Below are 288,358 nucleotides of genomic sequence, written 5' to 3'. Positions count from 1 at the left end.
CTACACTCTCAGGAAGGTGATGTCTAAAAATTCAACAGATCACATAGAAAACACTTGATCAATAAAGCTGTGGCTACCTGCTCTGGTAGCAGTGGATGAAAGCAGGCCTGCTGGCAGACAAGGCCAGGCAAGCTTGCAGGCCTAGGCCTCAAAATGGCCACCAGCCACATGGCGAGCCCCAACAACATCAGCAAGGCCACCCCAAAAAACACACTTCCCCAACTCAATCCAATGCCATCCATGCCCAAAATGATGTCTAAATTCAACAGAACACACAGAAAACAGTAGATTACTAAAGCTGTGGCTACCTGCTCTGGTAGCAGTGGATGAAAGCAGGCCTGTTGGCAGACAAGGCCAGGCAAGCTTGCAGGCCTAGGCCTCAAAATGGCCACCAGCCACATGGCGAGCCCCAACAACATCAGCAAGGCCACCCCAAAAAACACACTTCCCCAACTCAATCCAATGCCATCCATGCCCAAAATGATGTCTAAATTCAACAGAACACACAGAAAACAGTAGATTACTAAAGCTGTGGCTACCTGCTCTGGTAGCAGTGGATGAAAGCAGGCCTGTTGGCAGACAAGGCCAGGCAAGCTTGCAGGCCTAGGCCTCAAAATGGCCACCAGCCACATGGCGAGCCCCAACAACATCAGCAAGGCCACCCCAAAAAACACACTTCCCCAACTCAATCCAATGCCATCCATGCCCAAAATGATGTCTAAATTCAACAGAACACACAGAAAACAGTAGATTACTAAAGCTGTGGCTACCTGCTCTGGTAGCAGTGGATGAAAGCAGGCCTGTTGGCAGACAAGGCCAGGCAAGCTTGCAGGCCTAGGCCTCAAAATGGCCACCAGCCACATGGCGAGCCCCAACAACATCAGCAAGGCCACCCCAAAAAACACACTTCCCCAACTCAATCCAATGCCATCCATGCCCTAAATGATGTCTAAATTCAACAGAGCACACAGAAAACAGTAGATTACTAAAGCTGTGGCTACCTGCTCTGGTAGCAGTGGATGAAAGCAGGCCTGTTGGCAGACAAGGCCAGGCAAGCTTGCAGGCCTAGGCCTCAAAATGGCCACCAGCCACATGGCGAGCCCCAACAACATCAGCAAGGCCACCCCAAAAAACACACTTCCCCAACTCAATCCAATGCCATCCATGCCCAAAATGATGTCTAAATTCAACAGAACACACAGAAAACAGTAGATTACTAAAGCTGTGGCTACCTGCTCTGGTAGCAGTGGATGAAAGCAGGCCTGTTGGCAGACAAGGCCAGGCAAGCTTGCAGGCCTAGGCCTCAAAATGGCCACCAGCCACATGGCGAGCCCCAACAACATCAGCAAGGCCACCCCAAAAAACACACTTCCCCAACTCAATCCAATGCGATCCATGCCCTAAATGATGTCTAAATTCAACAGAGCACACAGAAAACAGTAGATTACTAAAGCTGTGGCTACCTGCTCTGGTAGCAGTGGATGAAAGCAGGCCTGTTGGCAGACAAGGCCAGGCAAGCTTGCAGGCCTAGGCCTCAAAATGGCCACCAGCCACATGGCGAGCCCCAACAACATCAGCAAGGCCACCCCAAAAAACACACTTCCCCAACTCAATCCAATGCCATCCATGCCCAAAATGATGTCTAAATTCAACAGAGCACACAGAAAAAAGTAGATTACTAAAGCTGTGGCTACCTGCTCTGGTAGCAGTGGATGAAAGCAGGCCTGTTGGCAGACAAGGCCAGGCAAGCTTGCAGGCCTAGGCCTCAAAAGTCAAAATGGCCACCAGCCACATGGCGAGCCCCAACAACATCAGCAAGGCCACCCCAAAATACACTCTTCCCCAACTCAATCCAATGCCATCCATGCCCTAAATGATGTCTAAATTCAACAGAGCACACAGAAAACAGTAGATTACTAAAGCTGTGGCTACCTGCTCTGGTAGCAGTGGATGAAAGCAGGCCTGTTGGCAGACAAGGCCAGGCAAGCTTGCAGGCCTAGGCCTCAAAATGGCCACCAGCCACATGGCCAGGCCCAACAACATCAGCAAGACCACCCCAAAAAACACACTTCCCCAACTCAATCCAATGCCATCCATGCCCTAAATGATGTCTAAATTCAACAGAGCAAACAGAAAACAGTAGATTACTAAAGCTGTGGCTACCTGCTCTGGTAGCAGTGGATGAAAGCAGGCCTGTTGGCAGACAAGGCCAGGCAAGCTTGCAGGCCTAGGCCTCAAAATGGCCACCAGCCACATGGCTAGGCCCAACAACATCAGCAAGGCCACCCCAAACAACACACTTCCCCAACTCAATCCAATGCCATCCATGCCCTAAATGTGCTTGAAAATGAAATATATTCAAAAAACAAAAGGAACAGTTGCTTCATCATGCACACACACACCCATGAGGCCATGCCCATGGCTAGCTCGGGCCTACTACTACAACCCACAAAATTAAAATAAATTTAAAAAAAAAAAAAGAATGATGATAATTAATTATCAAAAATAAATTGTAGTTACACAACAACTGCAATGCCCACAATCAAACACAACAACCACTTACTTGTAAAATATCCTATTCCAAAAATCCTGAAATCCAATTGCAATGATGCAGCAGACAAAAAGAGTGATCTTTCCAGCTCCAAATCCAAAGGCAGAATGAGCAGGAGATGGACAAAGCACTGGGAGGAGCCTGCTGGACAGGAACAGGAAGTTGGAGAATCTGTGTCACTTCCTCCCTCTCTCCACCTTGTAAAAAAAAAATGACTCCTGGAGTCCTTGCACAAAAAAGGAAAGCCAAATGTGAATGTAAGGAGTTCTTTTCATCCAAAATCAGTATTTGCAGATGGTTTCATGCTGCTAGAGCCGATATTCCTCTCCAAATTGTAAATTTTACGTTGTTGAGTTCTCCAGCTTCACATTACTTCCGCCGGCGTGTCGAAAACGATATGATCGCGTTCTCTTCTTTGTCCCTGTCTCGTTGGATATGACGTGTTCGCGGTCTCTTTCTCCTGTTCGCGTTCGATTTCATGTGCCCGCGTCCTCATTCTCTGGCTCGCGATGTAGAATGACATGTTCGAGATCTCAATCTTCTCATACTCGCGCGGTACATGATCACGAGAAGAAAGACCTGATCGCGCGACAAATGACGTGATCGCGTGAAAAATGACTTGAATGCGGCCGCGAACTGTCGCGAGACAGCGCAAAATGGCTACCAAAATCCAACATCTCGTGGAGAACGCGACCGGGTCAAGAAAACTTGTCGGAGAACGCAGGGATTCAGGTAAGGCGATCGCGCGCGCGCGAGAATGTATTGTTTTACAGCGCGAGCAAGAAAAAAATTATCGCTAAGCTGCGGAATGCGGAAATTTTGACATTTTCGCGCTTTCCGCGGAACGCGAGAATGCCAAAATATCGCAATTTCCGCGAACGGAACGGAATTTTGGCCCAGGCCTACTCAAAACCCTGTTCTTGACACTATATTGGATAAGGTGAGGGGTCTTTCATCTTTTATGACCACGACTAATGAGAAGCTTCAACAAATTAAAGATAGATGGATTAATATGGAAGATAAGGTCTTAGATATGGAGCAACGCATCAGTGATGTTCATGACGTGACTTCTAAAATCCCGATTTTGGAGCAGGAAATTCAACGTCTCAAGCTTCACACTGAGGACCTTGAAAATCGCAATAGACGCAATAATCTACGTCTTTACGGTCTGCCAGAAAATCTTGAAGGTCCGGATATGCTTCTCTTTCTAAAGAACTTTTAGACCTTTCGCCTGAACCTACATTAAATATTCAACAAGCTCACAGACTGGGTCGCATTCAACCTCATGCTTCCAAACCTAGAGGAATCATCATGTTGTTTTTGGAATTTACTGATTTAATGCAAGTTCTTTCTGCAGCCAAAACAAAATGTCACCTTAAGTGGTCGGGTCAAAAAATCTTCATATCACAAGATTTGTCTAACGCTACTAATGCACGAAGGAAGGAATTTCTGGCTCTTCGCCCTCAAATGAGACAATTGAATATTCGTTATGATATCCCACATCCTTGTCTGTGTAAAATTACTCACAAAGGCTCCTCACGTTCTTTTGATGACCCTGTTAAACTGAAGTCTTTTCTCCAGAACCTTCCTACAACTTCTGCAACTGGTTCTTCCTATCGTCCTTAATGTTCTTGTTTCTATTAGCTTTCTTATTCATTATGGCTGTCTACAATTTTCCTATTGTTATTTCGCTCTCTGCCATTTCATCTCTTGTCAGTGCCGTTACGCCCCATGCATCAGTTATTGTTGCTTTCCTTTAGATCTGGATATCTTTCCTTGATCTATCTTTCTTTTCTTCTATTTCTATTCCCTTTTTCTTTTTTCGTTTCTTTATCGTGTTTTCCTTTTTGGGTGCTGATTCCGATCCTGGAGAAATTTCCCCCGTCCGAATCGTATCCGGATTTTTTTCCGACCGAATCGTACAAGTGCCGTACGAACTGGCAAGTACGATTCGTATGGGAAAAACTCCATACGATTCGCATTGGGTCGAGTCCCCCACACGTCCTTGGGTCGGAAAACGTGTGCGACACGTCCCCGGACGATATACCGTCCCAATGTCTAAAATCCAGTCCGACCGCGCAAGTACGATCCGTACCAGCCAGACCATGTCTCATCCGGGCGGAAAAACACCGTACGGACCGTACACACATAGCAACCATGGAGACATGTGCTCGCATACGCGCCTTCCCTCCACCCAGCCCCCGTATGTACGCGCCGTACCCCCAGCCCGTACCCCCAGCCCCCGTATGTACGCGCCATACCCCCAGCCCGTACCCCCAGCCCCCGTATGTACGCGCTGTACCCCCAGCCCCCGAACGTACGAACCGTACCCCCAGCCCACGTACGTACGGACCGTACCCCCAGCCCGTACCCCCAGCCCACATACGTATGGACCGTACCCACACCCGCGTAGGTACGGCGCGAACCCCCAGCGCTACGTGGGCTGGGGGTACGGGCTGGGGTACGGGCTGGGGGTACGGTCCGTACGTACGTGGGCTGGGGGTACGGTTCATACGTACGGGGGCTGGGGGTACGGTTCGTACGTACTGGGGCTGGGGGTATGGGCTGGGGGTACGGGCTGGGGGTACGGTCCGTACGTACGTGGGCTGGGGGTACGGTTCATACGTACGGGGGCTGGGCGGGGGTACGGCACGCACATACGGGGGCTGGGGGGGGTATGGCGCGTACCAGGCCCCCGAATCTGGTCATTTCGCGACGTACTTCGCTTTTCCGGCACTTTTTGGGTGCCAGAAAAATATTGACGTCCGGACTGCTGTGGGTACGAATCGTACTTCCTGGTTTGGGAAACGCAGCCAGAATGCCAACCGACGTCACGTCGGAGGTGTCCTGGGTCGGATTTGTGCGTTTTAGTTCGTCGGTCGGTGTTTTGTACGATTCGTACGGAAATAGTATTTCCATACGGATCGTACTTCCATGGTCGAAAAATTTACCAAACGGGTACGAGTCGGACGGAGAATACCCTCCGACCGACAGGTTGGACCCGCTTTCTCCAGGATCGGAATCGGCACCTATATGTTTCTTTTACTTGATAATGTTCTACTCGTCGCATGTGTTCATTAGTATTGTTTGTTGTTGTATAGCATATTTTTTCTACTCTTCTTATTTGTGGCGTTTTTCTCTTTTTAGATGTATCCCTGAAGTGTATCATCTCTTTTCATGTATTGCCCCTCCATCCCTCCATTATGTGAAATTTTGTCACGTGGAATGTTCGTGGTCTTGGACACCCCGTCAAAAGACAGAAGGTACTTTCCCATTTATCCAAATTAAACTCTCAAATATCTTTTATTCAAGAAACACATTGTACTGAAGCAGAATCGCTTAAGTTAAAAAGACAATGGGTGGGTTAAGTTGTTTACTCTCCTGCTTCTAGTAAAAAAGGGGGTGTTGCAATATTGTTTCATAAATCATTACCTGTACAAATGTTATCTACGCAAAATGATGATGATGGACGATGGGTAATGGCCAAGGTTGTTGTGCAAGGATTTGGTTTTATTGAATATTTATGGCCCGGTCAGACCAGATCCTAACTTTTGGCATAACATTAAGATTTTACTTTCCTCCATTGACTGTCCTAATATTATTATTGCTGGTGATTTTAACCAATGGATTGACCCCTTCTCTGACAAACAATCTAAGTGCAAGTTTCATCCAGATAAAACCCACAAAGCTTTCCATTCTTTTCTCCAGAACCTTCCTACAACTTCTGCAACTGGTTCTTCCTATCGTCCTTAATGTTCTTGTTTCTATTAGCTTTCTTATTCATTATGGCTGTCTACAATTTTCCTATTGTTATTTCTCTCTCTGCCATTTCATCTCTTGTCAGTGCCGTTACGCCCCATGCATCAGTTATTGTTGCTTTCCTTTAGATCTGGATATCTTTCCTTGATCTATCTTTCTTTTCTTCTATTTCCAAATCCCTTTTTCTTTTTTCGTTTCTTTATCGTGTTTTCCTTTTTGGGTGCCGATTCCGATCCTGGAGAAATTTCCCCCGTCCGAATCGTATTCGGATTTTTTTCCGACCGAATCGTACAAGTGCCGTACGAACTGGCAAGTACGATTCGTATGGGAAAAACTCCATACTATTCGCATTGGGTCGAGTCCCCCACACGTCCTTGGGTCGGAAAACGTGTGCGACACGTCCCCGGACGGTATACCGTCCCAATGTCTAAAATCCAGTCCGACCGCGCAAGTACGATCCGTACCAGCCAGACCATGTCTCATCCGGGCGGAAAAACACCGTACGGACCGTACACACATAGCAACCATGGAAACATGTGCCCGCATACGCGCCTTCCCTCCCCCCAGCCCCCGTATGTACGTGCCGTACCCCCAGCCCGTACCCCCAGCCCCCGTATGTACGCGCCGTACCCCCAGCCCGTACCCCCAGCCCCCGTATGTACGTGCACTACCCCCAGCCCCGTACGTACGAACCGTACCCCCAGCCCACGTACGTACGGACCGTACCCTCAGCCCGTACCCCCAGCCCACGTATGTACGGACCGTACCCACGCCCGCGTAGGTACGGCGCGAACCCCCAGCGCTACGTGGGCTGGGGGTACGGGCTGGGGGTACGGTCCGTACGTACGTGGGCTGGGGGTACGGTTCGTACGTACAGGGGCTGGGGGTACGGGCTGGGGGTATGGTTCGTACGTACGGGGGCTGGGGGTACGGGCTGGGGGTACGGGCTGGGGGTACGGTCCGTACGTACGTGGCCTGGGGGTACGGTTCGTACGTACAGGGGCTGGGCGGGGGTATGGCGCGCACATACGGTGGCTGGGGGGGGCGGTACGGCGCGTACCAGGCCCCCGAATCTGGTCATTTCGCGACGTACTTCGCTTTTCCGGCACTTTTTGGGTGCCGGAAAAATATTGACGTCCGGACTGCTGTGGGTACAAATCGTACTTCCTGGTTCGGGAAACGCAGCCAGAATGCCAACCGACGTCACGTCGGAGGTGTCCTGGGTCGGATTTGTGCGTTTTAGTTCGTCGGTCGGTGTTTTGTACGATTCGTACGGAAATAGTATTTCCATACGGATCGTACTTCCATGGTCGGAAAATTTACCAAACGGGTACGAGTCGGACGGAGAATACGCTCCGACCGACAGGTTGGACCCGCTTTCTCCAGGATCAGAATCGGCACCTATATGTTTCTTTTACTTGATAATGTTCTACTCGTCGCATGTGTTCATTAGTACTTTTTGTTGTTGTATAGCATATTTTTTCTACTCTTCTTATTTGTGGCGTTTTTCTCTTTTTAGATGTATCCCTGAAGTGTATCATCTCTTTTCATGTATTGCCCCTCCATCCCTCCATTATGTGAAATTTTGTCACTTGGAATGTTCGTGGTCTTGGACACCCCGTCAAAAGACAGAAGGTACTTTCCCATTTATCCAAATTAAACTATCAAATATCTTTTATTCAAGAAACACATTGTACTGAAGCAGAATCACTTAAGTTAAAAAGACAATGGGTCGGTTAAGTTGTTTACTCTCCTGCTTCTAGTAAAAAAGGGGGTGTTGCGATATTGTTTCATAAATCAGTACCTGTACAAATGTTATCTACGCAAAATGATGATGATGGACGATGGGTAATGGCCAAGGTTGTTGTGCAAGGATTTGGTTTTATTGAATATTTATGGCCCGGTCAGACCAGATCCTAAATTTTGGCATAACATTAAGATTTTACTTTCCTCCATTGACTGTCCTAATATTATTATTGCTGGTGATTTTAACCAAATGATTGACCCCTTCTCTGACAAACAATCTAAGTGCAAGTTTCATCCAGATAAAACCCACAAAGCTTTCCATTCGGCCATTGCCTCTCGTCCATTATATGATGTTTGGAAGACTTGTAACCCTGACTCTCTTGAGTTTGCTTTTTTTTCCAATGTCCATCAAACACGGTCCAGGATTGATTATATTTTAGTTAGTAAACCCCTACTTCCATCTATTCAATCACTGGAGATTGGGTAAGTTTTTATTTCCGAACATGCACCAGTCCTTACTGTTTTGGATCTTTCCTTAACCTCCCCAAAATTCAGCCGCTGGAAGCTTAATAACAATTTACTATCTGCTACTACTTTCATTACAGAAGCCACTACCTTTATTAACGAGTTTTTCATGTTCAACAATCCCATTGAAACCTCTATTTCCAATAATTGGGATGCCTTTAAGGCCTCTTTTCGAGCTTTTACTATTTCTTATGTTACAAAAAAAAGAAAATTGCTCGAAATGAATATTCAGCTCTACTACAACAGCTTAAATTATTGGAACACAATTATTTCACTTCCAAATCATCTTCGGCACTTCATGAGTTGATTAAGGCCAAATCTGAATTTAACAAACTTGCGACAGTAGAAGCCTGTAATATCCTCATTAAAATTAAATCCAAATACCATGGAGGCCAAAATAAAGCTGGTAAGATGTTAGCCAATTACTTAAAAATCAAATCTGAACTTAAAAATATTGGACCCATCTTAAATGAATCTACTAATCGCCTAGCATCCTCAGATGAAGAGATTGCCAATATTTTTCATGAATATTATGAATCACTTTATTCTGATGACACGAATCCTTCTAATCAAAATTTAGATCTTTTTTTTTCGGGCCTTCCCTCTCCTCCATCCTTACCCGAGGAATTCAACTCATTGGAGGGTGTGGTTACTGCCCAAGAGATAACTAATGCCATCAAATCTTTAAAAAAATCAAAAGGGCCAGGGCCAGATGGCTTTTCGGTTGAATGCTATTCCGCTTTTACATCCATTTTTGTTCCCAAACTTTTGACTCTTTTCGATTCTTTTATTGATGATGCTAAGGCCTCTGGATCTTTTATGGATGCCTTAATAATTCTCATTCCTAAACCTGACAAAGATCATTCCCTTTGTAAAAACTACCTCTCTATATCATTAATTAACTATGATTGTAAAATATTTGCCAAGATTCTTGCTTCTCCTCTTGAACGTCTTGTCCCATTATTGGTTAAGACTGATCAAGTCGGATTCATTAAGGATAGATTAGCTGCAGATAATGCTTGAATGTTTGCAAATGTTATCTCCCATGCAAAAAAATTAAAATCTCCTCTTGCAGCTCTGTCTTTAGATGCCGAAAAGGCTTTTGACGGTATTAATTGGCAATTTATGTTTAGAACCCTCCAGTGGTTTGGTTTTGGTCCTACTTTCATTTCCTATATTAAATTATTATATTCTTGTCCACGGGCCAGTATTTTTGTAAATAATCACTTTTCCACAAAAATTACATATCTTGGTATTTGGTTCTCTGCTTCTCTATCTACCACAATTAGATATACATTTAATGCATTAATCACTAAAATTCAAGCTCTTCTTCTTACTTGGACCCCCCTATATCTCTCCTGGTGGGATAGATTAGATACTATTAAAATGATGATTGTACCCATGTCCTGTATACATTATCTATACTGCCTATTCGAATTCCTATTTCACATTTTTCACAAATTAATTCCATTTGTAAAAAAAATGTATGGAATAAGAAGCACCCACGTATTGCCCTTACAAAACTTAAACACCCTAAATCTGAAGGTGGAGTATGTTTTCCTGATTTTAAAGCCTATCACTCAGCCTTTTTAATTAAACAATCCTTTTCTCTAGCCTTTGACTTTGTTGATACCCCTATACCCAGATGGATTGTTTTTGAACGCTCCTCTTTAAAAGATTTTTCTTTTCACACTGTAATTTATATGTCCAATTGTACTTTCATCTCTAATAACCCTATTTTAAAATATTCCCAAAATTTACTGTATAATATATTCACCATTGGTCTAACTCCATTTCAATGTTTTTTATCCTCTGCCATCTGGTATAATACATTTCTCAGATACAAGGGTAAATCATTCTATTAAAAACACTGGAAGGAGAAGGGTATTATTTTTGTGCATCAATTAATTTACCGACACTCTGTTACTCCCTTTCTTGAATTACAAACACGTTTTCTTTTACCTGACTCCTCTCTTAGTGAATACCTCTTAATTTCAGCTGCTTTACAATCACAGTTAGCTTCTTTTGACCTTCCTGATGCTATACCATCTCTTACTCCTACAACACCTTTATATAGTTTATTTCCAGTGCTCAGACCTAAAGCCGCTTTTGTTTATAAACTACTGTTGTTACATATAACTGAACGACTTAAATCCCCTATTGAAATTGCATGGGAAACAGATTTGTCCCTTTCATTCTCCATCTCTGTTTGGGATAAATTATGGTCTAAGTTATTTAAAATTTCGGCAGCTGCTCGTATAACCCAATCTTTGTATTTTATTTACAATAGAGCTGTTATTACCCCTGTTTGCATATCCAAGTTTTCCCCTTCCTCATCTCCGCTATGCTGGTCCTGTTCTAAATTTACCGGCACTTTGAGACATTTAATTTATGATTGTTCTAATGTCTTGAATTTTTGGAAATATGTTTGGTCTACTTGCATGAGTATTTTTAAATGTAATCTTACACTATCATTACATAATGTTTTTCTAGGTTCCTCCTCACCCGATATAGATGACTCCACTTCTATTTCCTATTTGTTAGACATTTTTATTGCATTAGCATTCAAAATTATTTTATCATCTTGGAAAGACAATTCTAAAATATCTTCATTGATGTGGTGGAATTTTATTTGCGATGAACATAGGATTGCCAATGTCTCTTCTTCTATTCTTTCTCAAAAAATGTAATCTGATCTTCTCTGGTTACCTTTTACATCTTATCTTTCTACGCATGCTCCTATGCTCTAAATTCCTTTTTTCTTCTTTCTCTTTTTCTTTTCTTTCTCCTCCTTTATTCTTCTTTCCCTTTCCTAGTTCTTTTTCCTTTTCTTTTTCCTTTTGCGGTTTTTCTCATATACCATATTTCTATATTAATTGGTTATTTATAATTTGTAACTATGGTTTTTATTTTGTGAAGGATTGTATTTTTTCCTTTCGTCTGTTCCTTTTGAAAACTCAATAAAAAATTCTTAAACAAAAAAAAAACATATACCCATATACAATGGTAGCAGCAATACTTAATAGCAGCCCTCATCAGCTTCATAGCAGGAGGTAAAGTGCCAAGTGCTCAGGGTTAGTGTTAATAATAATACCACAGTGACCATTAGCGTGTCAATAAAATAACACCAAGAATGGGGTCAATTCAAGGACTAAAGTGATCCGTGCTACAATATCAATACAGAATTAAAAAAGCTGTAAATATATATAAATGAAGTATGACAGGAGCAACATAAGATCAATATATTAAAAAGTGGTTACAAAAAGATACAAAATTAGTTCATTATTGAGAATAAAAAAAATGGAAGAGAGCCCTAGATCATTACACTATTTTTTTTTTAATTTCTTTACATTTGTACCAGACTGCCTCTAAAAATTTACTAACTGCTAAAACAGTTCTAAAAGATAGGTCAGTCTTTAGAATCTGATAGTGGGCAACCCCCAGTTCGCGACATATGGGAATGATCCACTTACTACGCGAGGCCGAATACTCTGGAGTGAAGAAGAGTAGATGTGATTTGTTTTCATCGCCTTGTATTTGTATGTCTTTCAAATTGACTAGTGTTGGAAGGACCGTGTTGTCATTACTGAGGGGCTGTGAACCCCTGAGCATACACTGCTACGGCCCTGCACCCACTAGGCTGTGCACCAAAATAATTGCATTGTTTTTTTCAGTATTTTAGGAGAACAGATGAAGAATATCTCATTAGTGATTGAAACCATGATGTCCACAAATGGTAACATTATCACAATAATGGATACTGCAAGATGAAGTATGGAGACCGTGGCCTTGTTTACGAAGAACATGACCTCAGCATCAGAAGATGCAACCAGCTTTTTCGTCTTCTCAACTATTGCCTCTACTTCACCAAAGACCAGCAGAGGACTTCCTCAGTCTAGCAAGTGTGATGATGACAAAAACATTGTTGACCAAATGAATACCTTATCTGTGGTGTTGTACAGTGTGACATTCCTCCTGGGGGTGATAGGTAATGGCCTGGTAATGTGGGTTAGTGGTTTCAAGATGAAAAAGTCTGTGAACACTGTATGGTTCCTGAATCTAGCTGCTGCTGACTTCATCTTCACCTTCTTCCTCCCTCTCAAGATCGTCTACATTGCCATGCACTTTCATTGGCCCTTTGGAAAATTCCTGTGCAAAATGAATGCTGGTGTTAGCTTCCTAAATGTGTACGCAAGTGTCTTCTTCCTTACCATTATTAGCATTGACCGCTGTTTTTCGGTGGTACTTCCAGTGTGGTGCCAGAACCACAGAACCATCAGGCTGGCTTCCATCATTGCTCTGGTCACCTGGCTTATTGCTTTCGCCATCAGCTCACCATTCATTTACTTCATAGACACCAGAATTTCCAGGAAGACAAAAACCACAGCCTGCTTTCTGAACTATGCTGACCAACCTTACTTGTTTGAGATGAGGCAACAGCTTATAGCCATCACCGGGTTCATGTTTGGCTTTCTCATTCCCTTCATGGTCATCGCTGTCTGTTATGGAATCATCTCATGGCGCATAATAAGAAACCGGATGTCCAGCAAATCAAGAAAGCCCTTCTTGATAATGACTGCAGTAATTGTGTGTTTTTTTCTTTGTTGGCTGCCCTTCCACATCTTTGTCTTCCTAGAAATAAGCCTTCACAACAGGACCAGTTGTGCATTGCAAGTAGCACTAAAAGTTGGCAAACCCATTGCCACAAATTTGGCATTCCTCAACAGTTGTATAAATCCCATTCTCTATGTGTTGCTCAGTCAGGATGCCAGGACCACAATCCGCAAGTCTTTCTTGGAAAAGTTAGAAAGTGCTTTCAAAGAAGATGCTTCATAGGACACCGGTTACTCTAGGAACCAGTCGAAGACAATGCCGGAAGTAGACACATCTGTTCAACGGTTGTCCAGCAAACCGTCCAGCAAAGCGTTTCTCATGCAAGAGGTGCCAGTGACAGAGACATTGAATTATTAGCTGTTGAATACATCTGAACTATTCAGTGGCACCAGCTGCACAGCTAAGGACCATTAATTGGCTCTGTGGGCCCGATTCACAGAACTAACAAGACAAAATCCTAAACTTACTACCATTTTCGTATTCACAGAAGGCGCTTACTCATTTTGGTATTCACAGACGACACTTACTCACTTCGGTATTCACAGAAGTTAGGAGTCCTAACTTTCGGACTCCTAAATGGCTTCTGTGAATACCGAAAGTCTTAAAATTAGGATTTTTCTCAGTTTAGGAGTCCTAAAGTTAGGAGTCCTAACTATACTACTACTAAACTGAGAAAGATCCTAATTTTAAGGCTTTTAGTATTCACAGAAGGCATTTAGGAGTCCTAAAGTTAGGAGTCCTAACTTTACTGCTACTAAATTGAGAAAAATCCTAATTTTAAGACTTTCAGTATTCGCAGAAGGCATTTAGGAGTCCTAAAGTTAGGAGTCCTAACTATACTACTACTAAACTGAGAAAAATCCTAATTTTAAGACTTTCGGTATTCACAGAAGGCATTTAGGAGTCCTAAAGTTAGGACTCCTAACTTCTGTGAATACCGAAATGAGTGAGTGCCTTCTGTGAATACCAAAATGAGTAAGTGCCTTCTGTGAATACCAAAATGGTAGTAAATTTAGGATTTTGTCTTAAGTTAGTTCTGTGAATCGGGCCCTATGTGTTTATTTCTGCTGTACCTCTCAGGTTAGAACTCCTTTCCTGATTTCAGTTGAGAGGCATTATGCATTGACAGTAACTCTTGATTTTGTGACTTTCCCCAATGATTGAATGAAATGTAATGGTATTTGCTGCTTTACAATCCAATGGTCAATATTGGAAATCTCATGCCAACTAGTACTCTATTCAGATTCCTCACTTATAAGTGTGAATCCTCATACTATAAGTCACCTGTAACTAAGGAGAAACAATTTTATATTTGTCTCTTCTAACATTCATGTCTACTTTCCCTTGAATCCTCAATCCATGTCTCATCTTCTCGTGTCAACTCATCCCTCAAAGAGATATGACGTATGTATGACTTTACATCCCATGCCTTTACACGCACAAACACACACACACATATATATATATTACCTACTGGCAGTCGCCATTAGGTAGTTATAGTTAGGACCAATTTTCTATAGGAAATCTGCAACATTCTATTTGGAATAACGTTGGCGCCGATTGACGAATCTTCGCGAAAGTTTCCAAACTTTTGGCCAACTCTGGTCCGCTCCTATCCTGAAAATTTCACGGTGATTCGTCAAGCGGGGGCCGAGAAAAAAGGGTGGTCCCAAAACACATTTTCCCCATGCATTTTCCCATAGAACCTGTTGACGCAGCTACAGCCTGAATTGCTGAACGGAATTACACCTAATTTGGCAAAGAGGTAGTCCTCAATTCAGACTCGTGCCTTTTGCTTAAATGGTTTAAATCCGTTCAGTAGTTCCTGAGAAAATTAGAGTTTAAAAGATATATCTGGGCGGAGCCTAACCACACATCTCATCGTGAGAGCTGATTGGCTGTCAGTACTTCAGCCAAGAAGTGTTGGCAGCCATCTTGGGACCAATATACATGATAGCATCTCATTAAAAAGCATTGAAGTTAATATAAGGTTTTAAGACTTTAGTTACATTATAAATCATTTGTTGATGGTACCATACTCATTTTAGGAATTGTGGTGTGTTCTAAAGTGATTTTACCATGTGAAAAAGCCTTCTGCTGGGATATCATGAATCATGTTTGAGAGAAAACTATTTTCTCATGCTTTTCCCACAGAGGTTTGGAAGGTGATCTATAAGCTAAACTGAGAACATATGTTCTGTAAATTCACATTATCTTTCTCAGTCATGTGAGAATGAAGTCTGACATTCTCAGTAAAACATGTACATCCAACAAGGGCAGAGACTGTCAGTTGATTCCTTTGTGTTCTACTGCAGCTTCCCAGAGTCTTCTAAAGAACAACTAGAGCGCTAACAGTCTTACTTATGACAAAAGTATGGCACACCTGAAGCCATCTTGCTTGGAATAAAGCTGTAACACTTAAAACATTTAATTTACAAAGGAACAAAATGAGGGGGTTCATTTTGCCATAGAAATTATGATTAGTGCTGCAGAAAGAAAAATTAGGGCACATTTTGACTTATCAAATCCTCTTCTATTTCATAAACAAATTCTGACATGCAGACTGAAACATGCACTTTGAATACCAGCAACAGACTTCCCTGGTGAGCAGTAGCTTTACTACAGTGATCTAATGAGCAACTAAAGTGCTAACATTCAGAATTTATGGTAAATGTGTGACACATCAGAATGCCTTCTTGATGGAACCAAAGTAAAAAACTGAAAATATTTCCTACTGAGGAGACTGCAGTTAATGAGGAAATTAGGAAACTTCATAACAAATACATCTCCCAAGATGGCCACCAGAGACAAAAGAGCCCAAATGTAGCCCAAATATCACCCAGATGTAGCCCAAGTATAGCCCAATGACAGAATGTCCCAGAGTGTTCTTAAGAACAACTAGAGCGCTCACTGTCTTACTTATGACAAAAGTATGGCACACCTGAAGCCATCTTGATTGGAATAAACTGGTAACACTTAAAACATTTAATTTAAAAAGGAACACAATGAGGGGGTTCATTTTGCCATAGAAATTATGATTAGTGCTGAAGAAAGAAAAATTAGGGCACATTTTGAGTGACTTCTCAAATCCTCTTCTATTTCATTAAAAAATTCTGATATGCAGACTGAAACTAAATCTCCCAAGATGGCCGCCAGAGACAAAAGAGCCCAAATGCAGCACAAATATCACCCAGATGTAGCCCACATGTAGCCCAATGACAGAAGTGTGCAAAACACTTATTTTTTGTGTATTTGCAGTTTTATATAGTGCAGACTTGTCAGGTATTGGAGTGCTTTACATGAGCATTGGTTACATCACACAAGATCAAATTCATTTTGGTTGTAGACATGGGGAGATTAAGTGATTTGACCAGAATCACAGAATGTTGAGCTGAAGCAGAAACTCCAACTTGGTCCCACAGTTGCAAAGTCTGCAGCTCTGGAAGTAACACCACATCCTCTCCCCTTAGTGCAACATTTAATCAAGTGGTCAACTGGATAAAAAAACATAAAGATTACAAATAATTTAAAAGTTCTTTGTCGCAATTTGAAAACTCAGAAAATATGTCCTCATTATAGTTTTTTAGAGCACTAACCATAATTTTGATGCAAATAAGACCCTCTCATACATATATGTAATTTCTAAAGGGAATGCTCTAGGTATTGCAGTTTTGATTACATCTAGATGACGTCAGGCGTTCCACACTTTTGTAATAAATATAGAATGTTAGCAATCTAGTTGTTCATTGGGATACTGTTGAGAGGCAGAGGCCAGGGGCACGGACTCTGAAAATTGAAGGCAGGTAGGAGAGTGCAGAGGCAACAATTTGACCACACTGGGCAGGCAGGAAGGGCAGTGGCAGCACAACAGACTATGGAGGGCAGTGGAAAGGGGGGCAGGGGCAACAAACCAACAATACAGGACTGGCAAGAGAGGCTGTGGCAATATAATAGACCATTTTGGGCAGAAGGAAGAGGCAGTGGTAGTACAACCATGCATGCCAACAGACCCGTTTCAGCCAGGAAACGTCCAATGTTTTTACGCTCAAATGGGCTTAATTTGATCTGTCTCCTGTCTACAATCTCCTCTTTTTCAATGTAACTCAAAGGGAAAATCAATACCCCTTTTTTTCTTTTCAAAATCTCCCTCTTACCAAGTTCAAAGAGTTCGCAAGTATGGTACATTGGATCATGGTAGGCAGGAGGAATTGGGGTAGGGACATGGACTCGGATAACAGAGGACATGAGGCACATGGAGAGGTGCACCAAACTGACCCTACAGGGCAGGCATCAGGGTTTGCAGCAGCACAATACACCACACAGGGCATGCGGGACGGGAGTGCAGCACAACAATCCATAGAAAGCCATAGGGAGGGGACAGGACCATGCACATGGACAACAGAGAACAGAGGGGAACGAGGCAATGGTAGCTAATGGACAGACAGGAGAGAAAGCTGCAGCATAACAGACCATAAAGGGCAGGAGGGAAGGATCAGGGGCATTACAATGGAAAAGACAAGCCAGGAGGGAGGGAATAGGGGTCTTCACATGGAAACAGAGGGCTGGGGGCAAGGGGGCAGGCAGGAGCAGCAAGATGACCATGGAGGTCAGGCAGGATGGGCACTAGAAACAAGACACACCATGGAGAGCAACAGAGACTACGATGGCATAAACACAGACCATGGAGGGAAGGTGGCAGGGGGTCAGGGCCAGCTAGCTGACCACACAGGGAAGGTGGGAGGGGCCATGGCAGCACAGAAGAACATGCATGGCAAGCGGGAGGGTTAGAGGCAGCACAATGACTATGATGGGCAAGAAGGAGGGTGCAGGGGCATGCACAAAGGACCATGGAGGATAGAAGGGAGGGTCAGGACCTGGGCACAGACAAGAGAGTTCAGGGGAAGGGGCCTCACAACAGACGGCACAGGGCAGGCAGGAGGAGCAATTGCAGCACAACAGACCAGGGAGGGCAGAAGGGTGTGGCAGTAAAATGGACCATGGAGGACAGGAGGAAGGGGATAGGGGCATGGCATGTGGACAGGCAGGGTAGAGGTGGCAGGGACAGGTTACAGTCATCTGACAATGCTAGGCAGGTGGGAGGGGAGTGGCAGCTCAACAGAACACTCAGAGTAGATAGGAGTGGCAGGTCCATGGAACATGGTGGGCAAAAAGGATGTAGCAGGGGCATGCACAAAGACATCGGAGGGCAGGGGGAAGGAGAATAGGGGCAGCAAGCTAAGCACAGAGGTTAAGCAGGAGGTCAATGATGGGCCATAGAATTGGGCAATGGAGGGCAGGAGGAGTGGACTGGTACATCATGCTAAACGGAGGGCAGTGGCAGCACATCAGACCATGCATGGCAGGAGGGAGGAGGCTAGTCCATGGATTCAGACAACAGAGGATAGGGAGGAGGTGGATGGGGCAGCAAGCTAACTGTTCAGAGAAGGTGGGTATTAGGAACTTTATTGTTTTGTAAAATGTGTGTCTGTGCGAACTACTTAAAATATGAACAAGTATTCAGCATAATCTCACTTTTATTCAGGAAGAAGAGGACGTTTGTGACTGTGACTCTGGGCTCACTTGGCAGAAACACCCCCTGACTCTCCACCCCCCATCGCAAAATGTAATGCCCGTGAAAAGGGTAGGTGGACGCAGTGTTATATAGAACATAGTCCTGAGAGCACGATTGAAAATGAAAACTAGATATAGTATATGGTATAAACTATGCACCAAAAAGTGTGATTTAAGATGAACCGGGTCGTGAAATATAATATGCAATACATTGTGCGCAATGACAGATTCATTGGAGAGCGTGAGATAGCACAGGCACTAGCGCGTGCTATGCGATATGCGCCTTGGAGTGTAATATGCACAGGGCAGTGTTGTGTAACCTAACTAGTCTCTAAAGTTGTAATATAAGATGTGTGCTGGGGAGGTAACGTTGCATATGCACTGTGACAAAGATATGGATCCCAGATTGTAATATGTATGGCATAGCGCTGTGCGTTATAACATAGGCATCGAGGAAGGCACGTTAGATGGGGCAATATAACCCGTGCGAAGGCAAGTGTGGCATAAGATATTCACGGGGTGGTGTTATAGTGCACATGGGCTAGAGAGTGTCATAGCATACGCACTAGCTGGTGGAATACAGCACAGAGGTGTGTGGCACTCGGCGGGCACTGGTGGGCGTAACACAGCATTGGGCTCAGCCAGGAGCACGTTGTGACTCTCAAGTGAGGTTCGTCTTATTTCCAAAGAGTAAAATAAAAAGTATTACACATCCGGCGGTGGATGTGTGTTTTATTAGCCATGAGGGGGGTTTCTTGCATAGTTTGGTCAAATTTTTGTTGAATCCCCTTTGAATGGTCTTGGTGTGCGTGTGTATTAAATGTGCCCATCAATAGCTACCCATGTTTGTATAAATAAATGACAAGGGTGTCTACTTGGAGAGTACCCACCGGCGGGGGCGCCGGGATTAGGCACGGTAGGGCGCCAGACACGTCAGAGCTTCACTAGCGGTGCAAATACATTCCACGTGGATTCAATGTATGCATAGTCGCCTTTTAATGAATATCACGCAAATCGTCATGGTGATAGGTACATACGGTTTGTCCAGCATGTCCTAGGTGTTTCTATAAATATATTTTAAAACATTTTTTTAAAAAAGGCCATGACCCGGGGGTTGGGGTCCCCGGGGCCGATTAAGGCCTTGGGAGGGCGCCCCCTTCCAAATTAATTTTTTTCAACAAAAAAAATTAGGGTGCAGGCCCTGGGGGATGGGGTCCCCAGGAGCAATAAATTAGAAAAAGAAGGGGGGCCACACAGCCCTCCTTCTTAAAAAAATAAAATAAATAAAAGACCAGCATCGCGCCGGAGGCCATGCCCCCTCCTTGCAGCACTCTGCAAACGCGCCCCCTGGCCAGGTGTAAGTTGGGGAATTAATTCCCCTTCAATACTGAGGGTCCCTGAGGGCCAACTAGCCCAACAGGTATCTCCAGTATACGCCAGTGAGCTGCGTTGCAGACAGGTGTTCTGAGGCCATGCCCCTTTTTACACTTCTATGCAACGCAGCTCTGTGGCGCTTACTGGAGGTACCTAGTGGGCTAGTTTGACCCTAGGGACCATTAGGATTCGGGGACTTAATCTCTCAACTTAGAACGGCTACAGGGCGCGTTTACACAGTGGTGAAGGGAGGGGACAGGGCTTGAGGTGACGTGTGCAAACACGCCTTGTGGTACGTTTTAAGTTGGGGAAATAATTCCCTTTCAATCCTGAGGGACCCTGGGGACCAACTAGCCCACCAGGTGCTTGGAGTAAGTGCCACTGCTCTGCGTTGCAGAGAGGTGGTGCAGGCCATGCCCCTTTTCTCACCTCTCTGGAATGGCGCTTGCTGGACGTACCTAGTGGTCTAGTTGGACCCTAGGGACCTTCAGGATTCAAGGGGACTTAATCTCCCAACTTAAAGCGGCCACAGGGTGTGTTTACACAATGGGGAAGGGAGGGGACGGGGCCTTAGGTGATGTGTGCTAACACGCCCTGTGGCGCGTTTTAAGAGGTAGTTTTAATCCCCTGCCCTATTATATACTAGGGCCTTACAGAGGAGGTCATGCTAATCACAGGGGGACCCCAACGCATAGTGTTCCCTAGTGTATGTATGTGTTTTCACTGTATTCTGAGTGTCTTTTAATATAGCACTGGCTCTAGGACTGGTTAGTCAGACTCAGTTACCACCAGTATCCGTCTGAAAAAGAAAAGGGTACAGGATGATTTTGCAACAAGGCTTCTTTCTGCTCTTCTGTTTGTTCTTTCTGCACGTTATCCTTCTTCCTGCACTTTTCTTCGTCTTTGAGGACTTCTGTTGCTTCTTTCTGCATTTCTTTTTTTTCTTTCTGTGCGTTTTTTCTTCTTTCTTCACATGTCCTATCTCTGTAGGCATAGTTAGAAATTAGCATTTAAAAAACCTTTGAAATTCACTGAAAAAACCATAGGTTTCGGGCACGTTATAGTTAGGAATTAGCATTTAAAAAACCTTAGAAATTCACTGAAGAAACCATAGGTTTCAGGGGCGTTATAGTTAGCTGGACTTTTCACGTGTACAAAACCATTGAAATTCCCCCTTTATAGTTAGTTCAGCTAACTATAACTCGCGCACCCGCAATGCACTGCTGATGACGTCACATATTACATCACTCATGACATGGTCAGTGACATCACTCATGACATCACTGGTGACATCTCAAATGACATCACTGATGACATCATCCTTGTGATAGAGTGGCAGACCTCCTCTCCCCCTAATATAACCTTTGATACACACATTCAAAAATAGAAACTAAAATTTTCAAAACAATGGACATACCAATACCAGTTACAACAACCTATTCAGTAATTCTAAGATCCACCTACACATCCACTCATTCACCAACAGTCCTATACAGTCACTCATACATGTACTCACTCATCATATGTACTCATACACCTATACATCCTGTTACACAACGCCACTCATCCATAGCCACTCATGCTAATAAAGAATCAAACATCCATTTACTTGCATATACAGTTATACACACACCACCACACTTACTTCTACAGAAACTTACACATACTTAGTCTTTTAAACAATCACTTATAGAAACACATACTTTTTCATACAGGAACTCTTCCAATCTCTCACTCTCACGTATACTCACTTATATACACCAATAGTCACATATACTCGTTTAAAACATATGTAGTTACTCATAAAGACACTATTGAGACAGTCATTCACTCACTAACACACCCATGCACACACTCATCCACCCATACAGTCCTGCACACATGCTGTCTTCAACACATACAAACAGTGAGTCACTCATTCATGCACCTATGCACTACGTAATACCCCCCACCGAACCATACAGACACTCAGACACTCATACTGATACTCAAAAAACCAACTAATAACCTATATAGACACTCATGTAGCTACTCACCAACCCATGCAGCCACTTATACACAAAGTGAGAGATGATACAGCTATTTACATATTTAAACATTACTCACTAAGCCATGTATTTACTAAGATACACTTAATCAGTCAGTTATACAATCAATTTTTCAAAAACAAATCATCCATTTAGACACTTATATACCCATTTATTCTTCCATCTCTAGTGTCCTATATCCCTGCATCATTTCTTCTCCTTACAGCTGTTGGTCTTTTTCACCATTCAGATGCATCATTCAGGCACCAGACCTTGATCAAATCCCTTCTTTATCCCCTCACATTCTTCTAAACCAATGCAATTTCTCTGTCAGTCTGTCCAGGTCTGCCACTATCTGCTTCTACTGCTTATTATGATTACAAACCTGAAATTGTTCTTTAGTGATACGCTTTATGATGTGATTTTTGATGTTTTTTTTTTACTATAAAGCAATCTCTCCTGCACTCAGTCAAGGCCCGATGCCATATAATTCCTCACTTATTCAAAGATTCTTAAGTGTTCTACTACTGTTCATTTGTAATACTGAATTATGCGTTATAGGAATTCTGTGACTACTCTACACTTATTACCTTTGCTCATATATCTGACTTGTTTCTACAGTAATGCATTTCACTTCTTGATAAGATTCACCTATTACCTTGCTCAAATACCTGACTAATTCCCATAATGAAATTTTTTTTAAATATAATTTTTGTGTTATTGTTCATTGTAAGGTGCCCACATATTTCTCAGTGATTGAGCGGTGTATAAAACTGTTACATAAATAAATGAAATCATATAAAAATGCTATTTGTACATCTCTGATATACCTGTTTGTATTGAGAACAGATGGAAATACCACTTACAGTAGAGCAGCAATGGAAAGAAATAATATTTGAATTAAAGTGATCTTTTTTCCCAATTGATTAGTATATGTTTATTTATTTGAATTAGACACAGCATTGTTAAATTACATTCCCCTACCACAGCTTTAACCATTATTTTATATTTTCAGCTGTCCCACTGTTTCACCACTTGGTGATGCAGTGCAGGTAAATATTGTGCAATTTGTGCCTTTATTGTATTCCTTGCTATACATACAACATATAGATATCAGGATTCATTATTAATTTGATTTTAATAAAGCATATGTTATTTTATTTCTATAATTGTGTTCTTCATGTTGAGGGATACAGTTGTGCAATTCATTTGCATAACTTTTGTAACCTTTTCACTGGAAACTATTCAAAATAAAAGATTATCTCTAAACTGAACATTGTATGTATTTGTCATGGTCTGAGCACAGAATCAATTCTAAGTCTGAGGGTCGTGGCATGGCAGTCGATCATGGCGGACGCATGAGCCTGAAGCTCCGCATTGGCCCTCTAATTATTCTGTTTTTCCTGGAGGTATAACTGCCCGAGGCAGGTGATAAGAGTGCCCAGCGGAGGTGGAGCGACTGTATGATCTTTAAAGAAGTAGTATCTGGTTGTCCGGAGATCGGGCCTGTAGCTGAGAGACGTTGCTGGGACCGGTATGCTGTGGAATTGGCCTGGATCGGGGGCTCCAGCGGCCCCCAGCCCGGCTCGGGACTGGGCTTGCAGGCTGCAGTAATGGAGAGTGCTGGTCCCACCAGAGAAGCGCTGAGGAGGCGGGCCAGGCTCCTGCGTGGCGCCTGCCATAAACACGGAGGACCGAGCCAAGGCCCAGAAACATTGCGAGAGGGCAGGCCCTCCCCAGGGGTCTGGAAGTGGGGGCTGTGGAGAAGGGTAGGCACCAGGTGTCACAGCCATGATCGTCAAGGGACTGGGGAGAACCAGAGGCCCTTGACGGGAGTGATGAGTCCCCCCGGCCCACTGACACTTACAGACTAGCTGGAGAGATCCCTCATCTGACTCTACTAGTGGAAGGTATTGGCGTTACCTTGTTGGGAAGCATGATGGAAAATGCATCCCCAGAAGACTCCTGCTAACTCGCTGGTGGCAGACGGATGGGCAGGGCTTGCTGTGGGGCACGTGACAGTATGGGAGACCCCTGAGGTGCTGTTATTGGCCCCTTGTCCTTGGGCCCCTGATATGGCTGGACCCTTGCTTCTGCACTGATCTTGTGGCACGCACCGGGCTGCTCGGGCCAGAATAGGGGTCAGGCCCATCCTGCATTCCCCCCTCTGGTGGGCACACAGAGTCAGGGTATTGTTGGAAACTCGAGAGGGCGGCCCCAGAGTTGATTGAGAGTGGAGGTGAGTGGGGTTGGCCCCCCAACAGAATACAGATGGGTGATCGGAGTGTGAGCCATGGCCCCGCGGGCAGCCAATGTTGGCAAAAGCGATGGATTGTTATCCCCACCGGGCAAAAACGGGTTAGCTGGGTGAAGCAAGCCTGGTGCTAGAGGTGAGAGGATCTCTCTCCAATGTCAGCTGACATACACAACCCGCGGAGTGAGCTGGCGGGTATGCCCCTCCCCTCTTTATCCTTTCTTTTCTAGGAGCGCCTTGAGACCTCTGAAGAACTGGTGGTGGGGAGTGATGATCCCCATGGGTCCCTGGAATGAGGCTAAGCGTGCCTGGTCTGAAAATTGCTGGAGGTGTGGTACTTGGGAGCAGACGGTTCACGGAGGCAGTTGGGCACCCCAGAGCCCCATGGAGGAATCCCCCCACTTGCTGAAACACCTTAACCAGAGCAGCCCACAAAAATACACCGAGGGACAATGACCATTGGTACGACATCAAAGGCAGACATAGGAAAGCCCAGAACAAAACCAGCTGGGGTACCCCAAGAACACAAAGCTGAGTCTCCTGACCCACTGGAAGCTAACCCAAAATCTTTGACACCAGAAGACCCAGTGCAGCAACAGCTGGCTAAGATCCTAAAATATATTGCAGACACCAAAGCCAGGCTGCACCACAACATCAGTACCTTATCGGTGGGGTTAGGACTCCTAAGAGTAGAATACCACAAGTTGTTCAACAGAGTTAAAACAGCAGTCTTCCATAGCAGAAGTCAAGCCAGCACATACAGCGATGACACTACAAGTGGCCGACCTCTCGGGTAGGATGCGGACACTCGAGCACAGAGTTGAAGATGCGGAAGTCTGCAATAGAAGAAATAATATCTGAGTGGTGGAACTGCCAGAAAAATTGGAAGGCAGAGACATGATTGGCTATCTTGAATCATGGCTTCATACAGTGGTTGTGCCAGAGGGTTTGTCACCTTACTATACACTTGAGAGGGCCCACAGGGTCCTGGCCAGGCCCCTCTCCGGATTGCCCACCACACCCGGTGGTGGCTAAGCTCCTGCACTATAAAGACAGAGACCTCCTATTGCAGAAAGCACGGTCAGACGGCCCATTTATAGTGAACAATTGCAAGGTCTCCAAATTCCCTGCCTATACTCTAGAGGTCCAAAGGTGGAGGGCTTTGTATATTGTGGTGAAAAAAGTTCTACAAAGTGAAGGCCTTCAATATTCTCTGATGTTTCCTGCACACCTCCAAATCCTACTTGATAAACAGACACACTTCTGCGAAGACTCCAAAATGGCACGGGACAGGATTGAAACGTACAATGCTGGGAGACCTGCAATTGGGCAGGCCACCCCTTGGAGCAACGTGAAGAGGGGACCAAGAAGAGATCTAAAAGACAACCCAAATGGGTCCAATCAGAAAAGCCAATCCCATCCCAGACTGAAAGGGAAAGGGCTGCTGCGCTTCTGGAAGTGGCTAAGATCCTGCAGGGCATCAGGACCCTGTTGGAGGCGGGCTCACACTCAGTATAGGGAACAGAGAGATCGGACTCACATAGATCTCGAGACAGCAGTGTGGTCATGCTGGAGGTCACCCCGGGGACTGCTGACGACATAATTTGAAGTGGAATATGTAGTGACTTAGCTCCTGGATGCCAATTGTGAAAAATTGTACTCGGCCGGTTGCCTGGGAGCCTTCCCGGGCCAGAACGAGTCTTGGGTTGAAGTGGCCAGGACAAGTAACTACTTCCTTTACAATGGCAACACCCCCTGGATGGACCAAGTGGCAGAGTACGTTAGATAAAAGCCATTCACATTGATTTTCAGTGCCAGGTGCTTGTCCACACTGTGCAATCATCGCAAACGGCACCATGCACAGCGCAAGCGGGCACTGCTTCCTTTCTGCCGCTCCAGTAGATTTTTACTCGAGCAACAGCTTTCTCAACACGAACAGATGGTTTCTCAATGTGAGAGGTCGCGAGCATACATGACCACTAGCAATGAGAAATCTGACAACCCACGTTGAGAAATCTCGCAGGGAGGTTGATTTTACACACTCGCGCTCGCCAACTTGATGTTGATGATTGCGAACGAGGAAAAATCTCGCCAGGAGGTGGATTGTCCTCACTCACGCTTGTCAGCTTGACGCTGATGAACGTGGAGTCTGGAAAACTCTGCAAACTCCGCGAGTGGCACTGAGCTAACCGCCCAGACTTAGTCCACATTGGAACTCATTGCCTGGCTATGGTTTGGGCAATTGCCCGTTGCCAAGCCGCCCTGGGATCTGGGAGTTGGACTTTGTGGGAATTTGTTCTATAGTTTATTGTTGTTTTCTCTACAGGATAAGGGACATAGTCAGAGTCTGGGGGTGGACCTGACGGGGTAGTGGACGGCTGAGAGAGGATGGCTACTACTATCAACTATAACATCAGTGCTACAAACAATTAAGTTTATAACATGGAACATCAGGGGACTGGGCTTAATAAGTAAGATACACAATATACACAGCTATCTGAAGAGGAGACGCATCAAGATCACCTTGCTCCAAGAAACACATCTTTTTCAGGGTGAAGCAGAGAAATTGCATAGACGATAGAGGGGGCAGATCGTTGCGACCTGTTACCTAGCCTATGCTAGGGGGGCATTAATCTGGATACGGCCTGGGGTCCCCCTGGAAGTTGCAAACACCTGGATTGACAAGGAAGAGAGATATGTGCTGCTTACTGGGAAACTATGCGGCCAAGAGTGGATGGGACATTGGGAGCTACTGGATGCTTGGAGGGTGCAGCATGCAGCAGAGGGAAAATAATATTGTTTTCCCCTTCACATCAACTACACACAAGACTTGATGCCTTTCCGTGTTCCCCAGACTTTAGTAAGACCATTACCCACACTGAGTATCTGGGGCGCACCTTTTCAGGCCATAGCCCGTTATTATTGATCCACCAACCGTTGGAGATGAGACCCCCGATACCCCTATGGAGGTTTAATCCTGTAATGTGGGAGGATGCCCCCTTTTACAGAATCCCTAGACTCTTTTATCGAGGCCTTTTTCCCCCACTAACACTCATTCAGCTTCCACAATGTTGGTGGAATGGGAGGCCTTTAAGATGGTGGTCGGGGGTCACTGCCTGGTCAGTCAGTTGGAGTATGGAGAGTGCCCAGCAGGGAGCTAGACACGACTGAGGAATGATTGCATACATTAGATAATGCCCAGGGTACAGATGCTGGGGTATCAGAAAACCTTCTAGACACAAAGACCTTATATAACGAGGCGCTGGAACACCTACGCAGATATGACTACAAAAATTACCTCTCTAGGGTCCAGGAAAAAGAAGGGAAATCTGGCCACCTACTAGCATGGCTGATCAAACTGGAGCTTCGAGGAAGCTAGATTACACATGTTAGTACTGAGGAAGGCATGTCCATTTATGAACCTGGAGCAATAAATGCTCTGTTCTGAGATTATTACGAGGCGCTATATACAGCCCCATCTCCAGTTGCACAGGAGACCATCAGGGACTTCCTAGCACCCCAGCAGCTAGTAACATTGGACAGAGCTATTGGGTGGCCCAGTGACACTACTGGAGGTCTGCCAGACCATGGCTACAATGGCCATGGGGAAGACGCCGGGGCCAGGCGAGCTCCCTGCCAAATTTTATTCAGCTGTTGTCTCTAAGTTGGCGCCTCGCCTAGTGACCCTCTATGCTGAATCCTTAAGACTGGGACGACTCCCTGAATCAATGTAAAGTGCGATAGTGATCCCACTCCCCAAAACGAAGTTCTCGGGAGCCCGCGTAGCAGATAACGTGCTTTTATCCATGCTTAACATGGATTTTATTATCCTAAGCAAGGTCTTGGCGCTCAGGCTGCTCCCCCATATGGTACACTGATCCACATGAACCAGAATGGGTTATTTCTGCCCCAGAACACCTCATTTAACTTGAGGAGACTCTATTCTGTGCTGTATCATTCCGAGGAAAGAGTACTCACAAAGGCAGTGATTTTATCAATATGATAAGGGTTTGAACATTTGCTCCTCCTTAAAAGATGTAGACGTTTCCACTCATGAGAATAATTCCTTTACATAAAGAGAGATGATGGTCGTGTGTTGATTTTAGATGGAGTTACTTTCTTGTCATCAACATCTTTGTAGTTCCAGAGGTCATGTTTTCACTGCTCTGGGAGTGCAACAGCCGACATGTGTTTCTCCCTTCGTGATCAATTGGATCAGGGCTTTCTCAAGGCTGTGAAAAAAGATGCAATGTCACAATGTAAATAGAGAGGTAATATAAAACCCAGATATGAGTCACCAAATAGCGCACAGTGCGAAATATATATAGGTCCCTTTAGGAGAAAGGTGGTTTAAAATTGTTTAATTATTTTTTATTTAATCCGTGAGCTAGGTATCCAAAAGGACTGCCTATATTAGCGAAGTGGCTATGTTTTATAGAGCCAAAAACCAGGGAAAGGATGAATCATGAACAAGTTAAAAAGGTAGTAGTAGAGTGATTAGGAACAGTATAGGATACTGGCAGTGACGATTCCACTGTCGTGTTTGTTTTTATTCATTGTAACATGTCAGAAGCTTTTTCATACTTAGTCTAATAGTTAAGTATGCTCCTAAGTTGTGTTTCATGCTGTTAATAAGGGGGGTACTGGCAAACATTAGTACTTATTATTGGTCAATCATGCATATGCTTATTAGAATTGTAGGACATGAATTAGTAGCTGATTTTACATTTCTGGTATTCCCAGTAGAATAGTTCACAGATCATTAGAGAGGTGGTTTAAAATACAATCCATCGGCCTTCAAATAGAATTCATTAACAGCTGAAATCTGAGGAAAAGTAAGAAGGGGTTAGATAAAAAGAAGAAAAATTATCAAAACAAAGGAACAAAAAAGGAGAAAAAGAGCATTCACATTCCATTGTAACATGTTTCTTAGCAAACGATAGTTGAGGACAGATAGCATCTATAAAAAGCAAAGCCGGGGCCGTCCCTCTAGGCAACGATAGTCAGTATGTGGTTTGTCTGCACTACCCAGTTTTTCTTTTGCTCTCTGATTTTTAAATGCCAACTGTCTATCTGCCCAAGTTCAAATTGTCCTCCAAATATCACTGCTATCTAGAATTGCCAGATCCTCTATGTTATTCATTTGCCTGATATTTTACACATTGCATTGCCTTATCCAATACGGCTACGAGCACTCCCTAGAGTGGCACTCGGTTGATAGATAATAACATTATGGAGTCATTCTTCTGCAAGCACCATCATTAGGATAGGCACTCTAAAAGAACAACTGGCATTACGTGCCTCAGACAAACCACATATTGACTATCGTTGCCTAGAGGGACGGCCCCGGCTTTGCTTTTTATAGATGCTATCTGTCCTCAATGTCCTCATGATTCATCCTTTCTCAGGTTTTTGGCTCTATAGAACATAGCCACTTCACTAATATAGGCAGTTCTTTTGGACTACCTAGCTCAAGGATTAAATAAAAAATAATTTAAAAAAAATTTAATCCACCTTTCTCCTAGAGGCACCTATAAATATTTCACACAGTGCACTATTTGGTGAATTATATCTGGGTTTTATATTACCTCTCTATTTACATTGTGACAGTACATCTTTTTTTGCTGCCTTGAGAAAGCCCTGGTCCAATTGACCATGAATGGCAAAACACGTGTCGGCTGTTGCGCTCCCAGAGGAGTAGAAACATGACCTCTGGAATTACAAAGATGTTGATGACAATCAAGTAACTCCATCTAAAAACAAGACACGACCATCATCTCTCTTTATGTAAAGGAATTATTCTCATGACCGAAATCGTCCACATCTTCTAAGGAGGAGCAAATGCTCTAACCCTTATCATATACTCAGCAAACACGAGGCTGGAAAGGTTAAGGGCCTCGAGCGAAGTTCCTCCGTCATTTACTCATAAAAGCAGGAAATTCCATCCAGGACCAGGATCTCTAGACTTTTTTCTACACTTCTGAGCAATTTTATCAATAGACCTGGAGAAGGCCTTCGATACAGCCTACCTGTTCCCCATGTCAAGACCCCGCCGAGACCCCCAGCTTTGCCAGATGACCTCAGCTGGGCCCAGACCACGTTCAACTACCTGGGTATTCATTTTTACCACTCCCTAGATAACTTACAAGAGGGCAATCTTGACAGAGAGCTCAGATCCCTTAAATCTTGTGTTTCATTCCTGAGCTCTCTGAGACTGCCAGTCATATTCTCCTGTTTGTGATGCTGAGGAAAGGGTTTGGCCAAGTGAACTCCCTAGTGAGAGACCTAGTCTGGGGAGATGGGCAGAGGAGAGTCCTGCTGAAAGCGTTACAGCGCCCTATGCAGGAAGGGGATCTGGGGTAATCAAACTTTGAATTTTACCAACTAGCCTCCCAGTTGCAATTGGTGGTGTAATGGTAAGGGAGTGAACATAGAGGGGACATTCTTGTCTGAATTCATTGTTCGCCCCACCCATTTATTGGCTAAAGTGCTTGATCACAGGGTGGTGACCCCCTACCAATCTCAGTTGCAGACCACTGCTTTACAATGTTGGAAACTATGTATGTCCAAAATGGCAGAGACCCCTCGATATACACCGGTACTACCACTGGTTGGCCTGCCCAAGAGTTCCATGTTTGATATTTATGCTTGCCTAACTGCTAGCCTGGACGGAGATAGGCTTGGAGACAGTAGTAGACTGTTACCTGGAGAAGGCCCTGATACCTTTTGAGGACCTTGTAGAAAATGATGATCCCCAAGTGGGCCAGTTCATACAGTATGAAGCCTTGACATGTACTTTCGGAACGCTGTGGGGCAAAGGTCAGGAGGAGCCAGCGACACATACTTTACTGCAAGTATTATTCACCCTGGGCACAGCCGGTCATCAGGTAAAATGGTTTTACATAGCACTGACAGAGGCAAATGCCTAAGATTAGAAAACATTGGGAACAAGCCTTAAATAGGGAACTCACTGATCGGGCAAGGTACTGGCAATGCCCAAGAAGATATCCCGCAGTACCAGACTGAAATACATACAATTCAACAATGTCCATATGACTTACATGACCTCACATAGACTTCAGATTATACATGGGGGAGAGATGCGCAATTTCCTGAGGTGCACCCACCAGGACGCAGATTTGATACACATGGTCTGTAGCTGTGTGGTAATGTGCCTGTTATGGAATGAGGTGGCTATGCGGATAGGGGGCACACTGGAGAGAGCAATAGACAGCTCCATCGAAGTGTGCTTGTTGGGTTTATTCCCCCACCCACCAAAACGAAAAGTAGGGAATACATTCATAGATTTGGCATGGCCCTGGCTAAGCGACGGTAGCAATGGCCTGGAAATCCAATACAGGGCCACAGATGCACACTTGGAAATGGTATGTCACTAATTGGGCTGAGGCTGTGGGCTGGATACTAGCCAGAGAAGAGAAGAGGAGTCTAAGGCATTGTCTCATAGCCAATAGATGGAAAGAATTGGTATGTACCTGGGAGTTGCCAATACAGGTGAGTAGTGAAGATGAGGGGGCTAAGGAGGTGGAAATTCCCAAAAGAGCATCCATGGATACGTAGGAGAATAGAAAATACAGCCCACCCAGTATAGAACTGCACAGCGCTTTAGTGCTATTGTCCCACCCTTCACATAGGTTCCATTACCCACCGCAAATCCCTAATTTACACCCCACTGGAGTAATAGACACCCATTTAGACCCTTCATACATAGTCATCTCGCAATGCCCACCTGCAGAGACAAGTTTTGCGTTTTAGAGTTCACACTTGTTTTAGTTTTCCTTTTCCTCTTCTTGTACTCCTATTATACAAATGTTAGTGCACAAAATATTTTAGACGGGAGTATGCTCCCTGGAAGACGCAAGCCATGACTTCCCCCACCAGATATACTCGAACATGAGACAGCAAATGGACAGTAGGATTGAATATTGCAGGGGGATAATGTCTGGGAAATATAAGTTACCAGGGTGATGCCAAAATATACACAAAATCAACATGCCCTGTAATTCTTGCAATGTCAATATCCTGTCTGCATATGTGTATACAATAGAAATGTCAATAAACAAATGTTTGTAAGAATAAAAGAATCGATTGTAAGTCAGATAGATATAGAATGTTTGTGGAATGTGTATAATGTTTCCCCAATAGGTAGAAATATGCTAGTGTTATCTTTATAGTGTAAAACTTGCAAGCCATCCTGAACCTACCACCATCAGATCCATCTACATCACACCACTCAACCGGATGCATGGAAGCAGTCTCCAACAATTGGCTATCACAATTTTCCAATAAAGCTGCAGCTCTGTAGGGCAGAGGACATGGACCGTACAGACAATACATGAGCAGTGTAATTAGATTTAGATTATAGAGAGGTCTATTAGAGTAAACATGCCTAAGTGAAGTAAGTCCATTAAATGAAAGCAGTTTACGTAAAGCAACGCAAAAGCGATGGGTAGAATGCTTCGAAGAGCCCCCTCACCTTAATTACTCGCCACATTCCCACTCCTGCTTATACCTTTTTTTCTCCCCAGGTACGATTTGTTGTTCTTTAATTACTTTGAAGCTGTAACAAGAAGGTGGGTAATCTCTTCCAGACATCTCCCATTCTGTTAGTTGTGTTCTAATATGGGTAAAAGAAAATTATTAGAAACATCCACCAGGGAATCTACATCCAAGAAAAAGTCTACCCCTGAAGTTGCTAACATCCTAGAGTAGAGACAGACAATCTGATTGAGGAGGTGGAAACCATGCTACACCCCAAACATTCTTCTGCTGTTAACTGTGCACTTTCCTTGAATGCGTCACCACTCTGTGGTGCCAAGGGGCCTGACAAACCTGTTGCTGGTATTTTTGCAAAAACACATGGACAAAAGTCTAACACATCTCGGCTTCAGCCTTGTGACTCCCTGAGTAAAATGAATGGCTGCGTTGTGATGAACCCTGTGGCCATCGTTCCAGCCCCTGAGTCTTCTCCGCTTCACCCCCTTACCACTTTCAATGTTCCTTGCAGCAGTAGGTGTGCCCCCCCCCCCCCCCGCAAGTCATGGGCATGCAGATGTCGCTGAGCTGCCTGCCACGCCTGATACAGGACTCAAGGACAGCCAAATAGGTTCTTTGATAAGGGTGGTCCAACTTTGCTCAAGTCCGTGGGAGAGCTTAAACTGGAGGTGAAGGGTCTTGAAGGTACAGATTACATCATTAATTGGTTCACAATAAACCATCTTGTTTGCACTCTGTCATCTTTCTGTGGGAGATCCCCCTTTATCGGGTAAGAACTTTCTGGATACCGACCCTATGAAAACCACAGCACAGCTCCATTAGAGTTAGTCTGTCTGTATTTCCCCAGCCTCACATTCCTCCATCACCTCCTAGTGGCTGAGGCAGAGGAGGGAAGGCCCGGATATGCTAGAGAGCCTTTACTACACTTTTCTTCCTCCAGCTCCTCAACTTCATTTGAGTCAGGCACCTGGCATCACAAGGCTGGTTGTCCCCTGCTCCATACTAAGTACTGGACCTGGGCTAATGAATGAGTCTCTAGTTGGGCGCCAAGGACCCTCCGTCCTCACTGTGTTACCAATGGGCACGCAATTTGGAGAAGCGAAGCACCATCTTTATGCTCAATTCCTGAAGATTTCCTGAAGGGGTCAGAGAAAAGCAAGACTCAGTAATCGACAAAGACATTCATTGGCTTCTCACTGGGAGGAAATGTTTATTTGTCATCCGCCAGGACATTGTCAGAGAAAAGCGTATTCTATCTTTATTGGACAGATCAGATATAGTTGAGTTAGTTTTAGGGTCCCCTAGTCTAGCAGACAACCTGATTGCCCTTGAGTTGTGTTTTCCAACACCAGCATCAGCCAACATCTGCCTGATATTGAATGCCTCAAGTAGCTCAGCGGGGATTGAAAGGTCTCATTCTAAGCCCAGGGGCACAGATGTACCTGAGGTATGACAGCCAATCCCCCTGGGGGATCCATCTACATCATTTTCTATTCCAAGCAACCAAACAGAGATCGGGAACACCTAGTCATGGAACATTGCTGACCTTAGTTCTAATTCAGCTGATCCAGACTGGGGGTTTTCATCAACAAATGTTACCTTTGCATGTTCCAGGAATCCTGGAGTGTTGACCCAGTGTACAGATCGGGGTTTACAACCTTTATTGTCCAACTGTCTCTCAGGGTAGGGGGTGGTCTGCCGGTGATTTCATTGTATAGATTAAAAATATGCTAGCTTGTACTGTCACAAGTGTGATCTAAACTCCCTAGATATTTTGGGGTTGTCACTCGCTAGAGGTGGCCCTTCTTACTACTTTTTCAATGTTTACAGCAGATCGATTGCGTCAAAAAGACCATTCTGCACTCTTAAAAGTTTATCATTTTAGAGGATACTATTGGCTCCCTGCCTTTTAACAGCCTAGTAAATATTGCTCTTGACTTAAATATGGTACATAAAAATTGGTCGAAGCGGAAGGAAAATATTTATAACAATCACATCACCCAAAATAAACACGTTATTCAAATTGGTCTGAAATGTTTTGCTAAGTTTATATCATGCTCTGCAAAATGAAATGAATTTGTACAATTGCCAAAAGGTGCTCGAAGATTAGGTGAAAGTAAAAAGTGCTCAAAGGAGTGCTCATGTGAAGATTTAAGAGGGTGAAGATCAGAAATTCACAATATTTAAATTTAATATACAAAAAACCTGTTTAACCATCAGTTATATTTATGTATGACTGAAGACAACCACATGACAGGAAAGAGTTACAGTAAATTAATTGCTAGTGGGAGGAACAATGAATCCACATGATCCAGGTTTGGCGGATCATTGGTTTACCCCATTGTTGTGTAACAATCTGTCTGAGCAGGTCCTTACCTGCGAGGGTAACATGTGGAAATTAATTGTTTCATAATGTCAGAAAACGAGACAATATCATACACTGAAGATCACATAAATAGACTCATTCAGGGACAAGCAGGCACTAGTTTCTTATCCTCCACAAACTTCACCATTGATTTCACATTAAATGACAAGGTCCGTAGGTTGGAAAGATTGGAAAAGAAACTGTTACACACTAGACTCCATGGCCATCTGCTAACGAAATATCTACAGGCCAATATCATTCCGATGCATTTTAGTTTTGTGGCGAACAACTGTTCCCACCATTGGATGGTCTTGGGAGTGGAAACAGCCATAGAACAAGTAGATAAGCTAATGAAGGAAATTGCTGACCTCAAACATGAGATCGCCGAAGACCCAGCACTGACCAACGCTAAAGAGACCGTTGAGCGTTTAGAAAAAAACATGCGCGACTTCAACACTAACACACAGGCACGCAATTTTAAAAGGATATAAGATTCTACAATAAAAAAAACACTTACCCATACTTACAGGAGGACAATTATAATCAAGATACTCAGGGCCGTTATTCCAACAGAGGCAGAGGCAGGTTCAGAGGCTAAAGAAGATTCACTACCATCTTAGATTAATCTGGCTCCAACAGTGCAGGCAGTGACATGGAACAACCATGCACAAGCTCAGGCTACTACAACCAAGAAAACAGATAACAGGCACCACCACAGGTCCCAACTTTTTTAGGGGACAGCCAGTAGCGATTACCCAGAGGCAGAGGCAACACTTGGAACCAAGGCCAACAGAGAGGACAAGACTGGGGTGGAGGTAGAACCAGGGGACAGAAACAGGTCCGCTTCCCACCGGAGAGTCACATGGAAATTCAGACCAAGAGTCGGTATTACCACGGTGGGAATGAATTAAATCAACCCCATCATTAATTCATCTAACCATGAGCTCTCAAGGGATAAGCAAAAGATAATGAGTAAAGGACTCTCTTTTGTTGAAACGTCTTTAACTAACCTCTTTAATATGAAAATGGAACTACACTGATTTTTTGGGCAAAGCAGGCTAAGGTACTATTTTAACAAATCATCCTCACATCCATCCCTCTCTAACACAGGCTTAAGGGTGCCCTTTAACTTTCACACCGCCAATACAGTTTATATCTCACAAGATACTGGCATACGAAAATGTTGTGCTGTGAGACGTCATGAATGCATGCTCCAACAAATAGTACATCAGCTACAATATCTCAAAAACAGAACGTGAAGCACTTAATTCCCTCAAAGACAATCAAAATATTGTGATCAAATCGGCTGACAAAGGTTGAGCGATTGTGAATCAGAACACCTATGACTACTACTCTGAGATTTACACCAAGCGCTGACTTCATGTGTCTCACTGGGGATAAAAAGCGAGCTGAAGCACAGACGCACTGCAGGTGCACCAAAAGCATGCCAATGGCAAGCCCGTCAGCACCTAGACAGCGCCAGGGGCCAGGCATGCTGCCCGTTCGCATTTGGAGGGTAAGCGCTATCCATATTCTCAATCAGATCTTATGAACTGGTGTTTCAAAGCTGAAAGGGGGAGTGACACCTTAACCCCAGTTAATACTTCCATGGACTGCTATAGACATTGTAATTGGCATCCCATGCTTACGTTGGTCTCTGGAGCTCATATGATAAACAGCAAAGAAAGCTGAAATGGTGGGGGTACTCATGTTCAGGACATCCTTGTACTCCGGAAAAATTCTGGCGCTTTGATCAATGTCCGCTCCATGATCAAACATAATATGGATATTGGTGAGCTGATCCTAACACAGGAATTAGATTGTTTGTTTGTTGGTGAGATCTGGGCGAAGGAAGATTCAGGACATTGTTTAGTAGCAGCCACCCCTCCAGACTACGCATTGCCCAGCTTGATCATCCCCTTTGTACAGGAGGAGGATCTAAAAATAAGAATAAATGTACTTTAGAGCCTATAAGCTTGATTCCACTTGACACCCATGAGGTGGCGCAAATTAGAATCAAAGCTAATCATAAATCCACTTTCTCAGGGCTTTTAGTCTACTGCCTGCTCCCCCCACCCCTCCCCCCTCCCCCCCCCCCCCCCGCCAGCTCTCGTATTCAGTTTATTGAGACTTGGAACCAAGCATTGGATCCCTATATTGCCAACCCAATTTTTACTATTTGGGGCAATTTTAACTTCTATTTGGAAGATACAGTGCGCTATGATTTTGCTCTGTTCTTACACCTCAAGAAGGATTTTGGATTCTCTCAATTGATTAACTCCTCCACTCATATAGCAGGCCATATATTAGATGGTGTTTTTGTCAATTACTCAGCTATGGCGATGGGAACATTTTCTCCCATTACGTTGGAAAGATCAGCAAGTAGTAACCTTTAAAATAACTCTGCAGAAGGATATAGAACAGATGCAGTGGAAACCCATTTCATATAGAGGGTGGAGTAAAATCTCATCTGAAGACATGGAATTTGCACTTAGCGAGTCATCAAGGAGCAATCATAGTTTTCAGGAACCAACAGCAATTGATTTCAATTGATCAGATCACCCCCACTGTAAATAAGACTGGTACCAGAACTAAAGCAGAGGCAGATAGAACTCCTGAGGCAGAAGCCGGGAGATAGCGAAATTTGTATTTTAAAGTGCGATAACTGATTGTTATTTTATTCACTCACCTCCAACTCCTGGGCACTTGCACATGAGGTCTTGGCATTTCCCGCGCAACTGATCGTATAGCTGCAGCGGTGCCACAACATCAACGCCGCCATTCTCCAGAGGCTGCTGGCCACGCCCCCCTCCAACAGGCCACACCCCCCCTTACTTTCCATCCTATAAAAATGTGCTTTCCCCGTACGCGCAGCGGACGGGCACAGCAGGCGCGCCTAAGGGAAGCCCGTCTGCGCCTGTCCGTGCCCTTCCGGGCCCAGGGGCCATACCCCCTGGTCAAACGGTATGCCCGCGTTTGTGCTATGATGCTGATCAGATTCTCGCTCTCAATTCTAAATTGAACCATCCAACAGCTACTTTTAATATGTTAGATCAATTCCATCTGGAGACCCCACAACGTTGTCGTAGTCTATCTTCTCGAGCAGTAATCCACTCTCCTTCAAGCTACATCCTTCTCAGCTTGAATTGCCGCTCCCTACCCAAACACAAACGTGAGATTTTCGATCTCCTCACGGATGAATCTCCTGACGCACTCTTCATTACAGAGACGTGTCTCCGTGATAGTTCCGGACCAGATATTGCAGAAGCTCTTCCTGCTCAATATGCGATTGTTAGACATGATCGCCCCAAGAAAATTGGGGGCGGTATAGCAATAATTATTAAAAATACCTACACATGCCATCTGGATCCTGTCCCGTTATATGGCTGTGAGGCAGCGTTTTTTAAGCTGGCTCTCCAACCCAAAATCACTCTTTCAGGTCTACTAGTGTATCGCCCTCCAGGTCTTGGCAACGCCTGGCAGTTACAGCTCTCTGAACTCATAGCTTCGGCCTTATCTACATTTAGCAACTTCTTCGTCATTGGCGATCTGAACGTTCATCTGGACGATCAAAATGACAACTTGGCCTGCAATCTTATTGCAGACCTTGCTTCCATGAACCTCAGCTTATCCAACAAGGGCTCCACTCATATAGGCGGTCACCTCTCAGACCCAATTTTCTCTAACAGTATCCATGTAAAGTGTTCCGCGGCGGTGCCAATCATCTGGTCTGATCATTTCCTAATCAAATTTACTGTCACAAACTATGTGAACACACCCACTTACAAACCTGATCCCTACTCACAGAAAAGAGAGTGGAAAAAATTCGACCTTGCTGCTTTCAATAAAACTCTATCTGATCTTAAGCCAGAAAATATATTTGCGTCCAATGATATGGATGGGTTAGCCAGTGCTGCTAATGACTGGCTCTCGGAAGCCTTAAATACCGGTCTTCCCACTACCCACAAGAAAGGTATTATTCACAAAGCCCCCGCGCCTTGGTACAATGAGACGCTCCGTCTGCACAAATCAAAGTGCAAGAAATTAGAACGCTTATGGAGGAAAGACTACTCACTTACATCGGGTACCGCTTATAAAACTGAGCTGAAATGCTATCATAAGGTGTGTGCTACAACCAGAGCCATCCACGTCAACAAATCCATAAACGAAGCAATAAATAAATCAAAAACTCTATTTAACGTGGTGAAAGAGCTCGCTGGTTCACAGACCACGGCAACACCTCCCCAATTGTCCAACACGAAATGCGATGAGCTTGCCCAGTACTTTATTTCTAAAATTACAAACATACATCAGGACATTCTCGCTCAAAGCAAAACCCAAGTTCCCCCTATTTCCCCTCAGACCAGTAACGTGTCCATGAACTCCTCTGGGTCACCTTCACCTCTACTGCTAGCTTGGCCTGATCTCTGTCCGATAACTCTTTCAGAAACATTGAGCAAAATCAAGTCAGGATCCCCGCTGGACCCTTTGCCCGCCCCAATTTTACGCTCTCTTAACTCTTCGCATTTAGCCACTATCTGCAAAATGCTAAACAACTCACTGGATACTGCTATCGTTCCTAGCTGTTGGAAACATGCCATGGTCACCCCGCTTTTGAAGAAGCCACTAGCCGATCCCAAAATATCCGCCAATTACCGCCCTATTTCTTTACTACCGGCATTTTCAAAAATCTTGGAACGTCACATCCATGCCCATCTTTCAAAATTTGTAATTGACAATAACCTGTTACATCCTTCCCAATCGGGATTTCGCCCCGGTTTCTCTACAGAGACGACCCTACTGGGCGTTACGGACAACCTGCGTCTGCTCTTGGATCGAGGAGAAACAGTTGCGCTGATCTTACTCGATCTCAGCGCAGCTTTTGATACTGTGTTACACAGTATCCTTCTCAAATCCCTTGCGGCCATTGGTATTGGAAACAAAGCATTGGACTGGCTCGCATCCTTCCTGTCTGACCGCACTTTTCAAATTTTCTCCAAGTCATCGTCTTCTAAGAGTTACCCCTCCCCCCATGGGGTACCCCAAGGGTCTATCCTTAGCCCTCTTCTTTTTAATTTATATGTCACACCTTTGGCTTATGCTGCACAAAGTTCTGGATTCAATCTTTATTCTTATGCCGATGACTCACAAATTGTTTTCTCACTGTCTCAAATTCGACCCACAACTCCCTCCCCGTTGCAAACTGGACTCAGCAAAATATCTAAATGGATGAGCAACAACTTACTCAAGTTAAACGGCGGAAAGACGGAGGTCCTGATTTTTGGCAACAAACCTGATCTCTGGAACCTGAGTCACTGGCCCACTACCATGGGTCCCCTTCCAACTCCATCTGAACAAGTGCGCAACCTGGGTGTAATTATTGACAGGGGACTATCCATGAAAGATTAGGTCAACAGAGTCACAGCCACCTGTTTCACCATTCTACGATGGCTGCGTAAAATCCTCTGGATGCTCCCCAAAAACACCCAGAGATCTGTTGTGAATGCCTTGGTGACCTCCAGATTGGATTACGGCAACGTGCTCTATCTGGGGTCCTCAAAGGCCGTCACACTGCGCCTTCAGCTGGTACAAAATGCTGCAGCTCGGCTTCTCTGTGGCTGTCATAAACGTGACCACATCACAGAACGCCTGAGAGAGCTGCATTCGCTTCGTGTTGAAAACCGGATAAAATTTAAAGCTTTGAGCTTTATGCATAAGATCATAATCCGATCAGCACCCCTCTACCTTCAGGCCCTTGTCAGCCCCTATCTTCCTACTCGGGCTCTCCGTTCTTCATCCCATCATCTTTTTAAGGTACCTAAGTTCAAACTTACCAGAATGGGCGGTAGTAGCTTTGCGCACTTAGGACCCAGACTGTGGAATTCACTTCCACTGGCCCTACGGATGGAAAACTGTCACATGCGATTTCGCAGAGCGGTGAATACCTGGCTCTTCGATCTCTAAATCTTCTGCCTGATGTTGTCAATCTGTCTCTTAGCGCCGGGAAACCCTCAGGGGTAGCTGTTCGCGCTCAACAAATTCAATTAATAAATAAATAAATAAATAAAAGCATCTGCTCCTACGTTCTCAGGGGAACTAAAACACCTGGGAGGACAGAGTTGGAGGCAAGAACGGAGGTGCAGGGCAATCCTTACTTGTGAAGAGAAACATAGGCACAAAGAGTTGATTCTAATATACAAATATGCTATTATGGCTGCCAAGTCTTCCTATTTTATTACTAAAATAATGTCTGCCACTAATACTCCCAATACATGTTTTAGAGTGGTTAAAAATCTTTCCACTCCATCTGTTCAGCAATCTGTGTAAAACTTACAAGGCTTTTGTAATAGAGTCGCTGCTTATTTTAGGAATAAAATCTTGAAGATCTTCTCTGATTTCAATGTGAATGAGGAGAGTCCGACCCTCAGCCACAGTCCGTGCAGGTGACAGCTGTGGGGCCTCGTGTGGGGGATTTCAAGGGACAATGCAGAGGGAAAATTATTTATTTAATTTTTCCTCTGTATCGTTGTTGTAAAAAATAAGAGTGCCCTGATAAGTAGTGCGAACAGTATAAGTTTATTGAAACCAGAGACCCACGAGCCGCTAACCGCCGCTGCACGGGCAGAACAGAAAATGGCGTCCCCTTCAACTCCGCCTCCCCGACGTCATACCCCAATAATTGGCAGAGATAATCATGTGATGCAGACAACATAAAAGACAGACCAACTCTGGAGTATCGGGATGCATAGGTGCCGATTACGATCCTGTAAAAACCGGGTACGAACCGTCGGATGGAGCATATTCCCCGTCCGACGCGTACCCGGTCATAACAAGATACAAACATGGAAGTACGATTCGCACGGAAATACTATTTCCGTACGAATCGTACAAAACAACGACCGACGAAAATATACATACAAATGTGATCCGGGAAAGCGCCGACGTGACGTCGGGACGCAGGCAGCCTGCCATTCACGAACCAGGAAGTACGATTCGCACTGACGTCATCCCGCACGGAGAATATTTTCCGGCAGCCAAAAACTGCCGGGAAATCAGGACGACGTGAACAAGGAGTACCTGCACGCAACGGACAGACATGGACCCGAACCTACGTGTCATCCCGGCCCTCATAGCAGTCGACCTCCTCTACAGGTTACGACGCAGACGCCGCAGAAGGTCAGAACAACAAAGGGAGGGGGGTAAGGGGGGGGCAGGAGCAGGGGCAGGCCACAAAACCCCCACCAAAGTCACACAGCACACATGCCCTGGACATACCTGACCCCCAGGCCCTGGTCACTACGAGGGGGTGGGGGTGTGTCCAGCAAAGCCAGCATCCGCCACAATGGAAGTGGTTGACGACGCGAACCGGTAACACAACAACACAGGTACGTCCCGTACCCACACCTTAAGAGCGTGGGTACGAGTCGTACCACGCCCACACCTACGTCGCCCCAACAATGGCGGGACGGCTGTACCCACATGGCAAAGGCCTGGGTACGGCCCGCACAAGCATTCCACAGCGTGGGTACGGATATGTACGGACCGTACCCCCACCCCATATGCATGGAGCGTACCCCCACCCCAACCGTGTATGTACGACCCATACCCTCACCCGCGTATGCATGGAGCGTACCACCCATGCCAACAGTGTACGTACAGACCGTACCCCACCCCATATGCATGGAGCGTACCCCCACCCCAACCGTGTATGTACGACCCGTACCTTCACCCACGTATGTATGAAGCGTACCCCCACCCCAACCGTGTATGTACGACCCGTACCCTCACCCGCGTACGTATTGAGCGTACCCCCATGCCAACAGTGTACGTACGGACCGTACCCCCACCCCGTATGCATGGAGCGTACCCCCACCCCAACCATGTATGTACGACCCGTACCCTCACCTGCGTATACATGGAGCATACCACCCATGCCAACAGTGTACCTACGGACCGTACCCCCACCCCGTATGCATGGAGCGTACCCCCACCCCAACCGTGTATGTACAACCCGTACCCTCACCCGTGTATGCATGGAGCGTACCCCCACCCCAACAGTGTATGTACGACCCGTACCCCCACCCCGTATGCATGGAGCGTACCCCCACCCCAACCGTGTATGTACGACCCGTACCCTCACCCGCGTATGTATGGAGCGTACCCCCACCCCAACCGTGTATGTACGACCCGTACCCTCACCCGCGTAGGCATGGAGCGTACCCCCACCCCAACAGTGTATGTACGACCCGTACCCCCACCCACGTATGCATGGAGCGAACCCACACCCATGTATGTTCTAAGCGTACATATCCTGAAATAGGAGGGTTGGGTGCAGAGTCCTCCCAGCAGTGCCCAGACACAGGAGGGGTGTGTGCAGAGTCCTCCCAGCAGTGCCCAGACACAGGAGGGGTGGGTGCCTAACACTCACAGCAGTGCCCAGACACAGGAGGGGTGGGTGTCTAACACTCACAGCAGTGCCCCTGCAAAGAAAAGGGTGGAGTACCCACAGATCTAATGCCCACAAATGTCAGTCAGGTGCACAAAGATCCTGCAGTACATGTACCACATGTGTGCGAGGCTGGGAGTATACACATGCATAGCGCCGAAAAGAAAACATGTCTACATGAAGTCATGACAACAGTCTACATACACAAGTACAGTGACCACCAAGAACGCCACGAATGATGCAGGTGGAGACATCGCTCAGCATGCATGGCCCAAGTCTAACGAGTCCGTCACACACCCAGCCAATGTAGACACAGCTCAGCACCACATATTGGAATGACCCTGCAGGGAAGATGTCAGGTTACACAGAGGAAGGAACACACCTTGTGATGATGTCACCATGCAGTAACTGCTTACATGAACAAAGTTATGTAGCCAACAGCTTGTGATGGCACACAGATACCAGGATCCACCCTATGACCAGCACAAGACTACAATTCCCACACACCCAACACATTATCACCACCCAAAATAATGGAGCAGGTCCACCAACAGCAATACCAGACAGACAGTAGTGTACTAAGGAAAAAGAAATTGCTTTATTCAGCATCCAAAAATCTGTTTGTCCCTTGAAAGTCAAAATGTACAATGCCCATAGGGCAATCCAAAGTTCAAATCCAGGTGGGGGACACAGTGGGACGCGTGTCCACTAGCTTGCCTGCACAGTCAGACTCCTTTGTCTTCCAGAGGGGGGTGGGCATCATGTGGGGGGGAAGGACCAGGCACCGCAGGGACATGAGGGCGAAGGGTAGGCGTTGTGGGTGCAGGGATGGAGGACTCCACCACAGGGGGTGGGGCAGCGCCAAAGGCGGAGGCCAGGATGGCGCTGCACACCTTAGCAAGGTCCTCCAGCGACTCCCCTGCACCCGAAGGAACCACAGGCCCCAAGGAGGGGGGGGGGTCAGAGGGATGGGTCGCAGCGCCACTGGGGGAGGGTGTGGACAGGGGGGGTGACTCAACCACCCTGACCGGGGACTCCCTTGACCGCTTGCGGAGTGGTGTCACTGTGGGGCTCAGGGACAGAGCGGCCATGAAGGAGTCCTTGCCGGATATGTGGCCAGAAGAGCTGAGGGGAGGGGATTTGGAGGGAGTGGATTTGGTGGAATGCGGACTCCCACTCTGGCTGCGTGTCTTACGTTTGCCCCCCGACCCAGTGGGTGTGCCTACTTCACCCTGTGTGTGCGTGCCAGGAGGTGTGCGTTTGACCTTCCCTGCTGGTGTGGTGCCTGTGTCTGTTGTGGTGGGTGCATGCTGACGTCTGAGTGTACGTGGGACAGGCATGGGAGTGGGAAGTGTGGATGGGTCAGGGGTAGGGGGTTGGATGAAGCGCTGCAGGAGACCCACTGCTGCAGTCAGTGTCGAGTCAATGGACCTCAGCAAGTTGCGTTGGTCAGCCTGCGATGAGAAAATGCCCTCCAAGTATGCCTCCATGTTGTTCAGCACTTGGCTGTGGCAATGGAGGACAATAAGCATCGCAGCCTGACCAACCTGCAGCTGCCGCTGGATGTCCACAGACTCGGCATTGGTGGCAGCAGTGGAGACAGGGGCAGGGGGTGCGGTGCCTGGCAGGAAGGAGACATGTGGTGACTGGGCACGCTGGGAAGGGACACGAGCAAGTGAGAGGCGGCTGATGGCAATGGAGGGGGCGGGGAGAGATGTTGTGCCGCTGTCAGTGCAGCCTCCGCCCACTCGGAGAGCTCATCCTCGGACCCGTCAGCTTCATATTCTGTGGTGGCACTGGACAGGTCCTCGGTCTCACTCTCCTCCGCCTCAGTTCCACTCGATGTGCCAGCCAAGATGTCACCGCTGGCACTGGTGCTCGGTCCCTCCGCTCCGTCTGTGCTGATGTCTCCCTCCGTGTCCCCCGACGATGCTGTGGGCAAGGTGAAGAGACAGCAATTAATCATACACCTGTATACATATGTCACATGAGTCCAATCTACATAGGTTACAGTGCATAGCCTGAAAAGAAAGATGAGTAACATCTACAAAACAAGGTACATATGTCGGGCATGCAACACACAGTTGGTTGACCCACCATGCCACTGAAAAACTATGGAGAGCATGACACAATAGCAAATGACATGAAATGGATTTTGACAGAGGAGCCAGGCTCTGGGGACAATCCAGCACTGCATCTGCACCAAACAGCGTTGCCGAAAATAGGGATGAGCAGGGACCATATCCATGAACTTGAGGCACATGCTGCATAGGTAATACTGAAAACATGCCCAGCATGACTGGCTCACTGCACCTTGAGTGTATGTCCAGACAAACATCACACACTGGCCAGACCTAGCAAGGGGATATCAGGTTTTGACATGTAGGCTTTGCCCGCACCAACCGCCCCCTACATGAGACAATTTGTTGAGACACAGGAAGCACTTACATCTCTTAGTCTGGGTGAAATACACATGGGCTGGATAAATGCAAGATTGGACACAAAATACCCAAGGTGCGCCTGTCCAAATAATCATGTACAAATGGTCATCATCAGATGATTGTAACAAGACACACAGGCACTGGCCACCCTGAGTATGAACAAGGAAAATCAGGTGAGGCTGTACAGTGGACACTTGTACTACATTTTACGTCAATATACATGGTGCCAGGGGACAATGGCACAGAGCACAACCTATGCTGTAGACACTGAGAGTGTCCACATTTTGTGATGACACACATGACACCTAGGAAAATATGCCCCAGGGGACAGTAGTGGCCACACAACTCCCTGGTCCTGAATGGGAATGACTGCAACACACGCCACCATCCCTGCACCATGCGTATCGCACACTCATGCACATCATGTCACAGGCCACAACATAGGACATGCACGCATGGCACTTGAGAGACTAACTCCCATGTCTGGACTCAGCATCAGTGCCAACTGACATGGAACCCACAAGTACTTAACTGGACAGGGCACAGGCAAGGTCCCAAAACCTGTTACACACCACCCCCACACATGATGCTACAGGCATTGTTCACGTGGAGAAAGTGCCAGCCTAGATAACCTTGTGAAGGAGTGACTACACACAGACCAGGGAACACATTGCAAGGAGGGGAAGGGAGGCAAGAGAGCACCGCTATACTGTGGGTAACCGGATCTGCACAGCACCTTTAAACCCTGGCAGTGTATCCATGCAACTGTGCACTTACAAATGCTGGTGACACACAACAAACACACATGTACCTACCCCCTTCCTGCTGCTGCTTCTCCTGTAAGCGCCTGTCCAAGTCTGGAAAGACCACCGCCAGCACACGCTTGTGGATGTGGGTCAGACGGTGGCGCCCGCGGTTCTTATGGGTCTCAGGTGAGTCCCCCAGCAGGACCCGTGCGATCCTCCCCGTCCAGCACCGGATATCCTGCCAGCGTTTTCTCACCTGGGCCAGGCGCCGCTTGCGACCCTCCGTCCTCCTCACGGCACTGACGGCGTTCATCCAGATCTGCTTCTTGGCAGAGGCGCCTACCTGTGAGGATGAACAAGTGACACTACATCAATACACCTGGAACATGTCACAGAGACACATATTAGAACAAATTTGCTGTTTACAACAAGGCATAGTATGCATCCAACGCATTGCACCTTTGTCATAGGGACATGATCCTCTGGGGAAGGGCAAAAGCAGTACGTGCCATTGAAAGTACACAGGTGGAATGAGGGCAACGACACAATCAATGATCCAGGCTCACACTGTGCATCACAAGCTACACCAGGATTATGTGCAGCACCTCTAAGCAGTCACATGCCACAGGTCACTGACGCTACCTCAGCAGAGTACACAGACACACACAGGCACAGGACATTCACCTGCCATTGCCAAATGCAGCGACAAACCTCACTCTGCACATGTGCCACTAGACGGGGGGGCTCACAGGTGTGGGGCTGGCTCTGCACGTCAGACACACAGCACTGCTCCCTGCTCACATCAGATGGGCAGGGTATATCCATCCCTCATGCAGCCCGGGTGCTACACTCCACATATGCACCCACCCACATGACAGGGGACTTACACACACACCGATGTCCAGGGTACGAACACATCATGTGGACACTCTCAGCACAGGTACACAGAACTAACACACATCTGTGGGTACAGTCACCTGTCACACTGGGCTGACCACATAATCACATGAGGACTGTAGAGGCTACATTCCCAGGAGGATAAGACAGGGAGAATGTGGCATGCACCATGCAGTGATTGTCACAGTAAACACAATGCAAGTGAGGACTGCAGACATGCACCACAGCATGCTCTGGCTGGGAGACATCATTCCCCCCCCTGGGACCCCCCCTACAGTACATTGCATGTGTGTCACACCTGGACACAATGCCAGAAGTCACAGTCACAAAAAAGGGACACAGTCTGTGCTAGTAGACTCTGCACTCACCTGATACTCTGGTCGCCCATACAGCAGGGGGTACTGTGGGAAGATCACATCCAGCAATGCCAGGTTCTCCTCCAGGGTGAAAGGCTGTGCCCTCTCCACAGACCTTGACATGGTTCCAGGGAATCAGGAGCAGCAGCTGGGTCGTAGAATCCAAAGATGTGCAGGCAAGTGCTCCCTCATGGGACCTGGCTGCCTTATATCTGCCTTGCTGGCCTGTTTCATGCACAGGAGTACAGAGTGATTGGTCACTCACATTTGCATCCAATGTTTCCTCCAATCCCTTCAAACCTAGCACAGTCAGTTATTGTTTTTTTTCTTGAGCATGATGTCAACTCCAGAACCACATTGCAACAAAGTAGATTCATTCAAACTGACTTCTGCTGTGCACCTGCAGAAAAAAATTCATACTTTAAATTTGGTCTCCATGACAACCAGCATGCATGTAGGCCTTTAAACTTGTCCCTCATGTGTCCCCTATGTAATTTGGAGTGTCACACACAGGTACGGTGCGTTCCGGGGCCCTAGGGCACCCCAAATGCATAGCAACGGCCCGTACAGGCGTGTGTACGGTCCGTATCACTATGGGTGTGCTCGCGTATGCGTACCCATAGTGATACGGACCGTACACACGCCGTACGGTCCGTATCACTATGGGTGTGCTCGGGTATGCGTACCCATAGTGATACGGACCGTACACACGCCTGTACGCTCACTATCACTATGGGTGTGCTCGCGTATGTGTACCCATAGTGATACGGACCGTACACACGCCTGTACGCTCACTATCACTATGGGTACGCATACACGAGCACACCCATAGTGATACGGACCGTACACACGCCTGTACGCTCACTATCACATTGGGTGTGCTCGCGTGTGCGTACCCATAGTGATACGCACCGTACACACGCCTGTACGCTCACTATCACTATGGGTGTGCTCGCGTATGCGTACCCATAGTGATACGGACCGTACACGCGTGCGTACGCTCACTATCACTATGGGTACGCATACGGCAGCATTCCCATAGTGATAGGGAACGTACACAGGCCCTCTGAGCGAATGTACGGTGCCTTTCACACATCACAGTGGTGACAGGCAGCACACAGGAAGGAATAGAGCTGACATAGTTGTCCATGGATGGACATCAAGGCATTGTCTGGGCAGTACTACATGTGTGGGGCACAGGTGTGAAAGGCTGTGATGTGGCACATTACTCCTGAGTCGAGGAGGCAATAGATGTATGATGAGATGTGTACAGATGTTATGTGTGACGGTGCAATATGTGCCAGGCATGCCCTTAACTCCTTTGACATGTGTGCATGTCGTACTGCACACTTGGGATGAGCGTCACTGGCATGGCAGAGTCAACAACACACGCAAGTGTCCCCTGATGCCCGCTACAGGGGTTACCACACCAGACATGTGACTACCCACGGTGCACGATGTGTCTATGTCATGTATGCGTGGTGTGTTCCCATTAGCTTGATGTTGGTGCTCCCTCAAAAGCATCAGCTGTTGCAGCAACCAACATGTGTCTGTGTGTAGATGGACATGGCACACTGTTACACACACCAGGCCACATGTGGTATCGGATGTGAGGTGCGTATGTATGCATGGGACACGGAGTAGCGTAACAAGGACATGTCTGCATCCTCTCAATGTATGTGTGGTGAGTCATTACATGTACACCTTATTGGCAAGGTGTGTGGGCTGTCCTAGTGTAATGTCATGTGACCTGTGGCTCTAGTGTTCTGCTACCTGTCTCTGAAATCAACATCCTACTTCTGCTGATGTGTTGATGTATGTCACTCCTGTGTTGCGTCTGGCTGTTCACTTACACTGGAACACAGCTAATCCCATGCCATGGCATGTGGAGGTTCACAATCTCCGTGTGTAGCTGGGTCTTGGTAGGAGTGTCACCTGGCAGCCATACGTGTCCAGGGCATGTGGCACATACCTGACTCCGTATGTAGCATATGTGTATTGACAGATTAACATGTGCTCAGTACAAATAAATTGTTGTTGTAGTGCACTCACTCTTCCTTGTCACTTCCAAATTACTGCAGAGCGCCGCCTCTTCCCCGACCAATTCCGGACTTGGCTGACATGCGGGAGAATGACTGTATACGGTGCTACCGCTTCCCCCAACCGTTGATTGAGGAGTTGACGGCAAGGCTGGCACCACACCTGCAACCGCTGCACAGGTATCCTACGGCACTGACACCCAAGCTGAAGGTAATGGCAGCCCTACATTTTCTCGCCACGGGTACCTTTCAATATACCATAGCTCATGTTGGTGGCATGTCCCAGAGCATGTTCAGCCGTGTGCTGCATGATTTCTTAGAGGCCATGTTGCTTCACCTGGATGAGTTCATCCATTTCCCAACTCCTGAACTGTTGACTGGGGTCAAGCGTGGATTCTATGCCCTGGGAGGGATGCCCCATGTCATTGGGTCCATAGATGGGACACATGTGGCTTTGGTACCACCACAGGCACAGGAGGTAGCGTACAGGAATCGGAAACACTACCACTCCATCAATGCCCTTGTGGTGTGCCTGTCCAACATGGTGATTTCACATGTCTGTGCTCGTTTTCCAGGATCAGCACACGATGCCTACATCATGAGGCGTAGCAGGGTGCCTGAAATGATGACGCAGCTGCGCAACGAACGAGCATGTGTTGTTGGTGGGTACACTCTGTCTGTCCTGTATTTTGCGTAGACTTCCAGCACGACCGCTTCTCCTGTCCTACTTATGTCCATGTGGTTTCCATGTAGGGGACGCTGGCTATCCCAACATGCCATGGCTGATCACACCTCTCCGCAACCCCATCACGCCGGCCCAGCTCCGCTACAACACCGCCCATGGCCGGACAAGGCGAGTGATAGAGAGGACATTTGGCCTCCTGAAGAGCCGATTCAGATGCCTCCACAAGACCGGCGGCGCCCTCCCATATGCCCCGGCGAAGGTCTGCAAAATCTTCATGGTCTGCTGCATGTTGCACAACATGGTAGTTGAGAAAGCTGTGCCACTCATCCTGGATCAAGATGATCAGGACCATCCACCCGTGGAGGACGAAGGGCTTGGCAATGGGGCTAGTGATGTGGAGGATGTTCGAGCCGCAAGAGGACATCCGGAGTCGGCTTATACGCGACTTCTTTGCTTAGTGGTGAGTACCAGTGTCTGAGTGTGCACGCATTGGTCCTTGTGTGGCATGTGTTGCAATGTGTGTGTCCATCTGCATGTATGCCACGTGAGTCAGAGGTGTGTGTGGAGGTGTCACTCAAGTGATGGTGCCAGTGATGAGTGTATTTCCACAGTCATAATTGTGACCTAGCATGTTGTCATCCTTACATGTGTCGAGTACATGCACATGCAAGTGGCTGTGCTTTTTGTGGCTGACTTCTTGTGTGTCTCTCATCCCCAGGTACTTGCGCATGCCGTCTGCTGGTTGCATTGTTGTGGCACTGCTATTCCTTATGGACACGTCATTGTGTGCTGACTCAGCGTTACACGCACGGACAAGTTTGGAAGTCTCCTTAGGGTAAGGGATGCATCAGGGGTGTATTGGGTGTGGCAGTTGTTTACGATGTGTGCACACTGCCCCTGTCGATGTTTGGTTCCTCTGCAGACATGTCGCATCAACATGGCACACATGACATGTAGCTGGGTACACCTGAATAGATGGTCAGACTTGTTGACAGTCATCTGTGATGGGATAGTGGATTGTGATGATGGCATCAATGTGTGTAACACTGCCCTCGGACACATACGGTTTGCATTGGCTTGACATGGTGTGGGACTTCCACATCAGAGGATCAATGGTGTATGGCAGCCTCTCCGTGAACAGCAGGGGGTGTTTAACTGTTAGCCGACACTTGTGTGCCAGTTCCATGGCTATCACGCATTTGTGCTGCAGAAGGGGGGTTCCAGTGTTGGACCCACATGTTACTCCATATGACCTGTGTATGTGTACTCCGAGTTGCCTCTGCATTCCCGAATACATGAATAATAAAGGTGTCCCTATGCCTCCAAGGTGCCTATTCTCAGTCAATGCTGGTGTGTTGCCACGGTGCATACGGCATGTCTGGCATGGTTTTCTGTGATAGTGGCTATGTGTCTATGTGTCGAGTAGCAAGATGCAAGCTGTTTGTGTGGGATTAGACTGTGTATTGTGCATGATGTCCATGACTGTGTGGGTATTGTGACATGTGCCACCACAAACACACCACCTCACAGTGCAGCTGACTGTCAGGAAGGAATAGTGGGGATGCAGGTGAAGTGAGTGTAGCCAAAAGCATGATGGGGCCTGTAGTCACAGATAATGCACACCCTCCTGATTGGCCCATCAAGACCTCTCTGAAACATGCCCACATCACAGGGAGTGGAAAATGACTGACAAGATGGCTGACACTGGGTCCTGCTGTGGGGAGCACAAGGCCCTGCTAGGGCTTGTGTGCAAATCAGAAGCAGGACACCACTGACTGACATCCTGAAAGACAACTTGCACGCCCTACAATGGAAGCACGTTTCATGATGGGAAGGAGAACTGACAGCCCTGACCAGACTACTCAGCATGGGGAGACACCCCCCCTCAATACAAACTCCACACAACTCACCTGGTACAATGCATTGACACACACCTCATTGAAATATCAGCAAAGATACCCTGTACTGGGCGCTGCTGTGTGAAGCACAGGGGCTCACTTGGGACTTGCAGCCGCACAAACACCAGGATGTCACAGTCAGCCATCTTGCCATTGCTGTCACACCCCCTCACAGGGAAGCAGAGTCAAGAGGGAGGAAGCATGGGCATGCTGGGAAGGGGGGTGTAGCCAAGAGTATGATGGGAGTCGCAGTCACAGACAACCTACACCCACCCACATGGCCCAGCAAGATCGAACTGAAACATACTCGCCTCACAGGGAGTGGGAAGGGACTGAAAAGAGGTCTGACACTGGGCTCTGTTGTGGGGAGCACAAGGCCATGCTGGGAAATGGTCAACATCATACATCAGGACTACACAGTCAGCCATCTTGCCATTGCTGTCACACCCCCTCACAGGGAAGCAGAGTCCAGAGGGAGGAAGCATGGGCATGCTGGGAAGGGGGTGTAGCCAAGAGTATGATGGGAGGCGCAGTCACAGACAACCTACACCCACCCACATGGCCCAGCAAGATCAAAATGAAACATACTCACCTCACAGGGAGTGGGAAGGGACTGACAAGATGTCTGATACTGGGCTCTGTTGTGGAGAGCACAAGGCCATGCTGGGAAATGGCCAACAACAATATCAACCTCTGTCTGTGAAAAGGCGGGGAAAAAGCAGTGTACAGGCAGGCATCTGTTTGAAAAGTAGAAAATGTCATGTTTGTGAACCAACAATGCATGTAGAAACATAAATCACATTGTGTGTCTCTTCCAAACACAGGTGGTGCTGGGCACCCAGCACCAAATGATGAGGATACCAAGTCCCAGACTTTGGTGGACACTGAGCTCTCTGGTCTGACTCTCTCACTGTCCTCTTTGGATGACAATGACCAACCTGGCCCCTCCAGTGTGAGCCATCATGCAGCACCAGCAGCATCAACATCTGCCCCCCTTGTACCCACGCCTCCAGCATCTGGACACCGACAGGGCACCCCCGTCAACACGAACAGACCAAGGACAATCAACACCCACAGCACAGGGACACCGGACCCCCCGAAAGCTACAGCCAACACCACCAGCAACACCACTCAAGGGGTCCCAGTGTCACCTGTGCGTACCGCCTCTGGTCCTGTCCGTGTGGAGAGGGGTGCTGGGAGGGGTGGGAGGCACAGGGCACGCCTTGCAGAGGGGTCTGGACTGCATGATGACCCCCAACTGGCACGCATCTTAGATGCGTACCAGGATAACACCGGAGGATTTGGCCAGGTAGTGGGAATCCTCAAGGACATGCAACACGAGCAGGTCGCCCACCATGCCCACATAGAGGCCAAGTGGGATGACATCACTGCGGTGCATCGGGACATACTACAATGCCTCCGCCAGATCAACACCAACCTCTCCACACCCCCCTGTGTGCCCACAACATCTGTCGCAACACCATCTGCCAGCACCACAGGGAGGGAGGAGGACTCTGGCAGAGAGTCCCCTGCACCCCAGAGGCCTGCACATGAGGATCCCCCCCGGAAGAATAGGGGTTGTCCGAAGAAGGACATGTGAGAGGCAAATGTCCCAGCACCTCCCCCAGGGCCTTCAAACCTGTTCTGGACAATTGTCTTTGTGCGCAACCCGTTCACCTTGTCCAATCGCACACAACTTGCCCACATGACATGGAGGGTTCATGTTGGGCCAATGTATCAGATGACTGTGGACCTTACTCTGGACATTTCATCTACCAGCACTTCCAACTCCAAAGTGAACTTTGGATTCCCAAACCACTGTGCAGCACCCACCATCCTGTGCACTTCCCTCACACATGTTTGTCAATACATTCACCAGTACGCCATACTTGCCTCTGTTGTGATTCCAACTTGTCATGTTCAGGGAGATGTCGATCTGCTACACAACACAGTGCATGCCAAATACTGCACCAATTTGACCAACATAAGGTGAGTCATGGGGATGTGACACATGTGAGGGACACACACCACTATGGCAACATAAAACATACTCACCATGGCCATGTTACTCATCACACACAATGATGTTGACCTGAAACACATTGGCATGCACAGACACAACACCAAGCTCAGTCAGTGGTAACAAGTCCACAGGTAAGGTAAGCAGATGTCACTCAGATGTGGGAAGACAGACAACGCACATAACAAAGCGTAGCACAGGTTAATTACACATCAGCAACACGTTTATTCCACACTAGTTGCACAGTAATTCTACATATCAGTGGACACACGCTCACAATGTGTTTGAGAATGGAAGTCCAGGGATGTAGGGTTCATCAGTTGATGGGAATTGTCAACTTCCACACTGGTGTTGGCTTCTGGGTGTTGGGGGTCAGTGTTGACCACACAACAGGCAAAGTATCCTGGAAAGGACAGACAAGATACTGTCAAAAGCACAGAAGAACAGGAGAGGAATGCAATACACATGCACAAAACATGTTGCAAAACACCTACACAAACACTAGTTTGCAGCAGTAGCGGTCCGTGGAGGGAGTTCGGTGGGGCAGTGAGGCGGTGCAGTGAGGCGGGGCGGGGGAGGGGCAGGGTGGAGAAATGTAAGCACCAGAATATGGATGAACGGAGGTAAGTACACATTTAAATAAATAAAACAAATTGCGTTGCGAGCGCTGCATCGCATTTTGCGATGCAGCGAGCGAAAAGGAATTCGTTTTACATTTCCCCACCCTGCCCCTCCCCTGCCCCTCCCCCGCCCCGCCTCACTGCCCCACCGAACTCCCTCCACGGACCGCTACTGGTTAGCAGTACTACCCTATTGTGGAGTACACACCAGCTGAATGGACACATCACAGCACGCATCCAGTCAAGTGGCACACAGACACACTCAGACAGCAACAGAGTTGGCTCAACACATTCCAGGCTACCTCCATACATTCACATAACAACCCTGGAAACTCACATTCAGGTGAAGAAGTTGTTGATGAGCTGGGAGCGGACGTCACCATCATCTTCATCATCACTGGCATCTTGGCACAGGTGCCAGAGGTTGGTCGTCGTCATCATCATCCTGGATGAGAGGCACCTCCTTCCGCACCGCCATGTTGTGTAGCATGCAGCAGACCAGTATTATTTTGCACACCTTTGCAGGCTCATATGGGAGGGCCCCTCCGGTCTTGTCCAGGCAGCGAAAGCGACTTTTCAGGAGGCCGAATGTCTGCTCAATCACCCTCCTGCTCCAACCATGTGCCTCATTGTAGCGCAGCTTGGCTGATGTCACAGGGTTCCTGAGGGGTGTCAGCAACCACGGCATGTTGGGGTATCCGGAGTCACCTACACACACAAAAATGAACAAGTAGCTGAGTTTTGTGGGAGTGCGGAATACAACAGTGACAAACACACACAATGAGAAACAGTCAGTACACACCGACAAGCCAGGCATGCTGAGCTGGCATCTGTGACATCAGGGTTGCAATGCGACTACTCCTCATTATGTAGGCATCATGCACCGAACCAGGGAACCGTGCACACCCATGTGTGATCGACATGTCAGCAAGACAGACCACCAGAGCATTGATCGAATGGTAGTGCTTCCTGTTCCGGTATGACTGCTCATGTGCCTGTGGTGGTATCAGGGCAACATGTGTCCCATCAATAGATCCAATGACGTTCGGCATCCTCCCCAGTGTATAAAAGGCATCCTTAATTTCAGGGAGTTCATCTGGGCTCAGGAACTTCATAAACAGGTCGAGGAATTGCAACATCCACTCCAAGACATCACGTAGCACCCGACTAAACATCGTTTGCGACATACCACCAGCAGTAGCCACAGTGTACTGCAAGGTACCGGTAGCAAAGAAGTGCAGGGCTGCCATCACCTTCACCTCTGAGGTCAGTGCTGTAGGGTATGTCCGGCCAGGTAGCAGATGTGGCGCCAACTGCTCCGCCAACTCCGCAATCAGTGGCCTGGTAAAGCGGTACCGTCTGATGCAGTCGCGTTCCTGGCTGGTTGCAAGGTCTGGGAACGGACGATGGACAGCTGGTGCCCTGCAGTACAGAGATGCACAAAGGAAGATTGTCAGTACATCCACCCATGTGGCCATGACCACAATCACTATCACATGCTAGCTCATGACATTACACAATGTACTTAGGTGTGTGCTGTTGGGCATGGACACATATGTCACCTACAAGTCCACCACCTCACATCTCAATTCCACATGTCCACATGAGTCCCATGTAGTGCAATGGGCCAATCATCTGGCTGTGTCACCCAACCTATGTGCTGCTGCAATGTTCAAAAAACACACCCCAGTGACAATTGAGGCCTCATGTCTCCCAGGCATCACATATCTTTGTCATGCAGAAACCCAGGCTCCCTGTATTGCCACATCAACACAGCAATGGACATGGCATAGCACGTACACACCACAAGGCAAGCGTAAGTCCCACAGGTAGTGGCCAATGTTGTTCCTGCCGGCCTTACATGTACGTCTCTTAGACACACACCCCATCAAGGTTGATGCATATACCACATGGATGTGGAGACTGTCACCCATTGGTAACATGTGATCAGGCACATCTGAGACACAACATGCACACAGACTGTGGGTGCACATCAGTATTGGGGCTACAGGTCTCACTGTGACATACATGCCAACACCCCCAGGACTCAGGGTGTATGTGACATGTCTTAAGCATATCCATCCTGACACTGTGACCTTGACTCATGCCCATTACTATCCAATTGCACATCACAGTGGTAATGTGCACAACACACAAAGGATTCTGCCCCCATGTACACGTGCACAGCCTGGGAGTGGCTGCACAAAGTGCCAGCCCAAAAAACAGCTGTGGCCCCCCCAAACACCCAGGGAATGCAGCCTTACATGCCATTGGACACTGTGTGGCCAATGCTATAGTGTGGCAGGTGTGCGCAGGTGTCCATGGCCAGTATATGTGTGTTGCATCCGTATAATAGTCACACTAACGAGGTCTGACGCGGGTGACAATGCATATGCATTGCAAGGGTCATGTCTGAGCCGTGCGTACGCTTTGTCATTGAATGCAATGAGGTCTGATGCGGGTGACAATGCGTACGCATTGCGCAGGTCATGCCCGAGCCGTGCGTACGCTTTGTCATTGAATGCAATGAGGTCCGACACGGGTGACTATCATGCATACGCGTCGGACAGGCATGGTCCGAGACAGGCGTACGCCTGGGCCATTTAATCGTATGGAGACGGGTGCATGTGTATATTCAAAATACACGTTGTACAGTCAGTAGATCGAGCCGGGCGCACCCATTGGCTCAGGACTGTCATGGAGACGGATGCGGATTTAAAACTTGTACGAGTTGTGCACTGGAAATTCAGTTGGATGCCTACAACAATGTTGCAATTTCAAGTGTTCCATGAAGGTGAAGATTGAAACGATGCAGAAGGCGTGTACGAGTCGTACTTTTGAATGGATTGACCAGATTCATAGAATGCAAACGTGTTGGACCTATCACTTGGGACACATGGCACAGAGTTTGCCTCTGCAGCACAGATATAAGTAGGCCTGGGCGAAGCACTACGCTACGCTCGCGTAGTTTGCGAAGTTCGCGCTACTTCGCACTACGCGAACTGCACGTAGCACAGTGCGAACATGCGTAGCGTAGTGTTGCGTAGTGCTGCGGTCATTTTTTGCTTGCTCGCGGTCCTCAACGTCAAGTTGGCGACCGCGAGCAAGCAAAATGACATCCTGGCGAGACTTTTTCCTTGTTCGCGATCGCGAGCATGGAAAATAAACCTCCCGGCGAGATTCCCAACGCGAGAAGGTCAGGTTTCTCATTGCGAGGGGTCGCGTATGCTCGCGACCGCTCGCGATGAGAAACTACCAGTTCGCGTTGAGAAAGCTGCAGCTCGAGGAAAAATCTACTCGAGCAGCAGAAAACTACAGCTCGCACTGTGCAAGATGCCATTTTCAATGATTGCACAGTGCCGGTTGCTTGTCCGCACTGGGCAATCATTGAAAACAACATCTTGCACAGTGCGAACATGTTACTTCGCAGTTCGCGAAGTGCTACGCGTAGCTCGCGTAGTGCGAACTTCACTTTGCGTAGCTTCGCGAAGTGCTACTTCGCGAACTACGCCCACCCTTAGATATAAGGCTGGCTGGCCCCCAGGGAGCTCACTTGCCTGCACTACATGCTACTGCTACCACTGCTGCTGTCCCTGCATCCTCTGGCTCCTGCTATGGCACGTACTCTGGAGAGGGCCCCAGCCTTCACTGAGGAGGAGAACCAGGCCCTGCTGGACGGGCTCTTTCCAGAGTACAGAAAGCTCTATGGGAAACCAGGGGAGCAGGTGAGTGTGCAGTCCACTGCCTTCCTAATTATGCATGTTGTCTGACTAGCAGTACTAGCAGTGTGTACACCAGTGGCAAGCAGTCTCAATGACTGCATTCATCCCCCAAAGTGTGTAGGTACATGCAATGAATAGTTTTCCTGCTGCTAAAGTGCATTATTGCAAGCTCAAACTATCCAGGCATTGTTAACATGTCAGACATGCATGTGCTTTTGCAATCCCCATGGTTGCACTACCTGTGTAATGTATTTCCCTTTGTGATGATGACATGTCTATCCAAATGTGTGCTGCATCAATCTGGGGCATGTGTGTTAATCTACTTTTCACTTTGTCCTCCTCACAGGTTGAGGCCCACCAGAAGCAGGAGATCTAGCTGACCATCGCCCGGGCTGTTCACTCTGTGGGGGTCTACAAGCGCCGGATCCGCAACTGCCAGAAGAGGTGGCAGGACCTTCGAGCTGGACCCGGAGGATAGCTAGAGTCCAGCTGAAGCTGTCACCTCCACGCAGGAGGGGTGGACACTGGACCCTGTCTCCCCACATGCGCCGGATCCTGGTGGTGGTCTTCCCAGACCTGGATAGGCAGCTGAAGGCCAGACAGCAGCAGGAAGGGGGTGAGTCCATGTCTGATCTGTGTACTATGTCTGACATGCAAATAGCAGTCTTTTGTCCTGGTCACACTTCCACATTACGTAGTTCTTGTAGTCCAAAACTCAGGTCCCTTATTTGTGTGATGCACCCTCCTCATCTATTCCACAGGTGTGGCCCCTCCAGTCTGTTGCTTGTGTCACTAGGACACTGTGTCCCTGCAGTCAGCTATGATTCAGGTACCGGTCAGCATCAGTTCCCGTGAATCTGTTGTGTGTTTCATGGGTGGGTCAATTGTTTACACAATGCCTGAGATATGACATGTGATCTGTGTGTGCCCTTGAGATATGTACCAATTGCTGGTCTGACTCGCAACATGTGGCTGGGGTATTCCAAACAAACCCATGCAGCAGGGGACTCCAATTTTTAAGCCTCAGGAGTATTTATATCAAGTATGTCACACTTGCTTAGCCACCTGACTACATTCCGGGGCCAAACACTGTTTCACTTAGTCCTGGCTAGTCATGCCCCTCAAGGGCATTCAGAAACACTCTTTAATCCCACTCCTGTGTATGAAATTGCAGGTTGTGCTTAGTGACATGTGCCCTCATGTGTCTGCCTCTGTGTCAGGGTGTGGCGTGTTGCTACGTACAACTGGGGTGTCCATGATTCAGAGGGTCAGCATGACATCTGTGATGTGACTGTGAGAGACAAGACCTGTGTGACATATAGGTGTGTGATCATCTGACAGCGCACAATGGTGTATGCAACTGTGTCCTTCATGCATCTGGGTTACATGCATGGCAGACTGTGGTGTGTTAATGTACAAGGATTTGTGTTTGCAGAGACTCATATGAATGATTTGCATGATGTGGGGTCTACTTGGTCCTGGATATGTTGTTTGCATAGGATGGGCAAGTGCGCCGGTCATCTGCAGAGTTAGCTTTACCCCTGAGCTAGGATTGTGAGTCAGTGCATATTTTTGTTGTCTGGATGCCCTGCCCCTGTGACAGGAGACAGTGTTGACTGACTTTCAGGGCATCCCAGTGCCATGACATTTAACTTGCTATGAGTGAGCCTGCATTGTGTTCAAGTGTGCACCATGCACCCCATTGTGGCATTGCCCATCAGGACATGAGTATATCATAGTGTGTGTTGCTGGCATGCATCCCAAGCATGTGAAATGAGTCTCTGCCCATCCCTTCATCCGGACACCTGTACTGAGTCAGTAGCAAGAGATGTGCTGTGTGTATAGTGACATACACCTACATGTTCACTTTCATGTACAACTAATGTGTGGGTGGTGCATGTTGGCACATTGGGGTGTTAGCATCCAACATGCAACGGACATATGTGTGAAAGTCAAGGAGGGATATGTGTGCCATGGTTGATGTTGAGAATGACAATTATCTTATACTAAACAGTGTTGGCACTTTGAGCTGTGTTGAGCTGATGATGCCAGGCCTTGCCCTATGATGTGATGTACTCACTGTGGTGTGTGCAGTCGGTGCAGGTGACTGATGTAGTTCTGTTACTTACTATTACTATCCAGATACATCTACGGCCACAGGAGGGGACAGATCCACGGACCAGGAGGAGCAACAGAGCCTTACAGGGACAGAAGGAGAGGAGTCGGGTGGAGCCAGTGGCACGGAGGGCGAGTGGAGCCACACAGTGGAGTCGTCAGCACCATCCCCCCCAGCTGAGGGCCACAGCAGCTCTGAGGATGACTCCCTTGTGGAGGCGGGTGTCAGCAGCCACCAAACCCCAGCTAGTGAGGCTGTCTCCGCCCCCGCTACAACCACCACCACCACCACCCCCCTCCCATCGGCTCCCATCCCAGAGGTCCCTGTGGGCTCCCGTGTTTGTGGGCATGTCTCCTTAGTGCCAGGCACCGCACCCCCTGCCCCTGTGTCCCCTGCTGCCCTGAGTGAGGAGTCTGTGGACTTACTTAGACAGATCCATGTAGGGCAGACGTCGATGCTGAAGGTCCTCCATGCACACACAGGTCTGTTGACACAACTGGTGTCATTCATGGAGGGCATTTCCTTGGGCATGTCTGCCCTACAGAGGACCAATCAGTCCGTGGCCTCCTCCCTGACGGCAGCAGTGTCCCTCCTCCAACAGTCCCGCACCCCTCCTACCCCTGCACCACCCACGATTCCTAGCACCCTACCTGTCCCAAGCACAGAAACCCCCAAACCAAGGTCTAGAGGTGCACACAAGCAAGCGCAGGGGACTGATTCCACGCTCACAGGGGCTGGTTTGCTGACACACACACACAGTCATCCACAACCACTCCACAGTCCTCCGAGACCTCTCCCTCCCAGCCCCCATCCCTTGCCTCACCTGCAACCCCATCCCCCCAGAAGCACTTCCTCTGTGACCTTGGCCTCTTCCCCCGACCCTGCAGATCCTGATTACAAGGGGAAGAAGAAGTCCCCACACACAGAAGGGAGTGCCCCTCACACCCGGACACCCTCCCTCAGGCGCAGTCAGACCGAGACGCCCACCCGCAAGTCCCCCCGGCGCCAAAAAAGCAAGACCCCCCGCCACCACGCAGCTCCAAGGCAAAGTCTCCATCCTCCATCCCCCAGGCCACCACTCCAGAGGTTCCCCTGCCACTCCCTGCCCCGGGTTCCCCCACACACAGATACGCCATCCCCAAAATGCTAAGGCCATCCCCCTAGCACTTGCTCCTCCACACCTGGTCAGACAATTGGTGCCACTGATGTGGGGACCGTGTCCCTCCCTGCCCTGCCAACCTCACCTGTCCCCCATTCCACTCCCATGGATGTAGGCACAGCTTTGGAGTCTACGACCACCCCGTCTGACTTGGGCACTGCAGTGGTGAGCCAATCCATTCCATCTGAACTGCCCACTGGAGTTGTGCCGCCACCCACTCCATCTGACTTGTGCCCCACAGTTGTGACAGCACCCACCACTTCAGTCAGCTCCCCCGCAGTTGCAAGTGTCTTGCCTGCATCCACCACCTCTTCACTGCCTCCTTCTGCTGCATCCTGATCCTGTCCCTGTGGTGCCTGGCCTTCCCCCATGTATGCCCCTGCGAGGGGATGACCCCGGTCCTTAGCAGTGCAGGCAAGCAAGGTGTGACAGTTGTCACTCTAGTTCACTCCTTGGCATTTGGACATGGACTGGCCATTGGCCTTTTGTTTGCACAGACGTTTAGATTTTCATATACTGAATTTGACACTCTAGTTCACTCCGTGGCATTTGGACATGGAATGGCCATTGGCCTTTTATTAGAACAGACGTTTCACTTTTAATATGCTGAATAAAGCTTTTTTCTTTGTCCCTGTGAACTTGATTTAGCTGTACATTATGTTGATGTTGTTTTACATGCCCTTGCATCTGTAATGCTTGGTTTACAATGTTGAATACTGATGTGTTGATGTGAGGTACTCCCTGTGGTCCATGAGATATGTATCCTATTCTGGTGGGTATCCATGTCATCCTTTGCAGCTACCTGGGTGTGTCAGGATCAACTATTTGTGTACATCTCTCTGTGAGCATTTAATTGGCATGGTCACATCTGTGGCTTGCACCCCTGCACATATGATGTGCTTCCCATTGTCCAATTTGTCACTTCCACATACTTTGTGCTCATGAAGACTGGACCTATAGGTGTGGGCATCATTGTAATAGGAGCAACTGGGGCCTCTGTGCAACTTGCTAGACATATGTTTTGGGTATGTGCAGATGACTTAGGGGAGACTCACGTACCCAGGCTGTTGTGACCAGAGCCTTCATTGTGTGGTAACTGATGGCTGACTGACCAAGTGTTCTGCAGACATGAGTTGGACTTGCTGTGAATATGTTTGGCACAGCTGGGCTCCCACAGGACTTGTGTCCCCTCTAGTTAATGTGTTGTCCAGTGGCATGGCCTGGGCCCATGGTGTGTGATGTATGAGCATGTGTGTGTGTCCACATCCCTGTTCATACACAGACAGTGTTCCCTTGATATGTTCCTGTTGTTGATGCTTGCTGAGTGGTACTGGGTTCATCGCACTACTTTTCCAATGAGCTACCAGATGTGTGGGTGCATGACACACTACTGTTAATTGGTGTATCATCATTGTGATTTGTCAGTTCTGAGTGGTGATGATGTTGTCAGACACAGATGGGACACAGTCAGGGTTCCTCAAGGCACTTGTTTGTTCGCAATATCATGTAGTTGTCCCTTGGTGGTAGTTTTCAGTGATTGAGACATTTGTATGTGTGTGTGACTGCTCCCACTTGTCAGGTTCACGGCTGCGCTGCTGGCAGGTGTCAGCATGAGTGCCTTGTGTTTCTCCTTGGCATCTGCATTGTCCTGGGACTGTGGCAGGGATTCTGAAGGTTACATGAGCTTTGAGGTCATGTCCCGCATACTGTGCAGTATGTCTGTCATTCCCCAGGGTTGTAAACAGTGCTTCTATGATGTGTCTGTGCACTTTAGTTCATCCCAACATTCCTGTGTTTGTCATGGGTGCATGTGCAGTGTCACCTGTCCATGTGGGCTTCACAGATACACATTGTTGCAGTTCAGGGTGTGTGGTGTTGAGGGTGGACTGATGTGAATGTTTGCATGGATGGTCCCCTAGCTCCCGTTTGTTCATGGATAGGGGGCCATGCTGAGTGATTTGTGTTTGTGTATGTGTGATGTACGTTTGTAGCACAGGACACATGTCTGGGTTTCCCAGTTTGTACGACATCTGCCTTTGTCATCACAGTGGAGGTGTCATGCATGCTTATGTCACCTCACTGTCTGGTCCCTGGGGCTAGTGGCGTTGTGTGGCAGTCTCTTGGGGTGATGGGCAACATAAGCCCTATGGCTGGGGGTGGCAGGGGTGATGGGCAACAGGTCCCCTATGGTTGGGGGTGGCAGGGGTGATGGGCAACATGTCCCATGTGAGTGGGGGTGGCAGGGGTGATGGGCAACAGATCTGCTATGGGTGGAGGTGTTTGTGGTGCTGGCAATGCAACCCCTATGGTGGGCTTTTATTAGTGGCCAGGATGTGGATTCCCTGTGTGTGTGTGCCATTTTGCGGGTACGTGTCGTTTGTTTGTGTTGTAGGTGTCTGACTAACCGTCTGCGCCATCGGCGTCGGTCCCTGATCCGGTCATAGATGTAGAGTACTGGTATGACCTGCACGATGGGATTCATGATGTGTTCGTGTCGTACACGCTGCTTGTTGCTCCGTCTCGTGCCCGCTGCAAGCTGGTCCGTCTCGTAGCCGTGTATTGATTTGTGGCGCGAACTGTAGCTGATATGCTTGTTTTCCAGATGCTGTGACGTCCCGTGCGTGATGACCAGTCCGGCGCGTAGGAAGTACGCATCATACTTGTCATGCCAGAAACTGCTATGGATACTGCTTCCGGGCGGCTCGGTTCATCTTTAGGAGTTACGGCTCGGACGGAGAATGGGGCTTGATTCACAGCCTATGTGTCGGTCATGTTTTTGGCAGTTATGCGCATCGTACTTACTCAAGAGGACGGACCGAATTCGTGTACGTGCCGGTCGTACGGCAAACTACGGACAGCTGTCCGACCGGCCATCGGAATCGGCCCCCTAGTAGTATTCACGAAGTAACCCATAAAGAACCTTGTCCTTGTTCTAGTCATCCTCATGAATTTGTGGATAATGTTTCCAAAGTTGTCCGCCGTCCTAAACCAACAACATTTTCAGACTTTTCGAAAATGAAATGTTACAGATGTGGTAGTAACAATCATTCTTCCAACTATCCCACATGTTATGCTACAAATACTACTTGCCTTAAATGCTTAAATGTGGAATCAAAGGTCATTATGCAAGGGTATGTAAGTCTGGAGGAAGGGTACGCACTGTTGATGTCACGCATGAGAATGTCAGAACAAATGTCTCAACCAAAACGACAATGTTAAGTGTAAGGAATGATGGTGCGGTTGATGCTGAACATATTCACATGCCAGAATGTGACGTGATGATTGGGGATAAATTGTTTGTCGTTTTGGCTGATTCGGGTTCCCCATTTACTATGATCGGGAATGAAATGTGGGAAAGACGTTTCCTGATCTCGTACTGTTTCCTCCTGATATAAATCCTGTAAGTTATGAAGGTTCACAAATAGATGTAACAGGTTATGTCATTTTGAAAATCCATTTTAAAGGAAGAGAAACAATTGGAAAAATGTATGTGACTAAACAGGGTGACAACCTCCTAGTATGGAGGCACCAAAGAGACTTGGGCATAATTTTGAACCCTAACGCTAGATGTCCTTCAGAACAAGTCTTGTTAGTGGACCACAATTTATCAGCTAATAAGTTCTTTGATGAGTTTCCCTAGGTTTTCGCGGATAGTTTAGGTCTACTTAAAAATTTTGAGCACCAAATTATACTCAAGGAAAGGGCCTTTCCTGTAGTACACAGTCAGGAAGGTTCCCAATATGATGTTGAAACCTCTTGAGTGTGAACTCAAAAGATTAGTTTCCCACAATATTATTGAGGAAATTGAATCCTCAGAATGGTTGGCCCCAGTGGTTTTGGCCCCTAAGGATGGAGGGAAGAATATTTGGATGTGTGTTGACTTGAGGAGCCTAAATAAATGGATATGGGTAGATCGTCAACCACTTCCTAATATCTCTGAAAAGTTTACTATACTTAGTGCAAAAGTTTTTAGTGTCTTAGATTTATCTTCAGCGTACCATCAAGTTCCCCTCCAACCAGATTCCAGACAACTCACATAGTTCGTCACACCACTGGGGGCCTTCCGATTAATCAGAATGCCATTTGGATTAGCCTCTGCGGCTGCTTGTTTTCAACGGATAAAGAAATTGGTTTTGAAAGGAGTTTCCAATGTCATGTTTTTCAGGATGACATTTTAATTTATGGCAAAGATGACCTTGAACATGATACAACTTTGAGAAGCACTCTTCATAGACTGGCGGACAGTGGTTTAATTGTCAATCGTATGAAATGTAAAATTGGTGTGTCTTCTGTAACATATTTGGGGCATGTGATATTGGGGGAGGGCATTCAACTAAAATTAGACTTAGGAAAAAGTATTGTTGATTCTCCTGCCTTTAGGTCCTTTCTGGGCCTTGCAGAATTTTATTCTAAATTCATTCAAGGTTTTGCCTCCATTGTGGAGCCTATCAGAGTTTTACTAAGAAAAGGAGTACATTTTGATTGGGCCCCTGAGTGCTCTTCTGCTTTCAATCTTATCAAACAAACTATTGGTAAAATGCCTACTTTGGGTCATTTTGACTCCAAGAAGAAAACAATTCTCACTACTGACGCAAGTTTGAGTGGTCTTGGGGCTGTAATTTCACAAGTGGAGTGTGGAGAGGAAACGGTTGTGGCATTTGACTCCAGGGCTTTAAAAAAACCGGAACAACAGTACTCTTGCATTGAAAGGGAAGCTTTTGTGTGGGGGTTCAAACACTTTAAGTTTTATTTATGGGGCATTCCCTTTGCAGTTAGAGCTGATCATCGGCCCTTAGTGCAAGTGTTCTCCTCTGCAGAAAGTGAAAGACTCACTCCGAGACTAAAGCGTTGGAGTGCAGGTCTTGAAGAGGACAACTTTTCTGTGGAATATCTTCCTGGCACGGCTAACAAGGTGGCAGATTGTTTGTCAAGACTACCTGTTGAGTACACTGAGAATTCCTTTGACAATGACACCTTCAGAGTTGCTTGGGTTAAGGAGCCCACCATTCCTGAAAGTGAATGGGAGAGTTCCAGGCTAGAGGATCCTTTGTTTCCAATATTAGCAAGTTTCGCTTTTGAAGGTTGTCCGAATAGCAGAAGTTTGGACTCTGATTTACTTCCCTTTTGGGCAGTTAGGTGTGAACTCACTCTTTCTCATGGACAACTCATGCGTGGCGAAAGAGTAATTCCTCCTGAAGGACTTACATCTAAGCTAATTAATCTAGCTAATGAAGGACACCTGGGAAGATGCCTTACTAAGGCTCGTTTACGAGAAAGGTATTGGTGGCCAAGAATGGATGGACAAGTTGAGAAAGTAGTTAAGGAGTGCAATGAGTGTAGCTCTTGTGATAAGTCCCGGATCGTCAACAATACTCCACTTTCTCCTGTTGATGTTCCCAAAGAACCATGGGTAAAACTAGGTTTAGATCTGATGGGTCCTTTTATGCTATTAGGCCCTGGAGATAGGTTTGTGATTCTGTTAGTGGATTATTCATCGAAATGGGTCTCTACCAGGTGTGTCAGTTCAGTAAGTACGAGGGCAGTGATTGACTTTCTTAAAGATGAATTTGCAACTGAAGGAGTTCCAAAGTACATTGTCACAGACAATGGTCTCCAGTTTGTTTCGCAGGAAATGCATGAATTTTTTAATGAGTATGGCATAGTGCATCAGAGAACTGCTTTGTATTCGCCTCATGCCAATGGATTGGCAGAACGCATGAACAGAGTAGTCAAGGCATGTGTGCAAAGAGCTGTGGTATCGAGAGTTCCTTTAAAAGGAATTTTAAGAGACACATGGTGGGCTCATCGTACTTCTGTTAACTGTGTTTTGCAGAGGTCCCCATTTCAGATATTACGTGGCAGGGTTGCTTCTTCTAAACTCAACCCAAATTGGTTACCTCCAATCGAAGGTCCTGTTTTGAGTGAGGAAGAGGTGAGTGATAAAATTAAATTGTTTCAAGACTCGTAAAAACAAAGGTTTGATGAGAAAAAATCCACCAAAACTGTAAAATGGGAAGTTGGAGAATGTGTTTGGGTCAAGAGACCACGCTGGCACAAAAAAGGGGTCACTGATTACATGGGACCTTTTGTTATTACTGCTGTTTACAGAAATGTAGTCACTGTACATAATGGTGGTAAGTGGAGTATGTCTCATTTGGCAAAGTTTCATGGTGATAAATCTATGTTTCCATCATGCCCAGATGTTTCACCAACCTTTGATGGGCTTTCCAATAGAGACTCTCCATCTCACCCTTGTAGAACTCATCGGCTCCCGATAAGGTATGAGGATTATGAAATGTCCTAATTTCTCCACTTAACATATTTTTGCAGGAAATTACATTTGAATTTGAATTGTTGTTGATATTTTACAACCAATTTCATGAATTACCTACATTGTTGTTTTTGTTAATTTGTTTCCTTCTTTTTCTTATTGTTTCCTCTGTAAGGGAGATGTGTTGTGATATTTTGAGTTGTGCTGCATGCGCTTATTATTTCATCTCCATGATAGCATGCTGTTGTGACAGTTTGACTCCTAGAGTAACAGCAGTCTGGCAGCAGGAGTTGGTGGTCTGTACCTCAAGACTGAAAAAAAGCTTAAAAACCTACCTGGATGTATCTTCATAATACATTCCCTTCACTGGCTGCCAGTCAAGTGTGTGACCTTTCAAGCTCTTTGCTTTGTTCATACTGCTCTCCATCATCAGGGATTGATGATCATTGGTACATTCTTAAGAGGCAGCTGAGGTCATCGTCTCTTAGGAAGGAGATCATACCTAGATTTCAGAATACCAAGTGGGGTGGTTATTCTTTCACAGTTGCATCTGCTAAACTGTGGAATACGCTGCCCACCCACATTGCGAGTATAACTTCTCATGTAGCCTTTCATAGACAACTGAAAACATGGCTTTTCTCCCTCCGATGATTGTAGAGTTTCTGGTCTCCTTTCTCTATAGTATGAAGCCCACCTGTGTTGAAGCTTTGACACTTTTGGATATAATGTGCTGTATAAATACTAAAATACAAACACATATCCAGCAGATCCCATCACTTTAAAATAAATAAATACAGTAAAATCACAAAATAACTTCCACCCAAATTAGCCACTTAAAAATAGTTTGGAGTTCCCACAAATTGACATCAAAAGAAGTAGTTTTGAACAGTGCTAGAAAATTAGTAGCAAATGAGTTTTACAAACTGCATTTGGCAATTAACTGTGGACGTGCATTGCTGTGCTTTTGGTAGCTCGTGCTGGTGCATTAGGTGAACAACTAGTGCACTAACAGGCAGAGTCCAATAGAATTCCTAAATGGAGATCTTAATGGACAACAGCTTCTAAATTGCTGTGTGCAATCAATAAAATGCCAACACAGCGGTTTTAAATATCCAAGTACAAACAGCAAAATATTAAAACAACATTCATGCAAATTAGCTCTTCAAAAACTAATTGGACTTCCGCCCCAATTAGTCATCAAAAATTATGTTCTACAACAACTCTGTGGCCCAAACATAAATTGTGTTGTAAGGGAAGGGATAGCGGACATTTAGGGGCCGATTCCAATCCTGGAAAAAGGCTGTACGAATCGTCGTACGGAGCGTTTTCTCTGTACGACTCGTACCCAGTAAACTGTCCGTACAACCTAGGAAGTACGATTCGTACAGAAAGCCTATTTTCGTACGAATCGTACAGAAGACCGTACGGGTAAAAAAAAACTACAATTCTGATCCGGAACAACCTGTACGCGACATCCGTACGTATTTAAGCAGCGTTTTACGGCCCAGCAAGTACGATTCGTCCCTACGTCACTCCGTACGGCTCTTTTTTTACGGGTGCCAATAACAGCGGTGAAAGCTGAGTCCCCAGGGGTACGAGTCGTACAGGCATACACCCCCGTGCGTTGCATATGTACGGTGCGTACTTCCAGCGCGTATGTACGGTGCATACCCCCAGCGCGTATGTACGGTGCGTACCCCCAGCGCGTATGTACGGTGCATACTCCCAGCGCGTATGTACGCACCGTACCCCCAGCGCGCATGTAGGCACCGTACCCCAAGCGCATATGTACGCACCATACGATTCGTATGGAAAAAAATACAGATACGAGTCATACGGAAAAAAAAATACAGGATCGGAATCGGCCCCTAAGTGTAAAAGGCATATATTCATTTCTAATGAAAGCCAGTGGGATGAAATAGAGAGATGACAATGAAAGCAAAGCTAATGTATGTGATATGTTGGAGAAACAGATCAAAGCTGACATGTAGCCATGGGTCTTTTTAATGTGAATAGATTAAGTGCATGGTCCCCTGTCACTGAATGTTGCACCAAGTGGAATCACTTACCCTAACATGTTGATGTTATGTGAGCAAAAATGATTTCTTATGCCGATGACACCCAGCTACTATTTTTGTGAGATGTTTCTGAGTGAATAAATCAGAATCTGCTTAACATCAGTCTTTCAATGTCTGACACATCATCATGTAATGCAGAAAAAATGTAAATACTCTTCTTTTGTGTTAGGGCACAAGAGCCTTGGCAGTCCTTTTGGCCGGTGTATAGTCCTCCTCCGCTATGCCAGGTGAGTGTGATGAAGAACTTAGGCATTTGGGGGGTCATTATGATAGCGGGCGGATCGCCACCGCCCGTATGGCAGTGGCGATCAACCCGCCAAAATTTACAGCTCGCATGACTTTTCCCCCCGCCACATTACAATGGCAGGGGGGACCCCGGCGGACGGGAAGCCCGTCTGCCGGTTTTCCACCGGTTGGCAATCCGCCTGATTGCTACCGGGTGGAAAAGCCCAGGAATATGGTGGCGGTGCCTTGCAGGCACCGCCATCCATATTTTCATCATGGCGGTGAACTGCCTTTCCATGGCGGAGACTCCGCCATGGAAACGCAGGCTGTTTTGTCTTACGGGCCCCCCAGGGTGTTCAGGGGGTGGGGGTGCACATGGGGGTACCTGTGGTGCCCCCCTGCATTCGAATGCACAAGGTGGCAGGTACCGCGCAGTGCCTGTCACGTTGTGCATTCACATGCACTACATGCATTTTACACATTGCGGCGGGTGCTGCTTGCAACACAGCCCGCCGCAATGTTCAAAATGCGGGATGCGCCCGCCACTCTGGCGGGCGCATCCTAATGCCACTAGCGGGACCGCCGCGACAATGGCGGGCGGTCCCGTTTCCCGATACGGTCCCCCCGCAATCGTAATAGGCCCCTATGTTTGATGGAGAGCTATCTTTTTTGCCTCAGGTTAATGCTGTGGTTGGGGCTTGTTTTGGTCTGCTGCCTGTCTTAAGAAAGTTCCTGTATTTTCTCTCTTTTTCAACAAGGAAACAGGTAGTTCAGGCCTTAATAACATCTAGGCTTGACTACGTAATGCACTGTATTTGGGCCTGCCTACCTTACTACTTGATTAGGAAATTGCAGGTGGGCCAAAACACAGCACCCCATACTCTTCTAGGCCTGCCTTTGAGAACCCATGTCTCCCCTTATCTGAAGGAACTGTACTGGCCTCTGATAATGGCTTTTTAAGACCCTGCTGTTAGTACATAGGTCTCTCCATCAGTCTGGGGCTTTATATATTAGAACAAGGATCGGCTTTCCTGTTCCACTCAAGCGTTTTTTGCTCTGCCAATCTTTTTCAGGCCAAAACACGGTCGATTCAGTGGGCCAGGACGAAAGGCAAGTCCTTTTCGTTCTTAGGACCCTGAGCATGGAACAACCTCCCTGTGGAGTTACGGGGAATATCAATAGCCTCCCAGTCCTGGAAGAAACTGAAGACTTGGGGGGCGATTACGATGGCAGGCTTCTTCCCGCCATCGTAGCAGGACGATTCTCCCCGCCATCCTGATAGGACGGGGGAAATGGGCATTCAGATGGCCATAGTATTCAGCTCCATGGTTTTTAATCAAAATCAATCAGCTGCTGTATGCTTTGGATGCACAGCACCAGTACACTTCTCAGAGTAACAGAGCACTTTATAAATTACCATTACATTACATGTTTATCTAGGAGTCCAGGAGCTCATTTATCTGCAGTAAAAGCCTTCCAAAGGCTGAATCCATGGAGGCCTTTGTATAAAGAAGAGGTGTATCATAGCCAGTGTGGCGCTGGAATCTCACACCTCTCAGGGTTGTTGAATCATGCACAGGAGTTCATGGTTATAGCAGGGAACCACATTTGATAAATAATCGGCTCAGTCTCCATATAGATGACACTACATTTGTTTAGGTAAATCTTTCTGTTCCATTGTCTTTCACAGTCTTCGTATTCACAGCCAAGCAAAGACCATAAAGCAGGTAGACTCTTAGCTGTAATGAACACAAGAATGTAGATGGCTTTTTTAATGTTGCCAAGCCTGCGATTCACAAAATTGTAGGCTTTGCTAATAAAAGGCAAGTTGTAATGTGCTAATGGTACATTGTGAGCCAGAAACAGCTGTGCAACTCATAGTTCTCAGTGACTAATTAGAATTTGAAGGCATGGGGGCATAACTTCAAGGCAGAAGTGGAAAACACCCACAATTTTGTTCACAAATCTTTGATTCTATATCAGCATCCACAAATGGGATGGTGTTCAGCCATGAAATGAAAGCTGTCCATGAGTACGTGGGCTATCGGCATTGGGTTGGAGGAGACAATGGTCAAGGAGAGCATACAGTGGTCTCTTCGACCACTGTCTACTTCCCCTGATGGCATTCACGGATTGACTTTGTTTATTGCTCCTTTGAGTGACAGAGGCTGAACTAAAAAAAAAGAAAACAGTAGAATTTCTGCAAATGTGGATTCAAGGATATAACTCTTTTGTCTCTTGCGCCCTACAGACCTGCATTTGCATGCATTTGAAGGAATTTGCAATGGAAACCCTTCCTCTTTTAAATTAAAGAATGAGAAACTCTGCTCATTCCTCTCAATGAAGTTTTGGTGCTATTACAAATTATTGCATTTGTCGCACCACAAAGTTAATTTTGTGTCACATTGCAGATTTACCAATACTTGGTATTTGGGGCTAAACAGCAAGCAAACAGGACAATGCTGACTGTATCACAAACTACCACATGTTCCAGGAGCCCTGGTCATTTATAATGGTTCTCCGTAATCCTAACTCTACAAATGTTCTGCATCAAACAACAGCTTTCCACATCCTTTTACTATAATGTGACATGTACCAAGCCTTGAGAGGATCCGCTGTGGTAGCCAAGTTCACATATGTCATTTCCTCTTAATTATGATGCAGGATTTTTCTTCCAGAGTTCAGTTCTTCTCTTTCTTCCAAACTTCCAAGCTCTAACCACTTTTCAAAGAAAATGTTATTTTTCAGCCAGAGCCTGGGGAAGGTACTCACCTCAGGATTGGAGCAACTGGACTGACTTGATCTATTCTAAAAACATTAGTTTATTTTGTCTCATCTAATTTGTTTGTCCATGGTCCATTCTGAGTGCGAGAAAATACCTTTTTTTTATGGACAACCCCGTTTTTAGGTCTCGGGACCATCCGGTCGGCAGACCGGAAGTCCGGAGATTTAATGACTTGGAGAAGAGGGGCTTGCACCCGCCCCTCTTCTCCCCTGTTCTCCATTGGCTGGCCTCTTGAATGTTGGCCAGCCACTGGAGAACAGGTCAGTCACTCCGTTGAAGGCCCGTCATTTTCGGATCGGGGGGCGTGTTTTTTAAAGAAAATCTCATTCTCTCCTCCAGCCAATGGCTGGAGGAGAGAAAAGACAAACACGCTTCCGAATCCGAAAAGGACGCTGCGTTTCTCCGAGGCAGAAATGCCTCGGAGAAAGGCAGTGGTGTGCCTTTTGCTCTGCCAAATGTCTGCGCACAGGATGTGACTACGGCGCTATTGTTCTCTTTTTTCAGATTTAAATAGCGCGAACCGGGTCCAAGGGCATTCAAGCATTTTCTCTCGTCGTAAATTGTCCGCGCTTTTAAAGAAGAAAAGCAAAACCTTTTTTTTTCTAAGAGATTTCGTCCCCCTACACGGTGTGCTGCGCTAGCCCCATAAAAGGAAGCTCTAAATTACATTTGAAGGCTGATGGTACAAACATTTCTTTATTGCTCTGCTTTTAGCTCATTGTTGTGATACTGTATTTGTGCGGCCCTTCACAGGTGTTCAGGTCCGTCATAAAAAGGATACGCGGGGCAGGGGGTGATAAAGGCAGCTCATTAGAGTAGCGGTATGAATAGGTATGTTTGTTTGAGTTTTACTACATCACGAACATGCTGGTTCACAGCTGCTGCGGGGCGCCATGAGACATAGCTGACAAAACGATAAGCGAGGCAGCCGCAACGGACAGAGTGAGCAACAGGCGTCAGAGGCTGCGAGCAGGGCAGTGGCAGGACTCAGGAGGACATGGAACCGGGCAGTGACGTTAGAGCATGCGCGAGCAGGAGGCTTAGAGGATGCGAAACGGTCGGTCAGTGATGTGTGTGAGGGCACTCTAGTGGGGCAGTGATATGATGGCTCGTGACCAGGACAGTGAACTGAGGGCCTTGAGTCAGGCAGTTAAATTGAGGACTCGTAAGGTGAGGGCACGTGAGAGCAGCAGGCATTAGAGGGTGCTAGACAGCAGAGGCAGTGGTGTGACAGCGTGTAAGCTGTCCGTGGTGTGAGGGCATGAACGAGATCGGGAGTGATGCGAGAGCACGCGCAGTCTTGGACATGATGTGAGGGCCCCTGCGAGCAACACCCGTCAAATATTGATCTGAGTCCATCCGCGAACCGGACAGTGATGTGAGGGCACTAGTTAGGAGGGGGCGAGAGCCGGGCATTGATGAAGGGCACACGAGTGCCTGGCAGCGGTGTGAGGGCTCGCACCTCGGTTTAAGGAAAAGTCTAAATATTGCAGTTGTGCAAAGTAGTCACGAGGTTGCGACGCCACTTAGCGGTATCGTGTTTCGTTCCTGTGTCTCTGCTCACATCACCCTAATGCTCTGAATGCCCGCAAAGCAGCTGCCAGCCTGGATCATAGGAGTGCATAATACATTGGTGAGCAAACGCTTTGGAAGAAAGCCAACAACCAACCCAAAGAACGAAGCTGCTGCTCTGTGAGTGCATGAGCAACAAGCATTTTTAATTTATACGACACCGCAAGACAGGGGTTACGGTGCGGCAGCCAAGCAGATCACAAAGCCAACAACCAACCCAAAGAACGAAGCTGCTGCTCTGTGAGTGCACGAGCAACAAGCATTTTTCATTTATACGACACCACAAGACAGGGGTTACGGTGCGGCAGCCAAGCAGATCACAAAGCCAACCACCAACCCAAAGAACGAAGCTGCTGCTCTGTAAGGCTGCCCGGGGGGGGGGTTGCGCAGCGGCCCGCCCCTTTGAGGGCGGCCGCCTTAGTGCCACAGGAAGGCACAGGGGTGGGAGGTCGTGTCCCTGGGTTTGACCAAGGGAGACCCCAGACAGGTAGCTGCTTCCGGCGGGGAGGAGCAAAGGGGGGTACATATGCTGTCCCCGCCTCCTCCTCGCCCTCTTGTCCGCTCGTTCGCCTTGAAGGGCTTGCGTCGTCTCGTCGCTGGTATCTCCGGGCCTGGTCGTGACTCGCGCGCCTTGGCAAGGCTCGTCGTCCATCGTTTGCTGGCGAGGTGCCACGGGGTGGCCCGCTGGTCTGGCTGGTGCGCCTCTTCTGTGTGCGGTGAGTCGTGGAGTTTGTAGCTCGGAGGTTGTGTTATTGGTATGGTCGTCTCGCATGCACTGCCCCTGCTGGGGAATTTGGTGGCGGGGTGTAGCAGTTCAGCACAGGCTGCGTATCTTCCGCGACAATTACCGGGCCTCACATTAACGTCAGATAATTCGTGTGATTCTTTATCCTTCTGGAGAGCGAGCGGGATGTTGTATAGTTGAGGTTTTGACTTCCGTGAGGTTCGTGCAGAGGGTTGGTGTGCCTGCTGCAAAGAACGTGTGCCAAGAGGATTACAGAGTGCGTAGGGTGTAGGTGGGTCAGCTGGTAGCTAATTTCAAAAGAGGCATCCTTTTGTTACTAATGTGCTTCATTTATGACCGGGGAAATAAGTGTTTTTAACGGTAATTTTGTGCTCACAAGACCTGCTCTCACGGGACTTGCTGCATACCGAGGGACGATGGAGCGGGCAACCCGTTTTAAAACTAAACCCAAGCTGTTTCCCGGGTTCGACAAAAACGATGGGCTGCATCATCCTCCTTCTGTGTATGTGGAATTTTGCTTTGGAATAATTGCGTGCGCCTTGATGCCCGAGATGTGGCGGGTGCGGGCCTCTAGCCCAGCCTGGGCGTGGTCCCAGGCCTGACGGCATTCCACCAGACTCGTTAGTTGGGTGTATTGTTTCTTTGTCGATATAGGTGCGTTAGGGCCTGTCTGGCGCGAGTTGGCTGGCGCGTGGTCGCTTCGCCAGTTTGCGACATGTGGAATTTCACCCCCCCTCCTGACTTTCTTTGGCCGTCGCGTCCGGGGCGTTTTCACGCACGCGGGGGGTTTTATTTGGGCGCGCGCGCCATCCCCACTCACCAACGGGGACCCGGAGCTCCTGTCAGTTCGCATAGGTGTATTTATCTGAACAGGCTCGTCAACGGCCTCGAGCCAGTGCGTTACTTGAGGAAGGGAATTTGCTCAAATGGTAGAGCGCTCGCTTAGCATGCGAGAGGTAGCGGGATCGGTGCCCGCATTATCCTACCTTCTTTGTTACATCAGCGAGGGAGCGGATGTGGTCTGGGGAACCGGGAGACAAACTCGAGCTTGCTGATAATGCCGAACAGCCTATATTCTGCGCAATCCTTTAGCTCCATTTCCAAAAAAAAAAAAGAAAAAAAGTGTTGTCATTGCCCGGCGGGGTTTCTCCCCTCCCCCAGTCTCGTGGTGTGATAGGCCTTGCGTCTTTAAGGCAGATTGCGTGAGGCGGCTTGTACTGCATGCATGGGACAGTGCTGCTCTTCAGGGATGGGGCGCTAGCTTCAAAGGTGTCTTCAACTGCCGCTTGTCTCGCCCTGGTTGTCTGGCGTCGGATTCATCGCTGTGCATCAGACATCGTCGCGTTGGTGGGTGCCGGCTTGGTTTTCGTGGTGAGTCCCCCCGCAATTTTTGCCACTCTGCCAGTTTGCGCAAGTTCAATTGACCCCCTTTCCGCCCCTTGGGGCACGCCATCCAGCAAGCTGAAGCCGCGTGTCGTTTTCATGGCGGTGGGGGCACAGTAGGCGTGAGGGTGTAGGTCGAAGACAGTGGGGGGAATCTTCCGGGAATGTCGGTGACATTACCGATCATAGGTGCGGGGTGTCGCTTTCATTAGGAGCTTCGGAGAGAAAGGGGACGCGTTGTGGGAGCATAGCGTGATGCCTATGGCGTTGTATGGGGTGTAGCACTGCAATCTATGGCGATTTTAGTGCAGACAAGAAGGGTGTAGAAACAAAACAACTTTTGATGCTTGCATTTAGTGACCTTGATGTGTGGGTGCGATCGGCGCTTGTGTGCCGCAGGAGGTAGTGTACAGCAAAGCTTTTGTAATAGAGGCATTACGTAATTAGTTGCAACTGATTTCCCTTGCAACTTCGTTCATATAACGAATTACTCCAATGGTTTAGCGCACGGCACGGAAGTCTCGCCGCTGGGGTATGGTATTCAGTCCCCTATTGGGTCAGGCACGCCTAACGTCATGGGGTAGCACCAGCCCTGTAGGCGGGGGTAGCGGTATTGGCGGCACGGATTGCTGGCATGGTGCGATCAATGAGGTGTGTGTGTGTGCTATCCGCGCGGAAGTACCCTGGGAGGATTTATTTCAACGGTTTCGTGCCCAGCTAATTGAGGCCGCTCCAGCAGGCGTGTGCAGCGATTTAGATTGTAGGCATACGGAGGACGCCCCCACAGATGGTGGTCCGCGGCAATGGCAGTCAGTTTTGGTTTTCAGGCAGTTACACGGCCATGGGGCCACGCTGAAATGAATCCGCTTTAGTATAAGGGGGGGAGTATGCAATTAGAACTTCCGGCATTAGGAGGCCGCTCCCATAGGTGGGTACGACAGGCATGGGGCACGGTCGGGGTTAAGGTTGGCTCCACCGTCGGCCTAGTAACTGAGTGCTTATGATAAAGCAGGAATGTTTGGTTAATGTAGTACACGCCGAGATGGGGGTGGAACGCTCCGGTGAAGTCAGCCGGCGTTTCCGGAGTGGGGAGCTGGCCAGACCGTAGCGGGAGGCATGGCGGCATTAGGGAATACCCACGATTATACAAAGCGCTCCGTTGTCATCCCTGCTTAGTGATACGGTTATTACGGCCAGCTTCAATTTATATTTGCACCGCCTTACTAAGCCAAAGATAATGGAGTAATTGCCCAACAATATCTAGGAGTGTAGTGCTGCTGGGCGGTGCTGGAGTTTCCCTTGGGTGGCACACTGTTTGGGGGGAAATTCGCCAGTTGCCACAGCTTTTGAGGCAATCTTGCTATAGACCCTGGACTCTGAAGGCTCTTGTCTTTAATAGGTTTGCCCTTGATACAAATTAGGTAGGCCGCCAGGGAAAGGGTGTGGCATAACGGCCCGGCTGCTAAATTCATGGCTAGGGGTATCATGGTAATATTGAAGTGCAACCTATGCCCAGAAAGTATACCAAGTTTTTATTAATATGTGGAAAGAATGAAGTACACCATTACTAGATGGCCGTATGGTGCCACATGGTTTGCCTTTTCTTGGTGCGGTTTTACTCGACCCAGCTGCATTATTGTCCCTCACAGCCACATCCTCCAGGGGTAGCAGAGGGCCTGAAGCAAACAGATAATGATGTAAGCGCATGCTAGCACCGGGCGACCAGGACTGGGGAGTGAACGTGCGGAGATGTGGGGCGGGCAGCGAGGTTGCGCCGCTCTCCTCTTGTGCAAAGGTGATGAGGTATGTTCGATAGACCTTACATCTTCAAGTTTCCGAGTACATTGGTCCGAGTCCCCTGTTGTCACTTAGTTTCAGCTAGGAATACATTTGCAGCTGCTCATGTTTAAACGAGGCTCTACGCACTTGGGGTAACACAATCGTGCAGTGGCAAGTGTTTTCCCATACCCATCTGGGTGATGGCTGTGGGGGGTCGGCGTGCCACTGTAATTACAGAATGGTTACTGCTTGAAAAGTGCTGCGAGGGGAATACCAGGCGTGTAGCGAAGGACTGGTGATTTGGTTCTTAGGCCCCTCTGTTATGTTTTCGTAAGCAGGGAGGTAGCATCGGTTCTAATATCGGTGTAATTTTCAGGCACAGCACTGGTTCAGGTGCTGTGCTTTCAGGCTCCTCCTGTTTCTTGGTAGTAATTGGTCTTCTGACGGCCCGCCCGGCAACTCTGGGTAGCTGTATTGCTGTGGCCGCACATCCAGTTTGGGCCGGGCCCCATTGAAGAGAGAGAGAGAGAGACTCAGAGGAGTCCACTAACACTCCGAGCATTAGTGAGTAATGTAAGTTTGCCATGTAAGCGCGGCGCTCGGACGTGGCAAGTCCGCTAGAGCTATTATGGTTTAATACATGGCGTGTCGAGCTCCAGCTCGCGGAGTCGCCCTCCCTCGCCATGATCCTTCAGCACATGAACAGCACTATTTCTGTCTCCTTTCCCGTGGGTCGAGCATAGGACTGGTGCCTCAGGTTGTAGGTGACCGAGAGGTAGCGCTCTCTATCTGGCTGTTATTAACTGCTGGTGTGGTGCACTGGCAACATTATTTATGATTGGCCTTCGAGTGCTCCTCTGGGTAGTGTCCTTTGGTAGTACGTAGCGTGAGGCAGTGAGAGGCCGCATTTGGCCGCACATTGGCATTATTTTCGGAGTAGGAGGTACGGCAAGGAACAGCTAGGGTGGTTTGTGGGTGCTTCAGCGATCATGGAGAAAGTATGCATCACAGGCCATGGCTTACACGGAAGTGGGCAATGATCACAGACACCACGGGGGCCGAGGCCTGCACTGATGCCTGGCATTGGGGTCCCAGTTTACTTCTGAAATGGCTAGCCCTTCAGATGCTGAAAGAATGTCCGTTGTTAGTTACTCGATTTTTAACCGATTGGTTACTTCCTGGGTCATCCGCGGGTGTAGAGCGTTAGGCTCTTGTTGTCGTTCCAGCGGGTCTGTTTGATGCAGGATGGTGTTTTTGGGCACACCAGCCACGTGGTGGGTCTTTCTGTGTCTGTCTGGGCTTAGCCTTCCTTAATCTCCCTGCTTTTCGAAGTCGGGGGGCTCTTGAGTTGTTACTACTGTATTAGTACTAAACGCGTCAGGTACTAGAGGTACTCTCATTTCACCTAACAATAGGTACCCCAGGACGCATGTCCTCCTTTACTCACATCTCCAGTCAGGACTGCCCGTCCTCCCCCTCCAATCCTTGGAGCTTAAGGGTCCAATATACGGCTCCCACACCATTCGGTAGGTGGATTTCGTAGAGCTGTGGGGCAGGTCACAGGCTGCTTCCTCTCGCTGTGTTTGTTCTTCCAGGTGTGGTCGGGTCAGGGACGGAGGAGAGCAATCATCGCGTGGTATATCTGGGCATGAAGGAACGCCAGGCAAGATTGTAGCGTAGGCAGATAGTGGTACTTAGCGGGGACTGGATGTTGGTCTCAATGGCATGCAGCCAGGAAAGGGGATCATGTTCCTAGGTCACGTACATCAGGCAGTGACAGGTGAACAGGGAACATTGTACTAGAATTACAGGAGTGGGTCCCACCACGGTCGGTCAGATGGGAAGCTGTCATCTTGATTCTCACTGGATACCCTACTCCAGCACGCCTATTGTAAGCTGAGGATGCCTGTTGACGCTGTTAGACCTGCTATTAGCTAGTACACTCACTGTCGTGCCTGGCTCGGTTTGTCTCGCATCAGGGCCAGTTTGGGGTTACTGGCGAGTTGTTTGCTCTACGGCGGAAGCGGGTGCTTCTAGAACAGGGCAAGATTGATTAGGCCAGGCAGGAGGACAAAGGTCTTTTAGGCACTGGCAGAAGGGTGCAGGCAGCGAAGTAGTGCCATTACAGAACATGGATTTGTCAACATTCAGCTAGGAAATGATTAGCAGCAGGAAGGTATTGAACCATGGTGAGCAATTGCTTCTGGGTTCGTGCTCAACAGGAGCAAGGGAATTGCATTTTGTTCCATCAGGGTACGGGGACAGTCTATAGCACCGGAAACTAGGGCGGAGCATGGTTGCTCACTTAGTAGCCCGCCCTTGAGTTTGACGAAACATGCACCTTGATGCGAGTATCGTTTCCGGTTAACTTCTCCCGCCCTCCGGCACTGGCTGGCAGCTATGCAGGTTGTGGAAGTGGCCTTCCAACAGGGGCGTGTGGTCCATATGATCGAGGGAAACACCGGGGTAACACCTTTGGGCTCTATTCCGCAGGAGAACATTTGGCTTTCCCAGTATTCAATTAGAGAAGCATTTTACAAGTTTTTCTCCTCTGTGGTCACCCTGACCTGTCCCTCCCTGGTATACTAGCAATTTTCGGGAGGGCAAGGCTTACAGTTGATGGTGACTGATGGAATGCGATGGGCGTACTCCAACGGAGCGAAAGAGGAAGCAAGGCGGGCTTGTCATCTCTTACCACCTCCCGCATGGGCACTGCCAGGCAGGAGTGTCTTGTCAAAGGGATTGTTCTGTAGCCATGCAAAGGGAACCTTGGACCATCGCTCATTTTGGTGTAGGTCATTACAGTCAAATCCATGGGAGAGTTTAAAAGGACGGGGGAATTCGTCCTGTTGGTACACGCTGGCCGCCGGCCCGGTTGAGCGTAGTCTTGTTTGGCTGGACCTGGGAGAAGCCCGGTACCGGTATGCTGTAGGTATAAAGGCCTACCGGGAGCCATGCGCAGTGGCGCAGAGCAAAGAGGTCGTGGCTTCATCAGGCATGGTCTTATACACGCCAAGTCCACAGGGTGCCTGGAGGGAGATGAAGGGCACCCCTCTAGTTTAGGTATGGATGTTCTCCGACTAGACCTAGGGGAAGCTTTGGCTGCAGCAGGTTGTAAGTACATAGGTCTACCTTGGTGGGGGGCCCTGGTAGTGACGGTGGCCACTCCCAAGGCTGTGGAGGAGTTACAGGGCGATCCAGGGTCTGCACATACCAAGGGGTATAGCATGCAGCAGCACCGTGTGGTGCTAAGCCAGGATACCCAGGGATCTTTAGCGTGTCCACTGGAAGACCTACGGCGCCCCGCTAACCGACAGGCGGTTGTGGGTCTGAGCAACCGGGGGCTGCCATGTATGCTCCGCCCACCCATCACGGGGGGGCGTGTGAAGCATGTGGACTGGAGGTCCACGGATGGGAGGGGGGGACCCTCCCAACATTTGGTAGACACCAATTGGCGTTGCCATGGTGACTCTAGGCTTATCAGACGGGCAGGCGGCATGGGGCTGGCCTGCCCTGGGATCGCCCGTAAGATAACCCACCGTGTTTGCATATGTATTATGCTAATAAACCTGCAGCAATATTTCTCCACTTACATTCAGTGTCGTGTGTTTTATTTATGTACTTATGTGTGTTGTGATAACTGTTGCCGATATTGGCACTATGTAAGGCTGCCCGGGGGGGGGGTTGCGCAGCGGCCCGCCCCTTTGAGGGCGGCCGCCTTAGTGCCACAGGAAGGCACAGGGGTGGGAGGTCGTGTCCCTGGGTTTGACCAAGGGAGACCCCAGACAGGTAGCTGCTTCCGGCGGGGAGGAGCAAAGGGGGGTACATATGCTGTCCCCGCCTCCTCCTCGCCCTCTTGTCCGCTCGTTCGCCTTGCCCGCCCATCCGCTTACCCGGCATCCGGAGGGACAAAGGGGGGGGCAGGTTTTTCTAACAATTTTCACTTTGTGTTGCAGGAGGAGTTACAGGGCGATCCAGGGTCTGCACATACCAAGGGGTATAGCATGCAGCAGCACCGTGTGGTGCTAAGCCAGGATACCCAGGGATCTTTAGCGTGTCCACTGGAAGACCTACGGCGCCCCGCTAACCGACAGGCGGTTGTGGGTCTGAGCAACCGGGGGCTGCCATGTATGCTCCGCCCACCCATCACGGGGGGGCGTGTGAAGCATGTGGACTGGAGGTCCACGGATGGGAGGGGGGGACCCTCCCAACATTTGGTAGACACCAATTGGCGTTGCCATGGTGACTCTAGGCTTATCAGACGGGCAGGCGGCATGGGGCTGGCCTGCCCTGGGATCGCCCGTAAGATAACCCACCGTGTTTGCATATTTATTATGCTAATAAACCTGCAGCAATATTTCTCCACTTACATTCAGTGTCGTGTGTTTTATATATGTACTTATGTGTGTTGTGATAACTGTTGCCGATATTGGCACTATGTGAGTGCACGAGCAACAAGCATTTTTCATTTATACGACACCACAAGACAGGGGTTACGGTGCGGCAGCCAAGCAGATCACAAAGCCAACAACCAACCCAAAGAACGAAGCTGCTGCTCTGTGAGTGCACGAGCAACAAGCATTTTTCATTTATACGACACCACAAGACAGGGGTTATGGTGCGGCAGCCAAGCAGATCACAAGAAAAAACGAAAATAAACACGGGGGATGCGAACAGCTGGTGCTGCCACTTCATACGTGGGGCGGGGGAGGGAGGGCTGGAGCCCAAGACTGCAGAGGGACAGAGAGAGGCAGGAGCAGCTTTTAAGGCGTATCGATCTGTCCCCTGAGGCCACATACATAGGGCACATACACGTACCTTGGAAGTACAAATAGTGGCGGGCTGGCGCAGGCTAACTCAGGCGGTGGGCTGGCGCAGGCTAACTTGGGCGGTGGAGTCTTGGATCCCTGGAAATGCCAAACGGGAAGGAGTCTTCAAACGTGGTGGTCCGTAGTGCAGGCAAATAGGAAAACAAGCATTTACAATGCAACGGTCTCGGCATTGTTAAAGTTAGAGCTATTGCCATTGCTCATGACAATGCCGTTTCTTTAAATGTTTTAAAAACAAATAAATAAACAAAAATAATGTCATGAGCAATGCCAATAGTCTAACTTTACCAATGCCGAGACCATTGCATTGTAAATACTTGTTTTATTCTACACACTGGGCAGTGCTGTCTAGCCTTCAGTGTCTGTGCTCCAAACCCTAAGCATGACAGAATTGCCTAACTCCTAATTGGCATCTCTAACTTTCCAGTAGGGCCATAGTAAATGGTGTAGGAAAATACACCAATGGCATGGAAAAGCTACATGTCATGTGTCAACTGTAACACATGGTGTGCCATCAACTGGGCTGACAAAGAATACTTACAAGTGTATCCTGACTGCTTCAGCTTTGAAACCTGCAAGTGAACCTGTCAAAGTAACCTTTTCTGACAACCCTATGTAGGCCGTGTAGCTCACACAGTATGGTGCCTAGTATTTAAAAGTGGTACATGCAAACATCTATGGCCTGATTCACACACTGTATTTTGTAGTATGTAAAGTAGCACTGCTGTAGTACTACTAACTTACTACAAAATGGAATTTACAAACCTGCTGGTGAAAGTATTTACCTTCACCTCGACTATATTTTCTGTGGGAAGATCCACTAACATGTAATTTTACTTCTTAGGGCCCAATTCCGATCCCATCCGGAAAGCCCTCCTTGCGGCTCGATCTGGAGGGCTTTCCAGACTAAGTGTGCTCTGGGCGTCCGAGCGAGCGAGTACAATGCGTCCTTAAGCATACGGACTCGATTTGCTTGGACTTCGATTGAAGTCTATGGGAGCCTGCATACAGACGCGTACACAGGCTCCCATTGCAGAAAATGGGTGGGTGGGGAAAAGCGTACACCCTGTGTCTGGCACCCCATGGTGCCCCCCACAATGTGCATGCTTGGATCGGGTGGACCCATGGTCACCCCCCATGACCAATTCGGAGGGCCCCGGGTGAAGGGGGGCCTGCTACTGCCCCCTGAAGTACGCTTCCTGGAGCTTTTTTGAGTCGGAGCCGGCTGATCGACACGTGCATTGTACTTGGTTGCTCGGAAATGACCCATTGCGCTGACGAGGCAACCATGTTGTAGACGTCCGGAGGGCTTTGCTGATGGGTACGAGTCGCTCGGAGCGCAAAGCGATATTCACATCGTACTTGCTCGCATGTACAGCGGTACGAGTCATTCAGAAACTGGGGCTATGCATTGGACTCGCTCGCTACGGATCCCATTCGGAGCCCTTCCAAGCAAGATTGGAATCAGGCCCTTAGTAATAAATGTGGGATGGACTGGTGGACTGGCATTCAATTGCCCTCCTGGCACACTACTGGTTGGGGCATGAAGTCCCGTAGGCTGCTGAGGGTCGTTGAGGGCTACAAACCCCATTGTTGCCACAAGCAAGTCCCCCACAGCGGGAATGCTGAGATGTTATCGGAGGCCCTGCCCCTTTCTCAACCATTCTGCAAAGGAGCCTCCTGGTGCACTACTGGTTGGGGGATGAAGTCTCATTGGCTGCCGCTGAAGGGTCATTGGGGGCTAAGAACCCCTATTGTTGCCACATGTATGTTCCCCACAGTGTGACTACTGCCCCCTTTCTCATCCACTCTGCAAAAGGGTCTCCTGGCATACTAGTGGTTGGGGGATGAAGACCTCTTGGCTCCTGAGGGTCGTTGGGGGCCAAAAACCCCATTGTTGCCACAGGTAACACCCCCACAGTGGGATGGTTGACACATCGTCGAAGGCCCTGTCCACTTTCTCAACTACTCTGCAAAGGGGTCTCCTGGTGCACTAGTGGTTGGGGGATGAAACCCCCTTTGCTGCTGAGGGTCACTATGGCAAGATCCCCTACTGTTGCCACAAGCAACTTCCCCACAGCGGGATTGCTAAAATGTCAGAGGCTCCACCCCCTTTCTCAATCACTCTGCAACGTGGCCTTCTGGTGCACTACTAGTTGAGGGATGAAATCCCCTTGGCTTCTAGGGTCATTGGGAGCCAAGTAACCCTACTGTTGCTACAAGTAAGAAACCCACAGCTGGATTGCTGAGACAACATGGGAGGCCCCACCTTGTTTCTCAACCACTCTGCAAATACTGGTTGGAAGATGTAGTCCCCTTGGATGCTGACGGTCATTGGGAGACAAGAACCCCTCCTGTTACCCCTGTAAGTCTGACATAGCAGGATTGCTAAGAGCTCATTGGAGGCCCGCCCCCTTACTCACCTACCCTGCAAACACAACTCCTGGTGCATTACTGGTTGGCAGGTGAAGCCTCATTGGCTGCTGAGGATCGTTGGGTGCCAAAAACCCCTATTGTTGCCAGAAGTAATTCCCCTATAGCAGGACTGCTGAGATGTTGTTGGAGACCCGCCCTCCTCCTCAACCACTCTGAAAAGAGGACTTCTGGTGCTCTACTGGTTGGGAGATTAAGTTTCCTTGGCTGGTGAGGGTCATTGGGGACCAAAAACCCATATTGCTGTGACAAGCAAGTCCCCCACAGCTGGATTGCTGAGACATCAATGGAGGCATGCACCCTTTCTCAACCACTCGGCAAAGGGCACCCTGGCATACTACTGGTTGGGGGATGAAATTCCCTTGGCTGCTGAGGGTCGTTGGTGGCCAAGAACCCCTATTGTTGCCAAAAGTAAGTCCCCAAAAGGGGGATTGCTGAGACGTCAGCGGAGGACCCGCTCCCTTTCTCAACCACTCTGCAAAGGGGCCTCCTGGTGCACTACTGGTTGGGTGATGAAGTCCCTTTGGCCGCTGAGGGTTGCCAGGCTGCTTGCTAGTGGCCATCAATTCTCTTGATTAGCGTGACAATGGAAAATGTTTGCCGCTCGGTTGTAGAGTGTGAAATTTATTGGTAACTCCGCTTTCTCTGCGGAACGCAGAGATGCAGAATTCCACAAACTCCACGAGCAGAGTGAAATTTTACACCTAAGCCTAAATAAGACCAATCAAGCACAGTGTCTGAGAGGATTTTTGGTGGATTGCATTCAACAAAGCCATGGAATGTTTCGTGAGAGACTGTGGTCCCTGTGTCGTGAGTAATAAGTCCCAGGTTATCCAACTCACCCCAAATAAACCGTTGTATTCTGCTTTGATACCATAGGCAAAATTGGTATTGGTCATAGCTGGCCCCATAAATATTTTGAGTGAAAATTCAAAGTTTGCGATTGATCTCATGTAGTATATGTCAAAATGGCCATAATTTCGGTTTGTGAATAGTGTTACCTCTACTCAGTTATTCAATTCTTACACAAAATATTTGTAAGGGAGGGTTATCCTGCTGATATTGTAATTGACAATGGTACTCAATTGGTGTCGGAGGAAATGAGGTTATTCTTAGATTCCCATGGTCCTAAGCACAGTAAGACTTCCCTGAACGATCCCAGAAGCAATGGTCTGGGTGAACACTTCTCTTGCACATTGAAGGATCAGTTGCAGCTTGCAACCATCAAAAACAAAAATAGGAAGACATTGATGGATGACATGCAGTGGGACTACAGGACAACCCGCAATTGATCTATGTGTGTTTATTCCTTATGTTTTGTTGCTGGACAGAGTGCCTAGTTCTAACCTCAAGTGTGAGTAGATGAGTCATAATCATATTGATGATGCATGTCTGGCGGGTGTGGTGAATGTAAGAAAACAGGATTACAAAATAAGTATGCGAGTGTTGGCATGAAACCAGATTTTCATGATTTTAGACTGGGGAGTTGGATCAAGAATCCAGAACTTGTTCTAAAAGGTGAGTACAGGTTTTTTGCCCCTAGGCAGGTGGTTAACGTATCTCTAAGTGCAATCCACACCAGTGATGGCAAGGTGTGGAACAGAGACAGGATCTCTTTTGTTCCTGAAAGTAAGGTTGAACTTGTGCAAACTCACCTTGAGGAGACATCTGAGTATGAGTGCTTAAGAGAACCGTGTGCAACCAGAGCAAAAAATGGGAAGCATAAATCAGTTTGGCATAGGGATTACATTTTTCAGTGTCTATCAGCCAAACTTGTAATGTGAAGCTTTAATTTCCTTCTGTCATTAGGTTAGTTGGATCCCAAGTCATGTGTATATAATGTCATATCCATTTCTATACTGAAATTGTATAATGTTTTACTGTGCTTTATTTTTTCTATTTCTTAACTTGTGTATATTGTTCTTTTTTGTTTGAAGGGGGGATGTGTTGGCGTGCCAAGGCTACTGAACTGGGACAGAATGTGGAATGTTGGAGGATTCTGTATTCCAGGATGAAGGTTGGGAAAGTATTCATTGGGAGCCAGGCAGTGTGATGTGCAGGTGGTGTTACTACTCCTACCATTGGTTGTGTGGCGATCCTCTTTTCATAGTACAAACTGGGCCAACTGCTGAGAGTGCTGGTTGTTGAGTATAATGGAGGTGATTAAATGGTTCTAGATAGGAGTAGGAATTTAATAGATACATATTGGACAGCCACAGGGTGTTATGTGTAGGGCTCAATGTGTGATCCTTCAGTATGGAATTGGAACACAGAATGTGGGATCGCTCAGCATGGAATTGGAACACACAAAAGCTAAAGGCATATTTGTCAGTGATGCAGTTGTGTTATATTCTCCTGAGGGTCATGGGAAGGACTTAGGGACCCACTGGGTGGGGGCACAGATAAAAAGGACTGGGGTTCAAAGCAAAGATGCTGACACATGAGGGGCTGTATATAGAAAGCTTTGGCAATGAAAAGAGGCAAGAAAAGTAGAAATAATTAGTTGTGTTTTTTTCTCCAATGTGTTGTTGTTGCTACTTCCTCATACAGAGAATGCAATCTCATAGTGCAGTCCATGACAGATGTATGGTTCCCCTTTCTATCTCTGCTTGTTAATCAGTTTCAGTGAAGGTACACATGCAATAGGAATGAGGATTTTACATATTTGTCTCAAGGCTGGACTTGGGAATCAAAGTGAGCCCTGGCAACAAAGCTGAAACCAGCCCCAATCCCTTCATTTTTTTACAAGCTCTCTCTTTCTCTCTCTCTCCATTTTTTTCTCGTTCTCTCTCTCTCACTTCATGCCCTCTCTGAGTCTGCAAGTAATATTATGGAGCTGATGAAAGTGAAAGAGGCACCAGCAGTGTCCCTGGACTTTCAAAACCAGCCTCCATGGGCTCCAGCCCACTGGGGAAATGCCCGATGCAACAAGAAGCCAGTGTGGCCTGCCTTGTGTGGTGAGTGGGAAGATATTGAACTGCTGGCAAAGGAGTTATTGTGAGCCTATGCAATTCTCTATCTAACCGTTTGTTTTGTCCATCTTCAAAAAACAACTGGAAACGTTAATGGTAAGTTTTTTTTAATGGCATAACAACACATCTTCATGAATAAAGAAACAGCCTGTAACTGTCACTTGAACGTCCAACATTCCAAAACAGAATTGGGTTAATAGTGCAGGGGGTAAGTACCCATCTCAAATAATAGTGACAGTCCATGTCAGGGTGAACCTTTAAAGTCATTAAATTAACCTGAGATCAATAGCCTGGTAGTTGTGGCACACAGTGGATAGGGCTAACTCAGAGTCAACGTTTAAAGTATTTATGCAGTGCCAAAACAGTAATAAAGTTAAAATGCCAAGGAAGAAAAACCCCAAAAATAATTAGAAACCTAGGGTAAATATAATATATAAAATGACACAAGAATGACAACATTCTCATCAGGGAAACCCAAGACATTTTTTTTTAATTTTAAGAAGCGCAAAATGATAGTCAATGGTTGTGTACAACAGAACCTCGGCACAATTCAATGCCGACTGCGATGGAGCGTGAGTTTATAGAGGAGACATCCTCCAATGTGAGGATAAGTCTGTTCTATTGTAGAAATGTGGCATGCACTCATGCAAGGAGGAGAGTCTGGTCTATTGTATAAAAGAAGATACAGAGGAGACAAGAGTCAGTGTGACCAGCATTCTGGCATGTTGTAGAGAATGGAACATGCTCCAGTATGTCGAGAAGTCTTGTTGCTAAATAGAAGATTTGTTCCAATGGAAGGAGGAGTGTAGTCAAAGTACATACAGAGAGTTGCCGCAGTTGAAGACAAAGTCTGCTCTACTGTCCTCACTTACAGAGAAGACATGCTCCATTGTGGAGGGTGGCCGCTCTGTTATAGGTACCGAAATGTGGCATGTTCTGATGCAAGGAGGAGTCTGGTCTACAGTATGGAAGAACATATGTGAAAGGTGGGGACTCCTCGCTTACAGAGGAGTCATGCTCCAGTGTGAGAGGAAGGCTGGTCGGTTACAGAGATGTGGCATATTCTGTCAAGTAGGAGTCTGGTCTATTGCAGTAAAGAAACATGCTCCGTGCAATAAAGAGTCTTGTCTATTGTGCAGAAGAAGATATGTGCAATGAGGCGTCCCCTTGTTTACAGAGGAGACATGCTCCAAAGAGAGGAGGAGTTTGGTCTATTATAGACATGAATTGTGCTCTAGTACAAGGAGGATTCTGGGCTATTTTGCAGAAGAAGATATCTGAAATGAGGAGACTCCACGTTTACAGAGGAGACATGCACCAATGTGAGGGGAGGCTGGTGTGTAATAGAGATGTGCAATTTTCTAGAGCAAGGAGGAGTCGGATCTATTGTACAGAAGATGATGTGTGAAAGCAGACGACTTGTTTATAAAGGAGACAGGCTCCAGTGCAGCACTTATTGGCATGGTCCAGTTCAGCACTTATTGTGCCACCCACTTATGCAGGGGACTCCATCTCCCAACCAGTAGTGCGCTAGGAGGCCCCTTTGCAGAGTGGTTGAGAAAGGTGGTGGGGCCTCCGCTGATGTCTCAGCAATCCCACTGTTTGGGAATTACTTGTGGCAACAATGGGGGTTCTTGGCTCCCAACAACCCTCAGCAGCCACGGGGACTTCATCCCTCAACCAGTAGTGCGCCAGGAGGCCCATTTGCAGAGTGGTTGAGAAAGGGGGTGCTCCTCAAATGACATCTCATCAATCCAACTGTGGGCTACTGACATTGCAGTCTGAATACAGTGTCACACTGCCATGTCGGCTTGACATTTAAACACCCTTGCCGAGCCCTAAACTCCCCTTTTATTACATACCCGTCATCCCTAAGGTATGTCGTAGGTAGCCCATTGGGTATTCGGACAAAGTATTGAAAAATAAATATCGACTTGTAGAAAAATCAAGTTGGAAATATTGTGATGTAAAAATATCCTGATCAAAAATATTGTTGACAAGAATATCAATTTTAAGGTAAGTAATATTGATGTTTAAAATATCTATGTTGTTAACATTGATATTAAAAATATCTATGTTGTTAAAATTGTTTACAAATACATTGTTGTGAATAATATTGTTTTATGTATTGTAGTATATATTTTAGTTGTACAGGTTATAAATTGTTTGTATAGTTGTGATAAAATTGCCTTTAATTTATTTTATTAGTTTATTCCAATTTTTAATGTTGTAGTTCATTGTTGAGTTTATTAATTAAAATTAAATAATAAAGATTTTTTTAATCAATATTAATTATTCAATTGATAATTATTTTAATTATGTGATTATTTTATTAAATAGGTTACATTTTAGGTGTGGGTTGTGGGGTGTGTAGGTGTATAGTTTGGGAAGACATTATATCGCAATTAATTATTAATTGGTTTTTAGTTATTTTTAAATATTTAATGGATAATTAATATGTACATTGTGCAATAAATTAAATCTTTTATTATATTTTGGGTGTGATTGGTGGTTTTTGTAGGGGTAAAAGGTGTAAAGGAAATTTATTAAAATAATTAATAATTAATGTTAATTATTAATATTTATTTAATTGAAAATTAATTATGTAAATTGTGAAATTAAGAACTTTTTAAAGTTATTTGTCAGGGGTGGGTTGGTGGGTTTGTGGGGTAAAGGGTGGGATGTTCATTAAATAAAATTAATTTATTGTTAATTTATTATTATTAATTGTTTAATTGATAAATATGTTAATTATGAATTACATAATTAACAATTTTGTAAAATGATAATTTTGTATTGATAAATTAGGTCTGGGTTGCTGGGTTTGTAGGGATAAAGGGTGGGAAGTTATTTAAATAAAGTTATTTTAATATTAGTTAATTACTATTAATTGTTTAATTGATCATTAATTATGTAAAATGTGCAAATATTATAATTTTTAAGCTATATTTTAGGTGTGTGTTGTTTAGTTTGTAGAGGTATAGCGTAGAATTTATTTTAAGTAATAATAAATGTGAAACTAGTTACTCTTTGATTAAAAATCGTGATATTTCTTATATTATGTTTTAATTTCGTCCAAAGCTTTCCCTACTGTTGTACAGACTGGAATTATGGGAATAGTAATTTTTACATCTCCTGAGTCCAGCGCTTTCCCTACTGTTTCACTTTCTAGAGTGTGAATAGTAATTTGCATCCCTCCTGAGTCCAACACTTTCCCTACTGTTGCACTGACAGGAGTGGGAATAGTAATGTGTAACCCTCCTGAGTCCAACGCTTTCCTTACTGTTGCACAGAGTGGAATTGGAAGCGAGCATTTTACCCCTCCTGAGGCTAACGCTTTCACTACTATTCCAAAGACTGGAGTAGGAATAGTAATTTTTACCCCTCCTGAGTCCAACTTTTTCCCTAATTTTGCACAGATTGAAGTGGGAATAGTATATCTGTTATTCCTGCAATGTTATAGTTCTGTTTACATGGTTAAAATGTATATTATTATGATGTTTCTGTGCATTTAGCAATATATTATTTTTATTTAGTAATGTTTGTAATATGTAATATATATTTTTTTTAAATTTAATATAATTATATTGTGTACTTTTTTATTTGTAAATGAGTTGATATGTTTAAAAAAAATTCCAGTTCATTTGTTTTTAATTAATTGTGTGCGTGTGTATATATATAACTTACTTACACATAAAAAAGTAAACAATATAAAAATGTATTTGTTATATTATGAAACTTGACAAGAAATTAGTAAATTGTAATATGAAGTAAAGTTAATATTTTAATAATTGTTTAAAAGTATATATGTTTAAATAAACATAAACACATACATATATATGTTTTTTGTTTTAAATAAGTATAACATTTATCTATGTTTTGTAATTATTTAATTTACATTATATTACTGTTAAATGTTAATATATTTAGGGCCTTATCACAAGTACAGCAGTCATGGTGGCGGTCCAACCATCGCCACACTGCAGGTTCTCCCGCAGTATTACGAGTGTGACAGTTGGACTGCCACAGGACCAATGCATCCGCCGGGGATCCAGGATCCCGCGGTGGTCAAGCAGCCATCATGGCTGCCGGTGGCATGTTAGGCTCTCCTATGAGCCTAACAGCCCACCACTCTGAGACCGCCCCAGCACCGCCCACCCGCCATGGATTACAATCGCAATCCGCCGGTGTGGTGCACCACAGGTTTGGCGGTCCTCCTGCAGAAGGCGCAGCAGCACAGGAAGACTGTCAAACTAGTAATAAGGCCCTAAAGGTTTATTATTTTTAATGATATATTTATGTTAAAAAACCCTCTTTATTGTTAAAATCTGTTTTCTCATTACATTTTTTAAAATGACACTTGAACCTGAACAGGCTGCGTCCTCGCTCCTCACAATAGGCCTAACAACCCTGTATTATCAATGCAGCCTTATTGGAGCCAGGGGAGTCAGGTAATTCCAAGTACTTCTAAAAACCTTTCTGGAAGCTTCTCCCACTTCCCAGGAGAAGGGAACAGGGATATAAATATATAACCTTTGACCCACTCTTCTGTTTACTGCTGGACCTGTGGAAGTGCTCTCAGAGGACTGTCTGCTGCTTTAACATACTTTGCATTCTGCCAGACTGATGCTGCACCTGGAAGGACTACTTTGCTGCCTGAATCCTGCCTTGAACACTCAGTGGCCAGCACTGCCGTTGAGCTAAGCATATACAACTGCACCCAGGACTACCAGGAGTGACTCTAAGGGCTAATTTGCTGTGCAGGGCTCCTGTTCAGAGCCACTGGAACATAAAAGGCTCCCACTATATTGAACTTGCAACTGGAGCCAGCCTGAGTAAGTCCTGATCACTCAAGAGATCTCCATCCACGTCTGCATTCTTGGTTGTGATGCTAAAGGTGCCCAGATGGCCAAGTTCCAAAACTCAAGACTAAGGCAAAATGTGGCCAAAAAGTCCTCTTAGAACCTGGAGGAGACTGGAACCAACCTGTTCACCTATCTGCCCAAGGTGCATTACCGGTCGGATTGACTTTGTGGCCTCTCCCGCTAAGTTTTTCTCCACTGCAGCAAAATTCATTTTGGTGGTCCTTTGCCAAATGGGTATCTGATATCATGGAGCTGTATTCAGCTACAGCCCTCTGCTTCATCCCGCTGGATATTTTCGACCCCCATTTTGGAGACGAAGTCTGAAGGCAAACATCTTCACCGCACCTTCGCTCCCCAGCCATCCAACTATGATGCTCCTTCATCGGACATTCCTGTAGCCTTGTCGCAGCTGAACTACTACCTCCTCAGTCATTTTTCTTCCAAACCTTTTCTAAGTCTGAAGGTATAACTGACCAGGCTAAATCCATTTCATGCATCTGAACTGCGCTCCATCATGATCAGCCTTAACATTCGACTTTGACCGAGTTTACCACAACCAGATGTCTGCTGTGGACGATTTGATCTTTTAAGTGCTATTTTGAACCTTAAACTTTAAAAATTCATAACTCCGATTCCACTGATTAAATTTATGTCTTTTGGTGTCAAATAATTTATTAAAATGTACTCTATTTTTCTGAATTGGTTAGGGATTTTTTTGTGTTTTTTTCCACCTTTGTACTATTTGCGTCCTGCATAAATACTTCACACATTGCCTCTAAGTTAAACCTGACTGCTTGTTGTGCCAAGCTACCCAGGGCTAAGCACAGATTAATTTAGTCACTTTTTTTGGTTTGCTGAAAGGGATTGTCACTGTTGCTTGACCAAGTCTCACACCCTAGTCAGCCAACAACACACTTTTTCACACAAGAGTGTGCTTGTAAGCCAGTCAGGGTCATAAAAGGGGTACCATAACACAGATGAAAAATGTCCTGCTACAGTATTCTAAGATTGTTAATTATTTTCCATGCAGATTCCACTGTTCTGGGTCTAATAATATCCTGTATCGAAATCATACAACACAGAGCATCGAAACATCAGATTACCTGGAATCCAACCAAGCGGGATTCCGCCAGGCTCACTCCACCGAAGCGGTGATCCTCGCCGTGCAGAACACTCTAAGGACCAACGCCGACAATGGAATTCACCAAGCCCTCGTACTTCTCGATCTATCGGCCGCGTTCGACACGGTGGACCATACTATTCTATTACACCGTGTCGAACAAGCCGGCCTCAGTGGCGCGGCTCTCGCTTGGATTAAGTCCTTTTTGACGGACAGATCCCAGGCTGTAAAGCTGGAGAACTTCACAGCCCCCACACTCCCAACCACCTGCGGTGTCCCACAGGGCTCCTCACTGTCTCCCCTCCTTTTTAATTTATATCTTAAACCCCTTCTGCACTCCCTGAAAAATAGAAAAGTCATTATTTACAACTACGCAGACGATCTGCAGCTGGTATTCCCCCTCAACTCCCCAGATTCCGTCGAGGAATTTCAAAAGACCATGCTGCACATTCAGAGCTGGATGGATCGGAACCATCTTAAGCTGAACCCAGGAAAGACTGAGTTGGTACTCCCTAGCAATAGCACACTCAGCTGGGGCCCCCATTTCTGGCCATCCTCAATGGGCACTCCCCCATCCCCCTCCCAGTCAGCTAAAAGCCTTGGGGTCACTCTCAGTGCCGACCTCTCACTGAAAACTCAGGCCGGAACAGTGATCTCCTCCTGCTTCTTCCAGCTAAGAAAGATTTAAAAAATCGCCCATCTGCTGACCCATTCTGCTCTCATCCAGGTAGTACTCGCACTGGTTCTCTCGCGATTAGATTTCTTCAACTCTATCTACCTGGGCCTTCCCCTCACCATCGTTAAACGCCTGCAGATTGTTCAAAATCAAGCGGCCAGATTAATATTCAAGAGCAATCGCAGGAAGTCAGCCAAACCTTTGTTGGCCTCCCTCCATTGGCTCCCCATAACCCATCGGATCACCTTCAAGACAGGCTGCATAATTTTCAAGGCTCTCCACGGTAAAAGCCCTAGGTTCATCAATCAACTCATAAACAAACATGAACCGACCCGCGACCTCCGTTCTGCCCATCTGTCCCTCCTCACGGTGCCGACATTTAAAAAGAAATGACTTGGTGGATCCTGCTCCGCACACCTTGCCCCAAAAACTTGGAACTCTCTGCCCTTGTCTATCCGGAATTGTACCAAGCTGACAGAGTTCAGGAGAGCGTTGAAGACCTGGTTATTCAAACAAGCGCATGGTTAGAGCATTATTCCATCGGCCTTTTTACTCACCATCTACTATCTGTTTCCTCAGCGCCATGAAACCTCTGGGTGACCGTGCGCTTAACAAATTCCGTATAAGATAAGATAAGATAAGAGCAGCAAATACTGTTCCACCACCCATGGAATGCGCTTTTGACACAAACTATCACGAGGCAGCACATTGTGCAGTTTTGCGTTGGATTATAGATTCCACCAGAATACTTTGCATTGGGTTTGTATTAAAAAAGTAATGCACACCCAACACTCAGGTGCCGATTCCGATCCGTTAAAAAAATTTACCGTCCGACTCGTATCCGTATTTTTTTAAGTACGAATCATACAAGTACCCTACAAACTGCGAAATACGATTCGTACGTGAAAAATACATACGAATTGCGTCGGGAAAATGGTCCGAGAGGGAGCCGTAAATTTTTACGTCCGAATAGCGTCGGGAAAAGTGTCTGACAGGGAGCCAGACATTTTTACGTGCAAATCGTAAAACAGAAGTCCAAGCGCGCAAGTACGATCCGTACCGCCCATCCGAATACACAACCGCATGTAAAATGCCCCGTACGGAGCGAACGCTGTAGCCTACATGTACACGGGTAAACTTGTGCCCGGGTACGAGTCGTACAGCCCCCCTCACCCCGCACATGTCAGCACCGTACCCCGTATGTCAGCACCGTACCCCCCCTGCACACCGTACCCCAACGCTGTAGTTATGTGCCGTACCCCCACCCCCGTAGGTACGTGCCATACCCCCACCCCCCCGTAGGTACGTGCCATACCCCCACCCCCGTAGGTACGTGCCGTACCCCCACCCCCATAGGTACGTGCCGTACCCCCACCCCCCTGTAGGTACGTGCCATACCCCCACCCCCATAGGTATGTGCTGTACCCCCACCCCCCCAGTATGTGCCGTACCCCCACCCCCATAGGTACGTGCCGTACCCCCAGCGCTACCTATGGGGGTGGGGGTACGGCACGTACCTATGGGGGGGTGGGGGTACAGCACGTACCCACTAGGGGTGGGGGTACGGCACGTACCTACGGGGGTATGGCACTTACCTACGGGGTGGGGGTACGGCACGTACCTATGGGGGTGGGGGTACGGTACATACCTACGGGGAGTTGGGGTACGGCACATACCCGTGGGGGGTGGGGGTACGGCACGTACCCGCGGGGGGGTGGGGGTATGGCACGTACCTACGGGGATGGGGGGACGGCACGTACCGGGCCCCCTTTTCCTCATGCATCACGACGTACTTAGCTTTTCCGGCACTTTTTGGCTCCCGTAAAAATATAGCCGTGCGGAGTGCTGTGGGTACGAATCGTAAAACGCTGCCTGACTCCGTCCGGACGTCACATACGCGATGTCCCGGATCGGAATTGTGGGTATTTTTTGGCCGGTTGGTGTTTTGTACGACTCGTACGGAAATGGCATTTCTGTACGAATCGTACTTGCGGGTTTGTAAGGTGGTTTTCCCGGGTACGAGTCGGATGGAGAATACACTCCGTACGACCATTTGTACCCGGGTTTTACAGTATCGGAATCGGCACCAAGGTGTTTGTAAATCTGGGCCCTGGTGCATTTTGGACATGCACAAGGTACACACTCGTGCCTCGGTTGTGGAGGGATCATAGTACCCATATGGAAGCATCCACCAGTCCTGCATGATAAGTGCACAGTTTCCAGGTATTAGTCAGGCAGATCTAGTTGCATAACATGTTCTACGTTCAGGTAGTGCACGATGCATGCTGGCTAAGCAGCAATTCATACATCATTCTGAGTAATTCATTTACGTCTCTAGAGAAGGTGGCAGTGGCACTGTATTGTGGGGTGTCACTCTGATTTATAATTGCCTGCCGGCAGCCTGAGATGAGTGAGGGGGCTTCTCTAAATAGAAGAAGGGTGAGAATTCTAAAAGTTTGGATGCTTTGTCAAGTTAGTGACAGGAATTGTGCAATTTGGTGGAGAGGAAAGGCTCCTTTTAAGAGATGCATAAGATAAAATCAATGTGTTTTCTTTGATTTTCCTTGTCATAGTTGATTGTGATTTTATAAACCAGTGCTGGAGGGTCAATGTCATTTAGCGCAATGAAAAGAGGTGTACTTGATTGTAACTTGACAAGTTTCGTAACTGAGTTTGTTTTCGAGACAAAGGAAATGAGTTGCTTGTTGCGTTGTTGCCACAGCATTGAAATCCACGCCCCAGCAGAGTGAGTATCACATGCTGTCCGTCTGACCACACACAGATGTGGTAAACATTGCCACGAATTGCAAAAGAAGGCTACAGTAAGCAGTGCACAGTCTGTGGCCTTTGTATTCCATCAGTTCACTCTATCATCTCACCAGATACAGCACAGAGAACATGTTCTGTATTGAGACCATCCTTGTAAAGGTGTCAGAGTCACAGTTCCTCTGTGGGAATGTCTATACTTCACTGCTGCTCACCTTGTACCCTGAGCAGACTAGGAAGCCCCTCCTGAGGACACAGGGATGAAGGGGAATTGGATTGGAAAAGACACACCTCACTGTGTAGAACTCTCTAGGACCTGGGATGTATTCAAGAGGAAATAAACAACATTTATTATAGAGACTCCTGAACTGGACTATCCAGAGTGCTGTGTATGATATGCCTTTGAGAGCTGGAAACCACTTTGTAGATATGTGTGCTTATGAATACAAATGACTTGCCCGCAAAATACACCATGAAATGTTTGTATAAAGTCTAAAACCTTCTGTGGTCCAGTGATATATGCATGAAGAACATAAACCTTTTACTACTTTGATTAAAATTGAACGCAGTTTGCAAGACATTCAGAAACACCAAATCAGGTGTGTGGTGCCACTTTGCAACTAAAAATGTAAATTTGGTTGAGTAGAATAAGTCATGAACCACTACCACATTTGAAGAACTGTCCATATGGACAATTTGCAGTACTCCAGTAACAATCAATTCCACTGAAGAGATACAACACAGAGATAATCGAAGCACAAATCGCTCTTCAAAATGAGCGGAATGTGAGCTGATGAAATTGATCATTCTAAAGCCAAGTTCTTCCGGATGGGCACTTTGCTATACTCGAGTTAAAAATGACTGCCAGATTCTCGTTCAGGTTTGTTCTCGTTTGGGATGTGATTCTCACCAATGTGTATGCAGCCTTGGTTTGGGAAAGAAGCATTAAAGGCACTCCATTTCATCTTCCATCTTGGAAGTATAGAATTTTACTAAATCAGCATTTGATAATACATATGTGGAATCATTATTCAAGAAGAATCATAAATGCACTTATTGGCCCCATGACAAATCCTCTCGTACTCTGACCCTAATTAATGCATACTGTGTTGATGTTCCCAACATAAAATGTGGTAGGGGTTTATGATTCAAATCTTTTATTATTTATGTTGAGTATTTTGGGAAACAGTGCCAACAGTAGACCTGGCACAATTCTGGGCTACGCAGAGCCCGGCGTTGAATAACTTACAAGCCAGAATCTTATAAGCAGAGGAACTCTTACCCTTCCCACCCCCTCCCACCCTCCATTCACCAATCTATTAGCTTTGAAATACATATTTTTGGGGAGGATGGCGTAGATGTCTCGGTTAGGCGTAGCAAGCGCAGGTATCTGGGGCTAGTGAGTTCTCGGAATTTCTGCGATAGTAGAGACATGAAGGGTCGCCGTATCTCTCTGAAAGCCGTGCCCTGCCTGGCGAGCGTGAATGCTATTTTTCCATTACCCAATATGTGCCATAGCCGGGTTAGCCAACCTATGTGTGTAGGAGTTTGGGGAGTTCCACAGTGACTGAGTATGTTCTGCATGGCTGTTCCAAGAGGTATTCCGACCAGGTGCACTCTCCTAGATTTTAGTGGGTAAGTCAGTGGGTCTGGGACCCCTAGCAGAATGTGTGCAGGGAATCTAAGTAGATGGGTGTCTAAGTGTGTGTCAATCTCATCCAATACCTCGGTCCAGCATTGTTGTATCTGGGGACATTCCTACGTTATATGGACCCGCGTACCTTGTGCGCTGCAATTTCTCCAACATTCTGCACTCACTGAGGGTTTAATCTTGTGTACTCTCTCTGGTGTGTAGTACCAATAGGTTGCTACCTTTGTGAGAGTTTCAGTTAGGGCTATGTTACTGGCTGTGTGGCAAGCCCTGTGGCATATTCCATCCCAGTCCTTGTTACTTCTCCCTATGTTTTTTTTCTCATTTGCTTCGCCCTGCATTGTACATGTGTTTGTTTCGCACGTTCAGCATCCTGTATAGTTCAGCAATCAGATTCTTGTCCGAGGTCTTGATCAGAAGCCTCCTCTCATAGTGAGTGAGGTGACGTTGTGCTGCGGTTTTGTTTTTTGGTTGTACTGTCCAGTGTTTGAGCTGTAAATATCACAGGCGCTCTGTCTCTGGGCTGCCATAATCTGCCTTAATCCGTTGAAACGACAGTACCCCTTCCAACATCAAAAAAGTGGCCCATGGGACGGCACTCCAAGCCGCGCCACAAAGTGAATTGGGTCTCACCCACCCCTGGTTCAAAATCTGGGTTATCGAATAGTGGAGTCATAGGAGAAGGGAACATCATCAGATAGTGTTTAATACTAGTCTGGTCCCACACCACCATTATCGTCTGTGTAATTGGGGACACATACAGGCTTCGTGGTCTGTTTGCTTTCTTTAAAAAGGGGATTTTCATCAGTGATGATCCCGCTACTGCCCTATCCTGGAATAACCAGTGCTTTTCTGATTCGAAGAGGCTCCATTCTGTGAAGTATCTTAATTGCGCCGCTTGATAATACAGTTGGAGGTTAGTTTTTCCCAGCCCACCCTCGCTAGGCGGCACCAAGCTGAGTCTTTTTCATCCTGGGCTTCCGGTACTGCCATATGAAGTGCATGATCTCCACTTGTAGTTTGTGAATCACGCCTGAGGGTGGTTGTAGTGGGAGTGTTTGGAACAAGTCTAGGATTTTGGGAAGGACCATAATCTTAATAGTTGTAACCCTACACAGCAATGACATCTGGTGATATTTCCATCTATATATGTCAGTGTGAATTTGTCTATGTAGGTTATTGTAGTTGATAGTGACAGTAGCTTGTGTAGTTGGTGCTATATGGACTCCCAGATAGATAATAGTGTTGTGGGACCATTGGAACGGGTACTGTTTCTTAAGTTGTTCCACCATTTGTGGTGGGAGAGAGAGGTTAAGAGCTACGAATTTCCCTATGTTCACTTCGAACCCGGATGCCCTGCCAAAGAAATCTACTTCCACGAGAAAGGCCCCCAGAGATGTGTCAGGGTTGTTAAGAGTCACTAAAACGTCATCTGCATACAGGCTTATGATGTGTGTTTGTCCCCCTGAATGGTACTCCGCAGATCTGTGGATGTGTTCATACTTTCAGCCCCAGCGGCTCCATATATAACGTGAATAGTAAGGGTGACAGGGGACATCCCTTGCTCGTGCCTTGAGCTATTCAGAGAGGGGCAGTTGTGTGGCCATTGACTCTCACTGCTGCTGTGGGAAAACAGTAACAGTTTAAGATCTGAGTCCTGAATCGCTCCCCCAGACCGAAATGGGACAAAACTTGTTCAAGGTAAGGCCAGTGTACCCTGTCAAAGGCTTCTTTTTCAGCATCTATAGTCATCAGCATAAAGTTACCCAGGAATCTAGAAGCCTTATCTAGTACATGTGGAACGCTTTTGGTGTTGTCGCTTGTCTGTCTCTGGGGGATGAAGCACGGCTGGTCGGGGTCAACCAGGGCTGGCATGTACCTGCTCAGTCTGTGGGCCAATATTCCTGTGAATAATTTTAAGTCTGAGTTAAGTAATGAGATGGGCCGGTATGAGCTGCATTGTGTTTTGTCCTTCCTGGGTTTGGGGATATCTATGATGGTGGCCTCCAACATCGAGGCTGGGATCGCGCCTCACTTGGAAAAGGTATTGAAGATTCGAGTCAATAGAGGTGCCACCTCTGGACTAAAGTTTTTATAGAAAGTTACTGTAAAACCATCTGGACCTGGTGATTTAGCAAATTTTTGTCAGATTACAGAGATTACTTCCTCAATTCTAATCTTTCCCTCCAGTGTTGCAGTTTGGTCCTTAGACAGTCTAGTTGTTTGCACGTCTCAAAGGTATCTAGTGCTCGTTGTCTTATCTAGGGTTTGACCCTAGTAGAGATGTTCATAGAATTCTCTGAATGTTTTGGCTATCTCAGTATATTTCGTCACTAGGTTTCCCTCTCAGTAAATTTTTTGCTTGGATGCCTTGCTGCTGTCGGTTCACATGCAGCTTATGTGCAAGGCGGCAGCCACATTTGACTCCCCCATATAGTAGGAATGACGTAAGCTGAGGGCTGCCTACTCTGCCCTGTCTAAGTCTAGTGCAGCCAGTTGGACGCACAATGTTGAGAGTTTGTGCCATACCCTGGGGTCTCCGTCTCCTGGTGTATGTGCTCCAATTGCCGGATCTGAAGAGAGAGGCTTTCTCTCTTCGCCTTCCGGAGTTTGTTGTCCGCAGCGGATATCGCTATGAACTCGCCCCATACTTCTGATTTGAGTGCTTCCCACAAGGTGGATGTGCTGATCTCTGGAGTGTTGTTATGTGCAAGGTAATCCCCCAGTGTTCGCTTAATTTGCTCCACTACTTCTATGAGTTGTAATAGTGTAATAGTGTGTCTCCTAGGTGCCACTGTCTAAAAGAGCGGGTCTTACCGTGGAGTGTCGCCGTGAGTAACTCCGTGTCTGTAGCCAGTGCATGTATGTCTCTGCTGCCAAGGAGGTAGTCCAGTCTGGCATATGTTTTGTGGGTGTTAGAATAATTGGAAAATTCCCTTGTCCGGGGATGGGATGCCCTCCAGAGATCTACTGGACCCAATTCCTTTAACCTGGTCGGTCCCTTCTTGGATAGTGCGCCCGCCTGGTCGTGTCTTTGGGTTGATCTGTATGCGCTGTTATCAAATACTAGGTTGAGGTCCCCCCAGTAGTATGTAGCGTTCGTCTGTGGCCAACACTTCCGACAATGCTCTGTGTAGGAATCACTCCTGCCCATCATTCAGGGCATACATTGTTCCCACTACCAGCCCCTGGCCCCCCCCTGTAAAGTGGTAAGTAAGCAGTCTCCCTCTGATTTCTGCCTCTTTCTGTACCACCTTTTCCTGAAAGGTTTGTGACACCAAGATACCCATCCCAGCAGTTTTGGTAGGACTTGAAGAAAACAGTTGGGTGGGGAACGCACGTCTCTTTAAGCCGATGGCTGTCCCTGGCTAGTTGGTGGGTTTCCTGGAGGAGACAGATGTCTCCCTTTTTATGTTCTAAGTATGATAAGATCACTCGTCGTTTCACCAGGTTATTGAGTCCCCTTACATAGAGGATGAAAATTTTGAGACTAGTGGGTTGCATTTTTGATATGTGAACATGTATCTAGCGTAAACCTTCCTATTCCTAAGCGCCCCAGCTGATCTGTGGTCCTGTCCCGAGAAGGCTTTAGTGTATGTGCGATGTACCCTTTGGAGAAATTACATGGTGATTGGGGGGCCCAGAAACTAACCCCAACAACAAAAAGAGGAAGAAAGGAAGAGAAAAGGAAGAATCCTATAAAAGTATGAACTATGTCAACCGACAAAAAGATCGAGGTCAGTACTTTGGCCAATCTTGGCCACCAGGGGATGTGTATGCATTCCATGTTGTGGCCAAGCTCCCATCGCCACCCCCCCCGCCACCAGCTGGCAGATTCTTTGTGAGACAGCCCCCACTTGATGTGCTTAATTATCCTCAGCCTTCGCCAGTACAGCAGGGATAGACTCCAATGCCTCTTGCTTGCCTTTCGCTATTTCGGCTGGGTCTGGTTTGCTCGGACGTTGGCGTCCCTGTCTTCGACAGTGTGGTTGTTGTTGTTCTCCTCAGGCAGGTGACCCTGGCTCTTCACCTCAGTTCTCTTCCGGTGGATCCAGTCACAGCAGTCGGCAAGCCTCTGACAAGGAGCGCAGCTGCTGTAGTCTGCCTCCACAGCGTAAAATTAGTCTGAAGGGATGGCCCCACAAGAACGCAATATTCTGATTTCAGAAGATGGTGGTGACAGGGCGAAAGTCCCTATGCTTTTGCAACGTTAGAGAGGCAAGGTCCTGAAACAATGTAGGGGTCTGATCTCGGAATGTGATTGGATGCTTTGTCTGTGCTTTGCGTATTATCTCTTCCTTGGTTTGAAAATCATGTACACAGACCTAGATGTCCGCTGGAGGGGCCTTGTCTGAGCAGGATGTGCCCACCGATAATTGATAACATATGGCGCCAGCCACTCGCTCCCACAAGTGAATAGCCACACGTGCACGCGTTACCATCGAAGGCAATGGAATGCGTGCAGGTTTTTGGCTGCAAAGCTGTGCCGATGACTAAAGGTCTCTCCTATGCAGCACATGCGCGCTGCGTAGGCGAGACCTAAAAATGGCCCAATCTCACAACAGAGTTCTCTGGGAACCAGTAGACTTCCTATTTCTCAGCTCCACACAATAAACCACATATCTGCTCGTCCTTGAGTGCATCCTCTGTCTGGTCTGCCTGGTGCAGTAGACTTTTATCACCGGCCCATTCCGAGCCACCCACCAAAGTTTCATTACTGATCCTCATATCAATCTAATAGAAAATAAAGATCCTTTCTCTAGCTAATGAGGAATTTGATAATGCACATGCAGTGGAGAGAAAAAAAGGGCACTGGAAAACATTTTAAATGTGACATTTATAATCCCAGGCCTAGTTGCGGGCTATAAGTACCCAATAATTAAAATGGAAGTTAGGCAAGATGAGTAAATGAAACTATTATATCCGAGAAAGGGTACATTTTATATTAACGTGAGGATTTCAGCTAAATACATTTGACAGGTCACTCTTAGTTCGATTACATGTGATCACCTACTACCCTCGATTAATATGGGATATGCTGATTAGTATGTTTAAACACACATTGAATATCTGTATATATATTGCATGTAAAGGATGTATAAAGGGTAGAGCTCTAAATTACGCTGCTCCAAACATAACAACCCGGCTTCCAAAACAAACTCTTCCAGGCTAGAATAAGTTTATCTATATAACGTCAGCACAACCGCAAGATTAAAATTCATCAGGTACATAGTACATATCAATGTAGGTGGAGGCCCAGTGAAATGGATATAACATTCACACATCTGGCATGTTTTGCCTGAGAGTGCCCAGTCCATCCATTTCACTGACTGACTTGTTTATTTAGGTCAATGCCATTCATTGCCCTGAATGGGCTTCTCTCATGCATGGGTAAGATGGCAGACCAGGCATGAATGAAAAACCAACTGCAAAGGGGATGGGACATGATCCTCATCTAGGAGTGGATCAAATGATAAACTGTGCTTGATGAGAAGGGAGCTGTCACTGATTGCCATCCGAACTCCCAGAAATAGGCATGGGTCTGTACGTGTATTGATGAATGTCGAGCCAGCTGTGGCCCTCTCATGCCAAAACACAAATTCCTAAAGACAGTGCAGGTGTACTCAGACTGGACCACCGCAGTGCTTAATTTGTAGAAGTAAATGCCGGTGCCCAGCGTTTTTTTCAGAAGCCTGAGTCCGTGCTTCAAATGTCTGGATTGTTCAATATCGAGACTACATAGTCTTGGTTCCACCTCATGCCTCTTCTTCCTTCATACACTACCTGCCCCTTTATTTCACTGATGCATGTTCTTTTTTCATCCATGCTTTCTCCCTTTGACACTGCTTTTCCCATCTTTCTCTTCCTCCTCCTGACCACCCTTTGCATTTCTCTCTCTCTTTTTCTGGGGCAAAGGCTGATGAGGAAAAGTAAATGCCACACCCAATAAAATGCGAGCCAGTGTGCTCCATCTGCAACCACTGGATCAAATTTGGCACTGGACCACCCTGTCTCACAGATCACCTTCCCCATGTACCTCCAGCTCTCAAGGGCTTAAGACAGACTGGGGGAACCTCCACAAAATGCCAAAGTCAGTATGGGGGTTGATAAGACGGAGTAGAGAGTAGAGCATTTAACACTGGTGTAGTTAAAATCTGGAGTCGTTGCCTCATTGACCTCTAGAAGGAAGCATCTAGTGTTCTATTTGAATGTAGGACCAGGACATTTCACCACCAGCATCAGGTCCCAGTTTTGCGAGTAGCTGTACATTTTATAAATGTTTGACTAAAAAACAACTTTCAGCATTTTCTTGTCTCTAACTTTAGTTGATCAGGCGAAGATGCATTACCAAGTTGGATGCTTCAGAACAGATTCAGACTTCCCTTATGCTTCCGTGCCGAAGAGCATTAGGTTGTGGAGAAATGAAAAAGACAGCAAGGTCAAGGCATATGGAAAGAGACAGGGTTAGCAAAAATTAAGAACAGTCAGAGTGCACAGGCATTGTATTTTACACTTCAATTGACAAAGTCTGGCTTTGCTAATGCTTTGTTTTTTGGCCTTGGCTTTTATAAAACTTTATTGTTAAGGTATTAATGGGCCTCATCAATATAAAAAAATTAATTATGGATAAAAGCAAAAATATTTCTTGGTCTCAAAGAACACTGAATGTAAAAATGTTGTGTGGGGATGTGCTCCTTGTGAAAGAGGAGAATGTTGTCAGTCATAGTGGTTATCCATAGCTGAAGAAGGTGCTGCAGTGCCACTGGGCCCACTTATTATTGATCTTTCATTTACCTGGCACTACACCTCAGAGTCATTCACCCTGGTCTGACGATGGATCTTGAGCCGTGCAGAGAGGGTTCTGATATAGGGGATCCAATCCAGTCATCCAATGAGAACCAGGAATTTGATAACTAACTTACAAACTAGCAAATAGACTCATGTATATAACACCCAATAATACATTATACAAGTACAGAATTATAACTGCTGATCCAAATCTCCTGAAGAAATTTAGATGAACAAGAGTCATGCAAACAAGTAACTCAGTTGAAGCTATGAAAATAGTAACATTATGGTCTGTTGAACAGAGACCTATCTATTACAATGCTCATCCCTCATTTAAATTATGAAAATTCACAAACAATTATTGGAGTCTAGTCATAGAGAGACAGAAATAGGATTTATAAATGGTTAGATTTTATCAGAATTTTTAGAAAATAAATACATCAATATCATTCATCCAAAGTTAAGAATACAGAATCATCAAATTGATCTTTTTGGGCCATCAATTACCAACGTTCTAGAAGAAATGTTCAGGAAAGTACATGGAACATGTCAACTCAAAGAGTCTCTCCCCTGGGGGAAAGTTCTGGGAATGGAGCACACAGTGTATGCACCAGCCAAGAGAATCCACCAGTCCGATAGATGTCTCTCAGTCTGATAGGAAACAATCTTCATGGGAAAGGTGGCAAGAAGAAAGCGAGCAAAAGTCTGCCCAAAATGTGTGTGTCAAGCGAGTCTCCTTAATCATCAATCCAAGGGATATTATATTGTCACAGTCCCAGGGTGGGACCTTCCATGTTACCTCATCAGATCAGGCCACTCAGTCCATTGGTCACTTCCTATAGGATGCTTCCTATGAGACATAAAGAAGACACATTTCCAGGTTACCTCATCAGATCAGGCCACTCAGTCCATTGGTCACTTCCTATAGGATGCTTCTTATGTGACATTTTTGTGGAATATTGGCGTATCAGTTTACGTAAAAAATCAGATCATCCAGTAGAGGTGGTCCTTTAAATAAAGATCTTTTAACAGAGCACTTGAACAAGTTCAAAGGGTAGTTTCCCAGGCAGATGATCCTGGTGTAACACATTTTGTATCAAATTGTCTCTGTAGGCCCATGAGAGATCATAAAACAGGATACAGTTGCAATACATTTGTAATATTGAGATATTCTCCCTTGGAGACAGAGTCAAGCAGGAGAAAGGAAAAGTTTTACACAAAGAAGCAAACAGGTCTATTTGAATTTACACTAATATAAGCAAAAATATAAGCATTCAAGTATACATTTAAAACATGAATTATGACATTTAGATGTCATCTGCAGTGTAAATATGTGCTTACGGTAAGTTAGTCCATTTTAGAACATTGGAATGTTGGAAGCTCCATTGAAAACAATGGTGTGCTCCGGGCTTATAATATAGCCTTATAGCCCGCCGTAGCGGGCTATACCGGCTATTAAAGGCCCGCTGCAGCGTTAAAGGCCCGAGGCGAAGGCGAGGGACTTTAACAAAGAAGCGGGACTTTAATTGCCGGTATAGCCCTGCTACGAAGGGCTATAAGGCTATTAGAACATTCTGCCACTAGAGGGCAGAATGTTCTAACAAATTAAACAAAGCTTTCCGGGAGCGCGAGGGGAATGAAATCCCCTCAGGCTCCCTGAAGCCTTTGTTGACAGCCAGAGCTGTGAACAAAGAAACATTGGAATGTTGGAGCTCCGGGCTTATACCAGCCATTATAAGCCCGGAGCACTCCATTGTTTTCAATGGAGCTTCCAACATTCCAATGTTCTAATGACTGGTATAAGTCCGGAGCTCCAACATTCCAATGTTTCTTTTTTCACAGCTCTGGATTTCAATCCCCTCGCGCTCCCTGAAGGCTTTGTTTTATTTGTTAGAACATTCTGCCCTCTAGTGGCAGAATGTTCTAATAGCCTTATAGCCCTTCGTAGCAGGGCTATACCGGCTATTAAAGTCCCTCTGCTTTGTTAAAGTCCCTCGCCTTCGGCTTGGGCCTTTAACGATGCAGCGTGCCTTTATTAGCCGGTATAGCCCGCTACGGCGGGCTATAAGGCTATATTAGAACATTGGAATGTTGGTAGCTCCATTGAAAACAATGGAGTGCTCCGGGCTTATAATGGCTGGTATAAGCCCGGAGCTCCAACATTCCAATGTTTCTTTGTTCACAGCTCTGGCTGTGAACAAAGGCTTCAGGGAGCCTGAGGGGATTTCAATCCCCTCGCGCTCCCGGAAAGCTTTGTTTAATTTGTTAGAACATTCTGCCCTCTAGTGGCAGAATGTTCTAATAGCCTTATAGCCCTTCGTAGCAGGGCTATACCGGCAATTAAAGTCCCGCTGCTTTGTTAAAGTCCCTCGCCTTCGGCTCGGGCCTTTAACGCTGCAGCGGGCCTTTAATAGCCGGTATAGCCCGCTACGGCGGGCTATAAGGCTATAGTAAATGACTTGTATACCTATAATATACTCCTGCATTTCAAAAGTAACAATATGTAACTTTCTCTCAAAATCTTAAATATAAATATTTGTTTTATGCACATTACATTAATACATGTATAAAGATTATTCTGTGAAAGTTTCAGTGAAATCAGAATTAGCATGTATGTGCAAATCCATTTCTTCTTCTCAGTTGCTGCACACTTTAACATGAGCAAATATAGAAATCAGCAACTCTTCAATAATCGTTCATAACGTAATCTAATTTGCATTTAGTTCTGTTAATTCTTCTCATCTATCAATATCTACAGAAAACTAATAATACTTCCACACTCTTAGTAAGAACACACCTATGTTATTCAAACAAACAATTCTACATCTACTCTATTATTTCTCTGCATGCTTTTACGATGCAGTATCTACGTTTCTTTATAAACTATCTCACAAAACACTTCAACGTAAATGAGCATCAATTGTGCACATTTGTCATTTTCATTCAAAAGGTGACAATATTTTGTTTTGTATGCCAAGTAAGAAGTAAGCAGTTTATCTGCTTCATCAAAGGCTTGGCTAAAACCAGACCTAAAAAGCAGTTAAGAGATCTTACAGGTTGTGCCAGGAGAGAGCTTTGGGAATTGGTCGTGTTGGTCTCCTCTGTGCATGCTCTACAAAAAGGGGAAACTTGTGGGAGTTCTTCGGGGCGCGTGGAAAAACTAATCACAATGTGAGAAGTGGGCTGTGTCAAAATAGAAGAAGTCGTATCACGTCCTTGGACTCACCCACGACCTTCCGTCGAGAAGATCCCATGAGGTGACACATGAACTTGGTTCTGCTTTCAGTACTGTATCAATGTTCTTGGGGAAACTTTAATCCACTCTCACAGACGCTCCAGCAAATGAAGCAGCGAATTGTGAAATGAAGCCTCTTCACCAAGAGTGAATGAATAAATGAATGAATGACCTAGTGCCTTGAATCGAGTGGCAGGATTCCTAAGACGGGTACCAGTACATAATCTGGAGGTAAGAGTCTGCTGAATCTGCATGCTGTTGCTAAAGGAGTCATTTCTTTAATAAATGCTGGATCGTGTTGACTTGTTCTGGCCACAAATAGGCAAAAAGGCAACATATGCAGTTGATTTGCACATGTAAAAAGTCTGGAGGTCACGATGGATTTGACTAAAGGACATACATGATCCCGAATCCCACAATTACAGAGATCAGCATTAGCCCTAGCTAAGGGCCTAATTATGAATAGGGCTCCAGGTGTTATGGTATTTATTTTATTTACATTTTAATCGGTATTTAGCTATATTTATGTTATGCTAAATGGTACCTGTATTTATCCATATTTATTTGGAGTTTTGTGAAAAAAATAGTTTGAAACTAGTTTAGTTCCACATTTATGTAACCGATAAATAGGCATTCATGCTTGAACGCCCGATAAGTTTCAATAATATGAACTACTACAACTAACAAATCAATGCAGTAATATGAAAACATGAACATTTTAGTATCAAGGTTGTGTATATCTACTGCTACTTAAGGCTCTTCACTAAAATCCCTTTCTTTTTTTTTTGGACCCCTTTCCTGTCAATCTTCACAGCTATTTGTCTGGCAGTCATGACTGGCAGCATTTAAAATCACTCCCCAAAAAATCTAGTTTCCTTTTAAATCCACATATAAAATAAATACAGACAAGAAAATAAATAGAATTATGTCTGTATTTATCTGTAAAAAAATGTGAAAAACGAAAACATAGAGCCTTAATTATGAATCAGGTATTAAAGAAATCATTTTAGCTGTGCCTGTTTAGTGAAGGCGGACAGTATGAACTGCTGATGCCTGTTCTGTGAGTAAGTAAGGTTTGCTGCTCTGAACTACTCCTGTGAAGGAGAGCAGCTTGCACCACTGGTGCCTCTGTGGTATCTCTAATGTGGGCGGTAAAGCTTGCTTTTATGAAGCTGTATTTCAGAGAGTGTCCAGAAGGCACAACATTCAATTCAATTCAATTCAATAAATTTATTAAGAATTTGGATCTCTAATGAGGTCCACTTAAGACGTACATAAATAATCATATTAAACCTAGCAACCATTATAATAATACTTCAATAAAACCATTCTATCTACATCATTACATCAATTTATACAAAGTTAATCATCAAAAGACATAAAACGTTTCCAAAATCGACTCTGGGTATTATTTAGACAGCAAGAGAGCCCTCCAGTGGAGGAGAGCAAAAGTAAACACACCATATGGAGTTGTAGAGCATGTACAATTAGATAGAATAGCATAAGAAATCAGTTTCATCTAATGGCTTATTATTAAATAAAATGCATCATATAGCAACAATAATAACAAATCATTAAATAAAGTGTATCTTACAACAGCAATAGGATAGCAGCAATCAAACAGTTACCTCCTATACTAGAACAATAAAGGATCAGATCCTGTTAAGTATAAGTACAATTTGGAAAGAAATCCTATAATTGCAGCACCATGTATGTTATATAAAGTGCATCATAAAGTAGCAAAGACATTTCCCTCAGGACTTTTTCGAGATGGGAAAAAAACCTAGTTAGTGCAAACAGCAAAGAATTAACAACAGTTGTGATTTGCGCGTGATTTGTATACCTGGGGGCTTGAACGTTTAGGGATCCAAGGAAGCCCTGGAATGTTTAAATGAATTAGATGGATTCCTTTCCACAACGCGTGCTGCCCTGCCCTCCGTTAGTGCACTGTGCACTTTAACCAACGAATCCCCCACGTAATACCTACCTGGACAATAGAACTCTGGGACTTGCAGTTCCAATGACCGGCAAGTGGTGTACGGTCACATGATCGGGGGTGGAGTGCTTTTTCACCATTGAGAAAGAAGCAGGATGTATTTAAACGTGGATGTGGCAACATTTCCAAGCATTGGGGCATCTGAGGAAGGCCATTTGTGGCCGAAATGCATTATGCCGTGTCATCGCCAATAAAGTACCTGCTTCCATGGAAATCCCTGCGTGGCCTCTGCTTCTTCGTTCCGGAGGAGTTTTCTGTGTATTTTTCGTGTTAACCAGAGACACGCTTCAGAGGCCCCGTTCAGCAAGTCGGCCTGGGCTTCACTGGTGTCTGCTCCGGCAGTTTCTTCGTTTGTCTTCCAAGGTGTTGGAATGGCCCAGGCCCGCCTCCAGATGCAGACACAGCAAGGGCGGCTGCCGTGCAGTTCATGACTTCATGAAGGAGAGGATGCATTGTTTTTCCTGTCCCTGCCCGGCGCGTGATTTGTATACCTGGGGGCTTGAACGTTTAGGGATCCAAGGAAGCCCTGGAATGTTTAAATGAATTAGATGGATTCCTTTCCACAACGCGTGCTGCCCTGCCCTCCGTTAGTGCACTGTGCACTTTAACCAACGAATCCCCCACGTAATACCTACCTGGACAATAGAACTCTGGGACTTGCAGTTCCAATGACCGGCAAGTGGTGTACGGTCACATGATCGGGGGTGGAGTGCTTTTTCACCATTGAGAAAGAAGCAGGAAGTATTTAAACGTGGATGTGGCAACATTTCCAAGCATTGGGGCATCTGAGGAAGGCCATTTGTGGCCGAAATGCATTATGCCGTGTCATCGCCAATAAAGTACCTGCTTCCATGGAAATCCCTGCGTGGCCTCTGCTTCTTCGTTCCGGAGGAGTTTTCTGTGTATTTTTCGTGTTAACCAGAGACACGCTTCAGAGGCCCCGTTCAGCAAGTCGGCCTGGGCTTCACTGGTGTCTGCTCCGGCAGTTTCTTCGTTTGTCTTCCAAGGTGTTGGAATGGCCCAGGCCCGCCTCCAGATGCAGACACAGCAAGGGCGGCTGCCGTGCAGTTCATGACTTCATGAAGGAGAGGATGCATTGTTTTTCCTGTCCCTGCCCGGCGCGTGATTTGTATACCTGGGGGCTTGAACGTTTAGGGATCCAAGGAAGCCCTGGAATGTTTAAATGAATTAGATGGATTCCTTTCCACAACGCGTGCTGCCCTGCCCTCCGTTAGTGCACTGTGCACTTTAACCAACGAATCCCCCACGTAATACCTACCTGGACAATAGAACTCTGGGACTTGCAGTTCCAATGACCGGCAAGTGGTGTACGGTCACATGATCGGGGGTGGAGTGCTTTTTCACCATTGAGAAAGAAGCAGGATGTATTTAAACGTGGATGTGGCAACATTTCCAAGCATTGGGGCATCTGAGGAAGGCCATTTGTGGCCGAAATGCATTATGCCGTGTCATCGCCAATAAAGTACCTGCTTCCATGGAAATCCCTGCGTGGCCTCTGCTTCTTCGTTCCGGAGGAGTTTTCTGTGTATTTTTCGTGTTAACCAGAGACACGCTTCAGAGGCCCCGTTCAGCAAGTCGGCCTGGGCTTCACTGGTGTCTGCTCCGGCAGTTTCTTCGTTTGTCTTCCAAGGTGTTGGAATGGCCCAGGCCCGCCTCCAGATGCAGACACAGCAAGGGCGGCTGCCGTGCAGTTCATGACTTCATGAAGGAGAGGATGCATTGTTTTTCCTGTCCCTGCCCGGCGCGTGATTTGTATACCTGGGGGCTTGAACGTTTAGGGATCCAAGGAAGCCCTGGAATGTTTAAATGAATTAGATGGATTCCTTTCCACAACGCGTGCTGCCCTGCCCTCCGTTAGTGCACTGTGCACTTTAACCAACGAATCCCCCACGTAATACCTACCTGGACAATAGAACTCTGGGACTTGCAGTTCCAATGACCGGCAAGTGGTGTACGGTCACATGATCGGGGGTGGAGTGCTTTTTCACCATTGAGAAAGAAGCAGGATGTATTTAAACGTGGATGTGGCAACATTTCCAAGCATTGGGGCATCTGAGGAAGGCCATTTGTGGCCGAAATGCATTATGCCGTGTCATCGCCAATAAAGTACCTGCTTCCATGGAAATCCCTGCGTGGCCTCTGCTTCTTCGTTCCGGAGGAGTTTTCTGTGTATTTTTCGTGTTAACCAGAGACACGCTTCAGAGGCCCCGTTCAGCAAGTCGGCCTGGGCTTCACTGGTGTCTGCTCCGGCAGTTTCTTCGTTTGTCTTCCAAGGTGTTGGAATGGCCCAGGCCCGCCTCCAGATGCAGACACAGCAAGGGCGGCTGCCGTGCAGTTCATGACTTCATGAAGGAAAGGATGCATTGTTTTTCCTGTCCCTGCCCGGCGCGTGATTTGTATACCTGGGGGCTTGAACGTTTAGGGATCCAAGGAAGCCCTGGAATGTTTAAATGAATTAGATGGATTCCTTTCCACAACGCGTGCTGCCCTGCCCTCCGTTAGTGCACTGTGCACTTTAACCAACGAATCCCCCACGTAATACCTACCTGGACAATAGAACTCTGGGACTTGCAGTTCCAATGACCGGCAAGTGGTGTACGGTCACATGATCGGGGGTGGAGTGCTTTTTCACCATTGAGAAAGAAGCAGGAAGTATTTAAACGTGGATGTGGCAACATTTCCAAGCATTGGGGCATCTGAGGAAGGCCATTTGTGGCCGAAATGCATTATGCCGTGTCATCGCCAATAAAGTACCTGCTTCCATGGAAATCCCTGCGTGGCCTCTGCTTCTTCGTTCCGGAGGAGTTTTCTGTGTATTTTTCGTGTTAACCAGAGACACGCTTCAGAGGCCCCGTTCAGCAAGTCGGCCTGGGCTTCACTGGTGTCTGCTCCGGCAGTTTCTTTGTTTGTCTTCCAAGGTGTTGGAATGGCCCAGGCCCGCCTCCAGATGCAGACACAGCAAGGGCGGCTGCCGTGCAGTTCATGACTTCATGAAGGAGAGGATGCATTGTTTTTCCTGTCCCTGCCCGGCGCGTGATTTGTATACCTGGGGGCTTGAACGTTTAGGGATCCAAGGAAGCCCTGGAATGTTTAAATGAATTAGATGGATTCCTTTCCACAACGCGTGCTGCCCTGCCCTCCGTTAGTGCACTGTGCACTTTAACCAACGAATCCCCCACGTAATACCTACCTGGACAATAGAACTCTGGGACTTGCAGTTCCAATGACCGGCAAGTGGTGTACGGTCACATGATCGGGGGTGGAGTGCTTTTTCACCATTGAGAAAGAAGCAGGATGTATTTAAACGTGGATGTGGCAACATTTCCAAGCATTGGGGCATCTGAGGAAGGCCATTTGTGGCCGAAATGCATTATGCCGTGTCATCGCCAATAAAGTACCTGCTTCCATGGAAATCCCTGCGTGGCCTCTGCTTCTTCGTTCCGGAGGAGTTTTCTGTGTATTTTTCGTGTTAACCAGAGACACGCTTCAGAGGCCCCGTTCAGCAAGTCGGCCTGGGCTTCACTGGTGTCTGCTCCGGCAGTTTCTTCGTTTGTCTTCCAAGGTGTTGGAATGGCCCAGGCCCGCCTCCAGATGCAGACACAGCAAGGGCGGCTGCCGTGCAGTTCATGACTTCATGAAGGAGAGGATGCATTGTTTTTCCTGTCCCTGCCCGGCGCGTGATTTGTATACCTGGGGGCTTGAACGTTTAGGGATCCAAGGAAGCCCTGGAATGTTTAAATGAATTAGATGGATTCCTTTCCACAACGCGTGCTGCCCTGCCCTCCGTTAGTGCACTGTGCACTTTAACCAACGAATCCCCCACGTAATACCTACCTGGACAATAGAACTCTGGGACTTGCAGTTCCAATGACCGGCAAGTGGTGTACGGTCACATGATCGGGGGTGGAGTGCTTTTTCACCATTGAGAAAGAAGCAGGATGTATTTAAACGTGGATGTGGCAACATTTCCAAGCATTGGGGCATCTGAGGAAGGCCATTTGTGGCCGAAATGCATTATGCCGTGTCATCGCCAATAAAGTACCTGCTTCCATGGAAATCCCTGCGTGGCCTCTGCTTCTTCGTTCCGGAGGAGTTTTCTGTGTATATATATATATATATATATATTACCTACTGGCGGTCGCCAGTAGGTAGTTATAGTTAGGACCACGTTTCCATAGGAAATCCGCAACATTCTATTTTGAATAACTTTGGCGCCGGTCGACGAATCCTCACGAATTTTTCAAAATAGGTGGGGCGCTACGCTCCGCTCCTTCCCTGAAAGTCTCGGGGGGATTCGTCAAGCGGGGGCTGAGATAAAAGGGGGGTCCCAAAATGCGTTTTTCCCATGCATTTTTCCGTAGGACCTTCAGACAGGGCTACAGCCCGAACGGCTGAACAGAATTACTAGAAATTTGGCAGAGAGGTAGTCCTCAGGTCAAGGAAGTGCCTTTTGTAGGTTTGGTGTAAATCTGTTCAGTAGATTCTGAGAAAATAGCCTTTAAATCAATATATATATCTGAGCCAGCTTACGGTGCGCTTACGGTACGCTTACTGTACGCGTACGGTGGCGTGCGCGAGCGCGATTCTGATTGGCTCTTAGATCTTAGTAAACATTTGAATCGGCCGAAACCAGGAAGCGGCGGCCGCCATTTTCTCTCTCGCACTGAGAGTGATGTTTAAAATATAAAGCTCAAAAACATGTAAAGGGGCTGTTTAGACAGCTCCCACACACATAGCAATGTTGATGGAGTCCCCAAAGATCCCCCTAGGGCAAAAACTGAATTTTTAATTTTTCGCTAATTTCGGCGATTACGCTTACCGTACGCGTACGGTAAAAAATTATAAAAAAAAATAAATTATCCATACTCTCCCCACCCCGTGTGCAATTGGTGCCCGAAGGGCAACAATTGAGCATTGCTTATTAAAGATGAGTTAAACTAAAATATTTAAAAAAAAAATAAAAAAAAAAAAATTATCCACACTCTCTCTACCCCGTGTGCAAATGGTGCCCGAAGGGCACCATTTGTGCATGGCTTATAACATATACGAAAAATTAAAATATTACCTTTCAAAACGAAGTGCATCATATGTCCTCCATGTGCGCACGGTGCGCGAAGCGCATCGTGCGTACATGGCCCATCTAGCGTAACGTGGGCACGCGGTGCGCGTAGCGCACCGCGTGCCCACCGTGCGTGCACGGCACTAACTGCGTAAAGTGGGCGCGCGGTGCGCGAAGCGCACCGCGTGCTCACTGTGCGCGCACGGTGCGCGAAGCGCACCGTGCACGCACGGAACGAACTGCGTTAAGTGGGCGCGCACGCCACGAATGGCGTAAAGTAACATAGCATTTAAAAAACCGTACAAATTCACTGAAAAAAACATAGGTTTCACACACGTTATAGTTAGGAATTTGCATTTAAAAAACCTTGCAAATTCACTGAAAAAACCATAGGTTTCACACATGTTATAGTTAGCGGAAATTTTACTGATAAAAAACCAATGAAATTCCCCCGTTATAGTTAGTGCAGGCAACTATAACTCACGCGACCGCAATCTTCTGCTGATGACATATGTGTCTTTATGAAAAAAAAATATTTGTAATATATGTATAGCTAAAAATGTATGGAAGAAGACATGGGCAAATAAGTGTCTAAATACAGTATTAGCATCAGCAGAGGATTGCGGTCGCGTGAGTTATAGTTGCCTGCACTAACTATAACGGGGGAATTTCATTGGTTTTTTATCAGTAAAATTTCCGCTAACTATAACATGTGTGAAACCTATGGTTTTTTCAGTGAATTTGCAAGGTTTTTTAAATGCTAATTCCTAACTATAACGTGTGTGAAACCTATGTTTTTTTCAGTGAATATATATATATATATAGTTTTTCGCAAGTGAAAAAATAAATACAAAGGTCAAAGAAACATAAGGACTTGGAACGTTAATGGCAATGTATGAAAACGATTTAGATATATAGCCAACCATACTCGGGGTCTAAGAAAAACCATTTAAAATTTATTCATAAACTCCCTAAAAAAGTTTAAAAGTTTTGTGCATACTATTTCATTTTTTTGGACAAAACGAAAATTCTCTAGCAGATTAAACATTTTTTATGCCATTCTGGATAAACATTGGACGAAGCCACCTAAATTGAGATGCAGTCAAAGCCGGACATACAAACAAGATATGAAAACGTTCTGAATATCTTGATTACAAAAAGTGCAGTTTTTTCCACCTTCTCTATTAGGTGTCCAATTTACGATTAAATCATTTAATGGTAATAGGTTCACATGGCAAAGAGTAATCCATCTGCGAATACCGTGGCTTAAGTTCCACTTCTGAGGAACTCTCGGGGAAGCAGTCTTGACTATTGTTTCCAGTCTGGCCCTTTCTCTGCAAATACTGACTTCTCTCTGATAGCTAATTAAGCCACTTGAAAGTTTAAAAAAAGATTGTAATTCTATGGGAGAAAAGGATAGCACAAAATCCTCTTCCACATTAAAATGTTGCAGTGCCAAGAAGAAATCGTTACAAAAAGAGATTTTATACATTTGTCCGTCAAAAATTTCCTGTTGGGTAAAACTCCTCAAAGAAAAAGGTTCACTGTATTTTAGCTGATATCCCAAACGGATTACCCTAGCTAGACCTTGTGAAAAGGAGCTTACCAAGCAAAATTCTAGCCTAATGGCGGCAATTGGAACCAGTGTATTAAAGTTACATGGTTTACAAAAGATTTAGCCTTCGATCCTATCCAAAAAGCTCTATTCACTTACTGGTATGGATACAATTGCATATAACAAGGTAGGAGGAATTTTTGTTTTAAAAACTAAAAGCAAATGTGAGAAATGTCTTCGACCAATAGTACTATAAAATAGGCGTAGGCCATTTGCATGCAACGTTGCTTTAGAAGAGCTATGTTCAATATGGGAACTAATGCTAGTACTTCTTGAAATAACTTTCCCCAGATAAAGTACGAATCTACAATCCTCAATTTTTCGGGACCAACTCTCCAATTAAAATTACAAACGTTTCTATTTTTTCCTCGTTTTAGAACCAAGACCTTACTTTAGAAACATTTATTTTCAAAAATTGTGCAGTTGTGTAGTTTGGTAGTCATGAAAAAATTTTATTCAAACCAGTAGGGGTCAGGTCCATAATTACAATATTGTCTGCATACATAAGGCAAGAAAAAGAGCGGCCACCTATCTTTGGCGCGTCTCCTTCCGTTAAGGAAAAACAATCCAGTAGATCTCTTACATATAGAGAGAACAGTAGAGGTGCTAAGAGGCAATCTTGATTCAGACCGTTTTCCATAGTAATTACTGAAGATAGGCCCTGAGTTCCCCCCATTAAGACCCGGCACCATGTTTGCGAGTGTAAAGCAATACCTAAGGATAACAAAGAAGAAGGCACCCCCATTTTCCAAAGAAGTGGACGATCTACCTTCTCGAACGCAGTAGAAAAGTCTATAAATGCTGCATAGACATTTGTTTTGCGAAAGACCGTATATTTCTCTTCTATTAGTTTCAACAAGCAGATGTTGTCTAAAGTGGAATGATTTTTCCTAAACCCTGTTTGCTCAATGGGGAGGATTTTCTCCTCTACTACCCAATCAGTGAGATTCTACAGAATACTGCGGGCAAAGATTTTCCCTACTGCGTCTAATAGGGCTATTTGTCGGTAGTTACCTGGAAGATGTCTTTCACCCTTTTTATACAGCGGAATTAGGATGCTACCAGACCATGACGAGGGGGTCCGCCCATACAGATAGCAGTGTTTAAGCAGGGGGGTAAAATATGTTGCCCATAATAAAGGCTCTTTTTTTATAATGGACATGGGGATTTCATCTGGGCCCATTGCCCCTGAAGCTCTCAGTTTTTTAGTCAGTCTAACGATTTCCTCCTTAGTAGGAGTATTATTATAAACTGAAATTTGTGGGTAATCTACTGCTTTATCCTTAAAATTCTAAGAGCTCTCCCCAGCGCAGGACAGATCTATTTTCAAACTAATCACTTTATGGTCACTCAATTGATTTGGAGGTTGTGTTGCCAAATACCATGGTTGCACAGTCTTGATTTTCTCTTTAGTCCAAAATCAGACATTTAACTCTTTCAGGTTTTTTCATCCCTGCTTTTTCCATTTGACACTATTTTCCCATCTTTTTCATCTTCCTTCTTTTCCACTTTTATATTTTTTTCCTCTATTACTCTGGATGAAAATCTGTGGTGGGCCCCACCTGCAACCACCGGATCAAATTAAGCACTGGTAATGCTGATGTCCATGTGGAAAGAGTTCTTTAAGGGATGGAAGCTTGCAGTGTTAGTACCTGCAATAGCTACTGTGTTAGCATGAAAACGCTTGTGTGAGATCCTTAAAATGTGCCTTAGCGTAACTGTAAGTTCTGCAGACGTTTTTCTTCTTAATGATATCAATGCCTTGAAGTTGTACGTGACTGGCATGATTTCTATACTTGGAACTATGGGGAGAAAATTCTGAGTAGCTTGCTCAGTGATGAAAGTCTACTTTGTTGTATCTGTGTGAAGGTCATCTGCAAACCTGGTCACGGCTTCAGAGCCTGCACCTATTCAACTCTTTAACCTCAGTGTTTCAGTCTCATTATATCACCTCCATTAGAGCCTTATATATGAAATGCATATTCCCCCAAGCCCTCTTTTGGGGATAGGGGAAACCCTTTTCACACATAAACAGGTTTATTTTCATTTTTTTAATGAACATTTGCAGATTTGGCGTGTGCAGATTTTCTTTAATATTTGGATTCAAATTTTGGATCCAATTTTGGATTCAAAAAGATTTGAATTTCTGATATATATTTCTATTTGATTTTTTTTTCTATTTGGATTTCTGATATCCAAGAGGAACATATTCTCTGAATTACTACAACTAAAGAAGTTTGCTTTCGTTAAAAAAATGACACATACCAGTGCTTCTTTTTCATTGTTTTGCACTATTGCTGGATCATTTTTATTGCTTTTGCCATCCCTTGAGTGCTTGACTGGCTCCAACATGGCTGTCTTATTTAAAGTGAAGTTCAGAAGCATCTGAATCCAGGATGCATGCCGCAAAAGCCACATTCATGTGAGGCTTCAGGGCTGGCGTCTTGTTCTTTGTGTCTATTTGCCTTACTTTCTTGAATTCACCCAACATACCAAGATGGCTGAGGCACTGTTTGTGAGGCTTAGATCAGAGACTTCCATCACACTTTTGAAATGTTCTAGGCCAGACGGCTGTTGATGGGCCTGTTGCCTTCCTCAGAATCTCTTAAACCGGCACTACTGACCGTTTTTACAGCGGGCCTGGCAGTGGGTCAGGTTATGGTTTGCAGCTGCGAAACACTCTCTCGATCCGCCATGGTGCTCCCAAGACCACTTCCTTCTTCCATATTACCCCTCTCTCCCCTGCAAACTTTGCCATCTCTTCCTTCACCCTGGTAGTGCTCCATGGACGCTTCTAGGACACTTGTTGATGTCTCTTCCCTTCCTCTCTTTCCTGCCATACTACAATTTCCGTCTCTCACAGTAGCTCCCAAAGTCCATCTGTTTCTTTTGCAGTAGCCTCGGTGCCTGCTGCTAAAGATTCTTTTGACCTTTGCTGGCGCCATTAAAACACCATAGAAATATCAAACTTATTGGCTTTGGCAATGCTTGTTTTCTTTCTGTATGCATCAATCTAATAAACAAAGGAGTGATATGTCTCTACTCCAGCAGTATAAAGAAACATTTTGGATTTTGAACTCTGTTAAAAGGATGACATTACATGCAATTATCCCAGAATTTGAAAATACATGTAAGCAATTGCAGATATCCAAAATAAACTACTATCTGTTTTCAGCTTTTCTGTGCCATTTGTAGGTTTGGCATTAACCAAGACCTTTTACTTTTGAAAGAACAATATGTATAATATACTTTCTTTAAGGGACTTTGAGCCACCCCTCCTCATCCATTTGGTCAGTTGTTTTGTTCCCATTTTGCCTCTGCCCACTCTAGCATAAAATATGGGGCAATGGGTCAGTCTACTTAAACGACTGATTAATTTCACTTTGAGTGATTACATTTTGCTCTTTCACAAGCAGGACAATCCACACACAAGGTAGTTCCCTTCAGTGCTAGTGTTTTTGTTTTTACTGTTGCTTCCTGTGATGAAAGGACGTATTTGAAATGAGGAATGGGCAATATTGTTGTTAATTACTTTTGTAGTGACCTTCACTTCTGATGTTTCACAGCATAACATATTGTTCACCTGGACTTGGTTTCCCCAGCAGTGCCTTAATTAATTTTTCCCAGGAAGACTACCAAACTTTATCATGTTTAATTTGCAGCACACTTGTAGCACTTTTATTCAAACACAGTTGGGTTGTAATTTTAGTTTGTATCCGATGTTTTATACTGCAAACCCCTCTTTTCTTCCTTCTTTTCATCTTCTTTCTTTCTTTCTTTACTTCCTTTTTCTTTCCTTCTATTCTTTCTTTCTTTATTGTTTTCTTTCCTCATCTTCCTTTTTTCTCTTTGATCCCCTCTTCCTTTTTAAAGTCTTTCTTTCTTTCCCTCTTTCTTTGTTTTTTTACTAATTCCCTTCTTTTCGTTTTTGCCTTTTATCCTTCCTTTCTTTTTGAATTCCGATTTCACCTTTCTTCATTTTTTGTCTGCCTTCATCCCTTTCTTATTGTCCTTTTTTTCCTTCATTTCTTCCCTTTTTTCATTCCTTCCTTCTTTTGCAAAGGCTAGAGGGTGGCAACCAATGCCAGATTGGTTGGCTTTTTAAGATCTCTGCTAGCCAAGACCTTTTAATTTTACGAAACGCATGTTTAACATTGTTACTTTCAGACAGATTTCATCCATTAGTCAGTGTCATTTACTTTTTTCCATGCACTCCAGCATGCATCATGGGGCAAAGTGTCACACACTTCAGCCATTGGCTGACTCCACTGAGTTACCGCATGCTGCCCTTCCAGGAGAAGCACATCCACCTACAGTGCAAGGGAATACTTCTTTTTAAGAACAAAAAATATTTTTGCCTTTAGCCAATTTTATTTTTTAATTTGATGAGGGACCTGCCACTTTCCGAACAATATAGGTTTGCTAAAACCATAACAAAACAAAACAAAAATTATTAACAGACTGGTCGCTAACGTCAGACCTAGTGGCTTTTGCCAGTGCCCTATTGTAGTTAAACAAAATTGCTTTTACATTACCTGTGTCGTTTAGTATTGTTGCTCTAGTTTTCTAGTATATTGTCTTAGTATTCTCTGTCTTCAGCCTTCTAAATCTTTCAACATGAAGTAGCATAAAGTCCGTAATGTAAATCAGTCTCATGCCTACATATCTCTTTGACCCAACATTTGTATTTAAGTATACATTGTAATAAAATGGTGTCGCTCTTTTATGAATGAGGAAGGGCAACAACAGTGCATTAGCTACTAGTTCAAGAATATAAAGCTATAACCATGTAGAGTTCAAGCTAAATTATCGCAACTCATATTTACGATGGCTAATGCGAATTCAATTAATTACATTGGATGGTGCTTCTGGATAATCAAATGATCTGGTTTATTTTTTATCCATATTATTAATTTGATTGTCTATTTGTGCTTTTTTTGTGATGGAGTTGTGCCTAAAAGTCTCTTTTTTGCTAGTTAAATATTATATAGCATAGAACTCTTGAAGCTTGAAAATGTTTGCGAAGATGTAAAACTGGGCACCATAGTTTGTGTCTCGAATTCTGACAGACACTCAGCATTTCAAATCAAAAAAGTACTTTTTAACATCTTTGCAAAATTGGTTTAATGGGATAACAGTTATTGAAGAATGGAAAAGAAATTGTGGTTCAGTGTTATGAATGCAGATATACAGGAGAAAGGTGTTTTTCTTATGGAAACAAAAAGGAGAAACATTATTTTTGAACCAACACACCCTGAAGAAGTTCTTTTTTTAATGAAACGCGTTGGCTGTAATTGTTTTAACAAGTCAAAGAGGGTGAAAAGGTCTTTCAAGTTAACTAAAGAACACACAAGAACACCAGATAATTTTACTGGAGCTTTTTTTGGATTATTGTTTTGGGTGCATTACTATATTTATAATTAGGTGCAGATGTACTAATATGTAATTTACTGAATGGTAATTTTCAATTCTTAAGAAAACGCATTTTGCAATTTGGTAAATGAAATGTACTATCAATGTCTACAGTTGAGTTTAGTCTAACAGGTGCACAGTCCAGTATGTGTGCTCGTCATAGGAAGCTATGCCTGAATATTCTTCAGCCGTCTCGGACACATGGAACATTGCTAATGAGGAGAAATGTTGACAGTTCATGTTATAAAGTTCCAAGTATTCCTCTGTATGAGATATTCATCCCCTCCCTGGGGAGATGGAGCAAGCATGAATGGTTACAGGTTGTTGTGACCAGTGTTCATATGGATGTTTCATGTACTTGCCGGTCCATGGATCTAAGTGACCATATTTATTCCTGGTCTCAGCTGAGGGTCTGAGGGCCACATCCCAGCCATGCAGCATTTAGGGCATGGTTCTAGGGATGGTTCTAGTCAGCAGAGGTGAGTAGCAAGATTTTCAAAGGCCGGGGTTGCCACTGCCAGGCAGATGTCTTGTGACAAGCAACAATCAGACTCATGGTCATAATGGGCCAGAAAATGGGCCCAGGCACTAAATTAAAAGTGTCCCTATTTATGAATCGGAGAGCTAAAAAAGTGGTTCACATTTGCAAATTTTGATCTTGTGGAGACAGCTGTTTCACAAGAAATGGCATATGCATTAGGGCTTTCTGGTAATATCAGGGAAATCAACAGTAAGAACCCACCCAACAGACACTAAACTATTCCCACAAGCAGCCAAAAACAGGCTCACTCTCTGACCTGTGAGACCAGTCCATCAAGCACTACCTGATTATCATATAGACTAGTCAGGCCATGACCAGATTCTATCTCCCAGGTACGGCACAGGCCTCAATTTACCTCTGGTCCGGGGCTGAGTCATAGTGCTGGATCCATCACTGACTGCAGCTGCAGGTCCTCTTGCTCATGAGCACATCCTATTTCAGGGGCAGGGAATGGGTGTTTGAGGATTTGGGTGACAGGGAATGTTTTAAACAAATGCTTTTGTGAATATTTTTTTAACCCATTCCTTCTATGTCAGTAACAGAAGGTTTACTCTTTTTAGGGGCACACGCATGGTACAAACTTCACAGGTGTAGCTCCTCTTTCCAATACCTGGTGCAATCTCACTGGAAGCAACCCTTCCTCTGCTTCCTTTACCCTGTTTGGAAATTGGATTAACTTGTCAGTCTAATGCAATGTCAATAAATCCTTGAATTGCTTTTGTAATCCATAAATTTTTTGTATGATGCTGAAGTTATGTAAGTATTAAGTTGTGTCTTAAAAGAATGGAGATTAAATAAACTGGCAGATAGAATTCGCTTTCATTTGTGTGTGCCATTCAGGCATTCAGAAGCAAACAAGCCACTTTGGTCTGTTTGGTCATATATATTTAAGGAACAAATTATGTCACATATAGAGTACTAGAAAGACAACCCAATTGTGTTAAACATGTTGTACCCGATTCACAAAGGTGAAATTAAAATTGTATGTAAGTTTACTTTTTTTTTTGGTGTTCACAAATTGAGTATTAAGACTCCACACCTTCCTTTACCCTGTTTGGAAATTGGATTAACTTGTCAGTCTAATGTAATGTCAATAAATCCTTGAATTGCTTTTGTAATCCATTAATTTTTTGTATGATGCTGAAGTTATGTAAGTATTAAGTTGTGTCTTAAAAGAATGGACATTAAATAAACTGGCAGATAGAATTCGCTTTCATTTGTGTGTGCCATTCAGGCATTCAGAAACAAACAAGCCACTTTGGTCAGTTTAGTCATATATATTTAAGGAACAAATGATATCACATATAGAGTACTAGAAAGACAACCCAATTGTGTTAAACATGTTGTACCCGATTCACAAAGGTGAAATTAAAATTGTATGTAAGTTTACTTTTTTTTGGTGTTCACAAATTGAGTATTAAGACTCCACACCTTCCTTTACCCTGTTTGGAAATTGGATTAACTTGTCAGTCTAATGTAATGTCAATAAATCCTTGAATTGCTTTTGTAATCCATTAATTTTTTGTATGATGCTGAAGTTATGTAAGTATTAAGTTGTGTCTTAAAACAATGGACATTAAATAAACTGGCAAATATAATTCGCTTTCATTTGTGTGTGCCATTCAGGTATTCAGAAGCAAACAAGCCACTTTGGTCAGTTTGGTCATATATATTTAAGGAACAAATGATGTCACATATAGAGTACTAGAAAGACAACCCAATTGTGTTAAACATGTTGTACCCGATTCATAAAGGTGAAATTAAAATTGTATGTAAGTTTACTTTTTTTTGGTGTTCACAAATTGAGTATTAAGACTCCACACTCACTATACGTATGTATGTGGAGGTCTCAGTCCTCACTGCGGAGGCTCCAGGTGCAAAGAATTCCACACTGAAGTATAGGGAGTGTGGAGTTGTAAAACTACACACCTAGTTTCTGACTACCTGAAAGTAGTCTACTTACACAAAATTGTAAATTTGCCTTTGTGAATCAGGCCCATTAAATTTAACATTATGAATACTTCTCAGTGTTGCTGCTTATAAATGGCATACTTGGAAATGGCTTTAATTGTATTCCTTCCAAAAGGTGAAAGCTGATTCGACATTCTTGGATTCAAACCTTTGAACATGCAATTAACCAAAGACATCTGCAATGCATGCATTAGTACACTTACACACCAAGCCCAGCTTATTATAACTATGCAATGCCTGCATTTCTCAACATGACTATTGTACTACTAATGAACAGTACCAGCACTTCCTAAAAACTATTTAATGACTAATTACCATAATCTTACACCCATTTGTATCACTTGAAATGCCCTAAAATGAACTGGTGTTCTTAACCTCTAAATATTTCTTGTTAGACTTTCATTGGAGCAGAAGACATCCATATTTTTAAAGCAACACTGTATGTTTTGTAATTGATCTCTCTTCCATGAAATATTAGCACTCAGAAACTGTACCATGCTACCCTTCCCTTCAGTCATCAATCTACGTTATCTCCAGAGACTCAGCATTACTTGTTGTACCTTCCTTGTCATTCGCTAGTGTTGGAAATTTGTCCTGCCTACATGGTCACTCAAACCTTCTGCCTTTTTGTCAAACCCCTATTTTTCTATGCCATACAACTCTGTGCAGATTACACCTGCTAACTAGTGATATTTTGCTGGTGCTCTCCAAACATGGTAAATGTGATAGAAACATGTGTGGCACATTTAATTTGAACTTACGTCCCTCTTATGTAGTCCAACCTTCACCCAGGAACTGGAAATTAAATAGTATTAGTGAGGTTCAGCACTCATCTTTCCCCCTACTGTAGGACTGCAAATCATGAGTCCAGGCCTGCCACTGCAGTCTAAGTGTGCAGTTTTAAACTGCCATTTCAACCCTTCAAAATAAATACAATTCAGTCTTAAGCCTTCCATTTTATTACTTATAAGCTAATCCATAGGTAGGCCTTAAAAGGAGGCCTGGATGTAAAATTCTGCTCCGCTTGTGGAGTTTGTGTAATTTGGCAACTCCACATTCCGCGGAGAATGCACAATGGAGTGAAATTTTTCTTTCCTTTGGCATGCTCATAAAGTCATTTTGGCACAAGAGGAGCGCAACAAGACTTGCCATCTGCTTGTGCTCACCCATGAGATTTGCTGATCGCCTGTGAGCTCCAGCGAGATTTTGCAGCCGGCACCTTTAGGCCATGTCAGTGACTTCCAGCAATTCTTTTCTGACGTAGGTGAGTACAACTGAGTGCGAGCAACTGTGGCTGCAACCTGTAGAAGATTATTTTATGGGGAAACAGAAACATCTCCTTAAAATTGAAGTTAATAGATTTCACAAATAGACCGTTTACGTTGGTTTATTGTGTGAGGGGTCCTTTTTTATTTTACTTTTTCTTCAACAAGGAAGAAGTGCCCCAGAGACTCCAACTTCCTGTTCCTGTCCAGCAGGTTCTTCCCAGTGCTTTGTCCACCTCCTGATCACTTTTCATATGGGTTTGGAGCTGGAAGGATCACTCTATTTGTCTGCTGCATATATACCATTGGATTCAAGGACTTTGTTTTTGTGATATCATAAGTAAGAAAAAAACAGTTGTATAACGGTGTTGTTTGTTTGATAGAGGGCATGCAAAAGGATTTATTTGTACTTTTATTCGATTTTTTAAATCTGTTGTGGTGGGTTCCCTGCAGTTTCAGTAGGGTCTCGTTATGTTATTTTTTTGCATTTCATTTTTCTTCTCTTGTAAAGGGAAAATGTTGCATAGTTCAGTACGTTTTCTGCATGATTTTTAATAAATTTGCAATATTAATTTAATTCACTATGTGGCCAAGTCTGCCAATTTGCCTTCCAGACAGTAGGTCCAGTACTAGCCATGGGTGCATAAAACAACTGTTTCTATGGTGTCTATTGAATTGAAACATCATTTAGGGCATGGATGGCATTGGATTAAATTTAAATTTTTTTGGGGGGGTATTTGATGTTTTTTTCTGCAAACAGTGTGTCGGTGGGGTAATATATGTGATACCTTTGAAGGATGTGTTTTATAGTCCAGTTCAATTTCGTTCGTTGCATTGCTGAATTAATGCTGTTTTCTCCTGTGTCACCATGCCTCTTTTTTCTGGCTATTGTGTGAGTGTGCTTTCTATTGGCCAAAATTTGTCTTTGTTTTCCACGCCATGTAGCCAGGGGTATATTTTGTATAGCCACTGTCCATAGGCCTGCATGTGTTCTTTGTTTTCTATGCCTCTTTGATTGTTGTTTGAGCGTGTGGCTGGTGAACATTTTGTGTAGCCACTACAAGTGATTTTGCATAGGGCTGCATGTGCTCTTTGTTGTGGCCATGCCTCCTTGCTGGTTGTTGTTATTTTACAATGTACCTGGCGGTCATTTTGTGTAGCCAGCCAGTGTGCTTATGGCCTGCATTTGTTCTTTTTTGTGGCAATGCCTCCTTGCTGGTTTTTGTTGTTTGATCATGTGGGTGGCAGCTATTTTGTGTAGGCAACTAGTGTGCTTTTTTCATAGGCCTGCATGTGTTCTTCCTTTTCCATGCCTCCTTGCTTGTTGTTTGACCATGTGGCCATTTTGTACAACCATTCTTTTTTTCTGTTTTCAAAGCCATTTTGCATGTAGAGGCTTAATCCTTTTTGTTTGTGCCCATTTTTTAAAAACTTTTCCCTGATATCAGTTTAATAATATTCTTGAGGCCTAGTTGCTGCTCAATGCTCATAGCAAATGGACTGTATGAGCAGTGTTTTATATTATTATAAACATTGTTTGCATTTTTCACCTGCACCACTACTCATCTCCCAAATCCCAATGGGTTTCTCATGGTAGTCCCCTAGCACATCAACAATTATATCTTTTTTTTGTGACAATTTGTTACATACATTGTTTTATAGAAATGTACATCTTTTTTAAATTGTCTTTTTATTTTTGCATTTTTTAATTAAAATGATTTTTCATTTCTTTATTTTTTGTGTGTAATTTTCAGTTTCACAATTTCCAAATATCCATTAACACGCTGGCTCACTGCCTCACAGCAGCACTAATTTTCTTAGAAATATTTCAATGCCACCTTTGCCTCCGTGAATGCCACATCCCAACTTGATGCACATAAACAAACAGTTACATCTGTATGTTGTTGCTCTTTCTTATCCTTCCTGATTGTAACTTAAACTTTATGTTAGTGTGGTTTTAGTTTTGAAAGGATGCACTGGGTTGTTAATTATTTATAACTTAAGTAACCATATTAAATGATGTTGTTTGTACTACTAATTCAAACTGAAACAATGCCACGTTTTGTTAATGTTTTTATTTGCTTGTTTGTTATTAGGTGCACAAGAGAAGAGACACTAACCACAGTACTGCCAGACAGAAGGCATGTGCATGTGACGCATGACCACACACTACATGAGGTCAGTATTCATGCTCTTAAGCTTTTGAAGCTAAGTGCCACTGCCAACTAACAGCGTCAAGATGGCCTCAAAGAAGGGTGCTACCAGGAAAGTGGCCAATGATAGGAAGGAGCTTACCAGCACTGGTATGTCGCCCCAGACCTTTTTGCGGGCAACATCATGTGCCTGCTGCACCAGCCTCTGGAGAGCAAGCTGGGAACAGCACTCAAGCGTTAGCAGCCCCACCCCAACCTAGGCACAAGACTTTGTCGCGCACAGAGACAGTCACTCTAATCACGGCAACGCCGAAGAGCAGTGCTGTTGAATTGAAGTAATCTCTTTCACAAAGAAGTACCCAATAGTAGCTGGAAACTCAGCTAAGTGGGCAATAACAGCTGCAGCAAGCAATAGTAGTTCCTCCCAAAGTATCAGCACTTCAGGAGATTTAGCTTCATTCTGAGGAAGTAGAAGCCACCTCTCTTTTAAAAGATCCATTGTCTATCATATCTCCAGCAAGAAAAAGGAAGAGCACCGTACCATCTTCTTCACCAAACCCCTCCTCTGATGATCAAGACTCCACTTGTATCCCGCCTCAGTGTGAGACACGCCAGGAGAGGCAAGGGAAAAGGAAGGTTCCTGAAAGACCTAGAGTTATTGATGAAGAACAGGAGGATGATGACGACCCAGTCATCATTTATGTTAGCCCAGCCCCATTGAAGACCGAAGTTACCAAATCTCAACCTGCTTTGAGGGATGTGACACCCGCACCACCACCACAAAACACCCAGGTAACCAAATGTTGCCAATGGTAACAAATGTCTGTCAACAAACCTCATATGAATACAACACAAATCATCTGTCAGTTGTCTCTCTTTATGAACAAAGTCCATTCAATGAACTCATTTTATTGATGACAGCTGTTGCTTGAATCAATCCCAATGCATTTTGGGTGACGAGCATGCATCATCAGGGGTAACTGAAAAACAAAATATACATCGACATGAATTCATGCCATGCTTTGTAAATACAAACTATACATAAAAAGAACATAAGCAGAGTACAAGCAACAATGTTATTGAAACCAAAACAATCTGTAGACCTTGAAGAACCAACATCAGAAGAGGCTTATGTACCAAACATTTCCCTTATTGTACGTTATATTAGCTTTTTGCATGAGGGTTCACTTGGTATTTACATTACTGAGCGTTCCTTGTAGTATTCACATGCATACTATTCTGGAGCAATTTGTTTCAAATTTGAGGGCACAGTATCACCTTTTTAATATTACAGGCACAACCACCACCAGCTTCCATATTTGCAAGGCCCCTGGGACCAGCATCCACAACCACCTCATTAGAAGTACACACTGCTCAGAGGCAAACATCAATACACCCACTTACCACCACTTCTTCTGACATTGGCAGTGGCACCAGTGTCAGAAAGTGGACCTCCAAAGTTTGGGGCTTCTTTATGGTTAGCAAGCAGGAGTTGAACATTGCCATATGCTCCCATTACAAGGCAAGTGTTAGCCGGGGTAAGCTTGGTACAAACTATGGTACAGGAGGCCAAACAACCCATTTGAGAAAACACCATGCAATCCACTGGGAGGCGCACCGTAGCAAAAAAATTGCAAGTAGATTTGGTGAAGGTGATGAGAGAAGGGAATCTGAATCTGCTCTGATCACGGATGGTGGAAGGTGAAGGTGAAGAAGAGGGTGACAATTTTGTTACAAAAATCAGCCTTGTCCCCAGCAGTGCAGTAGTATCACCCATATCAGCAACATCGCAATGGCACAAGACTCAGAGTCAGGTCGGCACACCAAGGCAAGAGCATAAATTGACTGCCCGACTGAGATGCATATTGAGTCTATCACCTTCTTCTCTCAAGAAGTTGCCTGCCTTAGTGGCACAAGAAAAGAAAAAAATCCAGTCTACTAATCCTGGCATGTTTAGGCAGAAGCTGAAGTACAAATGCAGCCACCCAATGGCACAGTCGTACAACGGGAGGTTGGAAAATGTTAGCACTGAACCTCCTATCTTTTTCTTTTGTGGTAACAGGGGCCAATCATGGAAGTTTCCCAGCCAGATCTATTTTGCCAGAGTTGCTGTTCCAACACTACATCATGATGTGTTAGAATTTGTTGTACAAGCTTTTTGCAGCAGAGTGATGTTTACACTATTCACCTAATGACAGATATATGGACCAGTTGCCAAGTTTCTGATTACATGTGCATCACTGCACACTGTATCTCTTTTTTGTGGGGGTTAGAGACATTATATCTGCAGGTGTTGACACTGCTGAAATGTTTAATAGCTCTCTGAAGCATTAAACAGTAGCCATGTTCGACATGGAGAAATCCCATACAGCTGCAAACATCTTGGATGACTATATCAACAATGTATTTGAATGTCTGAAATGCAACATTGGATTTGTTGCCATGGACAATGTCAGTAATATAGTTAAAACCATGTCAGATCGTGGCTATTTCAAAGTCCTGTGTTTGGCGCACAGCATCAACATCATTGTACAGGACTTTCTCAAAAAAGAAGACTGAGTCAGCAACTTACTGATCATATGCAGAAGAATATGCACAGGAGGTGCCAACATGTTGGAATTCGACACATTACATGTTGCAGTGTCTGTTTGAGCAGAAAAGACCAATCAATGAAGCCCGCCTTTCGGGCTTCTTGGAATCCAATTCCCTCTTAGGTGACTCCCAGAATGGATTTCGCCCGGGCCAGGGGACGGATACTGCCTTACTGGCAGTTGTGGAGAATGCCAGGAGTATGTTGGATTCATGGGGATCGGTGGCAGTGATCCTCCTGGACCTTAGTGCGGCGTTTGACACCGTAGACCATCAGGTGTTACTCCAGAGACTGTCGGGGGTGGGGATCTCCGGATTGGCCCTGAAATGGCTCATGTCCTTCTTGGAGGATCGTACGTTTGAGGTTTGGGAAGGCCACGAGAAGTCAACCTCGATTCCCCTCCAGTGTGGTGTGCCACAGGGCTCATCACTGAGCCCCACACTATTTAATATCTATATGGCCCCACTGGAGAGTGTAGTACTTCCACTGGGTATCAGGATCATTAGTTATGCTGATGATACCCAGTTGGTGGTTGGCCTCCCCCAGCCGGTGAATCAACCCGATGTGCTGCATACATGTTTAACCAGGATTTTCACCTGGATGTGTAATTCAGCACTCAAACTTAACGGTTCTAAAACCGAACTAATGATGTTGGGGAATTCTTCCCCTTCTCTGCCTCTTAGTAGCTGGCCCAGTTGTTTGGGAATGCCACCTACCCCAAAACAGGAGATCAAGAGTTTGGGGGTGTGGCTTGAGCAGGATTTATCCTTCAAGACACACGCAAAAAAGACCGCAGGCGCGTGCTTCGGCCTACTTCGGTCAGCCCGGAAGATCTTACCCCTCCTCCCGATGGCCGCCAGGAGGTTACTAATCCAGGGTCTTATCATTTCCCTGTTGGATTACAGTAATGCGTTGTTTTTGGGGGCTCCCGAGTCAACTTTTAACAAATTGCAACAAGTGCAAAATGCTGCCGCCAGGTTTCTGACGGACCTTCCTAGGTGGCAGTCAGCTCGACCGGCGCTGAAGGCACTTCACTGGCTCCCTGTTAAAGAGAGGGTGAAGTTCAAGGCACTTTGCATGGCCCATAAACTTCTGCAGGGAAAAGGGCCTCCGATCTTGCGGCATTTGGTTCAACCCTACAAGGCTTCTCGTGCTCTCCGATCAGACCACCAACATCTTCTGAAAAAGGCTAAAGTAAAAAAAGCTAAGACTGGCGGAAGAAGATTTTCTGTCAACGTGGCAGCACTATGGAACTCTCTTCCATTTGCCCTTTGATCTGAAACGTGTACTTTGCGATTCCGCAAACTTTTAAAGACGCACCTGTTTCCTGCTTAGTTGCCCTTATAGTGTGTTTGGTACTCTGGAAGAGCGCTGGGATGCCCAAGGGTAACCGCGCACTATATAAGACTCAATAATAATAATAATAATAATAATGAATGTCATGCAAAGAGGGGATGAAACTGTGAAAGGCATGAAGACATAATCATTTTGATGGACCAATGGGGCTTAGTCAAATGCCTGACAGAGATGCTGTTTCCTTTTAAGGTTTTCACATGGGAAGTCCGTAAGGAGGACAGGACGATGGGCCAGGCTGTTCCGTTATATTTTCTCCAGCAACAGCTAAAGGAGTGTCTGCAATGTTCACAGTTGTGGATGAAAAAAAAGATGTGCATGCATTGGTGGAGAGCCTAATCCTTCACTTGGCTGTTAATACAAGGCTGCAAAGAGACATTGTGCCATCCTAACATTATATCTGTGCCACAAGTCTTGACCCACAGTACAAACAAATACTCCTCACTTTCATTCCTTTTTCAGACAGGGGTGTTTCAGAGTACAGTTGCTGACCAAACCGGGGACCTAAAAAATGGCTGGGAATTAGAGGCCCACTCCCAGGCAGAGGTTCTGGGGTGCAGCCTTCAACTTCCATAGAGCCTGGGGGGAGTACTGTTGACTCATAGCAGCCAAAACCAACAACAAGAGCACCAGCAGCAATAACAGGCAAAGGAGCAATGGCATCACAATCAGCATTTGATTGATTACTGAAGGCAGGACTTAAGTCCTGTGAAGAGACATATGCAAAAAATGTTAAGCAAGTTTGAGCACCAATGACCATTGAGAGGATGGTCCAGGCCTATCTGCATGACCCAACAGAGCTCTATCTGGATCAAAACCCATTGGTGTTTTGGTATGGGAAGACGAGCCAATGGCCAGTGCTGAGCAGGCTGGCAATGAAGTATCTGGTTTGTCCGGTTGCCAGTTTGTCTGCTGAGCATGTGTTCAGTGCAGCTAGTAAAGTTGTCACAGTGAGAAGGGCCAGTCTCTGACCCCAAAATGTGGAGAGATTAACTATGATCAAAAGGAATCAGCTCTTTACACCACTGAATTACACCATACCTGAAGTATGACAGGAGGAGGATGAGGGTGATTGATCAGACTCAGCTCATGGTAGTGTGTTAGCTGAGAAACGTCTGTGCAAACCACCTGAGTTTCAGATGAACTCTACTTCGCTGACTACTGAGTAGGCCTGGGCCAACATAAAACTTTTTATCGCCCACTGCTTTGACAAAAAAAAAGTATATAGCTAGAGGAGCATTATAGTATTTTGTTTGTTTGTGTCTGGTTGACTAATGCAGCCCCACTGATTAAACTCATGTATGGCCAGATTGGAGTTGGACCAGTGTGCAGTGAAGAAGCTCCCCCAATCCTGTCAAGGACATTGGTGAGACAATGCCTGTTTCATCCTGTGCCTATTCTTTTTTCATCCCCTAACAGGAATGTCCCTGAATAATTGATTTACAAGACTTGCCAATGTGCGTGGTGTGAATTGAAGGGGATCGGAAATGTACCACCATGAGTGATATAAGAGTGATTGTGAGTGTTGAGTGTTGAGATGATTCATGTGGTGACAGACAGTAAGGGTGGGTGTTCAACTATAATTTGTAAGCTTGATTGTGTTTTTGATGATTCACTATGTTGGTGGCCTAATGGGTGATAATTTATTTTCTGAAGGTGACGTTTCCCTTCCTGTTTGACACTTAGCGAGATTTGTTTGCCAGATTCGCACTGCTTTTTTTTCTGGTTCACACTCCTCAAAGTCCCAACCAATCAATTTAGCTAACAAACACAAATCTGCACAAAAGATTTTCTTAATGTTTAGCTTATTTTTCATCAACAGCATTGCACTACAGGTCAATCTCTTTCATTTGGGTTGGGAGTCAGAACAGAGTGGGACATATTCAATACTCAAAGTCAGTAGGATGATGAAAGGACTCAGAGCATGCCTACCTCAACAACTGCCAGAAGAAGGAAGTTATCACCTTCAGGGAAACCAACATGGTTATGACTCTAAGAGGCCAACTCAAATTTGTGGACTAGTGAGGGGTCTGTTGGTTACTTGATCTGGCAAATGCAATTCTGCTGGTTCAAATTTGAAACTATGTGGTTGGGTGGGGGACCTGTTGTATATAACTGGAGACAGACATTTGATGATGTCACATCATTACATTATGCACGTGCTAGGCTAAATGTTATGATGATCATGACAGTTGCGAGTTTGATCAGCCCAATACAAGCAGCCACTTATGTAGAATGTTGGTCCTTGTAATTGCTCTCATTTTATTGATCGCACATGAGTCATAAAATGAATGATTGCAAAGGACTGTGCTGTTGTTCTGAGTATTCTTGGTACACTCATCATGAAGCTAACCTTCTTCTTTCTCCTTGACTCTACAATATCATTTGTATTTTACAATTCACAGGCCTTCTCTTCTCCTGCACAAAAGGCAAAAGCACCATAACACTCATGCTTACCTTACCGGACCACTTCAGCCCCGCATCCTAGATTGGCGGACAATCCAAGAAGAATGCAGATGCATCACCTAATTTGGCAATACAGTTATTTGGAACTGTGTGGGTTCACTTCACTCCTCCAAAATTTATATTTACAATTTTTCAAACCTAGATGACAGAACATTTAGATATAAAATAATATAGTAACTTGGGTTTCTGGGGCTGACAGACTTCTTGCAATGCATTTAACTTAACTGTGTCATACTCATTCCTTCATTTCCTTCCACAACAGATTTATGATGGTTGGCTGCTCATCGCCCAGATGAATATTGTCTTAGTGTACTGTTTGTCTTTGTCACACCTTCTCCCAAATCCCCTTTCTGATCCATTCATCCATCCCCTAACTCTCTTCCCCTAGAATGTGTGATTTATTGAGATGTGACTTACTTTACACCATAAATTGATCAGACACTTGGTGGGGCAGATGTGGTGAAAGATGTGGTGAAAGCAACACCAGCTCAGTGCAGTATCTTCAGGTCTATTAACTAAACAATAGCCCACACTGGTCCCATTTAACCACCCATGCATAAAAAGTGTTTGATATTTTAGCTATAGAAGCATTATCATTCAGGCATTGTGTTGCATAAACGCTTAATCTTGTCTACTCCATACTATGAGTCCACTTCACATGACCCGAGGGTTTTATAACTTTAGTTTCAATTGAAATATTAGCTCATCATTGCTCAGAAGAAGTTACTATTGCTATTTTTAATATACTCTCAGTATCACACATTCTACTATGTTTTTGTTGTGTAGTAGTCTGGTCTGAATTCTTTGTAAAGCTATGATATAATATATAACCCACTAACTAACTGTTTGTATTTCAATTCAGCAGCCTGCCTTGAATAATCTTTCCAATTAATCCTAGAGTTGGAGTTCACCTCTGAAAACCATGCAGTCCTCACTTCATCTGTTCAGGGTAGACAAATATAGAGCATTGTTGTAGGCACTATAGGCAATGGAAACCCTCCCCAGTAGTCAATGTAGTAGCAGACTGTAGAGACTAGGAGAGTAGTAGGACAAGACCCAGGATACTGCATAACTAATTGTTCTACACTAGTAGATTTTAAGAACAGGCTGCACTAAAATTCAGGCATAACTAACGTAAAATAAATATTTATTTCCCCTTTTAACAATATAAAACCCACCCCTTCCAGCCACAATTCAATCACCCCTCTCCCCAAACAAATCTCCCCCTACCCAATCAATGTCCAAAATGTCCAACAAGAAAAAACTAAGGTCCAATCAAAAGTTCTGGTCCCAACTTACATCATTCCCTCCCTCTCCATCCACAACTAACCCCACCCACCAAAGCAAATATTTAAAAAGGGGGTGGAGAAGAGGGCACTACTCGAGACAGTGGGCCAAAAGCTTATTGAGGTACCCCTACATCTGTGCCTGCCTGGCTTTAATGCGTGCCAGCCTCAACAGGATGCCGCAATGGAAAGTACTGTCTGACATTGAGGGGGTGCAGCTGTGTGTGGTAGCACACCTGGCAGTTGCCAGCAGACTAAGGAGCCACCGTTGTTGCTGAAAGGCTGGAGGCACTGCTGGATGGCTGGATTCTGGGGCAGCTGCCTCCTCCTTCTCCTGTACCATATGGCGTTGCTTGTATGGCCTCCAGCTGGGTTGCTTTATCCTGCCATGTTAGACCAGCAGGAGTAGCAAAATCTAGAAAGAAAACATACAGATTGTAGACAATGTTCTGTGCAAAATACGTTTTTAAAATGATGCAATGGCAAAGTAGCAGCACATTGCTGGTCCCCAAGGGAAGGCCATTCGATTTTGATGTGATGAGAGTCACAGCCATTACCCAAAGATGCCTCACACTGTGGAAATTAGAGAGATTAGGCTGGGTAAGTAGACGTTTTACCACTGAATAGTAGGGGTGTCAGTGATCATCATCATGTGCCTACACTTTGGCTAGTGAGTGAGTGAGACTGTGGTTGACAAAAGATTGAAAGGAAAAAATTAGAACAGGCGTAAATCTGTTATGGGAGCAATGATGACATATATCACTTGGCCAGAAAAATGTGGCGCATGCCAAGAATGGATTTTTCAAAATTTTGGGCAGGCTGGAACAGTATTTAGGAAAGAATGAAGGAGTTAAAGGAGTGAAGTACTGGGAAGTGACTGAGTGGACTCTGTGAGAGAAGGGAAACACCACACCTTATTTTTGCATTGCCATGTATTGAAAACTTTGAAATGCCACATCAATCGAAGCAGACGCACATTGCACAGCTATCGCTGCAGTGCCAAAATTGAACCAAACAGCAGTTAGGTCATCATGGGTGGCACTGGAAAAAAGCCATGAGTAGGGAGGGAGGTAATGATTGATGATGGGTGGGATACACGATATCTGCCTTGCTTAAAATATACGGAGAGAAAAGAGTAGACAGAAATACCACCCCAACCCTTAGAATCAAAAATTTGATAAGACCATTCCAAGCAAGTGAAGTAGGTGAACACACCCCTATCCAGAGGAGCTCCCTTGTTTCTTCATCCAAGCAAATATCCATTAATATTTTCCTTGTTCTAGTATTCTTCACCATTGTATTTGATACACACCATTTAAGCTTTACATTCTTATGTTAAGATGTTCACCATTAAAAATATCCATTCATATATATTCCTCCATCTAAACACGGCTCACAATGATCCTTTTGCCAACATCTATTTACCCACCCCGACATCCAAGGGCATTCTCACTGCTGGCCTAGGCATTGGTGGTCTGTGCAGCTAGAAAAAATATTTCACATTTTAGATGCCAGTACACTTACCTCTATTATATGTTTTTTTAACAAACTACAACCACAATACATTGTTATGATATCTCAATGTATCTCAATCTAGGCCTGGCTTGACTTCTAACCTTTTACCTACATTTACCCTGCCATTACTGACATAACGGTTTTGGTGCTGACCTTTTACCTAGTTAGGTGCTGCATAAATGTTGTGTGGTTTTCCCCAAAAACTAGCCTCAATTATCATGCATGAGGATTCTCAGAATCATAGCAGGATTACCAACTTCTGCATAATAACTGTGTATAAGGTTCATAACTATTGTCATCCTCGGCTGACATGACATAGCAAGGTAGAACCCCTGAGGGTACCTTTTAGGTATATAGGCACCATATCTTAGCTGGGGCAGGTAGAGCAGAAAGACTTCCATGCTGAGACGCTGAGGTTCCTGTGCGCAGACACTCCAGCACGCAGTGGTCTGACATCCCTCGTGGGGTGTTGTTCTCGAGACCAAGATGGGGTCCTTCATTCTCTCACATCAGGTAATGGGGTTCAATCTATCCTAGGGCGATTGTTGGCTATACAACTACATACACTTAGGTAAATTTAGGTACATCTAGTTAGGGTTATCATCGTAGGAGTATGCATTAATACTGTCATGTATTTATATGCCAGCATATATCTATTGTTTAAGCACTATGGTAGAATTCTATCATCTATTTACTCTTTTGGTGCTTATAACAGTATGCATCTGTTTCTGTCTTATCGTTGTTGCTGCACACGTATTTTACACTAGAATGACACTGGTTTAATAAATGCTTATTGAATACGTTCCCATTGTTTATTCTGTGTATCTCTCTGAGACAAAGTGAGCACGAGCGAAAAGTACTGTACTGTTTACACGATGCCTGATGGGACAGGGTTGCCATGTTCAATAGTTGCCAATAACTATCTACTCCTTGTTAAGAGGGGTTCATAGGGGCACTGTGAGCTAGCTGGTAAACAGGGGAACATATCCGGTGGGGGTGTGTGGAATCAGTCTGAACACCAATCCCACAGTTTATGTTGTGTAAACACACATATCCTAGATAGATTTATAGGAACTACATGACAACATCACTACAGTTCATTTGCAGCATCTTCTATCAAAATATCGCGTTGGGCATTTTGTTTGTTGGCAATGCATGAAAAGCCAGGTAGTCAAGCCAACAAAAAACTTTTTGTAACGGAGGGGCAGAGCTATGATAAATCTGTGTCATTGAAACGCAATTAAGAAGTGGAATAATTCATCAATGAAGGTCATATGGTCTTGTTTGGCAAATGCAATAGGGCCATCCTCATACTTCTAGCCATGCTGCTCTGTCATCAACTGCTGGTATACTATGATAATAACACATACACAGTATTACAACAATAGGGGTCCATCATGGCCATGTCCACTCCTGAGGTTTACTGTTTGAGCATGAGCAAGAATAAAAAGCCTTCTCAACAAACTTACATAGAATACCTTACTTCAGGAAGTAATCTTCACTGTAGGTGAACTGACCTAAACTGTGTACTCTGAGTCTTACAGTACCAAGCCACAAGAAATATAAGGGGAGAGGGAAAACTTACTGACAAGGCAGAAAAAGGAAGCTACAGACAGACTAGAGGCACCGTTGGATCCCTTACCTGCCTCTAGTTCCAGCCCTCCTCTCTTCCTGGATGCTGATGTAAGAAATAAATAAAATAAAATAAAAAAAACTAGTGGTATAAGTATAATAATCTCCCTAACGATATTTTGACATGCAAAGACAAATGCAGTAACACTAAACTTGTCTAATTCAGATTGCCTATAGTACCAGTATTTATTGTGGACCTAATCATAATTTCCTAAATTACATTTTGGAACTACTAATAACTTGCAACAAATGATCTTTTCTTCTCATCTCATGCTCAATCTCTCAACCGCCTTTAACAGGCCAATTCAGTCTGCATTTTTTTCAATGCATAGATGCATGCATTGCATACTACACTTCACTGGGAGATTGGTTGGGACTGTACGAGTGTTAGAAATGGGGGTCTCTATTTGGCAGAGATAGGTACCTTTATCCAAATAGGGACCTTTGCTTCTAGTCAGGATAAGGGGGATACACACTTTAGATAACCCCTGCTCACCCCCTGGGTACCTTGGCACCAGCAGACAGACTTATCCTAAAGGCAATGTGTAAAGTATTTATACTCAAAACACACCGTAATACAGTGATAACACCACAAATGGACACCACACTAGTTTAGAAAAAAAAAGTATCTTTCTCTAAACTCAACAAGACCAAAATCAAAATAATCCGGCATACAAGTAATAAGAATATAACTTTAAAAATGTTTCAAACAACTTGGTCGATAGAAAATTATGGCTCCGTGATTTCTCTCAAAGTACCCGTAGATGCGACAAAATTCACAAGGACAAAAAGCCACAGAGATGGGAAGCATTGACAAACAAAGAGATGCGCCAGTTCCTGAGACCATGGGGAGGCGATGCAACAGTTCTGCTGCACGCAGGAGAAGTGATGTGTTGAATCCGGTCTGTAGGGGTAGGCTTGAGGCTAGCGTGATGGAGATCCATGCCTCCATGCGCACCTGAGGATTCCCGGTTCCTGACTCCTCCCCTCCTCCTCGAGGTTGTGTGGTTCCAGCAGAGACTGATGGCGGCTGGCGGGCAGCGTTTTCCTCATCGGGTGGATTCCTTGTCCTCTGAAGCCTGAGTTCGACGGGAGCACAGCGGCTCTTTCTGTCGGAGTGGAGCAGTTCTTTTCGTCTTCAAATTTATTTGTGTTCTTCGGCATCCGTAGTCTTCAGTTCCCAGCCTCACGCTGTATCTGCTTTGTGCCTGGTGCTTCGTGGTTGAGGCAGAGGTGGAAGGCGGAAGGCGGCTGGTGGCGGCGTTCTAAAAAGTTTGAATTCGCTTAGCAGGGTGCCTTTTCTTATCGGAGCGGACTAGCTCTTCTCATTTCAGTTTCGCCTGCAGCGCGGCGTGGCGCTGGAGAAGGTGCAGCAGCTGTTAGCTTACCTGAGACCTGAGACTCTGTGATCTTGCCTATACGAATGAACAGTATCCGGCGACGTGGATTGGGAGTTTGAAGTCCTATTTTTTTTTTTTTTTTTTTTTTATTGCCACTGTTGCTGCTCTGTTTCTTTCACTCTGTGTTATTGGACCCAAGGGACCTAGAGGTACCGGGACTAAACTGGGACTAAAACGTAAGGGAGCTACCATTACTACTGGTTTCTTCTAAATATGGGGAAATTAATGAATAATCGTAAAGCAAAGGCCCTACGCATTCAGGTTAAAGAAGCGAGGAATGCAGCCAAATTATTAAATAAAGATGCTACTGGTGATAAAGGCGATGTGAAGGAAAAAAGTGAAAGTGCGGGAAGCTCAGAAGAGCTGGAGGAATTTTTCGGGGAGACTCCGACTCCGGATTTAGAGGCTTGTCATTGTGTAGAAGCAGCACGCTCTTCACTCATTCAGGATTTCACTTCCACGCAGGACAGCTTAATGGAGGTGCTCAAGGGCGCTAAACCATTCCCTCTTTTTGATAAGAAAAGTGCTGTACCTTGTCAAAACACCTCCGCCCAAGTCTGTCCTTCTTCCTCTTCCTCAATTATTCAACCTCCAAATTTCCTGCATAAGTCTAACCTTGCGGCACCTTCTACACTTTCTACACATTCACTTAAAGATAACTCTTTGGTACACTCTATGAAAATTACGGATGATACTCAGAAAGACCCATTGACTTTGGGAAGTACGGTTATAGCGGAATCGCCTACTGACAAGCTTTCAATTACCCCAGGGAACTCTGTTTCTAACGTCAGTCACCTCAGTCCTTTGTTAGATTTGGACACTGAGACCGTTGGGGAGATTAAGATGTCAGTTAAAGATATGTTAAATCTAATTCTCGATGAGATCCGAGAGTTGAAGAAGTTTCAGAAATCTGAGCTCGCTTTGATTCATCAGCGCCTGGACAAAATGGAGGATCGCTTCTCGACATTCCCTGCTCAGCTCCAAGAAGCCGAAACTCGCATCTCTAATCTGGAGGATCAAATGATCGAGGTCAAAAAAGACGCAAATCAGGTTTCCCTCACTTCACGTTTACTTGAGTCTAAATTGGATGATTTAGAGAACTATAATCGTCGATCTAACCTTCGTATAGTGGGGGTCCCCGAGGGTCTTGAAGGCTCTAGCACGCTGCAGTGGGTTACCTCTTTTTTGAAATCCAAAGTGATTCCCAATCACGAGGGGGACCTAACCATTACGCGAGCACATCGAGTTCCTGCTCAACCTTTTCCAAATTCCTCCCTCCCTCGAACAATTCTATTAAATTTTTCCGATACACGTATTAAAGAGACTATTCTCTCGACGGCAATTGAGAAAAGACAATTCTTTGTTAATGAAACTGTGAAATGTCGCATTTTTTCAGACATGTCCGCTTCTGCTGCTCGGAGAAGCAAAGAGTTTGTCCAAATGTTACAATTATTTAAAGCTAAAGGGGCTCAAGCCACGATAGCGCAACAGTCCAAGCTTAAAGTTTTAGTGAAAGGCAAATTCTTTATGTTATCCGATATTGCAGCAGCACAGGACTTGCTCAGGGAGATCTCGAACTCTTCATCAGGTTAAAATTTGGAGGAATTTGTGTAGAGCTTTTTTTTGTGTTCATAGATGTGAGAAGTTTTGATTTGTTTTTTTTTGTTTTTTTGGGTGCCGACTGTATGGAGGGGTTGGGTGGGGGGGGGTCAGTAGAACAGGATGGAGTGTGGAATCCAGGGGGCCCAGGGGGTGTGACAGGTCACCCCAATGGTGTGGGGTAGGTTCCGATGGTCAGCGTGGGAAGGGGAAGTCGGGCCATTGGTGGGGAGGGTTTGGGGGGTGAGGGTGGTGATGGTGGGGAGAGAGTTCTGAGGGAGGTGGGTCAGGGTGGTGATGGGTGGGTTATAACAAATAATGAAGTTGATGGTGCCATGTGGGTTTTTTCTTTATGCAAGTTTGTGTCATTTCAAAATATCAGAATGTTTACAGTGGACAAGGTGAGGCCCGATGATGTCTGCTTACAATTAGATAATTTAAGATGTCTTTGTCAAGCAAGAAGCGTTTGAAATTGTTTTCTCTCAATATTAATGGTTTGAACAATATCAACAAAAGGCGAGCTGTGGAAATTTGGATCACGGCAAAAAATCCTTCTGTAATTCTATTACAGGAGACTCATATTTCCTCTCTTAAGATAGATCAGTTTTCGATGTTTAAATCTTGGGCTTCGTTTCGGTGTTTCGCATCATGTAACGAATCTAAGCGAGGGGTGGCGATATTTTTAAATAAGAACATACATGCGGAAATTATTCACTCAGAAGAAGGAGGCTCAGCGCGTTGGTGCTGGGTCTCAATTAGAGTTAAAAATAGACAGAGACCTCTTACCTTTATTAGCTGCTATGGCCCATTAAATGATGATTCTAATATGTTTGAAGATATGTTTTAATCCCTATTGACGGTGTCTGGGGATATTGTGATGGCGGGTGACTTTTATGTCTTGATGGATCCCAAATTGGACTCCTCGTTCAAATCAAAAAAACAACTCAAACCTAAAGTTTTCAAACTATTTCCAATTATAAAAGACTATTGGATCTCTCTGATCATTGGCGTCTAGATAATCCCTCTAAAAAAGAATATACTTGCTGGTCGAGTAGATTTAAGTCTTCATCCCGCATTGATTTTTTCCTTGCCTCACGCAATCTCAGGTTAGGTTATCATAATACAGTGCATAATGTATTTTCCGACCATGCTATGCTTATTCGGGAGTTTATTTTTGGAGATAGTAGAAGGTCTCCTAAAAGATGGGTCTTTAATAAATCATATCTAAACGACGAAATATGGGTCTCTGAATTCAAAATAATAATTAGAGAATTTATAATTCGCAATACTGGTACCGCCCCTCTTAGTATTACTTGGGATGCCCTAAAGGCGTTTATTCGTGGAATTATTATTGGGAAAGATGCTGCCACATCTATTGCCTTTTAGGGCCATAAAAAACTCCTTTGAACATCGTATACAGGTTCTTAGTGCTTTAAGACAACAAAATCCCTCTAGGAATATAAAGATCAACTGAATGAAGCTAAACGTGAATTTAGTACATATTTATTTGAGCAAGGAGAGGCGTTTTTTCGTAGTCAATATCAGAAAGTCTACGAAGAAAGTAATTTTACGGGTAGATTTCTGGCTTGGCAGGCTAAAGAGCAAGTTGCCTCCAATCTAATTCGGGGTTTGATTTGTCCCATTACCAATCAATATATAACTGACTCGGATGGGATAGGTAAGATAATGCATTGCCACTATAAAAAAATATATAGCCATCAGTATGAAGTAGATCAGCTAAAATTAAATGCTTTTCTGAGAAGGGATGCGATCCCTTCCCTCTCCGAATCCGAGCAATTAAATATGGTAAGTGAATTCTCCTTAGAAGAGGTACAATCGGTAGTGCAAGAACTTCCATCAGGGAAAGCCTCCGGCCCAGATGGATTACCCGCGGAATTTTTTAAAGTTTTTTTTTCTGCCTTTTCTGATATTTTTTTACAACTTCTCAACTCCATGCTCATTGGAGCCGCCATCCCTGACTCATTTCGCGAGGGCACTGTGGTTAGCTTTCTGAAGAAGGGGAAGGACGCTAGGGATCCAAATTCATATCGTCCCATTACCCTTTTAAACTCGAACTATAAGATTGTTACTAAATTACTTGCTATTCGATTTAATCTTATCGCTCCAGATTTGATTCATGAAGATCAAAACGGCTTTATTGCCGGCAGACAACTGATGACTAATACCCATTATCTTTCGGAAGCCCTGGATTACTTTCACACCCTGAGGATGCCAGCTTTAATTTTGTTATTTGATGCAGAAAAAGCTTTTGATTTGGTGGTCTGGGAGACACTTTTTATTATTTTGCAATATTTTCATATTCCATTAATCATTATTAATTTCATCCGTAATCTTTACACGGGTGCCAAAGCAAATATTATTATTAATTCACTAACAGTAGGATCAGTGTTAGTCAAAAGGGGTACACGTCAGGGCTGTCCCTTATCACCCATTCTTTTTGCTTTTTTTATCGAACCCCTTGCAATCGCAATTCGGCAGTGTGCAGAGATTTCACCCCCGATTCCATTAATGTCAAAGATAAAACTATACGCTGATGATATTATGCTTTTTATTAAATCAGATTTGCAGTCACAAGTTCGCATATTCCAGCTTTTTGAGGAATTTGAGACTTTCGGAGGCTAACGTATTAATAAAACAAAAACAGAAATATTGGTCTGTGGCAATCTTAAACCCGAATTACATCCGGATTTAAGGGGCTGTATTAATAATAAACCCAAAAGATATCTCGGGGTTTTTTTTACAGCTTCAGTTCAAGATCTCTACAGTCTTAATTTTGATCCCCTCCTTCGGAAAGTCGGTTCAATGCTCACCTGCTGGAATAAATTACCACTATCAATCATGGGCCGAGTTGCTTTGATTAAAATGTCAATTTTACCACTGTTCAATTTTTTGTTTTCAACGATTCCCTGTTTTCTTCCGGGTATTTTTTTTATTCAAATCCATGTTTTCGCGCTTTTTGTGGGCACATAAAACGCCTCTTATTGCGCTGAATATTTTTTATGAGGAATTAGATAATGGAGGCCTTGCACTACCGAATATTAGAGATTATTACAATGCTTACTTTGCTCAGTATCTGACTCGATTTAAATCACCAACATCAAATTCTAACGTATTTATTAGTTTTTTCTTTGATTTAATTTTTTCGGAAAGTCAAATTTCTCCCCCCCTTCAAGTTCCTAAATCTCCCAAGCTGGTTAGGTATAAGATAATTGCCTGGTTCTTTAGGAAGCGTACGGCTATGCTTAGAATATATTCTCTTTCCCTGTTTAATTCTTCCTCTTTATTGATTAATTTATTCTCATTTTATGGGCATGGGTTTGGCTCTGTTTTAATGGGTCATTGGACAAATGCTGGATTTAGTAAAGTGGGTGATTTTCTGGACCATACAAGGTGGATAACTCCGCCGGAGATGCGATTACTAATTGCAAGAATTTTTTTGTTAGCCGGGTCTTACATTTACATTTATCAATTCCTGCTGCAACATGCTCCCATTTCGTTTACTCAGATTTCTACTCTTAACAACGATCTTTTTTTAAAAAATACTTTGATAAGGAAACCCGGAGAGTGGAAGCGTTGCCTTGCTCAGTCTAGACAAAGGGATCTGGGCGCTAAAGTCATAAAAAAATGGTGGGAACAAGAAAATCATGTATTGACATTGTCCACGTGGCGAACCATTAATAAGTTTAATTTTTCCACATTACGGGGAGCTAACTGGCGCAGAATGCCATTTTTTGGAAAATGGCTTTTGTATCGTACTCCGGCGGTAATAGCCAAAATGTATAGCACCCATCTTCCGAATTGTTTTCGATGCTTACATTTCGCCCCTGCTAATTGGACTCATGTAATAGCCGATTGTTGTATGGTAAAAGCATTCTGGGATGACATTTTTGTTTTTTTGATCGCTAATTTTCATATTCGGATATCTTTAAATGTCAAATTGATGCTCTATGGCTTCGATCCGCACCTCAATTTATCTGAATCCTTTGCTAAATTAGTTTATATTTGCATGGCAGTTGCCAGATCGTTGTTACTTCAAAACTGGCGAACAAATCAGACTTCATCTATATATGAATGATTATTTAAAATGCGTAGAGTAAAGATAAGTGAGCGAAGTTATGCCTTGTGGACTGGGGGGGGAAGAAAATTTGAAAAATTGTGGGGGGCTTTCTTTGATTAATTTGTAAACATCTTGTCGAAAGTGGGGTATATTATATGAGAAAGTTCTTAATGGTTTGTTTTTCTGTATTCTGTATATGTATGACACCATTTAATTTCAATAAAAAAAAATAAAAAAAGAATCCGGTCTGTAGGGGGGAGTGATGTGTCGACTCCAAGACGGTTCTTGTCCAAGGGTGATGTATCGGTAAAACTTGCCGCACAGGAACGATGCGTGGAAATCTGGGATGCATCTGTGATTGATACGGCAGCATCGCTCTGTCGGTTTCTTCAGCCGCGATTCCTCGATGCGTTGATTCTTGTAGCAGCGACAGGCGCTGTGTCAGTTTTGGTAGCGGCATGGCGATGTGTGAAGATTCTTCTCGCACAGTGGGACTGCATCCGCAATAAGACCTATGTGTCGATTTGCGTCGTTCTTCAGGTTTCTACCAGCTCACAGCAGCAAGCACAACCAACAGTGGCCTGGAACTGGAACAGTTACCTCCTGTCAGGTCCGAACTCCCAGCAGCAGAGTTCAGGGGAGCTGGGGGTAAGGTTTTTGTGGCCCTGACACTTCAAAACAGGAGGCCAGCACACACAGGCCCTTGGAGATCTTCTTCAAGCAGTTAAAAGCAAAGTAACAGTCTTTGACCCCTCCTAGAAGAGGCTCTGCATGACTTCTCAAATAATCAGCCGAAGAGAGCGCCAACGAGTAGGATTAGGTTACACTGATCACCTGTCTAGATAATAATCACATAATACTTGCAGCATAAACTTAGCTTGCCTTCGAGTCTGAGCAGAATGCTTGCTATTTGGGAAAAGATTATTAGCACAGAACACAACAAATAAATAATTATTACTCACTGAATCCCGCAACCTTAATGACAAGCATGTCGAGCAGGTACTGTTCACTGTCAAGTATATTGGCCCACTGGTGTATCAGCTGTTGCTGGGTGCTCCTGACCCCAGAGCTGCGTCGCACAGCTCGGCTCCCACTTTCCCACTGCAGCCTACGGTCCCGGAGGCCATACCCACTGCCAGGCCTGCCACCTCCTGCCAGGATAGAGGGGAGGGTGTGCTGCATATGGAAAACTAGCAAAGACACCATCACCTCTGAAAAAATGGCATTGAGCTGAACTTCTTCGCGACTCTGCCGACCGTAAATTAGGTGGCTGGTGTGCGGCTGGTTTGGGGGGGCCTAGCACTGCTGCTCTCCTGCTCTGCAATGGCGCTGGGTGGGGGGAAGATGAGAAACAAGAAAAGAAAAGAAAAGAAGGAAGAAAAAAAAGAGAACGTAAAGTGAAAAATGAAAAAAGTACAAAAGTCACAAAAAGCATCAAAAAGTTACAAAAACTATAAAATACATAAACACAAAACACACAATAATGTAACAAGTAAAAATGAGGGGCACGTAAGTGTAATAGAGGGAGGATTAAAGAGATTAAAGAGGGATTGAAAAAATTGGGCCAGCACCATAAACAAAGCAAATCAAGATGGCCGCGCTCATGTGAACCATGTGGTGCCGTTCAAGTGCAATTTCTGGTGCGAGAACGCACTTCGGGCTAAAGAAAATGTAACACATTACATGAACAGCCGCGGCAAATAGTTCTGCCCATTCGCGGAACTCCGCATAGTGTGAAGGCGTTTTTTGGGCACATTGCGGAGTTCAACTTAACGCAACTGTGCAAACTCCACCCATGCTTACTTAAAAGCCCATAGAGCATGTGGACGACATTTAAAAACCAGGGCATCTATATTTAGGGGCTTATTTATGAACCCTTTGTGCCGCCATTGTGTCACTATTTTGTGACACATCTGTGGCGTAAAAAATATGCCACATTTCGCCCTATTTACAAAGTGACACATCTAAGCAGATGGGTCAGTTTGTAAAGCCCTGCATTTCATTATACCTGCATCAGATATAATGTATGCAGGGTGGACATTCCCTCGCAAAAAGTCTCGTAGAAGTGGTGCAGTGAAATCTATCAGATTTTACTGCACCACTTATGGGACGCCGCTGCGTCAAAATCTTACGCCTGCCTCACAGCAGGCGTAAGACTGATGCAGGCACATTTAACATGGGCCATTGCTGGAGTTGCGTAACTTTTGTGACATACTCCTGCAATGCATCATTACTGTGCCTACAGATATGTCAGAAATATTGACATATCTGTAACTCCTTGCGACATGAAGTGCCTTACAGTAAATACAGCGCATTCATGGTGTCGCAAGGAGTGCGCACTGAAAATGTTGCATTGCAGTTTTCAGGCAGCGATGCAAAACGTTTCATAAATGAGGTTCTTAATGTTTTGCATGTATTGGCAGTGAGAAACATTCAAAGTTGTTTTTCACTGTGGTACGGTTAACACTGATTTAAACCATTACCTTCAATAAGTGCTAAATTCAGTTTGGGAATAGCTGGAAAATAGGTTCAATGACTCAATTTAATAATAATTTAAAATCTAACACAATGGTCAAGTCTGATTTTACATCACTATTTTGGAATTTATACTTCTAGAGAGTTTTTGTTTTCCTATCTTAATCAAAAAGTCTGTCCTGTCAGTGCCTGACAATCTGACCCTTGATGGTGCCCCTGCGGTGAGATATGTATTGCTCCCAGAAAGTACACAAATGAAAGTGGGAAAGGGGTCTCAAGATGGCCTAAGGTTCTGTGCCCAGGCTCACCTTGAGCTTCAAAAGATGCCTACCTTGTCACTGGGAGGTGAAGCTCATACCTACGCCTGCCTACCTTTTTTCTTTCTAATCACTCTGGCACCAAACCCAGTGGAAAGGGAGGAACAGTTGATAACTGTAATGGCTTTCCCTACACCCACAGATTTGCACTGGGCACAAAAGTGAACCCCACAGACCTCTCCTTTAACCACTCCTGGACCTGTGAGGAATTGCTCACCAACATCATCTGATCACAATACATCACCATCATCTATGCCGAGGACTCCCAATTCATCCTCTCCCTGATGAACAAGACAGCCACCACCAGAACCAACTTTGCCAACTGCATGGCCATGGTATCGGACTGGATTCAACCCAACTGTCTGAAGCTCAACTCCAACAAAACGGAAGTACTGATCTTCAACAACAAGACCTCTGCATGCGGCTACACCTGGTGATCATCAGAGCTAGGACCAACACCCACAGACCACACAAGAAATCTAGGGATCATTCTACATGACAAGATCAATATGATGACTGAAATCAATGCAGTGTACACTGCATGCTGTAAAAGACCTTCAAATGGCTGCCTCAGAACAACAGATGGACTGTTACACAAGCCCTCATCACCAGCAGACTTGACAAAGGCAACACTATCTATGCCAAAATCTCCACACAGTTCCTAAACAGAGTCCAGACCACCCAGAACACCACCAGAAATCTTATTATCGACCTCCCACAGCGAACCCACATCACAACACACCTCAAGCAGCTTCACTGGCACCCCATGCACCAGGCAGTCAATTCTAAACTTCTCATGCATACATACACAATTCTATACAATAGAGGACCAGAATACCTGAACAACCACATACTATTTCACCAGCCCACCAGACACCTATGCTCTGCCTCACTATCACTCACACAAATTCCTCACATCTGCAAAAGCAAACCTGGAGATCGCTTATTCTCCTACAATGTATCCACGACATGGAACAACCTCACTCATCACAGCAGAACATTCTCTCACTTCTTGAGCTCTGCATGAAGCTGAAGACCTTGTTCTTCATATGAGTACCTAGGGGACCACACACCTATACATCTGACTAAGTGCCTGGATAGCTTATTGGGTGACTAGTGTTCTATGCAAATCAACATAACACAACAGAGGAAATAAAGTCTCACTTTATTTGCTTGCCTGGAACCCAGGACTCCAGAAGTGACCCCAAGGGTCAGTTGGCTCACCTCCTGTGTGAGCTACAGGGACACAACAAGCTTCCAGAGGCCACTCTCACTGCAACTACTTTGCTGCCCAATTCTAACTGGATCTGCTCTGGACCTTGCTTTTGGTCTCTGCTAAAGTGAGTCCTATCCCCTAAGCATTAACACTCAGGAATTGTCTCCAAACTTCAAGAAGTGAGACTTAGCAACTTTTTGCCAGCTTTCTGCCTGGAGAGCCAGCAGAGACAAGGATCGCCTTTGGAGTGATAACCGTCAATGTTGAATCGCCAGTCAGCCTCAGCTTGACGGTTTGCCCTCCTGAAATAAAGAACTTCGGGGCATATTATCAATGGCCAGCGATAATTATTGCTGGCCGTGCTTAGCGATACATTTCTAATCGCAGGCTATCTCTGGAATGTATTGCCCTGGTAGCGCGTTATTAATAATGCGTTTCTCCAGGGCGATAGAAATTCCAGCGATAGCGAGGTTATCGCCGTTTTGCATTGGTTTTCCAGCGATGTTCCCTGCAAAATGACGATAATCTTGCTGATACGACCCTGTGGTCGTATCAGCATAATCCACCCCTATGTCAAACATAGGTAAGTCAGGATTTTAGCAGATGTTAGATTTTGGCGAAAACGGCCTTTTTCGCCAAAATCTAACGTCTGTTCAAATCCTGTGGGCTGCCTTATAAATATTGCGATGTGAACATCAGCGATATTTGCAAGGTAGTCCATCCGTGGTACGCCCAGTGACACCCACTTTGCATCTCATTAGAGATGCAAAAGGAGGCGCTGGGTAAAAGGGTGCTAACATGTGATTATGCATGTTAGCACCCTCTTGTAAATAGGGCAATAGTTTTATCTCCTTTTTTGGGGCTTTTTAAGCCAAAAAAGCGGAGATAAAGCCCTTGTAAATATGCACCTTCATTGGTACAAAACACTGATTAGTATTCAATAAATGTTGAGGTCTTCTTGGGCACAAACTTCCCCCACTCGCAGCTTTTTTCATCTTTGTTGACAACTGTACCGGGACCCTATTCTTCAGCAAGCCATTGTTATTGAGCCCTCTTCGGATTCAGATTGTGTTGCTGATGACCACCTTTCCTCCATAAAAGTTGGAAGGTAAACTTTCCACTGGGACAAACCTGGTCCCTGTACCTGTACTGCAGTCTAAAGCCATTGGTGTTTCCTATTGTCTTTGACCTGGTCTAGAGTGACCAGATGACAGTGGTTGACACTTTGTGTTTTTTAGTTCTCTTTTTACTTCAAAATTGAAAAATGTCTCCAGTTCTACTTTCGATCATTTTGGTGTCATTTTATATATTAAAATGTACTCTATGTTTCTAAATTGGGTTTGGATTTTTCTTGTGTTGTGTTTTCACTTTATTACTTTTTGAGTACTGCATAAATACTGCACATATTGCCTCTAAGTTAAGTCTCATTGCTTTGTGCCAAGCTAGCAGAGGGTTAAGGACAGGTTTATTTAGTGACTCTGGTGGTTCATCCTGACAAGGATTGCAATTATTATTTGAAATTGATTTTCATTGCCCTAGCGTAATAATCCAATTTCTTACAGCTAATAATACTGACAAACCACATCTGGTATTTTGTTAAATTCAATTGTGAGTGGGTATTCCAGGCACTGACTTAACAATGTAGTTTAACACAGTGCCTTGGAAACCCACCTCTGTAAAATAATTTCCAAAAGATGTCAAATGTGAAGATGGCAACAGATCTAAAAGAACCTGGACACTGACACAGCCAGCGCACACCTCTCCTCTCAGGCCATCCAGGATCAACAGTGTAAGAAATTAGATTACTGGTTGAGGGTGTGAGAAATCCTACTCAGGCAGCAACCACAATATTTGTCAGGGAGAATTTGCAAGAAAACCCCAAATTAACCTGTGTCAGCCCTCAATAGCATGGGACAGTGCAGTCAGGCTTAACATGGAGGAAATGTGTGAAGTATTTGGGCAACACCTCAAACAGTAACCCTGTGAAAACATATCAAAAAAGTTATCTTACATGAGTTTAGAAGAATATAGTATTTTCTGATAAACAAAACAAGACCAAAATGACAAACATCCAAGCAATAGAACTGGAGGTAGGCAATTTTTAAGTTTTTAGTGAAAATAACGCCAAAAAGCACAAAGCTCTAACTATGGATATCTGATCCGGGACAAAGTCACAAGGTGAGGCTGACAGCAATGGACACAGAAGGGCTACAAGGGGCCAGCTAGGCCTGCTGAACAAAAGTACCTCAATCCTGGTTGTGGAGTGTTGTGAGGTTCCGTGTCGAAGATGCGTCATGCAGTCAAAGCAATGCGTTGGTTCCAAAGAGCTGTGAGGCTGTGTTGCAAGGTCCTGCATGGTCATCGAGGATCCCAACGATGAGGGGCTTGTGAATCAATGTCCTGCAACTAGGATGCATTGCCCAGTCTGGGTGATGTGTCAGTTTTGCAGAGCTTTAAGGCTGCGATCCGGAGTCCGGTGTCATTATTGGGCAACACTGGCATTGACGAGAGATACAAGGGTCTGTGCTGGTAAAGCTTTGCACAGTGGCGGTTCCAATGCATGCTGTGAGGTCGCTGTAGAGTGTTTGCCCTGGGAGAATCCATGCAGCAGAGACAATGCATCAGTTCTGCTTTAGAATATGCTGTGCAGCAGAGGAGATTCATTGGTTCGTTAGGATTCACAGGTGGGCTTGCAGATCACCTTCATACCACTTCAAATGGTGCAGGATTGGGATGGCAGCACTTGGCATGGGTAAAACTCATAGATGGTAGAGTCCAGTTGCTGGTTTCAAGGTTGTTGGAGCCTTCTGTCCCTGAGGCTCTAGTCAGGAGGTTCTCACAAGGAGGGACGGGGGCATTTAGAATGTCCAGCATACATGCCCCATGGCGTAGAGGTCAGAGTAAGGTATGCAGTTCCTGTGGAAGAGGACCAAGAGGTCACTAAGAAGGAAGGGAAGGGCAGGACGGGATACTCCAGGTAAAGGGAGGAAGAGGGGAGAGCTCCTATAAGGAGCAAGGGCCCTCACACACCCCAAGAGGTATCATGCTTCATCATAGGGCAGCTCCTCGATTGGCTGGCACTGCAATGCCAAAAGGGTCCCGCAGGGGGATTATTTGCTGGAGGTCTTCAGTGTTGTTTGCCGAAGGACTCTGGATGAAGGGGTGTGATAGCATGTGCGAAATGAGTAGAGTGGGAGTGAGTTTGTGTCTAAAAATAGCTTTGTTCGGTGGACGCTGATGCTATGGTTAAAAACCGACTACGTGAGTCATTGGTGGCTAGGAGAATTACACCGACTGCAGCTAAAAGTGAAGGTGAAGTGTGGGTGGTCAGTGGCTTCTAAACACATCCTGACATCCGAACATGTTTAGGAGCCATGAGCAGGAACAGCTACAAGAAGTTGTTCGCCCTCACCAGTGTTCAAGTTTCCGGGCCATTCAGGTTGAGGCCTTCCCAATATCCCTTCTAGGTTTTACCAGAAGGTAGATGGTTTTTATTCCCACTCTCTCTTTGCACCCTGAATTTCACTTTAAATTATGTGTCTAGGGACGGATCCTCTAAGTACACTGACTTGACCATTTTTCTTTTGCAGAGTAGATGAGGTTTTTCTCCCCCGGATCCTGATGAAATGGGGCTCATCCGTTTGGAGAATTGAGGCATGAAACATGTCAACTCACTGACCACCCGCACTTCACCTTCACTTTTTGCTGCAGTAGGTGTATTTCTCCTAGCCAGCAACGACTCACATAGTCGGTTTTTAACCCTAGCATCAGCGTCCACTGAATAAAGTTAGTTTGGACTCTTTTAGCTATTTTTAGACACACACTCACTCCCACTCTGCTCATTTCGTACACGCTCCCACACCCCTTCATCCAGGGGCCTTCGGCAAACAACACTGAATACCTCTGGCAAAGAGCCCCCCTGTGGGGCCCATTGGGAATTTCAGTGCCGACCCAACGAGGCGCTGCCCTATGATGAAGCATGACACCTCTCGGGGTGCATGGGGGCCATTTAGTCCTTATAGGAGCTATCCCCCCTTCTTCCTTCCTTTACCTGGAGTATCCCGTCCTGCCCTTCCCTTCCTTCTTAGTGACCTCTCGGTCCTCTTCCACAGGAACTGCAAACCCTATTCTGAGGTGTAGTCAGGAGGCCAGCCAACTATCTCTTGGAGTAACTCTGGTGGCCCTGAATTCAACAGATGCAGGTCCACCCCTTCTCACCCAGGCAGGAGGGCTGCAGGTTAGAATAGTAAGTCACAGACCTTCAGAGACGTAGTCCAGCTGAGTGACAGTCCTTTAAGCTGCACAGCAGTCCTTTTTCCTGTCAGAGTATTCAGAGGTTCAGATGTGTACTGAAGAGTTGGTGTCTGAGGTCCAATATTTGTACCCAGTTCTGCCTTTGAAGTGGGAGAAGCTTCTGGAGGTTTCCCTTTGAAATGCACAGGTTTCCTGCCTTCCTACCCCTGGCCCCAGACTAACTACAGGGGGAATGCATCCCTTGGTGTGCCCAACTCCTCCCTCCCATCCTGCAAGTGATGGCCTCTCAAAGGCACATCTAAGCTCTCGATTGTGTGTGACTGTCTAGAAGGAATACAAAAAAAACCAACTGTCAACCACACCCAGTCACGTGACCCAAAGACAGGCTGGCTGAAGCAGGAAAATGTCAACTTTCTTAAGATGGCATTTTTTAAATTGTAATTTAAAATCCAATTTCACCATAAAAGATGACTTTTTTATTACAATTCCAAAGACATGAAACATGAACTGGTTACCTTTTCCAATTTAGAAGTCACAGCCTATTATAATTAATAGTGTAACTTCAATGTAATTCTATGAGAGGAAGGCCTTGCAGTAATGAAAATCAAATTGAAGACGTTTTAACTACTAGGACATAAAAAACTTAACAGTACATGTCCTGCTTTTTAAATACACTGCACCCTCCCCTCTGTGCTGTCCAGAACCTATCCTAGGGTGACTTATATGTACTAAAAAGGATGGTTTCAGCCTAGCAAAAGGTTTCTGTTGCCAGGTGAAAATGACAGTATGAAACTGCACATTCAGGCTGCAGTGGCAGGTCAGAAACATGTTTGAAAGGGCTACTTAATCAGGTGGCACAATAAGTGCTGCAGGCCCACTAGTAAAATGTGATTTGGAGACCCTGGTTACATGCAGTACTAATTTACTAGGGATTTGTAAGTACATTTAATATGTCAATTGGGTTTAACCGAATGTCACGATGTTTTGAAGTGTGAACACAGGCACTTTAGCACTGGTTAGCAGTGGTAAAGTATGCAGAGTCCTAAGGCCAGCAAAAACAAGATCAGCTAAAAGGTGGAAGAGGAAGGCAAAACGTTTGGTAGGAAGACCTCTTGAGCCCAACTGATCTAACAGACAGCACAATCAATATCACGCTATAATGTCAAAGAAAGTCTGCCTGCACATCAGGAGCAGGTGGTGTGTAGGTAAGTGCAGTTATGGGGGGAGTCAACAGACGATGAGGGAAAATAACATTAAAAAAAGAAAACACCTTACTTTGCTCTCGCCGCATCGCTGACTCAGCGATGCGGCGAGCACAAGGCAAGTGGTTTTCTATTTTTTATGTTATTTTCCCTCGTCTGCCAACTCCGCACCACACTTACCTGCAGTGGCTGCTCCTGCTGCACATGATTGAGGAGGCCATGCTGTCCTGCATGATACTGATTTGAGAACAAGTTGCCCACTGTAGAGCTTAGCTGAAAAGGGAAGGAGAGCAATGCCGTGGTATTTGCAATGGTCTATCTTATCAAGGGTTGGCATCTTCATTTTCATTGTTTTCCTTTTCCTCTCCCCTTTCATTCATTCCTTCCTCTCTTTGCCTGTTGTCCTGCCACTTCCTAAACAGCATACTGTCTGCCCTTTCCTCTCAATTTCTTCTGGACAGTCCTTCTGCCTGTAGTACTTCAGCCTAGTCAAGTCAATTTTCCAACCAGATTGACACTGCAAATGAGTGCATAACTCAAAGACGAGGGGGAGAAGGGCATAGAGAACACTTAAGTGCTTGCAACAGGATGTAAAAGCAGCAATACATATAGTATCTCTCATAGGGTTCAGGGTGGCACAAGCAGCTGCATTTTAAACCTAACTCATATGCAGCCAAGGTGCTGCATAGATAGCAGCATTGCAGTCTTCACGGACACACAAAACAGATAGAACACTGGCTAGAGGGAAACATTTCAACACACAGAAAAGGGAACAACCAGAGGAATTAATAGGATGGCCGAAGGAACCACACTATAGGACAGTCATATTTGAGCTGCTCAAGCTCGCCCCTTACCCCACCGTACCCCCAACCTGTACTGTTCTTTTTAATGCACTTTGGTGTGGTTGTGAATTGTGCGAGGCCAGGAGAGAAACGCATGCAATTATGTAAAATGGCTTGCAAGGAGAGGAGACATGAGTGTGCGTATTTCTTTCAGTGTCTTGCACTGCCATCCTTTGAAAAACTGGTATGATGAGAGGGGCATCAGACTTCGATGCCAGTGCTTTGCTCTTCAGCAAAGTCAGCAACAGGTCCCAGGATATTGAGCAATACAAAAGCGAGTAGTGAACAGGAAGATGGCACAACAACTGTGATTGTGCAAAACTCAGTTAGATAACAGCAGTTGCTGCAGGAAACTCATCCTGCACCAAGACGAGAAGAAGGGAAGGTGAGTTTAATTTATTACCAACATATTTGGGGGGGGAGCTAGAAGGAGCACAATCTATTTCTAAGTGCTATTAAATATAGTTTACAATTAGAGCCTGGTCAGAATAAAGGTGGCCAGAAATGTGTCAGGTCTTTTCAGAATGGTGGTAGGGCTAGAATGGCACAGAATAAGTCACCTTAATGTATTAAGAGGCAGATTTACAAGAAGGTGCCGCAGCGTGGCACCTCAAGCCCTTTGGCCGCGCCACACTACGGCACTTTCAGAGCACAGGAATGCAACATATTTACAATGATATGTCGCATTCCTGTGCTCTCCCAGGCGCTGGCACACAAACTGGTGCAAGGATGTCTACGTCATGGGGAGATTGTTTTTGTACAGGAAGGGGCACCTTCCAGCACCAATACAATGACTACAGGCATTTTCCTCTTTCAATGCATGCTGTAGAATGCAGCACTCATTGAAAGAGGAAGAAAGAAGGAGAAATTAAAACATTTCTCCTCGTTGCGCCTCGCTATGCCATCCTTAGTGTGGCGTTGCATACTGACGCATTTCCAGGTTTACGAATCCTTGTAAATCTGGAAATGTGTTTTGTTCCACGGTTGTTGCATGGGAACACCCACAGCAGCACCCATGGAATGCACCTTTCACGGAAAGTGTTACATGTAAAGGGCCCATATTTACAAGGACAGGAAAAGCCACGCAGGGTGGCTTTTCCTGTCCTTGTAAATATGGGGCAGAGAAATGCACACAACAACCAAAGGGTGTCACCCAGATTCAGTAATGGGCTCAACTACCTGAAGGACCAGATTTAAAGTTTAGTGGCAACCTCTGATTTGTAAAGGGAGTCCTAAATCTGGAAGAGAATCTGCAAGTAGAAAGTTTTCCATCATGGTAACCTTTCAATGGAGGGTATTTTGATGACGGATTTTTATATTAGTTCAGCACTCCAAGGTACAGAGAATTTTCTGTTATGGCTCAATTACAAATCCGGGTTAAGAAGTAAGCTATGAGCTATAGGACCACCACTCATACAGCAGTCCCAACATCTGTAGAGAACAGAGTAGATTGATCTAGAGTATCAATATATCAAAGTATAAGATGCAGGAAGTAGTCTAAATACTGAGGACTCATTTAGAGCCCGATTCACAAAAAGCCTCCGCAGTCGTGGTGGAATCTCTGCAATGAGACACTGCAGTGTGGAGACCGTGCCACGACTGCAGATCCTCCACCATGACTGTGTAGCCTTCACCAGCCCTGTGGATTCTCCAGCATGACTGCGGAGTCTCCACCATGACTATGGTGTCTCTGCTACGACTGTGGATACTTTATCTCAACTGCGGAGCCTCTACTACGGCTGTGGATCCTCTGCCATGACTGCAGAGACTCCACCATGACTTGGATCCTCCACCATGAGTACAGAGCCTCCACCATGATTGTGGATCCTCCGCAATGACTGCAGAGCCTCCACCAAGACTGTGGAGCCTCCACCACGACTGTGGACTGTGGATCCTCTGGCATGACTGCAGAGCCTCCACCATGACTGTGCAGTTTCTGCTGCGACTGCAGAGCCTCCGCCACAACTCTGGATAATCCACCACAACTATGGAGCCTCTGCCACGATTGTGGATCCTCCACCACGATTATGTAGCCTCTGCTACAGGAAAATCAACCAATGAGAGTGGCTGATGGATATAAAAACCAACGATGGTAACAAACTCACTTGAAGTGGCATTAATAAAGACACTTGGGAGTCGAAACGCGTCTGCCTGCCCACAAACTTGGGACCAATAAATTGGATTTGTCTCAACCTGTGAGTGCTCCTTGTTCTTTGGAACTTGGTGAGAAATATTATGGCGTGCAATCATTAGCACGCATGGATGCACCCGCTCTGAAAAGAGTTCAGCTGCCAGCTAGTGTCATGTGGTGGATCATTTAAGGAACGCAGCTAGAACCGTCATGAGCCGTGAAAGAGCGAGGAGATGTGAGGTGAGAGTGCGTGGGTAATATATTCATGGCTGCACATATAATGGGCCAGGACCACTGCTTTTAGAGCATTGATAGAGGCAATATCCCTTCACTTTCATCACTACAGCACTGGACTGTGGTTTGTAAAGAAATAAGTCCTGATCAGTGCAGACTGCATTGACCATAACTGCATTCTTTATTTGAAGGCTTGCCACAGAGGTCCTTGGCAATGAGCCGCTAGAACAAGGGTTTACTAACCACGTCTCTGGCCAGAGAAGGTGAGGCGAGGAGTTCATGCAGCCACGTGCCACCTCTGGGTGTATGAGTGTAGATGCAGAGCTAGCGAGTGGTGCCCAGACAAAAGGGGGTAATAATTACATACCAGAGACCTGCTGGCTTTACCGGCTCTCCTGAGCAAGCATCGGCCACATGTCTTGGTAATGGTCTGGAGGATTGGGCTTGGGTCCATGGAGGGATGAATAGCCAGCCCCATGGAGGACACTGCTCTGCTGCTTAGGGATGCTATTCAGGGTGGGCTCTGCTCTTACTGCTCGGATTTCTTGCTAGGGTGTGGGAACAGTTAGGAGGACCTGAAGAATCCAAACTTCATCTGAACCTCTACATACCTATGAGTCCCATTGACCATTTATTTACCCATGCTTCTTCCTACCAGTACTTCAGCTATCTCTCTTTTCAGGCAGTGGTTTGATAGGGATCTACAAATGATCTATTCATAACCAAGACTCGCCAATATTGGTGAGATTCCATTGTCATTCACCTAATGTTTGAATCTCTAAAGATGGTACATCAGCAGTTGTCATCAGAAGTTGACTGCAGTAGCTGCTGGCTCCCTGGCACTAAACTATTGCTGCTTATTCTTTTAAAGAGTATGCTTTGCAGATTTGTAGAGCATACTATCACAAAGGTGCGTATCTTGGGTCTGAGCTGGTGTGAGCCTAGTGTAAGCCAGGGCCTAGTGGAACAACCCAGAAAGCCAGATCTTCAGCTTCTTGCAAAATCAGTAAGTGAGGAGAGTCTCATGTGTAGTGTGAGGTTGTTCCATGCTTTAGTAGTGCTGTAGCAGATGGCTCGACCATTGGATCTTGTTTTCCATATGCATGGGATGTGTACATGTAGGAGTCCAGATGAGTTGAGATGTCTCGAACGTTTGTGAAAGCAGATGCAATTGTTGGGTATGCTGGGCCAGTGTTATGTAGTGCCTCGAAAGTGGGGTCGAGGAGTTTGAATTGTGCTATTTTGCTTATGGCGCACCAGTGGATCTTCTTCAGGTGTGCTGAGATGTGAGTGCGGCATGGGAGGTTAAGAGTTATTTTGGCCACAGAGTTCTGAATGGTCTGCAGCTTTCTGGTGAGTGTTTTTGTGGATCCCAGCATAGAGGTGTTTCCATAGTCAGGCTTGCTTGTGATCAGGGCATGAGTAATGGTTTTCCGTTTCCTGATTGGGAGCCAATTGAAAATCTTCCTCAGCATCTTCAGGACATGGAAGCATGAGGCAGAGATGGCGTTGACTTGGGTGGTCATGTTGAGTTTGCTGTTGACAGTCCCAACGTTCTTGGTGTGAATGATGGGGCTGGGTGTCAGTCCTAGCACTGTTGGTCATCAGAATGAGTCCCAATGTGAAGTGTTTTCCCAAAGATCTTGATTTAAGTCTTGTAGGTCTTCAGCTCTAGACAGTTAATCTCCATCCAGTGGGTGATTTGAGCCATGTAGACATTGAACTTGATCCTGGTACTGGGCATCTTTTCCATAAGGGAGAGAATGAGTTGCACATAGTTGGTATAGGAGAGGACATTGATTTCATGAGAGCAGATGATGCTTGCTGGAGGGATCATGCATGCATTGAAAAGGGTCCAGCTCATGAAGAGACCTTGTGAAGCTCTGCAGATGAGGTCACGGGCGTTCAAGGTTTACAGTTTAAGGCTGACTGATTAGAACCTTCCATTCAGGAGGGAGCAGATCCATTGTTGTGCATGTCCTTGGATTTCGATTTCATGTAGGTGTTGGATGAAGGTGGCAGGGGAGACCTGTCAAATGCTTGTGAGAGGTCGAAGAGGATAATAGCCAGTGTGTTTCCTCTGTCCAGTGTTATTTAGATGTCATCCATGGTGGTGATGAGGCACTTACCATACTGTGGTTGTGTCTGAAGCCAGACTGAGTGGTGTTGAGGAGTTGGTCATTGAGATAGTTGATGAGGTGTCAGTGGATAATTTTCCCTAAGATCTTAGAGAGGAATAATAGTAGGGAGGACAGTCTATTGTTGGTGAGCATTTAATGGTCAGTTGAGGGTTTCTGCAGCAATGGGAAGGCATTTGTGTGTTTCCAAGTGCCTGTGAAGGTGATGTAGGTGGTGGACGAATTCTGAATGGGTGTGAGCATGGCACTGATGGGTTGCAGTCCTCTGCAGTAGGCATGGTAGGGGTAGGGGTCCGATGGTGCCCTTGAGTGGATGGACTTCATGGTGGTGATGGTTTATTCTGGAGTGATGATGGGCCATGTGGTTAGAATTCGTTCTTTGGATAAGGTTGGGAGGTGTATAGAGGGGTCTGTATGGTCCAGTTGTAAGTTGAAGGTGCTGTGAATGGCAGTGACTTTGTTACTGAAGAATTGATAAATTGTTTTAGAGTTCCTGCAAGGGGGTGATCAGGTAAAATTCTTCACAGTGGTGAACATTTATTTGCTTCTGTTGGTCCTGGCTTTCATTTGGTCAGCCAGAGCAGTGGGCTTGGTGGTCTGGATCATTTGGTTGTGGCATCTCAGGGTCGATTTGTAGTTGCCCCTCTCTTTATTGTAATTGCTTATTCTCCCTTTGGGCTCCATTTCTTTGCAGTGGCATTTCGTCAGTGTGAGTTCCACAATGCACCTGGCCTAGTGACTAGAACTTGTAGTGTTTCTGGGGAGCCAAGGAGTTGGCACAAGAGGTGATTCAATTGTTGAAATTCTTGATGGCTTTGGGGCGGCTGTTGCTGTGTTTGGGTTAGGATATGTTGAGAGTGGTGTTCCAAAACTAGTCAGTGATACTGTTCCAGTTTTGGCAGGGTGGTATGATGGTGCATGTGTGTTGGACCAGGAAGGGGATGCTGAACTTGACATGGTTGTGGTTTGTCCAGGAGACTAGTGTGGGCATGGTGAAAATATGGTCCAGGTAGTATCCAACAATGTGGGTTGGTCCCTTTACTTGTTGGGTTATGCTCAGGCATCCATGTTCTTCTACAAGTGCTTTTGAGTTGGGGTCTACATGGTTCTCCCAATGGAAGTTCAGGTCTCCAAGTAGGATGTAACTGCTAGTGCCAAGGTCCAGTGGTGTCACAAAGTCTCTGATGGTGTCGGAGAAGATGGTGCATGGTCATAGTGGTCGGTAGATGAGAGTGCCGCTGAGGGTGAAGTTGGGTGTGATGTGAAGCTTGAACAACAGGTGTTCTATGTTGGCGAATTACATGTCCATGGAGGCAGTGCATCTAATAGTGTTCTTGTGGATGATAGTGATTCTTTTTCTGGGCTTGTTAAGTCTATCCTGCCTGGTGATCTTGTAGCTGGGGGGATGGCTGTGGAGATGTTAGGTGCCGTTGCAGGGTTCACTCAGGTTTCTATGAGGAAAAGGTTAGGGGAGTTGTCATGCAGCAGGTCCCAGATCTCTGTGGTGTGTTTAGTGTGTGAACAGGTGTTGAGGAGCATGCAAGGGAGTGTGGAGGGTTGTGTGGGTAGTTGCAGGGCTCTGTGAGAGAGTGTGGTGTAGGGTGCTGTCTGTAATGGTGCAGTTGCGGTGAGTGTTCGGTATTACTAAATGCATAAAAACTAGCAAGAACACCAGGAGAACATTCTCTCAGTGTTTTGAGGTGTGTACATACTGAAGTGATGAACAGCGGTAGTAGTTGAGTACAAGGAGGTCATAGCAGGTTAGCAGCATGAGGGGGGAGGAGCAGGGTTCCTGGAGCTGAATGCGGTCCAGACACAAACGGGTGTAGACGGGTGCAGATGGGCTTGTCTTTGGTGCGCTTCCAGTGTGCCAGCTTCCAATGTGCCAGCTGTGTGCCCACTGGAATCCATGCTGCACATCCATGCTGCAGCCAGCATTAAGTAGGTCCAGGGGCGGGGCAGAGGGATGTACTCCATTCATGTATGTCCCGTCAAAGGCGTCATGGCTGTCACAGCTGACGGGTGTCATTTCTGCTGGCAGGTATACTACGGCTCCTCTTGCAGGCATGTAAGGTCTTCCATCTCCTAATAGCTAGCAGCAATGCAACTGTGTACACTCTGGATGCTTCCCAGATGTGGGTGGAGAGAGGATGCAGCGGCAATTCAAATCCTTGTTCTATGGTATCTTTTGTCTTGCATGATCTTAGAATTCCTCCGGAGACAGGTGACCTTTGTGCCAGGTACTGGCTGAGGGGGCAGTCAATAACTTCTCCTGATGTCCAGACCAGGCCAATCAGGTGATCTGCAGCTTTTGAATTTCTTGTGGTCCCTCCAGTGGCAGTGAGGCATGGTCCCTCCCCTAGAGTGGCTTAGGTGATATGTATAATAGGTCCTGAGAGGATGTCTGTGGTATTCCTTAAGTGGATTTGGAATGTTATGAAATTGAATATTATAGATGGCAGTCCTCGCTAGTGATGAACCGGACAGAAGTTTCTAATCTGATCATTGAGGATCGTCCAGGAGAGCTAATGGGGTGCGGCTGATGTGGCTTTTAATAATAAAACCTGAAGAACCTGAGAATATCCTCCTGTGTCCTCTTGGATGTTCACAGTGGAGACGAGGATGGGATGGCACGCCTCACCAATGATTTTCGGCCTATTCGGAAACCCGAGGTGCGCTATCCCTACCACATCTGCTTATTCCAGTCTTGTTAATCAGACTTTTTCATAACCGACTGTCTCTTCAAGTTGAGTTGCGCTCTACTAGTTTTTGAGCCATTTCATTGACCGATGCCAAGTTTAGGCTAAGAGGCTCAAAACAAACGCTAGGGTTTTCAGTTACCTGGCTGTCTAAAGAGCCCTAAGCACTTGATATATGCATGTGCTGATTGAGGCGTTCAAACAGCGAGGAGAACTCGTAGGTCAGGCGGCCGCCTCATTCATACTGCACTGCAATGGAGTGATGTGTGCTGCTGTGGGGTCTATTGTACATGTACAGGCATGCTGTACCGTGCGCGCTTAATGTTGTGCTTTCATGGAGCCAGACATCAGCATTAATTGAGGGGAGCTGAAACTGTTCAGTTCCTTTGCAGGCTCGTCATGCTGTCCTGCTGGAAGCCTGTCTTCTGGATGTGATAACCTCCTCAATTAATAGACGGCATTGTTTGCTGGAATAGGAGGTAGGAAAATTAAACCTCATACACTTTCGTCATGACATGATTGTTAGTACTTTGATTTCGATCGCCCTCCTAATGGAGGAAGAAGGGCATTTCTGTCAGCAAAAGATAGACTAGACTGCTTACACCTGACTGGGAAGGAATCAAAGAAATATTTTCCTGTTTGCTCTTCGTCATCTTTATCAACCTCGTTAATGTTTGTTCTGCCATCTTGGTACCCTCTGATGGGGTGTCAAGGTGGAGGATGGGAGAATATTGAATCTCAATAAGTTGGTGGCATACAAACCTTCAGGAATAGATAAATAAGAAATGTGAGATATTCTTTTTACTATTGTGTTAGAAATTAATATTATTTATGTTATTACTATGCTACTAGTCTTTGTATTGCGTTACTATTCTAGTGTTTTATAATTTTGTTTGTTTACTCATGTATGGTAGTTTCTTGATACTATGAGACCCATGAGTATGTTGGGTGGAATGCCACCGCCCGCATGGTGGTGGCGATCTGCCCGACATTTCCTCCCGCCCGCATGTAAATTCCCCCCCACCATATTACTATGGCGGGGGGGACCCCGGCAGACGGAAAGACCGTCAGCCGGTTTTCCGCCCGGTCGATGAGTCTACCGGGCGGAAAAGCTGTTAATATGGTGGTGGTGTCTGGTAGACACCGCCATCCATATTAAGATACATGCGGGGTTATGCCTTTCCGTGGGGGAGGCATGCGGTCTTCTACATTGGCAGCCTGTAGCGGGCCCCCAGGGATTCTGGGGTGTGGGGGTGCATATGGGGGGGTACCTATGGTACCCCCCTGCATTTCAATGTAAAACGTGGCATTGAAATGCACAACTTGCATTTTTGGCATTGCGGCGGGAGTTGCTTTCAGCACCGCCCGCCGCAATGTTAGGAATGCGGGATGCGCCCGCCAGTGTGGCGGGTACATCCTAATGGTATGTGTGGGACCGCCACATGCATTGCAGGCGGTCCCACTTCCCGGGGGTATGACGGGCAGACAAACTGCACCCGTCATGCTAATTTACCACTATGTGTTTGTTGCTATTTATTTTACTTTTTTTATAAAGAAGGGGGTATGTGGTATTTTTTAATTGGATTAGGAATGTTATAGAATGGAATGCTAGAGGTGGCATTCCTGGCTTGTGATGGTCTGACCAGAAGGTCCAATCTGGTCAGTTGAGACTGGTCCAGGAGAGCTAATGGGGTGTGGCTGAGGTGCTCTTCAATAAATACCTGAAGAATCTAAGAATATTCTCCTGTGTCCTCTTGGATCTCTTACCGGATTAAGGTCAAAACAGAGAGCACACCATTATAGGCACAGCATTCTTAAAGACTTATAAAGGTCTCTAATATCCTTAGGACTGTGTAGCTCTCTACATCTATTTCTGACATATGGAATTTTGGCAGCCTTTACCTTGGACCAGTGCTTACGTGCGTTAGATCGCAAAGGAAACTGAATATATTTTTCTACGTGCTATTTGAAAGGAACAGTATATATACACCTATTGGCTAAGCTGTTATAGCTCCTTGGATTTTTCTAACCTTGAGAGACGGCTGAGAAGACTACAATTTTTATTCACACCATTCATTTTCAGGGCTAAAGAAAAACTGAAGAAGTCCTATGCGGACGAAACGCGTTGGCTACTGGATTTTATCTCATTGATGTATTTCTATTTGAGAAGATATTTAATAAAGAACAAATGAAGAAAGAAAATCTCGACATTGGAAGTTCTTACATATTTACATAGGGACTGTGTTTACACAATTTACATAATTAATTTTCAATTATTTCATTAATAATAATTAACAACAAATGATTAATTAATTTAACATAAATTACTTTCCACCCTTTACCTCTATAAACTTCACAACCCACATCTAAAATTAATACCGCAATCTCCATAATTAATTTTCAATCAATTAATTATTAGCTAATTATTAAATAATCAAAAATAAATTACTTCCCACCCTTCACCCCTATAAACCCCACAACCCACACCTAAAATAAATCACATGATTGCTATAATTAATTATCAATTTATTAGTTAATATAAATAACAACTAATTAATAATTAATTAAACATGAAATACTTCCCACCCTTTACCCCATAAAAACCACAGCCCACACCTAAAATTAATTACACAATTCCCATAATTAATTTTCAATCAATTAATTAATATAAGTTAATAGCTAATTATTAATTAATTAAAGAAATTACTATCCACACTTTAATCTCACTAAAAGAAATCACACAATTACCATAATTAATTAATTAGTTAATATATATTAAAAACGAATGATTAACTAATTAAACATAAATTACTTCCCACCCTTTACCCCATAAACCCCACAACCCACACCTAAAATTAATTACACAATTTCCATAATTAATGTTTAATTAATTAATATAAATTAATAGCTAATTATTAAATAACCAAAAATAAATTACTTCCCACCCTTTACCCCTATAAGCCCCAAAGCCCACACCTAAAAAAATTACACAATTACCATAATTAATTATCAATTAATTAATTCATTAATATTAATGCACAACAATTAATAATTAATTACAAATACATTTCTTCCCAAAATTAACACCATAAAATCGAAATTAAATAAATAGAAAATAATCATTAATTTATTATATTTAAATTACTTCCCACCCTATTCCCCTATAAACCCACAACCCGCTGCAAAACTAAAAAATGCGAAATGTAATTAAAATAAAATTCATAACTACTAAATATGTAACACATATATTAAAAACATAAACAATAGTTATGCAAAAAAGCATACATCACAAACATTTAAAATATAAACTAAAATACATAACACTATTAAAAATCGATGTTTTAAACAACTATATCTTTGCAAACAATATTAATGACTTCTATATTTATTAAAACAATATTTCTTACCTTAAATTTGATATTTCTGAATCACGATATTTCCAACTCGATTTTTGTGTAAGTCGACATTTCCAACTCAATATTCCATCTCAACACCGGTTTTCAACATGTGTGAAGCATGCCATTGCAGGCCAGTGTCTGCACACTGGCACCCATAGTAGTTTTTAAACATGTGTCAAGCCTGCCATTGCAGACCGGTGTCTGCACAACAAGCTTCCAGAGGCCTCTCTCACTGCAACTACTTTGCTGCCCAATTCTAACTGGATCTGCTCTGGACCTTGCTTTTGGTCTCTGCTAAAGTGAGTCCTATCCCGTAAGGATTAACACTCAGGAATTGTCTCCAAACTTCAAGAAGTGAGACTTAGCAACTTTTTGCCAGCTTTCTGCCTGGAGAACCAGCAGAGACAAGGGGCGCCTTTGGAGTGACAACCGTCAATGTTGAATCGCCAGTCAGCCTCAGCTTGACGGTTTGCCCTCCTGAAATAAAGGACTTCGGGGCATATTTTCAATGGCCAGCGATAATTATTGCTGGCCGTGCTTAGCGATAAATTTCTTATCGCAGGCTGTCTCTGGAATTTATTGCCCTGGTAGCGAGTTATTAACAACGCGTTTCTCCAGGGCGATAGAAATTCCAGCGATAGCGAGGTTATCGCCATTTTGCAGGGAACATCGCTGGCAAAATGTCGATAACCTTTCTGATACGACCCTGTGGTCGTATCAGCATAATCCACCCCAGTCAGGATTTTAGCAGATGTTAGATTTTGGCGAAAACGGCCTTTTTTGCCAAAATCTAACGTCTGCTAAAATCCTGTGGGCTGCCTTATAAATATTGCGATGTGAACATCAGCGATATTTGCAAGGTAGTCCATCCGGGGTACGCCCAGTGACACCCACTTTGCATCTCATTAGAGATGCAAAGGGAGGTGCTGGGAAAAAGGGTGCTAACATGCGATTATGCATGTTTGCACTCTCTTGTAAATAGGGCAATAGTTTTATCTCCGCTTTTTTGGATTTTTAAGTCAAAAAAGCGGAGATTAAGCCCTTGTAAATATGCCCCTTCATTGGTACAAAACACTGATTAGTATTCGATAAATGTTGAGGTCTTCTTGGGCACAAACTTCCCCCACTCGCAGCTTTTTTCAACTTTGTTGACAACTGTACCGGGACCCTATTCTTCAGCCAGCCATTGTTATTGAGCCCTCTTCGGATTCAGATTGCGTTGCTGACGACCACTTTTCCTCCATAAAAGTTGGAAGGTAAACTTTCCACTGGGACAAACCTGGTCCCTGTACCTGTAATGCAGTCTAAAGCCATTGGTGTTTCCTTTTGTCTTTGACCTGGTCTAGAATGACCAGATGACAGTGGTTGACACTTTGTGCTTTTTGGTTCTCTTTTTAATTCAAAATTGAAAAATGTCTCCATTTCTACTTTCGATCATTTTGGTGTCATTTTATATATTAAAATGTACTCTATATTTCTAAATTGGGTTTGGATTTTTCTTGTGTTGTGTTTTCACTTTATTACTTTTTGAGTACTGCATAAATACTGCACATATTGCCTCTAAGTTAAGTCTCATTGCTTTGTGCCAAGCTAGCAGAGGGTTAAGGACAGGTTTATTTAGTGACTCTGGTGGTTCATCCTGACAAGGATTGCAATTATTATTTGAAATTGATTTTCATTGCCCTAGCGTAATAATCCAATTTCTTACAGCTAATAATACTGACAAACCACATCTGGTATTTTGTTAAATTCAATTGTGCGTGGGTATTCCAGGCACTGACTTCGCAATGTAGTTTAACACAGTGCCTTGGAAACCCACCTCTGTAAAATAATTTCCAAAAGATGTCAAATGTGAAGATGGCAACAGATCTAAAAGAACCTGGACACTGACACAGCCAGCACACACCTCTCCTCTCAGGCCATCCAGGATCAACAGTGTAAGAAATTAGAATACTGGTTGAGGGTGTGAGAAATCCTACTCAGGCAGCAACCACAATATTTGTCAGGGAGAATTTGCAAGAAAACACCAAATTAACCTGTGTCAGCCCTCGATAGCATGGGACAGTGCAGTCAGGCTTAACATGGAGGAAATGTGTGAAGTATTTGGGCAACACCTCAAACAGTAACACTGTGAAAACATATCACAAAAGGGATCTTACATGAGTTTAGAAGAATAGAGTATTTTCTGATAAACAAAACAAGACCAAAATGACAAACATCCAAGCAATAGAACCGGAGATATGCAATTTTTAAGTTTTTAGTGAAAATAACACCAAAAAGCACAAATCTCTAACTATGGATATCTGATCCAGGACAAAGTCACAAGGTAAGGCTGACAGCAATGGAACACAGAAGGGCTACAAGAGGCCAGCTAGGCCTGCTGAACAAAAGTACCTCAATCCTGGTTGTTGAGTGTTGTGAGGTTCCGTGTCGAAGATGCGTCATGCAGTCAAAGCAATGCGTTGGTTCCAAAGAGCTGTGAGGCTGTGTTGCAAGGTCCTGCATGGTCATCGAGGATCCCAACGATGAGGGACTTGTGAATCAATGTCCAGAAACTAGGATGCATTGCCCAGTCTGGGTGATGTGTCAGTTTTGCAGAGCTTTAAGGCTGAGATCTGGAGTCCGGTGTCATTATTGGGCGACACTGGCATTGATGAGAGATACAAGGGTCTGTGCTGGTAAAGCTTTGCACAGTGGCGGTTCCAATGCATGCTGTGAGGTCGCTGTAGAGTGTTTGCCCTGGGAGAATCCATGCAGCAGAGACAATGCATCAGTTCTGCTTTAGAATATGCTGTGCAGCAGAGGAGATTCATTGGTTCGTTAGGATTCACAGATGGGCTTGCAGATCACCTTAATACCACTTCAAATGGTGCAGGATTGGGATGGCAGCACTTGGCATGGGTAAAACTCATAGATGGTAGAGTCCAGTTGCTGGTTTCTAGGTTGTTGGAGCCTTCTGTCCCTGAGGCTCTAGTCAGGAGGTTCTCACTCGGAGGGACGGGGGCATTTAGAAGGTCCAGCATACATGTCCCTTGGCGTAGAGGTCAGAGTAGGGTATGCAGTTCCTGTGGAAGAGGACCAAGAGGTCACTAAGAAGGAAGGGATACTCCAGGTAAAGGGAGGAAGGGGGGAGAGCTCCTATAAGGAGCAAGGGCCCTCACACACCCCAAGAGGTGTCATGCTTCATCATAGGGCAGCTCCTCGATTGGCTGGCACTGCAATGCCAAAAGGGCCCCGCAGGGGGATTATTTGCTGGAGGTCTGCAGTGTTGTTTGCCGAAGGACTCTGGATGAAGGGGTGTGATAGCATGTGCAAAATGAGTAGAGTGGGAGTGAGTTTGTGTCTAAAAATAGCTTTGTTCGGTGGGCGCTGATGCTATGGTTAAAAACCGACTACGTGAGTCATTGGTGGCTGGGAGAATTACACCGACTGCAGCTAAAAGTGAAGGTGAAGTGTGGGTGGTCAGTGGCTTCTAAACACATCCTGACATCCGAACATGTTTAGGAGCCATGAGCAGGAACAGCTACAAGAAGTTGTTCGCCCTCACCAGTGTTCAAGTTTCCGGGCCATTCAGGTTGAGGCCTTCCCAATATCCCTTCTAGGTTTTACCAGAAGGTAGATGGTTTTTATTCCCACTCTCTCTTTGCACCCTGAATTTCACTTTAAATTATGTGTCTAGGGACGGATCCTCTAAGTACACTGACTTGACCATTTTTCTTTTGCAGAGTAGATGAGGTTTTTCTCCCCCGGATCCTGATGAAATGGGGCTCATCCGTTTGGAGAATTGAGGCATGAAACATGTCAACTCACTGACCACCCGCACTTCACCTTCACTTTTTGCTGCAGTAGGTGTATTTCTCCTAGCCAGCAACGACTCACATAGTCGGTTTTTAACCCTAGCATCAGCGTCCACTGAATAAAGTTAGTTTGGACTCTTTTAGCTATTTTTAGACACACACTCACTCCCACTCTGCTCATTTCGTACACGCTCCCACACCCCTTCATCCAGGGGCCTTCGGCAAACAACACTGAATACCTCTGGCAAAGAGCCCCCCTGTGGGGCCCATTGGGAATTTCAGTGCCGACCCAACGAGGCGCTGCCCTATGATGAAGCATGACACCTCTCGGGGTGCATGGGGGCCATTTAGTCCTTATAGGAGCTATCCCCCCTTCTTCCTTCCTTTACCTGGAGTATCCCGTCCTGCCCTTCCCTTCCTTCTTAGTGACCTCTCGGTCCTCTTCCACAGGAACTGCAAACCCTATTCTGAGGTGTAGTCAGGAGGCCAGCCAACTATCTCTTGGAGTAACTCTGGTGGCCCTGAATTCAACAGATGCAGGTCCACCCCTTCTCACCCAGGCAGGAGGGCTGCAGGTTAGAATAGTAAGTCACAGACCTTCAGAGACGTAGTCCAGCTGAGTGACAGTCCTTTAAGCTGCACAGCAGTCCTTTTTCCTGTCAGAGTATTCAGAGGTTCAGATGTGTACTGAAGAGTTGGTGTCTGAGGTCCAATATTTGTACCCAGTTCTGCCTTTGAAGTGGGAGAAGCTTCTGGAGGTTTCCCTTTGAAATGCACAGGTTTCCTGCCTTCCTACCCCTGGCCCCAGACTAACTACAGGGGGAATGCATCCCTTGGTGTGCCCAACTCCTCCCTCCCATCCTGCAAGTGATGGCCTCTCAAAGGCACATCTAAGCTCTCGATTGTGTGTGACTGTCTAGAAGGAATACAAAAAAAACCAACTGTCAACCACACCCAGTCACGTGACCCAAAGACAGGCTGGCTGAAGCAGGAAAATGTCAACTTTCTTAAGATGGCATTTTTTAAATTGTAATTTAAAATCCAATTTCACCATAAAAGATGACTTTTTTATTACAATTCCAAAGACATGAAACATGAACTGGTTACCTTTTCCAATTTAGAAGTCACAGCCTATTATAATTAATAGTGTAACTTCAATGTAATTCTATGAGAGGAAGGCCTTGCAGTAATGAAAATCAAATTGAAGACGTTTTAACTACTAGGACATAAAAAACTTAACAGTACATGTCCTGCTTTTTAAATACACTGCACCCTCCCCTCTGTGCTGTCCAGAACCTATCCTAGGGTGACTTATATGTACTAAAAAGGATGGTTTCAGCCTAGCAAAAGGTTTCTGTTGCCAGGTGAAAATGACAGTATGAAACTGCACATTCAGGCTGCAGTGGCAGGTCAGAAACATGTTTGAAAGGGCTACTTAATCAGGTGGCACAATAAGTGCTGCAGGCCCACTAGTAAAATGTGATTTGGAGACCCTGGTTACATGCAGTACTAATTTACTAGGGATTTGTAAGTACATTTAATATGTCAATTGGGTTTAACCGAATGTCACGATGTTTTGAAGTGTGAACACAGGCACTTTAGCACTGGTTAGCAGTGGTAAAGTATGCAGAGTCCTAAGGCCAGCAAAAACAAGATCAGCTAAAAGGTGGAAGAGGAAGGCAAAACGTTTGGTAGGAAGACCTCTTGAGCCCAACTGATCTAACAGACAGCACAATCAATATCACGCTATAATGTCAAAGAAAGTCTGCCTGCACATCAGGAGCAGGTGGTATGTAGGTAAGTGCAGTTATGGGGGGAGTCAACAGACGATGAGGGAAAATAACATTAAAAAAAGAAAACACCTTACTTTGCTCTCGCCGCATCGCTGACTCAGCGATGCGGCGAGCACAAGGCAAGTGGTTTTCTATTTTTTATGTTATTTTCCCTCGTCTGCCAACTCCGCACCACACTTACCTGCAGTGGCTGCTCCTGCTGCACATGATTGAGGAGGCCATGCTGTCCTGCATGATACTGATTTGAGAACAAGTTGCCCACTGTAGAGCTTAGCTGAAAAGGGAAGGAGAGCAATGCCGTGGTATTTGCAATGGTCTATCTTATCAAGGGTTGGCATCTTCATTTTCATTGTTTTCCTTTTCCTCTCCCCTTTCATTCATTCCTTCCTCTCTTTGCCTGTTGTCCTGCCACTTCCTAAACAGCATACTGTCTGCCCTTTCCTCTCAATTTCTTCTGGACAGTCCTTCTGCCTGTAGTACTTCAGCCTAGTCAAGTCAATTTTCCAACCAGATTGACACTGCAAATGAGTGCATAACTCAAAGACGAGGGGGAGAAGGGCATAGAGAACACTTAAGTGCTTGCAACAGGATGTAAAAGCAGCAATACATATAGTATCTCTCATAGGGTTCAGGGTGGCACAAGCAGCTGCATTTTAAACCTAGCTCATATGCAGCCCAGGTGCTGCATAGATAGCAGCATTGCAGTCTTCACGGACACACAAAACAGATAGAACACTGGCTAGAGGGAAACATTTCAACACACAGAAAAGGGAACAACCAGAGGAATTAATAGGATGGCCGAAGGAACCACACTATAGGACAGTCATATTTGAGCTGCTCAAGCTCGCCCCTTACCCCACCGTACCCCCAACCTGTACTGTTCTTTTTAATGCACTTTGGTGTGGTTGTGAATTGTGCGAGGCCAGGAGAGAAACGCATGCAATTATGTAAAATGGCTTGCAAGGAGAGGAGACATGAGTGTGCGTATTTCTTTCAGTGTCTTGCACTGCCATCCTTTGAAAAACTGGTATGATGAGAGGGGCATGGTAGAACAAAAATTGAGCCATAAATCACAGCTCACCTCAATGAGGTAAAAATCTCAAAACCTGATATATGGTTTTAACGTTCTAAAAAAGAAATTAAGCTGTCCATCATACGGTAAACTATTAACTGTCATGCAGGCACAGTTAATGCCAACAGTAACCTATGGCACTGAAATAATGAAAGGTTGTGACATCCCTGCTTTGAACAAAATACAAACAAATGTCTATAAAAAAGTTTTGCATATCCGACAATGTGCATCACCTGCCCAGGTACGGCTAGAGTTTGGCTTACAAAATCAGGAATTTCGGAGCAAAGGCGCCTTCATTAAATTATGTTGGAGGTTAGGTGCCTCTGAAAGCGGGTCCATAGACCAACTATGCTGGAAAGAAATAGGCAGACAAAAAGAAAAAAGGATGCACGGATCCTGGGGTAGTTATTTAAACCAGGTGATAGACGATCTGTCTGTGCAAGACATTTGGAATCTCAGCATAGGGAAAAAGGCTTTTAACAAATTAATTAACACCACAATAAAACTCTTGTGTCATTCAACGGATGATAATACCTAACTGCTAGGACGGCACGCCTGGACGTTTATCAGTTCATATGGAAAAAGGAAGCCACAGGAATATTTATCAGCCTATTTCTCGCCTACCGTAAAACATCAATTTATGAGGCTGCGTCTTGGCATGTGGGAAACAAAAGATTTAATCCCAGCATGTAAGGATAAAAGTGATAAGTGAGACTTTGTGGATACAAATACAAATCGATTCAACATATTTTTTGTGTATGCCCGAAGTTACTAAAAGAACAGAAGACACTAATAAAAGCACTACTGAATAGTATGAACATACGAACGTGCAGAGAAACCGTATTCACCTGGCTTGACGGGGCCTCAATCCCTCTCGTATGCAGGGGGTAAAACTTTTAAATGTAATTGGCTGAAACTCCGTGGAGATCGCAATAGACTGTTACAAAGACAAGAGCTCCCAAATCTACATTTTAAACAAAATTTTAGAAAATTGATGTATAGAAGTATGTTGTAGACCAACCATGTAAAAATTCTACTAATGATTTTACGTGTTTATATAAGTATGCAGTAGTACTATTTAAATGTTATTGGTGTAATGTTTTTTTTTTTTAAAAGACCGATCACTTAAATAAATAAATCTGAGAGGGGCATCAGACTTCGATGCCAGTGCTTTGCTCTTCAGCAAAGTCAGCAACAGGTCCCAGGATATTGAGCAATACAAAAGCGAGTAGTGAACAGGAAGATGGCACAACAACTGTGATTGTGCAAAACTCAGTTAGATAACAGCAGTTGCTGCAGGAAACTCATCCTGCACCAAGACGAGAAGAAGGGAAGGTGAGTTTAATTTATTACCAACATATTTGGGGGGGGGAGCTAGAAGGAGCACAATCTATTTCTAAGTGCTATGAAATATAGTTTACAATTACAGCCTGGTCAGATTAAAGGTGGCCAGAAATGTGTCAGGTCCTTTCAGAATGGTGGTAGGGCTAGAATGGCACAGAATAAGTCACCTTAATGTATTAAGGGGCAGATTTACAAGAAGGTGCCGCAGCGTGGCACCGCAAGCCCTTTGGCCGCGCCACACTACGGCACTTTCAGAGCACAGGAATGCGACATATTTACAATGATATGTTGCATTCCTGTGCTCTCCCTGGCGCTGGCACACAAACTGCTTCCATGTGGCGGCGCAGGCACCCTTGCACCATGGTGCAAGGATGTCTACGTCATGGGGAGATAGTTTTTGTGCAGGAAGGGGCACCTTCCGGCACCAAAACAATGACTACAGGCATTTTCCTCTTTCAATGCATGCTGTAGAATGCAGCACTCATTGAAAGAGGAAGAAAGAAGGAGAAATTAAAACATTTCTCCTCGTTGCTCCTCGGTATGCCACCCCTAGTGTGGCGTTGCATACTGACGCAATTCGAGGTTTACGAATCCTCGTAAATCTGGAAATGTGTCTTGTTCCACGGTTGTTGCGTGGGAACACCCACAGCAACACCCATGGAACGCACCTTTCACGCAATGTGCTTCATGTAAAGGGGCCATATTTACAAGGACAGGAAAAGCCACGCAGGGTGTCTTTTCCTGTCCTTGTAAATATGGGACAGAGAAATGCACTGGCAGTGCGTCACAGAAAGTGACGTACTGGCAGCGCAAGGGGCTTGTGAATCTGCCCGTAAGTGTTTGTTTTTAGAGCATACCAGTCCTAGAAAATGGAATACAACTATCCAGTCCTGAAGTGAAAATGAACACTAAAAAGCACAACGCAACAATCAAAGGGTGTCAACCAGATCCAATAATGGATCAACTACCTGAAGGGCCAGATTTAAAGTTCGGTGGCAACCTCTGATTTGTAAAGGAGCTCCTAAATCTGGAAGAGAATCTGCAAGGGAGCATATTATCAAGACAGGCGAGAACATTTTCGCCGCTTGGCGGGAGAAAACTGCAGCTAAAACGGCAATAATGAGCTGGATAATATGCGCTATGGAATTCCAATTGAACCTCAGGTTAGATGTCCTTCACATCTAACCTGAGCTTCAATTGGAATTCCATAGCGCATATTATCAAGCCCATTATCACCGTTTTCTGCTGCTAAAGCGGCGATAATTTTATCGTCTGTTTTGATAATATGCCCCCAGGTTCTAATACTTGCGATGGAAATTTAATTATTCTTGGGAAAGCATGTAGGGGAAGATTGAGTCATATTCACGCATTGCAAAGCGGCATGGTGATCAACAGTCTTGTGTTGCATACATTGGAAAAACATAGCGCAGCATCGCATTTACAAAATATAGTAAACTGATGATGTAATTGGCAAGGCAAGTGCAAATAGGGTGAAGCTCACCCACTCCAAAGCACAATTTAGCATTTTGCAGCCGTGCACGGGCCCTATGGAGCCTGCTTGATTTGTGCATGTGACATCACTTATATGACAGCCTGAAGGTGGCCCGCGGAAGACATGTAAGTTTTGTAAAAGTTGCGTATATCATGCATGGAAAAATGTCATCTGACTCAGCTCGTGCCCAGTGTTTGCAGCTGTTTTCACATGGCTTTATGTTTTCATTCAGCGCTAGGTGGCCCAGCTGCGGATGACTTTAGTAGGTATGGGTTAGTGCACAATGTTACGGAGGTGCGCACGATACCTGCCTCGTAACGCACACTTAGCATATGTTAGCAGAAGTTTTGCGCTACGTTACGCGCAATGCTCCTTCTCAGCTTGCTCCCAAACGTGCTTTGACGCAAAAATTCTTTAGCACGTTTTGGACCACGTTACCATTAGTACTGCTTTACGTTGCATAGCGTCACTTTTGTTTACGCAGGTGCCTACGATAAACGTCTAGACTAGGGGGCATATCAACAACAACCGGCGATAATTATCTCTGAGCGCAGTTAGCGCTTGGATAATTATCGCCTGCTAGCGCCGATTTTTATCGCTGAGATAGCGTGCTATCAGCAACGCTTATCTCATCGGCGATAAAAATCCTAGTGCTAACTGCCTAACGTGAAATTATCGCTGGAAACCCAGCGATAATCTCACGTTAGCTTGTTGATAGGGTCTCACAAACTTAGCCATGATATCCACCTTCCATAGGATATCATGGCTAAGTCAGTCCTGAAGCAGGCGTAAGGAAAGTAGCGATAACAGGGGTTATTGCTACTTTTCCTGACGCTATGCTTCATAGCGTTAGGCTTGATGATAGGAGAAATGTCGCTTAGCGACATTTCTCCTGTCATGCCAGGTCAGGAACGCCCACTTTGCATCTCATTAGAGATGCAAAGCTGGGCGTTAGGAATCCTGACGCTAAAGCAAGGTTTCACGCGTTAGCGTGACCTTGCTAATCAGGCGATAAAATTATCGCCGCTTTTTGGCCGAAAACGGCCACAAAAGCGGCGATAATTTTTTAGCGCCTGCTTGTTGATATGCCCCTTCAATCGCCCCGTATCTGAAACTGCAAGTATTTGAAATGTGATGAAGTAAATATATAAAATGTAATGTAATATATATCTATATTTCTCACCAAAGTTCCAAAGAACAAGGAGCACTCACGGGTTGACACAAATCCAATTTATTGTTTTCAGGTTTGTGGGCAGGTAGACGCGTTTCGACACCCATGTGTCTTTATCAATGCCACTTCAGGTGAGTTTGTTACCATCGTTGGTTTTTATATCCATCAGCCACTCTCATTGGTTGATTTTCCTGTAGTAGGTGTATTTCATACAAGTGCCACAATGCACTTCTCTGGTTGAAGTACGTCCTGATTTTAGTTGGTGCTTGTTTGCACAGGGAACAATTCCACTCTATTTGTGTTCTTTTCCCCTCGCTCAGCCATTATTTCCACATCAGGAAAAGGCACACATGCAGGCGTTCGTTTTGTAATTTGCGTTCCAGGGGGCATATTAAAATGTGAAGTACGTCTAACATGGGCTTCAATTGGGATTCCATAGAGCATATTATCAAGCCCATTATCCCCGTTTTAGCGGCAGTTTTCTGCCGCTAAAGCGGCAATATTTTATCTCCTGTCTTGATAATATGCCCCTTGGTTTTTGTAAATGACAATTTGTATCGGCTTTCATGTCGCTCCATTTCGGCTCATGCACCCGCTTTGAAAAGAGTTCAGCTGCCAGCTAGTGACATTTGGTGGATCATTTAAGGAACGCAGCTAGAACTGTCTTGAGCCGAGAAGGAGCGACACGAAAGCCGATACAAATCGTCGTTTACAAAAACCAAGAGCGTTGTGGGACTTGTATGAAATACACCTACTACAGGAAAATCAACCAATGAGAGTGGCTGATGGATATAAAAACCAACAATGGTAACAAACTCACTTGAAGTGGCATTGATAAAGACACTTGGGAGTCGAAACGCGTCTGCCTGCCCACAAACTTAGGACCAATAAATTGGATTTGTGTCAACCCGTGAGTGCTCCTTGTTCTTTGGAACTTTGGTGAGAAATATTATGGTGTGCAGTCATTAGCACGCATGGATGCACCCGCTCTGAAAAGAGTTCAGCTGCCAGCTAGTGTCATGTGGTGGATCATTTAAGGAACGCAGCTAGAACCGTCATGAGCCAAAAAGGAGCGAGGAGGTGTGAGGTGAGAGGGCGTGGAGGATAATAGATTCATGGCTGGCTGCACAAATAATGGGCCAACACCACCACTTTTAGAGCGATGATAGAGGAAATATCCCTTCACTCACATCACTACAGCACTGGACTGTGGTTTGTAAAGAAATAAGTCCTGATCACTGCAGACTGCATTGGCCATAACTGCATTCTTTATTTGAAGGCTTGCCACAGAGGTCCTTGGCAATGAGCCGCTAGAACAAGGGTTTACTAACCACGTCTCTGGCCAGAGAAGGTGAGGCGAGGAGTTCATGCAGCCACGTGCCACCTCTGGGTGTATGAGTGTAGATGCAGAGCTAGCAAGTGATACCCAGAAAAAAGGGGGTAATAATTACATACCAGAGACCTGCTGGCTTTACCGACTCTCCTGAACAAGCATCGGCCACATGCCTTGGTAAAGGTCTGAGGGATTGGGCTTGGGTCCATGGAGGGATGAATAGCCAGCCCCATGGAGGACACTGCTCTGCTGCTTAGGGATGCTATTCGGGGTGGGCTCTGCTCTTACTGCTCGAATTTCTAGCTAGGATGTGGGAACAGTTAGGAGGACATGAAGAATCCAAACTTCATCTGAATATCTACAGACCTATGAGTCCCATTGACCATTTATTTACCTATGCCTCTTCCTACCAGTACTTCAGCTATCTCTCTTTTCAGGCAGTGGTTTGATAGGGATCTACAAATGATCTATTCAGAACCAAGAATCGCCAATATTGGTGAGATTCCATTGTCATTCACCTAATGTTTGAATCTCTAAAGATGGTACAGCAGCAGTTGTCATCAGAAGTTGACTGCAGTAGCTGCTGGCTCCCTGGCACTAAACTATTGCTGCTTATTCTTTTAAAGGGTATGCTTTGCAGATTTGTAGAGCATGCTATCACCCAGACGCATATCCTGGGTCTGAGCTGGTGTGAGCCTAGCCAAATCCAGGGCCTAGTGGAACAACTCAGAAAGCCAGGTCTTCAGCTTCTTGCGGAAATCAGTAAGTGAGGAGCCTCTCATGTGTAGTGCGAGGTCGTTCCATGCTTTAGTAGTGCTGTAGCAGAAGGTTCGACCATTGGATCTTGTTTTCCAAATGCATGGGATGTGTACATGCAGGAGTCCAGATGAGTGGAGATGTCTGGAACGTTTGTGAAAGCAGATGCAATTACTGGTATACTGGGTCAGTGTTATGTAGTGCCTTGAAAGTGGGGTCGAGGAGTGTGAATTGTGCTATTTTGCATATGGTGCACCAGTGGATCTTCTTCAGGTGTGATGAGATGTGAGTGCGGCATGGGAGGTTACGTTATTTTGGCCACAGAGTTCTGAATGGTCTGCAGCCTTCTGGTGAGTGTTTTAGTGGATCCCAGCATAGAGGTGTTTCCATTGTCAGGCTTGCTTGTGATCAGGGCATGGGTAATGGTTTTCTGTTTGCTGATTGGGAGCCATTTGAAAATCTTCCACAGCATCTTCAGGATATGGAAGCATGAGGCAGAGATGACGTTGACTTGGGTGGTCATGTCGAGTTTGCTGTTGACAGTCCCAACGTTCTTGGAGTGAATGGTGGGGCTGGGTGTCAGTCCTAGCGTGTTGGTCATCAGAATGAGTCCCAATGTGAAGTGTTTTCCCAAAGATCATGATTTAAGTCTTGTAGGTCTTCAGCTTTAGACAGTTAGTCTCCATCCAGTGGTTGATTTGAGCCATGTATGCATTGAACTTTATCCGGGTACTGGGCATCTTTTCCATAAGGGAGAGAATGAGTTGCACGTAGTTGGCATGGGAGAGGACATTGATTTCATGAGAGCAGATGATGCTTGCTGGAGGGATCATGCATGCATTGAAAAGGGTCCAGCTCATGAAGAGACCTTGTGAAGCTCTGCAGATGAGGTCACGGGCGTCCAAGGTTTACAGTGTAAGGCTGACTGATTAGATCCTTCCATTCAGGAAGGAGCAGATCCATTGGTGTTCATGTCCTTGGATTTCGATTTTATGAAGGTGTTAGATGAAGGTGGAAGGGAAGGCCATGTCAAATGCTTGGGAGAGGTCGAAGAGGATAATGGCCGGTGTGTTTCCTCTGTCCAGTGTTATTTAGGTATCATCCATGGTGGTGGTGAGGCAGTTACCATGCTGTGGTTGGGTCTGAAACCAGACTTTGTGGTATTGAGGAGTTGGTCATTGAGATAGTTGATGAGGTGTCTTTGGATGATTTGTCCTAAGATCTTAGACAGGGAGGACAGTCTATTGTTGGTGAGCGTTTAATGGTCAGCTGAGGGTTTCTGCAGCAATGGGAAGGCATTTGTGTGTTTCCAAGTGCCTGTGAAGGTGATGTAAGTGGTGGACGAATTCTGAATGGGTGTGAGCATGGCACTGATGGGTTGCAGTCCTCTCCAGTAGGCCTGGTAGGGGCAGGGGTCCGATGGTGCCCTTCAGTGGATGGACTTCATGGTGGCGATGGTTTATTCTGGGGTGATGATGGTCCATGTGGTTAGCATTCGTTCTTTGGATAAGGTCGGGAGCCGTTTAGAGGGGCCTGTATGGTCCAGTAGTAAGTTGAAGGTGCTGTGAATGGCGGTGACTTTGTTACTGAAGAATTGAGAAATTGTTTTAGAGGTCCTGCAGGCAGACAATAGTCAGGTAAAATTCTTCACAGTGGTGAACATTTATTGGCTTCTGTTGGTTCTGGCTTTCATTTGGTCAGCCAGAGCAGTGCGTTTGGTGGTCTGGATCATTTGGTTTTAGCATCTCAGGGTCGATTTGTAGGTGCTCCTATCTTTATTGTCCTGGCTCATTCTCCCTTTGGGCTCCATTTGTTTGCAGCGGCATTTCAGCAGTTTGAGTTCCACAATGCACCTGACCTTGTGACTAGAACTTTCATTGTTTCTGTGTTTGAGGGGAGCCAAGGAGTTGGCACAAGAGGTGATTCAATTGTTGAAATTCTTGATGGCTTTGGGTGGCTGTTGCTGTGTTTGGGTGGTTGATGTTGAGAGTGGTGTTCCAAAACTTGTCAGTGATGCTGTTCCAGGTTTGGCAGGGTGGTCTGACGGTGCATGTGCGTTGGACCAAGAAGGGGATGCTGAATTTGGGTGTGATTTATCCAGGAGACTGGTGTGGGCTTGTTAAGTCTGATTTCGTCAAAGATGGTGAAGACATGGTCCAGGTGGTATCCAACAATGTGGTAGGTCCCTTTACTTGTTGGGTTATGCTAAGGCATCCTATGTCTTCTATGAGTGCTTTTGAGTTGGGGTCTGCATGGTACTCCCAATGGAAGTTCAGGTCTCCAAGTAGGATGTAACTGCTAGTGCCAAGGTCCAGTGGTGTGACAAAGTCTCTGATGGTGTTGGTGAAGATGGTGCATGGTCCAAGTGGTCTGTAAATGAGAGTGCCGCTGGGAGTGAAGTAGGGTGTGATGTGAAGCTTGAACAACAGGTGCTCCATGTTGGCAAATGACATGTCCATGGAGGCAGTGCATCTAACCGTGTTCTTGTGGATTATGGTGATTCTTTTTCTGGGCTTGTTAAGTCTATCTTGCCTGGTGATTTTGTAGCTGGGGGGATGGCTGTGGAGATGTTAGGTGCCGTTGCAGGGTTCACTCAAGTTTCTATGACGAAAAGTAGATTAGGGGCGTTGTCATGCAGCAGGTCCCAGATCTCTTTGGTGTGTTTAGTGTGTGAAAAGGTTTTGAGGAGCATGCAAGGGAGTGAAGAGTGTGGTGTAGGGTGCTGTCTGTAATGGTGCAGTTGTGGTCAGTGTTCAGTATTACTAAGTGCATAAAATCTTGCAAGAAGAGCAGGAGAACGTTCCCTTAGGGTTTTGAGGTGTGTACAGAATGAAGTGATGAGAAGTGGTAGAATTTGAGTACCAGGAGGTCATAGCAGGTTAGCAGCATGAGGGGGGAGGAGCAGAGTTCCAGGAGCTGAGTGCGGTCCAGACACAAACGGGTGTAGCTGGGTGCAGATGGGCTTGTCTTTGATGCGCTTCCAGTGTGCCAGCTGTGTGCCCACTGGCCGCGTTCACTGCACATCCATGCTGCGGCCAGCATTAAGTAGGTCCTGGTGCGGGGCAGAGGGTTGTACTCCATTCACATATGTCCCGTCAACGGCGTCATGGCTGTCACAGCTGGCGGGTGTCATTTCTGCTGACAGGTATACTACGGCTCCTCTTGCAGGCATGTAAGGTCTTCCATCTCCTAATAGCTAGCAGCAATGCAACTGTGTACACTCTGGATGCTTCCCAGATGTGGGTGGAGAGAGGATGCAGCAGCAATTCAAATCCTTGTTGTTTGGTATCTTCTGTCTTGCATGGTCTTAGAATACGTCCGGAGACCGGTGACTATTGTACCAGGTACTGTCTGAGAGGGCAGTCAATATCTTCCCCTGATGTCCAGAACAGGCCAATCACGTGATCTGCAGCTTTTGAATATCTTGTGGTCCCTCCAGTGGCAGTGAGGCATGTTCCCTCCCCTAGAGTGGCTTAGGTGATATGTATAATAGGTCCTGAGAGGATGTATGTGGTATTCCTTAAGTGGATTTGGAATGTTATGAAATGGAATATTATAGATGGCGGTCCTCGCTAGTGATGAACCGACCAGAAGTTTCTAATCTGATCATAGAGGCCCGTCCAGGAGAGCTAATGGGGTGTGGCTGATGTGCCTTTCAATAATAATGCAAACCTGAAGAACCTCTGTCCTCTTGGATGTTCACAGTGGCGACGAGGATCGGATGGCACGCCTCACCAATGATTTTCAGCCTATTTGGAAACCCATGGTGAGCTATCCCTACCACATCTGCTTGTTTCAGTCTCGTTAATCAGACTTTTTCATACTCGACTGTCTCTTCAAGTTGATTTGCGCTCTACTAAATTTTGAGCCATTTCATCGACCAATGCCAAGTTTAGGCTAACAGGCTCAAAACAAAGGCTAGGGTTTTCAGTTACCTGACTGTCCGAAGAGCCCTAAGCGCTTGATATATGCATGTGCTGATTGATGCGTTCAAACAGCGAGGAGAACTCGTAGGTCAAGCGGCCACCTCATTCAGACTACACTACAACGGAGTGTTGTGTGCTGCTGTGGGGTCCATTGTATATGTACAGGCATGTTGTACCGTGCGCGCTTGCTGTTGTGTTTTCATGGAGCCAGACATCAGAATTAATTGAGGGGAGCTGAAACTGTTCAGTTCCTTTGCAGGCTCATCATGCTGTCCTGCTGGAAGCCTGTCTTCTGGATATGATAGCCTCCTCAATTAATAGACTGCATTGTTTGCTGGAATAGGAGGTAGAAACATTAAACCTCATATACTTTCTTCATGAAGTGATTGTCAGTACTTTGATTTCGATTACCCTCTGGTGGAGGAAGAAGGGCATTTCTGTGGGCAAAAGATAGACTAGACTGCTTACACCTTTCTGGGAAGGAATCAAAGGAATATTGTCCTTTCTGCTCTTCGTCATCTTTATCAGCCTCGTTAATGTTGGTTCTGTCATCTTGGTACCATCTGGTGGGGTGTCAATGTGGAGGATGGGAGAATATTCAATCTCAATAAGTTGCTGGCATACAAAGGTAACCTTCAGAAATAGATAAATAAGAAATGTGAGATATTCTTTTTACTATTGTGGTGGAAATTAATATTCTTTATGTTATTACTATGCTACTAGTATTTTTATTGCGTTACTATTCTAGTGTTTTATAATTTTGTTTGTTTACTCATGTATGGTAGGCTCTTGATACTGTGGGCATCATTAGGAAAGTCCGCCCGCCATCCTGTCGTAAAAAGGGGCCGCCCGCCATAAGTGTGGCGGTCCCGTGGGGGTGATTAGGATGCGCCCGCCACACAGGCAGGCCCATCCTACATTTTTAACATTGCGGCGGTCGGTGCTTTCAGCATCAGCTGCCACAATGCCAAAAATGCTTGTTGTGCATCGCTCCCCTTGCTGCTGCACGGCTCTGCCTGTCTTTGCCTGCCTCGCTGCCCGTACCCACATTGTTGTGCTTAAACCTTGTTGTTTCTGTGCCTAGCTTGTTTTCTTTCTGTGCCTGACTTGTTTTCTTTTTGTGCCTAAATTGTTTTCTTTTTTGTGCCTAAATTGTTTTCCTTTTTTTGCCTAATTGCTGCTCCTCGCCCGTTTTCCCGCCACTGCGTTCCAGCGGCCCTGCCACCCTGCACTTCCATTCGCCGCCCCGCTCCCAGCTGCTCCTCCCTCCCACATCCCCTCATATGGAGGCCGCGCAGAGGTGAAAGGAGCGACCTCTGACCCTGCTCGCAGGCAGGTTGCTCCCCCCGCTGCTGCACGACTCTGCCTGTCTTGCCTGCCTCACCACCCGTACCGCATTGTTGTGCTTAAACCTTGTTGTTTCTGTGCCTAACTTGTTTTCTTTCTGTGCCTAACTTGTTTTTCTTTCTGTGCCTAAATTGTTTTCTTTTTTGTGCCTAATTGCTGTTCCTCACCCATTTTCGCGTCCCTGCGGCCCCGCCCCCCTGCACTCCCATTCGCCACCCCGCTCCCGCCTCCCAGCTGCTCCTCCCTCCCACATCCCCTCATATGGAGGCCATGCAATGGAGAAAGGAGTGAACTCTGACCCTGCTCGCAGGCAGGTCGCTCCCCACGCTGCTGCATGGCTCTGCCTGTCTTTGCCTGCCTCGCGGCCTGTACCCGCATTGTTGTGCTTAAACCTTGTTGTTTCTGTGCCTAACTTGTTTTCTTTCTGTGCCTAAATTGTTTTCTTTTTTGTGCCTAAATTGTTTTCTTTTTTGTGCCTAATTGCTGTTCCTCCCCGGTTTTCTGCCGCTGCATCCCTGCAGCCCCGCCCCCTGCACTCCCATTCGCCGCCCCGCTCCCGCCTCCCAGCTGCTCCTCCTTTCCACATCCCCTCATATGGAGGCCACGCAGCGGCCGCGCCACTGGCGCACCAAAGGCACACCTAAGGCAAGCCCGTCCGTGCCCGGACCGTGCCCAGCACCAGGACCTCTGTCCCCCGCAAGCGCCACTACTCCCGCATCCGCTACGACTCCAGCACCCTCCACGTAGTCAGTGCCAGACGATCACGCACCTGCTGCCAGGTCGCCCCGAAGTGCACCCACGGACCCTTCTCCTGCCGGAACTGCAGCTTCACCAGTGTCAGGCCCGCCAACCCACCTACCAAAGAACCCAACTACCTCAGATGCATCCTTCTCAACACCCGCTCTGCATATAAACACGCCATTGAACTCTGGGACCTACTGGACTCCAACACCCCAGACGTCCTCTTCCTGATGGAGACCTGGCTGAACACCTGCTCGGCACTGGACATCGCCATAGCCATCCCAGAAGGCTACAAGATCACCCGCAAGGACCGCACCAACAGAGGAGGAGAAATCACCATCGTCCACAGGAACACTCTCAAAATCTCGACATACAGCGATGACACCCTCAGCACCGCCGAACACCTGCACTCTCAGATCCACACCAACCCCAATACCACCCTCAGAGGAACCCTTGTCTACAGACCCCCGGGACCCTGACCACAGTTCAGCGACTCCATCGCCGACTTTGTCAGCACACATGCCCTTGCCTCCACGGACTACATCCTCCTCAGGGACCTGAACTTCCACCTCGAGAACAACAACAACTCCAACTCTTCTGCCCTGATTGACAACCTTGCCAACCTCGGACTCAGACAACTAGTCACAACACCCACCCACTCCGCCTGCCACACTCTGGACGCCATCTTCTCAGAAAGCTCCCACATCTTCTTCAACCACACCACCGAACTCCACTGGATCGACCACCGTTGCATCCACTTCACCTTCCGGAAACCCACTACACACCACCTCACCCAGCAGATGCCTCGCCGCTGCTGGAGCAAAGTCACTGAAGAACAGCTAACCACCACCCTCGCCCGAAGCCCTCCCACAGACCCGACCGACCCCGATGCCACAGCCCGCAACCTCAGACAGTGGATCGACGACTGCGCCAACACCCTTGCCCCGCTCAAGAAACCCTACAACAGCTACACCAGAAAGAAAGCTAGCTGGTTCTCCGAAGACCTCCAGGCCTCCAAGCAAACCTGCCGAAAGCTAGGGAAGAACTGGATCCGAGAACTAACACCGGAAAGCTACGCAGCCCACAAGAACGCCACCCACAGACACCACCACCTCATCAGATCCGCCAAAAGGACCTCCTTCAAAGACCACCTAGACAACAACGCACACAATAGCAAAGAGCTCTTCAACATCGTGAAGGATCTCTCCAACCCCAGCTCCAACACCAACGACATTCCACCCTCACAAGACCTGTGCGACTCGCTAGCCACCTTCTTCCACCGCAAGATTGCAGACATCCATGACAGCTTCAACACCGCAACCGCACCGGCAACCACCGAGACCTCTACCCCCACGATCACCACCCGCACCAACCGCCTGATCTCCTGGACCCACATCAACGACAAGGACACCATCAAGATCATGAACTCTGTCCTCTCCGGATCCCCGTCAGACCCATGCCCTCACCACATCTTCAACAAAGCCAGCACCACCATCGCACTCCATCTACGGAAAACCATCAACATCTCCTTCGAGACAGCTACCTTCCCGGAGAGCTGGAAGCACGCAGAGATCAACGTCTTACTCAAGAAACCCAAGGCGGACCCCAAGAACCTCAAGAACTTCCAACCCATCTCCCTGCTCCCGTTGCTGGCGAAGGTCACCGAGAAGGCCGTCAACAAACAACTGACCAGATTCCTCGAGGAGAACAGCTTCCTGGATCCATTCCAGTCCGGGTTCCGCAGCAACCACAGCACTGAAACTGCCCTCATCGCCGCCACCGAAGACATCAGGACCCTGCTAGACAACGGAGAAACTCCAGCCCTCATCCTCCTGGACCTGTCAGCCGCCTTCAACACGGACCGCACACTACGTACACGCCTCCATGACGCTGGGATCCAAGAGAAGGCCTTGGACTGGACAATCTCCTTCCTCTCCAGCAGAACACAGAGCGTCCGCCTCCCCCCCTTCCGCTCCAAAGCCACCGAGATCATTTGCGGCATACCCCAGGGCTCATCCCTCAGCCAAACGCTGTTCAACATCTACATGGCACCGCTCGCCCACGTCATACGACTGCACGACCTGAACATCAATCATCTCTTACGCCGATAACACTCAGCTGATCCTCTCCCTCACCAAAGACCCCCACACCGCCTAAACTAACCTCCATGAGGGAATGAAGGCCGTCGCCGACTGGATGAGAAAGAGCCGACTGAATCTGAACTCGGACAAGACAGAGGTCCTCATCCTTGGATCCACCCCCTCAGCCTGGGACGACTGCTGGTGGCCGACCGCACTAGGAAAAGCTCCAACGCCCACCTACCATGCACGCAACCTAGGGCTCATCCTCTACTCCACCCTCTCCATGACAAAGTAAGTCAACGCCGTCTCCTCCTCCTGCTTCAACACCCTCAGCATGCTCCGCAGGATCTACAAGTGGCTTCCCTCCGAAACAAGAAGGACGGTCACCCAGGCCCTCGTCAGCAGCAGACTGGACTACGGAAACGCCCTCTACGCAGGAGCCTCGGCCAAACTCCTGAAAAGGCTCCAACGCATCCAGAACGCCTTCGCACGCCTGATCCTCGACATCCCTCATCGCAGCCACATCAGACCGCACCTGAGAGACCTACACTGGCTCCCCGTCAACAAGAGGATAACCTTCATGCTCCTCACTCACGCACACAAGGCACTCCACAACACCGGACCAGCATACCTCAACAGCCGACTCAGCTTCTACACCCCCGCCCGCCAGCTCCGCTGATCACGCCTTCGCCCCTATCCCCCGCATCCAAGTGACCGCCGGCGGCAGATCATTCTCCCACCTCGCCGCCAAGACATGGAACACCCTCCCCATCCGCCTACGGCAGACCAGAGACCTACTGACCTTCAGAAGACTCCTCAAGACCTGGCTCTTCGAACAGTAGCAGCATTCCCCCACCCCTTAGCGCCTTGAGACCCTCACGGGTATGTAGTGCACTTTACAAATGCTTTAACTGATTGATTGCATATGCATGCACGCACAACGTGGCAGGCACTGTGCAGTGCCTGTCATGTTGTGCATGTGCACCCCCACCACCCCAACATCCTGGGGACCCGCAACGGGCCCCCAACTTGAAAATCCACATGCCTAAAGGCTGCCTCCCGCCTGCATCCTGATATGGATGGCGGTGTCTAGCAGACACCGCCACCATATTAAACCCATATTAAACCCTTTTCCGCACAGGCGACTTGTCGACCGGGCGGAAAAGCAGCGGACGGTCTTCCCGTCAACCGAGGTACCCCCCCTTACTAATATGGCGGGGGAACTGGGTGGCGGGCAGGGAAGGATATAGGGCGGATCGCCACTGCCCGCATGGCGGTGGTGATTCGCCCTACATCCTAATGGACGCCTATGTGTTTGTTGCTATTTATTTTACTTCTATTAAAAAGAAGGGGGTATGTGGTATTCTTTAATTGCATTAGGAATGTTAGAGAATGGAATGTTAGAGGTGGCATTCCGGACTAGTGATGGTCTGACCAGAAGGTTCCAATCTGGTCAGCTGAGACTGGTCCAGGAGAGCTAATGGTGTGTGGCTGAGGTGCTCTTCAATAAAGAACCTGAAGAATCTAAGAATATTCTCCTGTGTCCTCTTGGATCTTTAACCGGAGTAAGGTCAAAACAAAGAGCACACAATTATAGGCACAACATTCTTAAAGACTTATCAAGGTCTCTAATATCCTGAGGACTGCGTACCTCTCTACATCTATATCTGACATATGGAATTTGGCGGCCTTTGCCTTGGACCAGTGCTTACATGCGTTAGATCGCAAAGGAAACAGAATATATTTATCTACGTGCTATTTGAAAGGAACAGTATATATACACCTTTTGGCTAAGCTGTTATAGCTTCTTGGATTTTTCTAATCATGAGAGACGTCTAAGAAGGATACAATTTCTATTCACACCATTCATTTTCAGGGCTACAGAAAAACTGAAGAAGTCCTATGTGTACGAAACGCGTTGGCTACTGGATTTTATCTCATTGATGTATTTCTATTTGAGAAGATATCTAATAAAGAACAAATGAAGAAAGAAAATCTCGACATTGGAAGTTCTTACATAGTTACATAGAGACTGTGTTCTTTAACCTTGTTGCCATACTCAAGCATCTCTTATAATATAACACAACTGCTGAGTCCTGAACCATCATTTGTTCTTTTGTGTTTTGGTGTTTTCCGTTTTTTGGAGTAGAGAGGGGTTGTACTCCTTGGTTCAATGCACCTCTGAAAATATTTTGTACCTTTCCTGTAATATTATTGTTGGCAGGTGTGGTTCCTTTTTGCCTCATTCCTTCAGCTTTGTGTGATAAATTGTAATTATAATCAGTTTATTCCTTCCTTTGTTGTGATATAGGGATCAAGTAAAAATAACATTCACCTTAATACTTGAAGCTCTGATGGATTTTTTGTGAGTGAGTGACTACATTGCTCCTCAATGGAAACATGTTCTGCATGTTTAGAAATATTAATAATCACAGCTATTGACCTAGACCTATATATCATTTACATTAGGAATTCTCCACTATTTCTTGTTTTGTTTATGCCTGGGCTGGGAATATGTTTTTCTGGTCTAGAGACACAAATTGTTGCAACAAGTGTGTTATAGTGTTCAGAGCACCATTGTTGGTTCATTTATCATGTACCTTTCTAAAGATGTGCGACTGCTGTACCACTGTTGCTTCTTGTTATGAGAATCCTCTTGGATCTTCACAGCATTCATCTAAGAAGTGATGGCGATATTAGACAGGAAAAGGGGAGTGGTAGGTTCCTCTCTGGCATTAGAGTGATTTAAACATTTAAGGATTGTTGGACAAATTAAAACTCCCAAAAATTATTTACCTTCCCACACTTTACCCCTATAATCCTCACAATCCACAGCTAAAAGTAAACTGTAAAAAAACGAATTACACGATAAACTAATAGTATCTAACAACTAATTTTAAAGTAATCAAAATGAATTTACTCCGTACGCTGTACCCCATACCAATAAATCCCACACACAAAAAATATAAACAAATACCCTAATTAAATATACATTAATTAATTGTATTAATGATCAACTAATTCTTAATGAATAAAACATAAATTACTTCCCACCCTTTCACCCTTTAAACCTCACAACCCACACCCAAAATTAATTACACAATTTACATAATTAATTTTCAATTATTTAATCAATAATAAATAACAACGACTCATTAATTAATTAAAAATAAATGACTTCCCACCCTTTACCTCCATAAACCTCACAACCCGCATTTAAAATTAATTACACAATGTCCATAATTATTTTCACTCAATTAATTAATATAAATTAAGAGCTAATTATTAAATAATCAAAAATAAATGATTCCCACCCTTTACCCCTATAAACCCCAAAGCCCACACCTAAATAAAATTACACAATTACCATAATGAATTATCAATTATATAATGAATATTAATTAACAATGAATTATTAATTAATTAAACATAAACTACTTCCCACCCTTTACCTCATAAACCCCACAACCCACACCTAAAATAAATCACACGATTACCATAATTAATTATCAATTTATTAGTTAATATAAATACCAACTAATTAATAATTAATTAAACATGAATTACTTCCCACCCTTTTCCCTTTATAAACCCCACAACCCACACCCAAAATTAATTACACAATTTACATAATTCATTTTCAATTATTTAATTAATATTATTTAACAACAAATGATTAATTAAATAAACATAAATTACTTCCCACCCTTCACCTCTATAAACCTCACAACCCACACCTAAAATTAATTACACAATTCCCATAGTTAATTTTCAATCAATTAATTAATACAAGTTAATAGCTAATTATTAATTAATTAAAGAAATTACTATCCACGCTTTACCCCATAAATCTCACAAACCACACTAAAAGAAATCACACAATTACCATAATTAATTATCAATTAATTAGTTAATATTAATTAAAAACGAATTATTAACTAATTAAACATAAATTACTTCCCACCCTTTACCCCATAAACCCCACAACCCGCACCTAAAATTAATTACACAATTACCATAATTAATTTTTAATTAATTCATTAATATAAATTTATATCTAATTATTAAATAACCAAAAATGAATTACTTCCCACCCTTTACCCCTATAAGCCCCAAAGCCCACACCTAATAAAATTACACAATTACCATAAATAATTATCAATTAAGTAATTAATATTAATTAACAACAAATTAATAATTAATTACAAATAAATTACTTCCCACAAGTAACACTATAAAATCTAAATTAAATAAATAAAAAAATAATCCTTAATTTATTATAATTAAATTATTTCCCACCCTATTCCCCTATAAATCCACAACCCGCTGTAAAACTAAAAAATGCAAAATGTAATTAAAATAAAATTCATAACTACTAAAAATGTAACACGTATATTAAAAAACATAAACAATATTTATGCAAAAAAGCATACATCACAAGCATTTAAAATATAAACTAAAATACATAACACTATTAAAAATCGATATTTTAAACAACTATATATTTGCAAACAATATTAATGACTTCTATATTTGTAAAAACAATATTTCTTACCTTAAATTTGATATTCTTGACCACAATAATTTTGCTGTCGATATTTCTGATATTTCCAACTCGATTTTTGTGTAAGTCGACATTTCCAACTCAATATTCTATCTCAACACTGGTTTTCAACATGTGTGAAGCCTGCCATTGCAGGCCAGTGTCTGCACACTGGCACCCATAGTGGTTTTTAAACATGTGTCAAGCCTGCCATTGCAGGCCGGTGTCTGCACACGGGCACCTATAGTGGTTTTAAACATTTGTCTGGCCTGCCAATGCATGCTGCTGTGTGCGCAATTGCACTTTTGCTCAGGCTGGCTTCGCTAAATCACAAGATCATTCCTGAGGAGACATTTCACCACCACTAGGGCACCCCTAGGGTTACTCCTGTGAGGTGAAGCAAGTGGTAGGTGAAAGGCAGAGAAGGTACACATGTGTGTACCCTGCCTCAGTAGTGGAGAATAGCTATGGTTGTTTTCACTACCTATGAGGTTTGCTCTTCCCATAAGGTGAACATGGGGAAATGGTTGAAACTACTTCAGGCTGCGATAGTGGAGTGCAGCGGAGAAGCCTCATAGTGTTTCCTGTCATTGGATTCACAATGACACACCCTATCTTTGGGTAAAGGTGGTTTTGTCATTAATAGCTTAGAAATGCCTCTTCTAGAAGGTGGGCTTTTCTCTGCTCTAAAACCCTTTGTGTGCCTTTTTGTTTGACTCCATCCCACACTGGATGGGGATGGGGAGCACATCTGTGAATTTCCCAGCAACAGTTTTAAAACATGGGCATACAACGGGAGTGATAGACCTCTGCCATTTGAGGGCCTGGCTGGATAGATTGGGAGGAGAGGCTTTTACACTTGGCCTCTGGGAGCCAGATCATGGCCCAACTAAAGATTAAGAACTGCATTCCTCATCCTCATTGTAGACAGGACTGATCTTTAGGGGAGACATCTGTGGTTCAAAGGGAGACCCTCCTAAGCACTCCCAACTTCAAAGGCACACTACAGAATAACTACTGATGCAATCCTTCAGCAGGGCAGAGATGCACTTGTGGGGACTGGAGAATTTGGAACTGCGGGGTGCACTATGCCAAAGGAATCTGCTGTGCACAAGTAGATTTACTGCCATTGAAAGGAACCATGTGCCCTTCCTGAACAGTGGCTGGCCTGGGCTGACTACTTGCTGCCGTGTGGCATCCTGAAATGTGCTCTCCAAGGGCTTGTTGACTTACCGCCTGTTCTTTTGGCAGTCTCAGGGCCATCAAAGATATCCTTCGAGGGACCCACCCCGTCTACTCGTAACACCTGGAGAGTGGTGCCCTCTTAAGTGCCCACATCATCTCCTGAATCCCAACTGGTAGTGCAGCATGAGCATGGAACTCAGAACTGTGCTTGGAGACCATATTACCTTGAGTGGAGCCCCAGAAGTCTTGCTAGTATCTAAGGCAAGTGGCCCCTGCATCTTGGAGACCCTAACACGCATAAGGCAGAGAAGGTACAGATGTACACGAGTCCTGTTAGCGGTGAGCAGATTCATCGGCTGTGGGATCCAGTGTGGCCCGCTTCGCTGATCGTGCTGCATCTCTCTGGTGCAACACGCCGACTGCATACTTATTGCACGTGGTGTCCTATTCACAGGGTACAACCCTCAGTGGTTAGGGCGCATCCGTAGTAATGTCTTATTCTACCTCATGCAGCCCGGCTAAACATGTGTCTGTGTGTGTGACCGTAGCTGTCTGGTGCGACCCGTATCAATGTGCACCAGGCGTTGTTCCTCATTTCCAGGGAATTATGAAATTTGCAACTTTTTGTTATATGTGAAAGGAACAGTCTCGTGCAACGCTTATCGACATGCACCAGGCATTGGGCCTTCTTTCCAGCGAGGTACTGAGAGTACGACTTTTCATTGTGGGACGCCATATGTTGTCCCCAGATTTCCTGGGTGCAACTCTGAATGATGTGTACCTGACAGTGTGACTCTTTCTTCTGAGAGGCCCCCTGCTTCATTTCCCATTCATCAATGGTTCCCTTTTAGACCATCAGTGTGGTGGATCTACAGCCCTCGCCTCACCTAACCACATCATGTTGTCAGGTAATATTGGTAGGAAGAGTGCTTGATTGGGCTGAAAGAACGCTTCTGAGAGTGATCAGAAGCAGGTCAAAAGACTGTGTGCTCCCCCCCCCCCTTGTGCATCTCAAAACTGGGTTGGTGCTGGAAGGTACATTGTGGAACACTTTTGAGTGATCGACTGTCGCCCTCAGCCCGCTTCTGCTCTGCATTCTGTGGACGAACTTCCTGGGTGGTGGCCAAACCCCTCATTTGATGACACACTCCTCATTATTCTTGCTACCTACTCCCACCTTCTTTCCTGGGACCCTGACTGAGTGAGACTTTGGCCGCAAGCAGCCTTGTATCCAGGGGGAGGACTGGTCATCTCCAGTCCGTGAGCATAGAGTTCTTGGGGTGAGCTGGAGGGTGGAGGGAGGCTTGGGCTATGGCTCTGCAGTGTGCTACCAACTGACCTGCTGGATATCAGCTGCAGTGCTCTATGGTGCCACTGTGTGCATATGCGTGCAAGCACATTTCATAAGGACCAGACTCATATCAGTTGATGTGTTGCTTCACACGTTGGTTTCTTGCCAGAAGATCATTACATCTCAGATTGAATTTACCTATGTAGCCTTTTCCTGTGCTGCTGCTTAAAAGTGTTATAATTTTTTGATTGAACATATTTCTGATACTGTTGTGACCTAGGGTGCACCATACAACTGTGTGGTATTGAATTATAGTAATTGACAGGGTGGGCCTTGGGTGGACAACGTGTTGCACTGCATAAGGGGTTGGGGGTGCAGAATAGGATCTGTCCCATGTGCTCTTACTACTGTTTAATTTTGACATGGTTGGGCCTTGTACTTCTAGTAGTATTTCCAAGTGTGATTTATACCCAGAAATTCATGATGTTCATGTTGTGTTAATTAATGTGTGTGTTTATTTCCATACACCTAGGTGCCGATTCCGATCCTGGAAAAACCGGGTACGAACCGTCGGTCGGAGCGTTTTCTCCGTCCGACTCGTACCCGGGAAAAAAACCCTACAAACTTGCAAGTACGATTCGTACGGAAACACTTCCGTACGAGTCGGACAAAACACCGACCGACAGTAAAATACATACGAATGTGATCCGGTACACCGCGGACTTGACGTCCGGACGGAGTTAGGCATGTTTTTACGTACCAGCAAGTACGATTCGTACCGACAGCAGTCCGGACGGCAATATTTTTACGGCACCCAAAAAGTGCCGGAAAAGGTAAGTACGCCGCGATGCGAGCGGTATAGGGTGCCCGGTACGCGCCACCCCCCCCAGCCCCCGTATGTACGCGCCGTCCCCCCCAGCCCCCGTGTATGTACGAGACGTACCCCCACCCATGAATGTACACCCGTGTATGTACACCCGTGTATGTACGAGACGTACCCCCACCCGTGAATGTACACCCGTGTATGTACACCCGTGTATGTACGAGACGTACCCCACCCATGTATTTACACCGGTGAATGTACACCCGTGTATGTATGAGACATACCCCCACCCGTGAATGTACACCCGTGAATGTACACCCGTGTATGTACACCCGTGTATGTACGAGACGTACCCCCACCCGTGAATGTACACCCGTGTATGTACAATTCGTACGGGGAAAATTTCTCCAGGATCGGAATCGGCACCCTAGTGTATGGAAATTTATTTTGTGATGCTCGGTGTATTTATTGTGCGAAAGTGCCGTGCCAATGCTTTACACATTGCCTCTGTGATAAGCCTGACTGACTGCTCAGTGTCAAGCTACCCAAGTGTGAGCGCAGATTATACAGTATGTATAATCACCTGCCTCTGACTTCAGTGGTAGTTTCTGCCTGGCTCAGGCATCACCTCAGATAACTAGACAGTACCAGTTCCAACAAGGATTCTGAATAGCTACATATTTCCACCTCCCAAGGAGATATCTATGCCAGCCTCAGTCTTTTGCAAAGATACTATTTCAGCTACATCCAGCAGTGCTACCTCACGCTCATGTTCTGTTTGTGAGGAGGAGGACGACCACAAAGCTGCCCCCCCCGGGTGGGCCGCTTAAGTTGTCTCCTGGTTCTCAGTTGTAGATTAGAAACTAGAAGGACATCAGGTAGGGCAATCAAACAATTTAAACAACAGTCTGTGGGGTCACAACTGGGAGGTCTGACCCACCCAGGGCCGAGCATCCTGAGTCAAAGGCCAATGATTTATGATTTGAGGAAGTATCTGCACCTTCATCCATTTTCTGTGATGATACTAATTCTTCAACAGTGAGCAACGCCACCTTGCGTTCCCACTCTGTCTGTGAGGAGGAAGGTTTCTTCAACTAGTTCCTCCTAGATGTTCACCTGAGCCACTTCTGAGGCCCCTGTCCAGGAGCCCCCGTCTGTTACCGGATTTCACCAACCCCATAAGCCTCCAGCAAGACCACACTGACTCTGGGGGGTAACAGAAGTGGGTGCTGCCATCAAGGATTATCAGAGCCAGAAACATCACTGAATGCTGTATACCTTTCTCATGAAGAGACTTTTAAGCCCCTATAAATGACACTCGTGCCTGAACCCTAGCAGTAAAATCAGGAAACACTAGGACCTTACTGTTGTCTATTATAAAGGTATCGTTGGTGGGGTTTTTTGAAGAACAGTGTCCCGATCCCTATAGTGAATTAATCACTCCACCACCGGGTGAGGAGGCTTCCCCGGTGCCAGCGGTCTTGCCAGAACCCTATGTGCTCTCCAGAGTGAAGAACTGCATAAAATGGTCAGATGCAACGTCTGTGCAGAGCAAGTTTTCCAGGAATTGCAACACGTCTGTTCCCTCTGCCCCTTCAGGTATTCCCACCACTCTGATATTATCACGGCAGTCCCGGCCTTCTGCGTCTTCGGTCCTCCACTCAAGGGTACCTACCCAGGCAGAGAAGTCCTCAACTTTACAAGCCATTGCCTACTGATCAGGGAGAATCTCACCAATTCATGTATCTCTACACCTTTAACACAGTCTGCAAGTTTGTGCTGTTCCACCCACAGAAGGTCCAGGCCTACCAACACTGTGTTAATGTCTTGCTGGAGAGGTGGGTTGAGTATCTGCAAAAGCAGCCAATACCTTGTCCAGGTGTAAGTAAATGGAGTTTTCTGTGGTCTCTCCACCGTCTTTTGAGACCAAGGTGGAGTGTGAAGGCCCTCTCATCTCCGGCTGTGTGGTCCCCTGCTTAGCCCTGGGTTAACCAATTGGTATAAGTATCTCTGCACAAGTTCAAGAGGTGGACATCCCCATTTGACAGCAGAACAGTGCGCAGCACACCCCCTTTTGTACCGCCTTGTTTGCCATAAGTTGGCAGGGTATGCTCAGACGTGAGTCCCTTGCTCACTTTGCCACTGGATTCAAGCAAGCCTGGCTGAAGACGGCTGAAATGCCAGAAACCGGTCCTAGGAAGCTTGTTTTCGGTCCAGGGAAGGCATGGCTTGGCAGTTCGGGCTGGACTGTTCCCATGAGGCACAGGGTCAGACTGATTTGCATATGGCCATGTCTGAACTGGGGTGGCAGAGTGGGCTAAAGAACTGTGATGGATCAAATCCAGATCTGTTGACTGGGTGTGAGTGTTTGATTGGTTCTGATGCTCCGTCCATCACCACCCCCTTTTGTACCGCTTTGTTCGCCATAAGTTGGCAGGGTATGCTCAGACGTGAGTCCCTTGCTCACTTTGCCACTGGATTCAAGCAAGCCTGACTGAAGACGGCTGAAATGCCAGAAACTGGTCCTAGGAAGCTGGTTTCCGGTCCAGGGAAGGCATGGCTTGGCAGTTCGGGCTGGACTGTTCCCATGAGGCACAGGGTCAGACTGATTTGCATATGGCCTTGTCTGAACTGGGGTGGCAGAGTGGGCTAAAGAACGGTGATGGATCAAACCCAGATCTGTTGACTGGGTGTGAGTGTTTGATTGGTTCTGATGCTCCGTCCATCACCACCCCCTTTTGTACCGCTTTGTTCGCCATAAGTTGGCAGGGTATGCTCAGACGTGAGTCCCTTGCTCACTTTGCCACTGGATTCAAGCAAGCCTGGCTGAAGACGGCTGAAATGCCAGAAACCGGTCCTAGGAAGCTTGTTTCCGGTCCAGGGAAGGCATGGCTTGGCAGTTCGGGCTGGACTGTTCCCATGAGGCACAGGGTCAGACTGATTTGCATATGGCCATGTCTGAACTGGGGTGGCAGAGTGGGCTAAAGACGGTGATGGATCAAACCCAGATCTGTTGACTGGGTGTGAGTGTTTGATTGGTTCTGATGCTCCGTCCATCACCACCCCCTTTTGTACCGCTTTGTTCGCCATAAGTTGGCAGGGTATGCTCAGACGTGAGTCCCTTGCTCACTTTGCCACTGGATTCAAGCAAGCCTGGCTAAAGACGGCTGAAATGCCAGAAACCGGTTCTAGGAAGGTTGTTTCCGGTCCAGGGAAGGCATGGCTTGGCAGTTCGGGCTGGACTGTTCCCATGAGGCACAGGGTCAGACTGATTTGCATATGGCCATGTCTGAACTGGGGTGGCAGAGTGGGCTAAAGAACGGTGATGGATCAAACCCAGATCTGTTGACTGGGTGTGAGTGTTTGATTGGTTCTGATGCTCCGTCCATCACCACCCCCCTTTTGTACCGCTTTGTTCGCCATAAGTTGGCAGGGTATGCTCAGACGTGAGTCCCTTGCTCACTTTGCCACTGGATTCAAGCAAGCCTGGCTGAAGACGGCTGAAATGCCAGAAACCGGTCCTAGGAAGCTTGTTTCCGGTCCAGGGAAGGCATGGCTTGACAGTTCGGGCTGGACTGTTCCCATGAGGCACAGGGTCAGACTGATTTGCATATGGCCATGTCTGAACTGGGGTGGCAGAGTGGGCTAAAGAACGGTGATGGATCAAACCCAGATCTGTTGACTGGGTGTGAGTGTTTGATTGGTTCTGATGCTTCGTCCATCACCACCCCCTTTTGTACCGCTTTGTTCGCCATAAGTTGGCAGGGTATGCTCAGACGTGAGTCCCTTGCTCACTTTGCCACTGGATTCAAGCAAGCCTGACTGAAGACGGCTGAAATGCCAGAAACTGGTCCTAGGAAGCTGGTTTCCGGTCCAGGGAAGGCATGGCTTGGCAGTTCGGGCTGGACTGTTCCCATGAGGCACAGGGTCAGACTGATTTGCATATGGCCTTGTCTGAACTGGGGTGGCAGAGTGGGCTAAAGAACGGTGATGGATCAAACCCAGATCTGTTGACTGGGTGTGAGTGTTTGATTGGTTCTGATGCTCCGTCCATCACCACCCCCTTTTGTACCGCTTTGTTCGCCATAAGTTGGCAGGGTATGCTCAGACGTAAGTCCCTTGCTCACTTTGCCACTGGATTCAAGCAAGCCTGGCTGAAGACGGCTGAAATGCCAGAAACCGGTCCTAGGAAGCTTGTTTCCGGTCCAGGGAAGGCATGGCTTGGCAGTTCGGGCTGGACTGTTCCCATGAGGCACAGGGTCAGACTGATTTGCATATGGCCATGTCTGAACTGGGGTGGCAGAGTGGGCTAAAGAACGGTGATGGATCAAACCCAGATCTGTTGATGGGTGTGAGTGTTTGATTGGTTCTGATGCTCCGTCCATCACCACCCCCTTTTGTACCGCTTTGTTCGCCATAAGTTGGCAGGGTATGCTCAGACGTGAGTCCCTTGCTCACTTTGCCACTGGATTCAAGCAAGCCTGGCTGAAGACGGCTGAAATGCCAGAAACCGGTCCTAGGAAGCTTGTTTCCGGTCCAGGGAAGGCATGGCTTGGCAGTTCGGGCTGGACTGTTCCCATGAGGCACAGGATCAGACTGATTTGCATATGGCCATGTCTGAACTGGGGTGGCAGAGTGGGCTAAAGAACGGTGATCATTCAAACCCAGATCTGTTGACTGGGTGTGAGTGTTTGATTGGTTCTGATGCTCCGTCCATCACCACCCCCTTTTGTACCGCTTTGTTCGCCATAAGTTGGCAGGGTATGCTCAGACGTGAGTCCCTTGCTCACTTTGCCACTGTATTCAAGCAAGCCTGGCTGAAGACGGCTGAAATGCCAGAAACCGGTCCTAGGAAGCTTGTTTCCGGTCCAGGGAAGGCATGGCTTGGCAGTTCGGGCTGGACTGTTCCCATGCGGCACAGGGTCAGACTGATTTGCATATGGCCATGTCTGAACTGGGGTGGCAGAGTGGGCTAAAAAACGGTGATGGATCAAACCCAGATCTGTTGACTGGGTGTGAGTGTTTGATTGGTTCGGATGCTCCGTCCATCACCACCCCCTTTTGTACCAGTCTATAGAGGAGGCACCCAAGAGATCACGGCTTCACCGTCCAGGCTGCTGGTGCCCAAAATAGGGTCCATTGTTGTCCCACAGTTACTGGGTGTCAGACACCAGACCCTGACCCGGGTCCCAAGCTCAACTACCGCCAGTCAAGTCATGGTCGCCCAGCTCACCACCAAATCCATACAGCCCCTTCCATCTGAAAGCACCTCTCCAGTAAGGCGGGGGACCAAAGGGGCACGTTCAGCTAGTCTTCCTCTCAGATTTCAGCATCCACCACTGCCCGGGGACCTCCGACAACACCCCTCCTGGCCTCAGGCCTCCAGCTGCAGCTTGCAGATGTCATATTGCAGGGAAATATCAGTGGTCGCAGGCAGTCTCAAGCACCAGGCCAGCAGCCACAGTGAGAGAAATCCTGCACCGGTCATCAGTGGGCGAGGGGTTTAGAACTGAAATAACGGCTTCGGGTCACCCACAGCCTCTCAGCCATCCGGATGGATCAGGATTAGAATCAGGCCGGTGCAGAGCAACATATTCATGCCTCCTGCATCTTTCAAGCTCATGCTACTGCCCTCAGTGTTATTTAGATAGTGATGTATGTAGTGGGATGGTTAGAATACATTTGTTAAAAACTTTGAATGTGCTGTTGGCTATTACAACGCATGCTTTTGTTTTGTGATTTTGCGATGTATTTGCGATCATCGCAATGACGTTATTAATTTTTTTAGAAATGTGAAAAGAAGAAAGTTATTTATAAAGAAAATGAACAACTTTTTGGGCTTTAGGATGGCTCTGACAAAAGCCTTTGTGTTGATTATGTGTACATGACAGCTACACATAAGACTGAGTTTCAGGTTGCTTAGAAACACCGTGTTGCCTTCATCTGTAAATCAGTAAATGCCAAACGCAGGTTGTTGTTGTAGAAGGAGCCCATGTTATGGTCTCTGAGAAACGCAGAACAGTTTTTTAGCATGTTTCCTGGCTTTGTAAGTCTGTGGACAGTGTTGATTGCAGCACTTCAATTTCTGCCTTTGGTATATGTTGGGGTACACCAAGACAGTGACAGGGAAAAAGAGTCCTTAATTCTGCAAAGGTATTCTTCAGTGTGTCAGTGTGCCTAGGTCATTTCCACCACAGTAGACAATCATGAGGTTACGGGGTTGGGAATCCACAGTGCTTTTAACAAAAGGCAGCAATTGATGACACTTTAACCCTCTCTAGCCAATCCATTTATTATCCACATTAGGGAAACCCAAGTATCTGTCAATACCACTCTTTCTAGCAGCTTCTCTTGCCCAGAAGATATAGCTGTGGCCCACAATCCACATTCTAACCATTTGGAAGTGAAGCAGCAGTAGCAGACTGGAGAAGGCTGGAGCATAATGAGGCAGTTTTCCAAACAAAAGACACCTAAAAAGAAGCACATATTTGATTGGATGTTGTGAACATGTAGGTGAATAAAATTAGGTAATGTTTTGAGAGGATTAGTAAATACATCTGGTGCCGCTCGTAGGCGAGGGAATTTCTTCATTTTTAAAAGTGCTCTTTTAAACCTCACCTGCCACGGAGCTGCTGGCTGACAAACTTTCACGGCGCTGAATTGCTTCTGGGGCTTCTCCTGTTACCGGGACTGCGAGGACCAGTGTGCCTTGCCTGACTTGCTTTCCACCACACGTGGTTCCTCTTCCCGGCTCCTCCCAGCACTACTACATTAAGCCTCGCGGCCCCCGCTTCGCGGGAGCCGCTCGTAGGCGAGGGAATTTCTTCATTTTTAAAAGTGCTCTTTTAAACCTCACCTGCCACGGAGCTGCTGGCTGACAAACTTTCACGGCGCTGAATTGCTTCTGGGGCTTCTCCTGTTACCGGGACTGCGAGGACCAGTGTGCCTTGCCTGACTTGCTTTCCACCGCACCTGGTTCCTCTTCCCGGCTCCTCCTACTCCCTCTACATTAGTCACCACTCACTTACGCGTTAGCGGGACGCGTGCGGGGCGCGGTCCGGGGCGAAGCCCGGGCAAAGGGCGGGCCCGTTTAAGCCCGTTCAAGCACGGTCAAGACCGGACTGGGCCCCCCCTCTTTTGCCCCTCATCGCCCACAGAGGAATCTAATGGCTACACGGAAGAAAATACAGCCACTAACCCCGATGCTACCAGGTACATTGGATAATTTTCTTATCAGGGCTAATTCTGTGGTCAACAATGAGCTGTATATGCTAGAACAGAGACTCTCGGATGGCATTGAAAACTCTAGAAGATCTTCCCTTGGTTTACTCGCATCTGTCAGGTCTCCGGAGATATTGAATAATTTGCATACCGCCCTAATGAACAGCATCGACGAAACGATCGAGTCAGTTCTCCAGGACCTAAGAACTAGTATAGCTTCTCGGCGTGAATCCTTCCAACTTATTCCCGAGAGCTCTACTGTTCTGATATCCGCTGCTGCTCCGAATCTGGGGGAGGAAATAGTTTTGACACCAGCCCACAGTTCACGGGAGGGGGCGGTATCTAAAAGGAAATGTGTGAGGAAGATGAAGGGTGGGAAAAAGGCCAGAACTGATGTTACTTGTAAACCACCAACTGAGGTTCCATCTAAGGCACCGTCTGGCCCCACTGAAATCCTTACTCCACTACTGTTCTGCTTGGGTTTTCGGATCAGATAGAACTCGCTCATCAGAGCCTCACTAACCCAGCCAGAACGTTACCCCCTCCCTAGAACCTATTTACAATCCTACAACCACATATATCTATCGCCTAAGGACAGGGGATTCCTACTATGCATACCAAGATCTCACAATCGGCGGCCTCGCGATCCCATACGGATCCAGACCTCTCTGCCCATACGACAGTATCACAAGTGGCGGCCTCGCGGTCCCATACGAACCCAGACCTCTCTGCCCATACGACAGTACCAGCACAATCGGCGGCCTCGCGATCCCCTACGAATCCAGACCTCTCTGCCCATACGACAGTATCACAAGTGGCGGCCTCGCGGTCCCATACGAACCCAGACCTCTCTGCCCATACGACAGTATCAGCACAATCGGCGGCCTCGCGGTCCCATACGAACCCAGACCTCTCTGCCCATACGACAGTATCAGCACAATCGGCGGCCTCGTGATCCCCTATGAATCCAGACCTCTCTGCCCATACGACAGTATCACAAGTGGCGGCCTCGCGGTCCCATTCGAACCCAGACCTCTCTGCCCATACGACAGTATCACAAGTGGCGGCCTCGCGGTCCCATACGAACCCAGACCTCTCTGCCCATACGACAGTATCACAAATGGCGGCCTCGCGGTCCCATACGAACCCAGACCTCTCTGCCCATACGACAGTATCACAAATGGCGGCCTCGCGGTCCCATACGAACCCAGACCTCTCTACCCAGACGGCAGTCTCATACGACAGTTCATCCTATGATCACCATAACATACAAAAAGGGAATCAGTCTCACTATTCATCAGATCACACAAGGATTGCCAGTTCGGGCATAGCCTGTTCTCAGGTTTGAGGGGCTCCTCTTTCCCTTATTCAGTTACCACTTACCTGATCAGGGTTAACATCTGTTCATGTAGCCGCAGCTGACTAGAAGAATAGGCTACCCTCTTATACAAGAACACACAGCACATGTTGGTTCACTACAAACTGGATACTTTATTACTCATTGCACATACAATCACATAACATTACGATATACCACATAACCTGCAAAGAAAAGTGAAAGATTAAGTTGTACACTCTAATAAGAAAGGGTCGACATCACCTTAGTAGTATGTAGCCTGCACTCAGTGGTCATCTAGGCTCCCTTCTCGTCTGTGCCTCGGCTCGCCTGGAATCACCCTTCTCCGAGTCACTGGGACCTCTTCCTTATCGGCTACTCTCTCCTCTCTGGTTATTCTGTTAGGAAAGCATCTGTCTCTCAGTTCTTCTCCGCCTTCAAGATGGCGTCTGTCTTCCCTGGAATAAGTAGTAGCTTTACTGCTAACGGCTAGATGCCGCCTACGGACTGCTCTTGTAACTGCCTCAGACTTTCACTAATATAGAGGTGCATTTCCTCATGGAAAATTCCGGCCCGTAACCTGCCGCCCACCAAATTCTTGTACCTCCCCGTACCAAGGACACGTTCCCAGCCGGCCGGCCTGATGTAGTGTCTTCGGCATGAAGAAAAAATACACTCCTTCGATAAGGGCCGGCCTGAACCGGTTCTCTCCAAGCGAATAACACCTCATAACTAAAACATTACGTTTGACCTAGAAGAATCCCAAGCTGCCGGAGCAGAAAGAAAGATGGAGTCTCTCCCGTTTGAGGCCTACCAGGCCTGCATTCAGCACGGCTCCATGAAATACCCTCACTACAGGACAGGTTATCCCTAATACTAACGAATCTATCCCCTAGGCTATATGTGCAAGCCCTGATCTATGGGGAAGAGCACAGAATCATGTCGAAGTGCCTAGTAAATAGGCTCCATCCACTACTCTAACCCTTAGGCTTGAATGGTAAGAGACTGAAGTCACATTCAATCACTTGTTAACACAAGAAGGCCAGGAAAATCGAGCAGAACAACTACCCACCCCAAGATGCGATCAAATATCCCATCACCCTTCCCCTTCCACTACCGCTGAGGGACCAGCCCGAGAGACAGATATGTTAATTAGCTCTTTAGTAAATGCGCTGAAGACTTTTTTCGATCCTCTATTGGCTAGATTTGATTCTATTAATGATACACTAAAAGAAATAGAAAAAGCTACAGGGATTATTACTAATTGCTTAACAAACAAAGATAGCTCTATCCTTAAAATTGATAATGTGCAACAATTACAACTCCCAGACCCCCTGTCTTTGTCTACTGTTAATTTAGGTGGCCCTTCCAAACTCACAAGAGCAAGGGGAGAAATGGCTACAGATGATATGCCACGATCTTCGAATACACCCCATCCCAATGTTGTTGTCCCTCTGTTAATACAGAATCACCCATCCGACCAACCCAGGCCTACGGAAACTGTTAGTGAACCGAATATTCTTAGTATTAACGGGGTAACCAACAATAATGAACAGGGGAAGTCAAGTTGGAAGGATGTAGTGAACTTACCTCCTGAGGCGGCTCCCTATGTAATAGTCTTGGCTGGAGTCCCTAAGTGCACTAATCCTGATTCAGAAACTTATGACTCCCTCAAAAATAAAGTCACCAGTTGGTTAAATACTCACAGGCCACTTCCACCATTTGTAACTGCCGGTATTCTGATGGTTAGGAGGATCAATTGGCTGGGCAACTCAATTAAACATTATAAGGGTGATTGCGTTGTGGTGAACTTTAGAAACCCCAAGATTGTGTCATATATTCTTGCTTGGAAGGGGAAGCAGGGAGAGACATCTATTCAACCTCTTGCACTCTCCTTTTTTTATGGGTGGGTCCATCCTCTCACAGTCGAAATTACGATAACTCCTGGTTTAACCAGTCTGTAGTGCGTGATCTTCCTTGCCAAAATAGGTTTAGTCCTCTTGAAGAGGTGGATTGACTGCGAGTCGAAATTACATCTAACGGAGATAAGCGCGAATCCCCTGGTCCAGCCCAGACTGTGGCGACTCCAACTAATGACATCATTTATAATGACCCTCTATCCACTTTAGACAATGATGTCATATCTATTGACTTACCCTGTGTCTGCCCATCACTAAAGATTCTCGCCTGGAATATTGCGGGCCTCCATAACAAGCTTAATTGTCCAGAATGGGGCTCTTTTATAGATCTGCACGACATATGTTATTTTCAGGAAACATGGGCCAGGGTTGACTACCATCGAGCGGGCTTTGCTTCCTTTTCTCTTCCGGCTACCTGGGGAGGTAAGGGCCGACCCTCCGGTGGCCTTTCTATCTGGGTTGCAACCCATTTGGGGTGTACTGCTACTGTCCTGGATACAGGGTCTGATGATGTCCAGGGCTCAATACTGAAATGGCAGGCTAAGACACAAATGGCCCTGATTAATATTTATTCTAGACCGACTAGATTATCGGCTGAATCAAGGGCTGTGGATGTGCTATCTACGGTATTGTCGGAATTACCTGGGGGTATCCTTTTAGTGGTAGGTGGGGACTTTAACTCCCACTTTGAACCTCTTGAGGGTCTACTAGATGCTATAAACCAGGAGGAGGATGACTTTTGGGAAATTCCACAGGTGGTTGGCCCCACTGTAAGATTTTGGACCCCCCTGGCTCTTCAAATTACTTCCTTATCGCTCGCTCATTCTATTAGAGCATGCAATGGGCGATCCAAATCTGATAACCCCCCGAAGACTACCTTCAATATATCTGGTAGAGAGGCTCAACTTGACCAGATCTACGTCCAGTGCAAGGAATGGAAGCGAGTCCAGGATTTTGAGGTGCTTTCTAGGGGTGAAAGTGATCATAACCCCCTGATCTTGGACTTCGCTCTACCAGATTTGGGTCTGATTGAACCTGTGCCGTACTTGGATAGATTAGACACTCTTGCCCTCTTTAACAACAGACGAAGAATGAAATGGCCAAAACTGGTTAGCAATCCAGAGGATATTTCCAGAGTTTACGTGAGTGTCAGCTCAACTTTGGATGAATTGGTTGGCCTCATTGACTCTGAATCATCTCCAGATATTAACAGGGAAATTGCTGCACTTAATAATGCACTTTACATAAGCTTATCAAATATTTTGAATCCCCTAGCTCCCTTGAAGAAACAGAAACCTGGAAAGCATCCATGGTTTAATAGGGCCTGTAGACTGGCAAAAGCAGAATTAATGACAGCACTAAAGGCAAATGATAGTAGAGACCTTATTAATTCTAAACGACGTGCTTACCGTTATATAATCCACCATGCTAAGCTTGAGTGGAGTAGTCAGAACTGGGCCTATCTAACATCTGCTTTGTCGGATTGCGACTCCTGCAGATTTTGGAAGATCGTGACTACTGGTTCGACCGAGATAGCCTCTGCAATCAGCCCGAATATTGCCCCACAAGTTTGGGAGGAGCATTTCAGTCTTTTATACAAGTGCCAGTCCCCTAGTACGGTTCCCCCTTTGTTTGAATTGTCGCAAAGTGTTAACTCTGCGCTTGATTCAATTAGTTTTACTCTTGTCGAAGTCCAGGATGCCATTTCGGCACTCCCTGTCGGAAAGGCCCCTGGTCTCGATAAGGTGCCCGGTGACCTTTATAAACATGAACCAAGAGTCTGGGCTCCCTATCTTTTAACTATATTTAATGGAATTGCTAGGGGTATGAAGATTCCTTCTACTTGGCTGGGTGCGGAGGTGGTCCCAATTTTTAAGAAGGGATCGCCTCTTCTCCCAGCCAACTATCGGCCTATTAGTTTAATTGATGTAGCCCAAAAACTTTTTGCCAGGCTGACTTTGGATCGCCTAATGGATTGGATTGATGAGTTTGAGATCCTGAGCCATTACCAGGCTGGCTTTAGGAAATGTGTATCTACCATTGATCAGATCTTCAGGTTTAATATGCTTTTTTGGAAGACGGTCATGGTTGAGGGCGGATCTCTATATACTGTTTTTGTAGATCTCCGATCAGCATTTGACTTGGTCCAACGCACCAAGCTATGGGCTGTCCTTCGTGATTTAGGAATTCCACCCCCCCTTCTTGACATTATAATTCGACTACACACTGATAATTTTGCCAAGGTTAGATGTGGGAGAGAGGGAAACTTATCATCTAGCTTCCCTGTCAACAGGGGCGTTCGCTAGGGCTGCGTCCTGGCACCTACCCTCTTCTGCCTGTATGTAAATGGAGTTATCACCTATCTAAGTGTGGTTCCTAATAGAGACGCGCCCAAGCTCGCGGGTGTGGGGATTTCGGCGATTATGTTTGCTGATGACACCCTGCTACTCGCCAAGTCCCCCATGGGCATCCAACGAGTCTTGGACGGTTTTGTCTCTTTTTGTCAAGATAGGGGGCGGAAATTAATACGACCAAAACTAAGTTTATGATTTTGAATCCCCCTAAAAAATCCCGCCCAAATCCGACCATCAACGGTGTTAGTTTGGAGAGAGTTCGGATGTTTGAGTACTTAGGAGTGACCATCAATGAAAACTTCCTATGGACTCAACACCAGACCAAATCCCAACTAAAATTAACACAGAAAACTGGGGGGATTATTAAACTCTGGAATAATTCCTATATAAAACCTATTGGCCCCCCTCTAGAGATCTACAAAGTGCAGGCCAGAGGGGCAGTAATTTATGGCGCGGAACTGTGGGGTCACAATTGCCCGCAAGAAATGGTGGCCATTGAAAATAAATTTCTTCGCCAACTGTCATCCCTTCCTCCCAGTACTCCCCTTCTTCCTCTTAGGCTAGATCTAGGAATTAGATCCATCAAGGAGGAACTAGGCCTAAAGCCATTAACTTTTTGGCGGCGTCTTTGGGCAACCCCTGAACTTAATATCTATAGACTAGAGTTTTTGGATTTATTGAAGTACCAAACTATGCAAAACCTTCCCTGGGTAAAATATATTAAGGAAGAGTTTCATGGGTTGGGTTGCCCTTCTCTGTGGAGTTCTCCAGAACACGCTTCTAAGATTATAACACGTAAAGTTTTGGTTAAAATGTACCACGAAAGTAACCGGTCGGCTTGGCTGGCCTCTGATAAATTGGGTTCCATGACAAGTTCATTCATCTTAATAAAAGATTACTACAAGTTTGAGATAGTGCTGAATGATATTTATCCTTCTACCCTCAGAAAATTATATCTCCAATGGAGATATAATTCGCTTCCAATTCGCGCTCTCACAAGCAGATGGTACCCTCCATCTATTGTTAATTGTCCCTTTTGCACTGACCAGCCCGAAAATGATATCCATGTAATCCTCTTTTGTCCTTTGTACGCAGCATCTAGGAAAAAGTGGATTGTCCCCCTATGTAAAAAATGGGGCTTTAGGAAACACTTGGAAGCATATCGAATACTAAAAACGGATTTATCACCTCTAACCGTGTTTGGTGTTAGCAAATTTCTAGACGCAATGTGGAAAACCAGAAGAAAGTCTTTGTAATTTTGAGATCACTTAGTTTCACTTTTTCCTGTTTGTCTTGGTGACTGGTCGGATTGTCATCTTATGTGCACTGCTAACTTGACAGTATTCATTTTCAGGCTATAAAGTGTATTCTGGTATATATTTTTAATTTTTGATTCTACTATTTGTATTTTCTGTTTATTCTGTGTTTTTCTTTTATGACTCATTGTAGTCGAAATAAAGATACTAAAAGGAAAGGATTGGCTCTGGCAAAAGAAAATGTAATACATACATGGATCTGCTTTTTAATGTCTACAGTAAACCACACCTGCTGCAGCTGATTTTGTAACAAGTATGGTCCTTCTACAATGTGGTGTGAACTTGTGACCTACTGGTTCTAGTGGGTTGGCCTTCTCAATCGACATTGCATTTATTCTTCCTCTGTAAATTTGATTCCATTCACAGAAGAAGGTGGATAGTCACAATTTTAAAATCATTTGGTTTTAGGCATTGCCGCCCTGCTCTCCTGGCCCTCCAATGCCTAGAGAATGAATTTATTATCGCTTCCGTTACTGTATTTTTGAAAAATGTTATTAAATGCAGAAAAACAATTATTATATGATAAGTCATGATTTTGATTAAGTAAAAAGGGAATGGTCTTTAATCAGTATTAATTATGGACATTGTACATTTTATATATTTTTAGGAATGGAATATTTTATTGTACATTATGTGCTTTTATGAATGTCTTATCTAAGAATTTGAATAAAGTTTGATTGATTGATAGTGGGTCGGTATGGAGACTGTGCTAAGAGTGTATTGGGGAAGGGTGTTAAAGACAAAGGTCACTTCTTCTTATAAATGTGAGGTGTTTAGACTTCGATTCCTATAACAAGGGTTTAATTTCCTAGTGAGGACTTGGTAAAAACGTATACTGTAGTGTCAAAGCCATAAAACTATAAAGGCAAAATGTTTTTGAACTCCTGTTTTTTTTTCCACAAACTCATGGCAATGATCGCTAATAAGTCATGATCATGGAGTAACAGGTGTTCATTTTGGTGGTCTTTATAAAAGGGAGGGAAAGGGTTATCACATACTGACAATTGAGAAGTGTGCATACACTACTAAAATATTAAAGGAATGGTTTCATTTGCTGCCTTCTGCAGTATGGAAATTCACTGAAAAAAACAAAGGTTACAGGGATGTTATAGTTAGGAAATAGAATTTTTTTTAAACTTAGAAATTCACTGAAAAAAACAAAGGTTACAGGGACATTATAGTTAGGCTCACATTTCACTCGTACAAAACCAGAGAAATTCAGCAGTTATAGCTACTTGAGCTAACTATATCGTATGCCTTGCAATCCACTGCTTATGACCTCACATATTACATCACTCATAACATGGTCAATGACATCACTGATGACATCTCAAATGACATCACTGATGATATCATCTGCAGAACCACTGATACATCCACTTACACCCCCATACATCTCATACACCCACTCCACCACAACTACTGACATACCCATTCACAAACCCAGACAAGCACTCCTAATCCATGGAGCCGCTCACAGAGCAACTCATGATACAACCACTAACGCAACCTCTATCTCACATATCTAGGAAGTCATGCACCTACTCATTGATCAATAATCCTACTGGCACATTCAGTCATACAAACATACAGACACTTACACATCCACTAATACACCAATAAAGCCACTCAGAGACTGAATCAGTCATCTATACAGCTACTTACTACCCCACTCACTCATACTGAGACTTAAGTGGCATCCAAGCAGACACTCACATACCCTATCACTCACCCATAGACACTTATGTGCCTGCTCACTCATCCATTCAGCCTCTCATGCACCTTCTCATTTACCATTTACAGCCACTGTCACACCCATAAAGTCACCCATACAGACACTCATTCACCCTATCATTCACCATTACAAGTACTTATACACCCACTCACTCACCCATACAGATACTCACACAACCACTCACTTACTCATACACCCACTATCACATCCATTTGGTTACCCATACAACAATTCACACACCTAGTCACTCTTCTATACAATCTCCTATATACCACCTCTCTCTTCTATATACAATTTACACACCTCATACAGTGATTAATTGTAAATGCACACATCAGTAGGAATGCTGTGGGCAACTGCTTGCAACTGGTACAGAAAGCTGCAGCTGCCATTTTATGTGTCGGAGAATGGTTCATATAGCCACTCCCACACCCACTTACCTTAGTATATAAAGTTAGCTCTCAGTAACTTATAGAAAACACTAGCAATTACTCGATGATGTTATCAGTGATGTCATCAGTGATGTCATTTGAGATGTCATCAGTGATATCCTTTGAGATGTCATCAATGATGTCATTTGAGATGTCATCAGTGATGTCATGAGGGATGTCACTGACCATGTCATGAGGGATGTAATATGTGAGCTCATAAGCCAGTGCATTGCGGGGCACAAGTCATAGTTAGCTACATTAACTATAACTGCTGAATCTCTCTGGTTTTGTAAGTGTGAAATTTCAGCCTAACTATTACGTCCCTGTAACCTTTGTTTTTGTTTTTTTCAGTGAATATTTATATATATATTCACTGAAAAAACCATAGGTTTCACACACGTTATAGTTAGGAATTAGCATTTAAAAAACCTTGCAAATTCACTGAAAAAACCATAGGTTTCACACATGTTATAGTTAGTGGAAATTTTACTGATAAAAAACCAATGAAATTGCCCCGTTATAGTTAGCGCAGGCAACTATAACTCACGCGACCACAATCCTCTGCTGATGCTAATACTGTATTTAGACACTTATTTGCCCATGTCTTCTTCCATACATTTTTAGCTATACATATATTACAAATATTTTTTTTTCATAAAGACACATATGTCATCAGCAGAGGATTGCGGTCGCGTGAGTTATAGTTGCCTGCGCTAACTATAACGGGGCAATTTCATTGGTTTTTTATCAGTAAAATTTCCACTAACTATAACATGTGTGAAACCTATGGTTTTTTCAGTGAATTTGCAAGGTTTTTTAAATGCTAATTCCTAACTATAACGTGTGTGAAACCTATGGTTTTTTCAGTGAATTAGTACGGTTTTTTAAATGCTAAGTTTTTTTCCCTTATAATAAGCCCTGTACATTTGGTGGCCTACGGCCACCAAAAGCACAGGGGGTGGGGTAAGTGTGGATAGTGTTTTTTTCCATTGTAATAAGCCCAGCACATTTGGTGGCCTTCGGCCACCAAAAGCACAGGGGGTGGGGTAAGTGTGGATAGTGTTTTTTTTATTTTTATTTTTTTACCGTACGCTTACCGTAAGCGTACGGTAAGCGTACCCCGCGAAATTGCCGAAAAAAAAATAAAACCGTTTTTGCACTTGGGGGATGTTTGGGGACTCCCTCAACATGACTATGTGGGAGGGAGTTGTCAAAACAGCCCCTTTACATGTTTTTGGGCTTCCGATTTTAAAAATCTCTCTCAGTGCGAGAGACAAAATGGCGGCCGCCGCTTCCTGGTTTCGGCCGATTCGAATGTTTACTAAGATCTAAGAGCCAATCAGAATCGCGCTCGCGCACGCCACCGTACGCTTACCGTAAGCGTACGGTAAGCGTACCGTAAGCTGGCTCAGATATATATATTGATTTAAAGGCTATTTTCTCAGAATCTACTGAACAGATTTACACCAAACCTACAAAAGGCACTTCCTTGACCTAGGGACTACCTCTCTGCCAAATTTTGAGTAATTCTGTTCAGCCATTCGGGCTGTAGCTCGTTCTAAAGGTCCTATGGAAAAATGCATGGGAAAAACGCGTTTTGGGACCCCCCTTTTATCTCAGCCCCCGCTTGACGAATCCCCCCGAGACTTTCAGGGTAGGAGCGGAGCGTAGCGCCCCACCTATTTTGAGAAATTCGCGAGGATTCGTCGACCGGCGCCAAAGTTATTCAAAATAGAATGTTGAGGTTTTCCTATGGAAACGTGGTCCTAACTATAACTACCTACTGGCTATCGCCAGTAGGTAATATATATATATATATATATATATATATATATATATATATATATATATATATATATATATATATATATATATATATATATATATATATATATATTTCAACAACATGGTAGCCCCATGAGCTGCACTCGAACCAGAGAGAAGGTTACCAGCCTTAATCACGGTATGGACAAGAAGGTTCGCCAGTGTAATGAACAGCCCTTCCATCGCCTGACGCGTTTCGATGGACTTTCACCATCTCTTCAGAGGCGTTTAGGAAAGGTACGCGCTTGGCGGGCAACTACTTCCTTTCGTGATGTCACGACAAGTGTCTTATGGGAGTCGTAGTGCCGCAATTATTTCCAACCTTAATAACGGTGCGCTGATTCCTGTAAAAAATACAGCCCAAACGTGAGCCCCAGCTTGCCTGCCAGTCCTTAGTCCAGGCTCTCTGTTCCACTTTGAGAGTGGTGTATCCTCTCCCGTGGCCCCCTGGGAATCATGGGGTGGTGCAGACTCGGCAGATGGGCGTCCGCCTCAAAATTTCAACAACATGGTAGCCCCATGAGCTGCACTCGAACCAGAGAGAAGGTTACCAGCCTTAATCACGGTATGGACAAGAAGGTTCGCCAGTGTAATGAACAGCCCTTCCATCGCCTGACGCGTTTCGATGGACTTTCACCATCTCTTCAGAGGCGTTTAGGAAAGGTACGCGCTTGGCGGGCAACTACTTCCTTTCGTAATGTCACGACAAGTGTCTTATGGGAGTCGTAGTGCCGCAATTATTTCCAACCTTAATAACAGTGCGCTGATTCCTGTAAAAAATACAGCCCAAACGTGAGCCCCAGCTTGCCTGCCAGTCCTTAGTCCAGGCTCTCTGTTCCACTTTGAGAGTGGTGTATCCTCTCCCGTGGCCCCCTGGGAATCATGGGGTGGTGCAGACTCGGCAGATGGGCGTCCGCCTCAAAATTTCAACAACATGGTAGCCCCATGAGCTGCACTCGAACCAGAGAGAAGGTTACCAGCCTTAATCACGGTATGGACAAGAAGGTTCGCCAGTGTAATGAACAGCCCTTCCATCGCCTGACGCGTTTCTATGGACTTTCACCATCTCTTCAGAGGCGTTTAGGAAAGGTACGCGCTTGGCGGGCAACTACTTCCTTTCGTGATGTCACGACAAGTGTCTTATGGGAGTCGTAGTGCCGCAATTATTTCCAACCTTAATAACGGTGCGCTGATTCCTGTAAAAAATACAGCCCAAACGTGAGCCCCAGCTTGCCTGCCAGTCCTTAGTCCAGGCTCTCTGTTCCACTTTGAGAGTGGTGTATCCTCTCCCGTGGCCCCCTGGGAATCATGGGGTGGTGCAGACTCGGCAGATGGGCGTCCGCCTCAAAATTTCAACAACATGGTAGCCCCATGAGCTGCACTCGAACCAGAGAGAAGGTTACCAGCCTTAATCACGGTATGGACAAGAAGGTTCGCCAGTGTAATGAACAGCCCTTCCATCGCCTGACGCGTTTCGATGGACTTTCACCATCTCTTCAGAGGCGTTTAGGAAAGGTACGCGCTTGGCGGGCAACTACTTCCTTTCGTGATGTCACGACAAGTGTCTTATGGGAGTCGTAGTGCCGCAATTATTTCCAACCTTAATAACGGTGCGCTGATTCCTGTAAAAAATACAGCCCAAACGTGAGCCCCAGCTTGCCTGCCAGTCCTTAGTCCAGGCTCTCTGTTCCACTTTGAGAGTGGTGTATCCTCTCCCGTGGCCCCCTGGGAATCATGGGGTGGTGCAGACTCGGCAGATGGGCGTCCGCCTCAAAATTTCAACAACATGGTAGCCCCATGAGCTGCACTCGAACCAGAGAGAAGGTTACCAGCCTTAATCACGGTATGGACAAGAAGGTTCGCCAGTGTAATGAACAGCCCTTCCATCGCCTGACGTGTTTCGATGGACTTTCACCATCTCTTCAGAGGCGTTTAGGAAAGGTACGCGCTTGGCGGGCAACTACTTCCTTTCGTGATGTCACGACAAGTGTCTTATGGGAGTCGTAGTGCCGCAATTATTTCCAACCTTAATAACGGTGCGCTGATTCCTGTAAAAAATACAGCCCAAACGTGAGCCCCAGCTTGCCTGCCAGTCCTTAGTCCAGGCTCTCTGTTCCACTTTGAGAGTGGTGTATCCTCTCCCGTGGCCCCCTGGGAATCATGGGGTGGTGCAGACTCGGCAGATGGGCGTCCGCCTCAAAATTTCAACAACATGGTAGCCCCATGAGCTGCACTCGAACCAGAGAGAAGGTTACCAGCCTTAATCACGGTATGGACAAGAAGGTTCGCCAGTGTAATGAACAGCCCTTCCATCGCCTGACGCGTTTCGATGGACTTTCACCATCTCTTCAGAGGCGTTTAGGAAAGGTACGCGCTTGGCGGGCAACTACTTCCTTTCGTGATGTCACGACAAGTGTCTTATGGGAGTCGTAGTGCCGCAATTATTTCAGCCTAACTATTACGTCCCTGTAACCTTTGTTTTTGTTTTTTTCAGTGAATATTTATATATATATATATATATATTACCTACTGGCGGTCGCCAGTAGGTAGTTATAGTTAGGACCACGTTTCCATAGGAAATCCGCAACATTCTATTTTGAATAACTTTGGCGCCGGTCGAAGAATCCTCGCGTATTTTTCAAAATAGGTGGGGCGCTACGCTCTGCTCCTACCCTGAAAGTCTCGGGGGGATTCGTCAAGCGGGGGCTGAGATAAAAGGGGGGTCCCAAAACGCGTTTTTCCCATGCATTTTTCCATAGGACCTTTAAACAGGGCTACAGCCCGAACGGCTGAACAGAATTACTAGAAATTTGGCAGAGAGGTAGTCCTCAGGTCAAGGAAGTGCCTTTTGTAGGTTTGGTGTAAATCTGTTCAGTAGATTCTGAGAAAATAGCCTTTAAATCAATATATATATCTGAGCCAGCTTACGGTGCGCTTACGGTACGCTTACCGTACACGTACGGTGGCGTGCGCGAGCGCGATTCTGATTGGCTCTTAGATCTTAGTAAACATTCGAATCGGCCGAAACCAGGAAGCGGCGGCCGCCATTTTCTCTCTCGCACTGAGAGTGATGTTTAAAATATAAAGCTCAAAAACATGCAAAGGGGCTGTTTAGACAGCTCCCACACACATAGCCATGTTGAGGGAGTCCCCAAAGATCCCCCAAGGCCAAAAACCGAATTTTGATTTTTTCGCTAATTTCGCCGATTACGCTTACCGTACGCGTACGGTAAAAAATTATATAAAAAAAAAAAATATCCACACTCTCCCCTTCCCCGTGTGCAATTGGTGCCCGATTTATTACCTTTCAAAACGAAGTGCATCATATTCCTCCATGTGCGCACGGTGCGCGAAGCGCATCGTGCGTACATGGCCCATCTAGCGTAACGTGGGCACGCGGTGCGCGTAGCGCACCGCGTGCCCACCGTGCGTGCACGGCACTAACTGCGTAAAGTGGGCGCGCGGTGCGCGAAGCGCACCGCGTGCTCACTGTGCGCGCACGGTGCGCGAAGCGCACCATGTGCGCACGGAACGAACTGCGTTAAGTGGGCGCGCACGCCACGAATGGCGTAAAGTAACTTAGCATTTAAAAAACCGTACAAATTCACTGAAAAAACCATAGGTTTCACACACGTTATAGTTAGGAATTAGCATTTAAAAAACCTTGCAAATTCACTGAAAAAACCATAGGTTTCACACATGTTATAGTTAGCGGAAATTTTACTGATAAAAAACCAATGAAATTCCCCCGTTATAGTTAGTGCAGGCAACTATAACTCACGCGACCGCAATCTTCTGCTGATGACATATGTGTCTTTATGAAAAAAAAATATTTGTAATATATGTATAGCTAAAAATGTATGGAAGAAGACATGGGCAAATAAGTGTCTAAATACAGTATTAGCATCAGCAGAGGATTGCGGTCGCGTGAGTTATAGTTGCCTGCACTAACTATAACGGGGGAATTTCATTGGTTTTTTATCAGTAAAATTTCCGCTAACTATAACATGTGTGAAACCTATGGTTTTTTCAGTGAATATATATATATATATATATATATATACATATACATCTGAGAGCATGTTGTGTTATCTCATTTACTGGCTACAAGTCATTGGACCGCATAGCTGCTTAATCTTCATGCATGAATGGCTACTGTAGGTGGACACACCCATTTTATCTGTGACATCTTGTGTGCCACCTCCCCCCAAAAATTACTTCTAGAGATTCCACTAGTTTGTGACAGGGGGCTATAGCTACCTTCACAAAGAGCAGTGCCCCCTCATCATGTGGTCCAATGTCTTGAAGCCAGTAGATGAGATAACACACCATGCTCTCAGATGATTGCCTAATGTATGGGAGGAGACTTAACTGGGTCAGACAATGTAGTTGAAGGGCAGTGAGGCGCAGCTTAACATATCCATGCAGAAGACTTCCATCCAAACCATGTGTTACTTCTCAAGCCTTATGGGCCCTATTACAAGTATGGGGGTCCGAGGACTGTAGCGCAGCGATCCAGCCACCACTGCATTGGTGGTCTAACCGCCCAATATGACTCCAGCAGTCAGACCGTTCTGTGACCGCCGGCTCTGCCAGGGAACCACTGTTCAGTGGTCAGAGGCCGCAATAAGCTTGGCGGGACCAGTGTGGACGTTCGAGTCCTTGCTGTGCAGGAACCTTGTAGTGCAGTCCCATTGTGGTGGCTTTTTAATGGCACTGCCACCTTTAAAAGATGCACTGCCATGAGTCCTATAATATCAAACAAAGGCGTGAAGGAGAGGCGTTATAGGACTCTCACCTGCCCTTACTAACTCAAACCAATACAAAAATAGCAGTTATGTACTCAAAAATTGGCTGTCTGCTTCATCAACAGATCAGCAGGTCATTGACAGGGACACTACTAATTCTCTGAGTGCTGCTACTTGTACTTTACCTAAATTCAAGGCAATTCCAAGAATTGGATGAGGATGGCTCACTCACGTAATGTGACATGCTTCATCATTTGCCACCTCGTCCCACTCTGGTAAGATATTACTACCATGGAGGACTCGACCTCAGAATTGGGCTTTTCTGAGGGAGTTCTTAAATATTTCTAATCTTCCAGGACAATAATTTAGGTCTAGTTAATGAATTTAAAAAACCTTAGGCTAAACCACTAAAGTCTCCTTTAATTTGGTGGTATCTCTGGCTGATTAAAAAATCACCAAGGGGTAAATACAGAAGCCATACTAAGGCATAATGGCCTGCATGCATCACGGTACAGTATCTATGCCAACATGTTTCTGCCTCTATTCAGCTGTGGGTCTAAGGCATTTGTCAGGACAGTGTTAATGCCCCCTACACTGCAATAATTAAGTGCTGTGTAAGCATAGACTTAAAGAGAGGACCTACCTCCCAGCTGGTCTCATACTAAGTGATAACCTAGAGCTATTTAGCTAGGTGCTTCATGATCTGTTTGGGGTGGGTCTCTCCTGTAGTCACAATTTTGTCAAGGTTGAGAACCCAGCCGTCATCTAACTTGCCCCGTCATACAGCTGTCAGGTACCGTAAGGACCACCACACTGCCCGCTTGTCAGGCTACTCAAAAGTCGTAATCTGGCGGGCGGGCAGTGCAACCTTTGGCAGCACCACGGCACGGCAGTGCACAGCCAAAAACTCATAATAGGCCCCTATATTTTGTCTTGTCAAGAGGCACACACTCTTGTTTTCACCTATGGAGGGCATGAATTGAGTCTGTACATGTAAGTGTTCTCCTTTGATCAATCCCATCACAGGAAGGTGACTCTTCTTCTTTCCTTTGACTGTAACTGTACCTTGTTCTTTAGAATATTGTAGGGGGTCCCAATGTGAACCCGAGCTACATTAACATCAGTTCTGTCCTGAAAATAAATAAACTGCAGTAGTTGTCTCCCATTGAGTACATTTCTCTTTTCAAGAATTTTTGATGATGTAGGAGCTAGGATCAGCACAGGATAGTAAACAAGTCAGTGCCTAGCAAAAGATAGATTGCAAGAAAATGTCTGTGCACTAGCGACAGGAGAAAATGGCAATCCTCATTTCAAAAGTGAAATGAAACCGTTGATGTGTTGAACCTTTTAATGTTATTTACTTTTAGACGGATTCACTTCTATCATACACATGTTCAATGACACTTATTTTCTACCAGAAGGAAAAGATTCATATTGATATAAGAAATGCAAGGGTATGTTGAGGTGGCTGCGCGCTCTATAAATGTCTCTTATTATTATTATCATTATTATTATTATTATGTGATTGCTGGAATTTTCAAGTGGGGCAGTGTTTGATCGATGATACCCAAGGACAAATTCTAGCAAACTTGGAATGTGCGCCACTTTATTGATTATTGGAACTCACTTGTTGTCCATGCACTCTCAAAAGAAGGGTGGCCACGTTGTTGCTCTCCAGACCACAGAACCCAGCCTAGGGTCGCAAAACATTATGGTTCCACAGTGCACACCCAAGATTGTTGTATGCACTGAGATTCAGTGCCCAGACATAGTCCCTTCGGATCCATGCAGGGACATCCCTGTCCCAACACATAGACCTTGGCTGTGGAAAAGGACTAGAACCCAGTGTGGGGTTACAGATGGTTCCAACCTGTGGCTCTGTGGCTCATTAATGGTTGGTTGTGACCAAAGTTTCTGAACAATCTAGGCCCACTGATGTACACTGGCAACTGGGAGAATCACTGTTTCATTATCAACCAGAACCACAGATCCCTATATTGCACAGCCTATATTTATTAGGTAGGAACTCTAATGTGTGAATCATCCCTCCTTTCAGGCCCCTGAAGGCTTATTCCTTCGGATCACCTTGTTACGAATCAGTCCATAACTTCTAAAATCGCCTCCATCCAACCAGCATGCATGTTAATCAATTTATGATCTGTCTAAGCGTATGAGAGGGAACATATATATCTCTGACTCCAACCTCGATATTCTGTTTACTATGGAGTCTTTGATGAAGAAGGCATCATGTCCTTACTTGACGACTATAGTAGCTACTGGTTGTAAAGTCTTCCATATAGGCCTCCTCAAAACGGTTGCTTGATTTGCAAACATATTTGAGGAGAACCTGCCTTTTTTCCAACTGGATGTACACCTGACGTTGCCGAATGGCCCAGTTTTAAAATACCCATATTAATAACACTTCTTCCATTGTAGACCTCCTCCCACGCTGTGATGTTGCTGCCCCTCTCAGTGGGTCCTCTGTTGCTTCTTTCATAATCCAGACACTAGCTTTGTGCATCAGATAATCAACCAATACTGAAAGGCCATATCAGTTTTAATTTCTGAGGCAATTGATCACTCTTGTGTTTATTCAGTACTACTGTAGATGCACTTCTGCCCAGTCTTCCAGTCTAATATATTGAGTATTAGTTATTCACTGAGAAGGACTTGCAGATGTTACTGTGTAGTGTTTTTCAGCCTTCACTGGGGCATATTGTCAAGGATATATCGCCGAGTTGTCGGCACTTTAGCGCAGCCCAAAGTCGCAATAAATTCATCGCACCATTCACAAGTTGGTGCTAACAGCCCATATCACCAGTTTACCTGCAATAGCAGCCACAAAAAAAATCGCCACAGATGACACCAGCAACTATCGCTAATGAGATGCAGAGTAAGCGTTCCCGAGCAAAAAGCCACGACAACACCACTGCGCAACCACCAGCCACATCGGCAATAAGACCATAAAACAGGCGATAAGGCATGTTAGCAGCAGGAAACTAACACCTGCTCTTACCTGGTGTAAAGTCAGACGAGAACCGGCACCAGACAAGGGAGCCCAGCCCTGAGCCACACATGAAAAACAACAGATGCCCTGGAGCAAATGAATATGCAGCCCGGAGCCCCAAGAGGGCAGCAACACCCACTGCCACCACACCCAGGCCCGCCACCTCCTCCCCCCGGGCCCCCTACCCTGGCCCCTGCCCTTGGACAAAGATATTGCAGATCAACTCCACGTAATCATGAAACACTCAATTCGCCTGTTGTCGCATAATAAAAACACTTAACATACATGTGTGATCAGAAAAAGGAGAATCATACATTCATCTCAGAATTTTCAAATAATCTGTTTATTATAGAATAAACCCAAAACAACAATTCGGAAGAGTCATGTTGGGTCTTCTCAGGACATTCTGTAAGTCACAGCTTGCAAGACAAAAACCCCGATTAGAAGGTGTGTCATGTGCTCATCAAAGTACAGAGAGAGCGAAAGAGAGAGAGAGATAAAGAGAGAAAGTGAGGGAGAGAGAGCGTGAGAGGGAGAGAGGGAGAGAGAAAGAGAGAGAGAGAGAGAGGGAGGGAGAGAAGGAGAGAGAAAGAGAGGGAGAGAGAAAGAGGGAGAGAGGGAGAGAGGGAGATAGGAAGAGAGGGAGAGAGAAAGAGAGGGTTAGAGAGAGAAAGACAGGGAGAGAGAGAAAGAGGGAGAGAGAAAGAGAGGGAGAGAGAGAAAGAGGGAGAGAGGGAGAGAGTGCCGACACTGCGGACCCAGGCCTCACTGCTCACCTGCTGCCGCCGGTGTATCTCCAACCACGAGTCCACACAGTAGCACATGCTGTCATCGCTTGCCCACCCTGCGCACACAGGCTGATGCACCCCAGCCCCTCCCGCCATCCAGCGGAGATTGCCTGCCCCTGCGCAACCAGGCCTCACTTCTCACCTTCCGCTACAAGCGTGTCTCCAAGAGGGCCCACCAAGTGCCGGTGAGAGCTCCAAGCCCAGGGCCCGTGACCATGGCACCCTCCACATCATGCAGCCTCGCACCGCGGGCCACCAGGTCCCACACTTGATTCTGGGTCTTGATTTCGCTATGGCAGAGAACATATCAGTGCACACAGCCTCATCGAAGGCTGCACACCTGTTCTGCCCTAGAGGTGCCACTAACTCTGTGAACCGGGAGGCGATGCCAAGTGCTGGTAGGCCCGCACTGCCCACTGGCCCAGGCCTACACTGCGGTCCAGCAGGGCTCACACTGATGCCACCATCCTGGACCGCCTGGCCGGCGCATCATCGCAGTCTGCACACCCGCTAAGCACTTAAGGTGCCCCTACCTCAGTGCACTGAAAGACACCGTCCTGTGGCGGTGTGCCTGTGCCTGCCGCAGTGTATCTGGTGCCACCAAGTCTATGCATCGCAAGCCATGGACGCTTTATGATTGAGTCCCATTGTGTGGATGCTATTGTGTCACCCCCGACACTGGACAATGTGAGGTGGCAGGGCCCTATGCCCTCATGCATAAATGATGCCCACACGGAGACACCCAGTTGGAGAGTGGAAATGGCGTCCAAAACAGGTGCCAGGCCCTTTTTATTGGCAGGGTCACATGTCCTGTGACGCTGGTGCTGAATGGGTGTGGTGTGGGTGTGAACCAGCCGTGAGGGAGTGGCTGTGGCATGCTGACAATTAGACCTGTGAGCTGCAGATCCCTACACGGAAGTCCTGGGACATGTAGCATTGTCCCTTCTACCCGTGAGCGTAAGCGGAGTAGGCTGGTCTGGCGTAAGGGTGTGAACAATGACCCCAGGGCTCTGGGCATGCTTCCGTTCTGGGCTGGACAAGGAAGTAACTAATGCGTGTGTCTCCGATCTAGTGTTGGCGCCACCCGGAATGCAATCGCCAATGTGTCACCCTGTGACCCAAGTCCCAAAACATGAGCAACATGGACGTAAGTAGGAATCATTGACCCTACATTCATCCATACCTCCACACTTGCAAGATCATAGACATGACACATCGGTGTGACAATAAATGTTTAATGCACATTCAATGGAGTGTTGCAGCTGGAGCAGTACAGGGCCATGCAAAGCCCACCTTGCAGTGTTGGCCCATGGAGGGCCAGCCAGAGTCCTTAAGGGAATGACAAGTACATCAGAAGAGGAGGAGTTCAGTCCGCAGTCAGTTAGCTGTGTCATTGGTGACCAAACAGAATATGGCAGTCCATGTTGAGGTCCGAGGTGAGTGTCGTATAGTGCATCGTGGGACAGTGGAAGGTGATGATGCAGAGGGCAGAACCAAGCAGAAACAGGCCATACGGCGGAGATGCATGCTACTGCGTCCTTCTGACCACAGAGGCAGATTCATTTGCATCTTCGTCCTCTGCTGTTGCATGTGCCCCACATGTGGGTGGTGGTGTTCTTTCTCTAGCACTGTGTGGCAGTGACACCTCAGAAGCCGGAGGGGGAATTTCTGCTGCACTGTGAGGCACTGACACATCAAGGGCCGGAGATGTGGATGGATTGGTAGCAGCAGTATGCATGAGCCCCAGGCCTTGTGGCAGCAATGCCATGAGGATGGCTTTTAGGGCACTGAGGGACCCAACTACCTCTCGCTGGTGTGCAGCCGTGGCAGCCGCTCTTTCTGCCTGCATCCGCTCCATGTCCTCCATGAGCCTCCGCATGAGTCCCAACTCCCGGGCGAGCTCACTGGAGCCACTCTGACTCGACAGTTGTTCTTGTCTCTTAGTCAGGACTCTGGCGATGTCAGCCATGGTTCGTTGGAGAGCATGGAACGGACTGTGGGTGTCCGTTAGGGACTGTGAGTGGTCCCTGATGGGACTTAGACACCCACGTATGGCTTCTAGTTTGTCTGCCATGTGGTCGAACCCCACCTGCACCTGTTCAGCCAGCTTCTCCTGGCACCCCAACACATGGAGTTGGAAGGCCATGTGTTCGTCGTGGGGGTCCTGGGAGGCAGCCGTGGTGGTGGGTGCTGCCTGCTGTGTGTACTGTGCAAGGGGTGGGTTCTCCTTGCAGCAGCAGGGCTGCCCTGCTCCTGGAAGTGTGTAGCGGAGGCTCTCCACGAGCTGTTGGAGGGCATCAGAGTCGAAGGTGTGGTGGTCCTCTTCATCAACAGAGAAGAGAGGATGGGACTGCTCTGCAGGAGGTGTTGAATTTCCCTCTGCAATCTGAAGGGGAGATGCAGTTTAACATAGTGTTCACATGTATGTTGACGCATTGTACATGTTTGCATTCAGACTGAATGACAGTGTACATTGTGACTGTTTGTGGGGAGCTGCCTATATGATGAGGGACAGTGGACATTTCGACAACATCACAGATGTGTGTTTGTACTTGAACATTGTCAATTCACATTTCCGTGTGATGTCATATGTCATTGGCCAGTTTCTGCACACAAGCGTCACCAGTTGTGTCGTTTGTTCTGTTGTGGACGTGTTGCGGATTGTGTCACATCATTGTCAATGTTGATGTGCACTGCATGCGATGTGTATGTGCTGCATTTTGCGGACACCGCCCCTGCAGCTCTGATTTGGCTGCCCCTTTTCCCTTATATGCTGTGTGCCTCTGACTTCTGTGCTTATACAGTGCTGAGATGTTGCATTCTTGGGTGCATTGGTCTCTTGGTGGGAGTTGGGGGTTTGGGGCATGGTTTGTCCGCAGATGTGCTATGCTTACTTGTGCATGTGTGCCATTGAGCCCATCTCCTCCCGTCCCCCCAGTCCCTGGTTGTTACTCACCCTGTTGCTGTTGTGTCCGATCATGTTGAGCAGTGTCCGGTCCCCCAACTCCTGCCACCGTCTCCCCACTGATGACTGTGGACACCATTTCCTCCATCTCGTCCAGCTCCACCTGTGGCGCTGGGCTCCCACCTCCAGTCTGCATTGCTGCCTTCCGGTTGTTTGTGAATTTCTGCTTGGTTTTGCGCTTGACATCATTCCAATGCCTCTTGACCTCTTCCATTGTCCTCTTCAGCACTCTGACTGCATTCACCTTGTCCACAATAGTCTGCCATATTCCATTTTTGGTTCCCAGTGACATAGTCGAGGTGACGAACAGTAGTTGATGGTGTTCTATCACCTCTGTTATCAGGTTCCTGTTTTCCTGCGGACTGAACCTATTCTTCCTCCTCTTCTTGTCCTTGCCCTTCCATGACCCCGAAGTCCCAGGCTGGTCCTCCGGGGGCTTGTGGGGTTCTGGTTGTCCTCTGCACTTGCTCCGGCCACCTCCATTTGGCTTCGCTGTTGTTTGGCTTTTGTCTGTGGTTTTTTTTCGACTTTTATGGTGCATTTTCCCGCATGACGCGTGGGAATTCCAGGCCTGTGGCTGGTTTTCGCAGATTTTTGTATCGCGATTGACCTCATCACAGCTTTTTTCGCGTTTGTGCTTCGCATTTTTGTGGCATCACGTTGACTTTATTGCGGTCATTTGTCGCGTTATTGTGGGACTATTGCATGGTGCCACTGGGTTGAGAATTCCACGTTGACAGAGTTATTTTCCCGCGATAGACTGCAATGTGAAGAGTTGCGTTGAGCTGATTTTGCGGTAGTTATCACACTTTCTTGAGAATATCCTCCACTGTTTCTAAATGATAAGGTTGTACTATAAAAGGTCACCAGTAGGTGGCGTTCTGCCTGATTATGCTGTTTTTTTTCCTATTTCCTATTTATACATTTAAGTGAAAATAGATTTACAGCAAAGTTCAAAGATTACACTTACAGTGATTTAAGGTAAGAAACTCATCTGAGTTAAAGTCATTTTCTTTGTGCAATTTTGAGTAACAAATAATGTGTGTGAATTAGTACTTTTCTGCTGAATAATAGTCGTAACTAATGAAATAATGATGTTGAATTTAAAATGAATTTCTAGAAATGTTTAGAAGTATGATTCATAACATTATTTAGTTATCCCACATTTTTCCTGATGACACCATTTTATTAAAATCGATGCAGATTCTGGTGTTTTGTTTATCTTGCTCATTCCCCCTCCCAATCATTGTCCCCCTTGCAAGCCTTCTTTCTCTGCCTACAGTTTCCACAAAGTACAATGCAGTGTGACATAATTAATATCTGCTTCTTTGGAGAGCAAGTTTTGTGCATGAGTCATGATGATACCTGTTTGCTGGCAGATTAATGTATTGGTCTGTGCTAGAGAATGTTTCATATTGCATTTTGTATCTCTGGATTTCTGTTGCTGTGGAAGAAAGATTCTTGATTATTCTTAAAAGGGGATTAGTATTATAGGCTTATCTAAAATGTAGTGTCGATAATCATGCAATGCTGAATATGCATTTGTCCTCATTGTTTATGTATAAGAAATTGTGTAAAACACTTGGGGGCATATTATCAAGGAAATTTTCGGCGCTTTTCCTGCACATATCATCAAAGACTCGCTAACATGCGTTAGCGCTAGTATCCTTGCGATAGTTGCCGTTTACCCTGCTGCTTTGCATGTCAGCGATATTTATCGGTAATGATATGCAAAGTAGGCGTTCCTCACTAAAATAACATGAAAACTGTCGCTAATACAACTTTCCTCTATAATCAATCCGCCTCCGGACCCTCATAGCGACAATAAAAGTAGCGCTAACCGCGAATATAGCTGGTTTTTGAACGCCTGATTGAAACCTGACTTAGCCATCTCGTCAATGGGAGGTGGATTGTCAGGATAAGTCCAGTATGGCTTATTATCAACAATTTCCCTATCACTGCTTTTTTATCGCTGGGTTTCCAGCAATATTCAGGCATTTCTTCGCTATCGCTGGATTTTGTATCGCTTTGGAGTTAAGCGTTGATGATAACACGCTAACTCGGCGATGTAATCCAGCGATAGCTGGCGATATTGAAAATCGTGCTTAGCCGCCTGTTGATCATATGCCCTTGGTTTTATGTGGATGGGCGTGACTCTTATTTTTCCTGACAGAAATGAGTCCATTTTTCCTCACGGAGCTCTGTGCGTTTGAGCAATTCTTTATTTTCCCATCAAACTATGTTTTCATTGGCAAGACTTTCATTTTGCTCACAACCGTGTAGATTTTCCTTTTTAGAAAAGCTGTTTGTATTTGAACCTGATCATTTTGGTTTCTGGATTTGAATTTCTGTATCAGTATCTTCATGGCTTAATTTACTTTATTGATATTGCCTTTTCTAAAATGGTTGTAATAAAACTCTTTATTTCCCATTGATCAAGAACTTGGTTCTCGAGTGGACCATTCACTATTTTTGATTTTGTTCTGCTCTTTGTTGGGCACAATGCTGTGAAGGAGGTGTCTCCTAATGCTAGATAAAGGGTGCTGGAGCTGAGTCACCAGACAAAAGTTTTGGATTATCAAGATACTGGGGTTCAGTACATTATTTTGTTTCGGATGACCACATCTGCATACACATGGAAAATCCCATTACTCTTCCTGTATCAGCTATGTATATCCAGACAAGCAAGATTCCCAGCATGTGTGCATTGTGTTTAATATAACCAAATCCACCAACTTCACGACAAATGTCATTACTTTCTCATCAGATGTGCTGGAAATTCATTTTTTTAAGCTCAATGGGAGATGGTAGCATTTTGGAGGTAATATTGACTTAACAATATAGTAGACAATCACCATGCTGTGTTATTTTAAGTGCCTTTGGATAGGGTTAATTCCTGAAGGTCAGTAATAGTTCAAAGATCATGATCACTGTATCACTCCTTCCAGCACGAAAGCCTTTCTAGTGGATATAGCATAATTAGGAGTGTGTGTGCAAAAATGTGTTTCTCATCCTATTTAATCTATTAACAACATCTATGTTTAGGCACAAGTGAATCCTGCACACAACAACCAAACTTATTCAGAAGTTCGGTTGCATCATGTTTGCACCACACTACCTAGTGCAAGCACGACGCAACCCAAAAATGAGATTTATGAAGTCACGCAAGGCCACTTTGCGTGGCCCTGAGTGACCCCATAAATCTGGAAAAACACAACACAGCGCAAAATTCTGCATTGCGTTACTCTGCCCTGGGAGCGGGGGGAGGGCGTTCTGTGAGTGTTGAGTGGGTTTTCTCATGGTTTTTTATGCATCCCAGATTTACCAGAACTGGTAAACCTGGAAATGTGCCCAAAAGACATGCCTTCCCAGGAGAGGCATAACAATGAGAAAAAGCTTTATTTCTCCTCATTACTTCCTCTTTCTATGTGTGCCTGCATTCTGCATTGGAAGATACATATGTCTCTCAGGATCAGGATGGTTTATGTGCAGGCAGGTGCCCCTTCCTGCACAAAAACAACCCTGCATGCAACACAGCCATCCTTGCACCATGGTACACGGATTCCTTCGTTAGTGCTAAGCAGCCAAAACGGCACCAGCACAGGAACAAGAACAGGAATGTGGCATATTCTTTTAAATATGGCACACTCCTGCCCTTTTACAGTCACACAGCACAGCACGGTGACTTGCTGCGCTGCATTACTTATTCGTAAACATGCCCCTTTGCCTGCACCAAATGGAAAGCACATACAGCCTCTCCCTCTGCCACTTGTGAGATCCTGCTATGGGGAAAGCAGGAGCTGGAGGGCTTCAGCAATAGGAGTTTAGCTCACTTGCATCTGATGTCCCGGGCAGGGTCTACAAAAGCTATGGCGAGTGGATCAAATACAACCCTTTCAGCACTTGACTTGCAATGGTAGTGATGGTGAACAGTCACAAGCCTCTCAGGGAGGTTAATGTGTGGATTCAACAAACTCAGCACTCAACAAACATCCAGAAGCATAATAACTGGATTGTCGCAGTCCACTCAGGCACACTTCAGGCAAGTACCAAGGGCTGTGACTAGCAGCAGCAGGTTTTCTCAAAGCATTTGCTCGGGCACACTTCAGGTAGTGCTGCAGATCCTCCACTCCAATGAGGATGATGGCCCAAAGGAACACAAAACATTCTATCAGGAGTCCCTGGTGGACAGACCCTAAGCTCTGGGATCAAACACTCTTGTCCACCCTGGTAGTTAAACCCTCTCGCAGGGTTGGCTATCTCATTCCCTCTTCCAGGCATGCCACGACAGGGAGACAGCTCTTTCTTCAGATTCGATGTCGCCTCACCTTTGGAAAGCTGGCTGTTAGACAAACACCCTCTCCTTACTCAGAGAGAACCTGGCACTAGAACAATAAGCTCCTACTTCTATACAGGTATAGAAAACAGCATCAAGATTTACCAATAGGCTAATGATACACAGGTTTACTTAAAAGTCACCTCTGCTTCAGAAATCCAACACATCAACAGTACCTGCACATCATCAAGACCTAGATGTCCAGTGCCTACCTAAGGTTCAAACCAACGAAGACAGAATTCCTTATATTTGCCACATACAACAAACGAGAAACAGTCCAAGCCTTGCTTAATGACATGAACCTTGATAGCTTCTAACTCCAACTTTCACTAAATGCCAAGTCAATGGATTTACCTTAGCCACCAACCTCTCCCTTAAAGAACATATTGTCAAAAATCAAGCATGGCCTGGTACCGAAGGGCTCATTTCACTTTAACTGCATTAGTGTTTGGGGGGCATATCTCAGCACCCTGAGCACTGATTTTCTTGGGAAAAGAATCATTGGAAAGGGGAGACTTTCCAATGGTATTTCTACCCAATGGATCCCTGTTTGAGGGTCATCACAGAAGAGCAATCCCCAAGCAGGTATCCCCTCTGTAGACATCAGAGAACTGGGGAAGAAGCCCCTTAGACAAGGGCTTGTGCTCCTCCCTACCCTCCAAAAATGTAAGTCTTTTTGCCCTGGATGAGAGTGATTACCTACAATTTACCCCATGATGGGGGGCAGAAAGTTCACTAGACACCAGGGAACAGACTAAAAGATGACAGAAAAAAAATATAAAGGCAGTGCTGGCCATTCCCCCATCCCAGCAAATTTGAAAATAGTCTTTCTGCCTCGCCCAGAGGGTAGGTAGAGTCAATAACCCCCAATCAGTCCCCCAGGGCTAGGGGTGGGGGCAGAAAGCCTTATAGACATTAGCGAATAGTTATAAAAAAAATAGAGGTGTTGGGCATGGCCATACTTCCACACCAAAATGGGCTCAATAGTATTTCTGCCCTCGGGGTGGGGGGTGTTGGGGGTGATTACCACTGATCTGACCCCGCACCTGCAAAACATTATTTGCCCTCAGCACCCTCCTGCACAGTGTCAGCATCAGTGGCATGTCCTGCAGTTTCAGGGAAGATTGCCATGGCCCATGAACAATGCTGCAGTACCACCTAGGGCCATTTGTGATTACAAAACCAGCACAGAACAAAGCGGCAGAAAGAACTGACACTGAATGTGCCCCAGGCCAGCATTAGTGGGTGAGACCTTTGCCACACACCCCCTGTTGTCTGTATGTTGGTTTGGAGGGGGGAGAGATTTTTACCCCCCAGCAGAGAACTCCAAGAAGCTTAAAGCTGCCACTGCCAAGAAAAGGCAGCAGCCCAGGAGAAGAAAAGCTGTAGAGCAGCCGGGATCACTGAACCATAAAGCTGCAGTGTCTAGGAGGAGCTGCACAGCCTGCAGTGTCAGCAAGGTTGTCCCGGCACACAGAGGGACCAAGAAACTGTGCACAAAGGCTGGTAACCTCTGCAAGTGCAGCCAGAGAGCAGTTTCCTAGAGATGGATCAATGTGCACTGGCCAGGGAGCAGAAGCCACATATGGACAAGGAAAGTCCCCCCTGAGAGAAGATCACTGCACACCATCTAGTGGTGATCGACCACCACCACAAGCCAGGAGAACGGGCAAGCAAAGAGCCAGCAGAGGGCACCTATGAAGAAGGACCAAGGGTGTGAAGTCAGAGATGTGCAGAAGGCTGCACCTGCAGGAGACCAGGAGAGAGAGGGACCTCTCTGAAAAGGAAGATGCAATGCTGAGCGGAAGAGGTTGTGCCATCCGGCCGCCCCAGCACTGAATGGCCACCATTGGCCCATCATTGAGAGTGTAACATAAAGTGACTGACCCTGAGAGCATGCCCGAACCGAGGTAGGATGAAGTGCTGCGATGGCGTAGCCTCGAGGTGCACGCACTATGCCCTCAAGCGAGAAAGAGGAGCAGAAAGAAGATGACCCTCGATCAAAGCATTGGAGCACCAAGAAGATCCCTGAGGGAAGGACCGGACCTGCAAAAGGCCCGTGAAAAGAGGAGAGTCAAGTTCTAGTGACAGGACAGGCCTGTGACAGGTCCACAGCAAAGAAAAGACACAGTCCTAAGAATCAAACAGGACCACCGAGATGTCCATGTGTATCAACATGCAACACTTTGCATGATGCCACATTACAAAGGAGTTGAAGAAGAGAAGAGATTGGCATGATTTTACAGCGTGTACAACAACGAACACAGGTGTGCAAGAGAAAAGGCAGAATAGTGATAAGACTGAGGACTTGAGCCAATATAGGAATGGGCATCCATCAACACAAGCCGGCCTCCAGGGTGCAGAGATATCACTGGAGACAGCTCCACAGGAGGATCAACTTTAAGTCACCAGCCAGTGCGAACAGCGTCAAGGCACCACACTTCACAGTGCAGCTGTCCAGCCACCTGTTACCTCTTGCTTGACATAGATGGCATCCCTGCTAGTAACTTCACATGCCGAAGAAGAACTGAAAGAGGCTACAAAGTCCCTCCAGTCATCCTTACTCCAAGGGAGACATCACCACCTGTAGCCCAAGTTGTTAGATGGTAGATGTCTTGATCACCAGAGCGGAGCCATATGCCAGCAAAACAATTGAGTTTAACAAGCATCCCTGGTGCCATGGAAGGCCGGCCATCCAGAAACCCTCTGTGATCCCCCATGAACCTGAGACCTGCAGAAGAGAGAAGACTCGACAATTGGACCATCCACCCTTGGGATTGCATGAGGCTTGGTCCACATTGAACCATGTAAATAGCCTCCAACACTGTGAGACCAGGCCGGTCCGAACAACATCGCTGAGGTGTACTAAAGAGTCATGGACATGTGGTCAAGAGATCCAGTATTGCCCAGCGGCCCGTCGGTAGAGACTCAGTGGTGCTGTGTTTTGTTTGTTTGTTCTTCCCCACAGGTTGGACTTGTTGATCTATTTTTCAATATAGTGGGGGAAAGATGTAGGGGCAGATTTACTAGAAAGTGACAAACTGCAGCTGTGCAACTGCAGCTATGCGCCATCGCAGGCACCCTTGCACCATGGTGCAAGGATGCCTGCGTCGTGGGGAGATTGTTTTTGCTCAGGAAGGGTTCCCTTCCTGCACAAAAACAATCTGGAAAATGCAGTTTTTCAACTTCAATGTGTGCTGCATTAGAACAAATAGAAGTTGAAAAATGTCATTTTTTCAATGATTGTTTATGTGCAGGAAGGGAACCCTTCCTGAACAAAACAATCATTAGAGGTGATTTCCTCTCTCTATGTGTTCTGCAGAATGTAGCATGCATAAAAAGAGGAAAAGAAAACGAGAAGAAATGAATACATTTCTCCTCGTTGTGCCTCCCTACGTAGCATTCACACGCATTTCTAGATTTACGATTCCTCGTAAATCTGGAAATGTGTTTGGTTCCATGGGTGTGGCGTGGGAACACCCACAGCAACACCCATGGATCACTTCTTTCACGCAAAGCGCTGCGGGCAAAGGGGTCATATTTACAAGGACAGTAAAAGTCACACAGACAGTTAGATGCACCACTGGTACAACACAAAAAGTGACGCACCTGTGGCGCAAGGGGCTTGTAAATCTACCCCGTAGTGTCCTGCTGACCACGTTCTAGTGTTCCAGGAATGCACTTTACACACACTCTACACCCTCCCATCACAGGCGCCACTTTCAGGTGACTCTGCTAATAAAACAGTCCAGGCGCACATGCCCTGAGCTAGTTACCAGTAACTATACTACTGTGTTTGTGTCCTTTATTTCCAAGTATATGGGCCTAGAGCCCACTACTTTACACTTGTGTTGCTCGCTTGCTGTAAACTGCAATTTCCCACCTACATTTCCCCGTATTTTTGTTGAACTAGAAATGTATAGATAGGCAAAACTGAAAACCGAAGATGATGGATACACTTATGTGGTTTAAAACTTTTTATAAAGTGCTTTGGTCCTGGTTTGGGGCTGGTTTAGTGTGAAGGAGGCTGGCCAAATTGCCAATGTGACCTTGTAGATCCGCTGCAGCGTTACTCACATGTCGACTCCCTAATCTACTGGGCGGATGTGATTGGGACCAATCACGGAGGGCTCGCTCCCTTTAAATGCTAACATGTAATACTCAGAGTATGGTTTTGAATCAAACAGGGAGTCAGGTGAAAACCTGCACTCCTATTGTCTGCTTAGATCCATTGAAAAAGACACGCTGGCTGCAGAGGAAAGAGCCTTGCCCTTTATATGGAGCATCTGAGCAATGTTTAGAGGATGAAAGGGATATAACCCTGCGGCGGTTTCAAGATAATGCCGCGCTGCTCGACGCGTTCTGGAGTCTGCTAGTGGGCGTGTGCAAGTGACTCTGTGTGTCTGTGCAAGGCAGTGGCCTCACAACTGATGGCCCCCTGAAGAATATGGAGGGGTCCCTGAATATCCCATGTCTGACATTGGCCGTGAGCTGAATGGGCCCCTCCTGTGTGACGTCCCTGGTGCAAGCACATGTCTGTACTTTTGTCTGCAAATAGCTCTTAGGCTTAAAACAGACATAGTGATTGATCAGTATAGTGAAGGTATGTAGAGGGTAATAATATAACATTTCAAACCCTTTCGTTTCATCCACAGAGGGCTCCACCTTCAAAGGAAGGAAGGCAAAACATTTGGGCCAATTCCCACAGAGACATTAAACTACATTAATAATAAGGTGCATTGTTAGAATTGAATGCAACATAAATGCGCACCCTGTTTGGAGAGGGACAAACTACATATTTTTGAAAATGTGAATAAAAGTACAAGTCTGTAATTGCAGCCTGTTCAAAAAGTAATTACCATGTTACTTTGCTGAATAAGTACACAAATAATGCACCTTTAATGGCTTCTACCTATTTTTGTACAGGTTTCACCAAATATGTGCAAACACTGGGCTCATGATGTGCGGATGGGAGCAAAATTAGGATTTTTAGGCACTAATGTGGTGCTATTTCCTTATGCTAATACTGTGGTTTCTTACAGGGTTTGGCAATAACTCTGGCTCTGGTGATGAACTGGCAGTGTCTGGTCTCTATAAGATTTTCACAGAGAAACTGGTGGTCACTGACTGGGCACTAACATTTTTTGGGTCTGCAGTGAGTAGCAGCTCTGAAGTCTAGTATTTACGAAAATTATTGACTCTTAAGGTCAAGCCCTAATTAAAAATTATGTGTGTATTCATATAGCTTACACTGAGGCCAAAAATGTCTCATATGCACAATGTTCCTATTTTTTCAAGCACCTTTAATAATTAAAGGCCAGACCGGGCATCAGGAGATTGGAAGGGTGGGGGGCTGCTATTATTACTGGGGGTTGGTTTAGTTGCAGTGCAACAGTTATAAAAGCACTGGAGAGCTCCTTGTTAATCAAGCAGTTTTCAGGCAACAATAAATGTGTCATGATAGCTCTTGTGATTAATTTACCTGCTGGAGAGGGATGGAATTGTGTCTAGTGACAGTTTTAACTCGTTTAAGACAGTACAGAGGGTTAATGTGCCTGCTGCAAAGAACGTGTAGCATGCAGATCACAGAACAGTATTTTGTGTGCATAGCTCACTGGGTTACTGCTTTTGTTACAGAGATTCTTTTGTTATTGTGCAGTTCATAAATTGCGATCATAATCTAGCACATTGATCTATGAACTGCCATCAAAGAGATGCATGCAAAATGCATGGTATAGTTAACAAAGTTATGTTTTTCCCAAGCGTTAATTATCCTAATGCTGCTAAAATGTTTTTTTTTGCGTATAAATAAATTCTTATTAGTAAAGTCAATACTAACCACTGTGTTACATTGTGAATCCTGAGGTTGTGGTTCTCAAGATGAAGCACTCTAAAAACATGCCTACCAGTATGGATGACATGTGAATCCTACACCTTGTAGTCTCCTTTGTCTTATGTATCATGTTCTAAACATTGATTCACACAGATATGATTCATTGTCTCTCTATATGTGTGTGATGTAAAGTGCTCCAACACTCTTCACTGGTTTAAGAAGTGCTATAAAACAAATGAAATACATGTGACAGAGGGGCTATGGAGAGGCACTGTTAGATTTTGATAGTTATGGTATGGTTATGTTATGGTGACTTATAAAGCGCACGGCTGCCCCAGCGAAGGGGCGTCCCGGCGCTGAAAACAGAAAACTGCACAGCTTGTAGTAACATTGACATCTTATAGCGGAGGGAAGAGGAATGTTTTTGCAGCTTTACGGAAAAGCTGATAGGACTTTGGAAGCGCATTCTAGAGTTTCAAGAATAACACACGGAAGGAGCTCCCTCCAGCAATGACCCTCCTCACCCTAGGGACAGCCACAAGATTCTGTCCCATAGAGCAAAGTTGGCGGGAGGGGATGTAAAAAGTGTGTAAATTGGCCAGAATAGATGGAGATGAAAAATTAAGAATTTTAAAAGCAATGCAAAGGTCCTTGAACTCTAGGCGCTTGGCCACAGGCATCCAGTGGAGGCGGTGGATGGCATTAGAAGTAAGACACCTTCTCTGCAGGCAGAGTAGAGCTCGAGCCACTTCATTCTGAACCCTTTGTAGTCTGACAATCTCAGACTGGTTGACCCCCAGATAGAGAGAGCTGGCATAATCCAGACTTGACAAAATCAAGGCCTGGACGATAACCTGTCTAATTGGGGGTGCAAAAAAGCCCAGCAGAGGCTTAAGCCCCCACAATAGCCCAAAACAAGTCGCTGCCACCTTCTTGGTTTGGGCACGAAAGCAAAGGGCGGTATCAAACCAAACCCCTAGGTTTTTTACCACCTGCTTAGGGGCTGGTGCCGGCCCCAGCATGGCAGGCCACCAGTGTTCGCTCCACAGCTCCGAGTCTCTCCCCACCAGCAGCACCTCACACTTGCTGGGGTTGAACTGGAGACAGTTGGCAGTCATCCACTCCAAGAAGGGAATCATTGTAGAGGCTCAACAAAGATTTTTTTTATATTGGTGCACTGTAAGGTCATCACTTACTATGCATTAAAAACTAATACAATCTAATAGATATTGAAAACTGTGTTGTAGAATGCACCATTTGCCATTTTTCCCCAAATTTTCTTTGGAGGAGAATCCCCCAAACCTCTGTTGTAGTGGTTAGGCTTGCTGGACTCGCTTGTCATGCACAATACAGTGGCTGGTCTGACAGCACTTGCCACCCCCCCTCCCCAGCGCCTTGAAACCCTCACGGGTGAGTAGCACACTTAATGAAACCCTGATTGATTGAATGATTGATTGAAGTTGTCAGAGCTGCTTGTCGTTTTTGGAGGAGAGATCCCCTTGCAACTACAAAGTTATGTTTTAATCTTATCCATTTTTCATCAATGTTACTGTCTGTGCAAAATTGACTAGTGTTAGAAGGTCCTTCCATCGTGTTGTTATTACTGAGGGGATGTGCCCCGCTGAGCATACACTGCTATGCCCCTGCACCGTCTAGGCTGTGCACCAAAATAATTGCAATATTTTTTTCCAGTATTTTAGGAGAACAGATGAAGAATATCTCATTAGTGATTGAAACCATGATGTCCACGAATGGTAATATTATCACGATAATGGATAATGCAACATCAAGTATGGAGACCGTGGTGGCCCTGTTTACAAAGAACATTACCTCAGCATCAGAAGATGCAATCAGCTTTTTCCCCTTCTCAACTATTGCCTCTACTTCAGCAAAGACTAGCAGAGGACGTCCTCAGTCTATCAAGTGTGATGATGACAAAAACATTATCAGCCACATGAATACCTTATCAGTGGTGTTGTACAGTGTGGCATTCCTCCTGGGGGTGATAGGTAATGGCCTGGTCATCTGGGTTACTGGTTTCAAGATGAAAAAGTCTGTGAACAACATCTGGTTTCTGAATCTGGCCATTGCCGACTTCATCTTCACCTTCTTCCTCCCCCTCAGCATCGCCTACACTGCCATGGACTTCCATTGGCCCTTTGGAAAATTTCTGTGCAAAATGAATGCTGGTGTTAGCTTCCTCACTGTGTACGCAAGCGTCTTCTTCCTTACCATTATTAGCCTTGACCGCTGTTTTTCGGTGATACTTCCAGTGTGGTGCCAGAACCACAGAACCATCAGGCTGGCTTCCATCATTGCTCTGGTCACCTGGCTTATTGCCTTTGCCATCAGCTCACCAATCATTTACTTCCGTGACACCAGAATATCCAGACAGACAAACACCACAGCCTGCTTCCCAAACTATGGTAACCTACGTTCTTTGTTTGAGAAGAGGCAAAAGGACATAGGCATCACCAGGTTCATGTTTGGCTTTCTCATTCCCTTCATGGTCATTGTTATCTGTTATGGAATCATCTCCTGGCGGATAATAAGAAACCGGATGTCCAGCAAATCAAGAAAGCCCTTCTTGATAATGACTGCAGTAATTGTGTGTTTTTTTCTTTGTTGGCTGCCCTTCCACATCTTTGTCTTCCTAGATATAAGCATTCGCAAAGGTACCAATTGCACATTGGAAAGTGCGCTAAAAATCGGCATACCCATTGGTACAAATTTGGCATTCCTCAACAGTTGTATTAATCCCATTCTTTATGTCTTGCTCGGTCATGATGCCAGGAGCACGATCCGCAAGTCTTTCTTGGTAAAGTTAGAAAGTGCTTTCAAAGAAGATGCTTCACAGGACACCCGTTACTCTAGGAACCAGTCGAAGACTATGTCGGAAGTAGACCGGGTGTCCAGCAAAAAGTTTCCAATGCATCATGTGTCTGTGACAGAGCCTTTGAATTATTAACTGTTGAATTAATCTGAACTATGCAGTGGCACCAGTTGCACAGCTAAGGACCATGCATTGTCTCTACATGTGTATGTTGCTGTTCGTTTGAGATTGTAACTCCTTTTCCTGATTTCAATTGAGAAGTATTATGCATTGACAGTAATCTCACATTTTGACTTTCCCTAATGCTTGAATTAAATGTTATGGTATGTTGCTGATTTACAATCCAATAGTCAATGTAGTAAATCTTAGACCAACTAGTACTCTATTCAGGTTACTCCCATATCTGTGTGAATCTTCATCCTTTAAGTCGTCAATAGCTATGGAGCAACCATTTTATGGTTGCCTCTTCCAAACATTAATTCTATTTTCCCTTGAATCATCTAGCCATGTCTCATCTACTCGTGTAATCCTGTCTCTCAAAGAGATATAAAGTATGTATGACTTTACAATGCATGTGTTTACCACAAATATATATATATATATATATATATATATATTACCTACTGGCGATAGCCAGTAGGTAGTTATAGTTAGGACCACGTTTCCATAGGAAAACCTCAACATTCTATTTTGAATAACTTTGGCGCCGGTCGACGAATCCTCGCGAATTTCTCAAAATAGGTGGGGCGCTACGCTCCGCTCCTACCCTGAAAGTCTCGGGGGGATTCGTCAAGCGGGGGCTGAGATAAAAGGGGGGTCCCAAAATGCGTTTTTCCCATGCATTTTTCCATAGGACCTTTAGAACGAGCTACAGCCCGAATGGCTGAACAGAATTACTCAAAATTTGGCAGAGAGGTAGTCCCTAGGTCAAGGAAGTGCCTTTTGTAGGTTTGGTGTAAATCTGTTCAGTAGATTCTGAGAAAATAGCCTTTAAATCAATATATATATCTGAGCCAGCTTACGGTACGCTTACCGTACGCTTACGGTAAGCGTACGGTGGCGTGCGCGAGCGCGATTCTGATTGGCTCTTAGATCTTAGTAAACATTCGAATCGGCCGAAACCAGGAAGCGGCGGCCGCCATTTTGTCTCTCGCACTGAGAGAGATTTTTAAAATCGGAAGCCCAAAAACATGTAAAGGGGCTGTTTTGACAACTCCCTCCCACATAGTCATGTGGAGGGAGTCCCCAAACATCCCCCAAGTGCAAAAACGGTTTTATTTTTTTTTCGGCAATTTCGCGGGGTACGCTTACCGTACGCTTACGGTAAGCGTACGGTAAAAAAATAAAAATAAAAAAAACACTATCCACACTTACCCCACCCCCTGTGCTTTTGGTGGCCGAAGGCCACCAAATGTGCTGGGCTTATTACAATGGAAAAAAACACTATCCACACTTACCCCACCCCCTGTGCTTTTGGTGGCCGTAGGCCACCAAATGTACAGGGCTTATTATAAGGGAAAAAAACTTAGCATTTAAAAAACCGTACTAATTCACTGAAAAAACCATAGGTTTCACACACGTTATAGTTAGGAATTAGCATTTAAAAAACCTTGCAAATTCACTGAAAAAACCATAGGTTTCACACATGTTATAGTTAGTGGAAATTTTACTGATAAAAAACCAATGAAATTGCCCCGTTATAGTTAGCGCAGGCAACTATAACTCACGCGACCGCAATCCTCTGCTGATGACATATGTGTCTTTATGAAAAAAAAATATTTGTAATATATGTATAGCTAAAAATGTATGGAAGAAGACATGGGCAAATAAGTGTCTAAATACAGTATTAGCATCAGCAGAGGATTGCGGTCGCGTGAGTTATAGTTGCCTGCGCTAACTATAACGGGGCAATTTCATTGGTTTTTTATCAGTAAAATTTCCACTAACTATAACATGTGTGAAACCTATGGTTTTTTCAGTGAATATATATATATATATATATATATACTAGTTTCCATAGGAAATCTCAAAATTCTATTTTGAATAACTTTGGCGCCGGTTGACGAATCCTGGCGAAATTTTCAAAACTAATGGGGCGCTCCGCTCAGATCCTACCCTGAAAGTCTCGGGGTGATTCGTCAAGCAGGGGCCGAGAAAAAGGGGGGGTCCCAAAACGCGTTTTCCCCATGCATTTTTCCATAGGACCTTTAGACAAAGCTACAGACCGAACTGCTCAACAGAATTACGTTAAATTTGGCAGAGAGGTAGCCATAAGGTCAAGGAAGTGCCTTTTGCAGGTCTGGTGTAAATCTGTTCAGTATTTCCTGAGAAAATAGCATTTAAAAGCATATCAATATCTATACGCGCGCAGGGTGCGCACACTGTGTGCGCACCCTGCCGTGCGCAAGCGCAATTCTGATTGGTTGTTAGATGTCGGTAAACATTCGAATCGGTCGAAACCAGGAAGTGTCGGCCGCCATTTTGTCTCTCGCAGTCTGAGGGGGTGAAAAAAAAAGGTGGAGACCGTGACAAGGGGGCAGAGTGGACAGTTCCTGACCCCCTAGCCTTGGTCAGGGGGTCACAGAAGGACCCCCAAGGGAGAAAAAAACAATTTAAAAAAAAAATAATAATTGCGAGGTGTGCGCACCCTGCGTGCACGGCACGCACTGCGGACCGCGGGTGCAGGGTGCGGGGTGCGCGCAACTCGCGATTTAAAAAATAAATAAAAAATTCACGGTGCGCGCACGGTGAAAAACCTGGAAAAAAAAATATTAATAAATACATAACTTAGCATTTAAAAATCCGTACAAATTCACTGAAAAAACCATAGGTTTCACACATGTTATAGTTACGAATTAGCATTTAAAAAACCTTGCAAATTCACTTAAAAAACCATAGGTTTCACACATGTTATAGTTAGCTGGACATTTCACTCGTAAAAAACCAATGAAATTCCCCCGTTATAGTTACTGCAGGCAACTATAACTCATGTGACCGCAATCCTCTGCTGATGACGTCAGACATTACATCACTGCATTTAGTCACTTATTTACCCATGTCTTCTTCCATTAATCTTCAGCTATACATATATTACAAATATTTATTTTTCATAAAGACACATATGTCATCAGTGATGTAATATCTGACGTCATCAGCAGAGGATTGCGGTCGCGTGAGTTATAGTTGCCTGCAGTAACTATAACGGGGGAATTTCATTGGTTTTTAAGGAGTGAAATGTGCAGCTAACTATAACATGCGTGAAACCTATGGTTTTTTAAGTGAATATATATATATATACACACACACACACACATATATATATCTATACATACATAAATATATATATAACTTCTCTTAGCATGCAGCATGCCCGTGAGGAGCACCTGACCGCTTTTGTCACAATAGAATAAACAAAATTTCTGCAAACCTGATCAAGTGGGCTCGTGAATCTGCTTTCTTGCCGTATCCCGTTGCATGTGGAATATACAGGCGGTGGCACCCGCCAACAAAGCCCCGACTTGTTAGGAAGGGCTTCTCTATTTCCGATATATATTATTTCTTTAGCATGCAGCATGCCCGTGAGGAGCACCTGACCCCTAACGGTGCATGGCATACAATGCGTCCGCTCAGATTGTTGTAATCAAATAATACTCCTTCTCCGCTGGAAGCCATAATTTGTTTAATAAACTCTGTTAGTCAACCACTGGAATGTCGGCTTGGTCGTTTCTTATCACAGTGGGAGTATTATTTGATATATACACACACACATATATATAAATGTCCATTGAAATAAGGCAAGTGTAGACCCGTATTTTTGGATAGTGATTTTTATTCAGTAATCACCATGTCACCATGACACGTTTTGGCCGGTAGAGACGGCCTTGATCACATGTCAGCGCCTGGGAGGGATTATCTCTATTTAAAGTGCAAGTGCAGCAGCAATAGACATAGTAAAAATACCACACATTACAATTACATTTTTGAGCATATTGCTAAAATCATGCACAATGTGTGTATACAATTACAATTTCGACCAGGATATCAAATCACTGTAAAATACATAGATCGATGACCTGCATGATTAAAAATAACAATAATACTGTTAGTTGCGGGGTGTGTTTATGTCTTAATACATTTATATAAACCCCTCATTCATGCATGCTTTCCCATCCTAGTGATAAGTAAATCTTGCCGCTGTATGTGATTAAAAGTGACTAAGCGCATGGTTTGTAACCCCCATCATCCTGGTGTGCGAGTCCCTTATAAATACTAATATGTGCAAAAGTGCAAAACATTTGTGCAAAATAATTCAATGTGTGCAAAAGATAGCTAGCAGCCTAACTGGTACTGGCTAATACCTGTTACCTAATGTCTGGCAACATATATCAAAATCGCAGACAAATATTCGAGACATGGTACACTCTGCAAAGGAGATCAAATCAATAAGCTAATAATTGAGAGGGTCATAAGGTTGATTCCCAAAAATGAAATACACAATGTAAGAATTTTTATAAAATCATTTCAACCTAAAATCCCAATAAAAGTAGCTAAAAACTCCTGATCTTAAAAATTATTCATCATATCATTCTAAAAATAGTGACTCATGTGTGTAAAATACAGCCCTAATAACAATGTATCTCTCAGGATGAAACTTATTGCACGTTCCTGGTGGCCATCTCAACCCTACCAGATGGGTAAATTAAATAAATATGGGAATTAAAAGGAACCATATCCGGACTGGTAGTCAATCTGAACAGAATCTAGTGCTGAATAACCACATGAATAAATAAATAAATAAATACGTAATAAATATTTAAATAAATATTCAGTGAAAATTTCAGTAACTCAATATTATCAAAGGTAAGTATACATGTCCTCGCTGGTATTTAGACCCCCTGGCTGCTTGGTATCGAGTTCTAAAATATATCTGGTCTCCAAGCGCCGCAGTCTGGCCTCCCTGTTACCACCTCTCTAGTCAACGGGCACTGTGTACAACACATAATATTTTAAATATTTAAGGCTACTTTGATGATGTTCCTTCAAGTGCCTTGCCACCGTGTAACTAGGGTCATTATTTCCAATGGCACGTGTATGTTGCAGAATTATTTTATGCACTGCAAGTTTAGTACTGCCTATATATAATAAATTGCAGATACATACAAGTACATACACGGCAAATTCAGTTCTGCATGACAGATATTTCGTGATGGTATGTATCTTGGGTCTAAATGGTGTTTGGTAAGTCTTGGTATTCATTCCAAATTGGCACGCCTTGCAATTGGCACATTTGTAAAAGCCTGTCCAAGGAGCAAGCCATGTACTGGAATCCACATCTTCTGAGTTATTTTTCACTAAGGCATTGCCCAGAGTTGCAGTTCTTCTAAAGGTGATTGCTGTTTTTTTAGGCATTGCTCCACGTATGACGGGATCCCCCAGTACTATTGGCCAATTGCTGCGTATAATCGCCCTTATCTGTCTTTCCTGTCTGGAGTACCCTAGTATCAACCTGGTGGGTTCAGTGGGAGTTGTACCCATTGCTGCCTGGGGCCTGGATTTATATCGAAGTCAATCCTGCCTTGCCCTGCTTTTGGATTTCGATATTGCTGCGTCAATAGTTTGAGTCTTGTACCCTGTCTATAGGAATCTGATTTTACGTTCTTGTTGTTTGACTTGAGTGTCCTGTTCCTTACTACAGATTCTCCTTATTCTCAGCATCTCCCTATAGGGGATGCTGTGTATTAGGTGTGGAGGGTGTGCACTTGTTGCATGCAATATCGAATTCCCCGCTGTGGGTTTTCTGTAAAGTGAGGTTGCCAGACCATTGTGGGAAATGTATACCTTTGTATCTAAAAAAAGTAATGGTTTCACTACTGATGATATATGTGAACTTAAGATTCAGGTTGTTAATGTTAATTTCTGCAATAAACTCATGCGCACTTTGTTCTGACCCATTCCAGACAATAAAGAGGTCATAAATAAATCGTAACCAAACAATTATGTTATTGGACAATATATGGGCATATTGTTTTATGAGGACCAGCTCCTCCCACCATCCCATGAAGAGACATGCATAACTAGGGGAGAAGCTGGCCCCCATTGCCACGCCTTGTATTTGCTGGTATACTTGTTTTTTGTATAAAAACAAGTTATTCTCCAGACAGAATGTCAATAAGTCTATCAACATCTGATTATGTTTGGCATATTTCATAGGTCTGTTGGCCAGAAAATGATCCACTGATCTGACCCCATCACTATTTCTTATGCAGGTATATAGGGCTGTTACATCCAGGGCTATAGGACAATAGCCCTCCTGCCATCTAATTTCCTCGATTTTTCTGAGGAAGTCACATGTGTCTTGCACATATGAGTTGAGATTCTTCACATGGTTTTGTAAAAATGAGACAATGTAAACAGACATGCTCTCCAATGGTCCATCACAGGCTGAAACGATTGGCCTGCCTGGAGGTTTTTCCACTGATTTATGTACCTTCGGGACAAAGTACAATAAGGGGATAGTTGGATTTTCCTTTTTGAGGTACTTGTATTCCTGTAGGTTGAATAGGCCCGTACTTTTCCAAGCCAGTAGTTTCCCGAAGAAATTATCCTGTGCTTGTTTATACTTCTGCATAGAACTTTTACGGTAGCAGTCCGTATCATTCAGTTGTTTTGCTGCTTCCTCTGTGTAATCTTTGAGAGGCCATAACACTGCGTTTCCCCCTTTGTCTGCATTCCTCACTACAACCTGTTTATTCTTGTTGATTTTCTCCAACAGTTGATGATATTTCCGTTCATTATTTGATATAGGAAAGGAAAACAAGGAAAGGAGTAGAGAGGTACCACTCAGCGAGTGGTGGAGGTGGATACTTCCTCCCAGTCAATTATACATAAACAAAGGGATCCACCCACGGGTATAAGAGATCTCCCGATTACTCAATATGCATACCACGGTCGTGGAGAATACACATTAGTTGTTTAAATACCCCTCACACACCAAAAGGGCCCTTGGTGTCATGCTTCATCATGGGGGTCTTCCTGCCCCTCTACGGGACAGGGCGTGCTACGACCTACGTTTACGTGGGAGCACTGTTGTTAGTGAGACAGCTATGTGTGATGCGGGGGTGTGAGAGGAAGGGTCAGGAGTGAATAAGGAGTGAATTAAAAAATACCTGGCTCTCTGGTCTCGAAAAATGTATTCTGCCGTTCGAGCTGGTATTAGTAAAAGGTGGGGTGAGGAGGGTGTATGCCTCAATGAGCTATGCCTCCTAGTGGTGTCGACATGTTTCGAAGCTTCCCCATGCTTCTTCGTCAGGACCTTAAGGATCCCTTCCTGCCACTAACTGTGTTGTGTTTAAAACAAAAATTGTAAGAAAATGAAATGAAAAAAGGAAGTAAATAGCCTCCAAGAAGTCGTAATGCCTTAATAGGTCTTACATAATCCTATCAACCTAAAGGGAATAAACATAAGATAAAGGCATATTAATTACGTAGGAAGTAATTCAATCCATCGTGTGAGTACGGTGATCTGTAAAAAAGGTGAAGAGTACTGGTCTCTTAACGCTATCGGTAACGTTATCACGTGATCTGTGATGAAGGCACTGTGTGACAAATGAACATACAACATTAGACATAACAAACATACAACAAAAAGCACACACTCTATTCAGAATGGGACTGAAATCCCGCACTAGTTCAGTGTATATCCATGCCAGTAAAAAGATCCCCAAAGTATGGACATACTTGCTAAAAGGAGATAAGTAACCTCATGAGCTCGTGGACCGAGTGGTGGGCGTGCCAGGTAGGCTACCTATATGAAGGGAGGAACGGGAGAGGAAAAAGTGGTCCAACGATCAAAATGTTAGCGTTGTCAAGATATTACCTAGTTCACCCAGAAGCGCCGTACTTACGACTCCAAGGATCAATGTCCCGCCAAATGAACCACCCCGGTCGGCTCCGTCGATGGAACTGAGTCGAAGGGAGCCCGTTTAAATGACTGCATCAATTAGTGTAATCGCGCCAAAAGGGGTAACGCCCAATGCGCGCTGACTCTGCAAACGGAGACCCGGAACCGGTTCACTCAGATCGATTGCCTGAGCCGAGACTGAAAGGAGAAGGACCCCAGGGGGAAGACAGAGGTGTCTTAACCCACTGCCTGCATAGATTCAAAAACTGATGGAATACAAAGGGAGCAAGTGCTGTAGTCACCTGGGATTGAGACCGGAACGGTCACCAAGAACGACTATCTGAGCCGAGACTTAAAGGAGAAGGACCTCAGAGGGAAGACATATGTGTCTCAACCAGATGCCTGCATAGATACCAAACTGATGGAAAAAAGATCGGATAAAAGGAGAGCAAGTGCTGTGGTCACCTGGGTTTGGGAGTGTGTAATAATAGTGGGCAAGGAGTATATTAACTCACACTAACCTGATCTAAATAGAGGGATTGGCATAACTCCACAAAGGAAAGGGAGAAGCCACAGTAGTGATGGGCTGAATAGCCGAACATCATCAGGGAGAATCCGCCAGAGTGCCAAGAATGTACAGTAATGTAGCAATAATTTCAAGAATAAAAAATGAAAAATACAATCCTAAAAAAAGGGGGGAGGGGTTGACAGAAACCTCACAGTGGTGAGGGAGAGGTATCGGGTAGGCACAACCATGGAATGATCGCCCCCAAAAACAAATGGAAGCTCCAGTGAGGTTGTAGAGCTCATAGTAGAAAGCCATTCAGTCTGTAATCAGATCTCTTAAAGACGGAACTGGTTCCATGGTATATCATCATTTAATCCATGAATGTGGGTACCCAAGCGAAAAACCCAACCCCAGGATCCCTTACTTCTATACGATACCAAAAATTCATAAGAATCTGACCTCCCCCCCTGGTAAACCCATCGTTTCTGGCATAAATTCTATTTTGGAACCATTGTCTAGGTTCGCGGACGCGTTCCTTCGACCTCTGGTTCAAGGTACTAGCACCTACCTGCGTGACACCAAGAATGTCCTGCAAATACTACAGGACATTGACTTTGACCCTACTAAGAATTTACTCTTAGGACTTGATGTGGAAAGCCTGTATACCAGCCTCCCCCATGACGAAACATTACTCATTATTGAGGAGGTACTTTTTTCTGCCCCGCGGGAATACCATACACCACGTAATCTGGTGATGGAATGTGTATCACTAGCGCTCACTCGTAACTTCTTCATGTATGCTGATGACATCTATGAGCAACGACACGGTACCAGCATGGGTAGTACCTTCGCTCCCAGTCTAGCAGGTCTCTATGTACACCATCTCGAAACTAGTAGGATCTTGCACACAATGAATCCCTTCCTCCCACACATCAAAGTCTGGAAAAGATACATAGACGATGTCCTGGTCGTGTGGGAAGGTGATGCAAACTCAATTGATGCATTTATGCTGTGGCTCAATCAACAGAATATGTTCTTGAAATTCACACATACTGTATCGGCTCACAACCTGGTATTCCTGGACCTCAATATCTACCCGGAACAGGGCAGACTGAAAACCACTACACATTTCAAGGCAACAGCAAAGAACTGTTTACTCCTGTTCGATAGTTTTCATCCCCGTCACCTAAGGATAAATCTACCCTATGGTCAATTCCTCCGTCTTCGGAGAAACTGCACGGAGGTAAAAGAGTTAAAAAAACAAGCATCTGAACTACGCCTGAAACTGATCGAGCGTAACTACCCCGAGCAGATCATTGATAAAGCCCTTAAGAGAGCAAGGAATAATAACAGGGAAGCCCTCTTGGAAGACAAAGTGGTCACTCAGACCGATGAAAGACCTATCTGTGTGACCACCTTCAACACACACTCCAACAAGATCACTAAGATAGTGAATAAACACTGGCGTCTCCTCAACAGCTGTGGCTTGAACATTACTAAACCTATGTTTGCACATAAGAGGGGTCGCAACCTTAAAGACATGCTTGTCCACACCAGACCCAAGAACACGTCCCGGCCCAGAATTGAGGGTCTGCTACCTCCAGTACAGGGTCATCATCCCTGTGGCAACTGCAGCACTTGTCCACTCACAAAAAAAAGCAGACATATTCAATTCCGCAATGGCGAGAAATGGGACCAGAGGAGCTTTACTAATTGCAATAGTAAAAACGTTGTTTATTTGATCACCTGCCCGTGTGGTCTTGAATATGTGGGCATGACCACGAGACCTATCAAGATACGCATTGGCGAACACCGTAGCAATGTCAGATGTGGGCGAAGTACTACCAAAATGTCCAACCACTATATCTCCAGTGGACATGGCGTTGATGATCTACAATGGACAGTGGTTGAACAAATGGGCAGCGAACATGGCCTTCTAGAAAAAGAACAGCGTTGGGTTTTTCGCTTGGGTACCCACATTCATGGATTAAATGATGATATACCATGGAACCAGTTCCGTCTTTAAGAGATCTGATTACAGACTGAATGGCTTTCTACTATGAGCTCTACAACCTCACTGGAGCTTCCATTTGTTTTTGGGGGCGATCATTCCATGGTTGTGCCTACCCGATACCTCTCCCTCACCACTGTGAGGTTTCTGTCAACCCCTCCCCCCTTTTTTTAGGATTGTATTTTTCATTTTTTATTCTTGAAATCATTGCTACATTACTGTACATTCTTGGCACTCTGGCGGATTCTCCCTGATGATGTTCGGCTATTCAGCCCATCACTACTGTGGCTTCTCCCTTTCCTTTGTGGAGTTATGCCAATCCCTCTATTTACATCAGGTTAGTGTGAGTTAATATACTCCTTGCCCACTATTATTACACACTCCCAAACCCAGGTGACCACAGCACTTGCTCTCCTTTTATCCGATCTTTTTTTCCATCAGTTTGGTATCTATGCAGGCATCTGGTTGAGACACATATGTCTTCCCTCTGAGGTCCTTCTCCTTTAAGTCTCGGCTCAGATAGTCGTTCTTGGTGACCGTTCCAGTCTCAATCCCAGGTGACTACAGCACTTGCTCCCTTTGTATTCCATCAGTTTTTGAATCTATGCAGGCAGTGGGTTAAGACACCTCTGTCTTCCCCCTGGGGTCCTTCTCCTTTCAGTCTCGGCTCAGGCAATCGATCTGAGTGAACCGGTTCCGGGTCTCCGTTTGCAGAGTCAGCGCGCATTGGGCGTTACCCCTTTTGGCGCGATTACACTAATTGATGCAGTCATTTAAACGGGCTCCCTTCGACTCAGTTCCATCGACGGAGCCGACCGGGGTGGTTCATTTGGCGGGACATTGATCCTTGGAGTCGTAAGTACGGCGCTTCTGGGTGAACTAGGTAATATCTTGACAACGCTAACATTTTGATCGTTGGACCACTTTTTCCTCTCCCGTTCCTCCCTTCATATAGGTAGCCTACCTGGCACGCCCACCACTCGGTCCAAGAGCTCATGAGGTTACTTATCTCCTTTTAGCAAGTATGTCCATACTTTGGGGATCTTTTTACTGGCATGGATATACACTGAACTAGTGCGGGATTTCAGTCCCATTCTGAATAGAGTGTGTGCTTTTTGTTGTATGTTTGTTATGTCTAATGTTGTATGTTCATTTGTCACACAGTGCCTTCATCACAGATCACGTGATAACGTTACGGATAGCGTTAAGAGACCAGTACTCTTCACCTTTTTTACAGATCACCGTACTCACACGATGGATTGAATTACTTCCTACGTAATTAATATGCCTTTATCTTATGTTTATTCCCTTTAGGTTGATAGGATTATGTAAGACCTATTAAGGCATTACGACTTCTTGGAGGCTATTTACTTCCTTTTTTCATTTCATTTTCTTACAATTTTTGTTTTAAACACAACACAGTTAGTGGCAGGAAGGGATCCTTAAGGTCCTGACGAAGAAGCATGGGGAAGCTTCGAAACATGTCGACACCACTAGGAGGCATAGCTCATTGAGGCATACACCCTCCTCACCCCACCTTTTACTAATACCAGCTCGAACGGCAGAATACATTTTTCGAGACCAGAGAGCCAGGTATTTTTTAATTCACTCCTTATTCACTCCTGACCCTTCCTCTCACACCCCCGCATCACACATAGCTGTCTCACTAACAACAGTGCTCCCACGTAAACGTAGGTCGTAGCACGCCCTGTCCCGTAGAGGGGCAGGAAGACCCCCATGATGAAGCATGACACCAAGGGCCCTTTTGGTGTGTGAGGGGTATTTAAACAACTAATGTGTATTCTCCACGACCGTGGGATGCATATTGAGTAATCAGGAGATCTCTTATACCCGTGGGTGGATCCCTTTGTTTATGCATTATTTGATATATACACATATATATATATTACCTACTGGCGGTCGCCAGTAGGTAGTTATAGTTAGGACCCCTTTTCCATAGGAAAACCTCAACATTCTATTTTGAATAACTTTGGCGCCGGTCGATGAATCCTCGCGAATTTCTCAAAATAGGTGGGGCGCTACGCTCTGCTCCTACCCTGAAAGTCTCGGGGGGATCCGTCAAGCGGGGGCTGAGATAAAAGGGGGGTCCCAAAACGCGTTTTTCCCATGCATTTTTCCATAGGACCTTTAGAACGAGCTACAGCCCGAACGGCTGAACAGAATTACTCGAAATTTGGCAGAGAGGTAGTCCCTAGGTCAAGGAAGTGCCTTTTGTAGGTTTGGTGTAAATCTGTTCAGTAGATTCTGAGAAAATAGCCTTTAAATCAATATATATATCTGAGCCCGCTTACGGTACGCTTACCGTAAGCTTACCGTAAGCGTACGGTGGCGTGCGCGAGCGCGATTCTGATTGGCTCTTAGATCTTAGTAAACATTCGAATCGGCCGAAACCAGGAAGCGGCGGCCGCCATTTTGTGTATTTCACTCAGAAAAAAAAGAGTGAAAACAAGAAAAGGGGGCAATGAGGAGAGTTACAGACCCCCTTACATTTGTGAGGGGGTCAAAGAAGGACTGTAAAGTACAAAGAAAACATTTATTGATTTTAAAAAAAATCACGGGGTACGCGTACGGTAAGCTTACGGTAAGCGTACGGTAGAAAAAAAAAAAAAAAAAAATGAAAATCAGATTTAAGTGTTTAGATATTAGGGGGCTCTAAAAAGAGCCGTTGTGTTTATGAAATGATTTTTTAGTGGTACCTACAAGTAAGTACCGATGCAGAGTCTAAGGTTCAAGAGGAAGACTCTGTTCCCTTCATCATTGAAGTGCACACCATCTCCTCTATAAATGTCTTGCATGTCATAACGCAAGTTGTTGTGGTAAATGGCACCCATACCATAGTCACGGAGGAAAGCAGAAACAGATTTGTTGACGTGCTTTCTTGCTTTGTCATCGCACCGCGTGGCCACCGTGCGTGCACGGCACTAACTGCGTAAAGTGGGCGCGCGGTGCGCGAAGCGCACCGTGCGCGCACGGAACGAACTGCGTTAAGTGGGCGCGCACGCCACGAATGGCGTAAAGTAACTTAGCATTTAAAAAACCGTACAAATTCACTGAAAAAACCATAGGTTTCACACACGTTATAGTTAGGAATTAGCATTTAAAAAACCTTGCAAATTCACTGAAAAAACCATAGGTTTCACACATGTTATAGTTAGCGGAAATTTTACTGATAAAAAACCAATGAAATTCCCCCGTTATAGTTAGTGCAGGCAACTATAACTCACGCGACCGCAATCTTCTGCTGATGACATATGTGTCTTTATGAAAAAAAAATATTTGTAATATATGTATAGCTAAAAATGTATGGAAGAAGACATGGGCAAATAAGTGTCTAAATACAGTATTAGCATCAGCAGAGGATTGCGGTCGCGTGAGTTATAGTTGCCTGCACTAACTATAACGGGGGAATTTCATTGGTTTTTTATCCGTAAAATTTCCGCTAACTATAACATGTGTGAAACCTATGGTTTTTTCAGTGAATATATATATATATATATATATATGAACTTGCTGGGACAAATTCAGGAGATTGAAAAAAGAGAAAGATCAACAGGAGGTGGAAAAAACTATCAAACTGGTTGATGACAACATGAGAGCCTTTGAAAAAGATGTTGTCGCTAGAAAACAGCGCAAATTCATACGTGATGAAATTGACTATGCCTCAGGACGCATACTTACCTTTGCAAGAAAGTATGACAAAATGAGAACAGAATTTAAGAAAGACAGAGCTCTAGAACTATTGGAGACAAGCAAGGAGGGGTCCATTACCGATTTCAGCTCTGACCAGGAATCGCTAGATTGCGCAACATTGGGAAGTTTGGAACAACTGTCTTTTTCCCGGGAACTTCTGCTCGTTCAGAGAGCAAAAGAACATTTGAACAGAGGAAGGCCAAAAGGAAAAAGACAAGAAAACGCAGGCAAAATCAGAAAAGAAACATCAGGCGCTGAAAATCCAAGAACAACTGGTATGGGGACAAGATGCCAGAAAGCAAAGAATCCATAATGGAGGACACTGCACCAAAGTTAACGGTAATGAATCAAACCAATAAGATTCTAAACGATGACGAAATGAGTGTACTAGAACTTGGTTTGTCATTTTGTCCTGAGACGGGGTTTGATTATGCACAAGCGTGGGTTGATCTATACAAATTTGAACAAAAATTAAAACTATGTAAAATGCATGCTTCAAAAAAGAAAAGTAACCAACAATGTATGGCACCCAATATCGATTGTGATCCTCTGTGAACCATTGCTGATATTCCGACCCTACAAATCATGACAAATCTAGAACAACAGATATCCCAAGACTCCAACACTGTGCCCCTAGACCCCTTTAATCCAATACACACTACCAAGATTTCAAATCTCCTAGGCATAGATACCGGCGAAGCATCTCTTACACAGTTCAGAGCCAAATCTAAGTATGTACCCATACTTGCCAGAAATAACATCGATGTCTTTAGTGATCTTGTTGCTCAAGATCTACTCAAACTTATTAATAAAACAAAGGAGAATACCAACCTGACGAAATCTCAATGGGAGGCGGTAAACAATTTACAAAAAGACCAAGAATTGGTCAATAAACCCTCTGATAAGGGAGGTAACGTGGTCCTTATGACACGACCATGTATATAAGTGAGGCGCACCGCCAGCTTGACGATAATACTTGCTACAGCAAGGATGACAAGAAATACCTCTATGACTTGAAAACTCAGTACCATCACAAGCTTGAAATATGGCATGAACAAAATCTACTGACGTGGGATGAAAAACTATTCTTAAAAAATGATACCCCCACTACTCCCACACTATATTTGCTACCAAAGGTACGTAAGAACCGTAGTAATCCACCTGGCAGACCTATAGTGTCCTCCAAAAACAGCTTAATGGTGAATGCCAGCATCTATGTAGACTATTTTTTATTTCCCTTTGTTAGAGAACTTACATCTTATTTACGGGATACGACTGATTTTCTCCATAAAATACAAAACATCACAATAGGGGAGAACGAGTGGTTGGTCAGTTTAGATGTCGAAGCTCTGTACACGAGCATACGGCATGAAGATGGTTTAATAGCATGCAAGTTTTCTCTTAAGAAACACAGAGCTGAATCTCTACAACACACACACATGTTGTTGGAAATGATTGCAATGTGCCTCAAGGAAAATGTCTTTTTGTTTGAGAATGTCCATTACAGACAATTGCAGGGGACTTCTATGGGCACATGCTTCGCCCCAAGCTACGCCAATCTCTTGGTGGGCTGGTGGGAGAAGCTGGTGCTCTGGAATGACCTCACTGAACAATGGTATCCTAATGTTTCGAAGTGGTTGAGGTATATTGATGATGTCTTTTTTGTTTGGAGTGGGTCTGAAAGTGATCTAAACCTTTTTATTGATTGCTTAAACCAAAATGATGTTAATCTAAGATTCACAAGACACTATAGTCAAAGCCACATTGAATTCCTAGATCTAAAGTTGACTATTGAGAATGGGAAAGTCAGTACTAATCTCTTCAGAAAAATAACAGCAGGTAACTCCATCTTACACTCCTCCAGCTCACATCCACCTAGCTTCAGATGGGGAATTCCCTACAGTGAGTTCCTAAGAGCCAAGCGCAATTGCAGTACTGAGGCAGCATACACTAAAAACAAACAGGAGATGAAAGCAAAGTTCAAGGAAAGAGGTTACTCGAGAAAAGCACTACATCAAGCAGAAAAACGAGTAGAAACACAATGCAGGGAAGAAATTCTAGAAAAGAGTAGAACTAAAAAAGAAAACAGACAGAAACAAACAGAAACCAAGGAACCAACAAGGTTCATTACCAGATACTGCAGTCAATCTAATCAAATACGCAGGATTCTAAGAAACAGATGGGATATCCTTAGACAGGATCCCATCCTGCGTAACGAAATAACCACTTCACCATCGATTACTTTCAGACGGAGTGCATCACTCAGAGATATTTTAGTACACAGTCATCTTCGGCCCAAGGACAACAACTGGCTTATGAAAAGTAGAGGCTTCCGCAGATGCGGGAAATGTAAAGCCTGCAAACATAGCAGCAATGTCACTGAAACCATTCTTGAGAGAACTAAGACCAAATGGAAAATACCCAGTGCAATAAATTGCAATACTGAGTACGTAGTATATGCCATTGTCTGCCCTTGCGGCCTGTGGTACATAGGATCTATGATGTTTGCAGTAAAAAAGCTAATCTTAGAACATTGGCGTGCGATTTCAAACAATGACCAGAGCTACAGCACAGCGAGACACTTCTCCAAAGAACACGGGAGTGACTGGACCAAAGCCAGATTTTTTGGACTGGATACAGTCAACCCAAATCCTAGGGGAGGAAATCGAATAGCTGCACTACATAAACGGGAATCACGCCTTATTCTCCTAGCAGGCGATACATTTCCCAATGGCCTTAATCAGGATGAAGAACTGTACAGCCAATTATAAATCTATAAATACACATTTTTAATCTTGCCTTGACTGAATACTCACTTCTTCCCTCCTTCCCCACACTTCACCATTTTATGTTTTTAATAACAGTATAGCAGTATCAAGAGTTGTGCATATCTTTGAAGAAATGTGATGGTGATATTGATCTCAAATTTTCATGTGTACTTTGTTATATCGATGGACCTTGTAGGGATACTAATCATGTGGAATTGTGTTTTTTTCAGGAGAGAGCTTCTGCAAATCATCTGACCTGCACTTTTCGTGTTAGAAATATGAGCACTGGAGTGACCCCCTAATTGACTCCGAGTCACGTTATAGTTTCAGCAATAAAAACAGGGCACTAAACCCTCACTGCTGTTTTTGAAACCAACCATTTCACCAGGTTTGCATGGTTTTTCTGCTGATAACAATAGAAACAATAATCTTGTTGTAATACATATTGAGCCTTGCCCTCTTCGTTGTATCAACATAATACAATTAACCCCAACCAACCAAAACCATCCTTAGAACGAACATGGTCGAAAGTTTTGAATTAACAATGGGCACTAGACCCAGCATACCATGATTATTCTTCTAATTAGGGGTGGGCGGAATTTGCGGAATTAACTTCCGCAAATTATCGCGAGAATGTAGAAAATCTCCGCAAACACGCCGGAAATATCGCGAAGACGCGGAAGTTTTTTTGCCGCCTGTTCACGGTATTTTTTGCGTGTTCGCGGGTCGCCAACTTACCCATGCGGTTGCTCACGGGCGCGGCCATCTTGTTTTCACTTGTCCCGCCCTCTGGCGTTGTTTACTTCCTGTTCCGGGTCGCGCAATGCATGTTCGCGGTCGATATTTCCTATTCGCGATCGCTTTTACTTGATCGCGTTGCTTTTTGCTTGCTCAGGGAGAAAATATCGCGCGAACTTGCGCACGTGGTCGCAATGGGCGCGGCCATCTTGTTTTCCACTCTATTGCATGGTTCTGGGGCCTGATTTTCAATCCTCCCTAAATCTTTTCAATCCTTTGTTTATAGCCACTTTTTTTGGATCTTTATTACTTATTATTTCTCTAACTATTTTCCTGCCTCTATATTTTTGGTTTTTGTGTACTTTTTTTTTGTTTTTTAGCTACTTTTTCTCTTTGTATTGCCCGCTATTTATTTCCTTTACTCCTTTATTTATTTTACCTTTTCTTTCCCTCCCCGTCCCCAGAACCATGTCCAAGGGCAGGGCTGTTCACCGGCGCAGCCAGAGCCGCGACCGCCTTCCTTGCGGAAGGCGGCGCCCACAAGAGGTGCATGCACGGGCCTTATTTGGGGAGGCGGAGTTGGCTGCACTAATTTTCTTTGTGCAGCGCCACCTCCCCTCAACCCTGGCAGCAGGTGGCAGGCCTGGGTCCGGGTACGGCCTCCGGGAGCGTCGGCAGCGGTGGGGGAAGGTGCGCCGGGCAGTGTCGCGCATCTCTGGGGTCCGGCGCACCCAGGCACAGCTGACGCACCGGTGGTCCGACATCCTGGACCGTGAGCAGGACCTGCTGGACCTGCTAGGAGTGGAGGTCCCGGGGCTTGGTGAGTACCTATTTAATTATTACAACTTTGTGTCTGTTCTTCTGCTCTATGTTATATATTGCGAATATCTTTTTTTCCTTCCAACCAGCTAGAATGTTGCTGCTTGCAATACATTCCAGGTTAATAACGTTTAAAAGTCTTCTGTGATTATGACACAGGTGCTCTTCTGCGCTGCTACTAATCTTACTTGTTTGCAGCTTTGCGTTTGCGCTTGCTTAGCGTGATTCTTTATGAGTTTATTTTAGAGAAATTAAGTTACGTAATGCTACAGTGACTCACGTCCACTCCTTACTTTGTCCTGTCACTAATAGATAGGGGCGGATTGATACATAGGTTTAGGTACTTTGTATGAGCTTCTAATTGGTTAGTGGTATGCGTGATGCCCCCCTCACTCAGTTACGTGACGTGCTGCTAGTACGGCAGTCTTTAGAACCTTTCTAGTTTGTTCAATGAGTGGAGGTAGGCTTTGCAGTTACTTAGCAGTAGCAGATCAGCATCAATCAAACCAAAATTTGGTGTATACAAAAAATGTAGTCATGTTCATGTGTCCTCCATGATTAGATCATACACATTGTTGAGGAATACAGTGGAAATGCATACTTAATGTACAATTGGCATGCCTGGAATAGGTGGGCTAGGTTGGGTGGTACGTTGTACTAATACTTAGGCTTACTTGTAACTTAGTTTTCTGGAATCAGAATGGAAGAATGGATTACTGTTGATAAATAGTAACTTAAGTAGTCGAACTGCGAATCCCCCGATATTACATGTTGACCAGATGAGATCGGTCAATGTAGTTATTGCAATTGTTTACATAAGTGTTTTTTGACCGTTGTTGAAAAATATTGTATTTGTTTGACACCATCCATCAATGTTTGTCTCTTTCTTATATCTTTCCTGTTCATCAGCACCCAGGGGCAGACGGGCAGGGACTGGGCAGTCGGCGGGACAGGAACACCACCAGGAGGACACCGCTGAGGGCTCCTCTGCTGGCCCCAGTAAGTCTTCTTGTTTTTAATAATATTTCTTATTCCATAACTTTTACTGCCCCATTTCTCCCGAACTACAGTGTGTTTCCAAATGCTATTTTTTTACCACCAATTATCCTTCGATCTGTACGGTTTCAAAAAGCTTATCCCTGCCTCCACTATGATGACTGAGTACTACTACATACTATCAGTCTGTCTGTCTGTACTGTAGTAGCTAGTCTTGCCCAGTTGGCCAGTGCCACTCTTTGTGAAAGGTTGTAATATAAAACTCATATTCACCAGTAGCTCGTACAATCCGTTGGGTCGTTGTCTTGTACTACTTTTTTAGTTTTTACTCTTATTGATGTTTAGGCTTTGAAAATTCACAGCAACAACAGCCCTACCAGATTTCTTAATATTTTGATATGATACCCTATAGGACATACCACTGTTGTAGGGATCTTGCACATACATTTGCACCAGAAAATAGGATGTTGGTGATGGTAGGTTGGACCTTCCTTGCACACCTCAATCAGAAATTCCGCACCCACCACAATTCCACTGCTTGACTATAGTACTGTCTTGTCATACCTATTAGGTCTCGGAACCCTCCCCCCAAGATAACCAACAAGTAGACAACCCAGAACATAACACACCCAACCTCTGTCGTGGAAGCAATTCACATGCACACCCTTACTTTAATTTGCTCACTCGTGTAAGTTAGTGCACTCCACACCAAATACCACAAAGTCTATGTAAGTTTAAAATTGTTATTTCAATTTGAGAAGGTCTGTACACTGTTTTCTTAGCAGCACCAACCGGCAAATCAATAACATTAAAACAATATACATTGTTACACTTATACAGTTGGGAATTAAATCATGATAACTGAAGTGGTGGAAGGCAGCACCACCATCCCATAGCAATTTAGTTTATATACATTTATAAATGAAGATGTGAGGGAAGGGACCTCTCACCTCAGAAGAACCTAGTACTGGTAGTTGGTGCATCGTTCAGAAGCTCTGGTTCGTAGAAGGGAATCTTGCGTCTGTAATGCAAAAAAAGAAATGGTGTGCGTTAGTATATTGCAACTTGCAAGCATTTCTCAGCCGTGCCAAAAAGTGTAGCATCTATGGATAAGCAATATGGACTAACAGTAACAGTAGTACACCAGTTCTTCCTAAAAAAGTGGCTTGTTAATGTTTGTTGACCGCTTGTACGCAGCGCGTAGACTAGACAGTAGCAGTGTGAGGCAGGTCATGTGGGCTCAAAGGTGTCTTAAGAAGCTGCAAGGTAAAGGTAACGTCACATGTGCATGGCTAGGGCTAATCAAGCAAATGCTACAATGATCATATAACTTAGTGTCTACTCTACTACTACCTGATTTGTACTAGTGATGTATGTTAGTATTAACTCAGTTTTCAACCTTGCTACTGATCAATAGGGGGGAGGTGTATATGTCGCCTAATAAATGTGTAATGTTTTCTAGGCGCCCTCTCGACCACCATTGCTGGGGCCAGCAAAGGCGACGCCGAGGGCGAGGATGCGGCAGTTGCAGATAGCAACGGAGGGGGAGTGGCAGCACCAGTGGCAGGCGGTGGTAAGTTTGATTCATAATCTTTAACTATTGTTGAGCTTGACAGCACACTCACTGCAAAGGTGTACTGTATGTATATGTATACTGTACAGTTGTGAATTAGGGCCCCATTAGGATGGTGGGCGTATTGCCCCCGCCGGGCTGGCTGGAATTCACTGCCGTCACAGCAGGGGCAAACCTCCCGCCATCCCTGTAGAAAATATTCAGACATGTCCAGGCAGAAAAGGGTTCAATATGGCGGTGGTGTCTCTCTCACACACCGGCAGCCATATAATCTGCATTTTGGAATGCCTTTGCGTGGCGGCATTGCCGTCCGCCACGGAAAGGCATGCACACATTGCAGAGTATGCTTGGGGGCCCCCATGGAGGGTACCTACCGATGCTATGGTACCCCCCCGACTTTCAAAGCAAAACGTGACAGGCTCCTTGCGAGGCCCGTCATGTTGTGCTTGGAAAAGCAGCACAACATTTTAGCATTGCTTTCAGCAAAGCCAACCAGAATTTAAATTTTAAAAAACAGGGTGCGCCCGCCACTGTGCCGGGCGCATCATCCTAATTAATTGTCCCCACGGGACCCCCACCCTTTTTAGCAGTCGGATGGCGGGCGGACAAAGTCCGCCCACTATCTGATGTCGTAAGTAAGTATGAGTTCTTGGGGACGTTTGAAGAGTGAACTAGAAGACTAGAATTCCCTTTAATTGGTATAGGACTAGGAGCCAGAGTATTGAGTAACCAATGTCCTCATCTATCTGATTTCAACTCCGCTTTGAAAGTTTTATGGAGAAGAGCACCTGGTGCACTGTTCAACTAAAAAGTGTAAGACAGGTGGAAGGAAGAAGGACGGGCGACATTTAAAATGTTATGTACTACTGTGCTTTATTTTATAGTGCTACTCTACCATGCCACTATGTGTATAAATAATTACCTTGTCCTACTGTTTTATTAAGACTATATTTTACAATTGTCTTGTTTTTTTCTTTTTGATACACAGCAACTCCGAAACTCAACCGTAAGGAGTTGGCCGCCAAGGCACGGCGCCGGAAGCTGGAGGCAATCCAGCAGGAATACCGGCGGCTGGTGGTCCTAGCCGAGGAGGAGGAGGAGGCTGCTGCAGCTATTGAAGGCTCCTCCAGTGCCCCGGGCCCCAGCCACCGCCCTCCAGCGGTACGGCGCCACCGCCGGACGGCTGCCCGCCGCAACCGTGTCATCTCCGGTGCCCCCCCCCACTGTGGCTGCAACTGCCGCGGCCTTAGACGCCGCGTCGCCCATTTAGAGGACCAGATGCGTGTCCTCCTCCAGTCCCGCCCCACCAGTTAGTCCCTGTCACTGCCCCTTTTTTAATTCCTGTTCGTTCTTCACTCGTTTGGGCGTTCTCTACTTCTATGGACAGTCGTTGGGGTTAGGGAGGTGGGTGGGTCAGCTTTTGTGGGTTTAGTTTATTTGTTAGGGTCAATTAAATATATTTTTCTATGTTACATGCAATGTTGTTAATGTTTTGTAGGTGGGGTAACTGTTTTACATCACACTGTTTTCTTTGCTGGTGCATGGCCGCCCATAGCGTGTGTTTGATTTCAATAATTTGCTGACTGTATAAGACACAAACAGATAGATGCGACACACCTCACTCATTGACTGGTCCTACTATGCATTCTTTGGAGTGGTGTTTGAAACTGAAATCATTGACAACATGTCCATTATTGATTCTGCCTCCCCCAAACTTCTCTCTTACCGGTGCTTGATGTTTATGTCCAACTGTGGCACAGCACTGGCTGCATGGTGAAGATGGTTTCCTTTTTCATACATGCCATGATTGGGGTGGTGGTGGTAGTATAGTAGTAGTAGTATACACTGGCAGGGTGGTAGCATTTCCAAAAAAAGAAAAGGAGATAGTCAATCGCCTTTGAGAGACTGTTAGAGGAGTAGTTGAATGAAGTACATCACAGAATTTACCGAGCAACAATTATATGCTCAAATATTTGACAAAAAAACTGAATGCTGGTTATTATGAGGATAGCCTACTAGACAGAGTTACAAACTATAGTTTTGTCGACTTGACTATGCCTACAGTCTAACAGTTAGTGCTGTATATGAGGAATGACAACAAACAAATCCAATCAATGCCGGCAATTCATGCTGAGGTATATGTTCCTTTGTTAAATAAAATAACCTCTGAAATATCCTACTCATGGGTGGGCAAGCAGAAGAAGATCATCGCTCTGCATTGAAATTGAAGTAGTGTTGCTTTCACCACATCCGCCCCAGCAAGTGTGTGATTAAGTATTGGTGTACATTTAATTTAGTTACACCTCGACAATAAGTCACACAGCCCGGGGGAAGAGGGTTAGGGTCCGTTGATTGGATGGGAAGGGGGATTTTGGGAAAGGTTTGACATAGAAAAACAGTATGCATACATAGACAAACAAACGACAATCATTGAAGACTACCATACCATATCCATTCCATATGTTAAGGTATAAAAAGGAAATGCATGCATGATGAGACCCGGATTACATACACTTCTAGTGAAGAATCGTAAACACAGAGCAAACGTAATGATGATTGATAATAACAACTCCAAGAACACACTGTTGTAAAGAATGTATACAAGATATTAATCAAATTATTTAAAAGAAGTGAAAAGTGGATACTGTTACTGTCTTCTCCTGGTCAAAAATGTGGACTGGTTTTTTGCATCTCGGCATTCCTCTTGCTCCTCTCGTCCATCAATCTTGGGTGTGTCGCCTCACCACTCGCCACTGCCCGGCTGGAATAAAAAGGTGATTGATTGGTAAGGTAATTAATATGCATTGTAATGTTTTACAAAGTTTTGGACAAGGCCCGGCCTGTAATTTTAGATTGAAAACCAAAGGGGATATTCAGAAAGAAAGTGAAAACAAATGCACAAGTGATGGTGTAGTGCAACAAGAACACTTTCCGAGGTGGCATGTATGCATATGCATCATCTCTACTGTAGTCTGTTTCCAGCATAGACCTTCAACAGTAACAGGAGAGATCAGGCCCACAGTGCTTACCATTAGCACATCCTACGTTAACACTTTAGAGTCCTTTTTTTTTCTCTCAAAGAGTTGGACAAACGCAAAGCACATTATCCATTCCAGACATAGCATTTTACAGTTAAAGTTAGTAAAATCAATGCACTGCAGTCATCCCACCGCTACACTCTATTCAACTTCTACACAGACATTTGGGTGTGCTGTGGTTGTTGTTCACGTGTTTACCTTTAGGCTTTTACGTTTTATGCCACTCATGAAACATCCTCCTGACTTCATCATCAGCTCTGATACTTCTACTGACTGAAGATCGGCCTGCAGTACAAGTGTAATTTTTATAACACAACAAGAGTAGAAATATAAATATTACTGACTTGAGTCATTCTTTATTGTGTACAGAAAGATAGATTACCACTAGTACACTTTGACATCACTTTGTGCACAACAAACAACACAAACACAAAGACCAATAGCTCAGAGTCAGGTGTCCAATGCATGCCATTAATTATCATCATTTATTACCTGTTCCTTCTCATCTTAAGTTAACGGGCCGTCTCTTTCGCCATCATCATGACGGACGGTGCTGTTAAGTCACAGTCATTTGCATTGCGCAGATTGAGTGAGTCCCCTTCCTGTATTGAATTAAAAGCAATGTATCACCAAGATGCAGGAGAAGTACACATTTCTTGTTTGCCAGAAGGGGAAAATTAGTAATTACTAGTGTGTTCTGTAGAAAGTTGATTAGTGGCAGTGCACAATTACATAAATTCATGCGCAACACACACCACAAAATCTACATCATTCAGTCTGCCATTCTGCGGCCAATGCATGGCATCAATCATTACCTGTTGCATCTCATCTCGTTAACGCTGCAGGCCGTCTCTTTCGCCATCATCATGATGGACGGTGCTGTTAAGTCACAGTCATTTGCATTGCGCAGATTGAGTGAGTCCCCTTCCTGTATTGAATTAAAAGCAATGTATCACCAAGATGCAGGAGAAGTACACATTTCTTGTTTGCCAGAAGGGGAAAATTAGTAATTACTAGTGTGTTCTGTAGAAAGTTGATTAGTGGCAGTGCACAATTACATCAATTCATGCGCAACACACACCACAAAATCTACATCATTCAGTCTGCTATTCTGCGGCCAATGCATGGCATCAATCATTACCTGTTGCATCTCATCTCGTTAACGCTGCAGGCCGTCTCTTTCGCCATCATCATGATGGACGGTGCTGTTAAGTCACAGTCATTGGCATTGCGCAGATTGAGTGAGTCCCCTTCCTGTATTGAATTAAAAGCAATGTATCACCAAGATGCAGGAGAAGTACACATTTCTTGTTTGCCAGAAGGGGAAAATTAGTGTGTTCTGTAGAAAGTTGATTAGTGGCAGTGCACAATTACATCAATTCATTCATGCGCAACACACACAACAAAATCTACATCATTCAGTCTGCTATTCTGCGGCCAATGCATGGCATCAATCATTACCTGTTGCATCTTATTTTCAGTTAATGGCCAGTCTCTCTCGGCTCTGAAGGAGGATAGCTATAGAAGTCATCAGATTCATGGTCCACTTGTTTTGGAAGGACGAGGAAAGTTTGAGTTTGTTGATGTAGTGCCGGAACAGCAATTCTTGCGAAATAGGACCGGCTGGGAACTTTCCATTTCGGGCAGATGGCAGACACAAATTCAAGGAAACCCACCCCTTCCACAAATGAAAAAGGAAGAAGGTCCAGCGCTAACATTTTAGCCAGCTTCGCATTGTACAATCGTGCCGTTGGGTGGTTGCGTTGGAACTGCCCCTCCAACCTAAACATGCTGTCAATGGTAGGCTGGCTTACTTTCCTTAGTGGTGCCATTAACCCACTAAGGCTCAACGACACAGATTGTCTCATTGAGGTACTCGCCGGTCGCCTTGGTGTCTCACCCACACTCTGAGTATGGCTCTTACTGCGGTGCCACTCTGATGTTACTGAGGAGGATGTGGGCGTTACCACTGCAGTGACTGCACTACTGGAGACAGGGCTAGAAATGCCTCCCTGTTCTTCACCTGCCACCACAATAATATCGCTCCCTGATTCCTGACCAACTTCAAAGGGTTTAGTTTTCCTACTTTCTTTTAACTTAAGTAGGTGATCCTCCCACACAATAGTGTGGTGTATTCTGAGATGACTTGCTTGTCCTCCGGTACCATAGTTTGTACCAAGCTTACCACGCCGAACACCTTGCCGACAAATTGCGCATATAGCAACGTTCTCCTCCTTGGCGCTAACAGAAAAGAAGTCCCAAACTGGGGAGGAGAACTTTCTGGCACTGCTGGATGTGCCACTTTCAACACCAGATGAACTTGAGGGGGTGCTTGAAAATATGTGACCCTGTCCACCTACAATGTGACTTTTACTACCACTTCCTACTGAGATGGTTGAGCTGGATGTAGGTCCCTGCCGGGCCTTGGAAAATATGGCAGCTGGAGGTAGTGGTGGTGTAACCTGTGTTGGTGAGATCCGTGCTACATCCCGCTCAGTAGCAGCCTTTCTGGATAGGGTTAGAATGTCGGTCTCCAATCCCTTTGGGGCGGGAGTAATGTGCGTGATGACTGGCTCTCTTCATCAACATCATCACCCCCCTCTTCTACATCTACCTCCATAACTCTAAGTTTTTCTGGGACCTTCCTTTTCAGAAGCAATGTCTTGTGGCGTACTTCACTCTCAGACCGAGCTGGTGGGACCCAAGTGTCATCACGATCATCAGAAGCGGGGCTTGAAGAAGAAGATGATGGACTAAGCCTCCTTTTCCTTGCTGGTGGTCTGGAAGACAATAGATGTTCTGAAACAGTGGTTTGACTTCGCTCCGCTTTGTCTGCAGGAAGCTCGATTTCCTGAAATGCCCCTACGTCAGGAGCAACAACTACTATGGTGGGCTGTTGCGGCGGCTGCTGCTGTTCTGGTTGCGGCGGCTGCTGCTGTTCTGGTTGCAGCGGCTGCTGCTGTTCTGGTTGCGGCGGCTGGTATCTGTAAGTTGTCTATCAGCCTCGCTTAAATATTGGTCCCGATCTAAGATCACTATGTTCCCCCCTTTGTCCGAGGGGCGTATGACGATATCATCGTCATCCATAAGTAATCTGAGGGCTTTTTTCTGCTCAAAGGTAAGATTGGAATCCCCTTTGTCTCTGCGTCTAATGTTATTGTTTTTATTATGCCTCGCCTCATTAAGTGCCTTACTCACGCACTCGTGGAATGCATCTATATTGTCATGTGGCAATGTGGGTACAAAGCTGGATTTAGTTCTAAAATCAGTATTGGCAGAAGCATCAGTTACTACATCTAATTCGACTAATAGTTGGGTTGTAGTGCATTCATACACCGTCTCATCAGTCTCGCAACCAAGCCCAACCATTGTATTGAGAACCTCAGCATCTCCTAAATTAAGATCATATATGCCTTCGTTATCAACACAATCATTGTTAAGTCTCATATTGGCACCCTTGATCTTGTGCCATTTTTTTAATTTCAACTTCCGTACATATTTATACAAATCAATTCTGTCATTGACATAGTTTGAGGGACCGGAAGGACAGAAAGAGAGACCAAGGCACAGAGTTCTTTTTTCTGTTAGATTCATGGGTCTTTTAGAGAGATTAACAATTGTCCTATTTACCATCGCTTCATCCATCAATACGTTTTTTTGGCATATGTTTGGCCTCTTCCCACTGTGCCACGGCCCCTGCCTCTTTTGCCACCGTTGTCTGATTCTAATTCTGCGATTACGCCGTGTCCTCTTCCTCTTCCCCGTCCCCTTCCTCTCTGTCCTCGTGTTTTCGGGGTTGGGGTTTCTCTCGTTGTTTGGCGGCCTCTCCGCAGTGTCCGATACTCGTCTAAAAAAGTCAGTTGTTTCTTGTTCGGTACTGTGGGGGTCTCATTCTGGGCTGACACATCCGACTCACATTCACTGGAGATAGTTCCTTCACCTTCTGACATCTCATTTACGGAAACTATTTCTTCAGATTCCTGTTCGCCATGTTTGTAAAGGTGGTCATACTTGTGACTGAATGTAAGAATCCGTCCTGAGTCATAATCGCCATAATCGCGATTTAATTTCCTTTCTTTCCGCGCTTTTATGTCTTCTTTATGTTTAGTTAGTTTCTCTTTGATGGTACTTAGCGCCTTATCCAGGGTCTCTTTGTCCATATTTGCTTTTAGTTCTTCCATTATGGTTTTAATATCTTTCAAGATCACCTCTCGATCTAACCAGGCGTATTTAATAAGAATTTCTAACATCCTCCTAGAGCTGAGAGCCGAGTTATTAGACCATTCCTCCAGCATTTTGGGATTGGGTTTTTCATAAGTTGGCGTTGTAAAAATTCTTAACCCCCTAGGGACCATCTCCTGATCAACATAATGTTGTAGTGATGTTGCTTCCCACCACTTAGTTATTTCACTTCTTTTCAGTTTTTCATATTGACGTAACTTGTCTTCTTTGGGTCGTGCTTGGTTGTTTTTATCACTGACCCCGGTTACTGGTCCCTTTCTTCTGGTGAACATGGTCTATGCCGCTAATTTACGTTCCTCATCTTCATTCATGACTGGATCGCAGCAGTTTAGATTTAGCTAAATGCAAAATTCATTGGATGAGTCGAGTGTTCCCCCTATGAATCACAGGTTCTCTCTGCCATTAATATATTCATACACCACTTGAGAATTGTTGTAGTAATATCTTTGTGGTTAGATGCTGAGAAGGCAATGAATATCTTTACGATGGTATGTGCCGTGATCGGCAATGCCCAAAGCTCCGTGTCAGGTTACGCAGAGGTACAGAATCCCCGTTAACCCTGACGAGTCAGGAAAAACAACGCCCAACTGCCGTTCGACGTCCCGTCCCCGCTCACCCAAGGACGGAAGACCCCGACTCCCGCTTACCTGTCTCGACGGGCTCTTAGTAGATATTCGTGAATAGTGTCACCTCCGCCTGCACCATCCGTGTTGTTACTTCATGGCCGGTCCAACAAAGTTTGAGTCCTCAATTCAACAACGTATGGGCGGACAACTCCTTCCGTACTCGAATGGACCCTTGGAGAGTGGCGTGCACGCCGGCGGAGAAAACCGGCTATTTAGATGTGGTAATTCAATCTGTTTCAGTAGGTACGCTCTCAGAAATCACTGGACCCAGAGAAAAAATGCTAGAAAACTGCTGGTTTAATCAACTCAACGCGTTTCGCCGTCCGGCTTGATCACGTGTAGATGACAACACTGAAAATGACCACAAATATCATAACGTAATGTCATGGGCATAGAAAGAGGACATCAAAATGAAAATGATACTGTTCGCATATGTGAATACATAAATGTAAAACATAATAGTTGTTTAGCGTTACACAAATGCATAATCTCTTGGTACCCTCAATTATCATAACAATATAAACACGAGAAGAGTTATAAACAAATCGTGCAATGTTAGACAGCGATGAAGGACTGCCCTCCGTGGTGGAAAGCGTCTCCATCAAAAAAGCATTGTAAGCTATTCGCCTCTTAATAAAGTTACGAATATTTAAAAAATAGTAAACACTTGGAGACAATCAATTGTCTATCAGAGTACGTCCGTACATATCTAATGGCGTCTCACTATAAAATACCGAAGAAGATTGCAATATCGGCTTATTCAAGTGGCAAGTGTCACTAGTGAATGCTAATATTGCTCATCTCCACAACATCCGCCCATCTAAGCCTAATGTCAAATGCCTAAAACATATATAATTACACTGTTATGATCACTGGCCAAGTGCTCGTGAATGCATACAGATTAAAATCTGTGTCAAGCGGTCATAGAATAATCAGTGTGTCGTGCTCAAACAAGAAGTGATAAAAGTGCATGTGGAGTAATACAACCATGAGGACATAATGTAACATGGTTAGGGAAAGTGTAGTGATCACTTGTAAATAAGTACAGGAGGAAATAATGTGAGAAGAAAATGAAGGCGGTTGAAGAAGAGGAAGTTTGCATAAACCACATCGGTAGATCTCACATCTCTAAGTCAAGTCTTCACATCCTGAAATAAAACATAAAACCACCAGTTAGAATTCTACCAGTGGGAACAATCACATTGTATACTTCTTGTGTACAAACAATGAGCACACTATCTGTACAGTCACGAATATGAGGAACAAATAATACAATACAAGAGGAAGAAAGCAATCCTCAAGGGCTTATCTTAAATTCAAGTAATGTATATAGACTTCATTCCCTTAAATGTATGGATAATTCTTCTTCCTGATTAAGCCCACCCGGGGTCTTGGTCTGGAAATCGATTATTAGCTTCGATTCTCGTTGTCTCAATTTGAGAACTCTATTACCCCCTCTGGGGTTTTTTTCTACCTGTTCTAGGAGGATGAAACACAATTCCTTGGTATTGGAAGAATGCTTTTCCCTGAAGTGGCGTGCCACAGGGTATTTGGTGTTAAAATTGGTGATGGCTCTACAGTGCTCCAGTATACGTTTCTTGGCCATGCAGATTGTGCTACCGATATACCACAGATTGCAAGTGCACTCAATGGCATATATGACATATACAGAGCTGCATGTCAGAAACTGGGTGATGTTTCTATTTATCCTATTGTATGTTACTTTTTTGCGTGATACACTGTTACTGCATGCCTTGCATTGACCGCAGGGGTAAAAACCTTCTAATCCTTGAATGTTTGTAAGTGGATATGTAGTGATATCGCTGTGTACCAGCAAATCCCTAATGTTCTTATTTCTGCGGTAGGTAATACTGGGTCTGTCTGGCATGCTACCTCCAATCACGGAGTCATTTTTTAGGATATTCCAATTTTTTGTAATGATCTTCTTGATTTTCTGTGAGTCTGACCCAAAAGTCATGATCATTCTAGTGGTTCCCTCTTCAGTGCCAACTATGGGAGATGTGTCAGAGATGGTTTGAGCCCTTTCTGTTTCTGTGGCGCGTGTCAGTGCCTTCTTGATAACCCAATTAGGGTATCCCCTCTCCCTGAACCTGGTTGTGATGTTAAGGCTTTCGAGCTTGTAGGCTTCTTCTGTGTTACAGTTTCTTCTCACCCTCAGCAGCTCACCGTAAGGGATACTCCACTTGAGAGTCTCCGGGTGGCTGCTGAGGGCGTGAAGAACACTGTTACCTGCTGTGTTCTTGCGGTACAGGGATGTGTGTATGCGGTTATTGATAATTTCCAATTTGACATCCAAGTAATCCACCTGTGTTTTGCTGATGGTTCCACTGAGTAGAATATTCAGATACTTTGGATCGTATTTCTTCAATAATATATATATATATATGTATATAATCACCAAACACCAATCTTGTACTTCTCCTACTTCAGATTGCGCCGAGCCAAGTCTCCAATTTAAACGTGGTTTACTTTTTCAGTTCAGACAAACAAGCACCTGACGTGTTTCGGAACAGCGGTTCCTTTATAACGCAAAAACTTTGATTCGATATATATATATATATATATATATATATATATATATATATATCCAACAGCAAAGTTGCCTGCAATGAGGAGCCCAGACAGGTGAGTTTCTGTAGCCACAAATTTATTGAAAAGGGAACATCTCAAGTTGCGGGATTGTTTCAGCAAAGTCGTAGTCCTGCCCAACGTGTTTCGTGAATGAACACTTCGTCAGGGGCTGAGGGCTTGAGAAGAGTGCAAGACACGGCAGTTTGGAACAGCGCTCATTTTGATAAAGTGACTCCGCCCAGGTGGGCGTGGCCAACCCCGTGGCCTGATGGTTTTCATAGTGCTGCTCTTTACTCCTGCAGTGAGTCGCCATGTAAAACACCTCCAATGTCTCAAATTATCCCAAGTGGGTTGCGAATAGCAATCACAGCCTCTTGTGATGTTCAATCGTTCCTTTCAATGGGCGAACCTGTCCTTGAAACTGACACGGCGTATGACATGGCAGCAGGTCTGTACCTCGGTACAGCAGGGCTTCACTCGCGGCTCAGGCTGCGCCGCAATCAATCCAACAGCAAAGTTGCCTGCAATGAGGAGCCCACACAGGTGAGTTTCTGTAGCCACAAATTTATTGAAAAGGGAACATCTCAAGTTGCGGGATTGTTTCAGCAAAGTCGTAGTCCTGCCCAACGCGTTTCGTGAATGAACACTTCGTCAGGGGCTGAGGGCTTGAGAAGAGTGCAAGACACGGCAGTTTGGAACAGCGCTCATTTTGATAAAGTGACTCCGCCCAGGTGGGCGTGGCCAACCCCGTGGCCTGATGGTTTTCGTAGTGCTGCTCTTTACTCCTGCAGTGAGTCGCCATGTAAAACACCTCCAATGTCTCAAATGATCCCAAGTGGGTTGCGAATAGCAATCACAGCCTCTTGCGATGTTCAATCGTTCCTTTCAATGGGCGAACCTGTCCTTGAAACTGACACGGCGTATGACATGGCAGCAGGTCTGTACCTCGGTACAGCAGGGCTTCACTCGCGGCTCAGGCTGTGCCGCAATCAATCCAACAGCGAAGTTGCCTGCAATGAGGAGCCCACACAGGTGAGTTTCTGTAGCCACAAATTTATTGAAAAGGGAACATCTCAAGTTGGGGGATTGTTTCAGCAAAGTCATAGTCCTGCCCAACGCGTTTCGTGAATGAACACTTCGTCAGGGGCTGAGGGCTTGAGAAGAGTGCAAGACACGGCAGTTTGGAACAGCGCTCATTTTGATAAAGTGACTCCGCCCAGGTGGGCGTGGCCAACCCCGTGGCCTGATGGTTTTCGTAGTGCTGCTCTTTACTCCTGCAGTGAGTCGCCATGTAAAACCAATCAATCAATATGAACTTTATTCGGATAAAAACAACATATCCATAAAAGTACAGCATAAAGTAATATACAAAAATTGCTAAAAATGCCAGAATATACACAAATTTTAAAAAGGTCAATTAATCAGGGTGCACTGACACGGCGTATGACATGACAGCAGGTCTGTACCTCGGTACATTGCAGGCAACTTTGCTGTTGGATTGATTGCGGCGCAGCCTGAACCGCGAGTGAAGCCCTGCTGTACCGAGGTACAGACCTGCTGCCATGTCATACGCCGTGTCAGTTTCAAGGACAGGTTCGCCCATTGAAAGGAACGATTGAACATCGCAAGAGGCTGTGATTGCTATTCGCAACCCACTTGGGATCATTTGAGACATTGGAGGTGTTTTACATGGCGACTCACTGCAGGAGTAAACAGCAGCATTACGAAAACCATCAGGCCACGGGGTTGGCCACGCCCACCTGGGCGGAGTTACTTTATCAAAATGAGCGCTGTTCCAAACTGCCGTGTCTTGCACTCTTCTCAAGCCCTCAGCCCCTGACGAAGTGTTCATTCACGAAACGCGTTGGGCAGGACTACGACTTTGCTGAAACAATGCCGCAACTTGAGATGTTCCCTTTTCAATAAATTTGTGGCTACAGAAACTCACCTGTGTGGGCTCCTCATTGCAGGCAACTTTGCTGTTGGATTGATTGCGGCGCAGCCTGAACCGCGAGTGAAGCCCTGCTGTACCGAGGTACAGACCTGCTGCCATGTCATACGCCGTGTCAGTTTCAAGGACAGGTTCGCCCATTGAAAGGAACGATTGAACATCGCAAGAGGCTGTGATTGCTATTCGCAACCCACTTGGGATCATTTGAGACATTGGAGGTGTTTTACATGGCGACTCACTGCAGGAGTAAAGAGCAGCACTACGAAAACCATCAGGCCATGGGGTTGGCCACGCCCACCTGGGCGGAGTTACTTTATCAAAATGAGCGCTGTTCCAAACTGCCGTGTCTTGCACTCTTCTCAAGCCCTCAGCCCCTGACGAAGTGTTCATTCACGAAACGCGTTGGGCAGGACTACGACTTTGCTGAAACAATCCCGCAACTTGAGATGTTCCCTTTTCAATAAATTTGTGGCTACAGAAACTCACCTGTGTGGGCTCCTCATTGCAGGCAACTTTGCTGTTGGATTGATTGCGGCGCAGCCTGAACCGCGAGTGAAGCCCTGCTGTACCGAGGTACAGACCTGCTGCCATGTCATACGCCGTGTCAGTTTCAAGGACAGGTTCGCCCATTGAAAGGAACGATTGAACATCGCAAGAGGCTGTGATTGCTATTCGCAACCCACTTGGGATCATTTGAGACATTGGAGGTGTTTTACATGGTGACTCACTGCAGGAGTAAAGAGCAGCACTACGAAAACCATCAGGTCACGGGGTTGGCCACGCCCACCTGGGCGGAGTCACTTTATCAAAATGAGCGCTGTTCCAAACTGCCGTGTCTTGCACTCTTCTCAAGCCCTCAGCCCCTGACGAAGTGTTCATTCACGAAACGCGTTGGGCAGGACTACGACTTTGCTGAAACAATCCCGCAACTTGAGATGTTCCCTTTTCAATAAATTTGTGGCTACAGAAACTCACCTGTGTGGGCTCCTCATTGCAGGCAACTTTGCTGTTGGATTGATTGCGGCGCAGCCTGAACCGCGAGTGAAGCCCTGCTGTACCGAGGTACAGACCTGCTGCCATGTCATACGCCGTGTCAGTTTCAAGGACAGGTTCGCCCATTGAAAGGAACGATTGAACATCGCAAGAGGCTGTGATTGCTATTCGCAACCCAATTGGGATCATTTGAGACATTGGAGGTGTTTTACATGGCGACTCACTGCAGGAGTAAAGAGCAGCACTACGAAAACCATCAGGCCACGGGGTTGGCCACGCCCACCTGGGCGGAGTTACTTTATCAAAATGAGCGCTGTTCCAAACTGCCGTGTCTTGCACTCTTCTCAAGCCCTCAGCCCCTGACGAAGTGTTCATTCACGAAACGCGTTGGGCAGGACTACGACTTTGCTGAAACAATCCCGCAACTTGAGATGTTCCCTTTTCAATAAATTTGTGGCTACAGAAACTCACCTGTGTGGGCTCCTCATTGCAGGCAACTTTGCTGTTGGATATATATATATATATATATATATTACCTACTGGCGGTCGCCAGTAGGTAGTTATAGTTAGGACCACGTTTCCATAGGAAATCCGCAACATTCTATTTTGAATAACTTTGGCGCCGGTCGACGAATCCTCGCAAATTTTTCAAACTAGGTGGGGCGCTACGCTCCGCTCCTACCCTGAAAGTCTCGGGGGGATTCGTCAAGCGGGGGCTGAGATAAAAGGGGGGTCCCAAAACGCGTTTTTCCCATGCATTTTTCCATAGGACCTTTAGACACAGCTACAGCCCGAACGGCTGAACAGAATTACTTGAAATTTGGCAGAGAGGTAGTCCTCAGGTCAAGGAAGTGCCTTTTGTAGGTTTGGTGTAAATCTGTTCAGTAGATTCTGAGAAAATAGCCTTTAAACCAATATATATATCTGAGCCAGCTTACGGTGCGCTTACGGTGCGCTTACCGTACGCGTACGGTGGCCTGCGCGAGCGCGATTCTGATTGGCTGTTAGATCTTAGTAAACATTCGAATCGGTCGAAACCAGGAAGCGGCGGCCGCCATTTTCTCTCTCGCTCTCTGAGTTGGGCAGCAAAAACGAAGCCCAAAAATGTGTAAAGGGGCAGTTTCTTGAGATCCTAACCACCCAGGATTGATATAGGGGTCCCCAAACAACGGCCAAGCCCAAAAAAAAAAATTTTTTTTTCGGAAATTCGCCGATTACGCTTACCGTACGCGTACGGTAAAAATAATAATAAAAAAAAATTATCCACATTCTCCCCACCCCGTGTGCAAATGGTGCCCGCAGGGCACCATTTGTGCATGGCCTATCACAACTAAGAAATTAACAAAAAATACATTTCACAAAGATGCGCATAATATGTCCCCCATGTGCGCACGGTGCGCGAAGCGCATCGTGCGTACATGGCCCATCCCGCATAACGTGGGCACGCGCTGCGCGCAGCGCACCGCGTGACCACCGTGCGTGCACGGCACTAACTGCGTAAAGTGGGCGCGCGGTGCGCGAAGCGCACCGCGTGCTCACCGTGCGCGCACGGAACGAACTGCGTTAACTGGGCGCGCACGCCACGAATGGCGTAAAGTAACTTAGCATTTAAAAAACCGTACAAATTCACTGAAAAAACCATAGGTTTCACACAGATTATAGTTAGGAATTAGCATTTAAAAAACCTTGCAAATTCACTGAAAAAACCATAGGTTTCATACATGTTATAGTTAGCTGTACATTTCACTCGTAAAAAAACAATGAAATTCCCCCGTTATAGTTAGTGCAGGCAACTATAACTCACGCGACCGCAATCTTCTGCTGATGACATATGTGTCTTTATGAAAAAAAAATATTTGTAATATATGTATAGCTAAAATTTAATGGAAGAAGACAGGGGCAAATAAGTGTCTAAATACAGTTTTAGCATCAGCAGAGGATTGCGGTCGCGTGAGTTATAGTTGCCTGCACTAACTATAACGGGGGAATTTCATTGTTTTTTTACGAGTGAAATGTACAGCTAACTATAACATGTATGAAACCTATGGTTTTTTCAGTGAATATATATATATATATATATATATATATATATATATATATATATATTACATACTGGCAGTCACCAGTGGGTAGTTACAGTTATGACCTAGTATTCATAGGAAAAGCGTTTTTTTGTTTTCCCAATAACTTTGGCGTCGTTTCACGAATCTTCGCAATTTTTTTTAAAACTAGTGGGGTGCTCTGGTCAGCTCCTGTCTTGAAAGTTTCGGGGTGATTCATCAAGCGGTGTCCGAGAAAAAATTGGGATCCCAAAATGCGTATTCCCCTTGTAAATTTCCATAGGAAATTTTAGACAAAGCTACAGTCCGAACTGCTAAATGGAATTACACCAAATATGGCAGAAAGGTAGCTCTTGGTTCAGAAAGCTGCCTTTTTGTTAAATGGTGTAAATCCGTTCAGTAGTTTTTGGAATATTAAAGGAAAAATACCTTTATATATCTGGGTGGAGCCTATCAACACAACTCGTCATGAGATCTGATTGGCTGTCAGTACTTCATCCAAGAAGTGTTGGCAGCCATCTTGGGACCAATATGCATGATAGCACCTCATTAAAAAGCATTGCAGTGAATGGAAGGTTTTGAGGGACCCCAAAAGGAGAACGTATAAAGGGTGATAAAACTTTAGTTACAGTATAAATCATTTGTTGATGGTACCATACTAATTTTAGGAATTGCGGTGTATTCTAAGGTGATTTTACCCTGTGAAAAAAGCCTTCTGCAGGGATATCATGAATTATGTTTGAGAGAAAACTATTTTCTCATACTTTCCCCACAGAGGTTTGGAAGGTGATCTAGAAGCTAAAATGAGAGCATATTTTCTGTAAATTCACATTATCTTTCTCACTCATGTGAGAATGAAGTCTGACATTCTCAGTAAACCATGTACATCCAACAAGGGCAGAGACTGTCAGTTGATTCCTTTGTGTTCTACTGCAGATTCCCAGAGTGTTCTAAAGAACAACTAGAGCGCCATCAGTCTTACTCATGACTAAAGTATTGCACACCTGAAGCCATCTTGATTGGAATAAAGTGGTAACTCTTAAAACATTTAATTTAAAAAGGAACAAAATGAGGGGGTTCATTTTGCCATAGAAATGTGATTACTGCTGCAGAAAGAAAAATTAGGGCACATTTTGAGTGACTTCTCAAATCCTCTTCTATTTCATTAAAGAATTCTGACATGCAGACTGAAACATGCACTTTCAATACCGCAAGTAGACTTCCTTGGTGAGAGGTAGCTTTACTTCAGTGATCTAATCAGCAACTAGAGTGCTAACATTCAGAATTTATGGAAAATGTCTTCTTGATTAAATCAAATTAAAAAACTGAAAGCATTTCCTACTGAGGAGACTGCAGTAAATGAGAAAATTAGGAAACTTCATAACAAAAAAATCCCCCAAGATGGCCACCTGAGACAAAAGAGCCCAAATGTAGCACAAATATCAGCCATATGTAGCCCAATGACAGAAGTGTCCAAAACACTTTTTATTTTTTGTGCTTTTGCAGTTTTATATAGTGCAGACTGGTCAGGTGTTGGAGTTCGTTACATGAGCATTGGTTACATCACACAAGGACAAATTCATTTTGGTTGTAGACATGGGGAGATTAGGTGATTTGACCAGAATCACAGAATGTCGAGCTGAAGCAGAAACTCCAACCTACTTCCCCAGTTGTAAAGTCTGCAGCTCTGGAAGTAACACCACATCCTCTCCCCTAAGTGCAACATTTAGTCAAGTGGTCAACTGGATAAAAAAACATAAAGATAACAAATAATTTAAAAGTGCTTTGTCGCTATTTGAAAACTCAGATAATATGTCCTCATTTTAGTTTTTTAGAGCACTATAACTTCAATGCAAATAAGACCCTCTCATCTATGTAATTTCTAAAGGCAATGCTCTAGGTATTACAGATTTGATTACATCAAGATGGCGTCCGGCGTGCCACACTTTTGTAATCAAGATAGAACTTTAGCAATCTAGTTGTTCATTAGGATACTGTTGCGAGGCAGAGGCCTTGGGCACGGACTCAGAAAATTTTAGGCAGGAGGTAGGAGGGTGCAGAGGCAACAATTTGACCACACTAGGCAGGCAGGAAGGGCAGTGGCAGCAAAACAGACTATGGAGGGCAGTGCAAAGGGGGGCAGGGGCAACAAACCAACAATACAGGACAGGCAAGAGAGGCTGTGGTAATATGATACACCATTGTGGGCAGAAGGAAGAGGCAGTGGTACTAAAACCATACATGCCAACAGACCCTATTCAGCCAGGAAACGCCCACTGTTTTTAAGCCCAAATGGGCTTTATTTGATCTGTCTCCTGTCTACAATCTCCTCTTTTTCAATGTAACTCAATGGGGAAAATCAATATTCCAGTTTTTTTTTTCCAAAATCTCCCTCTTACCAAGTTCATAATGTTAGCAGGTATGGTACATTGGATCATGGAAGGCAGGAGGAATTGGGGTAGGGACATGAAGGCGGATAACAGAGGACAGGAGGGACATGGAGAGGTGCACCAACCTGACCATACAGGGCAAGCATCAGGGTTTGCAGCAGCACAATACACCACACAGGGCATGCGGGATGGAAGTGCAGCACAACAATCCATAGAAAGCAATAAGAAGGTGTTAGAAACGGGGTAGCGTGGTGCGGAGCAGGTAAGCTAAACCAGGAGCATTGTGTAAAGCATCTGCGCAGCACACACTCACAGGCGACACACTAGGCACACTACAAAAGAGATTCCACACCAGGTTGCATGAAAAACAGCATATGTATTATGCAGAACACGTTATAAGGCAATCACAGTTGTAAGAGTACTGTGCCAACTGAGACCAGGTAGTCATTTACAGGGGGATTATTTACAGGGCAGGGCCAATCGGGCCGCTGCCAGAACCATCATAGAGCACAAGCAATAATTGTAAAACAACCAATGCCTCCTGATAAAATAATGAGGTTAGCAATATCTTATCTTATCTTATCTTATTGTTTTGGTAAAGCGCTACAGCTGCCCCAGCAATGAGGCGTCCCGGCGCTGGAACCTAGATCAGATCCTAAGCGTGGAAAGTCCATGTACAAAGAAGGGGTTTACAGGCAAGGGAATAGAAAGGTTTTCACTGCTTTCCGGAAAGCTGATAAGTTGTCTATCGAGCGAATATGATGAGGTAGTTCATTCCACATCTTGGCACCCAGGAACCCAAAGGAGCGGCCGCCCATGCGGCAGAGTTTTATGCGTGGGACGCATAGAAGGTTTTGGTTGGAAGATCTTAGGTTCCGTGACGGCGCGTAGGGAGTGAGAAGGGGTTGAAGCAGAGGGGGGGTATTGAGTTTGAGGATTTTGAAGGTCATAATGAGGGTCTTGAACTTGATTCTGGAGTCCACAGGGAGCCAGTGCAGTTTTCTGATGGTCGCTCTGGCTGAGCATCTGCGGGGAAGGCCGACCAAAGTTCTAGCCGCAGAGTTCTGCACACGCTGGAGTCGTGCTAACTCACATTTGTTGGCACCGAGAAGGAGCACATTGGCATAGTCTAGGCGCGAGAGGATGGTGGCTTGTATGATGAGTTGGCGGGTCTTTGCGTCGAAGAAGCCTAGTATGTGGCTGAGGCTTCTCAGTAGGCCAATGCAGGTGCCGGCAACTTTTTTGGTGTGGGTTCGGAAGTTGAGTGAGTCGTCCATCCAGACACCCAAGTTTTTCACTAGGGTTTTGGGGGGAGGGATGGTGCCAAGGGAGGACGGCCACCAGTGCTCATTCCAAAAGCTGGTGTTTTTGCCAAGGAGAAGCACCTCTGTTTTTCCGCCATTAAGTTGTAAACAGTTCGTTGTCATCCATTGGGCGATCGCAGAGAGTCCGTTTTTAAAGTTAGAGGAAAAGTTGGATGGACCATCTGAGAGAGCGATGGCCAGTTGTGTATCGTCAGCATACGATACTAGTGTCAAGCCCCATTCTTTGGCCACTGCCGCCAGAGGCTGAACATAAAGATTGAAAAGAGAGGGGCTTAACGCAGAGCCCTGCGGGACTCCCTGTTCAATAGGGTGGGGTTTGGATAGGAAAGGGGGGGCAGAGACTCGAAAGGACCTGTTCTCAAGAAAGGATCTGAACCACTCCAAGGCATGACCAGTTACTCCAAAAGTTTTCTGATGACATGTGCAGAAAAGCATTAGGCATAACCATCAGCATCACACTGACAGGAAAACACGTTATGCATGACAGTGGGCATAAAAACCTAATTAGCATAAGTGCAGTGTCATTAGGCATAAATCATGAGGCATCTCCCTAGGCATAAATGCCTCACCATCAGCATGGGGCATACAAATGAGGCCTAGAAGGAAAACACCAGGTCAGGCATAACCTAAAACATCAACCTAGGCACCTCATTAGGAGCATACATGGCATTTGTAGTAGGCGTAGAATGAAAACATCGCTGCGGGACATCAGACACATTGTGCACCATAACAGCAGGGCAACTATGGTAGCACTGAGAACATCATATCCTGACGTTAGGCATCCTCATGGGCATAGAAGCAGAACATGAGGCCTCATCATATCAGTATTAAATATATACAGGCGAGCACAAAGGCATCATCATAAGGGTAAAAGCATTAGGCATTATCAGATGGCCTTGGGGCATATAACAGAATCTGTGGAGCCCATCATGTGATGCAAACCCAACATACCCCTCGATGCATATAATCCCACCACCTTGGGCAGATGTAAACCCCACTCTGGGACTCTTTGCATAGACTTGGCCCCCAATGTCGCAACGGCCCACTGGCCGGCGGGGTAGTTGCATAAAAGTACAGTCTTGGCCAACTTGAAGCATGGGAGGGGCCCTCTTCTGGGGCTCTCACTTTAGCAATGTCCCAAATGGTGCAGCAGCCCGCAACTGCGGCACCGCTAAGGGAGAAGAGCAAAAGACTAGAGAATAGAGCACTGGCACCCCCAGTGCAGATTGGAGGAGTCCCACTTGGAGGAGGAACAAAGGGCAGCTGCCCACTACCACCCGTAGCAGCTGCCTGCAATTCCAGCAGATGTCGGCGCGGCCCTTTTCTGTGCCCCGGGAGCCTTAGGCACCAACAATGTGCCACGGCCGGCCCCCGACCATCCCAAACTCAGCCCCACTCACCGGCAGCCCGGGGCTCCTTTGGACTTCACCCGGGCCTCTCCGATAGACTTCACCCGGGGCTGCTCTCAATCTCGGCTAGGCTGGCACTGCGGGGCTCTCTCTCTGGATCCCGGGAGCCCCACCTTCCTCTCGGTTGCTCCCTGGTTTCACCCAGGCCCCCTCCCGGGACTCGGGACATTGATGCGGAGCCCGCGAGGCTCCGTACGGCTTCCAGGCAGGAACAGGAGTGCAGGGTAGGCTCCTGGCGGCTTCCTGCTGCTCGTGGGGCACCCTGCCCACCACAGGTTTGCTCTGTTGGCTTCCGGGCCACCGCAGGCAGCTCGGCAGCCCCCCTATTTGCATCCTCGGTGTTGGCAGCAGTGATGCGGGGTGGACTCCCACCAAAATGGCACCAAGTCCGCGGGGTGGGCACCCGTGTGGCAAAATCAGCATAAAACTGGGTAGGCTCCCATTAGCGGTGGAAACGCAGAGTAGGCACCTGCCGTTTTAAAGTAGCCAATTGCGTGGTGGGCACCCGCGAAGGAGGGCAATATGGGGTAGGCTCCTGTTATATTCCTAAGTAGGCAGCTCTCCACTCCTTAGCGCTACCCAGCGTGCACAGGTCTCGGCCAGCATCGGTGATTACTGGCGGTGACACGCTTCCTTGCCACAGCGCTTCAGTCCCCACACAGCGCTTTCCAAATAACGACAGATGCGCGGGGGACCCCCGCTGTTACGCAAGCAGGCAAGGGGGTACCACATACCGGGATTCCCTCATAGCGCTGCAACAACAGCGTGCTGTAGGACACCAGCTTTTTTCTCTTCCCCCCTGTGGTGCAGTTATAGCGCTTTAGCAGCACAGCGCTGCTGGCGTCAGCTCCTCTCTTCTCCTGGACAGACCATGTGCTCACAGGGCGCTAGACAGCAGGCAGCTGAGAGTGAGGTATAGCGCTCACCAGGTGCTGGGCTTAGGAAGGCAGGAGATCAGGCAGGCACTACTTGGTAAGATCTGCAGGCAGGGGGCACTCATCAAGACAGGACAGCAGTTCCTATGAACAGTCAACCCCCGTAACGTGGCACTCCTCCTGACACAGCAGTCTTCACTCCAGTAAAGGGCTCTCACTGGCCCTGAGGACAGCGGAGGGGTACAGATGGGCACAGGGTCCAGCACCCAGGCCCTTGCGGCAGTACCTCCTGGCAGAGTAGCCCCTCTCAATCAAAGTCCATGCACAGTCTGTCACATGGAGGCACAGCCACTATGAGGGCCCCACAAGTACTTGCTTCTTGCGGAGTGATCTCACTGGGACGACATGAGCTATCGCCCCCTCGCCCACTCTATCCCACTTAGGAGTGATCAACAAGCTATGATAGAATGGAAGCGGGGAAGGTAGCCTAGGATGGCTGGTTGGCGTAGGTATTAGTAGCGGACGTCCCTCTGGTTGAGATGCCCTGGGCCCCAGCTGAATAGGGAAACAAGGGGACACCGGTTACCAACAATACAACAGTGGTATTCCATACACTAGCACACACTCATGCGGGAGCCAACCAGTACCTCAAAATGATGCAATGATACAGTGTGGTCAAAACAATCAGCGCTCCTGCGCTATTCACATGGAAACTTAAAATAAACAAGCGCACTTGCGCGGTAGAACAGTACAGAAGGTCAGAGTGACTGCGCTCTTGCCAAAGTCACAGTCAAAGTAAACAAGCACTCCTGCGCAGGGTAGCTACAATGAAGGGGAAAGGAACAACTTGGCCCCTGAGTTTGGGGTTCAGCAACAAGGTGACGTGCGGGGTATCCAGGCAGAAAATAAGGTTCTATCTGTCGGTACTCTCGCAGTAACACCGACTACCTGGCAAGAAAGGGAAAATAAACGCGCCCTAATATGCAGCACTACGCATAGACTAGGGTGAAGCGCGCTAGCGCGGATGACAAAAAAATAGGCAAGCAACAAGCGGCCAGTCTAGAACATGGAGAAGCGCTCCAGCGCGATCGGTCCACCAACACAGGAGGCGCCACAGGAATGAGTTACACAAACCCCAGGGGTACCATGGCCCGAATCGCTCCAGCGCGGTACTCACGCAATCCTCAAAAGTCCAATGGCCCGACTAGCTCCAGCGCGGAACTCACTCGATTCTCAGAAGTCCAATGGCCCGACTCGCTCCAGCGCGGCACTCACGCAATCCCCAGAAGCAGTCCTATCAGTAGCAAGGCGTAGCGCTCCAGTGCGGAAGTGTTTTGCAGGTTCCAGGTAACAACACAGTCTAGAGGCGTCTGGTCTGGCGTCGATGCAAAGCGCCGTACCCGGGGGAAGACGCAGGTAATATGCAGGTTCCTGCTGGAATTGCCGCTGACGTCAGAGCGGTTCTGGCACGGAACACTAGACCGCTAACCTTCGTGGGACCGGAAGTGAGGGCAATCACCTCCCGCATGAGGTACCACGCATGCGCTCCAGGCACACAAGGACGCAGACAGGAAGGAACGGCGAGCCGGCATACACACCATGACACCCCCCTATATATATCCCCCTCACCCCACCTACCAGAAAGGGCTAGACCCTTCTAGAAGGCTCTCTGATAATCTGGTCCCAACTGGTCTTGGGGGAGGTGTACAGCACCCTGTCTGCCAGACTTCCCTCCAAAAGCTGGGGGTGTGGGTGACTTCAAACACTAGACCTGCAACCCACCTCAGGCAGGCGGCACAAAGCACACATAAATGGCGACTGTTGAAAAGTGACATTTCTTACAATGGTGAAAATAAACACACGCACACCATTGCGCAGCTTTTATTATTTTCATTCCACACCATACATGGTCTCTACATTTTCTACCATGGGGGAATTCCTAGGGTAAGCCTATATAAGGCAGAAAGCACACACACTTTGCACTGCTAACCAGTGCCAAAGGGGCCAACATCCAGAAACCACCAATTCTACAGCAGCAAAAAGGCTAGGGGAAGGCAAAAAGTTTTGGGATGACCCTGCAAGCAGGGCCACGTCCAACAGAAGGGGACAGGACAGGACCATGTGCATGGACAACAGAGAACAGAGGGGAAAGAGGCAATGGCAGCTAGCTGACCATAATGGACAGACAGGAGAGAAAGCTGCAGCATAATGGACCATAAAGGGCAGGATGGAGGGATCAGGGGAATTACAATGGAACAGACAAGCCAGGTGGGAGGGAACAAGGGTCTGCACATGGAAAACAGAGGTCAGGGGGCAAGGGGGCAGGGCAGGAGCAGCAAGCTGACCATGGAGGTCAGGCAGGATGGGCACTAGATGCAAGACACACCATGGAGAGCAACAGTGAGACTATAATGGTATACACACAGACCAGGTGGGAGGGGGTCAGGGGCAGCTAGCTGCCCACATAGCATAGGGAAGGTGGGAGGGGCTATGGTAGCACAGAAGACCATGCTAGGGAAGCGGGAGGGTTAGTGGCAGCACAATATCCATGATGGGTAAGAATGAGGGGGATGTGGCATGCACAAAGGACCATGGAGGATAGAAGGGAGCGGTAGGAGCTGGGCACAGACAACAGAGTTCAGGGGAAGGAGCCTCACAACAGACCATGTGGGGCAGGCAGGAGGAGCAGTTGCAGCACAACAGACCAGGGAGGGTAGAATGATGTGGCAGTAAAATGGACCATGGGGGACAGGAGGAAGGGAATAGGGGCTTGGAACGTGGACAGGCAGTGTGCAGGTGGCAGGGACAGGTTACAGTCATCTGGCAATGCTAGGCAGCTGGGAGGGGAGTGGCAGCTCAACAAAACACTCAGAGTAGAAAGGAGGGGCAGGTCCATGGAACAGGGTGGGCAAAAAGGATAGAGCAGGGGCATGCACACAGACATAGGAGGGCGGGGAAGGAAAGTAGGGTCAGCAAGCTAAGCACAGAGGCTAAGCAGGAGGTCAATGATGGGGCATAGAATTGGGCAATGGATGGCAGGAGGAGTGGACTGGGACATCATACTAAATGGAGGGCAGTGGTAGCACTTCAGACCATGCATGGCCGGAGGGAGGAGGTTAGTGCATGGATTCAGACAACAGAGTATATAGAGGAGGTGGATGGGGCAGCAAGCTAACTGTTCCGAGAAGACGGGAAGGCCAATGGCAGAACAACGGCCACACAGGGCTGTAATAAGGGAGCAGGAACATGGACTTGGACAATGGATGGCTAGGAGGACGGGAGGCAGGAGCAGCAAGGTTGGTTGGGGGCAGAACAATGCCAGGCCCTGCTTCCAACCCACCACCATCCATTGTGATATGCATCTTACTTAACGTTAAAAAAAACTAGAAATTTGCTGAAAAGAACTAAGATTGCAGGGACGTTATAGTTAGACTCAGATTTTACATCCAGTGAAATTCAGCAGTTATATTTACCTGAGCTAACTATAACTTACACCCCCGCAATGTACTGCTAATGACCTCAGACGTTATATCATTCATGGCATGGTCAGTTACATCACTCATGACATCACTCATGACATCTCAAATGAGCTGTGAATGGAATGGAACTATGATCGCTAGAACTTTATTTAGGGATAGTGTGTGTATATTAACACCATAGGTTTCAGGGACGTTATAGCTAGAAATTAGCATTTAAAAAACCTCACAAATTCACTGAAAAAGCCACAGGTTTTAGGGATGTTATAGTTATTTGGACATTTCAGTCATACAAAACCAGAGAAATTCGTCCGTTATAGTTAGTTGTGCTAACTATAACTCACGCCCCCACAATGCACTACTGAGGATGTCATATATTACATCATTCATGACAGGAACTTTGGGACACATTTCTTCACCGGGCTTTGCTCCGTGGCTGTAGCTCTCCTTGAGGCCGGGCTTGCTCCGCACTGTCTCCCGCCCACGTGATTTTACCCGGACTGGGACCGGCCGGGCCTGGCTCCGCCGGTCTCCTGTCTTTGAACCACAAGCCCCAGCATTCCAGTGGGCATGTCGCCCTTACCTCTGCGCGCCAGGAGGCGCATAAAGCTGCACCTGGTCCCTCCTCCCGCGAGGAAGCGCGCGGGAAGCGCCGGGAGAAGCCCGGGACAAGGGCGGGGCTGTCTGTGGCCGTCGGTGACCAGAGGAGGCCGGGCAGGGCCAGGACTTTTGGCTGCATCCTACTGAATTGCCTGTTGTAAGGTATTGTGCCCCCAAATGGCGCTGTAAAAGCGTAAGGACCCCAACGAACTCTGTTGCTCGAGGAGGTGTATCCCTGACTCAGGAGTTATAAAATTATATATGGTTATCATAGAGTTAGGGTATTGGTGTGGTCAGTAAGAACCCTCGCTGTGTTTTAGTCATCTGCAAGCAAGGGACCTATACTGATTCATAACGGTTTTTAAGGCGTGGGGAAGGGAATATAAACTTGAAATATCATGGGGAAGAGGAAATCATCTTCTATTGCATCCTCTAATGCAAACAAGAAAAAACAGAGTAAAGAAGAGGGAGGGCCTTGCCTGTCATTATTGTCTTATTTGACAGGTGCTATGGGCGCAATAGAAAAACAAATTCTAACGGTAGAAGAAGCAATGAAACCTGATAAAACTGTTCTTGATGAGGGCACGGGTCTGATTTTACTGGTTAGCGACAAAGGAGTAACTGACCCCCCGGTGGACTCATTAACGGATAAACCTAATGGGATAGGTAGAAATAATGGTTGCATGGTGAACATTTCCGACCATATTATTGATAGCGATCTAGAGAGTGACCCTCAACCACCCTCAAAACGCCCTAGAAATCCCGACTCTATATCTAAAAAGGGTAAGGAAACTGGTATAAAGATTAAGACAAATATGAGCTTTGCACAAAAAAGGTCTTCAAAAAAGGTCAAGGCGACCACTGTGAACAAACAAATTGGGGGAGAGATAGTGACAAATAGCGTTGGTGATTCTATGCAGAGTGTAGTATTAGATTTGA

The 288,358-nt window shown here is 45.5% G+C and overlaps 2 protein-coding genes across 4 annotated transcripts; both read left to right on the top strand.

Moving 5' to 3' along the window:
• Positions 1–12,355: 12,355 nt before the first annotated feature.
• On the top strand, positions 12,356–13,417 carry LOC146808955 (chemerin-like receptor 1). The gene has a single exon (XM_085614262.1). The coding sequence runs from the start codon at positions 12,356–12,358 to the stop codon at positions 13,415–13,417; it is 1,062 nt and encodes a 353-aa protein (XP_085470388.1).
• Positions 13,418–110,668: 97,251 nt separating this feature from the next.
• On the top strand, positions 110,669–241,160 carry LOC146808954 (chemerin-like receptor 1). 3 transcript variants are annotated; one of them, XM_085615752.1, is made up of 2 exons: positions 110,669–110,850; positions 239,678–241,160. In XM_085615752.1, exon 2 carries the CDS (start codon positions 239,694–239,696, stop codon positions 240,951–240,953), a length of 1,260 nt encoding a protein of 419 aa, XP_085471878.1. In that variant the 5' UTR covers positions 110,669–110,850; positions 239,678–239,693; the 3' UTR covers positions 240,954–241,160. The 3 variants fall into 3 exon arrangements, with proteins under 3 accessions (XP_085471878.1, XP_085471877.1, XP_085471875.1); XM_085615751.1 differs by lacking the exon at positions 110,669–110,850 and adding an exon at positions 177,460–177,474; XM_085615749.1 differs by lacking the exon at positions 110,669–110,850 and adding an exon at positions 228,752–228,797.
• The last annotated feature ends 47,198 nt before the right edge of the window (positions 241,161–288,358 follow it).

This window comes from Triturus cristatus, chromosome 7 (genome assembly GCF_964204655.1).
Source record: "Triturus cristatus chromosome 7, aTriCri1.1, whole genome shotgun sequence".
NCBI lineage: Eukaryota > Metazoa > Chordata > Amphibia > Caudata > Salamandridae > Triturus > Triturus cristatus.
The sequence above is the reverse complement of the archived record's forward strand: the minus strand, read 5'-3'. Positions and strand labels throughout refer to the sequence as shown.

Excerpts from the sequence above, each read along its gene's own strand:
- LOC146808955 (XM_085614262.1), top strand. The coding sequence starts at position 12,356 with ATGGAGACCGTGGCCTTGTTTACGAAGAACATGACCTCAGCATCAGAA.
- LOC146808954 (XM_085615752.1), top strand. The coding sequence starts at position 239,694 with ATGAAGAATATCTCATTAGTGATTGAAACCATGATGTCCACGAATGGT.